Source organism: Peromyscus leucopus, chromosome 2, assembly GCF_004664715.2.
Source record: "Peromyscus leucopus breed LL Stock chromosome 2, UCI_PerLeu_2.1, whole genome shotgun sequence".
In the NCBI taxonomy this organism is placed as follows: Eukaryota; Metazoa; Chordata; class Mammalia; order Rodentia; family Cricetidae; genus Peromyscus; species Peromyscus leucopus.
Window position 1 is genome coordinate 24,831,353 of NC_051064.1, and position 288,358 is coordinate 25,119,710.

Below are 288,358 nucleotides of genomic sequence, written 5' to 3' on the forward strand. Positions count from 1 at the left end.
CTTCAAATGCTTCCCTCTCACATTTCTTCTTTTCTGGTACTGTTCCCCTTCCGTCTTCCTGAAAACAGTCCACATACATTAGTGTTCCTTGGTGCACCTGCATTGCTGAGACAGTTATATTGCAATATAACCTGACAAACTCAGGTTTCAACAAACTCTTTGCCTTTTTCTCAGGCTCTCCAGGCTTCTAATGACTTCTCCCTGCTCTCTTTAATATGAAGCTAAATAATGATATTATATTATTTTCTTATTAGGAAAGGTCAAAACTATAATATGGTTAACTGGGTTTTTAAGATTTACTTTATTATTTTTAATTATGCACATGTGTGTGGGTCTGTGTGGAAATTTGTGCAAATAAGCGCTAATGTCCCCAAAGGCCAGAGCTGTCAGATCCCCCTAGGGCCAGAGAGACCCACTTAATGTGAAGGCTGGGAACTCAGACCCTCTGCAAGAGCAGCATGCACTGGTAAACTCTGAGCCATTTCTCCAGCCCTGTGCATAACAACCTTTAACACCACAACTGAAGACACAGGAAAGTAAACTGCTCTGCAACTGTATAAATGCATTTCTTTTGTTTAAGATGTCTTTACATAACTTAATTTTGTAATTTGTATTTCAATTATTTTCCACCCCCCCCTTTAGTACAGGAAAATTGGTATTTTGAAATCATTCTTTACCATTATTTCTCTGATGTAAAGAAGACTCTCACTTTCCTTTATACTATTATCATGGGATCCCTAATGCAGGGACCCAATTTTGTCTCTCTCCCCAAGAATATCATTGATCCCACATGTACAAATGTGATATGTAATTGGTTAAGAAGGATTTAAGTTTCCATGAAGTCATTTAGGGGTGTGTATGTCTCCTAAGATCTTAACTCCAATGTTGGTGCTGCTTCCGATGGTACTGAGATAGCAGAGGGTGGATTATGACTAACAGAATCTTACTGTGCTTTGTTGGCATTATGGTATCACCAGCATCATGATAACCAGATACTAGTATTATTGAATCAATGGGAAGATTGCAACCCAGACTTAAAGATGAAACTCCTTTTCCTCATTCAAAAGATCACAGTCTGTTCATAGGATGCCTGTTCTCAAGGTTAAGGAGGAGCCACTATTACTTCTACCTCACCTCTGATGAAATGTTTATCTTCAATCACCTTCCGACCTTTTTTAAAAATATTGATTACACATGACATTTATCTCAATGTCTTAGAGTCCCATGAGCCCTTCTCTGTGTCTCATATCATTTTACCAGTGAAAGAACCAACTCTCCTCCACAGCCACTTCAAAAAGGACAATGGGTTCTAAAATAAATGGGGTACAGGATATCATCAACCACTGTGGGTGAAAAGGAAAGAGGTCTCTAATCATTCTGGACAAAAGTGTTGGTGTCCTCTAAAGAACAGAACCACTAGGGTGTATAGAAATTTAAAAATAGATTTACTGGGGGAATTGGACCTTGTGGGTATGGTGGCTGAGAAGTGTCACCACTGGCCTTCTGCAAGGTGGAGAATCATGGAAAACTGATGCTTCAATTCAGACTGAATCTACAGGCCTGTCCACTGGGAGAACCAACAGTCTAATTCCCCATTTGAAGCTAAAGTCCTAATGGCATCAGGAGTTTCTGATCCTGGAATCTAAAATCAAAATACACAGCATGACCAGCTGACAAGAGCAGACTAAAACAGATGTTTCCTCTGTAGATAACAGGACACATCTGCCTTCTTCCTTTATCTGAGGCCTCAGCAGTTTAACTGAAGCCCTGCTGTGGGATGATCCTTCTGTATTACTCACATTGGTTAATAATAAAGCTGTTTGGCCTATGGCAAGACAGCATAAGTTTAAGTGGAACAATCAAACTAAGGACTGGGATGAAGAAGGCCATGTGCCAATACATAGATTAGTAGAACTGGGTTAATTTAAATGTAAGAGCTAGTTATTAATAAGCCTGAACTATCAGCCAAGTATTTATCATTAACATAAGCCTCTGGGTTGTAATTTGGGAAGTATCTGCCAGGTATTTAGGAATAGGCAGTCAGGATAGGAAACTCTACCTCTGTTTACAGAACCTATCTACACTAATGGAGGAACATCATCCTTACTCAGTACACTAATTCAAAAGCTAATCTCTTCTAGAAATACCACACAGAGGTACCTGCAAGTACTGTCTTACCAACTATGTCAATATCCCTTAGTCTAGCCAAGATAACACATAAGATTAGCTATCACATTGACTGAGAACACCATATATTTGGCTCAGAACATTTAAGGGAGAAGTACAAAAAGGTTTTCAATGTTAGTAGAATTCAAGTCCCCAGAAAGCAGCTGCACCTTCAAACTGAATTTTCTGCAAGTTGATTGACTAATCTAAACTCTAGTGATGTGGAGAAGTTAGAATGTTGTAGGTCTAGAGCCCAAGCGAAATTTATCTTGGGCTATCTCCAGCCCCATAAATAGGCATTCCTTGCTCACTTCTGTGACATACCTAACATCTTGTAAGTAACAGATTAAAACTTTTTGGAATGTATTAATACAACCTTATATTCTACCACCAAGAGGCTAAGAATGCTACCAATAGCATCTGAGGACTATAGCTGTGGGTTTTTTTAAGTTGGTAGTACTACTCCTCTCTGATGTTTTCACCAATACATTTGAAAAGTATCTGAATTTATGACTTTTCTTTGTTCTGTTACTATAAAACCTTCATAAAATTACTTCCATGTTGGAACATGGAAGTTTGAGTCACATGAATCTGTGTTTCTAGACCATGGTCACTCATATTTGTCTCCAGAATAAATCTCTGTGGTGGTTTGAATGAAAATGGGACTCAAAAGTAGTGAAACTAATGGGAAGTATGGCCTTGTTGGAGTAGGTATGGTCTTGTTGGAGAAAGTGTGTCACTATGAAGGTGGGTTTTGAAGTCTCATATATGCTCAACCCCGTGAGACAGTCCACTTCCTGTGGCCTTTCAATCAAGATGTAGCCAGCACCATATCTGTCTGCATGCCATCATGCCACACCATGATGATAATGGACTAAACCTCTGGAACTGTAAACCATCCCAAATAAATGTTTATTTATTTTTTTTCCTTCATAAGAGTTCCCATGATCGTAGTGTCTCTTCACAGGAATAGAAACCTTAATTAACTAAGAAGATCTCTTTTCCCATTTAAGTTGCTTTTGCATTGACAGTTATGGCACTCAATATGGGTCCTCAAGCATAATCCACTCTTTATAGGAGGAGACACCTGGATGGACACAAGATAACAGCATCAATCCATTGAATCCAACCTATCTGGCATCATTTCCTTAGATGGATTATAGTGAGTTCTTTCTGGGAATTTCTTGGGCTTCTGTTGGCTTAGTTGATAGGTCATTTGTTTATTCTGATCTGGTTATTTATGGATCTTATTTGGTTGATAACTTTTGGGTTTGGTTTGCTTTCAAAGTATTTGATTTAAGATTCTATTTTGCTCATATGCTTTGGACGCTGTCTTAGTAACTTTTCTACTGCCATGATAAAACAAAAAACATGACCAATCAAATTATAGAAGAATTTGTTTTTATCTTATGGCTACAAAGGGTTATAGTCCATAATGGTATAGCAGAGGCAGCAGGCAGCAGGCACACATTGTGACTGGAACAGTGGATGAGAGCTCATATCATAAACTATAAGGAGGAGGTAGAGAGAGATAACTTGAAATAGTGTGAATCTTTTGAAATTCCCAAGTCTGCTCCCAGTGATATACTTCCTCCAAGAAGACCACATCCCACTAATCCTCCCCAAACAGGCACCAACTAAGGACGAAGTATTCAAATGCCTGAGGTTTTTGTGGGATATCTCATTCCCACATCTTGGTCTAGACATCTGGTTTGTTTATTTGCTTGCTTTCCCATCTCTAGACACATTTTAGATTCCAACTGTTTGGCTTGTTTGCAGCTTTTCTTTTGGAAGTTTGAAGGCTTTGGGATTTCTTTACCTTTGGGACATTTTGCTTTATTACCACTTGATCTTTGTCTCTTGACATTCCTCCTCAAATGCCTAATTCTGCATTTTTCTATAGCTTCTCCTGCTTATTGCAACCTTCCAAGCCTTTAGCTTGGGAATCATATGATTACTCGAACATGAGGAGGACTCCAGACATAAGAAACACCAGTTCATTCCAGCTTAACAGGGTAGAAATATGAAGTAGAACTTCCACCCTGCAATGGCTTATACAACAACCCAACAAACTTACTCTGTTGCTCCATCAGAAAGAACTTTATTGGCTCATCCAAGAAGACACATACAAGGGTTTGATCGTCCTGTGTCTTGAGCACCCCATGTTTCCATAAATGTACAGGATAACCCCAAGAACCAGTAGAAGAAAATGGTCTCAGGATGAAAGCTAAGAAAGCAAATGTTCCAAACAATATAAACCTGATCTAAAATGCATATCCCTGCCTGTCTTCTAGGAGGAAGAAATAAAAACCACAAAACAATGTTTCTAAATAGGAAAAAGTATTGGAAGATAAATTACTATCAGGTGCTCCAGCTAGCTTTATGCATGATAATTATGGACATTCAATTTGCAAGTATATAGAAAAATGAGATCTAACCACCAATAACTTGCCTTTATGGTTCTTTCAATAGAGAATATTTGCTATTTCAAAATTGATATTTTTGTGTGCTAAACTAGAAGTCCTAGAAGATAAAACAAAAGATAGCAAGTGGGCAGCCTGTTTCGATTGAAATATAAAAATCATATAAAAAAGGGAAAGAAAAAATATAAAATCATTAAAATTACAAAACTAGTATGAGCTTTTAAAACTTCATGTGAGTTAAAAGTGGGTATTAAAAATAAATAAAACAGAAGAATGTTAAAAGTTCTAGAGACAAATTTCGAGAATAAGCCCCTCTTCTCATTTCTTTCTTTGACCTTACCTCTTCATTCCTTATCTCCTAACAGAGCAGAATTCTACATCAAAGGAAAATATTGTGGTCCAAGAATCAAAGTCCCTCAAGCTGAAGGGAATCCCACTGGCTACAAAGGATAACCACAAGTAGATCTCTCTCTATCCCTGTGTGCAACACAATAAAGTTTATCTGAGGATCCAAGTAAAAAGGCAGCCACTATATTAAACATAGAAGTCAGGCAATGGTAGCACACACCTTTAATCCTAGCATTCGGGAGGCAGGGATCTGTCTGTATCTCTGTGAGTTCAAGGCCACACTGGGAACAGAGCCAGGCATGGAGGCACACACCTTAAATTCCAACACTAGTTAACCATGGAAATCTGGAGGTCTGTACAGATAGACAGGAAGTGGCAGAGCTGGGCAGGAAGAGGAAGTAATGTAGCTTAACAGACAGTGCTAATGATATAGCAGAACAAAAAGGCATATAGGTGTGGGTGTACAGAAAGTAGGTCTCTTTTGGAAGCTGAGGGTCAATAAGGTGAGGTTGGCTTGTGGCTTTTCCTATTCCTCTGATCTCTCAGGTTTTACCCCAATACCTGGCTCCAGGTTTTTTATTTAATAAGACAGTTTAGCAATTCATCTACATCCCTGCAGTGCTATAGCACTTCTGGCAGCTGAAGCATTGTTCGTGGTTTTCCCTGCCTGTCCCTTAACTGATCTACCCTGAAAATCGTGACTTGAAAGTTGTCTTGTTTACTTCTGTTTTTCTGGTCAGAGACCCATTTAGTTTTTTTTCAATGCCATTAGCACCAAAACATAAATCCTCTAGGCTCATCCCTGCTCCTGGGTCTAATGAACCAGTGCTTGGCTTTTCTGGATGATTTCACAGGAGCTGACTCCCTCCTACCTCGAACAGAACAACCTGAGACGCAATGGAGAACTGCTCCCCAAAGCAGAAATTAGGAATAGGTGCTATTATTACTATCTTAACTTGGGTTTAAGGTGCTCTCCTCTTCTTTCTGTAAATTGAGTTGTTCGGAAAGGGGAACGCTGCCAGTTTTCCTTCTTATGACGTTCTTTTTTAAAAATTTTATTTTATTTTACAATAAAATTCAGTTCTATATATCAGCCCCGGATTCCCTTGTTCTCCCCCCTCCCGCTCCTTTCCTCTTACCCCCAGCCCACGCCCCATTCACACCTCCTCCAGGGCAAAGCCTCCCCCAAGAACTGAGATCAACCTGGTAGACTCAGTCCAGGCAGGTCCAGTCCCCTCCTCCCAGGCAGAGTCAAGCATCCCTGCATAAGCCCCAGGTTTCAAACAGCCAACTCATGCAATGAGCACAGGACCCAGTCCCACTGCCTGGATGCCTCCCAAACAGATCAAGCCAATCAACTGGCTCACCCATTCAGAGGGCCTGATCCAGTAGGGGAACCTCAGCCACTGGTTCATAGTTCATGTGTTTTCATTCGTTTGGCTATTTGTCCCTGTGTTTTATCCAACCTTGGTCTCAACAATTCTCAATCATATAAACCCTCCTCTTTCTCACCAATTAGACTCCTGGAGCTACACCCCAGGCCTAGCCCTGGATCTCTGCATCCAGATCCCTCAGTCCTTGGATGGGGTTTCTAGCACGACAATTAGGGTGTCTGGCCATCCCATTAACAGAGTAGGTCAGTTCGGGCTTTCTCTCAATCATTACCAGCAGTCTATTGTGGGGGTATATTTGTGGATTTCTGTGGGTCTCTCTAGCACTTTGTTTCTTCCTATTCTCATGGGGTCTTCATTTACCATGGTCTCCTATTCTTTCTTCTCCCTCTCCGTTCTTGATCCAGCTGGGATCTCCCGCTCTCTTTCCCTCAACCTTCGCCCTTCATTGCTCCCATTCATGTCCAGGTTGTTTATGTAGAGCTCAGCCCTTTCTCCATCACTGGGCGATCCTCGTGTCTTTCTTGGGGTCCTGTTTTCCAGGTAGCCTCACTGGTGATGTGAATAGCACTCCAGTCATCCTTGTTCCACATCTACTATCATCCTATGAGTGAGTACATATGATATTTGTCTTTCTGAGTCTGGGTTACCTCACTCAGGATGATTTTTTTCTAGATCCATCCATTTGCCTGCAAACCTCATGATGTCATTGTTTTTCTCTGCTGAGTAGTATTCCATTGTGTATATGTGCCACAATTTATTTATCCATTCTTCAGTTGAAGGGCACCTAGGTTGTTTCCAGGTTTTAGCTATTACAAACAACTCTGATATGAACATAGCTGAGCAAGTGCTCTTGTGGCATGGTTGAGCATTCCTTGGGTATATGCCCAAGAGTGGTATAGCTGGATCTTGGTGGAGATTGATTCCCAATTTTCTAAGAAAGTGCCATATTGATTTCCAAAGTGGTTGTACAAGCTTGCATTCCCACCAGCAGTGGAGGAGAGTTCCCCTAGTTCCACATCCTCTCCAGCATAAGGTGTCTTCAGTGTTTTTGATCTTAGCCACTCTGACAGGCATAAGGTGGTATCTCAGAGTTGTTTTGATTTGCATTTCCCTGATGATTAGGGATGTTGAGCAATTCCTTAAATGTCTTTCAGCCATTTGAGTTTCCTCTGTTGAGAATTCTCTGTTTAGTTCTAAAGCCCATTTCTTAATTGGACGGTTGGGCATTTTGATGTCTAATTTCTTGAGTTCCTTATATATTCTGGATATCAGTCCTCTGTCAGATGTGGGGTTGGTGAAGATCTTTTCCCATTGTGTAGGCTGTCACTTTGCCTTGTTGACCATGTCCTTTTCTCTACAAAAGCTTCTCAGTTTCAAGAGGTTCCATTGATTGATTGTTTCTCTCAGTGTCTGTGATACTGGTGTTATATTTAGGAAGTGATCTCCTATGCCAATGCGTTCAAGACTACTTCCTACTTTCTCTTCTAGCACGTTCAGAGTAGCTGGATTTATGTTGAGGTCCTTGATCCACTTGTACTTAAGTTTTGTGCACGGTGACAGATATGGATCAATTTGCAGCCATCTACATGTTGATATCCAGTTATGCCAGCACCATTTGTTGAAGATGCTTTCTTCTTTCCATTGTACACTTTTGGCTTCTTTGTCAAAAATTATATATTCATAGGTGTGTGGGTTAATGTCAGGGTCTTCAATTAGGTTCCATTGGTCCACATGTCAGTTTTTATGCCAATACCAAGCTGTTTTTATTACTGTAGCTCTATAGTAGAGCTTGAAGTTGGGGATTGTGATGCCTCCAGAGGTTGTTTTATTGTACAGGATTCTTTTGACTATCCTGGGTTTTTTGTTTTTCCATATGAAGTTGAGTATTATTCTTTCCAGGTCTGTGGAGAATTGTGTTGGTATTTTGATGGGGATTGCATTGAATCTGTAGATTGCTTTTGTTAATTGCCATTTTTACTATGTTGGTCCTGCCTATCCATGAGCATGGGAGATCTTTCCATTTTCTGACATCTTTTTCAATTTCTTTCTTTCAGGGACTTAAAGTTCTTTCATATAGGTTCTTCACTTGCTTGGTTATTGTTACCCCAAGGTATTTTATGTCATTTGTGGCTATTGTAAAGGGTGATGTATCTCTGATTTCCTTCTCAGATTTTTTGTCAATTGTATATAGGAGGGCTACTGACTTTTTTGAGTTGATCTTGTATCCTGCTATGTTGCTGAAGGTGTTTATAAGCTGTATCAGTTCCTTGGTGGAATCTTTGGGGTCACTCAAGTATACTATCATGTCATCTGCAAATAGGGAAAGCTTGACTTCTTCCTTTCCTATTTGTATCCCCTTAAGCTCCTTATGTTGTCTTATTGCTCTAGCTAGAACTTCAAGTACTATATTGAATAAGTATGGGGAGAGCAGACAGCCTTGCCTCATTCCTGATTTTCGTGGAATTGCTTTGAGTTTCTCTCCATTTAATTTGATGTTGGCTGTTGGCTTGCTGTAAATTGCCTTTATTACGTTTAGGTATCTTCCCTGTATTCCTGATCGCTCCAAGACCTTTATCATGAAGGGGTGTTGGATTTTGTCAAATGCCTTTTCTGCATTAGTGAGATGGTCATGTGGTTTTTTTTCTTTGAGTTTGTTTATATGGTATATTACATTGACGGACTTGCATATGTTGAACCACCTTTGCATCCCTGGGATGAAGCCTACTTGATCATGGCGGATAATTGTTCTGATGTGTTCTTGGAGTCTGTTTGCCAGTATTTTATTGAGTATTTTTGCATCAATGTTCATGAGGGAGATCGGTCTGTAGTTCTCTTTCTTTGTTGTATCCTTGTTTGGTTTAGGAATCCGGGTAATTGTAGCCTCATAGAAGGAGTTTGGTAATGTTCCTTCTGTTTCTATTATGTGGAACAATTTAGAGAATATTGGTATTAACTCTTCTTTGAAGATATGGTAGAATTCTGTGACAGTGTAAGAATGCAAATGGGGTGTGAAAGGGTGCCAGTGTCTTAGATGAAGCTCCAATTGCACCTTACTATAAGGAGGAGAGTGTGAATAAACAAATCATCAAGCCACAGGGCTCTAGATTTTGTTGACTATTATTTCCAATGCTTTTATTTTTTATTATTTCATATACGATTGGATGTTACCAATTAATTTAGATATTTCAGGAATAAATTTATATCTTTACTTCAATTTTTATTTATTCTTTGAGAATTTCATATGTAAAGGCACTGTACATTGATCATATCATCTCCAAGTCCCCAACTCTTTATAGATTTGAAAGTTGTATCATAGAAGGTCACTTATCTCATGTATCCCCTATGGCTATGGAACAAGATTCGATGATTGAAAGAGAAAAATATGATTTGAGGGCTGATTGAAATTTAATAGACTGTCGCCCATTTAGATATGGAGATCTATCTCTTGGACATCATCATACTGACATGTCTAATGAATAAAATGAAAGAAGAAAAACAAAATAAATAAAAAATTAAAAAAAGAAATTTTAAATATGACAATTAAAATTCAAAATTAGGTTCAAGAATGTTTGTTGAGGATGAAGAAAAGCAGATGATTTCATGAGCTGAAGGGGAGACTCAACATCAGACTGTTCTGATGGAAGGAAGCATATTCATCTGGGTTCCTCTAACCCAATGCTGCACTACAGAACTGAAGAAGATGAACTGTTAGACTCACATTTCATGTCAAGTGGATGTCCACTTCACCTGATGTCCACTTCACCTATGTAGACTATGAAATTGCTGACCATGCTCATTTTCTGTTCCATTGATGTTTGTGTTTCCAAGAAACTAACTCTCTCACTTTGTGTTTCTTAAACACTTTTCTAATCATATATCTTTAAATTACTTGCAATTTTTGATATTACACTTGGTACACTCCTAAGTGATAAAATAATGCTTATCTTGTTTTAATGAAGTTACAAGCAAGAACATTATGTCCTTTCATTAATCATACTTCCCTCTTCTGTTTAGTTACTCAATATCCTACTTTGCTAAAACCTAGTTTTCATGTTCAAAAAATTCAAGTGTTCTGTCTCTATGAAAAAAATTTCTCATTATGCAATATAATTTGGATTTTAGTTTTAAAATTGACATGCCAAATGCTGTGACTCTTTAACACAGTGGTTCTCACCAAGTGGTCACTAAAGATGATTTTAGTTTTAAAATAGACAAAAAATTTGTTTTAAATCAAAATTCTTTACAGATTAACCAAACATTTTTTCATTAAAAATATACCAACTGGGTCCAGCTATTTAGATTATTGTTTCTGTTGATATTAAAAATGTTAAGATACAGTAAGTTAAATACTGTAACAGGGGTTCTCAACCATGTGGGTCATAATTCATTTGAGGGTCAAACAATCCTTTCACAGAGGTGACATATCAGATATTTGGCAAATCAGATACTTACATTATGATTCATAACAGTAGCAAAACTACAATTACGAGGTAGCAACATAAATAATTTTATTGTTGGGGTCACCACAGCACGAGGAACTGTATTAAGGGATTGCAGTGTTAGGGAGGCTGAGAACCACTGTATTAAAGGGTCACAGCATTAGAAAGTTTGAAAACCACTGTGTCAAAGGGTCCCAGCTTAGGAAGGTTGAGAACCCCTGTGTTAAAGGGTCAGAGCATTAGGGAGGCTGAGGACCACTGTATTCAATTGTCACAGCATTAGGGAGGTTGAGAACCTCTGTATTGAAGGGTCTCAGTTAGGGAGGCTGAGAACCACTGTGCTAAAGGGTATCAGCATTAGGCAGGCTGAGAATCACTAATCTATGACATGCACAGATGTTTAACAAAGTTTAATTCCATTTACTCTAGCTAAGGATACTTAAAAAGAATGAGTTAATCTTCTTATACAAATTATACAAAGATAACAGTCTCTTATGACAAATTCATAGTGATAGTGTAAACATCTGCTGAACTGGTGTTTCTTTATTAAATTAGTATTTAAATTGTCCTAGAGTAAAATTAGCGAGGATTAAAATTTTTTAACTAAACAATATTCATATTTTGGTAATAAAAATGAACAGATACCACTACAGTGACTCATTTAGTTCTGTTTCCATTTCTAACCACTAAAATAAAAGATAATATTTAGTTGTGTCTATAAAGTCTATCAAATCTCACTTGAATCATGTCTAATCTTTTGATTCTATCACTGTTGTTAATAATTGGTGTATTAAAGGACATTCTTGTTAAAAGAACACTTAAAGGAATACTACATTGTTATCTAATTTCTTTTATAATATGGTTTTCTATTTACTTTTCAACCTAAGTCTGATATAATGCTAATGAAAAAAAACAGATCAAGTACATATCAAAAGATAAAAGCTCAGATTAACTTGAATATTGAAGATCAATCTTTCCTAGCATTATAGCTAACCACCTTACATGAGGTAATAGTTGCTACAATCAAACTAGACAAAAGAAAAAGTAAAATCACAAGATAGTACATTTGTGTAAATATTCCAAATATGAAGGAAATAGTTCATAGGGTTCATGTAACTATATGTATGGGGGGAGATGTGTAGTCAACCCAGTTTTTTTTTTATTTCATTTAAATTTTGGTTGTGTAACATGCATAATTCCTTCATCTGTTATTTCCTCTCCATTAGACCAAATTGTATTCTTAATTATTTTAATTTTAAGCATAATTATCATATTATATGCCACAAGTAAATGTTATGCCAGATACAGAGGACAGCTATAGATCATGGTGTTTTGATATGATCCAGGAGTTTCTCAATGGCTTTACCAGCCATTCCGCTCTCCTAAAGACTGCTGTCTTGCTTCCTGCTCAGCTTCATCTACATCAGATCCTAGGGATGAACCTTCCTAGCTATGAAAGACATTACACTATTTAACAATATTACTTAATAAGCATGTGACCCTGGCATGAACAAAATGTGATACTTGGTCAACAGGGGAACAGTGACCAGAAATTTCTAGAAAGCAGCTGTACCTTCTACTGAGCCTTCTGCAAGGCTGGTTGTCTGGAGATTCAGTTGTGTGGAGAGTTAGAGTGTCTGCAGATCCAGAGCCCAATTGCAGTTTACTTTGGGCTGTCTTTGGTCCTTAACAGCCATTCCTTGCCCATCTCTGTGACTAACAGTTAAAAAAAATCTTTGGGAATGCATTGACTTAATCAAACTGTATTTCTCACCGATCAAAAGGCTAAGAATACTACGAGAAAGCATTTGAGGGCTATAGCTGAGAGTTTTCTACTTGGCTGTAACCCATCCTTCTGACGTTTGCAGCAATGTATTTGAAAAGTATCTTGATTTATAGCTTGCTTTCTTCTGTTACCATAAAATGTAAAATTGCTACCTCACTGGAACATGGAATTTGAAGTGACCTAAACCTGGTGTCCCCAGACCACAATCACTCATATTTATCTCCAGAATAAACTCTCTCTTATCCCCTTCAAAATGAGGTCTACCTTCTTGCATCTACATCCATATTACAATATCCATATTACAGAAAATTTTCATCATTTCCAAAATCAACTCATTCCTGTTAATAGTCACTACACATCCCCTCTGTCCTCCAGCTCAAGAGACAAGGAATCTGTCTTTATGATTTGCTTATTCTGGACAGTTCATATCAACAGAATCAGAAATACGTTGTCTTTTTATGCTACCATCTTTCACTTGGCATACTTTCTAAGCCACTTATTCTGGAGCATTAGTTAGCTCTTCATTCTTTATTTTATTTATCTATGTGTATACATTGAGCTATCTCTGTGTGAGTATACAAGCACATGTGAGTTGTGGGAATGTGTGAACTGTAGAATGTGCTGCTGGGATCTGAACTCCAGTCCTCATCACTAAGCAGCAAGTTCTCTTAACAGCTGGGCCATCTCTCTGTCCTTCAGTTTTTTTATGATTGGATACTATCACACCATATGAAAATGTCACATTTTATTTTTTCATTCTTAGACATTTTTGTTTTGTTTACTCAAAAAATGCCCCTTATGAAAAATTCATGCACAAATGTTAGAGTAGATATGTTTTTGATTCCCTTGAGCATACACCAAGAAATGAAACTGTTGGTGATAGAATATTCCCCTATATTTAAACACAAATAACTGCAAAATTGTTTTCTAGAGTAGCTGTGTCATTTTATAGTGCTACATTCTCATTAACATTTGTTAGCCCCTGTCTCCACCCTCCCCATGATTTTTTAGATTCCAGTTTTTTCTTACATGAGCATATTTTAGTGTACTTTTTTTTTTCAAGACAGGGTTTCTCTGTGTACTTTTGGTGCTTGTCCTGGATCTCTCTCTGTAGTCCAGGCTGGCCTCGAACTCACAGAGCCTGGCTCTGCCTCCCGAGTGCTGGATTAAAGGCGTGTGCCATCACCGCCCGGTTTAATGTACTTCTTAGCTATTTATAAACTATTAAAAGAGATGTTAAGATCCTTTGTGCATTTAAAAATTCCATTGTCTTTTTATTATTAGTTGTCTATGTGTACTAGATATAAATCTCTAATTCGACATACAATTTGCCAGCACTCCCATTCTGTGAGCTTTCTTAATACTATCAACTGAAGCACCAATTTAAAAAATTTTGATAAAGTAATAATCATCTGAGTTTCTTTTTGATATGTTTGGATCATACCTGTGAAATCATTGCTAATACTTAAGTCTCAAAGATTCATACCTATTTTCTTCTAATAGCCTGTACTTTTACCTTGTATGTTTATATAATTTTAAATTAATTTTCTGTTGGTGCAGAGTAGAGATTCAGCTACATCCTATTGTATTTGAGTAACCAGCAAAATTTCCCACATTGAGTTTCTGAAGCTCTCCTGTTGAGGATAAATACTGCATGTACATGTGAACTTGATTCTGCACTGCATAACCTAATCCATTGATGTGTCTATCTGCTGTAGGGTTGGTACCATATCACTTTGATAGCTATAACTTTGTAGTTTTGAATGTGTAAAGTGTAAATCTTCCAATTTCTTCCTTTCCTTAATTAGTTGTGCTTTCCTTACACCATTTCCATTTTGATGTGGCTTTTGAGAGAAACTTGTCAATTTCCGAGATCTGGATAGAGATGTACTGGTTTCCTCAGCCTGCTATATGAACAATATTAATTTTTCTGATCTATAGATACAAAGCCATTTCTACTTAAGATTTTTACTAGGAGAACCAATAGTAGGGGGCAATAGGGAGAATATGACCAAAATACATTAACGTGTATAAAACTGTTATAATAAAACATTCTTTTGTAAAACTAATACATAGTAATTAAGAGATATTTTAAAGTGTTTAATTTCAATAACAGTTTTCTGTTTTCATTGTACAATTTTACTTTTTCTTAAATTAATTCCTATTTCATTTTTTTGATGCTATTATAAATACAAAAATGAAAATGTTCTTTATTTCCATATTTGTCATATATATATAAATACATATCATGTGTTACGTTATGTGTATAAATACACACACACACACACACACACACATGTGTGTGTGTGTGTGTGTGTGTGTGTGTGTGTGTGTGTGCTTTATATATAGACCTTATAACTTGAAGCCTTGTTCAGCTCTTGTTAGTGCTAAGAGATTTGGAACTCATGAGGATTTTCTAAGTACAAAGTCAATTCCTCAGGAAATAGGAATTGTTTTGCTTCTTCCTTTATAGCTGATACCCCTCCCCCTTTCTCTTGCCTGAATTCCCCAGCTAGGAAGTCCAGCATGCCCTGTCAAGAAGTCAGGTGGAGACTCTGGCCTGGTGTTAACTGTGCAGTTCACAGGGGTCCTTATCATGCTGAGGGACTTCCCTTTACAAAAAAGTTCTTTAGAAGTTTTATGCAATGGTTTGGGAGTTTTATGCAATGTTTTATGCAACGTGTTTGTGTTATGCCTCCCTAATAAAAACAGCTGTGGGGTGCTTTCCACAACCCTTATAAGTGTGTTTTATATTTCTTCTTGTATATTATTAAAGGACAAGCCTTAATAATATACTTTCTAGGGGCTCAGAAGAGAGACTATGAACAGCGAGATTTCTTTTTGGGAAATGAATCTAAGTACACCAAGCTCTTTGTCTGTCTATGTTATTCCTCTGGGATTAAATCCTATCTACACAGCTTCAGTTCTGTACTGAAGCCTAGTTCCTTTCTTGTCTCTACCTTCATCTGTTGTCCCCTCTAAGTTCTATCTTAATTCTTTCTTCTTAGTTCTATGTCATCTAGGTCCTTCTCATGTCATTCTTACCCATCTAGTACTTTCCCATCTGGCTCTTCATCATCTTCTGTCCTGACCTCCAGTTCTCTAGTCAAAAATCCTCTCCAGCCCAAATCCTCAATATACTTTCTTCATTCTCCTTATACCTCAGTTTCCCTCAGTCTCTGACGTGTTCAGTTATAAACCCAAGCCATAGTGATCCTCTGGAAGAGCAAGGTCACCAGGCTTGAATTTTATCGGGTCATAAAGGCAGGTAAGAATTTTCCTCAGGCAATAGTAGGTCAGGTTATCTTTTACAACCCAAATGAGTGTTAATGATCAGTTAGTCAAGAATGGAATTTATGTGCTCAATCTACATTCCTAGAAGTGGTTAGGTAAGAAATTAGGAGTCTATTAGTAAGGCTATAAGGAAGGAGGGTCTAACCCTAAATTGCACAAGAAATAAAGCTATCTGCCTGACCTAGGAGACAGGTGTTGTCTTGATATGTATTTTAGATAAATACACTGTTAGGAGTTCTTGGAAGCACGTATAGCATTACAAGAAAACCACTGTAGGAACCAGCTAATATATATACAAAAGCTAAATTATCACCAAGACTTAAGCTGTGGCTTGACCTTTGGAGAAGTCCTTGACTTTTCTAAGTAGTAGCTTTTGTGTTACTGGCTGAATTCCATTACATTTTCCTGCAGCTTTCAGCAATTTCTACCCTCACATCTCCCCCATATTTTCCCTAATTCACACTCCCTTCCCTACGAATCCAAGTCTGTGCCATTTTTTAAAAAATTCTTCAAGATCCAATAAAGATTCTTTGATGTTTGGTCTTCTACTGGAGGGTAGTCAGTTGACTCATCACGGGTGACCCTCATAGAGAAAACTGTCTCTCCTTTTTCCAGCAGCTAACAGTTGCCAATATCTCCACAGTTTGAGATGGAATTGAATGCTCCCCTTTCTTTGTTGGAATTTGCTCTGACTTGGCCTTGCACACGTTTTGTACATGAGTCCTGAACCACTGTGAGTTCTGCTGTGTCCAGAGGTCATTGTCATCCTTGACTGCCTCTGGCTCTTATACTCTTTCTACTCGCTTTTCTACAATAATCCATGTGTCTTAGAAATGGAGGATTCTGTGTGTGTGTGTGTGTGTGTGTGTGTGTGTGTGTGTGTGTGTGTGTAATTCCTTTAGGGCTAAAAATTCTGGAGTCTCTAATTCTCTGCACCTTGACCAGTTGTGAATTACTTTGTTAAACACAGTCTACTGCACTGTGGTTGGTATGTAAAATGAATAGAAAATTTCTTAATAAAATAATATAAGAGAAGCTTCTCAGATGAGGGATGAGAGATGCATTGATCTGTGGGGATATGGATAAATCATTAGGAATTAGTTTATACTGTGTCCATTTAGCAGCATAATAGGACTAGGTTCCCCCCTAGAGCCTATGACCTATTTAGCCATAGGTTCCTAGCTCAGTAATGGTGCCAGATAGGGGTTTCAACCTATGGAGTGGGGCTTGAATCCAATCAGACAGCAGTCAGTCACTTCCATGATGTTTATGCCACCACAGCACCAGTGGATACATTTTCCCAGGCCAGTCATTATTGTAGCTTGAAGGGGTCATAGCTGCCTACGATTGATGATCCCCTCAATTCAGAATTTCAAAATATTTCAGAATATTTTGCTCGTGAAAGGTTCTGAGTTTTGTTTTATGTATTTTTCACTATCTACTGAGATGATAGTGGGGTTTTACTTGTGTGGTTTTTCTTTTATTCTGATGAGATGGCATACTATAACAAATGACTCATTCTTACGTTCCAGGGGTATATCTTAAGTGTTCATTATGTGTTATCATTTTAAGATATAATATCGATTTGTTAATATTGTGTTATGATATTTGTAGTCATTGGGGATGAAATGGGCTATCATTTTTCTTTATTGTGCTGTCTTTGTTTTTGCTACCAGGATAATATTAGCTTCACGGAATGAGATGGGGAATCTTCCCTATTTCCTATTTTTGGAAAGAGTTTGTGAAGAACTCCTGTTAATTCTTCTTTAAACATTTGGTAGAACTTACTAGTAAAGTTATATGATCCATGAATTTTTATGTGTGAGAGTGAGATTTTAAAAATATATTAACCTAATTGTAGCTAGAGTTTTCCTGCCTTGCCCACAGTTAGGACAAATCTCTGTCACCCGCCAGTCCCACAGCCGCTCAGACCCAACCAAGTAAACACAGAGACTTATATTGCTTACAAACTGTATGGCCGTGGCAGGCTTCTTGCTAACTGTTCTTATATCTTAAATTAACCCATTTCTATAAATCTATACCTTGCCACGTGGCTGGTGGCTTACCGGCGTCTTTACATGCTGCTTCTCCTGGCAGTGGCTGCAGTGTCTCTCCTCCTTCTTCCTGTTTCCCCAATTCTCCTCTCTCTTTGTCCCGCCTATAACTTCCTGTCTGGTCACTGGCCATCAGTGTTTTATTTATATAGAATGATATCCACAGCACCTAATCTCTTGTTAAATGTCTATGGACATACACTGATTGAAAGGTTGAGTCAATATTTATATTTTATATTTCTAGAAATTTGTTAGGTTTATATGCATATCCTGACTGTAAGTAGGCAACTGTTCCCAGTATTTCTGTAAGAATCTTTTTGACTTCTCTAAAGGCAATGGTAATGTCCCCTTTCTCATTCCTTACCTTTGTAATTTGAGACTTCTCACTTTTGCCTGGCCAGCTCACCTAAAGTTCTATCAATCCTGTGTTGAATTTTTCAGAGCTTTGGACAGAGATTCCCAAGGCTTCTGGAGCCAGTGATTCTCAGGCTCACTGCCGGATGTTCGGGGGGGGGGGTCCTTCAGATTCTCAGGCTCACTGCCAGAGGTTGGGGAGATCCTTCAGATTCTCAGGCTCACTGTCGGACATTGGGGGGGGGGTCCTTCAGATTCTCAGGCTCACTGCCGGATGTTGAGGGGGGTCCTTCAGATTCTCAGGCTCACTGTCTGACATTGGGGGGCGTCCTTCAGATTCTCAGGCTCACTGTCGGATGTTGGGGGTCCTTCAGATTCTCAGGCTCACTGCCGGATGTTGACGGGGGGGGGTTCCTTCAGATTCTCAGGCTCACTGTCGGACATTGGGGGGGCGTCCTTCAGATTCTCAGGCTCACTGTCGGATGTTGGGGGTCCTTCAGATTCTCAGACTCACTTTCGGATGTTGGGGGGTCCTTCAGTCCCAGCAGCTTCAACTTCTTCCCTTCTACTTCTTGTACAGAGACTTCAGAGATGACTCAAGCCGAGCACGTAGGAGTAGTGCTGCTCTCCTTGGCTCACCCACAGCCTTCTAGAAGTCCAGTGTTACAGATTCAAATTCTGGTGTGGAAATCTCACACCAAAAGTTTTCTTATTAATCAATTTGGTCAGGCTTTTATTTGCTCTGACTTTTGTCATTTGCTTTGGGCAGTCATGATCCAACTGCCTTCATGTTTTCAGCAATTCTCTATTAGGAAAGGGTGGTTTGTGCTGGGGGAGCTCTGGGTCATGTCAAATACAGGCCCCTTCTGGTGAATAGTTCAAGGAGCTATGGCGAAGATGAGACAGTTCACTAGGATTAGGGCTCAGGAACTCTAGTAGCCCTTTGCTATTCCAGCTCCATCTCCTGGGTGTAGTGAGCCTGTTGACTTTCCTCAGGATTTCTGGCTGTTGTTACAGTTTTAAGATTGCTTCAGGGCTCAGTGGCAAGAGTGTTGGCAGGAAACTTTGGAGCCATAGAAAAACTGTTCTGGCTAAGCTTTACTTGAATAAACCCTTTCCAGGTTGCTATAAAGTTTGGTTAATTTCCAGAGTTCAGAAAAATAGTTTCTGGCCATTTTTTCAAGTTTTTATTGTGTCCTCAGAGGAAGGAATTGGGGGTGGGAGTCGTCTTTATCTGGCCGTCTCTACTCTTGTCCTCACCAATTTCAATTCTGATTGAAACAACAGTCAACATAACCTTTCCTGGTTAGTGTTTCAGGAAAAATCCCCCCTCAACCTTCTGTTTTTCCATGTTCCTTCAGTACAGGGGCCTTTTAAGTGTCTCCTGAAAGTGACTTTTTCTCCCACTTCTTATTCTCTCTGTTAGGGGACACAGGGACGCAGGGATGCAGGGACTCAGGGATGCAGCCCAGGCAAAGGCTCCGTCTGACCCCCATCCACCACCAACTGCAGTTTTGCATCTCCCCTGAGGCCTGAGCTCCTTGCTGGCCTTCTCCATGCTGAGGCAGGAAGTCCTCATAGACTGTGTCTCCACAGCCCCTCTTATCCTCAGCTGGGCCCTGCAGGTTGAAAGCTTGATTTCATGCCTCTGGTTTCTCATTTATCTTGGTTGCTCAAAGGCAAAGGCTTTGAAGCTGGAGTCCAGAGAGCTTGGAATACAGTGTGTGGGGACAGAGGATCCTGGGAAAGGCTGCAAGGGTGAAGCGCCAAAGCTCAGTCACTGATTAGACCTGCTGCGTTATTATCCCCTTACTAAATCTCCCAGTAAGACTTTTTAATAAAGTGCTTCTTGATAAAAGGATAAGTTTGAAAATTACCTTGACAAGGAAAGAATAAATAAAATTTAAAAACTTCCATTGTTGCCAAAGACTGGGCAGATAGAAAGTGCAGTAAAAGCAGAGGACCGCCCGTTAGACTACACTGTCCCGCGTGATCAGTTGAAAGCTGCAGGATTCTCTAGAACTCCAAGAGACAAACCTTTTACATGGTTAAGGGACCTAAAACCCAGAGCAGTACTTTCCCAAGGTCAGAAAAATGGTACATCTGGGGTATAAGGCTGTGTTAGTGAGCAGTGGAGGCCTTTCCTGTTTGACAAAAGCACAGTTCTTGGCCATGGTAGTGCTTAACACAGAAAATGGTCCACTTCTGTAGAGCATAACAACATAACAGAATAGGTTACAAGGGAAGTAGCTTTATTTTGGCTCTACAGTCTGGCCAAGATTAAGGGGTCTATGCTGGATGGTTTTATGTCAACTTGACACAAGCTAAAGTCATCTGAGAGGAAGGAGCCTTAATTAAGAAAATGCCTTCATGCAAATGGATGAAACTAGAAAAACTCATCCTTAGTAAGGTAGCCCAGGCTAAGAAAGACAACCATGGTATGTACTCATTCATACATATGACACAAAGGGTTCATGAGGGACACCCAGATCTTTTGGGAAGTGGAAATAGAAGAGATTTTGTGAGTAGACTGAGAGTGGGTGGTAAACTGAGCAATCAGATTAAGGCAGGGCAGGGGCAGGGAAGGGAGAATATGGAGAGAGACTACTGGAAAGTGGGGAGCAATTCAGGGTCAGGCAAAAACCTGGTGCAAGGGAATCCATGGAATCTACAAGGATGGCCCAAGCTAAGGCTCGTAGCAATAGCAAATATGTAGCCTGAAATGGCTATCTCCTGTGAGCAGATAGGTGCCTAACCTAATTGTAATCAGAGAGGCTTCATCCAGCAATTGATGGAAACAGATGCTAAGCATTAGGCAGAGCTTGGGGAATTCTGCAAAAGAAGGGGAGGAAGGACTGTAGGAGCCAGAGGGGTCAAGGACACCACAAGAAAACTCACAGAATCAACTAACCTGGGCTCATAGGGGCTCCCAAATACTGAACTGACAACTAGGGAGCCTGTGTGGGACTGACCTAGGCCCTCTTCATATGTTACAGTTTTGTAACTTGGTCCTTTTGTGGAACTCTTAACAGTGGAAACAGGAGTTGTCTCTGACTTTTTTACTGGCTTTTGGGACCCTACTCCTCATACTGGGTCACCTTGCCCAGCCTTAAGACATGGGGAGGTGCTTACTCTTTTTGCAACTTGATATGCCATGTTTTGTTGATACTCATGGGATATCAGCCCTTTTCTAAACAGAAATAGAGGTTAGGAGGTAGGAACAGAGAGAGGATGGGGAGAGGGACTGGGAGGAGATGAGGGAGGGAAACTATGGCCCCTATTATATGAAGAAAATGTCTTCACAGGAGATCAGCTGGAGGGATTGGGACCCCAACCCAGCCACATACACATAACCTCTGACCTACAATTTTCCCTTCCTACAAGATATGCTGGGGTAAAGGTGGTATACAAATTATGGGAGTGGTCAACCAATGACTGGTCTAGCTTGAGACCCATACCATGAGAGGAAGCCCACCCATGACACTGCCTAGGGGGCCAGAACCCAGACACTGGACAACTAAGAGACCTTCAATAGAACTACACATGACTGGCAATAAAAAAAAAAGTCAATGTAATGATGCCTAATGATATTCTGCTATACTCATAGTTTGGTGCCTAGACAATTGTCATCAGAGAGGCTTCATCCAGTAACTGATAGAAAGTGATGCTACCTACAGCCAAACATTAGGTGGAGCTCTGGGAGTCCTGTGGAAGAGGAGGATAAAGGACTGTAAGATTGAACTGCCAACCAGAGAGCTGGCATGGGACTGATCTATGCCCTTTGCATGTATGTTACAGTATGTAGTTTGGTCTTCTTGTGAACTCCTAACTGTTCAGATGGAATTTCCAGCTCACTCCTTCTTTATCCAGCTATTTATCCCTCTCCAAATCCTACCCTTTCAGAAAAACTGCCAAGAAGTCCAGATCCCACCTAAAAGCACACCACACTTGGGTACAAACCCAGCCTGTGGCAGACATATCATCATCCCTAGATTATAGTGTATTTAACCCCCCTCCTTTAGACTGGCCATGTGATTTTTCTCCTGTCCCCTTCCCCTGCCTTGATCTCTAGGGGCTAGAGGGTCACCCCAGAGATGTTTGCCCGAATAAACCCTGTCTTTTACTTTTTTAAAATTTGGCTTGATCTGGTTTACTGCATTGGTGGAGAAGTCTATTATCTTGATACTGAAAACATGTCACTAACAGAGGGACCAGGGGCTTTCTCTGACTTTGTTACCTGCTTTGGGAATCTTTCCCTCCTACTGGATTGCCTTGTTCAGCATTAATAGGAGAGGAGTTGCCTGGCTGCCTGATATACATGGCAAGGCTGTTCTTTTCTGAAGAGAAAGAAAGAGTGGATGTGGGGATAGTGGAGGTTTGGGGGAGGAACTGGAAGGAGAGGAGGGAGGGAAAGGAAACTATGATTGGGCTGGAAAAATTAATTAATTAATTTAAAAAAAGAAAATGCCTTCATATGATTGGACTGTAGGTAAGCCTATTGGTCATTTTCTTAATTATTGATTGATGGGGGAGGGTCCAGCCCAAGGTAGGTGGTGCTGGCAATGGAGGAGTCTGTAAAAAAAGTGGGCTGAGCAAGCCATGGAAAGCAAGCCAGTAAGCAGCACCCCTCCATGGCCTCTGCATCAGCTCCTGCCTCCAGGATCCTGCCCTGTTTGAGTTTCTATCCTGACTTCATTTAGTGATGAACAGTGATGTGGAAACATAAGTCAAATTAAGCCCTTCCCTCCCCAGCTTGCTTTGGGCATGGTGTTTCATCACAGCAATAGAAATTAAAACTAAGACAGGACCATAGCTGCTGATGGCCTTGAAGGTACAATATATGACCTGGCAAGAAACAGGGGGTATGCATATGTGTGCAGCCTCTCTCTGTTCTTATAAAGCCACCAACATTCATTCAGGTGTCTTAACTCATGGAGTTTATCCATCTCACTTCTTTTTTTAAAAATATTTTATTTAATTTTATTTTTGTGTGTATTGATCTGAAGGTGTCAGATCACCTGGAACTGGTGTTTGGAGTTATAGACAGTTGTGAGCTGCCATGTGGGTGCTGGGAATTGAACCCAGGTCCTCTGGAAGAGCAGCCAGTGCTCTAACCACTGGGCCATCTCTCAAACCCCCATCTCACTTTTTAAACATCCAGTTCTGAACCCCATGGTCACGGTGAGCTTCAAACTCTTGATATCTACAATAGAGATGAAACCCCAACATAGACAAACTGTATTTAAACCATCGTACTGAGAAACAAATAATATTTTCCAAGCTTGAAGTCTTTTGAAAGACATCTCACCACAGGTACACTCAAATATTCTTTACTACTCCCACCCAATGCCTGTTTATCTTGGCCTGTGAGTTTAGATGCTATTAAATATTCCCTTAAATACCTGAGTCAGTCTCTGCTTATATCTTAGCTATGGTCTGTATTTGGTTTGGCTTAGTCTACAGATGAGCTCCTCTTCAACCTTCCTAGTCTAAAATTTATCTCTGGTCCAATAAATTGTAGCCAAGGGTGTTTGGTTACCAAGTACTATCATGGCCATCCAGGTCTGCCATTTTTCTGAGTTGTGAAAAAAATGAGAGTGGTAATTAAGTCAAAAATATATGATAAAACACATCTACTCAAGCACTTATTCTTTGGACCCAACTTTGAGACCAGGCCATGTTTGAATCAATAATATCTGTCTCTGCCTCTCTGTCTCTCTGTCTCTCTCTAAGACAGGATCTTCCTACATAGCCCTGGCTGGCCTGGAATTCACTTGCCTACATTATTTGAGAATTTGAAATATTTTCAAATAGATTTGTTTACAAAAAAAAAAAAAAAACAGGTGTCGCTATCCCATTGCTGCTGTCAATAGTTATGTCTACATGTCTGGTAGTTCTTTTCACAGCAAATGTCATTATTATCATGTTTTTTACTATGGGTATTTTTTTCTTATGTAATTTTTGCTTCATGGTTATATTATCTCTTTTATTTTTATTAAAATTTATCCTTAAATCATTGTTCTAAAAGATGTCCTGGCATTAGTGCAAATATCATGAACACCATGAGTAAAAAATTTGTTCAAGCCCATGGGAGGCCTACCTCTTTCTGAATGAGATAGAAGAGGAGTAGATGGGGCAGAGGTAGATGGGAGGTAGAGGGGAAGGAATGGGAGGAAAGGGAGGGGAAACTGTGGTTAGTATGTAAAATACGTGAAAAATATTTATTAAATAAAAACCTGCTGCCCTAAAATAAATGTATATCTAGTGTGTAAACCGGGGGAAAACCCTGTCCCTGGATGTGTCACAGGCCCCAAGGCTGAACATATTAATAATATTAAGCTAAGTAGGTATGCAGCTAACTGACTTCTAAATATTTGTATTCATACCTATAGAAAAACAGTGCCATCCGCTTTGGCCAGGAGAGCTTCTTTAGGCAGTGGCCAATAGTTAATACAGACTCATAACTAGTCAAACTGCTGACAATGACTGACTATTGAGTGTTGGGATCTAAATAGGATTCTCTCTCTCTCTCTCTCTCTCTCTCTCTCTCTCTCTCTCTCTCTCTCTGTATGTATGTATGTATGTAGCCTCTAATGTCAGTGTAGGTATGGACTTGATAGTGAGAGTCAGAGTAAGCAAGCAAAGAGAGCACCATTCTTCATCTGTTTTCATGTCCTTTATATAGGCTGCCAGCAGAAGGTGTGGCCCAGATTAAAGGTGGATTTTCTCACCTCAAAGATCTGGATTATAAATGGATTTTTCCACTTCAATTGATCCAATTAACCAAATATCTTTCACAGGTGTGTCCAGCTATTTTGGGGGTTTTAGTAGTCAAATTGATAACCAAGAATTGCCATCACAAATGTTGTTGTATTTCACACTAATAACCTTTTATTTGGCACTTGGCCTCATAGTTTTGATACATGAACTGCTGGGGAATATCTTTCTGTATGCTGTGAATATATGTTGTTCCCATTGGTTAGTAAATAAGCTGCCATAGGCCAAAGCAGCTTAGAGGCAGGCAGGAGATCCAAGGAGAGAGACAGGAACAAGAAAGGTGGAGTCTGGGGAGACACCAGCCTGCCCTCAACAAATAACATTCCAGCAGACTGGTAAAGGCACAGAACACATGACAAAACATAGATTAAGAGAAATGGGTTAATATAAGAGCTAGCTAGCAAGAGGCCTACCATAGGACATACAGTTTTGTAATTAATATTAAGGTTCTGTGTGTTTACTTGGGTCCAAGTGGCTGTGGGACCACAGGTAAGAGAGATTTATAATATTTCTGTTTCTATACGATTTCAGAGATAGCTAGCATAAATCCAACAGGAAATGGATTATAGTCCTGTTGTTATCCAACAGGAAAGGAAATGTATTTATAATTTCCTGATCAGAAATCAAATTTCTCTTGCAGTTTAAGTTGACAGGATGATGGTATGTCTTTTCTCTCTGTATTGAGGTAATGTTGAAATAATGGAAATGGAGAGTTAAATAAACAGGAACATAGTTCCATGTCAATCAAAATAGAGACCAACCTTACTTCTATTGCTAGTTGCATGAATTTCACATTAATTACTCAAACCATTTAATTCATTGTCTTTATTGTAAAATCCAAGAGTAAAGATGCTAGGCTATAATTTTAATATGTAATTTCATTTGAAGAGTTATAGTTTCATAAATTTCTATTTCCTTATTGTCAACTTGAAAGTTATACATAAAAGAAGTGATATGATGCTTTTATTTATCTAAAAAATGTGAACTTAAATTTGTTTAGGCAAAATCTATTCCTTTATTATAGTTTCCAAACTCAGAAACCTCTCACTTTCATTTGCAGAGGTAGTTTCATATTATTGTGCTCAGAGACACATTTTGTTACTTTTCCAGTTGGAAAATATATTCTAGATAGCTAATAACCCAGATCCACATTTCCCTTTGGCAACATAAACTGAATTTAACAACAGAAAAGGCCTATCTAATAACAACATCCCCTTCAGTGGGAAATCTTGCTAAGTATCTCCATATGTGCGGAGTTTAAGATACTTATAGGAAGCTTTTATCAAAACAGCCACTCCATAGGAAAGTTATAGTATGAAGACAAAACAAGGAACTAGTACTAAATACTGACCCTGGATTGTACTAAGAAAATCATGAATTCTTTAGCTGAAAAAGCTCTTCTTCCTGGGGAGGTGCCAATATTGTCATTGGGTTCTTTCTCTATACTTCCATTGGCTTCCCACTTCTCATAGTCTTCATCAGCAGAGTTCAGAAGAGACACAGAGGGTGGGATCACACTCTCAAGGGATGAGGAAAAACAGTGGCCAAAGGAACCATTGTTTCAATCTACATTTGATGTAGGTTTATACTAATTCTCTGTGGAATAGTTTTTCTGAAGAATGTTTCCCTGTCCACGTGTTGATACATCTGTTTAGATTGATTCTCACAGGAAAGGACAATGGCATGTCCTTGGAGCTTTGTTTTTGTTTTTCATTGTTGTTGTTTGTTTTGTTTTTCTTTTTATCAGAAAGTCTCTTCTGGAATGTATTTTTTTAAGGGTTTAGAGAGCCTAGAACCAAGGTTATGTAGTTATAACTTAATGATCTCCAGAGGAAATCAGGATTTCACATCTCCTCCCAGGGCCAGAGATATGACTCAGGTTGTATTTATTTAACCAGTAGATAGAGTCTCACAGTTTCAGTCCTTGGTTTTACAAGTTTCTGATCATGAGGAAGTGGTCCAGCCCCAATGTCCTCTAATTCCATTAAAATCTGACTATCTACTTAACAACATGGTTCATTGCATGGAACTGGAATGTATATGTGTAGGAGACAAGAGACTCTGGTTGGTTAGTTGCTTGCATTACACCTTGGACTTTCATTCAGTGAGCACAAAAGAATTGGTTGATAAACCTCATGCTAGATCCTATAGGTGCAATCAAAGTGTAAAAGTTGAAAATTGGTGTCAGGTACATGTCTTTATATAGATCTACTAGTTTCTTTGGATTATCTATCTATGTATCTATCTATCTATCTATCATCTATCTGTCTGTCTATATCTATGTCTGTCTGTCTATATCTATCATCTATCTATCTATCATCTATCAATCATCTATCTATGTATCTATCTCTTTGTCTATATCTATCTAGCTATCATTTGTCTATCTATTGTATGATATTTTGTTTGCGTGCTGACAAATAAAGCTTTCTTGGAGTCAGAGGAGAGAGCTAGCCATTAATTAACCATAGAGGTCTCAAGGTCTATACAGAGAGGAAACCAGAAATGATAAGGTGGGGTGGAGAGAGGATCTCAGCCCTTCTGGATTAGGGAATAGGAAGAGGAAGGAAGCAACTGTGGCTGCTCTCCTGCTTCTCTGATCTTTCAGGTTTTACCCTAATATCTGACTCCTGGTTTTTATTAATAAGATTAATTAGATTTACACTTCATCTGGCATCCAACTTTTGGGGCACAAATTCACAAAAAGCCACTTGCCTGTGACTTTGCAGCCATGGGCACACACCAGAGCTGCACACAGAAAGTTCATCCAGAGGAGTCACCACATCACCAGCTGACTTTCTCTTTCTTCCCCAAGCCCTCTGAGCAAGTCTGGGATATTTCTTTTGCAGCCTCTCTACAGCAAACTCAACAGGTACTTGGGCTTCGAATGCTACCACAGTTAGCCCCTCACAACCTTCAGGCAGCTCTGTGCTTTTACTTCCCACTTGTCAAATGTGCTGCTTTCATGTGTTTCCTCATTCAGACAGGTGACTCATTGGCTGCTTTCTCACATGGGTTGTGCACTTTCCATAGACCACCTCTTCATGCTGCTGACATGCGATCAGCAGTAGCTGTATTCATTCAAGCTGTTCACCTCCTGTGTTCTCTGCTTGGACATGTTATGCATCAGCAGTAAGCCTCACACTTCACCATCAGCAGCAGCAGCAGATTTGGTGAGACAACTGGGAATACTTAAAGGAGTGAATTAATTAAAAACAGGAAAGAGAGTTTTTTCACATGTTAAAAAATGGGAAACACAATTATAATGGAGGGAGTTGGGTCTCTGTATGATTACTCAATGGATGGTTTGAAAATAAAACAATTAAATGAGAGGATAATTAACTTAGCTGGGATTTGCATAATGTCAATTGTAATCATCAGTTTGGTAATTCTTGTGTTTTTCCAAAAAAGTTGGTTGATATCAGTGCCAAATATGAAAAATTGACTGATAAGATAGAAACATTAGAAAACTTGCTATTCACAAGATACAGGCCATAGAAAAGGTTACTACTGATAATATGCAGTCCCTACAACTAGTTACTAAAGAAAATAATGAATTTTTACTGGTAAGTTACAAGCCTTAGAAAAATGTATCAAAACAGATAATAATGATATTCAGGCACAGACAGAGAAATTTAAAGAAGAACCAACCTCAACATTACATTATAAAATTAGGTTTATAATAATGTCAAACAAGCAACCATAATTTATCCAGTCACCTAATGGGAACAATTTCTAAATGACAGGTATCCCCAAAGCCATGTAAGAGCTGACTGGACTCCTGTGGAAATGTTCAATTTGGGGAGATTTAAGGAAGTGATAGTCTCATATGGTATGCATACACGTTTTGTGAAAAAAAGATGTTAAATTCATGGCAACTAGTAACAGAATTGTCCCACAGACTGGAAAGACTTGATTACACCTATACAAGAACCTGGTCCTCAATTATAGTGGAGGACTGGTGGAAAGGTGAGGCAGGGACCATTGAACAATGAAGTAGGACTGAAGGTATTGAAATCTCCCAAGAATAATTTCTTGGACAGGGCAATTATGCTGATGTACAAAGACAAACTCTATATGATGACCACACCCTAGCTCTATGCCATTCAGCTGTTTTGAATTCTTAGGACAGAATTGAAGAAGTCAAAAAGAGAACTGAGTCATTTACCAAAGTTATACAGGGCCCAAAAGAAACTTTCACTGATTTTTTTTTTACAAATGTTATTGGTGAAATTATTAAGGCCACTCCATGTAGTTAAAAGGGAGGTTTATTTTGTGGGGTAACTCACAAATGAAGAAATAGGCTACAGGGTCTGGGGAAGATGTAGTGCAGTCTGGCGGTGTTCTCTGGAGAACTCTGTTCAGTCTACCTCTAGTGTCCAGGGTCGGGGAACCAATAGAAGGCAGCACATCTGGATCTCAAGTCTTCAGGGCCCTGCCTTGGCCCCACCTTGTAGGCATGATAATTACTGAAGCCTCAATGGGGGTTGGAACTTCCAGACCAAAGCTGGAATGGCTACCCACTACAAAAGATTGACTTCAGCTATAAATAGAGTAATACCAAATCCAGAAGCTAGACAAATAATAATTTAATCTTTGGCTTTTGAAAATGTTAATTCACAATGTAAAAGGATAATTAGGCCTTTAAAGGCATGATGAACACCTATAGAGGAATGAATCCAAGATGCAATCAATATTGAATCTCATAACCATAATGTTGCTTGGAAAAGAGAGGTGATTTCCAGAGGCTTGAAGAAAAATAAAAATGTCAGGTGTTTTAATCATGGCAAACAAGTTCACCTAAAAAGGGATTGTAGACAGGGCATTCCTAGGAACAGTGTCTCTTCTAATCCAAACAGAAGGCCCTTGCCTTCTGGAGTATGCAGAAGTTTTGGCAAAGGCCAACATTGAACCAATGAATGCATATCAACACACGAGAGGTAAGGTAACCCTTTGCCATTGGGAAATGTCTTGGGGGTACCTCTTTCAAGATCCCATGTTGAATTAGGCTCAGTCATTTCCTGTCACTATCGGAGAAACTCCTCTCCAGACCAATTAAGGACCTAATGCCTATTGTTAAAAATCATGCTGCTCTAGATGATAGAACAGTATTAGAAGATAAAACAAAAATTTCAGAAGAAACCATAAAGCAAATATTTTGGCAAACTTCTATAAATGATCAAAGACCAAAACTAAAAATATGAATAAATTACATTGTAATTGAAGGTTTTGTAGACATAAGGGCAGATGTAACAATAATTGCACCAGAATCTTGGCATCCAAATTGGCCTCTTCAGGAAGTAATTGTTCAGCTTTTTGGGATTGGAACTTTTATCTCAGAATAAAAAAAAATCATGAAATGGCTCAAATGTATAGGGTCAGAAGGACAAAGAGGAAAATTAAAGCTATATGTGGATAATATAGCAATGAATTTATGGGGATATGATTTGTTACAGCAATGCAATACCCAGATTAACTGTCCTCTGATCTCAGAAACAAACCATAAACTAACATATGCTTCTGGGGAAAATATTAAAAGGTATTATAATGAACAGCCATACACCACTCGGGTTGTGTAAAAACAGGGCATGACAGCTGTTAATCTTCTAAGGTACCAACAGCCCTATCTTTATAATGGTTAACTGACAAACCTGTCTGGGTGGAATAATGGCCTTTGACATCAGAAAAATTACAGGCCTTAGAACAACTAATTGAGCAGCTAAATGCTCAACATATTAACAAATTGGCCAGCCCTTGAAATTCTCTTGTATTTGTTATTTTTTAAAAAATCTGGAAAATGGAGAATGCTGACAGAAATGTGAGCCATAAAAAAAGTAATTCAAGTGGTGGGTTCTTTACAGTGTGGTGGTATTGTGTTCCCCAAAATATTGTACATGCTTGTAAACTTATCTGGGGTCAGAGAACAGGACAGCCACAATATTAAACATAGAGCTTAGGCAGTGGTAGCACACGCCTTTAATCCTAGCATTCCAGAGGCAGAAATCCCTCTGGATCTCTGTGAGTTCAAGGCCACATTGGAAACAGCTAGGCATGGTGACACATGCCTTTTATCCCAGAAAGTGAGCCTCTAATCCCAGGGAGTGATGGCAGAAAGTAGAAAGATATATAAGGCATAAAGACCAGAAATTAGAAGCTTTTGGCTGGTTAAGCTTCAGGCTTTCGAGCAGCAGTTCAGCTGAGAGCCATTTGGAAGAAGAAGAAGCTTCCAGTCTGAGGAAACAGGACCAGCTGAATGACTGGTGAGGTGAGAAAGCTGTGGCTTGTTCTGCTTCTCTCATCTTCCAGCATTCACCCCAATAACTGGCTTCAGGTTTGGTTTTATTAATAAGAACTTTTAAGATTCATGCTACATCACAGCCTGGAACTCCCTTGCCTTTTCTATTACATAAAGGATGGTCTATTATAGTTATTGATTTAAAAGACTGTTTCTTTACTATACCTTCAAGAAAAGGATAGAGAAAATTTTGCCTTCGTGGTGCCTACTTATAATAATTCTCAGCCTCTTAAGAGATATCAATGGAAGGTTCTCCCACAAGGAAAGTTAGACAGCCCTAACCTGTGCCAACATTGTATATGACATTTGTTGGAAATGATTCATGTACAGTTTCCTCAATCTATAATTTACCATTATGTGGATGACATCTTATTAGCTGACTCAAGTGCAGATACCTTAAAAACAATATTTGAAGATGTACAGAAAAAAAAAAAACATCTTGTGGGGGATTACAAATTTCTCCTGAAAAAATACAAAGAGGAGATTCTATTAATTACATAGGATATAAAATATGTTTTAAAAAATTCAACCCCAAAAAGTACAAATCAGGAGAGATCAATTGCTGAGTCTTAATGACTTTCAAAAATTGCTAGGAGACATTAACTGGCTATGACCCACAATTGTATTAACAACTCAAGAATTGAGAAACTTATTTCAAACCTTGTAAGGTAATAAGGACTTAAATAGTCCAAGATAATTATCAGCTGAAGCTGAAAAAGTATTGGCTCTGATATAAAAGAAATTACAGTATGCACATGTGGATCATTTGGATCCAGAGCTTGGTTGCATTCTGTTTCATTTGTCTTCTACACATTTTCCTACAGAAATTTTAATGCATGGAAAAAATAATATCTCATAATGGATATTTTTACCTCATAGAATAAAAAATTAAATAACTATGTAGAAAAGGTTTCTGAGTTGATTATAACATGAAAATTGAGACTTCATCAATTAGCAAGAATAGACCCAGCAGAAATTGTAGTATCTTTTACTAATGCTGAAAATTCCTTTTTATGGACAGAAAATGAACATTGGTAAAGAGCTTGCAGTAATTTTTTGGCAGAGATTAGCAACAACTATCCCAAAAGCAAGAGTATTCAGTTTATAAAGAGAACTAACTGTATCCTTCCTCACATTGTACAGCAAACACCAATTTCTGGAGCTCCTACATTTTATACTGATGCAAACATATCAGGAAAGGCAGAGTATAAATCAGGAAATTTGAATAAAGTGGCTCAAAGCCCTTACAATTCTGTTCAAAAGTCAGAATTATACGCTATTCTTATGTATTATTAGATTTTCCAGAACCCTTTAATATAGTTACTGACTCTCAATATGCAGAAAAAGTTGTTTTACATATTGAAATTGCTTAATTTATTCAAGATGATACAGAATTTACTTTGTTATTTATTCAGTTCCAAGAAATAATCAGAAATAAAAATCATCCCTTATATATAACAACACATATTAGATCCCATATGGGTCTACCAGACCCTCTAGCACAAAGGTAATGATGAAATTGATCAACTATTGGTAGGAATTTGCTAGACACCTCAGGATTTTATAAAAACAAACAACCACAATACCATGTCAATAGCAAGGGATTGAAATTTTTTTCATCACTTGGCAACAAGTGAAGAAAATTATAAGAAAATGTCCTACTTGTTCCTTGTATAACCAAATCCCACTATCTGCAGGGAGTAATTCAAAGGGTACTCAAACAAATGAGATTTGGCAAATGGATGTTTCATTTTGCAGAGTTTTGAAAATTAAAATATGTACACTATACCATAGGTACATATTCAAGAGTTCAGTGGGCAACTGCTTTGAGTTCTGAAAAGGCTGATTATATACTTGTAGCAGGAATCTTAAAAGTTCTTATTAATAGAATTAAACCTGAGGCGAGTTATTGGGGCCCATGCTGGTAGATCAGAGAGACAGAACAAGCCACAGCTATCTCACCTCGACAGATCCTCAGCTGGTCTTGTCTCCTCAGACTGGAGGCCTCTGAGTACTCATCCGGAATGGGTCTCAGCTGAATTACTGCTCAAAAGCCTTAATGCTTAACCAGCCAAAATCTTCTAGTTTCTGGTCCTCACGCCTTATATATCTTTCTGCTTTCTACCACCACTCCCTGGGATTAAAGGCTGGCTTTCTGGGATTAAAGGCTGTGTCACCATGCTTGGCTATTTCCAATGAGGCCTTGAACTCACAGAGATCCAGAGGGATTTCTATCTCTGGAATGCTAGGATTAAAGGTGTGAGTGCCACCATTTTCTAGCCTTTGTATCTAGTGGCTGTCTGTTCTCTGACCCCAGATAAATTTATTAGAGTACACAATATTTTGGGGAACACAATACCACCACATATACTCACACATTTGCTAGAAGTTATGGCCATCATGGGTATACCTGTACAAATTGAGACTGACAATGCTCCAGCATATGTCTCTAGTAAAATGAAATAGGTTTTTTTTTTTTGCATTATTACAACATAAAGCATATTACAGGTATACCACACAAACTCACAGGGCAAACAGTTATAGAAAGATTTAACTGAACTCTAAAAGATATTCTTAATAAACAGAAAGGGATAATAAAGCAATAGATTGCATAATATCTTATTAACTTTAAATTTTATAAATGCTAATGAGAAAAGAATGACATCTTCGAAGAGACATTGGGTAATAGAAAAAATTAGTGAATTAAATCAGCCTGTATATTTAAAGATGTGTTGACCTCAGAATGGAAACCAGGATATGTATTACATTGGGAAAGAGGTTTTGCTTTTGTTTCCACAGGAGAAGAAAATCTATGGATGCCATCAAAATTGATAAAGAGTAGATTTGGACAAGAAAGACCACTTGACTAAAAGGGGTGATAGTTCATTAATCAGTGTGACCATTTAATATAAACTAACTTATAAGCCTAACAGATGCTTTTCATTTGATCAGATACAGCTTGCCAAATGGGAAACTCCCCAAATTAAGGGTAGGGCAGGGTTTTGTGTTTCCAGGAGAATTAAGGCAACCAGCTAAGGAATCTGAAGACCACTGGACAAATGAAACATCTGAAGAAAAAGGATGAATCATCCAGAGAAAATGTCCCAAGAAAAAGAGAAAAGGAATAAATTGGCCTATTGGTATATCATATTTCCAACAGGATAAAATTTCATGTATCTTTCCAAATGCTTGTTTCTGCTGTTCTCTACAGATACACAATGAAAACGGTCTTTGTATAGTATCAGTTCAATTAAAAATGAAAGCTGACTTTGAGATTGGTACATGGTTCTCTCCTTCTTTAAACCCAAGCATGCTTGTTAAAAGGAAAACCCAAAATCTCTATCTCATGTCAGAAGAGCCACCTGATATGGGACAGAATAAAAAGCAAAATTAAGGGACTATTCTATTGCCACTAAACTCATAATTCTTTGGTTTTATTTTGACTCTTTAAAACTTTCCTTAAGGTATGAATATTATCTCAAAATTTATAAAAATTAATATATATATTAAACTTTTTTGTTATGACATTAATGGTCATATAGAGTACAAATTATAAAGGAAGGCTTCATCTAGCTTCCTGTACATGATTTCATGTTTGAGTCTGTAGCAGGTAACTAGGAATTATGGTTTATTACTCTGAATTTACATAACAAATTATGATCCTTTAACCTCTTGAAGATCTGCTGTAAGTAACATTTAATAGTTTCTACAGTGAACCATGACCATGCCTAACAGTGACCTTTAAGTTTCCAAAAAGAGGATGGGGTCCCACAATGATGATTTCACAAGGACTATGTCGGCTTTGGACTACAAACTACTTAGGACAATTTCAAGGTGGCTAGCTGAAATGGCCCAGCCTCACACACTACTCTAGCCAGGAATTGACATAAGCCCTACACTTTCCCATCACACAGAGACTGGACAACAAATGATATTTTTCAGAGACCCCCTAAAGATGCTGTTGCCCCCAAACAGCAGGAATTAATTTTCAGAACATGACACTCATATTCTCAAGATATGGGGTGGGCAGTTTTTGATGGTTCAGTGGGTATGGATATTTGTCATTATTTAGGGAGGTGTTTACAAGTTGTTATTGGTAATGGTCAGGAAAAAAAGCTGAACAACAGAGATCTTGTTCTAAAAAGAAAAAGGGAGATATAGAAAGAGAATTAAAAGGTAGATTATTGAATCTACTTTTAAATAAAAAAGCAACTACTAGTCTTACATATTTTATATTGATATGGATTTTTGTATATTGATACAAATTTGAGGTTACTTTTGCTATACTGTATATATGTTTCTACTCTTGTTCAAGATATGTATATTGATACATATTTAATGTTTTTTTGTTAGAAAATACTGTACTATGTTTCTACTCTTGTTCAAGGTATTGTACCTATACAGCTCATTTAACAATGTAATGTAAATTTCTAGTCCTTGAAAGTTATTATTAAAAACTACTTAGGATAAATTAAAAATGCATGTTAGTAGTTAATCATCGATTACAATCAAACTTGTATTCATGTTAGGTATGTTTTCAATGTCAAGCAGATACATTTTTGATAGACAGGTGGTCTTCAAACACTTCAGAGATCTACAGAATATGGCATTAAAGATTTTTCAATAACACAAGGTTATTTATTTTTAATGACAATGTCTGCTCCTGGCCTTACCAATCTACTTCAGAGAAGATGGTGGGCATTGAAGAAACTTCATATGGAGTTTAGTTTCTTTGTGGCAAAAGTTAGCCACTAGGCAAAAAACCTGCCCTTCCTTCCACTGTTGACAGTATGCTGTCCAAATTGGACAAGCAGGACACAAACGAAAGTGACTGCTGAATTTTGCCAAGACAAGATGAGACAGTCCTTCAAAAATCCTGCTTCACATCAGTCTTTCAGATATTCTACTCCTGCAGGCTGAATGTGGATGCCCCAACATTGCAGAGGAACCTTGGGTGACTGTTCAAGCAGCCAGATATTTCTGTCATTTCCTCTGCATTTCCTGCTTACTTGGATAATATTATATCCTTCTCAGGTCTCTGATGGAGTTGAAAACTAGATAGTTATAGCTTTCCTTGTTAACAAATTCAGAAAAAAAACTCACAAAAGAAGTATAAAGTGTATAAGGTTGAGAGACCTAAAAAGATAGTTTTGGGTTGGTAATTCAAGTTAGGATAGAAAGTGAATTAGGTACACTTTGGACTCACCAAGATAGTAGATATAATGGAGTATATTCACTGAATTTTTCAAATGCTGTGGACTAGACATTGTTAATGTAATTATTGCGTTTATACATTTGTATATAGTTATTATACTTATTGTATATAGTTTTTCTTTTATTATATATATTGCTTTTTATTTAGACAAAACGGGGGGAAAGTTGTGTGATATTTTGTTTGTGCTCTGACAAATAAAGCTTTCTTGGAGTCAGAAGTCAGGGCTAGCTACTAGTTAACCACAAAGGTCTGGAGGTCTGTACAGAGATGAGACCAGAAGTGATAAGGGAGGGTGGAGACAGGATCTCAGCCCTTTTGGACTGGAGCAAAGGAGGAGGAAGGATGTGACTGTGGCTGCTCTCCTGATTCTCTGTTCTTTCAGGTTTTACCCTAAAATATGACTCCTGGTTTTTATTGATAAGATTGATAAGATTTATGCTCCATCCATCCATCCATCCATCCATCCATCCATCCATCCATCCATGCATCCATCCATTCATCCATGTATCTATGTATCTAGCTGTCTGTCTGCCTGTCTGTCTATCTGTTGTTTATCTATCTACCTATCTATCTATCATCGATTATCTGACTGTAATTTATCACCTACCTATCATCTTTCTATCTAGGCACAACTTATCTATTAAACATGTTTGATACTCATTAATTTTATTCATGGTCAAGATGATTTGGAGAATGTACTATGTAGAAAATATTTTCTCCACCAGAGTTTGCAGTTTTTCATTATACAGCTATGTATTGACAACGTTATGGTTTAAAGTACAGTCAGGCACTGTTTAGCTTTCACTCTAGCAGTATTTTTGAAAAAGAAAGTAAGGATTTTTGTCCAACTTGTTCTGCCTTCACAGTGTTCTTCCATTTTACTTTTGCTGTATCCTCCAACTTCACATCCTATGAGTGAGCCTAAAGGGGCTGAAAAGAGGTCCACAGTTTTCCCAGTCTGTGGCGCCATTGTGCTGTGAGTTATGGGGAGGACTCACACTAAAGGATACAGCAAGACCTTCTAGAACTCATATGTGGATCTCCTCACTTGGCTACCTTCTTAAAGGTGGCCACATGAGGGATGAAGTAAACTCAGTGGTAAAGTGCTTGCCCAGACTACATGCTCAAAACCCTGGGTTTGATCCTTAGTACTTTAGAAAAACAAACAGAAAACTTAACATTTGTGGTAAACCAGATGCATTGGGAGTCACCCCAACTATATCTTTATTAGGTTCAAAAAATCTAGGAAAGAAAGGTGTGGATCAACTACAAATAATTGTTATTCTTTGATTTTTACTTGCACTAATAATTGAATCCAGGGCTGCCAGCATGCTAGGCAAGTGCTCTACCACTGAGCTATGCTCCCAGCCCCTAATGGCTGCATTTAATACCATCTTAAATAATATCGTTTCCTTGGCCGGGCGGTGGTGGCGCACGCCTTTAATCCCAGCACTCGGGAGGCAGAGGCAGGCGGATCTCTGTGAGTTCGAGGCCAGCCTGGGCTACCAAGTGAGCTCCAGGAAAGGCGCAAAGCTACGCAGAGAAACCCTGTCTCAGAAAACCAAAAAAAAAAAAAAATATATCGTTTCCATAAACAGCACCAGATTATAAATGCCAAACAATGGGCAAATCATTTTTCCTTTTGCTCTTCTGAATAGTGATCCATGAGCCATTTTTGAAGTTCATTGGTTAAAATACACTGGTTACTGCATGGATGTTTCTTATGAACCTCTTATTGCTGGTAGAAAGAAGAAAGAGAATAGTGAGATAGTCTTTTCCAGCTTTTGCTAGATTATCAGGACAGATGAAGGCATCTCAGTGAACAAAGGAACCCAGTAAAGTTAGAGCTCAGATCAGCCTATTAGCAATTCCTTCAAGTTGAAGGAATGTGGTCAGTGCTGGCTTTGCTCTCCTGGAAGCAATGTTACCAGGGCCATTGCTATTCAAATGTGACCCACATCCATGCATTAGAGATCTCGATTTGGGGAATGTGGGGATATGGGGTGGCTTGGGAAAGAGGGTTGGGGGTTGGAAGGAGGGAGGAGGGGAGATCTGTGGATAGTATGTGGAGTGAGTAGAAAATTTCTAATAAGAAAAATGAAAGAAAAAAGAAAAAGAAAAAAGTGAATAAGAAATTCATTTAATTTTGGCAAATGTACATGTCATGGCAATACTCTGGTTGGAAACACAGATATGTATTTTAGAAACAAGCTTTCTCTGTGGGCATATTTTGGTTTGGTTTGGTTTTTATCAGAAAAAGACTCAGCAAAGTGAGAAAGAAGGAAGCATAGGTGTAAAATGAAATATGGGTTGTTAGAAGGGTCAACCAAGTCTGTGGTACATAATTTATTCTAGAAAACACGATTCCAGAAAATCGAAATGTTATTGCCTAGAATCCAGGAATAAAAATAAATGTCGCACCTACTAACACATAGTAGTGTCCACACTAAAATTTCTTTTCAAATCTGAATGTGTAATTGCTAAAGAGAATTTTTCTCAGAGAAAGATTGACTTTAAAATGCTCACAGTCCCAAAGGGGAAAGCTGGGGATTAAAAACAAATGTTTTCAGTTAAAGTGGGTGGCCAGGCAGTTCCTTACCTTTCACAGTGAAAACTAACATGGAGCCATCACTCTTAAGACCTCATTTTTAAAAAGGGTCCCACAGAAAAATTTAACAATCTGTCTACTACCACCATTATAAAATTTGAAAACAAAATGTATTATAGTTCAAATTGGAATATTCCCCTCAGGCTCATGGGTTCAAATGCTTAGTTCTGGGCTGATGGTGCTGTTTTGGTAGGTTTTATAATCTTTGTGACTGTGGCCTAACTAGCAAAGGTGAATCTCTGAGAGCGGGCCTCGCAAAGGACCATCAGCTTCTGATACTGGTTTCGTCTTTACTTCCTTCCATGACACAGCCATCTGCACGTTCTGTGGGCTACAGATATCCTCACTATGAACATCACTATTCTTCCCTGCAGTGATAGATTGTCAGCTGCGAACTGTGAGCCAAAATAACTTTTTCTTCCTGTAGATTCCTTCTGTCAGGTATTTGCTGAGACACAATGGGGAAAGTAGCAATAGTGATAGAACTAAATAAATAAGAATAGCCATCTTTCAGAGTTAGAGGGGTAAAGTTGTCCTGGTTGCAATGCTTCCCTACAACTTTGGTATAAACAGTCATCAATAACCCATTTCAAACTCAACAACCTGATGTGACAGATTGCAGATAATAGCCACATGGACACAAGTGAAAGCAAAGAACCTCTCCAGCATACATCATATACAGTACATAAACTACCATAGAGCTATTAGGAAGTATTGAGATTAAGTATTTATACCTTTTTATATATTATCATAATGCTATATGATGTTGTATAATTATATCTTAAATAATTTTGAATAATGTCTTTTTTTATATCTCAAAAATTCTGAAAATTAAAAATTAACAGTTGGTGTTTGTGAATTTACATAGTCCGGTTACAGCATGTTATGGTAAATACCTTCCAAACTAATTAGCATATTCCTGAAGAAAATATTTCATTTCTAAAGCATGCAAAGTCAAAAGGCCTTTAGTTAGCATGTACTGTTGTGTCTACATACTGCTTTCTAGACATAATTACAATCCAATCCATTGGTTCTTAACATATCTTCTAACATATATCTTTGACAAATGAGAGACACTGAGAAAAAAAATAGTTCCCTGGACACACACATTCTTTTTCCCCTTTGTGACTTTAAATTGGTATGTAAGGTAATAAGCTCCACTTGTATGTTTTCTTATATACCACTGTTCTTTATCACAGTGATCTTTAATGTCCTCTCTTGTCAGCTTTCCCTCCTTTAGTCCCCTTCTCCATCCAGCTGATCCCCTCTGCTTTCATGACTCAGATGTGTGTTTGTTTAGTATCTGTGTACATTTAATATCTAGATTCTGCATATCAGAGAAAACGTAATATCATTGGGCATTGTCTTATTTCAGTTAATGTGATGATCTCTAGTTCCATTATGTTCTCATGAACTGCACAATTCTGTTCTCTGTTATTACTACATAAAACTCCACTTCAAATACTTTACTATTGATTATTAATAGTTCATGAACATAGTTCCTCCCTTGGTGGTCATGTTTGCTCTTTTACACACACACACACACACACACACACACACACACACACACACACACACACTCACACACACACTGATACCCAAAGGTCCTCTGACTAAGGCTGCATCTACCTCTAACCTCATTGCTGATATAAAAAGAAAATTTTATAGCCACATGATACTTCTCTTTTTCTTTTTCTGCTCCATGTGTGTGTGTGTGTGTGTGTGTGTGAGAGAGAGAGAGAGAGAGAGAGAGAGAGAGAGAGAGAGAGAGAGAATTTTCTCTGAATTCCCAGAGCCTCTCATTTATCCCAGCACACACCATAACACAGTGTCTCTTTATCAACAATTTAATGAACTATTCATTGGGCAGCTATGGCCGTTCCTTCTCTGCTTCTTGCCCTCCTCACGATGCCTTACAAATCTACAGTATCACTGGACTGAGAGAAAGAACCACTCCACAGTCTTGTATTGCTAGCATTTAGGATGCATCTGCTATACTGCAGCAGCTCAGTGAATATTTCTCAGACGAAAGAACATACAATCCATTAGAGTGACCTTTTAAAGCCAGTTGCTGTTTATGTTAATGGCCCATTTAGAAATATTTTTAATGTTCTCTCTCTGTCACCTACAGAGCAAAGATCATCTTTGTTAAATTGAAATGAGTTTGGCCTAAGACATATCTGGACTTGAGTGAAAAAATTTGGCTCTAAATGGCCTCTGCACAAACAAACCTATTATAATCAAACCCAAGGCTGTACCTTTGTCACTAAGCAACTAAGCCTCAGTCCATGCCAGAGGTTACCAAATGGTGCTCAATACAGCAAATGCCAAACTGTAAAAGTAAACTTTGTATGCCATTCCCTATCACCCTAGCAATTGAATGAGATGGGTCACTACTGAATTCTAAAACTCCTTCAACCCTAGTAATGTTAGTCAGGTTTGACGAGGCTCAGTGTTTCCTTTAACATTTAGCATCTGCAAGTCTTGGCCCTGGTGTCATGTGTGCCACCTCTGTTCCTGGACCATTAGATCTCCGGGACATGTTTGGTGCACAGCCTCCCTGCAGTGTGCCTGTGATCACGTGCCTTAACACTCCTGTTCTGACTGCACCCCGAAACAGATCCTCTTCTTAGCCTCCTTACCTCACCTACCAAGAGTTCCATCAATAAACAAATGAGAAGAATGACTGTTATAGGATCATAAAAAAACTTTTACAACACTAAATACTGATGGGAATCATTGTTCACTCTTAAGGGTTGTTAAAAAGGCATGTTTTCGCTGGGTGGTGGTGGCACACGCCTTTGATCCCAGCACTCGGGAGGCAGAGCCAGGTGGATCTCTGTGAGTTCGAGGCCAGCCTGCTTTACAGAGTGAGATCCAGGACAGGCACCAAAACTACACAGAGTAACCCTAAAAAAAGCATGTTTTCTATTGTTTCCATATGACTCAATTGTCTCTGGACATAGGGCAATTTTTTGTTTTTGTTTTTTGTTTTTTGCAAATAATATATCTCCTCTTTCTAAAATAAAGCAAGACTAAAAATATGATCCCCAAATGTAGCTTATTAACTCAGAATAGCCCACTCTGCAGTAGCTTTTAATCTTAAGATAGATATGAAATACTCAGCATTATGCATTTTTATGTACCTTTTTATTGCACCATTGTAATACAAATCATAAAATGTCTTATTAATAAAAAAAAAACCTGGAGCCAGATATTGGGGTGATAGCTGAGAAATCAGAGAAACAGAACAAGTCACAGACAACCTCACCTCTCCAGCTCCTCAGCTGATCTTGTTTCCTCAGACTGAAAGCTTCTGGGTCCTCACCGGAATGGATCTTAGCTGAACTTCTGCTAAAAACCCTTATATACCTTTATGCTTCCTGCCATCACTTCCTGGGATTAAAGATGTGTGTCCTTGCTGAGCAAAGACATGAGATCTCAAGTTCTGGGATTAAAGGCATGTGCCTCCATACATGACTCTGTTCCCAGTGTGGCCTTGAACTCACAGAGATCTCTCTGTCTCCAAAATGCTAGGATTAAAGGAGTGTGACACCACTGTGTGTCCTCTATGTCTAATCTAGTGGAAATTCTGTTCACAGACCCCAGATAAGTTTTATTAGGGTACACAATATATTGGGGTACATAATATATCACCACACTTCATTACAACCCTTCTTTCTCCAGTAGCTTCACAGTGGATATTGTTTTATTAAACCATTTCCCAAACACAAACAATCAAAAATAAGAATCTTAATACTAGGAGACAGGACAAAACACAGGAAGTCCTTTGGGCCCGACTTTTGAATAAGAAGACTACAACAAAAGTAAGAAGCAAACCTAAATTATATTTGAAATAATGGAAAATAGCAAATGTGGAATTGCTTTGCTTGTTTCCTTTATTCTTATCTTTTCAGAGTTATTGTAGAACATAATTATTTAACAGATTTTGGAAAACAGATGACACTTGTTGCTGTTTCCCTGGTCTAGTGATAGTAACTCGAGTCTCTTGAGCTAGGCAAATGCCCCACTCCAGCCAGAGTCTCACTAAATTGCCTAAGTTGTACCTGAACTTACTCTGTTATCTCACAAAAGCCTTGTATCTGCTGTTATCTTGCCTCTGCCTCCTGGGTAGTTACAATTACAGGCCTGTGCCAACCAACTTTGTTAGGAGATAATTCTTATTCCCAATAACTTCCTTCTGTAATTTCCTTTCTGAAAATAGGAATTTTAATAATTCCTGTAGTAGGTATAAACCTGAACTTTGAAGGGGTCAGCTGAAGTTCAGGATTTGGAAGATCAAATGAGCTTGGACCAACATGTGGGCTTCTCTCATCCTTCTCTAGAATAATACCTCGCAGCAAATAGAAACAGCTGTGCAAATGAAACATCAAATTTGATGCTCATAACAGCCACTAGCCCCAAAGACTCTAATCACAAATCCATCCTTTCCTTATGTTGCTGAAAGCAAAAACTCCCTCTGAATCTCATGGGTGTCTTAAGCTAGAATATCTCCAATAACGAACAAATATTCACCTATCAGAAAAATTCTCTGCAAGAGCAAAAATATACTAGAAAAATATAACACTGTAGACACACACACACACACACACACATATTTATTTACACACACACATATATACATACATATATACATGTAGATGAACAATGAAGGATGAGTGTATCACCACATAAAATGTATCTTGAGAAGCACATAATTTCTTGAGAATAAGCACACAAATTCTGTCTATACCACTATACATGTACATAGTATATGTTAATAATTATTTTATGTTTTCATGGAGTGTGTGTGTGGTGGGGAGGTCATGGAAGGTCAGAAGAGGACATCGGGTGTTCTCCTTTATGGCTTTCCCCTTGTTTTCTGAAGTAGGATCTCTCATTGGTGTAATGAGCTCCTGGAACCCATCCATCTGTCTCCAAATGTTGGGACTACAGTCCCACATGGTCATGTCCAGTTTTCACATAAGAGCTGGGGCTTGAGCTTTTGTCCTCCTGCTTTCACAGCAAAAACTCTTACATATGGAACCATTCTTTTCCATCTTGGGAGGGCAAATTTTTAGAAAGATTATGTGATCAGGCAGAAACCAGTTTATTACATCTGTTCCAGGAGGTTGTTCATCTTCTCTGGATATATAAGGTGGAAAGTGGTCAAGAAAGACACCAAATGTCAACCTCAGTCTTCTACATGTTTAGGTGCACATGTGCACATATACTCGCACACATATGCACATACATGCAAACACACATAACACATGTATATATACCACACATATACATGATGTCAAAATAAATACATAATATTCCATCATATTGTTTTATAGTATTTCTTAAACTATTATCTAATTAGGCTTTTTTCTGCTTGCTGTTATAAAACTTTGACAATAGATGAATACCTAAAGAGATGTGACATGTGTACAAGGTGCAGTTTTTTTCAGTCATGAAGAATAAAATTATCTAATTTAAGGTAAGTGACTGGAACTGGAGGTCATCATGGCAAGCAAACAGCCAGTTTTAGTAAAGAAAAGGATGACATGTTCTTTTGTATATAAAATTTCTGAGGGATATATAATACCTAGAGATGAATGAAGGGAAATGGAGATCGCTATGGATATGGAAAGGGATATGGTGGGGGTGTCAAGGAAGTTCAGTAAAAACCCTGAATATGATCAATACATGCAGTAGTTCATATTTACGGAAATGTTATAACTAAGAAAAAATTAACATATTAATAAATAGTGATAGTAAACATTTTACACATAGCCCAGCTTTCATACTGTTTACTTAAATTTCTAGACACAAAATTTCTGACCTAATATATGAACATGTTTAAAGTTTGGATTTTGTCTTTGTTGGGGGTTCTGGTGCTGTGATAAAACACTATGACCAAAAGCAACTCTGGGAAGGAAAGGATTCGTTTCAGTTTACAACTCTCAGGTCTTACTCCTTCACTGAGGTAAGTCAGGGCCGGAACTCAAGGTGGCATCCAGGAGACAGGAACGAAGTCAGCCATGAAGAAGAGCTGCTTGTTGGCTTGCACCTTGTAGTTTGCTCAGACTGCTTTCTTATACCATCCAGGACCATGTGCTCAGGAAGGCACTACTCACATCAATCTACAATAAAATAAGATGCCCCACAGGTTTGTCCACTGGTCAATCTGCTGGGGGCATTTTCTCAATTGAGGTTTCTTCTTCCCAAATGACCCCAGCCTGTGTCACATTGACACAATAATAGCCAGTATTCTGCTATACTCATAGATAGGGGCCTTGTCCAGTCATCATCAGAGAGGCTTCTTTTGGCAGCAGATGGGAGGAAGTACAGAGACCCACGGCCAGACATGTGGAAAGAAAGAGTCTGAACTGGAGGTCTCCATCAGGTCCCTCCTTTTGGAGCTCAGGGAACCCCAAGGAAGAGGGGGAGAAAAGACTGTATGAGTCAGACGGGATGGAGGACGCCAGGAGAACATAGTCCACAGAATCAACTAAGCAGGGCCATATGTACTCATAGAGACTGAAGCGGCAAGCACGGGCCTGCATGGGTCTGTACGAGGTCCTCTGTTATGTGTTATGACTGTTAGCCTGGTGTTTTTGTGAGTCCCAAATTGGGAGCAGGTTTATCTCTGACTTTTGCCTGCTCTTGGGACTCTTTTCCTACTGAGTTGCCTTGTCCAGCCTCAGTATGAGGGCTCTGGCCTTGTCTTATTGTATCTTGTATTGTCCTGTTCGGCTGTTGTCTCTTGGAGGCCTATTCTTTTCTGAAGGGGAAATGGAGGGGGAGTGGATCTGGGAGAGAGGAGAGGGGAGGGGAGGCTGGGATTAGTAGAGAGGGGGAAACTGGTTAGGATGTATTGTATGAGAGAAGAATCTATTTTCAAATTGAAAAGAAAAGAATAGCCAGCACAGATCTTTATGACAGATTTCTACTTCCTTTCCAACCAACCATTCTAGGCAGCACTAATGCTGGAATATTTTTAACTTTTCCAAACTTGAATGTTGAAATTTTTCTTTATTCTAATATCAATTTATCTTATTCCTATGTAAAGTTGAACATTTTTCATGTGCGTATGGGATATACCTATTTTCTATTTTCTAAAGCCTCCATGAGATATAACTGGTATATTTCTTCTATATTATTCCACTTTTCCTAAGCTTAATTTTTTGTCTTACTGAACATGATTCTTCATAAAATACAAGACTGTAACCTGTTACCATTGCTTTTGGTAAAGATGAGAATGTCTGGTTTTGATTCAGCAAGCTCCTCAAGACTCTCATCTAGCAACTACCCTGAAAACTATTTCATTGCCCTAACTCATTGGACAAGTCCCTGTCCCATCAGCCTCCCTTTTTTCCATTCACCTGTCCTTGCAAGCCTGAGCTGTAATTTGGATATGAAATGTCTCCCAACAGCTAATGATCCCCAGCAATTCATAGTGAGTAAGGTGAGGTCACCTGGAGAAAGCTGGCCACTGGGGAAAGCCTTGAGGCTCCTTCTTATGGCTTCTTGACTGTGGACACAATGTGATCATATACACCTGATGCCATGTCCCCACACCCCCATAATGGGCTTGATCTCCTGCAGTCACAAAGTAAACCTTTCTTCCCTTGAGTTGCTTCTAATCAGGTATTAGACCACAGCAAAGAGAAAAGTAATTAACACACCCTGTGTATTTTTGAGGTTTGGAGTATCTGTTTTCCACACTCCAGGGACTTTAGAGCTGTTAACTGAAGATGCACCAGTATTCTTCATTTGGGGTCTAGAAATTAAAACTAATATGTAACTGACCACATTTTAACTACTCCTTAAAGCTCTCTCCAAAATTTCACTATTTGTCTGTCTTAGAAATGCATGTACTATATGTAACACATAGATGAGGTTCATGTGGTATTGAATAAAAATAAGCTAATCATCCAACTGTAAATACTACATGTATTCAAGGTTCCATGAACAGAAAGTTCAGAGTATGCAAAGCAGACACAAAGTGAGAGACGTGACTGGAGGTAAGGGGTATATTGGTTTGGGGCAGCATGATAAAGCTTGCTGGCAAATAGCTGTAATGTCTAATATAACAAGCCAAAGAAACAAGCTATGATGGTGTGTTTCATCAGTTTTCCTGGATTTAGAATAACCTAAGAATCACATTCTAGGTATGTTTGTGAGGGCATCTCCAGAGAGCTCAACTGATGAAAGAAGAACCACTCTGAATGCAAGTAGTACCAACCCAAGAGCTGAGGTTCTAGTAAAGGGGCAGACAAGAGGAAGTTTCGTGAGCATCCATCTCTCTCTCTGCTTTCTGTGGATAAATTGTGACCTACTATTTGAGTGACCATGTGCTCTGCACCATGATGGACTCTATCCCTTCAAACTGTGAGCCAAGTAAGTTATTCCTTCCTTGAGTTGCTTTTTGTTGGGTATTTGGCTCCATCAATCAGAAAAGTAGCTAGTACATCTACTGTAATTATTCCATATGTTAATCCAGTTAACAAATTCTGTAAATTCAGCCAATAAAGTAAGTTTCCTCAAGAAAATAAGAATGCAGGACTGAGAGGCTTCCATTTTTATAATTATAACTTAATTTTTGCTGTTCAAAGACTTTATAGCTGAAAAAGTGATTCTCATCCAATGCATATGTAGCTTCCTTCCACCCTCCAAAAACAAATGGTGATAATCTATAGTTCTACATTATTTCTCTTATTAAACAAAACAAAACAAAACAAAAAAGGTTGTTCTAGCCCATGGCAACACTGTTGACAGGGCAGAAAAGCAAACCTAGTGAACTTTATGGCATATTCTAAAGGAACCATTTTGAAAAGGAACCCTCCCCCCCAAAAAAATATAAAAACCGTTTATTTGACTATAGTTTCTAGTCATGGATGTACCAATGCTGAGAAGTACTGATAACATTTTATGTGACTGTGGACTACTGCTGTATATTCTTCTTGGGATTATTTCAATGAATATATGCCATAAGCCATTAAAATTATTTTTTAATCCATGACACATTAAATATGTAATTTTTATTGATTTTTTTTGGAATTTTACATCATATATCCCAATCCCACTCATTTCCTAGTCCCTCCATATCTGCCCTTCATCCTTGCAGCACCCCCAAAGAAAAATTTAAAAAACAAAAATATTAATAAAAAAGAACAAAACACTTCATCCTCTGTTTTTCCCACCTCTTCATCACCTCTTCGTTCATCTTAATGGCATTTGGAGCAGCGGTGTATCGTACCCTTTTGTCCAAACATCTTTATTATCAATTAATTGTTCATTATAATGAGCTGTTTGTCTGGCTCAAGGCCCCTGGCTTGGTACGTCAATACTGGACCCTCAGTGAAACTCCTCTGAGGTATCCTGCTCTTGCCCCCAAGTCATGGAGATCCTGCATGTTTCCTTCCACAGGACAGGCCCCTTCACATGCTCTAGCAGGACACAGAGGCGGTAGATATTGAGGTGGGTCGATTTAAAGCACTGGATGTGGGTCTGGGTGGTAGCTGAGTTGGTCCTCTGCTGGTAGTGTCCCCGCTCAGGTGAGGGGCAGAGCCAGCTCTCCTACACCCAAGCCAGGGGGGCCAACTCTCCCATGACCATGGTGAAGGGTGGAGACCGCTTTCCCACTGCAGCAGCCACCAAGGGGCAGGGCCAGACCTCCCAGGATCAGCAAAGGGCAACACAGCTCTTGGATTTCAACATACATGGTTTGCATGGCCCCCAGTGGTGATATGGGCCAGAGACATCATCACAGACTCCAGCTGCGTCAGGACCATGAACCCAGGCATGGCTCTCAGCAGCAGCTCAGGCCAGGACAACAATAGGGCCCCGGGTGGCAGCAAAGGCCACACAGATCTGCATAGCCCCAGAAGCAGCATGGCCCTTGGACACCAACATGGCCATGGTGGTGACCCAGACCCTGGGAATCCATGTAGTCTTTGGTAGCAACACGGGCCGTGGACATTAACACAGACCCGGCTGTGGTGGGACCACAGACAGCAAGTAGCCTGGGCCCAAAGTCACCCTGGCCTGAGGTGGCAGAGCAGGCCACCCACATCAGGCTGTTCCTTTGCTTATTCAGTTATGTATCCCTCCACAACACACAAACTGCTCTGCTTCTCTTTCCCTCCCAGTTATCCAGCACATAGTTGTTGCTCATCATAATGGTGCCTGCCCACCTGGCACCTCAAGGTGCCAGACAGGCCTGTGGGTGTCTTCACACAGCCTGGGTCTTGAAGCTCCAGGTGGGCCTGTGGGTGTCTTCCACCCACCCAGGCTGAGCAGGGCTGGGTGGACTTCAAAAGTTATCAATATCTGAATGCTTTCTGTGAGGCCCTATTCTGTTGCTGGGCATTGAGATCACCAGTAGAGAATTGCCCTAAGATTATCGTCGATGCTTTGAATGTCGAAGTGCAGACCTTTTCTTTCAAATCCTTATTAAATCACAAACTAATTTTTGAATATAATGGAATTTAAATCAAAAGTGCTTTAGGAAACTTGCAAACTTGCAAAGAATTCTCAGATGTATCCACAAGTACATATGTGCAATAGATGGAGAATATTTATATAAAGAAACAAAAGATAGGAGCCCACTTGATCAGATGCTAAAACAGGAAATTATAGTTACCAATCACTATTTATTGAATACTTACTATGTTCAATTGGATGTTCCCATAGCAACAGTGACTATTACGAGTTTCAAGAAAGTGGGCGCATGTGTGTGTGTGTGTGTGTGTGTGTGTGTGTGTGTGTTTGTATTTTCATGTTACTTACTGTTAACTATCATTTAGTCTATGGGGTTCAAAATAAAAGAATTCTTATAAGACTAAGAAACAATGTAAAGTTTGGGATATGGCAAGCGTTTGAGTGGTTTCCTTGAATTAACTGTGAATAAAGTGATTTGATCTAAAACTTTTAAGATTAAAAAAAATGGACATAATTTTGATGTGTTGGACAATGATGGCTGAAGTAACTAATGACACTCTAAGTTGATGTTTTTGAAGTGGTGAGCATAATTTCAGTTGCAAGAAGGTTATTTAAGAAATTCCTTATCTTATGCACACCAACTCAGCTTTAATTATAGAAGCTGTGAAGCCTGGATAGCTGCTTTCAGTGAAGTCTTATGTACACATCACAAGCCTTGTCAGGCACACATGGAACTGAAAAAAATGATGTGAAAAAAAATCCAGTTTGCTGATGAGTCATGTGACTGTTAAAGATGTCTCTGTAGGCTTCTTTTGGTTACTATGTTTGGCCCAGGTGCCCTAGTCCCAACCCCCAACTCCTTGTGTAAGTTTGTGCACTACTCAATGTCCTAGGAGTAAATTTTATTTCTGCTAATTCCAACAAGTTTTGCAAACTAGAACCAGAATTAATAGATATGTAAGGACAATTAAAAATAGTTATTAAAAGTAAGAAATTACTTTAAAAGTTCTATGCACTCTCATTTCTAGGAGTAGAGAAAGGACATTTGCACACAAAAAAGACAAAATACACAAAAATTCTATAGCATGTGGGATTAAGTAGTTTTCTTCCTCTTCTTTCTGTGCCTTTATCTCACCTTTATTTCTTCCTCATGTTGTTTCTTCTTTTAGAGAAGGCCTTCTCTGGTGTCCTTTTGTATAAATAGAATAAAAGACCTCAAATGCCAGGCAAACATGAGGCAGCAGGAGAGTCTCCACATTGGAACCCACTGGTGATTAGAGTTAGAAGGCAATCAATAAATGTTCAACAAGTAAGTGTGTGTCAGGCTCTGCTGTAGGCATTGGCAAGAGAGGAATGATGAAATCTTAAATTATTATGAACAGTTAGCAAAACCCCACAGAAATAGGCATGCATTTAGCATAGTCATGAAACAGAAGGCCTACAAGCTGGGAGCACTGGGGTACATGGATAATCCCCTACAAAATACTATCAGAGCCGTGCGGTGGTGGTGCATACCTTTAATCCCAGCACTTGGGAGGCAGAGGCAGGCAGATCTCTGTGAGTTTGAAGCTAGCCTGGTCTACAAAGTGAGTTCCAGGAAAGGCACAAAACTACACAGAGAAACCCTGTCTCGAAAAACCAAAAAAAAAAAAAAAAAAAAAAAAAAAAAAAATACTATCAGAAATAAAGAAGGTACTAGAATATTTGCAGTATTATATATTATGGTTTAAGAAAATAAAAAAAAAATAACACACTTGTAGCTTTTTGAAGATTTTAGTCTGTGGAACAGTGTGATATATGATAAAAAAAAAAAAAAATGAAGCAGAAGGACATTGGTATTCTGGCCTGCATAGGAATCCTCAGGTGACAGGAGCCATCCTTGGCGGTGGGTGGGTCCTGCAGAGGGTATAAGGAGTCAGTGGGAGAAAGAAGTGAGCCAGGCCATGGTGGTCAGGAGAATCTTGCAGCCTGACTGACTAGCAGCCAGAGTGTTTCTTTATTTATACAGAATTTAGTTAGCGAGGATACATTCATGATGTTCCAAAACATAGATCATATCGTTTTTGGTTTGGGACATGTGTTTCACTTCCTTTTGCTCATCTTTTAGTCATCATTAATCAACTGTGACAGAACAGAGTTATCATTTCCAATCATTTTCCCTCAAGTTTTGACATCATTAATAAACAGAGTTATCAGCAGAGCCTGGCACGCTCAGCCAAGGCAGGTCCAAGCCCCTCCCTGCTGCACCAAGGTTGTGCAAGGTGTCACACCATAGGCACTGGGCTTCCAAAAGCTTTCCCATCCACCAGAGATGGATCCCGATCCCCCTGCCTGGGTGTCCCCCAAACAGTTTGAGCCAAACAACTGTCCCCTGTATCCAGAGGGCCTAGTCCAGTCCCATGGTGGCTCCAAAGCTATTAGTCCACAGTTTATGGGTCTCCGCTAGTGTGGCTGGTCATCTCTGCACATTTTCCCATCATGATCTCGACATCCCCCACCCACAGAATCCCTCCTTTCTCTCACTGACAGGATTCCTGGAGCTCAGCCTAGTGCATGGCCATGGATCTCCACATCTGCTTCTATCAGTCACTGGATAAAGGCTCCATGATGACAGCTAGGGTATTCACTATGACTGGTCTAGACCAGTCACCAGAGTAGACCTCTCAATCATTGCCAGTAGTTCAAGATGGAGCTTCCCTGGCATCAGGGAAATGTAAATCAAAATGACTCTGAGATACCATCTTACACCTGTCAGAATGGCTAAGATCAAAAACACTGAAGACACCTTATGTTGGAGAGGATGTGGAGCAAGGGGAACACTCCTCCACTGTTGGTGGGAATGCAAACTTGTACAGCCACTCTGGAAATCAGTATGGCAGCTTCTCAGAAAGTTGGTAATAAGTCTTCCTCAAGACCCAACTATACCACTCTTGGGCATCTACCCAGGGAATGCTCAATCTTACCACAAGGACACCTGCTCAACTATGTTCATAGCAGCATTATTTGTAATAGCAAGAACCTGGAATCAACCTAGATGCCCCTCAACTGAAGAATGGATAAAGAAAATATGGCATATATACACAATGGAGTACTACTCAGCAGTAAAAAAAAAAATGATATTATGAAATTTGCAGGCAAGTGGATGGAACTAGAAAACACCATCCTGAGTGAGGTAACTCAGACTCAGAAGAACAAACATAGTATGTACTCACTTATAAGTGGATACTAGATGTAAGGCAAGGGATGGCCAGACTGCTTCCCATGGCTACAGGGAAGCTAGCTAGCAGGGAGGGACCCTAGGAGGAACACATGGATAGCCCAGCAAAGGAGAGATAAATGAGATCTGCATGAGTGGGCTGGGAGTGTGGGAGGTGACAGGGGGTGCGGAATGGGAGATGAGAGCATAGGGAAATGGGAGGGTAGAGCTGGAACAGGGACAGAGTGGGAGAGCAAGGAGGGAGATGCTGTGATGAATGAGGACATCATGGGAATGGGAAGAATAAATAAATTTTTAAAAAAATTTCACTTTGATTATAAAGGTAATGCTGATTACTGAGACAGGGAAGACTGAATGGGGATAGAGGGGGTAGGATATGTTGAGAAGTTGATTCAAGAGATGAGAGAAAAGCATGGAATAGGAAAATCTGCATGTCATCTGTGCATGATGAGACCAAATGAGAGCATAGTGTGGAAAGCAAGCTCCAGAAAAGCTCTGGAACACTCCCCCATTGCCAGAGTTCTGACAAGAGATGGCAAAGAAACATGAGAAGGAGTTACTAGCACAGCTATAAGCAGCAGGAGTACATGGCCAAGCCATGCAAGCAGTGAAAGAGGTAGTCCAGGGATGAGGAAGTATGTCCCAGAAAAGTCTAGTACATCTGCTGCCAGGAAGTCTCTGGCCAATATAAGGGTGATGTCAGTGATCTGAGCAAGTCAGAAGTGCAATTCTATTGGGTTGGGAAGTTCAAGATACAAGAGAAAAAAAGAAAACACATCCATTCATGAGATTCTGTGAATAAGAAGGATGGGGCAGGGTACCTGGATGCGGGGCATGGGTTCATCAAAGTAGGGGCTTACTCTTTGGTGGTGCTTTTAATATTAATGATTTGTATCACACATGAGCAGGTAGAAGACAATTCTGGGGACTGATCCCAGAAGAAAACAAGTTCTTGAGTATGCAACTTGTAAGGTGTACCAGACAGTCAGTTCCTACTTTATAACAGGAGCAAGGAGAAGTTGTCTCAGCCTCCCTGTTGCCCAAGAGACATGCTTACTTCATGCACCAAGAAGCCATGGCATATAATACAATAGTGGCCCATATCTGTGTCAATCAAAGTGGGGAGCTGTCGGAAGAAATTAATAATCCAAAAGATCGAAAACAAGAAGACATATAATGTTATTCATTAAATGGGGTAGACTAAATTAGTTTTCATACATTTCCAGTGAGTTTTGGAAACACTAGGTAAACTTGCTTTAATGTACAATAAGACAGGGAAATTTTTAGTGTCACCAAGGAAAATAAGAGTCCTTTATTGTCCTTTACATAAACATATATATGTATATACATATAATCATGGTAGAAGGGTTGGTATAATTTTTTTTAATTCTTTCATCATAAGGAAGAATTTTACTTGTTTGAAAAGGTGCTAGCATGTTTTATTTTCAAACTTTTTCATGATCTGTGATTTTATTAGTTAATCAGGGGACAGAATTTAAACATCTCATCAAGGTAGTGAAAGTGGTGTACTTTAATTTAAAACATTACTCAATTTGGTATTCAGGATAATCCAAATGGCCTGGGATTCAGACATTTTAATAAGTTCCATATTTTTATACCATTAGCCATCTGCTTGCAGCAGACAGACTGAAAATCCAGCAATATGTGTACATCAAATATTCATGGAAACCAAATAAAAGCTATTCTTTAGAAAAAAAATGCCAATGACTCCAGAGAAGTGACAGCATGTTTTGTTCTCAGGCTGTGTCTATTGGGGTCCATCCTATGCTCTTTACTTTGTTGTGTATGCAACTGGTGCATACTGACTGTTTTTGATTGATGGACTCAAAATATCACCTGCCCTCCTTCTATAGGAAGTCACTAAGAGCAAGAGGGCACATTTGTAGTTAAACATAATTTTTATTCATGAACTGAACTGTGTCTTTCTTGTTCCTTTGCTTTAGATCTTTCAGTGTGTGGCAGGTTCAGAGGTTCAAGTCTGATAGGCATGCATATTTAAACATCTTGGATCTGTAACAATCCATGCAGAAACATTTAGAGAATAGCTTCCTTGGACATTTGCTAGTTGCTCTTGTTCATTCTATATTGGAGATTCTGGGCAAATTCTCCATCTCAAACCATTTTGTCCTTTCTGCTTTGAACAGCAAAGGGGAGTGGAAAGTGAATGCAAACACCTGAATTTTGTAAGAGACAAGAACTACATTTGAATGTTGATTTTTAGTGGCTATCAGAAGACAAAGGACACCTGCTGCTATTCTCGGTTGGAGACGTTGAACTATTTGTGTTTTGTTAATTTTAGTATTAAAACCTTAATCCTCAAAAATTAAAAAGTGTTTTCTATTTCAGATACATTGCCTTGTATTGGTCTGTTTAGTTGTTGTTTGTTTGCTTGCTAAAGCATTCAGTTGGGTCGTATTAATTGCTTATTTTGTCTTCGGAATGGGATTAAGCATTGGGTGGGCACCTAGTCCTAGAAAACGAGCATGCTTAACTAACTTAAGAGCTGTCTCTGCAGACTCCGCCTGCCATCTTGTAAGTGAGGTACCATCTCTACATCTCCATAGTGCTACAGAAATTGTTCTTCACCTGTTTACATAACATCTTATGAGTCCAGTACTGCAACACAGCCAGAAATTACAATTATAACTCTTGGAATGGCACACTAGTTCATTTTCAACTCGCATGCCTTTGTTTGGTTGAGTGTTGATCCGGGTAAGCCTTGCTGAGCTTGATTAAGGTTCATTCATCTGTATCTCAAATTCTTTGGGTTCCCAGGATGCTTGTTACAGTGCTAGCAGATGCACTAATGGTCTGAGCTGGAAAATTGGCTCTGCTGCTTTCATCCTATTGGACAAAAAGGTAATCATATGGGCCATGTTGGCCATCAGCAGCATGGCCATTCACTCTTTCCTTGGAGTCCTATTGAGGGGAAAGTCATCTGTAAACCTGTCATCTGTTCTTTAATAAACACCTACTCTGTGGTAGCATTTCTTAGACTGCTAAGGAGTCAGTGCTTCCCAATAAAAGCAATGTTCGTAGCTTTCTTCCCCATTAAACCATGAAGTGTTCATTAAGGCAATGCAGGTGGTAGTTAGCAGTTAGCTCTTTGAAATCAGGTAATCAATGAATTCTATGCTTCCATTTATTAACTTTATGATATTTAAACAGAGTTTTACTTTCCTTTAGCCAGGGTCCAACCTGCTTTTGAGAGTGAGGGGGAGTGTACTCTCTCCTAGAAGTTATTGCAATGGTCTCCATGGGTTCAAGTCTCCTCAACTGAAGGCACACAGCCTTCACTCAGTATTTTCAGGATAAATACTTAAATGCAGGTCCCTCCCATTCCCCACAGTGCTGCTATTAAAATGGCTGTGGGGAACAAATGCTGTTTTTTTTTTTTAATTTGCTTTGTCTTGTTTTCATTCTTGCTTATTGTTCTCATTTAAAATCTATTGCACAGTAGTGTTTTTATACCTACCCTGTTCAATTAAGCAAACAAACTCGAATATCAGCTCAGAATAAAAGTGTTTGAACATTTATATAGTTGGGTTTTTTTATTTACTTTTTTGGTTCTTTTGCTCTTTTGCTCTTTGGGGTACCCACCACCCATCCCCCAAGCAAAAACTCACATGGAGGCTTATTCTTACTTATGAATACCAACCCTTAGTTTGGCTTGTTTCTCACCAGCTTTTCTTAACTTAATTATCCTATCTACCTTTTGCATCTGGGCCTTTTCTTTTTCTTACTTCTGTAATCTTACTTTCATTCTTACTCTATGGCTGGCAGCATGGCTGTGTGGCTGGCCCCTAGCATCCTCCTCTCCTTGTCCTCTTGTTCTTTCTTCTTTTCCTCCCAGATTTCCCCTTTTATTTATTCTCTCTGCCTGCCAGCCCCATCTATCTTTTCTCCTGCTTTGCTATTGGCTATTCAACTCTTCATTAGACCATCAGGTGTTTTAGATAGGCAAAGTAACACAGCTTCACAGAGTTAAACAAATGAAACATAAAAGAATGCAACACATCTTTGAATCATTAAAACAACTGTTCCACAGTATAAACAAATGTAGCACATCTTAAAATAATATTCTACAACATTTCCCTCTTTGTCTAAATAAAAAGATAGGTTTTAACTTTAACATAGTCAAACTGCATACAACAAAATCAGTTATCAAGTAAAAATTACATTTACAATATTCTTTTCATTTGTAGTTAGCATATTCAGAGAAAATACTGCATTATCTATTCTATTTTAGCGAGTCCAAAGTTTTACACCTAACTTACTTTCTATCATAACTAAGGAAAACTGCAACTATAACTATCTAGTCTTCAACTCCATCAAAGACCCAAAAGGATGCAATATTATTGAACAACAGAGACATTTGGCTTCCTGAACAGTCATTCAAATTTCCTCTGCAATGTTGGGGCATTTGTCTTTAGTCTACAGGTCCAAAATATCTGGCAGACTCTTCTGTGAGGGAGGAATTTTGAAGGATTGTCCTGCCTTGCTTTGACAAAGTTCAACAATCTTTTTCCTGCTTGTCCTGCATGTTCAATCTGCATAGCACATTGTCAGCAGTCAAAGGCAACAGCAGTTTTTTTTTTTTGCCCACTGGCTACCCTTGCCACAATGAAAACAAACTCCATAGGTGTTTCTTCAATGCCCATCATCTCTGAAGTAAAGTGGTGCTGCTATGAGCAAATATGTCTCACTGTCATGAAAAACCTTAGGTTAACAATATTTTAAATGCCATATTCTGTAGGTTTTTGAAGTGTTTGAAAACCATTTATCTATCTAAAATATATATCTATATGGTCTTGAAAGCATACATTACATATCTACAAATTTGGTTGTTATAGATGACTAACTACTGACCTGTGTTTTTTTTATTATCCTACATAGTTCATAAGAATCGTTTTCAAGCCGGGTGGTGGCGGCGGCGGCGGCGGCGGCAGCGGCGGCGGCGGTGCATGCCTTTAATCCCAGCACTCGGGAGGCAGAAGTAGGCGGATCTCTGTGACTTCGAGGCCAGTCTGGTCTCCAAAGCGAGTTCCAGGAAAGGTGCAAAGCTACACAGAGAAACCCTGTCTCGAAAAACCAAAAAAAAAAGGGGGGGGGGGGCTGGAGAGATGGCTCAGAGGTTAAGAGCACTGGCTGCTCTTCCAGAGGTCCTGAGTTCAATTCCCAGCAACCACATGGTGGCTCACAACCATCTATAATGAGATCTGGTGCCCTCTTCTGGCATGCAGACAGAACACTGTAAATAAAGTCTTAAAAAAAAAAAAGAATCGTTTTCAAAAATTAGAACTTTATCTTACATGTTTAAATGAACTGCATAGATACCTTAATCAAGAGCAAATATATATATATATATGTTGTAACAAAAATAACTTCAATTTGTGTCACTATCCAAAAATCCTTTAAACAAGAATAGAAACATATATAGTGTGTTGTAACAAAAATTATCCTAAATTTGTAACAATATGCTATATTCCCCTAAATGATAACAACCATCTATAGCCCACCAAATAACCAACAGCCTACAACTCAACTCTTGGAAATGTGGACATCATATTCTCCAAACTGCTGTCTGTGGATGAAGTATTGCTAGGGTCCCAGAGAGAAACTTTGAGATAATGGCCAAGTCCTAGGAAGACTAGCTATAACCTTTGTTGATAGATATTACCTATCAAGGTCAAGAGATCTGTGGCGGCCCACAGAGGCTCCCTAGTAAGGCCTTACCCAAGGTCAGAAAGTGAGGTAGAGCCATGGGGCTGCTCTAAGGGCTGCCATAAGGCAGCACACAGAGGATGCAAGGCCACTAACAGAGCAGGTAACAGATCCAGGGTACAGTGGCCATGATTGGTCATGACTAGGTTTCCTCTGGGACCCGGGGTGCTGAATGGAAGCTGCAGCTCATAGTGGCAGGGAGGCAACTTGAGCCCTTGTGATGTGAGGTAATTGAGAGCCTTGGGCCCCAGGACACAGGGGTCTCAGGGCTGGTGAGCCAGAGATGGAAGGCACAGATGGACTGGGACTATAAAAGCTGAAATGAAACTGAGTCAGCAGCCAAAGCCATGCAGCTTCTATTTGCTGGCTGTGAAAAAATGCATGGCTCCTTTAAGAGATGTCTTCCTGGTTCGTGCTGGTTGCATGGATATCTCTTTTAGAAAGTTTGCAATGACTCATCTACTATGATGCCACCTTTGCCCTGGAACAGACTTCCTAGTGGAAGGCTACTGGCCAGAAAGTGCCTCTGTAGCTGAGAGAGAAGTCTCAGAGACTCTTGTTTTAATTGGGCTGTTGCACTCAAGGGAACTGCAACAAGTTTTTGGATTTCTTCATATTTAGAGCTTTTGCTTCAGAGACATCATGACTTGGACAGTTATACAAAGACTTGAGGGCAGCTGGTGAGCCAGGCCCTGATCTTGAGCTTTCAGTGGAATGTTAAGACTGGTATCAGAACTGGCTTTTTGAACTTTTCAGACTTAAGAAATGGGATGGACAGGAGTGGTTCAATTGCAATGGGACAGTTTTGATTTTACCTATAATAAGTATTCTATTAAATGTGGTGACTGATGAATTGTTTTGTGCAGGAATGATCCTGTTTTGTGGAACTATTTTGTGTAAAAGGAACTGTTTTGTGTAGAAATAGAAAAGTTTATTTTTTTCTACTAAGGCTCAATATGAAGCTTCAAAAATATAAAGTAAGGGGGAGTTGTTATATTCCTTGGTCTATTTAATTAAAAATCATTTTCTTGTTATTTGTATGGATAATGTTAGCCTGTATTAATGTATTCTATGTTTTGTTCGCAAGAAATGCAAAATTTTTTATTAAGAAATTGCTTCTGGATGTTTGCTAAAGTTTATGGAGTATAAATAGTTCTATTAAGAGTTTGCTTTTGGATGTAAGGTTGTGAGAATTATAATTGTGTATAGTAATATTCATGCTAGAATTATGGCATTTACCTGTTCATGTTAATAAATCATGGTATGGTGATGTTAAAGAGTCCTTAGATTTGATGTGGTTGCATCAGGAGTTTACTGATTTATTTGATGTGGTTGCATCAGGTGTTTATTGATTTTTAGAGAAAGGTTTGATGTAGCTAAAAATGCTATAGACATCCTGGACCCATTTAAAAGGGCCATTCCATCTTGATCATCCTCTATTCCTTTACTAGGAAATAAAGCAGCCATAAGGAGCAGGTGTATTGCTATGATTATTCCAGCTACTTGCACGCTCTTAGTAGAAAGCTGATTAAGAGCTGCATAGAGTTAAGCTTTGTACCCTCTTTTGCCAGAACCTGGTAGCCAAACTTTATTTTATAAAGAAGGGAGATATCTGTGGGGGTCCACAGAGGCTCCCTAGTAAGGCCTTACTCAAAATCAGAAAGTCTGAGCTCGATTTCCCCAGCAGGGCTGCATAATAGGATGATTTGGTCAAGGATGTGGTTACCAGGCGTTTTGAAGGGTCTATACTTGTTGGTACGTTATACCTCAACCTTGAGAGGGGGAGGTCTTTTGCTCCTCCCCTTGCTAATGTATAAAATGTCCATCATGATTAAAGATGGGGTGACTAGGCATTGACCTAGGGCCCTTCTGAAACTATCCTGTATCTCTGTCTTTCTTGTCATCTCTGTCTATATTTCTAACAAATACTTCTTCATTACTCTCTCCTCCTCACAAGAACCCCTCAACAAGTCAGAGCTCCTACAGTCTTCCTTGATCAATTCTGATCAATATTTCTGAAGGAATCTACAGCCTCTCATCTTCGGTGGGAATAAAACTCCAAAATATTATTATATTTCCATTTGACACATATATTTTTTGACTTTTTTAAAGTTACAGCATTTCTAGAGTGTATAGGCTGGTTTATTTTAAGAGTCCTTCTTTCCTTTGGTCTCTTAGTAGCTGTCCTTTGCTTTTTAGCAATCAAAAAATTCAAAATCAGCACAATACTATATAGGATCCAGAGTCCTTATGTATTTCCCATCTTGTGTGGCTTTTTTTTTTACTGTCTTTAAAGACTTCATTATTTTTAAACTATTTATTTCTATGATTGTCTATACCATTTTCTTTCTTAAGCTTATGCACATTGTAAAACTTACTGGGAACTTTTTAGAGGGTTTTGTCATGTGAACCTGATTTACTGTATAGTTTTAGTCTTTTTTGACCACACGCATGAGTCTTAAACCTTTCCTAGAGCTCAGGAATGTTGATGCTTTCACTGTGCCAGACATATTTGACTTAGTTTTTTATTCCTACCTAACTACTGACTGCTCAAGGACTTGCCTTGAGACAGAAACTTTTACAGGAGCTGAGCTGTGGGAAGACCCTTCTGTATGCTGTGAATGTGTATTACTCACATTAGTTGATAATAATGCTATTTTAGCCTATGGCAAGGCAGACTTTCCTTTGGTCTCTTAGTAGCTGTCCTTTGCTTTTTAGCAATCAAAAAATTCAAAATCAGCACAATACTATATAGGATCCAGAGTCCTTATGTATTTCCCATCTTGTGTGGCTTTTTTTTTTTACTGTCTTTAAAAACTTTATTATTTTTAAACTATTTATTTAGTTTAAAAGGTTAAACTAAATAAGGTTAGGAAGAACAATCAAACTAAGAACTCAGAGGAAGAGAGGCAGAATTTGGAGATACATGATTAGCTGCCCCATAAAGCAAGATGCCAGAGGACTTATAAAGCCATAGAACATGTGCCAATACATAGATTAATAGAAATGAGTTGGCCTGGTGGTGGTGGTGGTGGTGGTGGCGGCGGCGGCGGCGGCGGCGGCGGCGGTGGCGGCGGCACACACCTTTAATCCCAGCACCTGAGAGACAAAGGCAGGTGGATCTCAGTGAGTTTGAGGCCAACCTGGTCTATAGTGTGAGTTCCAGGACAGCCAGAACTCTTACACAGAAAAATTTTACTTCAAAGAATCAAGAAAAGAAAAGAAAAGAAAGAAAGAAAGAAAGAAAGAAAGAAAGAAAGAAAGAAAGAAAGAAAGAAAGAAATTGGTTAATTTAAATGTAAGATCTTGCTAATAATAAGCTTGGACCATCAGACAAGCATTCTGTAATTAATATAAGCTTTTTTGTATTTATTTGGCACTGGGCAGTTGAGACAAAAGGCTTCACCTCCATTTATATATGGCACTCCATCATTCTTCATGTGTATCCACATAAAGCCCGAGAAAGCTTAAAAAAAGAATTCTAGACACACAAATATCAAGTTAAAAACAGCTTCCTAGTTGTGTCTCTCATGCAGGCAATGGTACAGAGTTGGTGCACTATGGCATGTGAGCTTGAGCTGCAGCATAGCAGGTTCCTGTAGTCTCACAAGAACCATAGTACAAGTGTGTGCTGAATGAGAGATTCAGGGTTTCTTCTCACACAGAAAAAAGGGTTAGAGAATGCACAATAAGGACAGATTCAGAGAAAAAGGTCCTTAAACAGGTCACAGTATGTTGAGAAGTATTTAGGCTTGAGAGAGAGAAGAGAAAAAATATATAGCCTTAGATTAAAAATATAGATTAAAAATAATAAAATAAAATCCTTAGAAAGAGGAGTAAAGTAACATAAAGGAAATGAGCCACATGAGGATGGAAACTATACAGAGAGTCTGGATTACAGATGTTGTGTTTTCTTTGGATTTTATGACTGTTAATGAGCTAACTGTTGAAAGACATTTGATTGTAAAATGCACTTAATTAAACAAACCTATATATTTTAAAAATATCTTGATTCCAGAATTTAAGTCAAAAGGTATGTCACTTTGGAGGAAAGGTTATGTTTTTGTTTCCACAGAAAATGAGAGACTATGGGTTCATTTTGGATTAAGAAAAATCATGTTTGGCACCTGATTGGTGGAAGAAGTGAGTGTCTGGGTGACCAGCTGGACAGGCTTGCTCTCTAGGTCCTTGCCCTCAGAGGCACATCACACATGCCTCCACCACCCACCTCAGTCCCAGCAACCCAGCAGTAGCAGCATTCATATGCCAACCATCCCCTTCCACATCAGTGACCACTGAAGCCACAAGCTTCACCTGCACCCAATTGGTGGGAGAGTCTCAGGTTCTACTTACACTGATTGGCAGAAGAGCCCCCAGCAACTTGACAGCAGCATCCAAATCATCCCCTGAAGCCTCATTGACCCAACAGGCACCATGTGTACTGATTGGAAGAAGAGAAATCCCTGAAGCTACAGACCCCACCAGCACCAATTGGAGGAAGAGGAACCCCCGGAGGCACAGACTCCACCTGCACCAATTGGAGGAAGAGATGGGTAAACAGTAGTGTAAGAATATGTTCAATAACATAAAGAGCAATATGGCACCACCAGATACAACAAGACCTGAACATCCCAACACAGATGAAGTAGATGAAAACAACCTTAAAAATAACTTTATGAAGATAGAGACCCTTAAAGAAGAAATGAAAAAAATCCCTTAAAGAAATGAAAGGAAGGAGAAATAAAAAATTGGAAGAAATCAATAAATCCCTTAAACAAAGACAAGAAAAAACAATGAAAACAATCAAACAGGTGAAGGAAACAGTTTGAGACCAAAAAATTGAAATAGAGACAATAAAAAAAAAAAAAACACCAACTGAGAGAATTCTGGAAATGGAAAATCTGGGTAAATGAACAGAAACCACAGATGGAAGCATAACCAATAGAATACAAGCGATGGAAGTGAGAATCTTGGGTATTAAAGATATGATATAGGAAATAGATTCATCGGTCAAAGAAAATGTTAAATACAAAAATTTATTAACACAAAACATTAAGGAAATCTAGGACACTGTGAAAAGACCAAACCTAAGAATAATAGGAATAGAAGAAGGAGAAGGATTCTAGCTTAAGCACAGAAAATACATTCAACAAAATCATAAAAGAAAACATCCCAACCTAAAGAAGGATGTACCTATGAAGGTACAAGAACCTTACATCAAATAGACTGGACCAAAAAAAGTCCTATCACCACATAATAATCAAAACATTAAACATACAGAACCAAAAAAAAAAAAAAAAAAAGAATATTAAGACCTTCAAAGGAAAAAGGTCAAGTAATATATAAAGGCCTATCAGAATTACACTTGACTTCTCAATGAAAACTCTGAAAGCCAGAAAGTCCTAGACAGACATTCTGCAGACACAGACCACAGATACCAGCCCAGACTACTATACTCAACACAACTTTCAATCACCATAGACAGAGAAAGCAAGATCTTCCATGAGAAAGCCAGATTTAAATAATATCTATCCCCCACTCAGTTCATACCCAGGGAGGCCTGCCCCTAGGTCCCATCCCTGGGCCTCAGCCATCCCCGGGGAAGACCTACCCAAATCAGTCCCAGTTGCTAGCCAGAGGGCAGGGCTCCTGCAGGTTAAGATAAAAAATACTGATGACAGCTTATGTTGGAGAGGATGTGGAGTAAGAGGAACACTGCTCCACTGTTGGTGGGAGTGCAAATTTGTACAACCACTCTGTTAATCAGTATGGTGGTTTATCAGAAAATTGGGAATCACCCTTCCTCAAGGCCCAGCAATACCACTTTGGGCATATACTCAAAAGATATCCAATCATACCACAAGGACACTTGCTCAACTATGTTCATAGCAACATTATGTGTAATAGCCAGAGCCAGAAACAACCTAGATGCCCCTCACCCAAAGAATAGATAAAGAAAATGTGGTACATTTACACAATGGAGTATTACTCAGTGATAACACAATGACATCATGAAATTTGTAGGCAAATGGGTGGAACAAGAAAGAATAATCCTGAGTGAGGTAACCCAGACCCAGAAAGACAAACACAGTATGTGCTCACTAATAAGTGGATACTAGATGCAAAGCAAAGGATAACCAGGATACAATCCATAACCCCAGAGAAGCTAGATAAAAAGGAAGATCCAAAGAGGGACATGTATGGAGTACCCAATTTAAGGGGGTTTGGTTATAAACTGTTAATGGTCATAGTCAATCTCTTTCTAAAGAAGTAAGAGTGACATGATATAAAAATGATGGGGAAAATGGTGGATTATTATGAAAAAAGGGTAGATTATTGAATCTGCTTTAATCCAAAGAACAAATGTTAATCAAAATATTTTACATTGGTATAGATTTTAGCTTATTGATACAAATTTAAAGTCAATTTCATTATATTATATGTAAATTTCTACTCTTGTTTAGGTATTATGTTTATATAGCTCACTTAAAATGTATAATTTAAAAAGTTATCTATAATAGTCAAACTTATAGCCATATTAGTTAGGTTTTCTAAGTACATAAAGATGTATTTCAATTAGGTAGGTAATCTTCAAACATTTCAAAGACCTACATAATATGGCCTTTAAAATGATTTAAGACTGTATACTGTTCTTGATAGTGAGACATGTGTGCTCCTGGCAGCAACAATTACTTCAAGATGATAGTAGGCATCCTTATGAAGAAATGCTTATGGAGTTTGCTTTCAATGTGGCAAGGCTAGACATTTTGGCAAAAAAAACTGTGAGAACCTGGACTGCTTGAGAGTATGCTATATAAAATGGACATGCAGGACACATAGAAAATTGGCTGTTAAACTTTCAAAAACAAGTCAGAATGGTCCTTCAGTTTACTGCTTCACAGAAGAAACTGACACATTCTACAGGACACTGAGGAAAGTGACTGATGAACTTTGACAATATAGGTGGGACAGTCCTTCAAATTTCCTGCTTCACTAACAAATCTGCCAGACTCTCAAAGCCTATAGGCTGAAGATGGATGCCCCATTGTTACAGAAGAACTTTGGGTGACTGTCCAGGTAGCCAGATGTCTTCGTCATTTCCATAGTTTTGGAAGTTGCTTACAATGCACTTCCTGTTTACTCAGGTAATATATCCTTCTAGAGTCTTTGATGGAGTTGAAGACTAGATAGTTATAACTATAGTTTTCCTTAGTTATGATAAAAGATAAATTAGATATGAAACTTTAGACTCACAAAGAAGGATAGATGATAAATTATTTTCTTTAATTTTGCCAAATACAAATAGACTAGATATTGTAACTGTAATTCTTGCTTGGTAACTGTTTTGTTACATGCAATTTTACTATCTTAAAGTTAAAACCTTGCGTTTTGATTAGACAGAAAAGGGGAAATGCTGTGGGAGGACACTTCTGTATGCTGTGAATATGTATTACTCTCATTGGTTAATAAAAAGCTGAAAGGCTGGTAGTTGGGTAGGAAGTTAGGCAGGAAAGCCAAACTGAGAATGCTGAGAAGGAGAAGGGGTGTCCAGAGTGACCAGCAGATACAGAGGAAGCAAGATGAGAATGTTGTACCACACCATATGGCTAAACATAGATTAGAATTATCTGTTAATTTAAGTGTAAGAGCCAGTTCATAATAAGACTGAGCCACCAAATCAATTATTTGGGAATTGGCTGCTGGGTAGTTGTCAGTTGCTGGTGGTACAGAAATTTCTATTTACATAGCCAAGTGTTTTATTTTCAGTTTAAGCCCTATGTGGAAATTTGAGCCCCATGTTGGGTGCCAAAATATAGTTCTTTTTTTTTTTTAACTTATTTGGCTCTTTTACTAGTTTGTTGTTTTGGGAACCCGCTATCCAGTCCTCAAACAAAAACAAACATGGACGCTTATTCTTACTTATGAATTCCTGGCCTTAGCTTGGCTTGTTTTTTGCCAGATTTTCTTAACTTAAATTATCTCATCTACATTTTACCTCTGGGTCTTTACCTTTTCTTACTTCTGTAATCTTACCTTCACTCTTACTCCATGGCTTGCTAGGTGGCTGCCCCCTTGCATCCTCCTCTCTTTGTTCTCTTGCTCCTCCCAGATTTCTCCTTTTATTTATCCTCTCTGCCTGCTAGCCTCTCCTATCATTTTCTTTCCTCACTATTGGCCATTCAGCTCTTTATTATACCATTAGGTGTTTTAGACAGACAAAGTAACACAGTTTCTCAGAGTTAAATAAATGCAACATGAAAGAATATCATACATCTTTGCATCATTAAAACAAATGTTCCACAGTATAAATAAATATAACACATCTCAAAATAATATTCTATAACAAATTTACTCATTGATTTGTGCTTTTTTGTTGTTATTGTTTTGTTTGTTTTTGGAGAGTATGTTTAATAATACTTTAGTTATAAAAACAAGCAGAGGCCAGGTTTGGAACCTCAGTCAATTTAAGTTCTCATTATTCTGTGCTTATGTTTTTATGAACTAGTAACAATAAGTTTGTAGATAAGCTGTTGTTTACATATACCAACTGCCTTGAGCATTACTTCTGTGTGCTTTGATGAGAAATTCGGACATCTAAGTAGGCACCACATCTGAGAGTTCCCAGATAGTTCCAGGAAAGGCAAATGTATCATTTATTTTGTGAATGGTATTCCTTTAGAACATCTGTTTCCAATTTTCTCTCCATAATTGGGGATTCCTGTGAGAACACAGTAGAAGCTGCTCAGGGATAGGGACATCAATCTTGAGTTGCACCAACTCCAAAGAAATGTTGGACTCTTTGTAAGAAAGTCTATTTCCCACCCTTGTAATTGCTTATAAGGACTCTAATCAAGCTCTTCAAGGAGTCTATCTATTCCTTATCATCCCTGATCCAGGTCCCACATAAAGCTTTATTGATATCTCAGAGCATCATGCCTTGAAGGTGGTTGGTATCTTAGATTTCATCAGAGTGAAACTAACTTTCCTTTTTAGGATCTCAACAGTAGCACTTTGCTGTTTAGTTTATCCAATAAAGACTTAAATTTCTAACATGCAGAGGCCTTTTATATAATGAAATCTTTAAATAGAAATGTGACCTAGAAATGTATGGTTAAAAGAAATGATTCAAAGACTAAATGGTAGGTTTTGAGTTGTGTGTGTTGAGTTGGGTTGGAGCCCTACAAGTTTTATCCCACTTTCAGTTATAGCAGAAGAGGTTATTGAATGGGCTATGATTTCAGATCACTTTGTTCTTGTATCAGATCTGAGATATTACATTTCAGCCCAAACCTCAGATTCTGATGGAAATTGCTCCTCTTAACACTTTCTTAGCAAGTTGTAGCTCATACTATGGATGAATAGCTGTCAGGTATTTGGCATGAACCTCCCCATAGAAAGGCTGCCTTCTAGGATCATAGAACTAGTGGGAGTTTAGAGAGATGGACCCAACTGCCATCACTTAATGCTTAGGCACCAGGACTGTGATCATCCCTCCTTTGTGTTCACATCTCTTGCTTTTAGTGGAAAGAGAAGCAAACCTTGGGTCTTCTAGGTACCCTGCACTAGGCCTTCCTTTCTTTGGTGGAGGTATTCTGTACTCACTGTGTGTATAAGGCCCTGGGAGAGGTGAGAGAAAGTGGAGTGAAGATGTATCCTGGAGCTAGAAGTCCTAGTTACAGGTCAGGCTCCCATTCTTTCTGGTTTTCCGTTTTGGCTAAGTCATCTCTAACTTATTGGGTCCTCGCTTACAACTTAGGAGAGTCCCTCCTGTATCACAATTTTCCTTTGTCACTGGGCTTGTGACAAGTAAAATCCCATTGTCTCTTGCACCTCACATTCCTGTTTCTCAGTCTCTGTGTAGGAAAGTTTCTTTTCTTTTGGAGGCTTTTCAAGATGCTCTTAATGTTAGTTTGCTCTAACCCTACTCATGTTAACTGGTTTCCCTAAGTTACTATGCTGTCTCTCAGGTTTCTCTACTATGAGCTTGTTATTTTTTTCTTGAAAAATCAGCTAGCAGTGTGTGTGTGTGTGTGTGTGTGGGTGGGTGGGTGTGTATGTGTGTGTGTGTATGAGAGGGAACTGTCTGAGGCTCTGTAACTCTCCCATTTCCTCATCAGTGAACATTAGAATCTTGTCTATATCTACTAACAGTGTGTTGGTAGCAAAATGGTGAATTTTTAACTTCCATGGTATCTGTAAATTCAATTGTCTAAATTGAATCCTGATGATATAACAATGAATAAGACAGAGACTTTATGTCTGGGTTTTTAATTTGATTCCACTAATCAACTTATTTGTCTTTATGCCAACACCTGTGAGATAGACTTTTCTTTCCCATACACTAGTTCCCAAATAACCAACACAGAGACTTTAATATTAATTATAAATTTTTGGTTGACAGCTCAGGTTACTAGCTAACTCTTACATTTTAAATTAACCCATATTTCTTATCTACCCTCTGTCACATGGCTGAACCTTCTTTCAACATGGCACAATCATCTTGCTTCTCTCATGACTCCTTAGACTCCACTCTTCTTCCTCCCAGAATTCTCCCTGCCCCCAAATTTCTGCCTAGTTATTGGTCAATCAGCTTTTTATTAACAATGAGAGCAACACATTTTCACAGTGTGCAGAAAAATTATTCCACAGCAAATACCATGCTGTTTTCATTAGTATAGTTCTGTTGTACAACCTGAAATCTAAATCTAGAATGGTGAGATCTCTAGTGGTTCTTTTATTGTTCAGGATTGTTTCAGCTATCCTGAGTTTTTTGTGTTTCTATATGAAGTGAAGATTGTTTTTTCAATTTCTATGAAGAAGTGGTGTTAGAAATTTAGTGGGGACTTCATTCAGTCATTAGATTGCTTTTTGTAGGATGGCCATTTTCACAATATTATTTCTATTAATCCATGAACATGGGAGATCTTTTCATCTTCTGGTATCTTTTTCAACTTCTTTCTTCAATGTCTTAAAAGTTTTTAATCATACAAGTCTTTCCCTTGGTTTGTTAGAAGTACCCCAAGGGTTTCTGTTGTTGTTGGGTTTTGATGCTATTGTGAAAGTTATTGTTTCCTTGATTTCTTTCTCAGTCTCTTTGCCTGTATATATAGGAAGGCTACTAATTTTTCTGTGTTAATTTTCTGTCTTGCTACATTGTTGAAAGTGTTTATCACTTGTAGAAGTTTCCTGGTAGAGTTTTTGGGGTTTTTAATACATACAATCATATTATCTGCAAATAAAGATACTTTGACTTGTTCACTTCCTAGTTATGTCCCTACAGTTGTCTTATTGCTTTAGCTAAGGGACTTCAAGGACTATCTTGAGTAGGTATGGAGAGAGTGCACATTCTTGTCTTGTTCTTAATTTTAGTGGAAATTCTTCGAGGTTCTCTCCTCTTAGGTTGATGATAGCTGCAAGCTTGCAGTAAATTGTCTTTATTACTTTGAGGTATGATCCTTGTATCTCAAGTCTCTCTAGCAAGCACTTCTATCATGAAGAGATAGTGAATTTGTCAAAGGCCTTTTTTTGTCTAATTAGATGATCATGTATTTTTTGTCTTTCAATCTGTGTATGTGGTGTATTACATTTATCAATTTACATATATTGAACTATCCCTGCATCTCTGGGATGAAGCCAACTAGATTATCGTAGATATTCTTTTTGATGTGTTCTTAGATTCAGTTCACAATTGTTTTATTGAAAATTTTTGTATCTACATTCATAAGGGGTATTGGTCTATAATTTCCTTTTGTATTGTTGGGTCTTTGTGTGGTTTTGGTATTATAGTAATAGTGACTTCATAAAAAGAATTAGAAAATGTTCCTTCAGTCTCTATTTTGTGGAATAATTTGAGGAGTACTGGCATTAATTCTTCTTTAAGGGTGTGGTAGAATTCTGTGCTGAATCCATCTGACTCTGGGCTTTGTTTCAGTTGGGAGACATTAAATTACTGCTTCTATTTTACTAGAGGGTCTGTTTAAACTGCTTATTTAATCTTGATTTGACTTTGGTAGGTCACATATATCAAGCAATTCATCATTTCACTTAGGTTTTCCTGTTAGGTAGAGCACAGGATTTTAAAATATGTCCTGATGATCCTCTGGATTTCCTTTGTGTCTGTTGTTGTGTCCTTCTTTTCATCTCTAGTTTTATCCACTTGGATCTTCTCTCTGTGTCTCTTAGCTAATTTTTCTAAGGATTTGACAATCTTATTGATTTTTGCAAATAACTAACTCTTAATTTCATTGATTCTTTATATTGTATTTTCTTTCTATTTCATTTATTTCAGCTCTGTATTTGTTTCTTGCAATATTGGGGTACTATTTTTTTTTGCTGTTCTACAACTTTAAGGTACACCTCTAAGTTACTTACCAACCTGAGATCTCTCCATTTTTTAATTTTTTAAGTAGCACTTCATGCTATGAACTTGCCTTGTAGAACTGCATTCATTGTGTCATTTATACCACCTAGTTTTATGTCAACTTGACTTAAGCTAGAGTTACATGAAACCCAATTGAGAAAATACCTCAATAAGATGTAGCTGGAAGGTACTTTCTTAATTAGTGACTGGTAGGTGAGAGGCCAGCCCACTGTGGGTAGTGACATCCATGGGTTGGTGGTCCTGGGTTCTATAAGGAAGCAAGCTGAGCAAGCCATGAGGAGCAATCCAGTAAGCAACACCCCTACATGGGCTTTGCATCATCTCCTGCCTCCAGGTTCCTGCTCTGTTCAGTTCATGTCCTGACTTCCCTCAGTGATAGACTGTTACCTGAGGGTAAGCAGAAATAAATCCATTCCTCCTCAAGTGGCTTTGGTCATGGTGTTTCATCATAGCAATAGTAACTCTAATTAGGACATGTTTTTGGGTATATTGTGTTTCGTTTTCATTCAATTCTAAAAGGTTTTTAATTTCCTTCTTGATTTCTGCCTTGACCCATTTTTAATTCAGTAGTGAATTGTTCACTTTCCATGAGTTTGTATGCTTTGTGTTGTTCAGATACAGCTGTAATTCATGGTGGTCATCTAGAATATAGGGAGTTACTTCAATTTTCCTTATTAGATAATGATCTTTTTAACAAGACTGACAAAGCCAGGCAGTGGTGGCACACATCTTTAAGCTTTAATGCCATAACTTGGAGGGTGGCAGAGGCAGGAGGAAAATTTATATCTACAGAAAGAGTTCCAGGATAGCCAGGGATATACAGAGAAACCCTGTCTTGAAACACCAAAAAGGTTTTAAAACATATAAAAACTGACATATATAAAGATGGAAGAATAAGCATCTTCTTTATTGCTAGTTTTTATTGTTTTCTTGTGTATTTTATGAAGTAAGACCTTTGAAATTTATAGTTTGTAGTTCCTCATCACCTGGTGATGCTCAGATAAGGGGATAGATATATCCCAGATATATTAGCTATGTTCTATCAATGCTCTTATAAAGGTAATGTAGCCGTAAGTTTCTCTGGTCCTGCCCAGCCCCGCGATTGGGATGAATCTCTCCCATCCGTGTCCCCCAGCCATTTAGTTCCAAGTAAACACACAGAGGCTTATATTACTTACAAACTGTGTGGCCCATGGCTTCTTCCTTCTTGTTAGCTAGCTCATATAACTTAACTCAACCCATTACTATTAATCTATGATTTGCCATGTGGCTTCAATGCTTACTGGTACTTTCACATCTTGCTTCTCCTTGTGGCAGCTTGTAGCATCTCCCCCACCTCTGCCTTTCCTCTTCCTGTCTGTGCAGTTCGAATGTACCTCCTAAACTTAGTCTGCCTCACCATTGGCCAAATAGCTTTATTAATCAACCATTCAGAGCGTTCACATTGTGCAGAAAGACATCCACAGCAAGGCAATAACAGAGAAATGACCAACAAAGATAGTACTTGCTTTACATATCCCTAAATTGAGGTGATTATGTTTTTTTAATTACTTAAGTTGTATGGTTTTTCCATAAGAACATACATTTTTCAGCAAACTTGCTGAAACTCATGCAGTCAATGAGGTTTATCCCAGAGTAGATTTTGTGGGGGAATAGCACAGTCATTCCCTCCAAATGAGGGAAATGTCTTTTCTTAAAACAGTCAGGAGCTCTGTTTTCAGAATGATGCTGAGATAACAGCCTGAGAACGTATCACTTGCTCTATAATTGTATCTCACTCTAAAATAAAACCATGATTCATTCATTCATATTATTCTCCTTCTGTTGGATCTAATTTATAATATGGATTTCAAAACAGGTCCAGTTTCTAAATATGAAGATGTTCTGTAGAGGCTGCAATGTAGCCTCCTTGAAGTGCAGACTACAGTAAGGGTCAAGTTAGCCAAGTTCAAGTCTCATGTAAAACACACTCTGACACAGAAACCAGGGCTCAGGAGGTCACCAGGCCACTGAGATTTGACCCCTTGGTAAAAGATGAGTGGAGAGAAGAATGAGTGCTGAGCATCTCAAAGAAACACAACCCAGTACACCAGGTAAGTTGCATGTAGTAGTTACTGAAGTTCAAAAGGCTAGTAAGTCTGGGAGCCCAGAGAAAATGCAACCCCCACTCCAGAGCCAACTGCTGCTTAGATTCCTACTTGAACTTCTTGGAAGCAATGTGAGGTGAGTTGAGCTCAAGGCAGGGCAGCCACAGAGTTCTGGCATCCTGAGTGACAAGCATCATCTCTAGCTGTCAGTAGCCTCCGTTGTCTCTTGGCAAATTTAGTTTTCCATGGAGACTTTTGGCATATTGTGCCATGTAATTATTCACTTATTCATTGTTTTGGTAGGTTGTTGTGTCTGAGGCATGCATAGTGGTAGAGCTCACAATTACAAAAGTGAAGAAGACATAACTCTGTGGGTTTAAAGAAAAATAGAAAAGGGTAACTGCTCCACCTTCATGCATGACGAGAATTATGGAGAAATTCTGTTTTCAATCTTATCTTCTTTTTTCAGCTTTCTATAAATATTATGCATTACTTTCATACTAAAACAAATAAATCTGTGGCCTAAAGTTCCCATAACTTATACTGGGCAGTTTATCCTCTGTGGAGGGAGACTCTTGAGTGGGCTGAGTGGTGGTCTTTGGCAAAACAGTTCTTAACAGTTCCAGTGGTATTTCCCTTGAGCCTTGCTGAGCATGTGAATGAGATTTTTATTTGAACCTGATTTCCAAAGGGAGCACGGGGCTGAGAAATCAGCCCCCGGTGTACATAGCTATTCAATCGGCACTACATATAGCACTACAGGCAGCACTCTGCTAAGAGCAGCAGGAGAACAAACAAAACTGACTGACAAAAATGGGGAGAGGCATGTTTTTATCTCTTGCCAAACTGAAAATTGGACAGGTGACTGCGACTGGACCCTGGTCCCGTGTCCCCAGTCAGCTTCATTCTGCAGGGAGGTCTCAGCAGCCCCCCAGTCACCTCCTCTACCAGAGTGCAGCCTCCCCTGCTACTCAGGAAGAGGACTAGCAACTTTTGTGGGGTCCAGATGTGGGATATTCTCTAACTAGCTTGCTCTGAGTCACAGGCACCCTGTCCTCTCGTGATCTGCTGGCTGAGAACTGGATGGAATGAGAGGAAGTGGGCAGGTCACCTTTGGAACTCCAGGAAATTAACAGTAGTGTCTCCCTGCAGAAAAGGAGAGGTGGACAGCTTCACAGGGCAAACCAACAGTGTCCACAGGCAAGACTTCCGAGGACACAGAGGCTTATCTGATTAATGTGCTTGAAAATAGGCAGCTTGTGATTTCTTCATAGAAAACAGAATAGAAACATGGGATAAGAAAAGGGCAGTGACACCAGGAGGTGGTGGCACATGCTTTTAATCCTAGCACTCAGGAGGCAGAGGAAGGTGGACGGATCTCTGTGAGTTTGAGACCAACCTGATCTACAGAGTAAGATCCAGGACAGGCTCCAAAGCTACACAGAGAAAGTCTGCTTCGAAGAACCAAAAAATAAAAAAAAAAAAGAAAGGAAGGAAGGAAGGAAAGAAGGAAGGAAAGAGGGAAGAAAGGAAGAGTGAAAAGGACAGTGACTCAGGGGCCTCATTTTGGATCTCCCTTATGCAACATCCCATGGACACAGATCCTGGTGTCTTCTGCAACTACCCATATCTGATACTTTATGTACACTTTGAAGTTAGCACATTCAGAGTGAAAAGTTCTAAGTAGCAACATCCCTGCCTGACAAAATATGTAGGCACTGATTTTGAGAGCAAGGAATAGTCATCAGGGAGGAATATGCTCTGAGCACTTGTGAATCAAAACAGAAAAACTAAACCCAAACCACAAGCGAGGATGCTTCCTGTAACTTCCTGTGCTTCAGTTCTGAGTGCGTCCTTCTCAGCTTTTCTGGTCCCCCACACCTATCTCTAGGTTTCTGGCTCTGTTCATACTCCTAAAACAAAGTCTTTCCCCTTTGTTTGGGCAGTAATAGTGGTGTGTGTGTGTGTGTGTGTGTGTGTGTGTGTGTGTGTGTGTGTCCCAACCTCCATTACCCTGTCACTGAGAACATATATTCCTCTAGCAAACAGACAAGCTGTGGCCATTTCAAACTGCATTTAACTTACTATATTTAAGTTAATAACTGCATTAATTTAATTAATTTAAAAATACATTTACACTGCATTTCGGTGGCATTGTTTCCTCTAGGCGACATGACCAGGAATGACAAAATACCTTGGCCCATAGTTCTGTCGGGGAGCAAAGCAAAGATCACAGTGAGAAACAAATATAGTAATGCAGTGGGATGGGTACCATTCCCTTGGGGAAGGAGGAAGATCACCAAACTGGCGACCATCATTCCCTCTTTCCCTCAGAATTCTTGCACTCTTCTGGGGTCTGGACTATACAGGTAGAAGGCTGACCTCACCAAAGAGTAAGACCTTTTAGTGGTACATATTGTGTGAATGTGTGTGTGTGAATGTGTGTGCACCTCTGTGAGGAAGCCAGGGGTTGGCATTAGGTGTCTTCCTTTATTGTCTTCCTTCTTATTTTGCAACGAGTCTCTCCCTGATCCTGGAGCTCACAGTTTGTCTACATTGTCTGTCTAGAAAGCTATCATTCAATGCTGATTCCATTCCACCCATCCTTCTCTCTCCCCAGAGTTGTGATTCCAGGCATGTGCCACCATGTCCTCTTTTTGAGGTAAGTGCTGGAGGCCCCAATTCCTGTTCTCATGTTCGCACAGCAAGCGCTTCACTGACTAAGCCATGTTCCTGGTCTCTGGTCCAGATTTTGTCAGTTGTCACCCATGCTGACGTGAGCCTTTGGTTGACACAGCTGCTTTGGGTCACCCATGGCCTTGTGTGTAACACCAGTACACTCCCTGGTTTGCCAAGCTCGACTTGGATGGAAACATTTGTTTGCTCTGTTCTCGATCTGGGATGAATATATGCTTATGTCTCACATGGTGGCTATCTCACACAGAGATGGGGAACTTTGAATAGCTTATGTAGGTCATTTTGAGGGAGGCAAGAGTAGGAACATCCCAGTGAGCTGGGGTGCCTCCTCTTAAAAAAGGGCAAAATGGCAAAAACTTTCCCTCCTGTGGGTAATTGTGTTCAAACACATCCTAATAGGAGAGATTAAAATAAAGTAATAATAAGATTCCAACCAACCCAGCTTACCATCTTATACGTATCTATGATGGAGTGTAGATACACTTAAAATTGTGAGACGCATGGCCTGATCTACACATGTTCAAATTGTCCAAAGTTACGCAGCAGCCAATCTGTCAATCAAGATAAAGATACAGCCCAATCTCTGATCTGCGGATTGGCTCCTCTGTCTAGGCAGACTCATAAAGAACTGAGGTTCTTTGTCCACACATTTGCTTCATCTTGCTCCCATCTGTCTTCTATGCTTTTGTTCTCACTTTTAATGAATCTATACTTTGACTATTGCTGTTCTAGACTTTGCTCAATTCTTTGTCCTAGACGCAAAGAACTCAGATACTGTCTCCCAGAAGACCTCCGAGCCCCTCTGGTAGCTCTGCTGTATGGAGGGACCAGACCAATGCTTTTTTTTTTTTTTTTTTTAGTAGAATCAGCTGGTGTGTAGGGAACAGACCCTTGAAGGCCTTTGCAGGAGCTATAAACTGCTGTTTGGTTTGGACCCTGCTTTGTGTATTATCTATAGGAATATATATTTTTGTCTGTAAGGTCTCTGATGAAAATTTCATCAGTGTTCTTAAAATGCCAGCCCAGAAGGATGAAAAGTGGAAACTAACATGACAGGTTACTGTCTCTTCTATTTATCTTCAACCTCCTGAATGCTACAGCAAAATTTCTCTTATAGTTACAAAAATAGGAAAACACACACATATATGCACACATTTTTATAGAAACATTCCATACTCATACCCCTCAACACTTTGGGTCTCAACACTTGGATATTTCCCATAGTGTTCACTTTCCAATGGGCTCTAGAACACCAGATAATCTGCTTGGATGGCCATGAATTACTTAGTTTTTCTGGGCCAGGTTGTGAGTCTGCTTATGGGTACAGGTTCCATTCCGTGTCCACTCCTGGTCTGTTTAACAGAAAACTGCTTGCCATGGCTGAATGTTTGTGTTCCCTCAGAATCCATATGTTGAAGCCTTAATCCCAGGATGATGGAATTGAAGGATTGGGGTGGGGTCTTTGGGAAGTATTAAAGGTTTGATGAAGTCACCAAAGTGAGGCTCTTGTGATGGGATTTTGTAGGGAAGTGGTAAATGATTTAATTATATTATAACTTCAAAAAATAAGTCTTTTTTTTAAAGAGGAAGCAACACAAGATAAATATCAGGATTAGGCAGAAGATAATCACCTCTAGGCAAGAAAGTGAATCTCAGATCCCACTTTGCCAGCACCCTGACCTTGGACTTCCTGCCTCCAGAACTATAGGAAAGGATGTCTGTAGCTTAAGCCATCATGTCTGATATGTTGTAAAGCAGTCCACACTGACCAAGACACTGCCTTTCTTTTGTTTCAGGTTGAGTACCATAAAGCAACTCTCTACCACTGTGTCCTAAATGATTATCAATAGGCATGAAATTGTTAGTATCAGTTATCTAGTGGGCATAAACCAAAACAATGCTTATGAAAAGTTGTAATAAATAATATGATACCATATTTTATTTCAGCAATACAAACTCAAAATAGTATAAAATAGTTCCTAGTACACATGAGAAATTGGTCATAGGATCACATGAATACACTAAAAATCATGGATGCTTCTGTCAAACAGGGTAATGTTTGTAATTGTGCAAGTACACACACACACACACACACACACACACACACACACACACACACACACACACTTACTTGCTTATATATCCTCCCATAGAATTTAAGTTACTTCTACAACACAGAATAAATGCTATGGGAAGGTTATTTTATTACTGTTTAGGGAGTAATGGCATGATAAAGTCTGTCCATGTTCAGTGTAAACACATTAAAATACTTTCAATCCAAGCTTCATTGTATCTGTAGATGAGGCTATACAAGACCGTGCAGTACTCAGGGACATTTTCCTCATCTTCCTGCCCTCACTTCTTTAACTTTCTAACATTCTCATTCCTGTAACAAGGAAGTTCACATAGTACCTTTATTGCTTTGACTGCTTCTTGACTACAGGCATCTGCAAGATGTGGAACCTAGGTACAGGCAGGTCACTAAGACCTTAACTACCTACACATGTGCACACACTTCTACACTCCATTGTAATCAAAACAATTTTAGAGTTATAGTTAATTTTTGTAAATTAATAATAGAAAAAGTGAAGGTGCTACAGAGTAGCAGAGGAGGGGAGGCTCCCCAGAGGAATCATGGTCCTGATGTTTGGATGGACGATTTTCCACTGACTTGCCAGTAGAAAATTTAAATAATGAATACTAGATTTAAACAATTTTTTGACAACAGACATACTACAAGGCCATATACAATTTATTTTGGAATGTTCTCTACCAGGAATAATTGCCATGGCTTACGGAGGAGTGGGACCAGTATACCTGGGAAAGAAGGCAGTTTGATCTGGGTCTCAGCAGACTTTAACTGGAATTAGAAAAGAGGAAGGAACACGGAGCTCCAGGTGGTCAGATGCCTCTGGGTTTCTGTTATCTTCCACTGCTACCCTGCCCTCTGATGATCCCAGAGCCCAGGACACTGGCATGAAGCAGGAATTCTTTATTTCAGTGAGCAAGGGTTCCAGAGGCCATCTTTTCCTACAGCCGGTGCCCCCACCAGAGAGGCCATACATCCTTCTGAGCAATTGCAAACCCGTCAGGAAATTCTAGCAGAAGGAGGGGAGAATCGAAGTCCCTCTGTAGATGTAAGTTTAACCCTCAAGAAGGGACTAAAGGCTTCATTAACCCTCACAAAAGGACACCCCACAGCCAGGAACAAACGATAGCTCTGTCTCATAGACAACAAGATGGATTCCCAAGGGGAAAGGTTGATGGCTACTAGGTGCATGAGACAATTGGTAGTTGAATCCCCAGTCCCCATGTCAGCTTTTATATTCTAAACTGGGAGGTGTAGGAAGGGGTCTCACACTTTCCAGGAACAGAGAGGAGTGAGCAGTGGCCACTGGCTGTGGGCTGCTGTCCCTGGCTAGGTTGCCGAGACTTGATCATTTCTCAGAAATTCTACAACTGTGATTGGCTCTCATCAAGGTTCTGGATTTTTCTGGCTCCGAGAGACTCCATTTTGGGCTTATTAACTGATCTCCAGTGCCTGGTGTATTCTTCCGGGGAGTGGGGGATGGAGGTCTGTCTCCGTCTTGCCACTGAAACTCTCAGCTCTGAGCTTACGCAGATTTTTTCACGGACAACACAGAACACAACTATAACTATGTTCACTTGAGCAGCTACATATGTGTGTATGTAGTTGTGTTATATGTTATATGTGTACTCTATTACTTTTTTTTTTTTTTCGAGACAGGGTTTCTCTTGTGTAGCTTTGCGCCTTTCCTGGAACTCACTTGGTAGCCCAGGCTGGCCTCGAACTCACAGAGATCCGCCTGCCTCTGCCTCCCGAGTTCTGGGATTAAAGGCGTGCGCCACCACCACCCGGCTACTCTATTATTTTTAAAGATATGAAAATTGTGTCCAGTTCAAATCATTACTTATTATTCATTACCTTTGTTTGAAACCATCCCATATTATTTATTTTCTATTAACTATATGGTATTAATTAAACAAAAATAAAAGATAATGAACACTGGCAACTACAGCCAGTAATAGCAGGATGAACTGGATGGTGAGGACACACGACCCTTCTCTTTAACTCTTATTTTTTTCCAATATTTAATGTGGTGACCTTGATTAGGATGGTCTTGGGACCTCCCTTGTGACAGGGGTATGACATTATGTTGGCCTCCATTTCCACTTGCTCCCCAGTCCCTCAATATCTGTGGTTCAAAGAGAGCCGGATTACCTAAAGAGGTTCAGGCAGGAGGAGACAGAGACTCTCCATACTAAATTCCCCAATGAAAACCCAGAGAATAGGCTTGGATGCATTTCACTCATGTTTCTGCCTCAGTGACCTTTGATTACAGAACACTCACTTGCCTTTCAGAGACATTTATTCTTAAACAGCAGGTGGAGCTGTTTAGTCCAGCCCTCCTTGTCCTGTTGCCTCCCTGAAAGTGGCCAGAGCTGAACAGCTCTTCTGGATGTTTCTACAGGCCACTTCCCTCACTTCACTTTTCTCAGGGAAGCCCTAAGTCTAGTTCCCATCATTCCTGATTTCCTAAAATCCTGCTGCCATCAGATACCCTGTACATTTGACTGTCACAATTTACTTCATCTGCTCTAGGTCTCTATTGGAAACTAAAGTTCCTACAAACAAACAAACAAAAAAAAAAAAAAAAAAAAAAGCCACATCCATGTTAACAATTCTATAAGACTTCATGGTACTTCATGATCATCATGAATGGAATGTTTTAGATTCAGAACCAAATTATCTTCAGCTATGTTTACCCCGCCTGATAGCAATTTATTGGCCTTGTCTGTGTCTGACCTAAAATCCTTGGGACTGTGATGTAAAAGCTTTCTGAATATAGTAATAGACCACTAGTTTCCACCAACCCAAAAGCTAATAATGTTATCAGACAGCATCTGAAGCAGATAGAAGAAATTTCCTTGACTTGCTGTGACTGCCTCTTGAGGTTTTTGCCAACGCATTTGAAAAATTCTGTAACTGTAAAACATTCAGGCAGTTGTTTCCACCTTGGAGCAACCTGGATTCATGTTCCTGGTCTATTGATATTCATGTTTGAATCAATAATAAACTATCTCCTAATCCCTTTAAAGTGAGAGCTGTTTTATGTTAACACCATCAAGGAGAGGGTGCAGGGACTACTCTGCCTAGTGGGCTCATTGCTATATCCATAAGCCTCAAAACCAGGTCTGGAACTCAGTAATAACAAAGGAAAGGGAAATGGGATGGAGAAGGATGATTGTATGGGCAGTGGGTAGTGGTGGTAGTGGGGAACCATCCTGTGTGCGTGTGTTAATGGGAAGCCATTCCACAAACATTTTCCTGTCTCTCTCCCAGATTAGGAACCCTAAAATGATTCTGAGTCCTCTTTACCTAACACCTATTCACCTCACATCTACCTCCAACACATGACAGGTGATCGATCCTCCAGGATCCTCCAGTAGTAGGAAAAGTGACTATCTTCATGGACAGTCTTTGGGCGGGCACATGTGTATGCACAAAAAGGAAGTGAGGCAGAGTCATGCACAGCAGTAGCTGCCTTGTCTTCTCACTAGGCAAAATGCTTGATTGGTTTTCTTTTCTTTTTTCCAAACATGTGTGGAAAAAAGCAACTCACTCATCAGCAAGAAGGGTTAAGAGCAAAGGCAAAGGGGATAAGAGACCAGATACTGTACATTCATTCCCTTTTCAGTTTAAAGTCAGCCTTTCTCCTGCTGGTTAAATATCTACCAGTGGAGATTATGCATATGTTTTTTTCCCAGGATTTTAATTTTTAAAGTAAGTATAGTGTAATGTGACCTGAAGCACATTTGTCTGGAGCAAATTCCTGAAGAATCCAACATGTGTATGCAGATGAATACATACCCGTTTAAGTGCAGAAACTACAATAACCCATGCCAGTTATTAAACTGGCTTTAACAGGCATCAGGTGGCGTGATAAATGTAGAGACCAATTGAGAATGTGAAACACTATCCAGATCTCAATTCACAGATTCTTCACACCCAAGAATTCTCAACAGATGGAAGCAGCCCATAAAACTAGAGGAAGGGTCTTCAGGGGAGCCAGCCAGTGCCACAGCAGATGCCTGAGCACTGAGCTGCCCCGAGAAATCTGAAACATTGGGCAAGACACATTGGGCCTTTGTCCAGAGCAAGCGGAGCAGCAACCCCCAACCTTCCCCAGCCACAGACAGGAGCCATCCACTCCCAGGCCACGTGCAGCTGTCAGCTCACTAGGAGAAAACAAAAGCTTTCAGTGAAATAGCTACAGACCTTGGATGTTACCAAGGAGTGTGTTTCAGCATTTTCCTCAAATTAAAATGTACAGTAGCTCAAGCGATGGCCTTGAACTTGCCAGAGAGGAGTGCAGGGAACAGGACATCTTCCGGCTTGGGCTTGAGATGCACTCAACAAAGAGCTCGTGTGGCTGATGTGATCATCTATCATGTAAAAGAAGAAAACACTAGAAACAATTATGTGAGTCTACCAATACTTGAAAATTTGCCTTGAGAAGGCAAAGCATGCTAGCCCGTGCACTCTAGGAGGCTGGAGTGAAGTTTCTAGCTTCTTCCATCAGAAATTCCAGATACTATCAATTGCAAGCCACTAGGTTGCAGTTGTAGCCCACTAAGGGAATGACTGCATTCAAACGTGACCTGTTCCTCCCTCCTCAGCCTTGTTAGCACAATTCCAGAGAAGAGGATGGTGAACCTATGGCTGACAGGTCAGTATGCAACCAGCGAAAGGTAAATGGGAGGCTTCCGAGTCAGAGCTGTCGGGACAATCGTCAGTGGTTAGCATGTAGTAGCTCACTGGGGAAGCTTTTTCACAAACCTACTGTCTTTCCCCCAGATTAGGAATCCCAGATTCTCTTTATCTCACATCTTTTTACCTCACAACTTTCAACACATACCAGGTGGTCTGCTACGAATGGGCCATACCATCACGAGAAGCAGTGCCTATCTTCAGGGAGGGGGCCTTTGGGAAAATGAGGCATGGCAACGCCTTGGCAGCCGCTGTGGGTGGAGAGTGAAGACAATGGGGATACAGTAGGCAGGAGATGCTTGGAGTCTGGCAGACAGAGAAACCAGGCCTGAAAAATGACTCTTGAGGACCTTTGGGCATCTAGGGATAAAGTATTTTATGGAAACAACAGTTAAAATATAGGTAGTAATTTCAAAATTTCCCCAGATTTCTTAGAATGTTTTATCTATGAAGTTTTATGACAGCTAGGTTTAAACACTAGTTAACTTATCCTATTTAAACAATTCAGAATCAAAATAGATGATACAGTTTTTGAGACAAGAAACACTGGACAGGAATACAGATACTCCAGACGTATGAATTACATTTCACTGGAAGCTGAAAATATGCTAAAAGTATATATCATACACCAACCAAACATCCTATCTTAGAATCCAGTGAACTTCAGAGCCCAGCTGCCAATGCCCAGAATCTTGAAAGGGCATAGAAGCAGTCTGTTGCTAGCCTTGGGAAAAATCAAAATTCAAACAATTTCTACCAGATGTTTAGGTTATTGCTGTCTCACTATAGTAAGGTTGAAAAATTGTACATCAAGGACCACCTGGAGCAGATTGCTCACAAACTGCTGCCGTTTCTACACAGCAGAATAGGCAGGCTTGGTGGCCCCCATTCTGCCTCCTTGGTGAGGTCGGAGCACCAGCATCCCCCATAATAGCTCCACTCACCTGCACTCTGCAGCCACTGCGAGTTCCTTAACCTTATTTCTTGGATCTGTTTTCTTTTCTGTGCAATAAACTGGACAATTGATCACCCATGTCATTCCCAGAAATACCTTGAAGCTGTAGTCTTGATGTGATTAAACACAATTAACTTTTTGTAAACCACTCATTATAATGAAGAATCACAAATCAGTACACAATAATTTTAGTGTCTGAGAAAATTCTGCAATGCAACTTAACTGTCGAGGATCAAAACTGGCTTCTGCCAGACTAGACCCCCAAGATTCATTTTCATACATACAAATGAGTCTTAGGATGTTTTTATTAAACTTTGTTTGTTTTCCTTTTGCGAGTTATTGAATGTGTGCCTTTGAGAAAAAGCTTAATTCTCAGATACTCTGTCAGCAAGGTGGATTTTTATTTAATCCTAAAGTTCTTGAGAATGAGATAATGTGACTGAGGGTTTATTCTAGCACAGCATTCAAGACACTGATAGTTATTTCACAACTGTGAGATGAATGGAGTGTTCAGCTAGTGAAAGACTCATTTTCATCCCCAAAGCACTGTGACTTAGTGTGTGCCTGGCTGCATCCGTCTGTCAGCTTCTGTCACTCAGAAGAGCTAATAAGTCATTTTGGAGGCCCCTTCCATTCAAGAATACTCCTCTGATAGACCTCCTTTCCTTTTCCAACCAACACTCGATGGCAGTTAGTGCATATAACGCCGCTCATTGCAGAGTCTGACTCCCACTGGGCCTCATCTGTTCCCTGGTCACCAACATAGTATAAAACCAGAACTTTCACATTCTTTTTATGTGTTTTAATGCTTCAAACCTCGTCCCGTCAAGAAACACAGGCATTAGATGATCCTGCCCTTTTCACCGGTGAGGGAATGGAGGTCACCTGTGAAGCAGATGGTTCTCAGATAGTGGAGCAAGCTGATAAAAAGACTAACTGATTCCATCTCCCCATGGCATTCTTTGGGTTTGGATAAAGCAATGGAGCAAATCCTTATGAAGGCAACTTAGGCAGAGGCACATATGCACCACAAGATGGGGGTCCTTACAGTGAGTGTGTGTCCAGGCAACCCTGCAGCAGTGACAGACCTCACAGTCATTTCCTGAGGTGACAAGTGGATGAGTTAGGTTTGACGCTTTCAAAATGGTGATGAGATTAGTTCTCTTTACACTCCATTCAGCTTGAACTGGGACATCCTTGACCTCTTTAATCATTTCTCAATGTAACACCCTCAAGGTTACTTCTCAAATAGTCCAAATGTGTTTCCTGACTGTAGATTTGTGACTATTTGTCTCTGCTGCTTAGCCTTCCAAATAGCCTTGATCCAAAAAAGACAGGATGCCACTTAAAAATATGGCAAAGAAGAATGATTTTCCAAGGGCTTTGTCTCTCTGAACCCAGTGGCTTGTATGCTACTCACATTGGAGCAGCTGAAGTCTTTTTCTGAATTTATGGGCTCCCGTTTAGGTGAGGATGGAATTGCTGAAATCTGAGACATGTTTAATGTGTTTACATACTCTGGCAGCAGATTCAGTGGTCAAATGGGCTGAAGGTCCCTGCTGTTTGCTGCAAAACTCTTGCTCTGTCTGTCTTCCTTCATTTTGAACAGTGCTCAAAGACACGTGGAGCTGGGATTGCAGTGTTGAGTTCAAGTTCATTCCAGCTCTTGCTTCCCATGGGATTTTGCTAAAGACCTTAATCTCCATGGGGCTGAAGTTCTTCACCTCTAAAGTAGGGGTAAAAAAACTACCACTTGGGGCTCCCTGGGATTTATCACTCAGGCCAGAGGTTAAACATGTTGCAATGGGAATATAACTAATTGAAAATCAGAAATGCTCTGAAATTTGAGGCCAACTTGATGTTCAAAGTTTCCTATTTGGGGGCATTTAAGGTTTCAGGTTTTAACATTATGATCTTCAACTAGTAAACTTATGCAAATATCCCCAAATCTAAAAAGCTCAAAGATTCTAAACACCCCAATACCAAGCATTTTTGATAAAGGATCCTCAAATTAAGAAAAACACCCCAGCCCTGCCCACTGCTGCTGCCCAAAAAACCCCACCCCTACCAGTAAACACATATTAAGTATCTATTATATTCTCTAGGCTGCTGTGTTATACACTATAAAACCTAGGGCTGTCATCCAAGATCTCTGTGTTTATCAGGACATTTTTTTTCCTCTCTCATAAGGAATATAGATATCAGGAAGGTATACATCACTTACACTTGCACAGGCTGGGTTTGTGGTCATGACAAAAATCACAAGCTGGTAGGGCGATTGCCTACAGACTAACAAAATGTTACTAAATGTAGTGTTGTCTTGAAAGAGCAAGTATCTTGGAAACTAAGGGGAAAGGGACCATCTCTCACAAAATGACCAAGTACTGAGCCTCAGCAGCACACAGTTTAAAGTTATGGCCATGAGTTATTTGGCATTCTTATTAGCATGGGACTCTGCAAGTGACACAGCTCAGTGGTAGAGCTTTAGTTTAGCATGTTCAAAGTTATGCGTTCAAGTCCCAGCACCACCCAATTGAAACAAAACAAAATTAAATAAAAAACCCAAACCTCCATCCATAAAACACACACCTCACTCTCCTCCCCATGTGGGCTGTGATCTTCATCCTCTCTGCCCTGGCTGTGGCAGAGGTGTGAGACTCAGGACGGGCCCATCTACTTGACTCACTCTTTAGTCATCCTCATTGCAGAAGCCAGATACCCCATTGAAGATTCACAGGCAACCCTAGGGAGATGTGATGGCTGTTCTTGTCAACTTGGCTGCATCTGGAATTAACTAAAAACCAAATGGCTGGGGATACATGTAAGGGATTTTTTTTCTTAATTAAGTCATTGGAAATGGGGAGATCCCACTTCTAATCCGGATCTTTGAATTAGGAAACACCTTTAATCCAGATTTTTTTAAAGGGGGAATGACCCACCTTTAATCTGGGACACGCCTTTTGCTGGTAGTCTATGTAAAAGACATGGAAGAAAGAAACTTGTTCTCTCTCTTTGCCTGCTCAATTTCACTAGCAAGTCCATTCTTTCACTGGTATTAGGGCCTACTTCTTTGGGATTCCAACGTATAATGAAGAGCAGCTGAGAAAACCAGCCTTGTGAACTGAACAACTACTGGGTTTTTGGACTTTCTATTGGTAGACAGCCATTGTTATACAACCTGGACCACAGCCTGTGCGCCATTCTAATATTTCCCATATAGATGGGAATTATTGTATTATATATGTGTGTATACACATACATATATGACATGTATAAATCTGTATATATCCATATGTATAGTCATTCATTCCATATGTTCTGTTCCTCTGGAGAACTTTAACTAATGCAGGGGAGAATTTTCTTATGACGAGTCCAGGCCACTTGCCACAGAAGCTGTACTAGACGATGGCCCTCTAGCCTGTGAATCCTGGTTCTGTTTTAGCCATCTTGTCAGTGGCTTCATGAAGTATCCTGTCAGGAACCATTTGGCTAAACCAGTCCAGGGTTCTTGATGCACAGACACTGAGGTAACTGTTTTAAATTGCTGAGTTCTGGGGCAATCTATTATACCATGTATCCTAAGGGCGGCAGAAAACGTTCCTAATGACAACTAGCTTGTCCTTTGTAGGAGCCTGCAGGCCTGTGTCTGAAGTCTGAGGCGATGTCCAGCATTCTCTCTGTGTTACGAGTTGGGGTTCATCCTCTCAACAATCCAATCCATGTAACTATATATTATGAGGGTTTGCTTTACAGAGGTGTGACAGTGTGATGAGTGGGGCTGGCTGAGGGGAGACCCCCACTTAGAAAGTTTTAGAAACAGGACTTCAGGTGAGATGGGGAAAGCCCGAACTAAGGCAACAGCACAGTGATGGATATTTCAGAACTGTTTGTAAGATTTGGTGGTTTTCAGAAAAATCAGTTAGTTTTCAGGACCACTCAAGGCAATCACCTTATATTCATGAATGCACACCTATATAAAACTTCCAGGAGCTAGAAGGAAGTATACTTTGTAGAGTACTTCACAATTAAGAAAAGTCTCTGTGGAATTTCATATTAAGCATTTGAAACAGTCTTTTTTTTTTTTTTTTTTTTTTTTTGGTTGTTTGAGACAGGGTTTCTCTGTGTAGATGAAACAGCTCTCCTGTTTCATAGAAGCAGAAAGCCTCACAATGTCCATTATAAAATGAGGCCAGGAGACTGGTCCGATTTTTAGGGACAGGTAGGTACTGAAGGTGGCAAGCACAATCTACAGCTAAGATAGCATAAGCAGTATTATGCACTTGGCCAGGAAATGCCCATTTCCTCAAGGATGGCTTCTTTAGGAAAGTGACATTTATTTCCAGTATTTTAATAGCTCCCAAAATGGATATGTGAATGCAAAAGCATCTATGTCTTAAAAAGCTGCATTTCTATATAAGTAGTGAGGAAACAAACCTTTTTTGTTTGCTTAGAAATTTTCTTATTCTATTAATTTGAATATGTATCATCACCATTCTCAGCTGCATTCCCAAATGCTTCTTCTGGCAAAGCAGTTCTAGTTTCAGGGAACATCAATGAGAGAAGCAGGAAGAATTCAAGACCAGTCAGAAGAGTCAAAGAACCAAATTTGCCTTTCAGGAGAAAAGTATTTATCAATAAAATAGTTTGACAGTCATTATTGTTTTTAAAAATTACATTTTTATAATGCTTCCTTAAATTTGCATATTAAGTATAACCTTAACCTTAGAAGAAATTTTCTTCAAATAACTTCATTCAATAAATAGTCACTGAATACTTTGTGTTCAAGTAACAGGAGAAAGCAAAAACACAGTCCCTAAGGAGGAGGGCTTCTTTTATACAGCAGTGGCAGTCTAAGACTTTGAGGTAGAGGCTGATGACCATGACGGGCCACTGTCTGCCACCTTGAAAGATGAGTAAGTGGGCAAATACAAGGCCAGAGAGAGTGCTATCACCATAGAGAACAGGGGTAGTCATTTCAAAGATACGCCTCTGCAGTTAAGAACACAAATATTTCAACTGAAGAGTCTTCTGGAAAATGTGAAACATCCTGATGTTTAAGGAAAGGCAAAAATAAAAGAAGTGTGAACTAAGTGAAGAGACAGTATATTTCAGGGACCTTGCAGTAGCTATTTTAGCCAACGCTCACTGAAGCAACTACAATTAAGAATAGAGCTGCTCAGAATCATTGAGATAGGGTGAGAACAATTTAACGAAATAATGTTTCTTGAAGGCTATAAAAATGTGCTTCTGGCTCAAATCGCAAAGTTAGCTTTTCATGAAGAAAAAAGTAAAGGACAAAGAGAAATCACCACAGGTAGAACCTACATCAGAGCTATTTATTAGCATATCTTTTCTTCTTAGGTTCCAGAACAACTGAAGTATGTACAAAGTCTTACAGCATTCACACCATTTAAAGGCTCCTAGTAGCCGATGAAGACTAAGGTGGTTCTGCCGAGAACCTGTGGGCATTGCCCGGTGCCCTCTGCTTCCACTGCCAGGGCTCCTGAAATCACCAGGAGGGCAGGTTACTGGGGAAGAGGCAACAAGAGACAACAAGGTGGACAGCTACAGTGTTTCTACAGTTCTCTAGAGCTGTAACAAATCCCCACAGCCTGAGAGAATCTAAGCAAGGTAACAGAACCACACTGCTGAGATGTGACTCCGCTTCCCAATGGACGCACTGTGGAATGGAGGACTGCACTGACCGATGGAAATCTCACTTCCCTTCAGGTCCTCAGTACAAACCTGCAGAGGCCCAACTGACCCGCCCCAAACAGAACAGCTACAAAGAGAGCAAGAGAAACAACATGTGTTAGTAGTTCTTGACCAAAACCAGAACAACAACAAAAAAATCCCACAAAATAACTTTTTGAAAAAGCACTCAGTATCAGTTTTAATCAGCTTTGGGGTGGGTCTTCCTGTCAGATTAATACTAGGTAGTTCTGAATTATCCCAGTTTAACAGCATCAACAGTCTCCCCACCTTCCTCCCAATATTGAACCTCTGGCATTTGCTCATCCTGGGTTTTATCAGATTGTCTTTCCTGGGACAGTACTACAAAAATACCACCCACATATACACTGAATTGGACACAAGCCAGCACTGTTGCCCCATAATGCTCCACTACGCGGCAAGAGAATGGCAACCTGTGAACCACAAGAGCAAGACCCACCACCTGATTCCGCATAAACAAACTCTAGCCTGGTTCTGTGTTCTGTCAGTCATTCTCCGGTAACCAGTTCCACACATTTCCCCAGTGTTATGATCTCCCATGTAGGCAAAGTGGCTTTTTATTTCAAAAAGATTCTGTGTTCAACTTAAAAGCCAGTTGATAAAATTTTTAATTAAGACACAATAATGCGGGGTATAAAAACACAAGAACCACATAAATATTGAAGAAATTGAAAACTTTCTTTTTTCCTGTAAACAGTTTTGCTTAAGAGCAAAGCCCTAGTCAGTCAGATTCTGGCTGGAAACGTTTCGCAGATGAGTGTTCAGCAAGACTCTGCAGAGATGTGAGAAGGAAGCCAGGCCAGTTGCCATGTTGACAGGCATGCAACTTGAGGACATTGCACAACAAGCAACACAAAGAGTGGAGAAGCTCACAACACTTCAAGGAGACCTCACAACCTTCACAACTGTGTATGCACAGACAGACCCACCCCTCCCTCCTCTCCACCACGGTGCCTCTTACACATGGGACACCTTCTGTGACTCTCTAGCTTGTTTGATGCTATAGAGCCACTTGATGATCCTAGCATTTCTTTCGATGGCAGAAATGCCATATGGCACCCGGTCATTGGCACTGTCATCATTTCTAAGGTCACTGTTACTGTCTTGAGACTGTTCACAGTCTGAGCTGATCATGCTTGCACTGCGGAAGTTGAGGGATATGATGTCAGAATTAGCCCTTGCAAAGTTCTCCATGCCAAGGTTTTCCAGCTCTTCCGGGTCGAGTCCGCAGTAGTTGAAGAACCTCTCCACATCTGCATCTACTCGGAAATACCTGTCACTCAAGTCTGACTTGGACCGCTGAAGGGAAGGTCTCCGGCTGACCCCACAGGCTGGTTCCACTTGGTCAGCCTCGGGAGACTTCATGGCAGCTACCTTGGGCTTGGGAGGCAGGGGAGGGGCGGAACTGCTGCAGGGGATGGCTTTAAGGGGCTTCACGCTGGTCACTTTGCGGATGTCGGAGGAGCTGTGTGAGACGTGCAGGAAAGACTCTGGGGACTGCTCCAGCAGTCTCCTGCTCACATGGGAGCTGCTCTCCTGCGGGCTGCCTCGCCCAGGCGTAGGGTACACCTTCAGCGACTCAGCAAAGGAGTGTCGGTGCAGGTCAGTGGCATCCCTGTGAGGAGGCCAGTTTCGGGAGCTGTGCTTGTGGCCAGAGCCAGAGCTGGAGCCCTCGGAGCTATTGATGATGTTTTTGAGGATCTCGAGTTTGAGGGTCTCGCGTTGCACACCGCTCTCGGTCTTGGCATGGTTGCCAAACACCTTGAGAGTGGGGCTGCCCAGTGCGCGCTTGGCTCCTGGGCACACCGGGGGCTTGGCCAGCACAGCCGGCTTCACGGGCTCCTGCTTGGCGTTGATCACCTCCTGGCTCTTGACATACTTGGCCTTGTCAGCCTCCAGCCGCTCCACCGCACTAAGTCTCTTGGGGTTGGGCTCGGCCTGCCTGCGGAAGTAGTCGGGTCCTTTGTTCAGGATGCGTAGGGGCACCGCGGACGTGAAGGTGCCCGCGGGGCTGACCGGCTTCACCATGCTACCTGTCTGTAGCGTCTCCGTGGGCATGGTGGGCGGTCTTTCCCCGGCAGCCGTGGTGGATGCTCTTCTGGGCGCCTCTGGCCGGCCTGAACAGACACATGTACATGAAGCACAAAGGGCAGACGAAGGATCCTGGAAGCAGTGTCAGCCGCAGCTGCTCCTCATCTCACAGCTCATTAATCGCCGCCGTGGCTTCAGCGCACTTTTCTCCCCTTCCAGGCAGCCCCTGCACAAAAAGGCCACAAGCCACAAGTTCCTTTTAATCGGCTTGGCTGCCTCCTTTCTTCTCCCTGAAGGCTGTGGGAGTCTCCTTCAGGTCTTTGTGCTCAACTGCAGCAGAGCTGAAACACAAAACAACCAACCGCGGGTTAGGAGGGGCGGGTGACATCACGGCTCTAGCAACAGAGGAACCCCGCAGTGATCCCACCTCCGTGGCACCCCCACCCGTCGAGAGCCCCACAAGGTCAGTGAAGCTAGCCCTGGCAATTCCCGGTTAACCGCGCAAGGAGGGCAACCGGGACCTCTCCTGGAGCCTGCGCCGCCTCCGGCAGCAGCCAAATGTGGGCAATTGCCAGAAAGAAAGGGGCTGAGGCTTCCCACGGAACTCTTCCAGCTGCCTCCCCATTGGTGAGAACCGCCTCCTGAACACGTCTGGCTGGCATCACTTAGAGTGAGACCCAGGAAATACTCGTGAATGGGGAACGGAGGGTTCAGCCAAGCCCTGTTCCGTTCTGTAGCTCATTAAATGCTAGGGGCTTCCTAAGACCTCCATCTGCTTTAGCGGCAACGTGGGCGATTTGCGTTGCAGAGTCCCTTTTGCAGTGAAGTAAAACTTGTGACTGCTTATGACCAATCTGTCAGTAAAACTCGAAACTATAATTTCTTTAGCGATTCAACAACTGGAAAGGTGGTGAGAAATGGTAATGGCAAGAAACAAACAAACAAACAAAACGCTGTTAAGAAATACAACCTGTTTCAGTCTGTTTACTTTCGGCAAGCAGTATGTTTAAAGCACTGTCCTGGAAACTAATAGTGCATGTGAAGTTTATTTCATTAAAATTTACTTATTTTTTGAGTTAAAAATAACTATTATGGAAATACTTGGAGGGGACCCATTGGAGTGGATAGGTTAATTATGAAATGCTCCATAATTTCTCATACTTGACAAGTGTGAAACATCTTGTTTCCTCTTGCTAGTAGGAGAGCCCACTTACAAACCATCAGCATTCCAAAACAGCCAGAGAATGACTTCATCAGCATTCCCATTATAATAGGAATATTAAGAATGCAGTCCATCTAACATGTTGAGTTACAGATGTGCACAATCTACACAGTGATGTCACTGAGGTTTTTTCACTCATGTTAGAAACTGACGATAGGAAGGAAATAACTGGTATTTCTCTTGATAATCTTCTCAAACACTTCATCTCTAAATAAAATCCATCCTATTTTATTGGAGCCAATTTTGGTAATCTGCAAAGGGATTTGTTCTAATAAAAATGTGTTCCTATGCAATATTTGAGAAACCCCAAGGTGATGACTACATAATGATTTTCTTTAATTGTGCATTTCTATTTTGATGCCTCAATTTGGTTAAAAAATAAAACAAAAACAGTAGCTAACCTCCTCCCATGAAAATTAAATGAGATTCTTTGAATGCAGTTTGAATGCAATTGCCTGCAGGAGCCCAGATTCCTTGAGTCTCTGTTGACTAACCTACTACTTAGGGTCTATCTCACTGGGCAGGGCATGGGCTGTTTTGGAAAAAAGGCAGCATTTGACTCCTCCACTGAGTGGATTGCATAGCAATCAGCAAGACTGAGTGGGAAGGCAACCTCGATCAATGTAGGACATGGGAGAGAAGGGTGGCCCCAGACAGCCTGAGTAGGCTGTCACTGTGGGTCTTCTCTGTGACTGTCTTCTCTCTTAACTTTTACTGCTTAGTCAAAGAAGCCAGACCTCTCCCCCAATAGCCGGCGATAGAACTCACAACCCTGAAGGAGTCACTAAATCTCAAAAATCGAACTCCTCTAAGAGATCTTTCTGAGCAAGAGTGGGCCATATCAAATTCCCTGTCTACCTTGCTTGACTATAGGTTTAAGACCTCATTTCAGAAAGGGGTGCTCATAGCCAGGAGGAAGGAGTCTAACTTAAGAGAGGCATGCTGGACTTCCATCTGTTACCATGAGGACCCACTTCTTCAGTTCAATCCTAAGCATAAAAACACACAGTTCACCTTGGCTCGGACTTTTTAATCCAAAGGCTCTAGTATAATGTAAACCTATGATCAAATATTTTCCTCAGGCCTTCCTCCTGTCACCTATGACCGGGTGTGATGAACAAGAAAGGAGTCTTCTCTTTAGTGCCATCACCACTGATTCCCTTTAAAACTTTCAAGATGCCTCTATGTAGGGGAAAATGCCAGAACATTAGGCAAGAGTGAAGAGTGGGCCTGAGATCTATGCCTAAGCATCAAAGTAACCCTTCTAAGGCACCCAAAGATGGATCAGAGGGCAGCAGCTGAGTACCCTTTAATGGGATGAGTTAGTTGTATACATTCCTATAATCTATTCCTGCTCTAAAACCATGTGGCTTAAGGAACAAAGGCAGGGACTCATTTTCAATTTCAAAATGATATAGTAGAACATTGGTGACTGACTGCCTTAACTTTTCTATGCCTCCTGCCTTTGCTCTTCCTAGGGAAAATTTTCTCTGAGTAAGCGATGAGGTGATCAGGTAACACTCACTGGCCTTAACATTCCTGCTAGCCTATGCTTTTTTTTGCTCCCATCTCTTCCAGTTTCACTTCATTATAATCAAAGGTACAAAATGTTATCATGATGGCCCGGCTTTCCTGTGTGCCAGACTACCAGGGAAAGCAGGCATTAGTCTCCTCTGAAACTCCAAATAAACATCATTGCTCTGAATTCACAAAAACTGAGAAATACCAATGGATCTTCTAGGAGCCTTCCTAGAAAAAACAACAACAATAACAACAACAACAACAACAACAAAACCCCTCTCTTCTTTTCCTGTTACTTTCTTCTCTCCTGAGACTGGCACCCCTGGGAAGGCTCCTAGAAATTGATAGGCATTTACAAAGCCAGCATGAAAGGATTATGTTAAAAAGTTCTAACTGGAAATCACTTCATATTTCATTTTCTTTCCACTTCCATCTCTTTCCTTTCTTCTTGGCCATTTCCATCTTTCTGTAAGAATTTTTAAATAGTAATGGGAGAAAACAAAAACAATCAAAAGGTCTTGTGAGAAGACTCCAGGAAAGAGAAAAGCTACAGAAATGTTGGTACTCTACGATAATATTAGGCATACTTGATATCTGCTAACCAACAGCTGGAAGTAATGTGCTGGTGTACATTGCTCTCACTAAATCCTTAGCATCTGCTCCACCACCTTACATGGGAGCTGCTGTCACAGACACAGCTGTACAGGCCTGGAGAGATACTCTGAACTTTAAAGTGTAGACCAGCCAATTGGAGATGACACAGCAGGTACCCTGGATCTGCATCTCAGTGTCATGGGCAGAGTAACCATAGAGTCCTTCAGGGAACACAGTGATGCACAAGACTCTGACATCTGGCACATGGTCTCTAGTGTGACTAGGGATTAATCACAGCAGTGAGGCCAACTGCTGCACTGAGAACCAGGGACTTTGTTTTTTCAGGGAAAGGAAAATTTGATCTCAATCTCATAATGTTCCATAAATAAAAGTAACTATATAGTCTTGCTTTGATTCCCTCCTGTGGTGGTGGGAACCGAATTCCAGGCGTGTGCATGCAGAAGCACACCCTTTATCTTAACTGGCTGCACCCCCCCAAGGTTGTATACTCTCAGCCTCCTGCATACTGCTGAGGGTGCAGAACACAAACCTGACAAAGGGAAACACTTCCACTTATCATCATGTTGTCTGCATTCTACCTCAGGGAAGAAACTTTGGGCCACCTGGAGGGGAAAAAGTCCAGGATAAAGAAACATGGTTGAGCTACACAGCAAAAAAGTGAGCTCCAAAGCTATTGTGGGTGGAGTGGGTCATGATGTATCATGGAGTTCTGGTTAGGGTGGGAGGCCTCTGTTGCCTCTGTGCTGGAGGACACTGATGATGAGAAGGAATGAGATTTCTGGTTGCTGGCTCCGTACTAGTCTCAACGATAATGAATGAGAATGCCAAGTCTGATTCAAGAGATGCTATTGCCTTGGAGTAGCAAGGAGAAAGTAGAAGAGGCCCACATTGGGTTTCATGTGTATATTACAGAACGCAAATTCCTCCATCACAGGAAATGGGCAAGCTACCTCAGGTTTTAAAGCAAGTGTTTTGAATCCTTCTAAGTTCCACCTTGCCAGCAGCTCACAGGGTTAGGTACAGCCCTGGACCCTCAGCCCATGAGAAGTATCTGGGAACATTTACAACCTGGAGGGGTTAAGGCCAGAAAATAGCCTCTAGGCACATGGTTCATCTAAAGACATACTAAAGTCAACATTCCTATAAATCAGGCAAGGCATGCCTCTGTTCCCAGGATGCTGACGTGAGAGTGCCTGGTTTGAACAAGGAGCCCCAGTTCAGGGCTGCCCAGGAACATGGCTCTCTGTTGCTTAGGAACAAATCCAGAATTCTGGATAGGATTCTGTCTCGTGAAGCACTGTAAGCCAAGTCTGCTCAGCTCAGTGGTTTCTTCTCCTTTATTTGGTACATCTAGTAAATAAAAGAGAAATACCCTCTAAATTGTAAGTAGGAAGAAAGCCACCAGAGTTAGAGCACAGGCTGTGGGAACTGAACACACTCACAGAGGTTTCCAAGTGTGAAAGTGGGTCATTCCTCCTGGGTGCTACGGCAGGGGGTGGGAGCAGTGCTTTGAAGAGCAGGCCTGGCTGCTGCACTCAAAATCTGCCTAACAGCTCAGTCTTGATTTGTCTATGTATAGAAGCAACCGTGTTGCGCTAGTGAGCTGGAAATGTGCTGTTCATTCAAGGAAGTATGTGGCAAAAGCAGCTGCTGGGCCTCTGAATTGAAGATTGTAGATCTGATACTGTCAGGCTCTTCCGGGTCTGGTCCCCACACTGCCCAGTGCATGTGTGACTGCATCTGGCATCTCTGCCTTTATTTTGCATGGTGATTCTGGCAAAGTTTCTTTTCTCCCAACTTTTTTCTTTAAATTTTGACTTTAAGCTTAAAATTCCAACATGACTAGGGGGGTACTCCCTATCTATATCTATATCCTGGAATGTCCTCATTTAAAAACACAGTCATATCAATTTTGTGTGACAGTGTGACCTTCTGAATTCTTTTCCAATGTAAGGAATGCACTCAATGTGTGAGTACTCACTGAATTATGCACTGGGTTCAACCAAATGATTCCTGTTGATGGAGCAGTTATGTGTAAGATGTCATGCAGAAAAGCACAATGTAGGAAGACTCAGACTCATCTAATGAAGATTAATTAAATAATGTGGTGGAAATGTCATCAGGGCAATAACAAACTGAGCTCACAGCACATTCAAGAAGCCTGAAAGACACTGATGGCCACTGAGAGTGACGGGGGACAGAGATAAAGGACTGTTGGTAGGAGGGACGGAGGGACATTAGGCTTTTATAGACAGAATGAGAGGGCACTGAAGAGACGTGAAGCCATCATAACACGGTCACATTTGTTTGTTTGTTTGTTTAATGCCTTGGCCAGTATGGGAGCAGGTTGAGAACTTATCAAATACAACTGCAGAAGACACAGAGCTGTCGGGGAGGGAGCATGGCTGAGGGGCTCTGAGAGTTTCCAGTGTGGCACTGGCTTGAATGTTTAGTAATAGCTGAGTGGCTTTCATCTTTCTGTGTTTCAGCCTTCCCATCTGGAAAATGGGGATAATAAACCAGCTAGCTCTCCATATCTGTTGATTCTATATCCAGAGATTCAGCCATTTGCAGATGGAAAACATCCACCTTAACTTCCACTAAGTTCCCCAAACTACACCTGGAATGTTTTCCATGCTGAGCACTCTGCGGAAGCAGTGATGGTGAGGTAAAGCAGTCTTGTGTCTCCTGTCCCATGCAGTTGATTCTACCAAGGCTGTGAACAAAATGTTCAGACCTGCTTTCCTGTTACCATCCCCCCAAAGGATACAATGTAACTATTTACACATAATTTCTCTGTATTACTTTTCAGTTACTGTGATAAAACACTTGACAGAAAGAAATGAAGGGAGAAAAGGGTTTTAGGCTTTGCCTCACAGACCCTGAGGGTTTCAGCCCATCACTGAGGGGTAAGCAACGTAGAACAGCCCAATTTGTGATGACACAAGCACGTGACAGAGGTTGTTCACATGGCAACAGACCAAGAAGCAGAAAAGATGCTAGGCCAGGGGATGGGAACAACCTTAAAGGCCTGTCCCTAGTGATCTACTTCTGTTGGTCAGGCCTCACCTCTTAAAGGTCCTAGAGCTTCCCCAAATAGCATCACTAGTTGAGGAACACACATTTACAACCCAATCCTGTGAGGGACATGTGAGATTCCAAACGTAACAGAGGTAGTATATATAATCTAGGAATGATTTAAGTATGTCAACCCATGGCTAGCAGACTGCATGTACCCCAGAGTAGCTATTTATACAGCCCAATACAATTTACTTAAAACATATTTGTTTGCGATATTTGTATAACTTGTACACAATAATGTTGTGCCACAAAGTCAAGCTAGGCACGCCTGCCAGGAGGATCAATGTAAAATCTATGCAAGTAATCCTTCCATTTTACAGAAGGGTCTTGAGCATCCATGGATTTTGATATGTGAGGGGCATCCCAAAGCAGTTCCCTTATGGAAACCTAGAGAGGGCAGGAAATGGAGGGAGGGAGGGGGAATGGATAGACGGACGGATGGATAGATAAATGGATGGCTAGATATCTGGGTTTTTGATAGGCTCATGAGTACACAGACACTTTCTGTTACATTGAGATCTAAGATGAGAAGACGGTAGTGTTCAAAGGTGTTTATGATGCACACTAGAAGGAACCTCAAGGCAGATGGAACAGGCTGTGAGATTCCAGGCTGATTTCTTAGAAACACACGCTGCATTTTAACCCTCTCTACCCTTTCTCTGTGCACCAGGCTTGTCAGACACCATCCTGGACGCCTCTGAACCAACTATGTTTGTTCACACATTTGATCTCCTCCCCCAACAGGCTTATGACCAATTTGTCCCTGTACACATATCACAGTTAACAGTATTGTGGTTATCACAATTACAATGAAAGCGTACTAAGAAATCAAGCCGCCTATGTGGGGGTTTAAGGAGACAGTGCCATCCCTTGTGAAAAGCATTTATTCATTTCGATGAATAAAATTAGCCACGTTTTCACATCTTCCTTTTTCTTTCCCTTCCTAGTACAAATGTACTTTTATCCTGTGGTGGTAACTTTTATGGAATGCAAATTTAAGATGGGTGTGGTGACACATGCTTGTAATTCCAGCACTTGGGAGGTGGAGGAAGGAGGACCAAGGAAGATCAAGCTTCTTTAGGCCAAGCTCCAGAGCAAGTTCAAGGCTGCCCTGGGATGCCTGAATACCTGGGGCCCTTGGACCGGGGGGGGGGGGGGGGGGGAGTGGAGGGGAGGTTGGGGAGTGTAGAAAAAAGGATGCAAATATGAAGGCGAAGAACAAAAAAAGGAAAAGCTAATGGGAATGAAAGGTATGTATGTATTAAAAAGGACTGAATTTGCTTACTATAAACTAGGCAGAAGGGAAACTTTCCCAACCAGGTGGAAACATTAAGTCAAAACTTGAACCTCTTCAGGACCTGCGTTTGTTCCATTAGTGAATGATGTGTTCCTCCTTTCTTACTGCAGTGAAATCCCTCATCAGCTGTGTTCCCACAGCGCTCTTGGTGCTATGATCAGCAGTCTGCTTCAAGCTACATACAATAAATCACCTTCTTCAATACCACTGTCACTTCATCACTCTCCGAAATCCCAAATGCTTCCTAGTAACACTGCCACCTTAGACGACAGCCATTTTTAGCTTATTATTACTATCATTGTTATTATTAATATTGATTGTAGTCAGTTTTCCAAACCAAGTGTCTCTGGGGAGATCACTCGGTCAGTAAACTGGATGCCACATAAGCATAAGGACACGAGGTTGTTGATCTGTAGAACTTTGGTAAAAACAAAACCAACAGCCAGGTGCTGATGCTATCTACAACCTCAGCATTGGAGGGGAACAAGAGTCATTAGAGCTTTTGGGTCAGCTAGCCCAGTCAAACAGATGATTAGTCTCCACATGGTGCACATACATAACTCACACACACATGTGCACACATGGACATCTACGTACACACCATACCCCCACAAAAATGCCTGGGCCTTAGATTTCTATTTGTTTGCTTTAGTTATATATTTTATTTTTTCAAAACATGGGCAAACCACCTTCTCACATTTCATTTTTATGCCACCCCTCACATCCGGCTGTTTTTGAAACATGCATTTTATACAACCAGAAGATGGAAAGCAAATGCTAAGGCTAGTGTGTAGATGTCAGAGAAGCCAATGCTCAGCTGTCAATATTTTTATGAATATGAATCAATGAATGGAGTATCTAATGGTCCATATATAGTAAGCTGAGAAACACAAAGATGTAACATAAAACCTACCCAACGGTTCTGCCTGGTGTGGGGAAATTATTTGGATGTGTAATATACATATAGGGAGAGTATCCTTAGTCTAAAAATCTGAAATGTCCCAATACCTTAAGGCAAATATTCCTTCACCCCTCAAAACAGTAGAAATCTTACAGGCTTCTGGTACCAAGCAGCCAAAACAAGGGATTTCAATTGTACTTACTCAGTGCCATTGCCTGTGTGGTGCTCTGAACTGAGACTGCCTGGAGGGAATTTGCTACCCACAAAGTTCTCCCATGACATCAGGCAGGCAAAGAAAGCAAGATTCCTGGGTTGGGGGCGGGGCTGGGGAGTGCCTCAGGAGACCAGTAGAGAAGTCTGAAGTTCTCTGCCCAGAGCTAGGGTGTGCAGCAGTGGGGCCACACAGGGAGCCTGGCACGTCCTTTGGGGGCTCAGAAGCCTGGGAATTAGCTTCCAACAAGAATGTGGGAGGTCAAAGTGTGGACTCTAAAACCAACACACAGCAAGAGGAAGCTGCCTTTCCATAAGCACCGGGGGAAGGTTGCTGTGTACTAGAGGAGAGGTGCAAACCGGTCCTCAGAAGCTTGCAGGGAGACTGCCAGAAGCCCCAGTGAGGAAATGCTGAGCATCTATTAGCTACTGCAGAGACCCAGCTGTCACCATCCAGGAAACCAGAAGTTTCCAGAGAGAACCCCCTCTGAAATGTGCCATTGCCAGGGATACCAGATCCCAGCAGCAAGAGTCCAGAGAAACCATGATACCTTCCCTCATACACTCTTTTCCTTTTTGTGCCTATCACACACTTGCATAGGGCTTGCTCTGGAGGTTAGAAGTGACCCTAATGATGAAGGGAGAGGAACTCATGGGGTCAGGGGAGGGCAGAATTCTGATCAAATCTCTTTTCCCTCAAAGGTTCTGGAACCATTCAGGGTAGAGCTGAAAAAAGCAGAAGCGAATTACCTGAACATGAGGTGGAGTTTTCTCTGTGACAGTAAAGGTAAGACCAATCGCCTGAAACTAAGCTGAGGACTCTAAATTATTCAAGGAATGCAAAGGCCATGTGTCCTGTCTAAGATACTATTCAGTAGGAGAAAGGAGAATTCAGAGGAGCATGGGAAAAAAAAACAAACACATCTTTCATTTTACCTCTGTAGGGATCAAGCCAGAAGACACTAGGCTTTCCTACCTGTTTGACTTGATGTTTGCACCGGGCTTCTGAGAGCTGCCTATGGTGCAGCCCCTACTCCGTTCCTCACAGATAGCAGCTTGACGTCTGGAATGCAGCTGCACTCACTAGTTGGCCTGGCCTGGCTGCTTGTTACTCTGGGAGTGTGGGCAAGTCTTTCAAGCACCAGTCTCTGAGTTTCTCAAGGCAACAATGATAAGCATGACTGGCCCAGCTCACAGGCTGCTGCTTGAATTCAGTAGTAACAGTTCAAGTGCTCAGGGTGACTGGGCATCCCATCCATTCAGCCAGTGCAAGCTTGTATTAACTGCTGTGCACATGTCTACAACTTGGCATTGATAATCACCTTCATTTCTGTTTCAAGCTTTACAACCACCTAACAATATTTTTTTGTCTTCTTTCTTAAAATGATTCTATTGCTCTCACACGGTGGAGTTAATACTACTTCTGTCAAACTATTTGAGGTCCAAAGAAAATATGTGTTTTCAAATTTCAAAGCAAACCGTCATGTGAGCAAAATGGGCCAAAGCAAAGAATAGAGCCACCATTATAAATGAAATCCATCCCCCTGCAGGTGGGGGGAACAGAGCAGGGTAGATCTCAGCGCTTGGTGGATTTTTATGCTTCTGTCCTTCTCCAAGGTCCTTTAGAGAACCTGTGCACATGCTTCATTTTCATGTGGAAGTGAATCATCATAAAACAGTAATGGGTTTCTCTTTAAACGAACAAATAAATGAAACAGACCCAGAAACAAACAAAAGTCCCATTTTAGGTTCAACATTCTTCCTTAGTTTCAGTAAGGAAGAGGTGGTACTGAGGATACCAACCTCTGCTTAGGAGCTCTGCTTTTTATCTGGGATTACAGAAATGATGCTGTGTGTAGCTGGCGCCAAACGTCCAGAGGGAATATAACAGCAAAAATACTTAACTAAAAAGTAAGGTTATCAGAATTCTTAATGATCATCCAATAGCACAGCCATCCTAAACCAAATAAACACAAAATGACACCACTGCAGATCAGCTTTGTTCTCTGCCTTCATCTCTAACACTGTGGAGTACATGCTCACGTGACTGAAGTCCAGGGCCTCTGCCCTCTGTGACAGACCAGTCCCTTAGCTATTGTGGGCCTGAGAGTGTGCTGGCTGCCCTCATTACCTGGGTCAGGAATCGCTGCCAGCAGCAGCAACCTGGTGAAAGCTCCAGAAACTGGAGAAGAATGCTGGTGCTAAGGCTTTGTTCCGGCCTTCTGAAGAGGCAGGTGGGGAAAGTGTTGCTTTGTGGTACAGAGAGCTCAGACCAGGGCTGAGAGCTGCTTGGATCTGGATTTTGTCCAGTTCTCCTTCCAACACTGACCTTACACATCTACATTTGCATATCATTGCTTTTTCCTTTCACTGTAGAAATTTATATCCCAAGGCTCATAACATAAAAAAGCTTTCTGCAGCAACATAGATAAACAGAATACATCTACAAAAAAGTTATAATTTCTAATGCCTTTTGCCTTCGGGCATTTGTTCTGAAATAAATATTAGAATCAGTGTTATATGACTACATGAAACATTTAAACTTGAAGGGCACAAAATAAGGCAGCATTTTCTTTAGTGGGAGAGACCCAGTCCTTCATGAATACACCAGGCACTTTCTGTATAAATGATCTTTAAAAATTACCTATTAATAATGACCGCTTCTTCCCAAACACATGGGCATCCTATAAATGTACTGATGTCTTTCAGGTGCTTTAGAGTTCATCCCTTAATATGGATGCTCCTCATCTCACAATAGATTACATCCCAATAAATCCATCAAACACTGCAAATATCATATGTGGAAACTGCGTTCGTCCACGTACTGCACCGAGCCTTCTTTCTGAGCAACACAGCTCTGCGGCATGCCAGCTGCTTCCCACTATGACCTCGAGACTGACTGTGAGTTGTGGTTTGCTTCTAGTTACCCAGAACCATAGGAAAGGACTGCATGGTACTTTGCTAGTCCTTGGGAGATCAAAACTACGTTCCACGTTTGAAGACTACTGTACGCAAACCTCTTTTGCATCATCATACAGTCAAAAATCAGTAAGTTAAAACCACTGGCTAAGAGGGCCTGTATCTCTGAAGCAAGTATTCCTAACTTTAAATTTCTGAAGATAACACTATAGAAGTCATATATGCCCCAGTGGCAGGAACCTGACTCAGATGTCAGAACCCAGATATACATCTATTAAAATCCTCATCTTACTATATAGTAGGTGCTCACTAAAATGCTCACCGAGATGAAATAAATGATAAATATTGGGTAAAATAAATATCAAGTGGACCATTTTATATTTTAAGAGCCCAATGAAGACATGGGATAGAAAACTTGGAAGATAGGAATATTTATCAATCTGGAATGATGTATTAAGTATGTCCTTCTGGTAAAGGATCATAGTATGTTGGCCTACAAGTACATAGAAACCATTCGCAACTTAGCAAACATTAGCATTGCACTGTGCTTAAGACAGAGACCAAGTACAGATGGGAGGAAGGCTGTATGGCAGAACCACTGGGTTCATCTAAAACAATACTGACTACTTTGCATTTGTTTGTCAATGAACACTAGAATTATTCTCCATTTCCTAGAGGGTTTTATCAGAGCAGCTATTGGACCACCAAATCCCCTGCCTTGAGTGTCTTCTGGAAACAAACAGTTACAATTTTCTCTTTTCATTCCTAAGGATTCTGCCTCAGTTGTGAGATAAAAATATCTTTAAAACAAGACACATAAGATGACAGACACTTAGTTTTCAGAGCATATTATTTTCATCTTTTAGCATCTAACATATCTTACATAGACTAATCTTTGGCTTAGAATGGTTCGGAGAGAACATCCACCATGATTTCCACTCAAATACTATTTTTCAGTTCAAGTAGCAAGGTGCACAGAATGACTATCACGTCCATTTCAGCTTGCCCAGGCTCTTGCAGCTCTACCTCTGAGAGCCTTGGAATGCAGGCAGCAGGTACCAGATAGGTGGCTGCTATGTCAGCCAGGTTAATGTGTGGACATAAGCATGACCTTGGAGGGACTGGGAGAGGCTATGTGTAGGGTATTGGAATGAGGTCTAAAGCCATAGGCTCTCTCCCTTTATGGCCTCAGCTGCTATCTTTCTCCCTATTCTGCCCCCTCTCATTCTGCTCCTCCCTCCCCCATTCTGCTCCTCCCTCCCCCATTCTGCTCCCCTCTCCAATACCTCACCCTCCTTGAACTTGGGCTGACAAGCCACCAAACCTATGGGAATCCTTTCTGTTGCTCTAGCTGCTGTCCCTTGGCCCAAGCAATCTCTTTTGTCCCTACTATGGAGCAATGGTCTCAACTCTTCTCCCGAGCAGCCGCCTGGCTCAAAGCACCCCAGCACAGCACCCAGTGCTGGTGAGAAAAGCCTGGAACCCTTCGCCCAGACTATTTTCTGATGTGTTCAATTTCCTCAAGACAAATGAGTGGAAACCTACACAGTATTTTCTGTGCAGATTGCTTTGATCCCTTATCCCCCCTACTCCGCTACAGAGAGAAAAAGAAACAATGTGGGTGGAGGGCAGTACAAGCTCACTTGAGGTTCCAGAGGATCCTCATCACCTAGACTTCTAGAGCCTGAATTAAAAGTAATCTGATAAATATTTAAACAACTACAGATCTCTCTCAGAAGAGCTTGCACTAGACCTGAAAACAGAGGCCAATTAACACAGTTTGACCTCTGTCTCCTAACTTTAATGCTTCAGATTCCTATGTATTCAAGAAAACAAACAAACAAACAAAAAAAAACCCCAAAAAACAAAAAAAACCCCGACTCCCTGGAATGGGGGAGGGGCTGTTGTTTGTTTTGGGATAGTTACCCTCCACCTGCGGTTGTAGATTGGCTTTTGTGTATTGAGAGGGGGATTTCCGTTGTGTTTTAACAGAAAAGTGTATCTTTCTTTGTTCAGGACAAGAGGTCAGAGCTGATGTTCAGTGCCTCTCAATCTCTCCCTACAGCCTCACGCCAGAGAAACCCACTAGCGGCCAAGCAGAGCTGCCTCTCAGCTGCTGATGCCATGCCAGGTAGGACACAGGCTGTCCAATCCTGCTCAGCACGCTTCCTTGGTCCCACCTGGATGAGGAAACAGAGGCACAGAAGTTTGGGCAGCATGCCTGACAGAGCTGTATTGCTGTGCTCTCTGCACACCTCAGGTCTGTCGAGATCAAGCCTGCACCCTGGGCTACCTGGGCTACCATGGGAACACTGCTGGAGACAGACATCAAACAAGGACATGGGACAGAATATGGCCAGCAGCCTTTTCACCAGGCCTAGCCTGATAGGCCAGACAGCGAGGAGGAAGCCCTAGCTAACACTACTGCTTATGCCACAGGTAAGTAGTGAGGGAAACAGGAGACAAGGAGTCATTCAGAAAATGTAAAAACAAGCCCAAAGAATTCAATATGATGTAAAGACAATACAATCTCTTTGTTTGATGAGATTCTCCAAGGGGCTCTCAATATGTCACAGCATCCTGCTTCATGAAAAATAAACATTCTAGTGTCTTTCGAAGGAAATTAAAATGTCTTCTGAGCAACGGAAACAATAACAGAGCTATGACCCGACAGATAAAATCAGAGTGTTCTAAAAAGCCTCATCTTCCCAGGACTGCTCCATGAGAAGCCAGGGGTTGCACAGACCTCACAAGTTCAGTCCTCGGAGATGTGCTCCCAGGAGGGGCACATTAGTCAAGATATACAAACAGAGGAAGCACAGGGAGTGGGTGTTGATTCAGAAAACACTGGCTGACCCTCTGCTACATGGCAGGCAGGGGGGACATGGCGCTTACTTGTATGGCACAAATCAGTATTGTATGTGGCAGGATAGGAATGGGCGGTGAATAGAGAAAGAGAGCAGAGATTTAGCATGGTAGAAAGTGCTGTCAATGCCCACAGGAGGAGTTGTGATACAGAAACGAGTAACTACGGAGCCTTCAGAAGTCAGTGGAAGAGAGAAGGCTTGTTTCTGGGGTTTGGAGATAAAGGGACAGCTGGAGGTGGGTAAGTTGACCAACAGCAGCTACTGAGTTGTGCTGAACCAAATCACCTTCTTGCCTCCCACAGATCATTACTCTGCTGGCTGTGGTGGCTGCAAAGACCCCCACAGGTTGTTAATGAATGGTGGAAAATGCTATCAGGTAAAGGCTGCTTCCAGATTAAAAGAATACAAACATTTGAACAATTAAAACAATCAACATCCAGAGTGAATTATTCTGCAATATAGAGGAGGTGGTCCTACTGTCCATCCTGGAAAGTTTAGATGGGATTCCTGTAATGGTTAGGAGGAAAAGAACGTTAAGTTCCCATCAAGTATGTTCTACAACTCTGAAATTTCTCACTGCCTGAGCTGAATTTACTATTTTCAGAGTAAAAAAAGAAAAACATAAGACAGAAGTTTAAAGATAAACCAAACCAAGTAATAAGTATGAAGTCATGCTTATAGTGCAATGTATTAAGAATATGGCAAGAAAATGTGTGAGTGATTATGTCTATGAAGAAACAGACACTAAAGCAAGGGGTACATGGGGAGGGGGCTGGGTGAAAGAGTAATGAAGGTCAATAAAGTCGGAGGCTGGCTGGTCCTCCCCGGCTGCCTCAGCAGTCACTTTTGTGCTGGGTTGCCATCTTACACCTTATGCGGACCCAGACCTCAGGCACAGGAGCAGGATGTTTTCAGGTATGTACCTGTGTGATGTTCCTGGTGGTGCAGATTCTGAAACTACTTCTTGGGGGTTTATGGCTCACCAAGGAGACCCTCAGGGGAAAACTCCTTGGGCATGCTCTGCTGGGGCTTTGAAGCAGGTGGCTGTAGCCTAGAGGTCTGTGAGAGTCTAATAACTTTAAGAGCTGATGTTCTCATACTTAACAGTGTTAAAATGATGTGTTATATTTACCTCTAATAAGTCAGCTTACAATGGATTATCCAAAATGCATTAGAAAACATTTAGCCAACAACTTCAGGCCAGTAACCAAGCCATTAAAACCTCCAGTCAGGACCTAGCGCACTAAGGCAGGAGGCCCCAGGCTCAGAACTGAGATGTACCACATAGAGTACCACATCCTAATCTCTAAGGGAATGCTCTGGGTAGCATATTTTCCCTCCATTAGCTTTGGAGTTTGATCTCTTCTGTGAAATTCTTCTTTCTTTATTGACTACTAGTGGGAAGGTATTGGATTTTTCTTTTTGTGTAAAATCTTTAAAGATAGGTGGTGGATTTTATACATTTATCCATTTGGCTCACTAAGGCACTTTGCATTACTCTGAGTGTTATGTCTAAAAAGCAAGGTGGCTGAGTCTTCTTGTATTTACAAGTATATCTGGAGAAACATTTTAGTAAACGAAGCTGGTGCACCTATAGCGTCAATTACTCCACAACCAGCCACTAAATGAAATTTATCCCAGGGAGACAAAGAAAAAGAACAGTATCAAAAGACATTACTGTGTGTTTCAGAAAGTTTCTCAGTAAGCACGTTTTTAGTCTGTGGACGAAGAACTACCAATACCTAGTTTCTCATTTTTCCATGACAGCCTTTTCAAACAGTAGGATAGACAGCACAAAGTGACCTATTTCACAGCTAAAAAAGTCATGTGTCATTCCGAAGTCTGTTTTTCCATGAACAGGGAAAAAGACAGACACTTCCCTAGTCATTCTTCTTTGATGGATAGGAAAGGATCATTTGAGCAAAACTCTAAAAATAAAATAAAATAAAATGTGTGTGTGTGTGTGTGTGTGTGTGAGAGAGAGAGAGAGAGAGAGAGAGAGAGAGAGAGAGAGAGAGAGAGAGAGAGAGAGAGAGAGAGAGAGGAGATTTTCTTCCATGAAAAGCATTTATCAAATTCCCTTATGGTAGGACCATTTGATATCCTTGACTTAGCTCACCAGCCAGACTGTGAATGTGCCAAACAGTGCCTGGTAGCGTAGTAGGGCATGAAGGGATATAAAGATTGCAATGATTTTCAGAGACTAGTTTCTTCTGGGCAAATAACTCATATGAAAGTAAGAACTGCCCAAACATTCTCTAGTGATGTGTGCAAAGTCATGGTACAATGAACCACAGCAGATGTTGGCCTTTATGGACCATGTCTGGGTCCCATTATTCTCCAGTGACTGCAGAAGGTCATAGAGCAATGAATCATAGCAGATGTCAGCCTTCGCTGACCATGTCTGGCCCCAGTATCCTCTAGCAATGTGTGGAAGGTCATGGTACAATGAACCACAGCAGATGTTGGTCTTCACTGACCATGTCTAGGCCCCAGTATCCTCTAGTGGCCATGGAAGGTCATGGAACAATTAATCACAGCAGATGTTGGCCTTCGCTGACCATATCTGGGCTGCAGTATCCTCTAGTGACTGCACAAGGTCATGGAACAATGAACCACAGAAGGTAGTGGCCTTCATAGACCATGACTGAATCCTGTTTCTTATCTTCCCTCTATGACCTTGAACTAAGAAATTCTCAGGGTGTTTGCATTTGCCAGCTGTCACAGGAGAACAGGAGCACTGCCCTCCAAGGTAGCTGGGGAGGTGACAGACAGTCTGGAAGCACTCAGCATGTAACCTGACACACAGAAGTTTTGCTAGGAATTTTTACAGCAGAGAAATTATTTTTAATGGAAAGAAATTCAAAGTACCTTGTGGGAAAATTACTTCTCTGGTCAACCCAACAGTTGCAAAAAGCAAAACAAAACAAAACAGAAAAACCAAACATGTAAACTGAGAGATTTTTTGTAAGATGAAACACACCAAAATGAAATCCATCATTTATAAATGAATCTTTCTAGAAGTGTGTGTGTGTGGTGGGGGCACTGCATTAAGTTTGTTACCTGTTTAAAGAGAGTGCTCATGTTTGTTATGCTGCCTTTCAGTCCCTAATGTGATTTTTTTTTTCTCCGTGTTTTCTCCTTTTCAGCATGTCTTTCATATTTCATTATACTGCCATTTAGGGAGTTTATTTTTTTTTAAAGCATTATAAATGCAATTATACTTTTAATGTCCATCTTCCTACAACTGCTGAAACCACTTGTAAGCTATAGGGACTTAAATGAAGTTTTGTAGATTCCTCCAAGTTTTCTATGTATACAATCTTGTCAGACAAGCTAAACAGAGAAGAATAACCTATTATAAGAAAAGTAGGTTAATGATATGGAATCAGTCTAGATTCCCACCAGCAGATGAATGGATAGAGAAAATGTGGGGTACATACACACTGGAGTTTTAGTTAGCCATTCAGAGAAGCTTAGCTTCCATGCTTGCATGGCCAGCACTTTACTGACTGAGACATCAACCCAGCAACACAGATATAACCATATCTACTTACCTACCTACCCACCTATTTCCCTCTACTTAGAAGTAGGAAGGGAGCCAGTGGAGGAGGAGAGTGGTAAGGGCAGGAAATGGAGGGAAACACAAAGCCCATGATGTCTGAGATAGCACAATGAAGCTCATTTCTGTGCTTTTTAAAATAACTAAAAGTATAATAAGAAGTAGGCTAAATGAATGAGAAGAAAGATGAGTAGCAAGCAAACCTTCCCTTTCTTTACTTGCAAACATGCAAAATATTATCTAAAATTTATACAAAAAAGAGAAGAAGCCGAAAGAGCTAAAACAGTTCTGAAAAGAAGACTGGGGTTGCTCTCCTGGTTTCAAAACTTCCTGCATAGACAGAGACATCCGAACGGCACAGGGCAGTGGAGGGACAGACACACAGACCACTGGAATAAACAGCCCCACACCAGTACAGCCAACTCGTCAGAAGCTCAAAGAGAATTCACTGGAGGAACAGACTGTTTATCCAACAAACAGTGCGGAGACTACTGGATTCCAGGGGCCAAAACATGAATGACCTCAACCCCTCACCCTGAAATGTACTCAGAGAAGTTAATTTTGTACAGAATCAATCAGAAAAAAAAGAAGCAGGAGTTTTTTTGAGACTCAATAGGAAAGGATCCACAATTTAGGTTGAACGAGGCATTCTCAAATATGACACAGAAAGTGTGATCCACATAAGAATGAAGAAAATAGATAAATTTGCCCAAATCAGGAAGATGGGGCTGTGTTTATTAAATTACTCCAAAGCTCTAAAATGAAACTTTTTTGTTGTTGCTGAGGGAAGTCATTTCCTGTTCCTGTGAGTCAGGATTCGGCACAGGGAGAAATGCCTTCTTCATCTAGTACTGAAGATAAAGGAACTACTACAGAACTGCTTATGCCTCGCCGCAAGGTGACATGTATGACAAGACGGGCTTTGGAACAAGGGATCTGAACATTCACTGTTCGAAAACACCTTACAGTGTAGCACAGAATTCACCGTGCTCTTTCAGTGTTTCTAACAAGTATTTTCATGGAGAAGACCCACCCCAGCAGTCTCAAGTTGCAGCCAGTTCTCATTGCAGACTACCTTGCTTGCTCCTTGAGATGTGTTGATAAGAGGTTAAACAAATCAGGACGATGAGAATTTGCCCAGAACTGATCTCTGTCTATCAAACTTAGAACAAATCACTCTTCTAATTATTTATTTATACAGTACTTTGGCTTTTGGAGACAGGGCCTCACTGTCTAACCTGGACTTGCCTAGAACTAGTTCTGTAGCGAAGACTGGTTTCAAACCCATAATCTTCTTGCCTCTTTCCTAAGTGCTGGGACAACACTCACTAGGTTCTGTATTTTTATTGTTATCATTTTAATAGAAACAGATGTAAAAATAATGAATATCCTGAAAGTTCACACTCCATTTACATGTGAAAGTCTGTTCTAGTAACAACAACAGACATTTTTTTCTTTTGTTAATAATAATAATAAAAAATTCTATTATTTCTTATACCCCTCACCCCCAATTCTCTCTGTAGGTTTTGGGTACATCTTACTATATTTCACCTCTCTTCACACACATACCTAGAGTGTGGGATTTAAGGGCTATAAACAAAGATAATGAAAATGTCCACTGAAAAAATACATATACAGTATAGCAGGAATCATAGTCTGTATCTTACTGGCCTATTTTATGTTTGCCTTTGAGACTAACATATTTCTGGTAAAGAATGCAGGCTGAGAGTGGAACCTAGAACTCATGGTAACCATAACCTATGAGAGTCTCGTGAACTCAGAGAAATCAGGGCCTCGAGAGAGACATGCTAACCAGCACACCTCACTGCAGGGTGACTAAATTCCCCAAAGAATAAGGGGGTTCTGCCAACACACACAGCATCTACTTGGGAGAACCAGGGCCCATCCCAACAGCTGAATGAACAATAGATAAACCTGGTCTTCCCCTTTGTTCCCTCCACTAGTTTGACAAAAATAACCAGACTCTCCCCAAAATAAAAGTGGAAATAGATGAAGAGGAAGTGATATAAAGCAGACAGACAGGTGCAGAAGCAGACAGAGAAGCTTCCTTCACACATCCCAGCCTCCTCTTTTCTAGAATAAGAAACACGTTTCTCTCATAAACAGTACAAAACTGAACTCCATGTCACAAACACTCTTAATTAACTTTCTGCTTTCATTCTGTCTTCTGAAGCAACTCTGAGGGGCGAGAACTGTATTTCAGAACCTACAATCACAACAGCTATGAGACTAAGTCTGGCACAACTGACAAATGTGTTCTCAATTCCTATTTATAAAGCAGAAGTTGTGATAAGTCCAATGATTCCTGATTACCTCCCATATAAAGCAGTCAGCAGATCATGCTTGCTTGAGACAGAATTCAGCTCTTTCCGCACAACGGGCTCTGAAGGTTGTTGTACACAGAACACAGTTAAGGAACTTGCCTGCCATTGCTTGAATAACATACATAAAAACTATTTTCTATAATGATCCAGATGTTACTTTTGATTCAAAATGATAATATGGCTTTTTTGGCTGATCATTTCATTCTCCAATCCCTTAAAAAATGAGAATTTAATAATAAAAAGTGCAGAAAGAGCAAGGGTACAGATAAAAAGTGGTGTTTTACTCATCTGTCCTGTTGCTGCCCAAACGCTTGACAAAAGTGAGCAAAAGGAAGAAGATGAGAAGGTTCACAGTCCGAGGAAGGCACCGCAGAAGGCATGATCACCACACAGGAAACAGATGGACACTTTGGGCCCCCACACTCTCTCAGTCCCCAGATCCCAAGGACACAAGCCATGGAATGGTGCTGCCAACGTTAAGGGGGCTCTTCCCACCTCGGTTATTCCAGCTTAGAAACTACCCCACTGACAGGCTTAGATGTTTGTTTTCTAGATGACTCATGATCCTGTCAATGTTACAGTCAATATTATCACAGTGGGTCAGTGTGCCATAACTAACCTAACAAATTACACGCTAGGTGTTTGGACGAGGTCCTGCTGAAAATTGACAGCATTGGCTTAGCACCATGTCCCCAAAAATGCAGGTCGTGGAAGCAAGAAAGGAACAGAGAGGCTGGAAACAAAGCAGAGAACATGGAGTCTGTGAAGCTCCAAAGCAGCCATGGTGGGCCTGGGAACCCATCCTACCACAGCTGTGAGTGAAGCCTCCTCAGCAGCACCAGGGATTCTGGGTGACGGTGCATCGGCACAGCACATTTGTTCACTGCTGAGTATGCCTGAGGCCAAGAGCAAGACATCAGACACAACAGGAAGACATTTTTGTCCCCTCAGGAAACTGCCCCATTCTGGGAAGATAGTTCTAGAGGGATTTCTGCTAAAGTTGGGGATCCCAAATGAGAGAAAGTTGGCGCGGCATACGATTTCATTTGGTACATGCATATGGCCATCAGTAGCTCCCTCTTTCATACACTGAGATTCCTGATTGATTCAATTCTCAAGAACCTTTTTAAAGTGTTAAGGGACTGCTGATCTGAGCCTCTGACATGAAAGCCAGAGCCCAGATAATCACACAGAAGAAAAGAGGCCTGTGGAAGATAAGATATTCAAAGGACATTTGAAGACAACTTCAAAAGACCTAGAAAATTTCCCAGAGAAATCAGTGGAGCTACTGAAGCCCCCAAATAAAACCAAATGGTCTTAAAAGCATAAAATGTCAAAAACTTACTTTAGAAATAAAATATATCCTTCAAATAAAAAGATTCAAAATAAAGTTTGAAGAAAAACAAGAGTGTTTTCTGGAATAACATAACTGGTCAGAATACAGGGAGGAGATGATGATAAGGCCATCTAGCTTGTCCAGTCCCCAAGGAAGAAAACTGCATGAGAAGAAACAATACTGACTTGGAGCAACCATTTCAGAACTACTACTAGGAGCTTAAAAGGGCCTGGGAATATAGAACCAGATTATCAAAAATCCCACAATGAGGCATACCACTGTACAAGTTCAGAATATCAGGGGCAAAACTTTAGTTTCAGGAGAAAAACATCCCCACCCAGGACACACAGGAATTGAGACAGCACTGTTATTTTAAAATCAGCACTCCATGTGTCTTCAAAATTGTAGGAAATGATTTTTTAATGGAAAATGATGATCAATTTCCATTTTTGTGCTCAGACAATCCTTCAAATGTGAGGACAGAATAAAGTCTTGCCATCAGAAAGACTCATGAACAGACCATGCAGGTACTATAACTCAGAAAGCTTATGAGGGTACGCCTCAGCACAATGACAGAATAAGCCTAGAAGGAAAGAGACGTGGCATCCAAGCAAGAGGGAATCTCACCCAGAAGAGCATACACAGGAAGGTCCAGCAATCAGTCGTGAAGCTGTAGCACAGCAGCTGCTGAGAAAGGAGCCATGGAGTAGAGGAGCAGGCAGGATGAGGTATGATGCACGAAGCATTACCCAGAGGCAGATGCAGAAAGGTCAGCACATGTGTTAGAGAGTTGTGTATCTGTGACTCTAAGTCAGAAAACAAGATGAAGGACAGGTGAGGAAGCATTTCCTATGAACAGGAAGCCCTAGACAGAAAAGGAGCATGACAACACACTCTGGAATGTATAGCTGTCCTAATGATACAAGCGTTAACTTCAAAGCAAGCTCGTGACAAAGATTCTACATTTTGTAAGCATTCCTGCTTTCTAGAATATTCACCAGCAATTCAAGTGAGTCAAAGTATGACTATAGGTTTTGCATATAAGGCAGATTAATTCACAAATGATTTACAATACAGACTAATATTTACAAACATTTGTGAGTAAAGTATTTTCAGATGAGTACTTCAGAGTCTGGGAAGTGAATGTTCACTAACACTCAAGTACATTCCCCTGCTTTGATGAACTCTGCCAGGCTTCTGGACCCACATCAAAGGCGTCTTATGCTACTATATCAATGAGCGATTTCAGATGCAGTCCTGGGTTTACTCATGGACAAAGGAGATCATTGAACCTCTCTGGCGCCCTTCATCCTGGTTTCATTTAGTCTCCTGTCACTTTCCTATTGCAGGACTGGCTTTTCTGCATGAGCATGACACCAACTGAATCATCTAAATTTCTTGTCTGTGACCCGCCCTAGAAGTCAAGAAACCTCCACTGACGTATCCAGACACCCAGTTTTCACTCCATAGTTCTGCTCAGTCAAAAGACCCAACAGGCAGCACATCTAGAGGAAAGAAGCATGTGTCTGCTCCGTCCCCAACCTTCTACACCTTGACTGTCCCTGAAACTGATGCCTCCTGGGCACTCCACAGCACTTACCTGCAAAGCCTCACCTCAGGTATTGTCTGCCAGCAAGGGCCAGGCCTCAGTGGATTTGGACTCTAGCTACCCTTCTGGGCTTTGCAATAACTGTTCTCTAGGTTTTAGATGAAACCAGTTACAGCCATTCTCTTCTCACCTTGGGAATTTCCAGGACCCCAGAGGCATGTACTTAAAATGAAAGTAGCTTTAAGATACAGCACTTGGGCAATAAGTCACTGTTTCAATGATGTGAGATGGGTGCCACCCTGGAACTCTCCACTACCTATCCTGTCTGCATTGGAGGGGCAGTGACTTCTGTGATGGAATACAGAAATCTATATATGTGTGCTCCAATTAAAAATAAATTACAAAGAAAGCTTTCATTTCTTTTTTTTTTTTTTTACCTTTCTAGAGCTTTATTGGGAGAAAAAGAAAGGGAGAGGGAGGGAGGGAGGGAGGAGGAGGGAGGAGAGAGAGAGAGAGAGAGAGAGAGAGAGAGAGAGAGAGAGAGAGAGAGAGAGAGAGAGAACATGCAGAGGGGAGAGAATACTGAAGGAGAGAGGAGTGCGGAAAGAGATGAAAGCTTTCATTTCTTGAAATATCAGAGCCTTTTCCTAAGTTGCCCTGCTTAGAACTTCTCTTGACATAAGGGTCTTTTCAGCCAGTGTGCTATTCTCGTATTCTCCCCACTGCACGTCACCACTGTGCAGTCCACAGTCAGCTCATCAAGAAAAGAGGGACACAGACAGAAAAGGCGACACATCAAGTGATCTCCCAAAGCACTCCACAGAAGACATTACTCAGGACAGCATACTTATGTGCAAGAAGGCAGAGTTACACAGGACAACACACTTATGTGCAAGAAAGCAGAGTTACACAGGACAATGTGCTTATGTGCAAGAAAGCAGAGTTACACAGGACAATGTGCTTATGTGCAAGAAAGCAGAGTTACACAGGACAATGTGCTTATGTTCAAGAAGGCAGAGTTACACAGGACAACACACTTATGTGCAAGAAGGCAGAGTTACAAAGGACAACACACTTATGTGCAAGAAGGCAGAGTTACATGGGACAACATACTTATGTGCAAGAAGGCAGAGTCACACAGGACAATACACTTATGTGCAAGAAGGCAGAGTTACACAGGACAACGTGCTTATGTGCATTTGCAGCCTGGCTACTTTCTTTAAGCGTACTCTGACCAGTGCCCTTCTTCATCCACCCCATTCCCCTAGAGTCCATGTATCCTTCAGAATCTCTTTGTGTCCATGGAGTCAGGGACTTGCATCTGTGACATGGGTCTTGCTCACTTGTTTGTAGTCAAGTTCACCTCTTGATTAAAGTATGAGCTTGAAGTTGGTTAAGACCTTGCCTTAACCCTGGCTCTGCTGTATACTGGCTACATGAGCCTGAAAAAGGAGCCTATATAAATCTGGGTCCTGCCTTTAGTGATGGTAGAGGAATGAATGGACTGTGACTTGCCTTACCAGATTGCTGGGGACATAAACAGAGATAAGTACAAAAAATAACTGGCCGAGTGTCAGGCTGAGGACAGGAACAACTAAAGCTGTACATCCTAGACTCGTTCCACAGTCTAACCTGGGAATGTTTGAATGAAGCAGTGGGAAGAACTCCTGCCATCAATGTGTCATGCATTATAGTGATTCCAACAAGACTATAGGGATTCAAGAGAAGATAAACTATACTTAAAGCAATTTCTTAAAAAACAAAACAAAACAAAACAAAACAAAAAAACTCTTGGTAATGAGAAAGAAGTAACTTTCGAGTTAGGTCTTGTCTCCACTGGGAATTTATTCATCATGATGACAGAGTCATGTCTGCTATCTGCTAAAGTCTAAATGTCTGTATCTCCCCTACCCATCTATTGACTGCCCAGCACGGTGGTGTGTGGTCTAAAGAGGTGGATGCTGTAGGTGAGTAGATGAAGAGTCTCCACCATGGACAGGCCTAATGCACTTACAAGCGAGGCTGACAAGTCTGTGTTTGCCCCTTTGCTATGTGAGGACAAAGCTATGAAGCAGAGACATCAACAGATACCACATCTACTTATCCCTTCATCTTGGACTTTTCAGCCTCCAGAGTTATAATAAATAAAATTTAAATCAATTTCTCAGTTTATAAATTAACTACAAGCCAGGTATGATGGCACATGCCTATAATCACAGTGCTTGAGAGGTCAGAAAGATCCCAGTGCAGGAGGATCAGAAGCTCAAGGAAAGCCTTGGCTACATAGTGAGATAGAGGCCAGCCTGAGCTAAAGGAGACACTACTGTCTCAATAAAATAAAACAAAGCAAAGCAAAACAAAATTAATCATTCAATCTAAACATTTTGTTATAGCAACAGAAATTGACATTCCAATCTCAAACTAAGAGCAATCAGATTGAGAATGACGGCCCCAGTCACCTTGAGCCAGTGGGTAGATGGAACAGAAGTTTCAGTGAATTTGTTTCTTGGCTTCTAGAGGATATAACTGTTCTGACAGCACAGAAATATCATGAATAATGTTAATTTCTAATGTTTAAAGGAATAGATAAGAATAATGTCTGTAGGCAATGTTGAAATGAGAATCTAAAAGTGGAACTGCCACAACATGGTTGAGCAGACTTGTACATTTATCATCATGATTATTATTATTTGTTTTAGGGTAACAAAGGGGAATAATTTTTCACAGGCTGTACCAAACCAACATCTGAAGTTATATCCATAAAAGAGAGATGGTTCAAATACTTCTTCTATGGTTCAAAAGAGGACTTTTGGAGTTTGTAATCCACAGATGACTTGGGACATGTTGACTGATGTTGCTACAATTCCTGGATGATTTTTGATGGAAAATTAGCGGAAAAATATTCTCCTCAGTGCAGTCTTTCTAGAGGCCTCCTTTCCACAACTCATCTGTCTGTGTGCTGGAAACCGGAATGAGGTTACAAGGGAATGGAGGAAAGGACAGACACACAAACACAGGTACAGAAAAGAAAGGGTCAGGTGGGCCACACTCTGATGGAGATGCAGAAGCAGCAGCCTGGACGCTCAATGCATTTATTTTATATACCTGAATCAAGGAGTTGGGACTACTGAAACAGGTAAACAAGAATGCAGGTCTACTGTATACAGCTGAATGAGGAGGTAGGTTTATTGTATACAGCTGAACAAGGAGGAAGGTTTATTGTATGCAGCTGAATGAGGAGGCAGTGTTAGCTAGTCTCTGTAGGGGCTCTTTATAGTATGGCAATCTTAGGCTTCAAACATCTGGAAGGTAGAAGCTGTGGTAGATACTTCCTGAACACAGTCAGCATCTGCTCATGGACAGGGAAAGGCTTTGCTATTTCCCTGAGGCACTGGGATTCTTGACATGGCCATGCTCATATTAACTATATCATCTGTTTCCCCACACTCCTGATCCCCGAAGTTCAGCACAAAGCCACAGCCATGGCTTCCATGAGGAACATCAGTGTAGAAGTAAGCATGGACAAGAAGCATTCTGGAAGAAGCACCTCTTGAAATCTGAGTGCCCTGGAATTCAGCTGTTTTCTTTCTCAGGGTCAGTACATCTGCAAATTAGTGCCTGTTCATTCTCATTCTGTCTGTCTCTCCCTTTCCTCCCCACCCTCTCTTTCTCAGGAAAAACTGGTTTTATTCAGGAGCTACTGCAATAAGGAAAAAGATTTCAGGACAGACCTGGATTCCATTCCAAATATGTCATGGTTCAGTAGGGGAGACCACAAGGGAGCAGAGCTGGGGCCAGTGAGTCAAAATCACTGAGTGGAAACACCAGGGATGCAGGGCTTTTGGTTCAGTGGACCTTCTATAATTTTTACTGAAGACAGGCCAATTAGGGTAAGGAGGGACACCAAATAATGAGAAATTCAATGACGGTCATACACAGGGGGTGGGTCATCTCTAAACTGAAGTAGAAGAGAATTTTGCTACCACAGTGATCCAGGTGCAAGATAAGGAAGATGAGGTCAAGGCTTCCTGACTTTTGAGGCTTGCATGAAGCTGGCCATCGTGATCACTAGTGGTAACTGGTGTTTCCAGAACAGAATGTGCTTGTGCACCACATGTATGAAAACCACATCATAGAGCCATCCTCGTGGTGGAGAGTAGAAAGGCAACAAAATAAACTAAGTCCTTTAGGATTATGGAAAGTGTGTTTTTTATCAATAAAAAGATTAATGGTGAAAGGAAAATATTTTCAAAACTTAAAGCTAATGGCATGCGTAGACCCAGAATCTACCCACAGGCAAAGCTCTTACTCTACAATCTCTCAGATGTTTTCGGAAGTTGAGATATATAGCACTATGCAATTACTTATAAAGACAAAATCCTTTTGGTATCAATGTTTAAAAACGTTGTTTTACATGTTTCTAAGTTTTAAATACATAAAATACATTTAATCTTTCAGTTTTTAGAATGACATTAACAAACTAAATTTATTAAGTTTAATGGAGAATAATTAAGGAAACTGCAAAAACTCCCTTCTGGTTATAAATACAGATTATATTTACTAGTGTGCATATTCATGAGGCACATATTATGAAACCATCACAGAAATAACAGTTGGTACAGGGTGCTTCTTGTGAATCAGAACTAGCCCACGGACATTAACATAGTAACTCCTACTATGAGGTATGAGGGGGGATGATAATTTTATACATAAAGAAACTGAGGTCCAAGATGTTAGGATGCTCAATAATTCATCCAAAATAATGCCTTTTCTGACTCTGCTATAGTTCAGATGCCTCTCATGGTCAGCAAAGAAACTGAAGTGCTGAGAGTGAGGGCCTTCCTCCGATTGGTCACTCTTCCCATGAGAGTGCGGGCCTCCCTCCTGATTGGCTACCCTTCCCTGTGAGAGTGACGTCCCCCCCTCCTGATTGGCTACCCTTCCCTGTGAGAGTGATGTCTCCCCATCCTGATTGGCTACCCTTCCCAGTAAGAGTGATGTCTCCCCCTCCTGATTGGTCACCCTTCCCAGGTTCGGGCCTCCCTCCTGATTGGCCACCCTTCCCCATGAGAGTGAGTGTCTCCTTCCTGATTGGCCACCCTTCCCCGTGAGAGTGAGGGTCTCCTTCCTGATTGGTCACCCTTCCCCGTGAGAGTGGTGTCCCCCCTCCTGATTGGTCACCCTTCCCAGTGAGGCTGTTGTTCCCTGGCTCTAAGCTTACACACAGCAACTGATCTGAGCACTGCTCAGTTTCCTTTCTCAGTTTCCTCTGATCTGTTCTTAAATATTGACTTTCACATCAGCTCATTGGGGACTGCATTTAAATCAAGTCCTCTTTGTTCTGTATTTGCAGCTCACCAGAAAGTACCACATAGAGTCGTACCAGCTCTCTTTGGATAACACAGTTTGCCTTCCTGCCTTTTCAGACTTAGAGAAACAATTTCATTAGATTTTCTAATTGGCTTGCCCGCTATTGATCCCCCAATCCCACAAACACACTGCTTAAAGGATTCTGAACACAACTGCACTAAAATGCTGTAAAATAAAACTGGCAAGGAGACTCTTAGCTTCCAGCCATCCCAGGAGGTCTTGACTCAGCTGTGCTTCCTTAAGACTGACAGAGACATGCAGGCTGGCAATCCTGGCAGCAGATTCCCAGTGCTGTGAGCCTTCCAGTACTGAGAAGTTTGAGATTGTTCTAGGGTAACAATTGTTCCTAATACTCTGTCTCATATCTTTCAGCCTCTGGGCTTGAGAATGACAAACCTAAAGAGAAACAGACTCTGGATAAGAAGATGTAAAGTAGTTTAATTGCTGATAACTTCTGGTTAACTACCATGACAACTAAATTTCAGTGTCTGAGAGGAAGGAAGAGGAAGCAGAAGAATGCTGCTTACTGGCTTGCTCCCCATAGCTTGCACAGCCTGTTCTTACATCACACAGCGTCACCTGCCCAGGATTGGTTCTGTCCATAACAACCATTAGAAGAGGACTCAGTGGTTAAGCGCACTGGCTGCTCTTCTAGAAGACCTGGGCTCAGTTCCCAGCACCCATACGGCAGCTCACAATGATCTGTAGCTCAAGTTCCAGTAGATCTGTCTCCCTCACAGACACACATGCAGGCCAAACACCAATGCGCATAAAAATGGAAGGAAGAGAGGGAGGGAGGGAGGGAGGGAGGGAGGGAGGGAGGGAAGGAAGGGAAGGAAGGAGGGAGGGAGGGAAAGAAAATGCCTCCAGGCAATCTGATGGAAGCCATCCCTCACTTGAAGTTCCCTCTTCCCAGGTGAACTAGCTTGTCCTGAATTGACAAACACGAGAACAAACAACTAACCAGCACAGGTGGGGACAACTGGTCACTTTTCTGGAGACAAGAAGGGATAAGAGAGTAATTTTCATGCAGTTACAGTCTGCCCTTCATTGCACAGCTTCGCTGGTCTGCTGTGTTTCCTGCACTCCCGGAGTATAACACAGCACATGGTGCAGAGTTTACAAGTATCTGTCAAATAAGTAAATGAACTGACCCAAATTCAAAATGCTGTAATTGGCTATGCTAGAATTCCATCCTGAACCTTTATGACTGTGAGGACACAGTTCATGAACAGGGTAGTATTTTGACTCCTTTTACACTTTTTTTTTTTGGGGGGGGGGTTCAGAAATGAAGTTTTCTCTGCTCTAAGGCATACCGGTGAAATATATTTCTCAAGGTACTCTGCAACAACTAGTGATGTATAAGCATGGAAAATGAGAGTAAGTTACAAGAAGACCTTAGGACTCTGCTCCTGGCTACTGTCTGTGTGTACTCATCTGTGTGCTTAAGCACAGAAAAATTGGAAAATGAGCCAGGAAGGCCATCTCCAAGGAACCAGACAGGGCTGGGCACCCCCAGTGGGCTATGGAATATTTAGAACACAGTATTTATCAAATGAGTCACGGATTTTTGAGCTAAGTAGAATGGTCTACAATTCATAGGGATTCCCTTTCAAATTAAAACAAAACTGTCTTAGTTAGGATTTCTATTGCTGTAATAAAACACATGACCAAACAGCAACTCTCGGAGGAAAGGGTTTATTTCTTATTTCATCTAACAGCTCTCAGGTCACACTCCACCACTTCAGCAGTTACTCGGGTTCTTTGTAACTCAGTTTCTCATTTCTAACAAGACAGAAAATATTACTCATCTCCGAGGATTGGGAAGTGAATGAACACATGGGAACTGTGTGAACAGCCCCTCACTTCCATGGCTGCTTCACCCGACTGAACATGCTCCATGAAACCACCGCTGTGCTTTTCTCTCTATCCTCAGTCACAAAATACAGGGCACCTCTGATCCACTGAAGCCCAAGAAGATGAAGTAAAAAATTATAGGAATAAGCAACTTGTAATCTTTAGTTTTTGGTATACTGTACTGTCATAATTATCCTACTTTAATATATTGTTATCGAACTCTTACCATGCCTTATAGCATTATAAGGATTGGCGTTATTACAGCATTATAATATTGGAGTTATCTGTGACTTAAGACATCTGTTGAGTCAAACTGGTGAGAGTTAGAGGAGACTATTCTATACCTAAATTATACAACTTGTTCGGGTAAATATGAAGAAAAGTATGTTTTGGTTTTGAGACAGCAGAAGTCCTGGGTCATATGCTTGAGTTAAGGATGGATGAACTTGGAGAGCACAAAATCTCTGAAGCTACTGTGAGGCTGGCTGTGGTGCTGGAAGCCACGGGAGCAAGGGTGAACATGTTTGAGAATGCTAGTTACATTATATATAAACAACAGTATTTAAAGGAAGTTCTCATCTTTATGAAAATATGCAATTTGTTCTTGTATCTTTGCCATTATAAATAGTTATTCAGTAAAATCTATCTGGCACTTAAGTAACAGCAAGAATAGATTATAAGAACAAGGCTTTTGGATTAATAACATCCCTTCCTACAGATGGACTCTAGCAGGATGTCTGTGTCTGCCCCACGTCATAGTTCTACGCTAGGAAAACAGTCTCTCTGTACGAATTCTAGCGTTTGAGTTCTTAGTGAGCTTTTCTCTAAGTGACATCTGGCCCAGAGGTCAGGCCAGAGCGAACTTATTATGAAGTGCGCAGGGCACCGAGAGACACTCTCATGCACAGAATCCCAAAGTAAAGCGGCATGGACTATAAATGGGCACAGGCTTCTCAAACAGGAGGTGACGCCGGAAGTCCCTGTGCTCCCTTCACCGCTTCCTAACATTTCAGCTAAGATGTGGACCTGAAACAACTACAGCCAGGAAATCCCATGAAATGACAGTCAAGGTAAGTAGCCAGGATGCATTCTTTACTAACCAATCATTCCTAGGTGCAGATTTGTTCCTCTATTGCTGTGGTCTGAATGTGACCTGCTAACATTTCCAGGTTGAAATCTAACACTTCCTGCAGCAGCGCTGGCCAGCAGCCCAGGAAGGAGGAGCTACAGCACAAATCCTAACTGGTCTTAACAAAAACTTGGAGTCAGATACTGGGGTAATGCTGAAAAATAAGAGAAGTAAAGGAGCAAGCCACCAGAGAGACTTCTAATCTCTACCAAATCCTCAGCCCGAAAGGGCCTAGACCCTGTCTCCACCCCGCCTTATCACCTCCTGTCTCCACCCAGCCATATCACTTCCTGTCTCCGCCCAGCCATATCACTTCCTGTCTCTACCCAGCCATATCACTTCCTGTCTCTACCCAGTCATATCACTTCCTGTCTCTGCCCAGCCATATCTCTTCCTGTCTCTGCCCAGCCATATCACTTCCTGTTTCCTTCTCCCAAGTACTAGGATCAAAGGCATGAGATCCCAAATGCTGGGATTAAAAGTGTGTGTCTCCAAAGTACTGTGTGGGCACCAGGTGTGGGCACCACATGTAGCACAAATCCTAACTGGTCTTAATAATAAAAACACAGAGTCAGATATTGGGGTAAATGCTAAAAGATCAGAGAGACAAAGGAGCAAGTCACAACCACTTCTTACCTCTACCAAATCCTCAGACTGAAAGGGCCAAACTCTTGTCTCCACGCTGCCTTATCACTTCCTCTCTCCACCTAGCCATATCACTTCCTGTTTCATCCTCCTAAGTACTGGGATCAAGGGCATTAGATTCCTAGTGCTGGGATTAAAGGTGTGTGCCACCACTGCCTGGCCTCTAGTGGCTAGCTCCACACTCTGATCTCCAAGCAAGCTTTATTTGTTACAGCACAAACAAAGTATCACCACAAGGAGTCCTATGAATCTCCTTGGAACGGGATGAGGAGAACTGTATTTTTTCTCTATGCATTGCGATGACCCAGCAACACTGTCCATCGAACCAGGAAGTGGGCCCTCAACAGATACCAGTCTACTGCCATCGAGACCTTAGTCCCACAGAATTCTGACAAGTGAACTTCTGCTGGTGGAGCCCCTCTGATTACTGTCTGTACATATGGTAGTCCAGATGGACTGCCGCTGAATTCATCAGAAACCTTTGAAAACACTTGGGACTCACAAAGATGAATATTTCACCTGAAGGTGTATTTGGGAACACATTGCTAGAAATTACTCCCAGATTTATGGGGATAAATACTCAGAGGGACTAGGTCAGGATGAAGCCGGGGATGTGTGCCAACAAGGTGCAGCTCACGAGGAGAGTCCAGGGTCCCAGTGTAGCTGATCTTCAGCACAATCCTGCACCGTGAGCAGGCTACACCACCTCCCGGGTACGAATGCAGGCTACTGCTAGTGCTGTCAACATCCTCACGAGCCACAGCTTGCTAACACGTACTTTGGAGGTCTCTCTCTTTATAAGGTGATAGTTTTCAAACAAAAATGAATTACAAGTTCACAGAAATAAGGAAGCTGTTGACATGAAGATACTAACTTTAAACCTGCATATTGTAATTCGAAACTGTACTAAGAACTATACAAAGCAAGATTAAATTTTGTTACCAATGACTTGTGCTTGAAACGTAACCAAGCCAAACTGTAAATATCCATGGACAAACTTATTTAACTTAAATCAGTTAAGTAAGACATGGCAAGTGCCTAATACATTGTTAAACACAAAGTAGGTGCTAAATGAATGAGTGAGAGAACATAACACACCTCCCTCCATTCCTACCTGTTGTTGGAGAGTGGAACGATACATGAGAGCTGGGGCTGGCCTTGCACTAATATGTACACGTAGAATACTGCTTTCTGTTTGCAAGAAGGGACACTCAGATTGGTAAATAATATAAAACATAAAATTAGCTTATTATGATTAACACATATCATCATTCAAAGGCAATATTTTCCTAACATGAAGTTTAAGAATTATTATAATCAGGTAGTAGTGCCCAATCAATCAGTTTATGGAATTATAAATGATGCTATAAAGAGAATAATAAAATTCTAAACAGAGCCTGAGCTAGCTCCGTGCTTGGCTACTGTGCTTTAGACTCTTCTCCCTGAACATCCCTCACAGGCATGTTTGTTTCTCTTTCTATATCTCTGTTAAAATACTGGGCACAGTCTAACACTGCTGCTTTAATAGTTAAATGTTTTGTATATAATCGCCTGTATTATTTACTTTTCTGTTGCTGTGGTAAAAACCCACGGGCAAATTTCAGGAAGAGGCAGTTTATTTTGGCTCATGGTTCTAGCATGAGTTCTCCATGGTAGGGAGGCTTAGCCGCAGCAAGCAGCAGGTATGGCACTAGGAAGCTGAGTGCTCAGATGCCAGCTGCAGGGTGAACCGGATGTGGAGTGAGGCTACATACACTCAGAGCCCACTCCAGTGACACACTTCCTCCAATATGGGCACACCTCCTAATCTCTCCAGTGAGTCTATGGGGATATTCTTATTTAAACCACTACATCATCAATCTCTGGAAATTTTTCTCAAAGAAATGAAAAAAAAAATAGTTCTTCCAATCTAATTTTCTACTCTGTTAACCTACATTTAAAGGAAAAGGAATCATAATATTTGACCAACAATGAAGTTGAAATCAAGTTTTGAATATTCCAGAATAAGAGTCAAAGTTTCCCCCATGTTTCTAAATCTCAAGAAGAAATTTGTTTTTAATATTGTATTCCACAGTGTGAATATAGATAATAATGTGCCATAGATTTCAAAATTTCTAATAACAAACTTCAAATGTTCTACCACACACAAAAAAGTTACATATTTGAAGCAATGGGTACATTTACTGACTTGATTTAGTTATTGCGGTGTATTTTGTAAATAATGCCATTTTGTACCTCATTTAGGAGATCATAAATTGTCTATATGTAATAACAAAGAAATTATTAAAAAATGCTATTGGGTAAGAAATCATTGAAATGCACATGCCTTTGCTTACATCCCAATTAAATGTTAACAGTTCAAGAAGCAGTGCGATGCTATATATATATATTTAACTATGGTACCAACACTACACTTATATCTTCTGTGTGACTTAAATTAATCATTGATTCTCTTAAGATTTAAAGTTTTAAGAATTTTAATGCCAGGCAGTGGTGGCACACACCTTTAATCTCAGCACTTGGAAGGCAGAGCCAGGTGGATCTCTGTGAGTTCGAGGCCAGCCTGGTCTACAGAGCAAGATCCAGGACAGGGACCAAAACTACACCGAGAAACCCTGTCTCAAAAAACAAAACAAACAAACAAAAAGAATCTTAATCTTTCTTTTTCTCTACCATTTAAAATGTATAATAATGTCACAAAGTGTCTCTATAAACAGATTTCTTCCCTTTTTATAATCACAGAACTAATTAGTCTTCCATTTTAGCTCATGTTAAACCATAAATACACATCACTTCCTTCTCCCACCAAAACACCAGGGGTGATAGAGAAACATCTACCTTGGAGGGTTTCCTAAATAAATAATTCTGATCAATTCTTTATTTTTAAAAAAGATAACTGAAAGCAGAACAAATTTCCATTAGTTTCAAATCATCAATTATTTCTGTGAATAGGAGCTTCAGGTCTTGTGGTGCTCATGCAGCCATTCTTGAGGGAATTCCATTTCCCTGCGTTGCTCCACAGACAGCGCTGGAAAAGAATCATGGGCACAGAAGGAGGGCGTGGTGTCTACAGTTTCCCTGGGTCTCCTTCCTGGGCTTCCGCATAAGTGGCCTGAATAAATCACAGTAAGTGTTTGCTGCAGGCTCCACTCACTCCCATAATGAGTTGGCTGCATAAAGGGCAGGTTAAAGGCATGGAGACCGTAAGGATGTTCTTTAGTCTGAGCGTTAGAAACCAGGGCAGGCTGCCCTGCTGGCTTTGGCAATGCTACAACTTTGTGTCTCTGGTGGCACTGAGAATGCCTGCTGGCCTGTCAGTGTCCTGGGCATCTTGCCACTGTCCAGGATTCCTAACCCCCTTTCTGGACAGCCCTCCTCAACTGTGGCCGTGGAGCTTGAGTGTGAGCCACCCCAGGCTCCAAACTGACCTCCTACCCAACCACCTCATCTACCCAGTCAGAGCTGGTGCAGCGTCTGGGCAGGATTAACACGGTAGAAAAGGAAAACTGTCATTTTCAGGGCCATTGTTAGGAACAGCTACTGTGTCTTTCTTTAAAACTAATAAGTGAATTAAGCCCTGGGGGCTTTAATAGTTCTATTTCCACAGACTCTTGCCATGGCCAAATTTGTTCAGCAAAAAATTATTCTTGTACACATTATGTTAAATTTGTCAAATTGGAGTTCAGTCTTTCTTGGTGCCTGCACTGTTAAGTACTTGGTAACTGACCTAAGCTTGGACTCATTCACTTGGTACTTCGGCAGTTATTTGTAGAGCGGGAACTGTGGGCCGCGCTTCAGACTTCGTGTTAGGAGTGGTGTGAAATGATGTACAGATATGACACAGAGGTCAAGGTCGAGTAGAAAAAGATGAAAGTGAAGCAGGCCACCTAGAGACGATATCTGCGCATGTGAACAAGAAGAGTGCTCTGCTAAAAACTTGCTGTTTACTGTTAGCTAGATCCTCAACAACCCAACCTCCCCCATGAGTCTCTAATTGGAACTGAAAGGGTTAAGTGAGCAGACATCATGCTGTCACATACCCATGCCTTGTGGCCACCCCACAGACAGAAGGTATTCTGTTATTACGTATAGCCCACTTGAAGAAGAAGTAATGAGGTTCCTAGAGTGAGTGGAGAATAATTTCTCATTTTAGCTGCAGCTCACTAAATGATGAAGTGGGAGGTAGGACAGGGACTCTGGGTGTGTGGAAACTTTTGAGCAACTTTGGCATCCATGAAAAGCCAGATCAGGGAGGGCGGGGAAGTCACTCATGATGGATGGAAAGAGAACAGTGGGACTGAAACACCCGCACACCCTGAGGTGGGTATTCTGGGGGTAAGGGCAGCAGCAGTTCCAGGATAGTCATCTTTCAAAATCAACCAACTTCAACATTTTAGATTATAGTTTTGTATTGTAAGGTTGAATGAAACAAGTTCTAATTATTTTAGATGTTTAAAAATAAAATGATTTGCATGCCTATTAAATAAGAGACCATGAATCCTCTACCTTGATGATTTACACTAGCAAATAATACTAGACTCACAGCCCTCATGAGACCGGAACTGTCATTAGAACCTGATCTGTATAGCACCTCATTTGGCCATCTGCCTGTAGAATGTACTAGTTAAGCCCTCTTTTTGAAACACACAGAGCAAAATAAAGTTTAGACTGTACAACATTTCATTGAAAACTACTCATGAGTTTTTAAATTCCCAATTTTTAGATTGCTGAACATTTTCCATGACAAATACAAGAAGGTCCACCATTCTGTAATCAGAAGGCAGCAGTGACTTCGCCCGCCTCCCTGCACCCTCAAGGTATGCATTCATGGCTCCAAACAACTGGGGATCATGAATTTGAGGGAAAACACTGTACTAAACATGTACAGATGTTCTTCAGGTCATTATCCCCCCAACTAGAAGAGCTCAACAAGTATTCACACTGCATTAAGTATTGAAAGTCATTCAGAGGTGACGTAAAGCAAATGGGAAAGACTGTGCAGGGCATATGCAAACATTTCTATTTTATGTAAGTGACTCCACCATCTGAGGATTTGTTATCTGAGGGGAGCCCTGAAGTAGCCATGTACGTTATCAACAGGCAGTGTATTGCCTTTAAAAGAGTAACAATGTACTTACAAGTAGCAATGGTAATATGGGAGTTAGTGTGTTAGCCATCTAAAACCCCAATGGCAAGGGTAGCATCTATCTTTCACTACAGTCTTTGCTTTGCCAAATTCTAAGTATAAAAATAATATAAATGAAAGTTGTGCAATTTGTATTTAGTGGCAAAAATTTTGACCCTTCTGTGACTCTTAAATACATTTTACCATTATAGTGTGTACATAATGAGTATAACTTAAAACACTATAATTGACAAGCACATTGAGACTGTGTGTGTGTGTGTGTGTGTGTGTGTGTATGTGTGTGTGTGTGTGTGTGTGCGTGCATGTATTTCTTATCAGGACGGATTGGAATAAGTTCATCCTATCACAGTGCATACAATGTGGTGAGCATCCATTCTACACTTGGTTTACTGTCCTGTCAGCTTCCATTTAACCCTTCATAGTTTCAATAAGTTCCAAGTCCATCTCTGGTGATTCCTTTGGTGGTAAGCTCAGTGATAGCATTGTTTTTTGTTTATTTGTTTTGGTACATCTGATCCTTTGTTTCATGTGCTGGCTAGTTTTATGTTAATTTGATGTAAGCCACAGTTATCTGGAAGGAGGGAATCTCAGTTGAGAAAATGCCTCCATAAGATCTGGCTGTAAGGATTTCTCTTAATTAGTGATCAATGGGGGAGGCCCTAGCCCAATTGTGAGTGGTGTTATTGCTGGGTGCTATAAGAAAGCAGGCTGAGCAAACCATGGGGAGCAAGCCAGTAAGCAGCACCTATCCAGGGCCTCTGCATCAGCTCCTGTCTCCAGGTTTCTGCCCTGTTTGAATTCCTGTCCTGACCTCCTTCAATAATGAACAGCAATGTGGAAGTGTAAGCCAAATAAACCCTCTCCTCCCCAGCTTGCTTTTTAGTCATAGTGTTTCATTGCAGCAACAGAAACCCTAAGAAAAGTCACACCATTCCACATTCCTAAGCAACCAGTCTGGCTCTCACTGAGTCACTCTTGCTGGACAAAAGTCTCTAGAGACAAGATCTAGATCACTGGCAGTCACCTATATCCTTGTGGTTCAAGTTTCACCCCCAGAAGCACCGCTTGTTCTTACTCTGCTGACCCGACTGTCAGCCAGTTTCTCTTTAAGTGCCTGTTTCTATACAAGTTCACATGAGTCAACCTGGAGAGACAAGCAGGCAACACAGTCAGAGCACTCACTCTCATCTGTGGGCACTGAACCCAAGGTGACCACAGCCCTACCACCGATGGGGCTGAAAGCCTCGAAAGAACCGCCATCACCACCCACTGCTGAGGACAGGCACCTGCTGTTTACATACTAATTTGTGGAAGGAAGAGCTAGCTCCGAGGTTTGTATTTTGTATAAGTGCAGTTATCATTACTTGAACTATGGTGATGGGAAACTGGTTTGTTGAACTAGAATATAATAACTGGAAATCATGCAGATTGGAACCATGTAAGCAAAAAGTAATGATTAGAAGCAATTTAAATCCACTAGATGAATTGTTCTAATCCAACAAGCTGCAATAGAGAACTGTTAATTTATTTATGCTGAGAAAGAAACCACCAACTTCCCAAGCTTTGCATAAACATTTGAAATTGAAAAGAATATCTGGATATAGGAAAAAATGAAAAAAAGGATCATCTGAAACTAATCAATTCTTTCATATTCAATAAAAATTGTTTAAAAAATGACAGTAGTTATTGGGTATTCCCTTGAGTCACTCAACCTGGAGGAAACCGGGGAACACTGAGTGAAGTAGCTTGCCTGGCAGGCCAGTCCATCATGAGGTGGCAGAGCTGCAACAAAATGCAGCGGCAGGGTTGTCCTCAACCTTAGGAAACAGAGAGCTCAAAGCACTTCCAGGAAAACAGCGAAGTCTCACAAACCGTCACATTCCCCATATTAAATACACACTGTCCCAAGGCAACTAGCCGCCTTGTGGAGAACAAGTTTTGAGCTGTATGCCTGATGGGCACCTTTCTGAGGAAGCTCACTTACTGTAAAATGGGCAATGGGGAAGACACCTGCCGGTATGAAGCCTCTTCAATACCTCCAATAACATGATGTGGTGGGCATAAAGGTACCTATTAAAATGCAGCCTATACTTTCAGAAAATGGGTGTCTCAGTTAGGGTTTCTATTGCTGCAAAGAGACACCATGACCACTTCAACTTTATGAAGAAAAACATTTAATTGAGGCTGGCAGTTTATAGTTTCAGAGCTCCATTATTGTCATGGTGAGAAACATGGCAGTGTGCAGGCAGACATGGTGCTGGAGAAGGAATGGAGAGTTCTACATGTTGACCCACAGGCAGCAGAAGGAAGCTATGTACCATATTGGGTATAGCTTGAGCATATAAGACCTCAAAGCCCACCCCACAGTGACACACTTCCTCCAACAAGGCCATACCTCCTAATAGTGCCACTCCCTATGGGCCAAGCATTCAAACACATGAGCCTATGGGGGGCCATTCCTATTCAAACTACCACAAAGGGTTTTGTGCTTTCTCCTTTAATTAAATGCTTTTCCATTTTTAAGAAATCATTGAGACATGTTACCTGAGAATCTCTATGGAATATTATTTTCTGGAATATTATGATTGGTTATATGTGCATATAATCAAATAAAATTTCAAATATTTAAGTAATACTGTAAAAGGCAATTGAATATAATGACTTCTTGACAGTATCTATCATATGGAAGTAAAGACTTGACAAATTATGGGAATAATTGTTTAAAGTGGTTAAAATAATATATTTCAACACAGAAAGCTACAAAAAAGCTGACTTTTAATAAATTTATATTATTTGAAAGTACTTATAACTGCCATCTATTTGTCTTTCAATGGATGGTTTTCTCTCGGGTCCCTACACCAACTCCTAACAACCTATCATTACACCCACAGGTAAAGTATCATTCAACCCTCACCAGGGAAGCTTTTGTTTACAGTAGATGATGACTGACACAGAGACCCTCACCTTGCTAAGGAACAGAGAGTAAGCAACTCCAGAATGCTCAGCCCTAAATAGAATGTATGTACTGCACCCCCACAAGGGTTGGGTGTCATTGCAGAGAAGGGAGGTGGGAAGACAGTAAGAACCAGAGGCAGTGGGCAACTACAAGGAAACAGTGTCTTCAGGACACAGCAGGGCAGGTGCACATGAACTTACAGAGCTGGTGACAGTATGTGTGTGTAAGACCTGTGCAAGCTGAAGCCAGACCAACTCCCAGCATGGTGACTGTAAGCTACTGGAGAAAAAGAGAGTCAGTTTTCTGTAGGTGTGGAGGGCCACACACCCAAGAATGTTTGGGTAGATCAAATTGGCTTTGATGGGGGTGAGGAGGAAATAAAGTTGGGTGGGAAGAGAAGTGGGGGTAGAAATCAAAATGTAATCAAAATCTGTTGCAGGAATTTCTGAAAGAACAGCAATAACAACAACAAATCCCAAACCTGAGCATCTGGTTGTAAAGGTTTTGTTGCTATTTTTGGAAAAAACAGGTAGTGTCCCTTTCTGTCGTAATTCTGCATTCCATGCCAAGAAACACTCAATCATGTTTTTGACAGGTAAACCTTGAAAGATGAGTGCCATAGAAAAGGTGGAGCATGCAATATAAGCACTCTAAGAAAAGATGTCTCCTATTAGTCTTTCAATCATTTACTTAGCACACACACAGTTCATGGCAGGAAAAGTGATTCAAAAGATAGTTTCAGCTTGTGATAAGACTGAATTCTTACTTAGCCATTGCCCAGATAATTAGACAATGAGAGAGAATGGAGGGGAGAGGAAGGGAGAGAAGCTTAGCCAGAGGAAGAAAGAGGGCAGACTTCAAAGACAAGCACTGAAGGAACAGTTGGGGGGGGGGAGGTGGGGGAGGGGCTGTCTAAAGCAGTGATGCTGGAGATGGGCTTTCAAGAATGCGAGCTTCACCCAACCCCTACTCACCTTCACACACAGTGTATGGAGGGCCAGGATTACAAACAAGATGTGACGAAAATGTGAACCACTGTGACTAGTTTTTGAACCGTTATAGCTCCAAGAAGTTAAAGTTTATTACTTAGGGACTTGTTGTCAAAGTTGATTTGGGAGAGACCCAGAGTGTCTGCTATAGAAATAAGACCCCCCCCCACCCAGCATTACATTTATTGAACAAACTGCACAAACTTCCTGTTTATTCCAAGACCCACACTGATCATGAGAACTGCATATTCCCTTAATTGAAACAAGAATTTCTCTGTGCCATGTACAACTGTTTGAATTCAGCAGTTTTAAATAGTGTGTGCTGCACTGTGTCCTGTGGAGCAGATGAGGACACAAAAGCTTCTTCATATACATTTCCTATCATGTTACAGTTTGTGAACCTCTCCACGGTACTGATGGTGCTGGCCTGAGTGACTGCTCAGTGTCCACCCTGGTTTCTGAAACACCTAGCTCAGCTGGGGCTTTACGTTCAATACGCAGGTAGAGACGTGCAGCCTTGGGAAGGGGAGACAGAAGTAGAGAACACTGGCACTGGCACCGGAAATAAAAGGAAAGGGAATGACAGCCTACGGTCAGCAGGAAAAGAAGGGAAGAGGAGTGGTGGAGGAGACATACTCGGCTACCTGTTGCATGCTATGAGCTACACCATCAAATCTCACATGAAAATCAATTCATGTAATGGAATTAACAGTAATAATTGCCCAGTGCATTACTTCCCACAGTTAGGAATCTTATCATCGAGTCTATAGTTGTTTGTCTAATTTAAAAGCATATTCTTAATCAGTTAATTAGGATATATTCTGAAGTAATAGCCATACATAGGGAACATGTAATATTTTTGAAAATCAAATTATATACAAAGGAGGATTAAGTCCTCTAGCAATCAGAGTCCATATTAATCTTGTTTGTAGATTATTTTTAATCTGAAATTTGTAGGCAACCTTGTTATCTCCCAATGCTTTTGTTCTCAAGCACAATTTTAGGTTGAATTTTTTCAAGTTCTGACAACTGTACCTGCTATTTCCTCAAATGCTGCAGGGTGACCAGTTGAATCACAGTGACACAGTGGTGGCTTTGTTTGTGGTCTGGGTCTCTTAGCATCTTCACTCTGCTTTCATGTGAACACACACTTAAAAAGTGTTGGTGAAGAAGCTGGAGTCACTGGTAATGATAAAAAAAAAAAAAAAAAGATGCAGTGGTCTTGAAAATGACTAAAAGTAGCATTCCCATTGGAGATTTTAAGTTTTAAATGTCATCTGTGGACTCTGAAAACAGCAAAAATACCAGTCGGCCACTGCTGCAGCTCCAATTATGGCTCAGCTGTCTCCCGGGGACTCAGAGGAGCTTGTGTTCTGGGATTCCCCCTGGGAAGGTTGCTCCTGCCTCCTGGCTCCAGGTGCAGCCTGCAGCTGAAAGGAAATAGGCGCCAAGAGGTACAGACAGTGCTCAGAGATGTGCTGTGCCACTTAGAACCATGGCAGTTTGTTGGCTGGAAGCATCGGTCCACAACAATCGAATTACAGTGTAGTAAAGGACTATGAAGAAATAAATTTTAACAATGTGTATATTAAATAATAACTGTCTGCCTATTAATGTGGCACTAAACATGCCCAGGAAGAACAGAGCTCAGAGCTGAATTATGTATTAAGGAAGAATGGTGAAGAGTGAGTAAATATAAACTTGCTTTCCGAAGTTTCAAAGATATGCTTAAATGCTGTTATTCATCCTATATTTAAGTAATTATTATTCTGCATTAGTGTCATTTTTAAAACTACATTTAAATGTTTAAGTGTGTCACAATTCACTATGCCACTAATGATTTCTGTTCACCTCCTGAGATATTTCTCCCACCTTTCAGTTAAGAAGTGAACTAGAGCCATGCAGTGGTGGCACACACCTTTAATCCCAGCACTGGGAGACACTAACAGGTGGGTCTCTGTGAGTTTGAGGCCAGCCTGGTCTACAGAGTAAGTTTCAGGACAGTTAGGGCAACACAGAAAAACCCTATTGAGAAACCAAAACCAAAACTAAAAAAAAAAAAAAAAAAAAAAAAAAAGGAACTAGATTCGAAACACTGCAACCAAAACCTACTGTAAATGGAGAAAGTGAAATTATATATGCTTTCTTTGATCTGACACAGGCATGGTAAATACAGCATGTCTCCATAAGGCTGTTAGAATTTAAAGCACAAAATAATGCACAAACAGTAAAGCTGACTAAATAAAATTACATTCTTCCAGATGTTTTCCCACCAAACCTAAAACAGTGCTGAGATGCTAGCCTTGGTCGGGTGCAATAACAGGGGAGCCCGCCTGGTAAGAGCAGGTCTGACTTAGCGCTGTTAGTTACATCACATTCAATAACATCCTGATATTTGCAATTTTATATAGATGCTTTTGAAAAAATAAAACCAGAGTCTTATTCTAGATACATTTTTATTTTTTTCTAAAACCAGTGTAGAGTTCATATTCCAGGAACTAGCCAGGAGGGTTTATAAAGTACTAAGCTGTTTCCATGGCAACTGGCTGCTTTGCAGTGGAGAGATAAGTTCACATATTTCTTGTATCCCAGAGACCACACAGGGGGAAGAGATGCCTGAATTTGGGATTTTCAGGGTCAGTATCAATAATTATTTGGGGTAAGGTTTTTATTCTTATAAGAATGTCAGGAGGGAAGTTGGCATTAATATTTGAAAGTTACCTGTTCTTAAATGTTTCCCTATTCTTTGGTCTGCCTAAGACCATCAGGAAATCAGTAATGCTTTTTGGGGGGTATGCTAGTGCTAAAGTGATGCCCAAAATTCTCTTCAAGTCATGCTATGACTTACAGATGGTTTGACTGCAAACTTCTGTTGCTGAATCTTGGGAGAGAGGAGCTGCTGGGGCAAAGACAGGACCTTTGCAACCCCATGTGTGCTGCAGTGAGTGGCCATGGTTCATTTCACAGTGTGATGCAATTTTCTAGTCCTTGAAAGTTATTACCAACTATTTAGAATAATCAAGAAATGCAGGTTAGTAGTTAGTCATTGCAATCAAACTTGTAGTCATATTAGGTATGTTTTCAAGGTCAAGCAGAGGTCAAGCAGAGATATATTTTAGATATTTAGATATTCAGAGATCAGCAGAATATGGCATTTAAGATGTTTTAATAACATAAATTTGTTTATTAGTTTTCAGTTGGTAATACAAGTTAGGATAGAAAGTGAATTAGATACATTTTGGACTCACCAAAATAGGATAGATAATGGAATATTTTTGCTGAATTTGTCAAATGCAAATGGAATAGACATTGTTGATATATTTATTGCCTGTATATATTATAGTTATTGTACTTATTGTATATAGTTTTTCTTATATTATAATTTTATTTTAGACAATAAAGGGGAAATGTGGTAATATTTGATTTGTGAACCCCAATAAAGCTTATCTGAGCATCAGAGGAGAAAGCTAGTCACTATACTAAACACAGAGGTCAAGCAGCAGTGGCATAGGCCTTTAATCCTAGCATTCAAGGCCACACTGGGAGCAGAGCCATGCGTGGTGGCACATGCCTTAAATTCCAACACTAGTTAACCATAAAAGTCTGGAGGTTTGTACAGACTGACAGGGACTGACAGAGCTGGGCAGAAAGAAGAAGTGATGTAGCTGGGTGGAGAGAGGAAGTGAGATGGCAGGGACAGAAAGGATATAGGTGTGAGTGTATAGGAAATGTCTCTGTCTGGAGGCTGGGGAGTTGGCAAGGTGAGGTTGGCTGTGGCTTGTCTTATTCCCATTGATCTCTCAGTTTTTATCCCAATATCTAGCTCTGGGCTTTTTAATTAATAAAACTGTTTAGCAATTTGTCTTACATCTCTGGGCCTCCACACAGGGTCACCTCAGCTACATACCTGGTCTTAGTGGTTTTCCTTAGTTGTGGAGGGAGATTTCATAACTCCTTTCTTCTGTCCTTGACTCTAAAGCCAGAACCACATGGACAAACCTGCCAACTTCTGCTGCTTAATGGGGCTGGAACATGGCCTCCTTGTTCAATTGCATCTTCACCAGCTTCCTATTTTCAGTAGTTACCTTCACTGCCTAAGCTTGGCTGTCCTGAAACTGGATATGTAGACCATGATGGTTTCAAACTCAGGGATCCATCTGCCTCTGCTTTCTGAGTTCCAGGATTAAAAGTATGCACTACCACACCCAACTCAAAGCTTTTCTTTAATCCTTTTCACAAGTTGGATACTTAGCTGTGTAAGATCTTGCCTTGAGGTTACAACTCCTTTTAATCCATTTTTTAATCTGTTTATCTCCTTGAACATAGGATTTAACTCCATTCCATTTGCTGGTGCCCCTTTTCTCCTCAAATTATACATTTTGTATTTTTCCTTGCTCAGCTTGTACCTTTTCATTATAAATTTTCATTAGAGTTACCACACAACAGAATCTATACTAGCCTATTTTGAGATTTCTTCTGACAATGGAATTAATCCAAATCTCTTCATTTTAGCATCAGGCAGACTCTTTGGACAAGGGCAAAAAGCAGCTATATTCTTCACCAAAATATCACAAGAATGATCTCTAGTTAACATAGTAAAATTCTTCTCCTTTGAAACCTCTTGAGTCAGGCCCCCACTGTTCAAATCACCCTCAGCACCACTGTTTTCCATGTTCCTACTGGATGGCTCATGAAGCAGTGCTTAAAGCATTCCACTGTTTTCCTAACCCAAAGCACCAAAGTCCACATTCCTCCAAACAACAACATGGCCAGGCCTATCATAACAATACCCCAGTCTCTGGTACCAACATCTGTTTTAGTTAGGGTTACTATTGCTGTGAAGAGATACCATGACCACCACATACCTTATAAAGAAAAACATTTAATTGGATGGATTACCTTTATGGCAGGGGAAAAGTAGCATGGAGGCAGACAGGTAGCCAAGAGTTCTACATCTTGATCCATAGGCAACAGGAAGTTAACTGTTACACTGGGTGTGGCTTGAGCATATATAAGACCTCAAACCTTGCCTCCACAGTGACATACTTCCTCCAACAAGGTGACATCTACTCCAACAAGGCCACATCTCTTATAGTGTCACTCCCTATGAGCCAAGCATTCACATACATGAGTCTATGGGGTCACACCAAAAATTGTCTTTTCAAATTGTCATTAATTAGAGCCTTATTTTTGTTTGTGGTCTATTTATCACAGGAAATCATAGCCTCTAATAGAAAAAAGTAAAAAAAAAAGAAAGAAATCCCCTTCAGATACTTAGTAAAAGGTAACTCAAGCCCTCACAAGTAAATTTATCCATAAGACTGAGTTAGTATGAGATGAAGATACTATTTCAGAAGCACAATGGAGGAAAGCAGCCATCAGATAAAAATGTCAGCCATCTACCTTTAGATCCTCAATGCAAATGACAAAGTTGAAAAAAGAGCCCCAATTTCCTCAGTACTGTAGAAATAATAGGCTAGACACAGATGACCTTCAATTGACTCAACACTTTATGATCCCTTTATACTAATATCCACCAACTCCAGTGGGTGCTGCGAGGAGGTGCCTGTGATGGACAGACTCCATAGCAGATGTGAAATAAAACCACTCAGCTGTGAAGGTTTTTATTTCAGCTTCTCCTGCCCTTTGTTGGACTATTTGATTGTCATCCTAAAACTTCAGAGCCATACTGAGAGGTTTTACTACTGCTAACGGAATATTCATGGCACTGGTTTCTCAGGCTGTCAGAAAAAGTATTTATGCACACAAGAGTATAAAACTGTTGTAACAGCAAAACACCACAGATTTACAAGCGTTCTTGGTTATAAGGCAGCTGATGAGCACAGTGTTCACCCTGCAAGCTGTCTAATCCAAAGTCCAGGGTTAGAAGGAAAAAACTGTCCTTGACTGTTTTTGGACAAAATACTGCTTCATCTTCATCCTGATGCTCTTTCTCTTGCATACTGCCACCACCATGAAGGCAGTATGCTAAGATGATGCTCAGTTTGCTTGCTAATCCCACACACTCCAGGGCCCACTATCAACCAATGATCATAGACCTTCCTAAAGCTTGGGAAATAAGAGAACTACCATATGCTTTATTACATTAATCATCCATATTGATAGCATCATGTAACAAGAAATATATACAATCCCTGAACTTAAACCTCTTCCAGAAATGAAGGGAACACAGATAGCCTATTACAGTAAGAAAGTGGAATTCACCATTCAGAATTTCACTATGAAAGATGAACCATCTTATCTAGAAATATCATTTTATTGGAGGTGTTATAAATTAGATATATGACTTTAAACATCATTTTAAAATGGAATTTATCAAATTTGTTAAATAATGTTGACAGCTGAGGAGTATTGGGGAGAAAGAAGACTGTTTAATATAGACTGGATGTGCACATGCATGCAACACAGTGAGATTTAACTGAGAAACTAAATTATGATCATTCTTTAAACTTAATTATGAAATAGATATAATCTGAGCATATTAGAATGGGGGAAATTTTGATATATAACCTGTGCACTGAGTAAAATATAGAAAGCTTTCTTTAATTCCATTTTATCAGCTTTATTTGACATCTCTTTAAGTCACCCAAGGACTGTAGGTACTGGGACTAAGTACTAGATATTAGGAAATGTTACCTCTGGACAAGTCTTTTGAACTTAACCAATTTCACATTTTTTGAAAGCTACAAATTAATTTTATGAACCAAATCATATTCTGCTAATAACAACTAGCTCATGCCTGTATTAGTTTCGTTGATTTTACCTCTGTGTTGGCTTAGGATGTAATAACTTTGTGCTCAGTAAACTTCAAAATACTTTATTTTTTGTTGTTGTTATGGATGTTGTATTTTGTTTTGTTTCTGTTTTCTGTAGGTTTCTCAAGAACAGCAGTTATCAACCTGTGAATCCCAACCCCTTTAGGGGTCACATATCAGATGTCCTGCATATCAGATATTTTTATATTATGATTAGCAACAGTAAGAAAATTAGAGTTATGAAGTAGCAATGAAATAATTTTATGGTTGGGGGACACCACAACATGAGGAACTATATTAAAGGATTGCAGCATTAGGAAGTTTGAGAACCACTGCTCTAGAACACAGATGACATGGAAAATCAGTATGTGAGACAGACTGAGGCAGAGCAGTTTGGGCTGGAGGATTCCAAATTCAGAGCCCTGAATTTTACTTCAAATCCCCTAACACTCCACTCTGGGTATCTGGGTCTTAAAAACAATAGTGGCAAATAATCCACCAGTTCTGATCAACAGGTGCAGCTCTGGGTCCAGGAGTCTAGTTCTGGAACTGTGATGAACAGGGAGATAGATGGCCTTGCAACTTAGGTTTTTCTTCTACGATCCATGCAACTCTAGAGGATACCTTTCCCTGACTTCTAGTGCCTCATCTACAAAGCAGAGATGACAATTACCCACACCTTGTCACTCAAGTCTACTGAGTGAAAGTGCTTTGTAAATGTACAAGCCCATGAGCAAAGCATATTGCAGCAGCGGCTGCAATACTGACAGTCTTAAAAAAGTAAGCTGAGCTCCAGAAAGTTAAACAGCTCTGCCATGGACCTTGAGGACATGAACATGATTTCTCTGAGAACATGTAACAAACAAGCCTAAAGTAGGACACTGATTCGCATATTGGCTTTTGTTTCTGCCTTGTCTTGGTACACAGTGTCAAGAGGTTCAGTTCACAGACAATTCCCACATTATTTTATATGATATTATTGATAGCACAGTACACCATGGTGGAGAGGCTCTGTTTATCTCATGGTGACTGGGAAGAAAAGGAGAGGAAGTGACTGGGTCCCATGGCAAGGGCACAGCCCTAATGGCCTAGCCCCTTCACTGGGCTCCCCTCCCTCGTGGATCCACCAGTCAGTCTCCAGCCGATCACAGCCCAGGAAACACATCTTCAATATGTGGGCCCTTAAAATCCACACTAGAGCATTTAATATCCAGACTGTGGCAGTGGATATCTGCAACAACCTTCTTGGTTCAGAAAAATCTTTCCGAAATCTAATCTTAATTAAACAACATGGGTTCCAAATCAGAAGAAAATGTTCACCTCTAGGATCTGTGAAGCTGCTGATATCAGAAATTATCACTCTTTTGCTTCCTGACAAGGTGCTAAGAGGGGCAAGTCTGCAACCAAAGCAGGTATGCTAAAACCAAAATTTTGCCTCTTGATTACCCAGTATGGCTATTGTCAGAATTAAGTGACCAAGTACACATAACCAGCTCTTTACCATGACCAGCCCCCTGGGAACTGCCAATGTAGGTAAAGCAAAATAGAAACTCTATAACTGTCCCTTTAATACCTTATGAGCCACTGCCACCTGAAGTTGTTTGAATATTAACATTCCATTCTCCATATTGGGAAATACATAAGTACTAACAAGTTCTCTTAAGGAACCCAAGTCCACTATTACAAGTGAGGAGCTAAAGCCAAAGGTGGTAGTTGTAAAGTATTTCACTCACCCTGGTAGTGTCATACAAGTTTCATACAAGTATGGAATCCTCTATGGCATTTCTTAAGTGCACACAGTGGTCCTATTGATTTATGAGGCCAAATGCCAATTAAAATGTGATGTATTAGTTTGAACTATAACAACACTTGTGATTGCTATTCTTGGTTGTCAACTTGATTACATCTGGAATTAACTAAAACAGAAAAATGGCTGAGGACACCTGTAAGGGATTTTTTTTTTTTTTTCTCAGCTGGATCATTTGAAATGAGAACATCCTGATCCTAGAGGTGGGAGGATCCTCTTTTAACCTGGACCACACCTTCTGCTGTCAGCCTACATAAAGAATATGAAGGGAAGGAGGGAAGATATCTGTGTGTGTGTGTGTGTGTGTGTGTGTGTGTGTGTGTGTCTCCCTGTCTGTCTCTCTCTGTCTGTCTCTCTGTCTGCCTCTCTCTCTCTCTCTCTCTCTCTCTCTCTCTCTCTCTCTCTCTCTCTCTCTGTCTCTCTCTCTCTCTCTCTCTCTGCCTACTTCTTCCCACCATCACTAGCAAGTCCATTCTTTCACTGGCACTAGATCCTATTGATATGGGATGTTCTGTTCTTCTGTACACTGTGAGTAAGTGTTGCTCTCATTGGTTGGGTTAAGGTTTTTGTTTATATAGACAAAAGGTTAAGAAACACAATAAAAACAGATTCAGAAAAAAAAGGCCTCTACAGATGCAGAGATCCATGGCCAGGCTCCAGGCTGAGCTCTGGAATCCAATTGATGAGAGAGGAGGGATTCTGCAGGTGGGGGACATTGAGATCATGATGGGAAGATGTGCAGAGATGACCGGCCATACTAGTGGAAGCCCATGAACTGTGGACTGGTGGCTGTGGAGCCCCCATGGGACTGGACTAGGCCCTCTGGATATGGAAGACACTTGTTTGGCTCGAACTGTTTGGGGGGCACCCAGGCAGGGGGATCGGGATCTGTCCCTGGTCTATGGGCAGGCTTCTGGAATCCGGTGCCTGTGGTGTGGCACCTTGCACAGCCTTGGTGCAGTGGGAAGGGGCTTGGACCTGCCTAGGCTCAGTGTGCTGGGCTCTGCTGACTCCCCATGGGAGACCCTGATTTGGGGAATGTGGGGATGCAGAGTGACTTGGGAGAGAGGGCTGGGAGGTGGGAGGAGGGAGGAGTGGGATCTGTGGGTGGTATGTGGAGTGAGTAGAAAATTTCTTAATAAAGAAAAATGATTCTCACGGAGGGTTTATATGAGTGAGAATTGTTGAAACCAAGGTTGGATAAAGCACAGGGACAAATAGCCAAAGGAATGGAAACACATGAACTATGAACCAAAGGCTGAGGCGCCCCCAACTGATCAGGCCCTCTGAATAGGTGAGACAGTTGATTGGCTTGATCTGTTTGGGAGGCATCTAGGCAGTGGTACCGGGTCCTGTGCTCATTGTATGAGTTGGCTGTTTGAAAGTTGGGGCTTATGCAGGGATGCTTGGCTCAGTCTGGGAGGAGGGGACTGGACCTGTCTGGACTGAGTCTACCAGGTTGATCTCAGTCCTCGGGGGAGGCTTTGCCCTGGGGGAGGTGGGAATGGTGGGTGGGATGGGGGAAGGGGAGGGGGCAGGAGTGGGGAGAACAAGGGAATCCGTGGCTGGTATGTAGAACTGAATAGTATAGTAAAATAAAATAAAAGGAAAAAAATAAAGAAAAATGAAAAAAAAAAAGTAAAAAAAAAAAAGGCCTCTAAATGGGTCATGACATGTTTAAAAGATATACTTAAGCTTGAGAGAGCAAAGAGAAAGATATAAACAGGCTTAAAATACAGAATTAAAAGAATAAAATAAAGTCCTTAGAAAGGGGAATAAAGTAATATAAAGAAAATGAGCCACATGAGGATGGAAAATGCACAGAAAGTCTGGATTATGTATATTATTGTGTTGTCTTCAAAATTTTTGACTGCTATGAGACATTTGATTATAAACATTGCTGGATTAATCCAACTTAAATATTTGGAAAATGTCTTCACTTAAAAGTTTAAGTCAAAAGATATGTTACTTTGGAAAAGAGGTTCTGCCTTTATTTCCATAGGAAACAAGAGGCTATGAATTCATTCAAAGTTAAAGATGAACAGATTTGACTGAGGAAGACCCCTTGAAATCCTGACTATAGACATGGATAAATAAACCTAAAGTTTATTTATCCATGAATAAACCTAAAGCAAGACACATGACACATATTTTACCTGCTCAGACAGAAAACAAAAAATTATCTTTAACTGGCTTGTGTACAATGCGCAGTTTATATTTGTATTAATACAGATATGTATGTTACCTTTAAAATTTATAAATTTTCAGAAGAAGGGGACCAAGCACCAATAAAAATGGCACAGATGACCCAACATCAAAAACAGCTTCAAGGCTACTTGCTGAGATGATTCAGCCTCACAGACTACTCCAGTCAGGATTTGACCATTATCCTAAATTTCCTCACTGTCTTCCAAAGATTACCAGTGCCCCCAATCAGCAGGAAGTAGTCTAAAAAACTATGCCCACATTCCCCAAAATAGATTATGGATATTTGTCCTTGTTCAGGGGTTTGGTTACAAATTGTTATTGGTCATAATCAATCTCTTTCTAAAAAAAGAAAGGGGGATATGATATAGAAATGATAGGATAAAAGGGGAGATTACTGAATCTACTTTAATTACGGAAAAAAACTGTTAATCTTACAAATTTTGCATTAATATGGATTTTGGTTTATTGATACAAATTTAAAGTGAATTTTGTTATACTGTATATATATTTCTACTCTTGTTTAAGATATTGTATTTATGCAACTCATTTAAAAATGTAATATGTAATTAAGAAATACAGATTAATAGTCATCTACAATAATCAAACTTCTGGTCATGCTAGTTAGGTTTTCTAGATATACAGTGATATATATAGGTTGGTAGATAGGTAATTTTTAAATAATTCAAAGACCTACAGAATATGGCATTTAAAATATTTTAATAACTTGGACTTTTCATGACAATAAGACAATCTGCTCCTGGCAGCACCAATTTACTTCATAAAAGGATGATGGGCATCATAGAAACTCCATAGGAGTTTGCTTTCATTATGGTAAAATTAGCCATTTGGGCAAGAAACTGCTTTTGCCTTGACTGCTTGACTGTATGCTATGTAACTGGATATGCAGGACCCACAGCAAAAATGACTGCTGAACTTAGCCAAAACAAGGTGGGATGGCCCTTCAAATTTGCTGCTTCACAGAAAAGTCTACCAGATACAATAGACCCATAGGTTGAAGATGGATGCCCCAACATTGCAGAGGAACTTTGGATGACTGCCCAGGCAGCCAAATGTTCCTGTCATTTCTAAAATTTTGGAAGTTGCTTACAATGCTCTTCCTATTTACTCAGATAATATTATAATCTTCTATGGCCTTTAATGGAGTGGAAGACTAGAAAATTATAATTATAGTTTTCCTTAATTATGTTAAAAAATAAATTAGATATGAAACTTTAGATTCTCAAAGATAAGATAGATGATAGAATATTTTCTTTAATTTTGCCAAATACAAATAGACTAAATATCATAACTATAATCCTTGCTTGATAACTGTTTTGTTATATATAATCTTACTATGTTAAAGTTAAAACCTTCCCTTTTGATTAGATAGAAAAGGAGAATGATGTGGGATGTCCTTCTGTACCCTGTGAATATGTGCCACACTCACTGGTTGATGAATAAAGCTGCTCTGGCCTGTATCAAGACAGGATACAGTCAGGCAGGAAATCCAAAAAGAGATATAGGGGAAGGGTGGAGTTTGGCAGACGACATCCAGCTCTCCAAGGAGCAAGATGTCAGCAGACCGGCAACACCATGGCCTCATGGCAATACAAAGATTAATAAAAATGGGATAATTTAAGTAGTAAGAGCTAATTAGTAATAAGCCTGAACAACTGGCCAAACATTTATAATTAATATTAAGTCCCTGAATGATTATTTGGGAACTTGCAGGCAGGAGAGAAACTTCCGATTACATCCTACTTCTCCAAGATTCTGGTATATATTGGAGACCAGCTGAGACATCCAGCCTCATGAACTGAATAACTACTGGATTTTTGGATCTTCTGTATCTAGGCAGCCATTATTGGATTAGCTGGACGACAGCCTGTAAGTCATTCTAATAAAGCCCCTTTATGTATGTGTGTGTAGAGAGAGAGTCATTCTATAAGCTGTTACTCTAGAGAACCCTGACTAATACAACACTTCAGATAGTACTTCAAAGCCAGGTTTCAATGTTCTTAAAAATAACAGTACTAACCAGATGCAAGTGTCAATCATCATAGAATGCTCAGAAACACAACTGTGCATTTAAATTAATAAGGCATACAGCAAACATGCATGTCAAGTATCATGCCAAGGGTGCAATGGGAAACCCCAATAAACTACAAATTTGGTATAAAATGTATTCAGGTGATCTCATAATTTCCCATTTGTTAAAGCAGATTTAAAGTGGCATACTCAAATCATTTTTCTGTATCGCACTTATCATCTCTTAATCAAATGCTTAGTAACCAAAGGCTGCTAAAAATAAGAATGCTCACTCTCAAAGGCTATAACCGAGGCAGGACATTTTGGCCTGAAACTCTTGTTGACTGCCCTTAAGAGGGCTAGTGATCCCAATATGAAAATGATGCTGTAGACAGATAAGGTACACTGGAGTGGGTGCTACTGAATTTGAGTTGCCAGTGCCCAAGGACAGCAGCTGGAATAAACCACTGCTGGAAAACCCAAAAGCAGGCTACATCATGGACGTGGCTACTGGAGGGGTAGAAAAGCATACAGCCTTCAAATGGTTAATAGGGAAATGGGCCAGGGATGTTACTAGACAGTTCCTCATACCTTCTAAAATCAAATGTGTAGCCCCTTGGTCCTGAGCAAAACATATATACTTTTCTGAATTGCAAGATGATTATAAAAGCCATATGTCGCCGGGCTGTGGTGGCGCACGCCTTTAATCCCAGCACTTGGGAGGCAGAGGCAGGCGGGTCTCTGTGAGTTCGAGGCCAGCCTGGGCTACCAAGTGAGTTCCAGGAAAGGCACAAAGCTACACAAGAGAAACCCTGTCTCGAAAAACAAAACAAAAAAAAAAAAAAAAAAAAAAAAGCCATATATCAGTTTTTTTTTTAAGTTTCTCATTCATTAAGTAAAGGGCCGTCACTCTCTTTTCCCAAATAAAAACACATTTTTGAATCAAAAAAATACACCATCAATTGTTGAACTAGAAGTGGGGAAAGAAGCCCTACCTATCTTTTCATCCTCGTTTTAATGGATTCAGAGCTTCCATTTAACCCAGAGGTATAGCCAGCACTGGACACATGAAGCGTCAATTAAATGTAACTGGAAGCCGATGAGAGGAGGTGTGAACAGTGGGGAAGGCTGTACTTTGTTTTGATGTGTGTACTTCTGAGACGGACCTCTCCCAGTATACAGTTCAAGGTAACTCTGGAACTTGAGCCAATCACAAATACTATAGTTTGAATGGTGAGACCTTTGCATCCAAAGAAAACAGCCAATTGGAGTTAAAATCTCAACTCTAGGGGAGCTGGACTCGGAACAAAAATAATATGTGAATTCAGGTGAGGCTGGATTTCAAGAGTATCCCTACCTTCTCCCACTTTTCAGTCCTGGGGATCAATCCCAGAGCTCTGCAAATACTAGGCAAGTGATACCCCAGCCTTGAAAGACCATTATTATTGACATTTGTGCTCTGAGTGCTACTTCATTTGACTTATTTAAAGTTTAAGCTCAAGTCCTAAAAGTTGATTTTATTTTAAAATAAATTTGGTTGTATGCATTTGGGGTATACAACATGATGTTAGAAGATGGTGACTGCCCTGGACCAAATAAACTGATCCACCATCCTACAGTTACTAGTTATTATTTTTCTTTCTTTCTGTGGGAATACCTGCTGGATTTTAGTCCAGCTGCTGCTGTCAGAGATTGAGGGACGCAGCTGAGAAACACCGGCCTCTCTTTTCCTATGTCAGTCCAACTAACGTTCCAAATATCTGAAATCCTCTTTACTGAGCCAGATCTGCAGATTCAGAGTTAAAACCAATTTGTAACTTGGAATGTGTTTATCATCTCCCAGAATACTGCAGAAGAAATGAACTACACTGTCAGATGGGTCGTGATCAGTACCTGTTATGTACTCACAGACAAAAGGACTAGCATGCACCCTCTCAAGGTCTCAGAGCACAAAGAATGCTCCCTTGGGCAGATATAAATGCAGGGCTAAGAAGCCTTCCCCAGGGAGCGAAATCCAAAGTGGAACTTTCCTCACAAAGAGGGCCTGACTCAAGCTCAAGTTCTACCTGCAGCTCTCTGTGCTGTCAGAGGTCTCCATGATTTCCAGAGGAAATAATGTTATCGCCCCCAGTTGTGCTTTCTATATTAGGTCCACTAAGATGCCACTCTAGTATGGCCATTTAAGAACTGACGTCAACTCTTATTCTGTACTGCTGAACCAAGTTTCCATTTCAAGAAGGGCTTCTGAGCTGCAAATGCAAACTGCTTCAATCCACTTCAGCAGCTGATAAGCTCATAGGACTCTGTGATACTGAAGGATTCAAAAGTTGCTATGATTTTAACCAAACTTACAGAATGAGAAGAAAGTCATGCTTGCTTCTCTACATTCATTGATATTTTTGAGTCAATGTTTGTAGTCTTAATGTAAAGTTTTGAAATGATTTTATCATATAATTTGAGACAAAGTACACAGACGCTTAAAGAAAGTCCTAATTTCAACACCATTTGTTGACGGTGCTACAGGCTGGATTTGACACAGGCGCCGGTGCCTCTGGTCTAAAACCATGAGCTAAACAGACTCCCCCCACTTCATAAGGAGCCCGTCTCAGATACTCGCTTTAGACAGACAGCTGACTAAGAACCACGTTTTCTGTTAAGTTGTAAAGACTTTTGTTATATGAGTTACAGATTTGCTGAATGGTTAAACATTCGTGAATTCTGATAATAAAGCAACAAGTACATGTACTGGTGTGAATGTATACCCCCACCAACACACATGCAAGAACCCAACCCTAAACTGCAGTGAGCCAGGCATGCAGAGAAGAGACGAGTTACAGACACTGAAGAGACTGGAGATGTTAGGTAAGTGGTGACTCTGTAATTTAAACTTATCAACACATAGGTAACTCTGTTGAACAAGGCAGGAGAAGGGAAATGAGACAATAAAAGTTTCCAATGGATTACTGGGCTGGCTTGAGAATTCAGGCTAACGCCAGAAACAGGCACAGTGCTAAGTCAGTAACAGAGTTTTCTGGGAAGGAAGGATGGTCACAGCACAGACTGCCTCAGAGTAGGGTCAGCAGGACCTGATGCCTGAAGGGGAATCATTAAAAGATCAGTCACCTAACGAGGCTTCTTCTCTAAAGAAGGTTGCTTTGCTGATCGTCATAAGAAAACTTGTTTGTCTATGAAATGAAAATGTGGCTTTGAATGTATCCTACAGAGTTAGACCTATTGTCTTAGTTCTTTTTTTTTAACTGTGGTTTTGATAAAATATTCTAACAAAAGCAACTTAAGGAAGAAGGACTTATTCTGTCTATCATAGTGGAGGAGTCCAGGAGGCAGGGCTTGAAATAGTTTGTCACATAGCATCTGCAATCAAGAACAGACAGCTATGAATACATGTTATTGCTCAGCTCACCTTCTCTATTTTATATCCTCCAGTATCCCCTGCCCAGGGAATGGTCTGACAATTAGGATGGGTCTTCTCACATCAATTATCCTCATGAAGAAAACCCCTTACAGGCATGCCCAGATGCCCACCTGCCAGGTGATTGTAGATTCTAGCAAATTGACAATTAATACATAAGCATTTCAAGACAGTGATGCTTGGAGAGTATAAAGACCAAGCATAGAAACAGTGGTGTCTCCTCCACTGACAAAGAGGAAGACTTTCCCAAGGACAACGAAATACAATTAAAAGTAGTTTCAGGCTTTCTGTCACACCTTCAAGAATGGATTTAATTTTAAAGCAACTTTTTTGTTTTTAAAGAACTAAGAAAAAAGAACTTAGTTCTTTAAAAGAAAGACCAGAGAGGGGAGTATACTTGCCAACCATGTGGTCCTTTGCATATGTGTTTCCCTGTACAACTCAGTACACAGAACATTCTTTTACTCCGTAACTACAAATGGCAGTAGACACCTCAGAGGTTTGGGAAAAATAAGAAGCTTTGCATTCTTTTGGACCACTGCAACCACCATACCTGCTCCCTTCTTCCAATGTGCATATTCTTAAAGTTCTTAACTTTGGAGTCTCTTTCTTTCCTTTCTTAAATATATGAAGTCATTCTCATATCAAACTAGATGTCCCTACTTCTCTTAACCCTCCCATTCCAGTTTCTTCATTGCACAAATTTCCACAACCAATTTTCTGTTGCATGTATCACTCCTTTACTGTAGAGAAATCAAGTGGTGCCAAGGTAAGAGAGGCTTGAAGTTAGAGCCCCAGTTTAATCACAAGGTTGCCCTTTGGTCTGAGGTTTAACCTCTTTGATCCTTGCTACAGTGTGAACTGGATGTTTGATGCTTTCCATAGGCCTGATTCTCAGGGGATGACACTGGGCAGTGAGTGATATGCCATGTAGTAGGAAGTTAAGTCATTAGGGGAGTATACTTTCAGGGGACTGTAGGAAGCCACCCTCTTCTTCCTCTTTTGCTTCTTAGTGATAAAAGGGCCATATTGCTGTGTCACATGCTCCCCTTTACTACCAAATGTCACATTCATTTAAAAATAATGGTTCTGCCATCACAGACTGGAACCTCCAAACTGTAAGCCTACATCAACCTTTTCTCTATATATTACTTACTCCAGGTATCCTGCTATAATATTGAGAAGCTGGTGAACATAGCCCCATCTACACATGAAGATTCTAAGGCTTTCTTTTTAGGACATGTGTGAAGGGCAGATGTGGTATGAGTCACCTCCAGCACAGTGTTCATTTCCAGATTATGGGTTCAAATGTAGCTTGGCCTTCTTTTCTGTAGATTCTTGTAAAGAATATAGTCACTACACTGACCAAGATACTAATCATAATCCATTTCTATGGAAATAACCCTCAATGACTGACAACCGTGTACACAAGGCAATCAAATTAGTTTTTTACTTGATTAAAAATGCATTTTAAATGTGCCAAATATCTTAATTGGTAACTTAGTAATTATAATCAATAGATCTTAAGCCTTACAATAAATGTATGTTAAATCCTCAAAATTAGAGTTAGATTTTCTGTTCTTGGCAGGAGAATTTTCTTTTAGAGCACAGACTATCGGCCATCTACCTCTTATAGAAACATCTCTACAATAAACGTCTAGAACCCTAACTGCTTTTCTAAGAGAATGCCCTATCTGTTCCCTCCAGTTAAAAAAGCTCTGGCTGGCCCAAAGGCACATGAGTCTCATTACAGTAGCTGACTTGCCCTGGTTCCTGAGGAGATCTTGCTCAAGGTCAGCTGTGAGGGCCCAAGGGGAGCCCCACCTGACTGTGCTGAGGAACCTGAGCTCTGAGTCACTCTCTTGGCAAAGAGCTGTTCTGGGAAGAGAAAAGCCAGAGGTGCCGGTGTGAAAGGAAGCTGAGTCACCAGCAGGGAACACAGGGACTCTTTATGGAGGAAACTTTGAATCCAAAGAAAAAAGGCTAACTGAGGAAAAACTAGCATGACTTTCGAGTCAGGACCACTTAACACCAAAAGGTATGCAAGGGCTATGTTCACTCCCAATGATTTCTCCAGCATCTAGTAGGCACAATATGAAAGAATTACAATCTACCCTTCAGAAGCTTTTTAAACGTTACCTTTTCAAGGAGAAATTGACTTTATCAGTTACTTAAATTTGACTAAGATAGCAAGAAACTCAAAACAAAGGGGCCTTTAAGCCTGTTTCTTGAAATTGCAGCCTCAGGCTGGCCTCTCAGTAACTGGTGCCCTCATCTCTTTTAAAATGTCTTAAGTCACATACTCAGGGGTTCTCATGTTCTAGAATAATTAAAATAATGAAAATGAAGAAAAGAACCTAAAAAGATCATTTTATATCCTATTACCTCATGATTTCACCTCTTTTTTTAGTTTCTATGAACAAGGAGTCATTTCAAACACCCAGTGTCTACTCTAAACAATGTCGTCCTAAATGCACTGTTGAGAACAATGAAAAATGCTAGTGATGTGACTACATATGTACTCATCATGCTGCTAACCCATAATACATGTACTTATGCAAGAACAAAGATCAATGATGCAGAGATGCAACAAGAAATTGGTAGTTAAAAGCCAAGGGTAAGAGAAAACTTTTGCAGCACTTAAAAAAAGTTTGCATGCCATTTATGAGAAAACTGCAAATGGTTATAAAAACAACTTGAAATAATTCTTACAGACTGATCTAACCCTATCAGAATTAACCAGAGGCAGGGCTAAAATCTGTTGCCTATAGCCCAGCTGGATGTGCCACACAGATGACTCTTTCTAAACATACAAACACAAAATCTAGCTCAGTAGCTCTGATAAAGTGCCATATAATTACTTGGCCCAGGAAGGTAATTGACTGCTATCCTTACATAGCAAGAAGAAAGCAGGGCTGAAGATTTGGTTCACCTACACCATCTATCTGGTCTTCTCTGTCTCAGTCTCTGAGCTGGAATTCAGACTCTGTCCTCACCACTCTGATTCTCAGGATGGCCATCAGCAAAGCTCCCTACATCAGCTCCCAGGATCCACCTCATCATCCCATGCCCAATCTCAGACAATTCTACTTCTCATTCAGAGAGCAAAGGTGCTCACTTGTTATGTTTTCTCCAAATCCAGGCACACAAATGGAGTCTTCTGAATACCTGGAAGGTGAGTGGTAAGTACTACTGTGCATAACAATTGTAATTATTAGCACATATGCAGACAAGAAATGAGAAACCTTGGTGGGGCTTATTTGTTTATTTAATGGCTGAGAGCAAAATACTTGAAACCCTAGGTTCCTTGTCTTAATATAATAATGACACAGGTTTCAGAGACAATCAATAGCTTCTACTTAGAATGGATCAAAGCAAAGCCATACGCTTACCGAAAAGGCAATGAGTGTTTTACAGATTGCAGGCAGAAGCCAAGGAAAGTCTTCTTTGCTTAAAATGCCCTCTGCAGCAGGAAATATCTGAAAAACACAGGAAGAGAAGGCTACTGGTGTTTTTTATTTGGCAAAAATAGGGAGATAAATAAATGTATTTAGCATCATAAAATGGTAATTCCATTAATAATTAGCCAATATATATTTAAATATTAAATAGCAGACATGTAAGTAACACAGATGCACTCATTTTTGTATATTTTATTTATAAGGCACCTCTACATTTCAACTCTTGCTTTTATTTTGTTTTTAGAAGAGAATTTAACCACAATAACAATCCCACAAAAAGAACCATGTAAAGTGAGGATAAAGAAGTCACATAAACAACCTCAGTCTGACTGGTGCTCACCATCCACAGAGCAGGAGACCCTGCCCACTCAAGGGAGAGCCTGGGTAAGTACCACTCAGCAAGCTGGAGCAGAGATCCTGGTTGCCACAGGACTGCCCTGCTGTAAGTAATCTGTTTGTTCATTTTTGCAGTCACTTATTAACTCATTCAGCAAGCACTGATTGAACATTTTCTAGGAGTTCAAGGCTTTGGGGGTTTAAGACAAACATCTTATTTGCTAGAATTTACAACCCAAAGAGGAGTGATTGGGGAAGAAAAGCAAGACAAAAAATAGCCACTCTCTCAGAAAGTCCTGATGAGATGTGACCATTGATCAAAGCCCTATGGGAACATGCCAGAAGACCCTGGAGACCCTGTTCTAAGCAGAGGGAAAAGCCAAGCCAAGGAAGGCCCTGAGGTCACCTAGCCTAGCTGTGCAAGGAGAGGGGATGTGAGGCGGCAGATGAGTGGCCAGTGTAAGTATGTGGCACAGACAGGAAGCTGATAAAGGTAGAACCTTGGCAAATATTCACGTAGAAGGCAGGTTGGGAAGGAGCAATGAGACACACCAGGCCTAAGAAGAAAGTGGCTTTCCCAGGTCATCATGCCAGAGTGCTGCTGCTGCCCAGGTCAGTGGCAATGAGGGACAGTCTTGTAGACTCAGCTTGTTGGGTGCTACGGTAGTGGAAAGTGGAGGCTGCTGCCTTAAAGAGTCTAAAAGAAAGCATAAATGCTAGTTGGGGAAGGCACTACAAGGAGGGGTTAGATGTTCTCTGGCTGAAGGCCACAGGGAAGGTAAACACAATACCCATTTTCATGTAGAGATTTTAGACATAGTAAGATATAGCAAAAATACTTGGCCTTTAAAGTGTCCCTCCCTTACCAATTCATCATGACTTAAAGGACATCTAAATTTAAAGTACATGGCATTTTCAGAAATTATTTTTTACGAGTACTGAAAAAGCAGATGCCTTAGTCATGGCAAGGTGAAATGGAGTGCTACAGTTCAAGGCCAGGTTTTACAAGCTTGTCTTTAATTGAGTATCTAGAAAATAAATGTCAAATTAAGAGTCTACTGGCACCCAAAAGCAGAAAAGGTATTTTGTGGCAATGTGAACAAATTCAAAATTAATCACCAGATTACTCAGAGTACAACAGTCATAAAAGTGTTTTGTGATTCTTCCTAGATAAATTTCAAATTAGTGGCTACATTCTTAAGAATGTCAAGTCTACCATGATTGCAGACATATTAACAATAACACTTTTTCCAGCAACTGCATCTGTATTCTTCAACAATTTAACAGAGGAAGAGAGCAAATGATAGTTCACATTTTTCATGCATCTAAAATAAGACACAATGATACTTCAAAACACACAACAGATCCCAGGCCACACACATGCCTTCCTGGCCTGAGTGGCAAACATGCTGTTGAAAGGAGGAAGGCTGGTCCAGCTGCATCTCTCCTGTCTCCAAGCCCCTCTTCCCTTCTTCCTAAGGACCCGGTCCCTCACACTGGCATGACCAAACCAAGCACAGGTCTGCCCCCGCCCCCACCAGCGGTTATTTAGGCTCTGTTCCTCAGAAAACACTTCATGCAGGAAGTGACTAGGCTTTTCATGTTTTTCTATAAAACACTTAACAGAGTCTAGCTCATGGTAAATGCCATTTACTGCAGAGTAAAATATTGAAAGAAGAATAAACCTATTTAATTTTTTTTCAGATCCAGGCAACTTCAAAAGGGTGAACCCTGAAACAGTTATCAACTGCAAGTGGCATCTCCCCATACTTTTGGAATAACAGGCACCCAAGTGGCCAGGCACCAGCCACCGACTGTCCTACTCTAGAACTCCTGTGACCAGCAGCCTACACTTCCCATTGCTCTTCTTTTGGAAAACTATTTTTTCAGACGCTGTTCAGCCCTGCTGTTTTGTGGTATGTGGTATTCTGTGCTTTCTACATTTAAACTGGTTCCTACATCTGTCATTAAAAGCCTCCAGAAGAAAGAGACAAAGTATCAATACTGAAAATGTTTTATCTATTTTGGTTCTGAGATACTAGGAATTGGACCCAGGGCCTCTTGCATAATACCCAAGTATGCTACCAACTGAGCTGTGCCCCAGCACCCTGAAAATGCTTTAATTCTTAAAATACTATATTTCATGTTCACACTGATAAACTTATTTTTGATTGGTCAGAATTATTACTTTTCTTTTAATGAGCTACAGAATTAGAAGGAGAATGAACAAAATTTTAATGTGTCTAAAACCTAACGTATTAAGAACAAAAAAGTTAAGTAATAAAGTTGAAGATAAAAGTACATGTTGTTACTTTGCAAAAACATGAACTTCTTTTAGTTCTGCTATTAAAATATCCTTTTAGTATATGTTAACTGGCATCATTGGCCATCAGCAGCCAATAGGGATGCCCCTGTTATGCACAATATACACATTATACTTAAGGATTTAAGAAATTCCTTAAGATATGGTGATTCTTGAAGAGCCAGCCACAGACCCTGAGAACAGACACTGCTACTTCCCAGCTTTTACGGTAACATCTAAAACTTGGATGCAGCTCACAGAAGGCACTCTGTGCAGATTTACAGGAAAGAGTGTTTTGGTAGTAAATAAAGAAAACAACAATCCATCTTTAAGGCAACCTCCTTAAAAAGGTAGAGAGTATTCCAGGAGACAAAGAGGGAAGGACGGGGGATACAGCTCAGTGATAGACCACCTGCCTAGCATGTGCTAGGCCCTGGGTTCGATCCCAACCCTGCAAATAAATAATACTTTCATATATACAAACATATCTAAATGAGGCTATTGTAGAGCTGTGTCAGTGTATCCCCCCTCAGATGACCAAGCCTAAGTTTTAAAAGACAAAAAGGTTCTGTATGTCTGTAATAAGGAGAATGTCAGGTCAAGAATGATGGGGAGACAGAAGTGGTACCTGGACTTTGGAAGAAAAACCAAACCATCCTGGCTGAAGCTGCCCTCTCTGAAACAGCCAGGAGTGCACCAGGGTGGGCACTGTCCACATGAGATTGATGGGGTTTGCACCAGGGGTGTCACCACCCATGGTGTCTCAAAGCTGAAAACATTGCCCCCATTGTCTCAAGGCACAGAGCTGCAGTATGTCTCTGTTTAAAGGCTATCTAACTGCATCATTCCATTACCATCCACTGAACTTCCACAATGCTCCTACTTTCCTCTTGGAACTATTAACTAAACAAATGCCGACACTGGATAATTTATTATCTCTCAGACAGATCTAGGAGTAAGGGCATGTGGTGAGGTTTAGTTACTAACCAGAAGGGTTCCCCTGCCAAAGACTACATACTGACCTGCGAAGCAGGATACAGATCTGGATGAAGGCAATTATTGGTTACAGACTATATAAATTGCAACCTTGCCTTTTCAGGAGCAGGAAACAATCCCTGACAGTTTTCAGAATCTGCCTGACTTTCTGCTGAGAGCAGACGCATGGTGGCAGCTGGCCAGCCCTGTGACTGGTGACTCAGGACACAAGTTTCTGTAGAGTCTGCAGTCTGATATGGAAGGACATCAGTTTTCAAGTTTCAGAACTCAAAAGGAAGCAGGGGCTCTGGACCCACAACAGGGCCACATGGTTTTGAGGAATTTTAGAGCCTTGGTCTTGCTAATTCTTTTTTCCATCACTACAGAATTTCAGATTCTTTATTGCTGTGTCTGGAAAACAAACCAGGCAATCCTTAACTGAAACAAAAATGTTGAGCAGCAATCAGAGTGGTAAGAACTCATCTCTCTACTATGGCATTTCAACTGCAAGAGTGTTATCCTTTAAACAAAGCCTGGAGTCAAATACTTCCTTAGGCATGGTTGATAAACACCTATATGTGTCTATTTCACAGAATGTAATCTGCTAACACTCCCTGTACTAAAGAAGCTTCATTAAAACTACAAAAGGTAAGACAAAGAAAGCCATGCAAAATGAAGGCTCCACACAGCTGTGAAGAAACAATAGCACATTACTACTTAAGCTTAAAGCCAGATGACAAATCAGGAGCCTTCTGCTAATTAAAGTATGATCGCTAAATTCTCCTTAATTTCGAATTATTCAGGAGTCAGGACTCAAAGCGAAGGCAACAGTCCTGACATGCACAAACAAAGACACCTCGATGGAAGCAACATCGGCTTTTCCAAACAGAGGAGAACCAATAAGAATCACTCCCAAGCACATGCACCCTTGCATTCAGGTGAAAACAATGCTCCTTCCTGAACAGGGGAGCTGTTTACCAGGCAAGCGGTCTATGAGAATGTGTGTTAGTACGGAACACAGGGGTACACACAGCGTCAACAAAGCAAGAGCAAAGGAGACAGATGACACTATGAGCACGCTTCATTTCATGCATGGCTGTGTTTCTCATAAGAGAGAAAGACTCAAGTAATTACCGTAACTGAGACTCCTTCACTGACCTCCCCCTGCAGCTATCTGCAAGGTCCTTATCCACCGAGTCTTTGCAACAAAGAACACCCGCTCTGCGGGTCGTATTCCTTCTTTAGTATAAACGACCAAGCACCTTGCCTATGTTCTGCAAGAACACAGCACAGTGCCTCTGTATCTACGTCTCTAATGCAGCATAAAGATTACTGTGGAAACCTATCAAACGGGTGAGCAGCAATGCCAGCCAATGAGGATGAGGCACATGCAGAGTCCAGCACATGCTCTCTGAGGCACAGGCTGTCACCAGCACCGAGCAGGCTGCTAATCTAATTATAGCTAGTTTGCTAGCACAGGAGCTACTGGAGCAAGGCACAGGAGCAAATTAAATTTTAATAAATTAAACCCCACAGACACAATCATCTTGATTTTCTGTCATTTTAAGGATTAATGTATCATCTCCTAAACCATAAGTGATTTTTAAAGTGCATTCTTATTTTCCCCCTAATCTAGAGAAAAAAAGAGTCAATGCATAGTGTTACCTGCTGACTTATACTTAGACCCCAGCACTGAAGAACAACAATCAATTTGGAGGCATAGACATATTAGCAAGAGAGGTAGAAATTCCACACCTCCCTTTATTTACCATGATAGTAATTTGCCGTTAAATTGTCAAAAGTGTTAATAATTCTCTTCAATATATTTAAAATGCCACGCAAATTTCCATCCATGGTGGAAAAATGCTAATCAAGGTGTCAAAGATCATCATCTTGACTGTAATGATTAATAATTCACAGTTCAAAGAAAAAAGTGATATCAAGTCATTGTAAGGGAAAGAAACTCGGTGAATTTTCCCATCACACAGTTTACTGGAGCCAAGTCCTGTGAGAGGCAGCTTGGTGGTACACTATAACATAACAGCAGGCTCCCTGGGATTAAGTTTTAGATCTTTCATTTCCAAGCTATCTTTGGCAAGTATTTAGATGTCTCTGTGTCTCAGACATAATATTAGGAGTCAATTCAAAAGATTATTACCAGTGAGCTCTAAGCACTTAGCACATGAGGTCAAAATTAAGCAACCTTTTTATGGATCTATTTGGTCTGGCTGCCTGCTCACCTACCTGCCTTCCTTCCTTCCCTCCCTCCTTTCTTCCTTCTTCCTCTCCTTCTGGCCTTCCCTCCTCCCTCCCTGTATCAAGCCACTAAACTCTTCACCATTGTCCAGGGATAAATGGTGATGAAGCTAAGGCACGCCTGACTGACCGCACAGAGCTTTCGCAGGCATTCTCTGGAAATGGAAGTCATTCCCCTACTCTTGTGTGGATATGGAGCAATCTTGGTTGTATATGGATGGAACTAAAAGGCATCTTTAGGAAATTGTAAACATAATTGGATTTCAGTAATGATTTACAGTACAGACTATAAGATATATGCTGCAGAAGTATTTGGGTTTGTAATGAGAAGTTAAATTTCAGATGACAAATTTACATGAAGAAGGGAAAGAGAGAACTCAGTAAATGTAATGTTAGCCCTGAGCCCCACCCACCTGCACTTTCCCTCAGCATCAGTTTCCTTCTTCCTGACAGGTTCTACGGGATTAACAATTAAGCAGGTCTGTTCATCTTTATTTCCTGGACAAAAGTATGTTCTATGGCACAGCCATATCTGAATGGAATGGTAGAAGTCATAAAGCCAGCACAGCTGCTTGACAAAGATCCAGCAAAGCTGAGCCTCATGATGGCTCCCATGCTACCTTTGGTTTTCATCCCCACCTGTTGCATACTTAGGTTACTTTTAATATTTGTACAATTTGGGGATACTGAATTTATGGAAAATTCCTTATGAATCATTTATGCCTTCTCCCAGGAATGCTACTTCTAAGCTTCCCCAGTCCTGAACATACCATTCCCCGACCCACTCCTCCCACCCCAGCCCCCGCTTTTAGGGAGCTATCCTTATCTATTTGAAGGTCTTCCTTATGCTTTGGAGGTTGTGACACATAAATAAGTCAGAGGTCTCTACATGAGGCTATGAGACATTCTTGAAATATCTGTCCCTGTACTTACTCAGAAACAAGATAATAAAAACAAACTAAACTTTAAAAGGTCAACAAGATTTGGTGGGTTAGAAGAGTTGTTCACAGTTCAGATTACAAGCCTCTTCCCACTTTACACTCAACTATGTGGCATATACCTCTGCCCTACACAGAGACATATTGATGAGCAAAGTATGGAGTGGAAAGATGATAAAAGTATGAGACATCGGGACCTCCCTTTTTCAGAAAAGTTAGCCCATGCAGAGCCCCTATGATGATGTATGACCAAGGAACAACAGAATGCCAGGATTAGACATATAGACAAATTCTATAAAGATGTAAACATTGTATTATGCCAGAATTTGAACACCTTTGACCTGAGGATTTTTCCTGGGCCCTCAGACCAATAAGAGTTAATTATACACTGCTTGGGACACAGCAAAATGCCCATGGTGGCTTGAAGATTTTGTTTTGGTCTAGTGTCCTTGAAGCAACCCAAAGCTACCAGCCTGAGAATAGGATGTCTTATGCCTCTAGATTCTTAAAAATTGGGTTATGGGGTTAATGAGTAAGAATGATAACTCTGTTTATTAATGATATCAAAACTTGAAAGAAAATGATTAGAAATGATAACTCTGTTCTGTCATAGTTTATTAATGATGACTAAAAGATGAGCAAAAGGGAGTGAATTACATGTCCCAAAATAAAAATGATATGATCTTTATTTTGGAACACTATGGATATATCCCTGCTAACTAAATTCTGTATAAATAAAGAAGCACTCTGGCTGCTAGTCAGTCAGGCTGAAGGATTCTCCTGACCACCATGGCCTTGCTCATCTCCTCCCCCATATTTCCTCCCCATATCCCACCACCACCACCACTGACTCCTTAGATCCTCTGTGGGACTGTCTACTGCTGGGGATGGCTCCTGGCAGTTCCACAAAGTCATGTTCCACTGAAAAGATGCAGTAAAAATCTCTTACTGCCATGCATTTCATTCTTTTGATTTTTAGCTAAAAATTGTTATAAAAAGCTGTCATGGTCTACAGGCATTACAATTTGCTCCGTTATTCCTAATAAATTGTCAAGAGCAATAGGAAACAAATACTGACCGAGAACACATGACTCTTTTGGAAAAATAAACCCATGCGTGGAATGGCCTGACCAATGCAGAGCCAGAGAAAGCACAGACTACACTCATCAGTGAGACTCAGACAGGAATGCTGACATCCACAACAAGCTGGAACTACAGGATAGAGAGAAGTGTGCCAAAGAAAGTGGCTGCTGTGTGCGCTATGGTGAATCACCATGAGCGATGATTAGAGCCCATCACAGGCATCACTGGGAAAACTCTAGAAGCAGGCATGTTGGTGCCCTAGACTCAAGCACAGCTCCTTGCAGGCTGTGGGATACAGAGTAGTAGCACTTGTAAGCTTCTATCTAGGAAACATCTAACAGCTTCCGCCTTCCTCTTCAGTTAACAGACTGCCCACTCAAAACAGGCACTAAAAAGCTGTTTGATTAACTTGTTCCATGCTTATTTTGTTGGAAACATTAAACAGATATGTTCCAAGAAAAGGAAGGAACCGTCCTTTCTTAGATCTTAACCTCTAACACATTCAGACTGGATATTTGTTTGAACCAGAGTAACAATTCATCAGTATTCTTTCATATGGCCACTATGTGAGGGGAGCTTGGGTGATCTGTTATCTGTACATCTATGGATGCATACACACACACACACACACACACACACACACACACACACACACACACACACACTGGGGGGTGGTAGGGGGGATAAGCACTTGTCTTTGATTTGAGTCAATTCACCCTCGATTTTGAAACAGGTTCATTCACTGTGACTATTTCCAAGCAGCAATACTATAGAAGGAAGTGTTCTGACCAACAGAATTTTCACCTGATGAGGGAGCAGTCATTGAGTGACTAATGAACAAATGAGCACTGTGGCCCAGTAAACGGCAGTGTAGTGCAGTAGCCTGAAGGAACCTGAGTAGGTGATGAGGACAGCCAGAATATTGGGGACCATTTCTCTGCTGACGGGCTGACAACTTGAGTTGTGATGATGTGGGAGGCTACAGAGGCTGCAGGCTGCAGCAGGAAGAGAACCAAGAACAAACTGAAGTGGGGGAAAGGGAGTGGCTAAAGCTCTCAGGAAGGATGGATGACAGCTGGATTCATTCTCAGAGATCTTCCCTGCTTTGGATGTTCACAGCATCTTCACTAGCCTCTGTGTGCCATAAAGGATCTAGGGCTGGACTCCTATGATGACCATGAAAAATTTCCTAGATGAGCAAATAAATGGCTGAGCATTGTGTGCACACTGTAATCCTAGCACTTGGAAGGCAGAGGCAAGATATTGAAAGTTTGAGGCCATCCTGGACAACAAGGAGAGTTCAAGGTCAGTCTCAAATACTGAGCAAAACTCGGTCTCAAAAAGGAACCAATTAAACAAACAAATAAAACCTCACACATTTTAGTTGGGTATGAAGTGTAAGACCCATGTGTCTCAGTTCCGTGAAGGCTCCTCTGATGTTAGCCCTGTGCAGCATCAGCACCACCCAGTTTTTAATGCATCTCTGGATGTCTTATTCACAGTTGAGGCATGAGTAATGACTGCTACTCCAAGATGATACTCCATGGGAACTTTAGGGCCTGCATACTCACATATTCACATTGGGAGCTAGATTAGACTTCAATCAAAACAAGTCTATAACAGCAGAGCATCATTTGTTATATAAGTAATTCTCAAGCTATGAATTTTCCATTCAAGGGAATGGAAAAGCCAAAAGATCACTATCTGAAAAGGGCCATATCATGAATTTGGAAGTTATATGCTAAGTGCTTTAGGAGACATTGTACTGCCAGACTACAGTAGTATCATTGTATATCTCCCCAAATTCTTTTTTAGTTAATAACTTCAGTAGATTACTTAACTTCTGGCTGATGACAAAATTAAAATATCCATGGCAAATTATACAATATTGTTAGAAAAATGATCTGTCTAGAAGTATATAATATAAATATATTTTCCCCAGGCCCTAGGTAGAACTGTTATATTGTAAGGAATTTGACGTGTCTTGAAGTTCCAAAGCTCAAAAAAGCACACACACACACACACACACACACACACACACTATACACGTCAATCGGGGTAAATCCCCGAAAGGTTTACAGATGTGTATTTTTTTTTTTTCAAAACAGGGTTTCTCTGTGTTGTTTTGGTGCTTGTCCTGGATCTCGCTCTGTAGATCAGGCTGGCCTTGAACTCACAGAGATCCACCTGGCTCTGCCTCCCAGGTGCTGAGATTAAAGGTGTGTGCCACTGCTGCCCAGTCATGTGCATATTTTTAATCACAACTCATGTTGGAAAATTCTTCCTAAAGAAATGACTGATATGTGTTCATCCCACAAAGGGAGAATGTATTTATCATAGTATCCTTTGAAATGCCATACAAACCCTGAAAATCTTAGTCAACAACAGCCAACTGATTAATTAAATAATGGCATATTAACAAAACTAAAAAAGAAGCCCGCTATTCACAGGTGCTAATCAGTCACAGGGTAGGTGAGGGGACAATAGCTCACTCCAGCATGTAGCTTTGGCAGGCTCTGACCTCCTCCCACATTCCCTCTACCTTTCTAAAATCATTAGATTACATTCCTAAAGCTGTTCCCTTATTTGGCCACTTCTTCCTCCTGAGGCTGACTATCAAAGTCCAGCAATCAGAAGGCCCCTTTGTTTCACCTAATTAACATGCCCAATTAAAATGAAACACCTCATCCTAATGCAAGGTTTCTCCTTTCACCTTCATAAACTGTCATTTGCCCATGTGACACATCTGTCTCTTAACTCTGATCTTCAGGCAACTTTATTAACATACAAATAAAATCATATTTCAGCACAAATAAAATATCGCCATAGGGCCCCGCTGTGCAGGAGTCCCCTTCAGTAGGAGAAGCTGAGAAGTCACCAGTGTGAACTAGGACTCCAGTGTAAACACTGACTCTGACAATTTCATATGTGTATATAATACATTCTGATGATTCGCCTTGCCTACCCTTCCAGCTTTGGCTTCCAGCTTGTCCCAAACAAGCCCACCTCCCTCTTTCATGTTATTCTGACTGGTGTTTTTGTTTGTTTTGTGACCCACTGAGTTAAACCACAGCTCTGTCATGGGCATAGATGTATACCTATCCACTGAAGCCTGTGCCTCACCAGTGGCCATACCACTGAAGATGACTTCCTCTCCCATAGTAACGCTCAGGCTGCTAACATCTTCCTGGGCAGGGATGCTCAAGCGCCTCCTCCATCCATGACTGAACATTAGAGGCCCCAGTTGTGTGTAGGCTCTATGCTGGTAACCACCACATGTGCCGAGTTCATGAGTGCAGTAGCTACACATTTCATGGCCTTCCCATCCAACTTACATTCTTTTTACTCCCTCTTCCCACAGAACATTTTTTCCAGTATTGTATATGTACACCTACCTCTGTGAATGTCTTAGTGAGGCTTTTTTAATGCTGTGAAGAGACACGATGACCACAGTAACTCTTATAAAGAAACATTTAATGGGGAGGGCTTGCTTACAGTTTTAGAGGTTCAGTCCATTATCATCACGGTGGGGAGCACGGTGGTGTGCAGGCAGATGGGATGCTGGAGCTGGGAGCCCTACATCTGAACTCAGAGGCAATAGGAAGTAGACTGACTGTCACACTGAGTGAAGCTTGAAAAAAGAGACCTCAAAGCCCATCCCCACAATGACACACTTCCTCCACCAAAGCCACACTTCCTAATAGTGCCACTCCCTTTGGGGGCCATTTTCTTTCAAACTACCACAATGAATGTATACATAAAAGTCTAGCAAAAATGCAGCATGTGAGTGGTTTTTATGTCCAAATAATAGAAATGATGGATGTGTCTGAATTGTTTAATAATGTTATTAATAAAATTAAGTATGAATGATTTATAAAATGGTATCCTCTCCTTTAGAATCAAGAAAGCAATACAACTGTAGAAGGCATCTTTACGAATGATTGAACATGGGCCCTTCTGCACACTAAGCATGAGCTCCAGCATTGCACTATACCACCAGCACCTAGCTGGCCAGTTCTGATTGTGGCTCCAGTGGCACCTCAGGCTGGTGATGGTTGCTGCTTCGGGCATGCCTTGTTGGTCTGATCTGGCCCATCGCCACTCTACAAAGTGGAACCTGCTTCTTCTGAATAATTTGTAAAGCTGGCCTTAGGAACAGGATGTTGATGGGCTAACCATTCCCAACTATCAGTCAAACAACTAAGCTGCTCAGTTCAGAGCTGTCAGCCAATCTGTTGGTATCATAGGCACCAGGACAATGGCCTGCTGGCACTGGTGCGATCCTCACTGCTCCATACGCCTCAGGTATTTCAACCCTCTCCTTTTCCCTAAAGAGAGCTGCACGCACTTGGATCAGATAGCCTACGTTAAATGTCTCAGAAGAACCTGACAAGTCTAAGTGACAGGGAAAAGGGAAAAGAATTATCTGTATATAAAGTTAGAAACATTAGCATGAGCCAAGGTAGACTGGAACCTGGCTGTGTCTCTGAGGCTTTATGATTTGTTACTACTAGCTTAGGAATTGAATGTGGAATGATGGAAAGAAAACCAATTGCATCAATGTGTCAGCTTATACAGACTACATTTTTACTCCCATAGTTTTGAAAACTGTGGCTCAGTAACATTAGCAGGTAATGGTTCTCTATGTCTCAAATATCATAAAGCTATTTCATTTATGCATGTTTCATGGTTAATTTCACTGTTCCTAGGGACCATTTTTTTTTAAGTTCTACAAGAGAAATAATGAGAAAATGGGACTTCCTTAACAGAAATTTGCCTTTAATCAAATTGAGCTGTATTCCATCTATATGGTCATTTTAGTTAGGATTATTATTGCTGTGATGAAACACAATGACCAAGAATACTATTTATTTCTCTCATAGTTCCATATAACAACTCATCATCAAAGCAGTCAGGACGGGAACTCATGCAGGAAAGAAACCTGGAGGCAGGAGCTGATGCAGAGGCCATGGAGGGGTGCTGTTTACCGGCTTGCTCTTCATGGTTTGCTCAGCTTGTTTTCTTATAGAACCCACAATGGGTTGGGCCCTCCCACATCAATCACCAATTAAGAAAATGCTGTAAAGTTTACCTACAACCTGATCTTATGGAGTCATTTTCTTAACCTGGGTTCTCTCCTCTCAGATGACTCTAGCTTGTGTCAGGTTGCCACAAACTTAGCCAGTACAATGGCTAAGTATGTAATTACCTATAAAGTCAAAATTTCTTTTTCCTACTGAAAATTACCTCCCACAGTTTCATTTCAGAATGCTAAATTTTTCATGAACTGTATCTGGGCCCCTACGTCTCCACTGTTTATACAAAATAATACAGGTCCATGTCCTGTTCCAAGTTCCTTTATAGCAAGGAAATAATTTTACTGGTTACATAATCCTGTTAAAAAGCAGCGGCAATAATTATAGTACGTTTTTCATTTCAGGAGTGCTAGTCTTCTACAGCATTCATCACTCAGTAATGTGAACAAGAGAAGTATTGTGTCCTTCAAGAATGACGAAGTTATATAAAAAGAAATAGTCTTTTGAAAGTATGAACCATAGAATAGTTTCTAAATAAAGAAGAAAATCTGTGTCATGTATTTAAGGATCTTTCTTAGGTTAACAATATACACATTATGGACATGATAAAAGAGCAATTCCTTCAAACATTGTTGGGACAATCTGTGTGTCTCTGGTGACATCTGAAAGTTGTTAGAGCTGTGGGTTGTCACTGTGTAGGTAGGCACCTTTTCTAAGCACAGAGTACCCGGCAGAATAAGTACATGGGAAAGATGAATTTTATTGCTGCATTACTTTTCTCATGTGTGACACTAGCCTTGAAATGAAGTAACTTGAAGGACACAATATCAACTTTTAAACTTTCTTGGGCTTCTCTTTTACTTATATTCAAAGTCAGATTGCAAGTGAATTCAAAGTATTTGATTAGATCCCTTTCAAATGACTGTTCCAGGTCTCTGCAAGCCAACACCCAGTTCAGAGAGCTGCATTAATTCCACTGCAGACAGGCCCCTCAGAGGGGAGGCTTTCCATTTTTCTTACATGTAAACAAATATGATGAATGGTTTTTATCAAAAAAAAAGTCTGACAACAGCCCGCAGAAGAGACACTGTACTAATCACACAGAGGCTTCAAATTAATGCCCAGAAACATTCGAGTGGCCGAGTATCTAACAGAACAACAGAAGTGACTCAGGGGTGCAGAGGGCAGTGACAAGAACTGTCCACGCCATACCCTAATGATATCCCAAATGATATAGACCAGACACATCTTTGTGGCTTTGGACATCTTCCTTAAATGGGTAAGCAGGAACTCCAAGTTTACTTCTGTTATTACAAATAGAAGCCATGTGATATAAGTTCATGAGTGACTATACAGAGAAGGTACCTGGTGTCCCCTATACTGAGGACATTAAGCTAGGGACACTGGTTGTGTTAACTTTTAGACATAAATCAACTTAGTGGGCGAGAATTAACTTAGCACACAGGTTTGGGGTTTCAGTCTATGGCTATCCCTATGGCTTGAGTCTTATGGCAACACATGACACCTTGACAGGGTACAAGGCACTGGAGGGCTGTTCACCTCACGGAGAAGAGGGAGAGCTAGGATCCCAGTCTTCCCTTTGCAGCATGCTGCCTAAGATCTCCCACTATGTCTCTTTTAGGCTTCAGGTACTGTCTAGTAGCATTAAGGTAAGACCTAAATCTTAATGCAAGTGCCTTTAGGGAGCACTGCAGATCTAAACAGGAACATCAGTTCATTTCATTGTATCTGCAGTGGTCAGATCCAACAGAGTGGATTCGGACTGCTCCAGAGAAGGTAAGAGATCTTAAGGGTCTTGCTCCTCTGGCAGAGGAATGTGGTCTGGCTCTTGAGAATGAGTGCTTCAGTTCTTATACTTGGATGCCTGACATCACAGAGCCTGGGTTCCCACAGGCCTCCTTTCTTGGAAAGGAAGGACAGAGAAGCAAGTCTTATTTTGCTTTGCAATTGTCATTTTCTTAAAAATGTCCTCATTTTCGCAGTGATTACACACAATTTCTCCTTGTTCTTTTTGTAAAAATCATTTATGATGCCCAAAAATATGTTTTACACTCTGTACCTTTTGGAAGGATATATTTTACAAGAAAAAAAAAATCTCCATTTGTAATCGAGGAAAAGCAACACTAAAACAATGTTAACAATACTGGTTGGTTTCAGAATTCCTAAATTAGCTAGAAAGTCCATAAATTTATCTACTATATCTTCCTCTTTGATTTACTAGTGTGGGCTGCTCTGTAATCTGTGTTCACTCATGCCTTCACACACGATTCATTTCAGTATAACTCTCTGACCTACATCCAAGTGAAACAGAATGCACTGCACCAAATTGTTCATAACTGAACAAACTGAAGTCATCCAACTGCAAAACACACATTGCACCCACAAAATTCAATGTCAGAATCGTGCATTAGTGATGAGTGCCATGTGGCAGTGTGAGCCATTATGAGGAGCCCAGATGGGTGGTATAGGTGCTCACATTGCTAAGAAAGGATATCCCTACCTGAGGAGAATAACTAAGCTGCCACGTAAAGGCACAATCATTCCAACACTGTAGTGCTAAGAAGAAAAGACAATAGTCTGGAAATGCAGCAGCACATGTACAATTGATTCTGAAAGACACATTCAGATAGTTCAAAGGCATTTTTAATACATGGCAAGAGAACAACAGGATAGCCATTTGGAGAAAGAGTAAACTCTGATTCCCAATTCACAGAAGAAATGGCCCCTTGAGATAGGCCCAACCTGAAATTGCCCTCATGGCTATTACTCAGCACACATGAAAACATATATCACATAAAGACTCATTCAGCAGTATTTAGAGTAGCTTTCTTCAATGCTCAAGAGAAAACAATCAGAATAGCATTAGTGGGAGCAGAGATACACAAATGTGGCATGTACACACAGTGGGGGAACGACTGTCACTGGGGAATGACTAGGAATCAGATAGGAAAGATGGCGCTCAAAGACACTTTCCTGAATGGAAGGAACCATCCCAGTGATTGCTTGCTGCGTGTTTTTCTGTCTATGCATTTAAAGGTAGATCCAACCAACTTATGCTGTCAGAAAAGGGAAATCATAGCTTCCTGTTCAACTGAAAAGAGGCAAGAGAGGAAAATTTGCTGAGAAGCTGCAAATGTCTGCTCTGCAGCAATTTCCTTCAAGATTAAGCCATTCATCTTGGAGGGAAGCTCCTTAAGACACAGAGTGTTTATAGAAAGGTGAGACACGCAGGTGTTCTGAGAGGAGGTGAAATAATCCAAACTGTAAGGAGCTCCTTAAGCTCAGGAAGTAAACACTATAAAACAGCTTCAGGAAGTCCCTGAAACTGACCAGATTAACTAGGCTTCTCTCTCCCCAGGAATATATAACAGTAAGGACTACTGAAGGAGATACTCTGAGATCTGCTGAACTGCCTAAAAGCAGCAGAGGCCAGTCAAGGTATGTGGAAGAGGCTCAGACCAACTGAGCTACCTGGAAAGGACAACTCTCCAACCTGTTAAGTTGACTTCAGGGTGGACAGTATGCTCCAGATTTCCAGTTTCTGTGAGCTGTCACCCATGGGCTTTGGTGGAATCTTTGAGTCATTTCTGTTCCTTGTAAAAGTAACTCCTCACCAATATTCCTATAAGTAATCCTAATAAAATTTACTGGTTTGTCAAGTCGGAATTTAGTGGCATTAGTACTTGGGTGTCATCAGTTCCCTATTTGGGGTAAGCCAACATTTTTCCCCCAAGAATAGTGTCACACAACAATATCCTATGTCTCTACTGAGGTGCATGTATTTGTCAGAACTTACAAACTGTATAGCCAGAAGTGAGTTGAGAGCAAACTGGTACACAGCAAGTTCCAGCCCCCCCCCCATCCTCCAAAACAAACAAACAAACAAAGCTGACCCAATTTCTTTTAAAATAAAATTAACGTCATAGTAATTATTTTGTAGTTTCAAGAGAGAACAACTTGGAGTTGGGCTCTGTAGGTATGGAAATTGCTTGTTTGTGCATTCAAAAACAAAAGTTCTAAAGCAGTGACAAAATATCATCCCTGTGGGTACAACATTTCCACAGACACTATTCAGGACATCCAGAGCACTATAGGGTGCACTTCCCTGAGTGAAGGAGAAGGCAGCTGTCCCAGTTCCAGGTGAGTCTTTGCCTCAAGCTGGCCCTGGGATGCTGGACAGCATCATTTGTTCTAGCAACCATCTCACGAGACAGATGCTTCTGTTTCCAAGTGATGGAGAAAACTGATGGATGACTAACCTCGTCCAGGCCACCAGTAGGTAAGTGGTGAAATGGGGGCATGCTGACGGTGGAGCCCAGATAAGTGCCACTTTTCTGGGTTGCTGGTTTCCCGGGGGTCTTTTAAGAAAGCGACTAGGTGCAGAGTAGGGAAGCCGTGAATGGAGAATCATGATTTTAAATACTTGGGTAGAGATTTGAATTCCAAAGGTTGGCACACAATAATAAAAGGGGCAAAGTTAAAATTGAAAAGTAGAAAAAGAGTTGTTCCAGTTGGGTTTTCTGTTGTTTGTGGTTAGTGTGTGAGAAAACTGACCACAAGCAACTTAGGGAAGGAAAGGGCTTCTCTGGCCTTACTCTGAGGAACAGATGAGGCTTCTCAGGGCAGGAGCTCAGGCAGGAAGTAAGGCAGAAACCAGCGAGGAATGCTGCTGCTCAGAGGCTAGCTCTCTGGTTCATGGTAAATAGCTTTCTTAATAAAGCTCAGGCCCACCTGTCTAAGGGATGATGCTGCCCACAGTGGGCTAAAATCAAAACAGTTGTTCACAGACATAACCACAGGCAATATGATCAAGGCAATTTTTCAATTGAGATTCCCGCTCCCCACATGACTAGGTTGTATGAAGCTGACAGCAAGAACTCACCAGAACAAAAGTTTTAACCTAAGAAAGTAAACTTCAGTCTAAATGTCTCAATATCCAAGAAAAAATGTAGCCTTGCAAGTAACTCTGCACTCTGCTGTCAAATGTGCTCACGTACCTACATACGTGTCTGTGCGTGTGTGCACGCATGCATTCAAATGTCCTGCAGCTCTGTAGGTCCTCTTATCAATGCCCTCCCCATTTCTTTATTCATGCTAACAGCTTGTATTTCAGGTTGTAGTGGAAAAGAGATACCCAAAGGACCTATGTGTTCACTACCCCAAGGCCTAAAGCTTGGAGTAGAGCCCTGTAGGCCACCCACAGTCGGAAGGCATGAGGAACTCCAGCTAAGTGTTGTCATGGTAGTGATTTGCTTTTAGCATTGGTGTACATAAATCAAGTAGTAATTAGTTTTACAGCACCAACCAAGATCTGTCTGTCACCCTCTTCCACCAGCCACAGGCAGGAAAGGCAAGCAGCCTATTTCCACAAAAAGCCCAAGCTTCTTTGTACTGAGCCTTGTGTTCAACCTTAGTCCTAAAGTGCAGGGCTAGAGAGAGGAGCAACAGGTCGCAGAGTCTGGGACCCAGCCTGTGTGGCAGGGACAGTGGGGATGGGATAAAAAGGCTGGGTGAGAGGTGATCTTACATGATCACACTGGAACAGGGCTTGACAACAAAGGATCACGTCAGTTCAGTATTACAGTGGTCAAGAAACTAATAGTTTATAGAAAGAAATGTGGTGATCTCCACAGATGTAAACATAAAACGTGTACACACAACAAAGACACACACAGAGAGAGACACATACACAGACACACACAGAGGAAGCAGAGAAAAATAAGCAATCATACGATTTCAGTCAAAGCAAACCCAACCTTCACTTTCGGACATACACATGGCACACTGGACAATTCATACAGGAGGCTTCAGCACATAAATGAAATACACCCTCATGAGGATTTTAGTTTTAAATGTTATCAAGTTCTATGAACTGAAATCTAACATTTTAAGCTTTTCTGAGGTACTGGTTAGTCAGCCTAGGGCCATGTACAAGGCCAGGCAAGCACTCCACCCCTAACTATATCCCCAACCCACTTTTACATCTTATTTGAGGCAAGGTTCCATTAAGTTGCCGAGGCTGCCTTTGGCATGCAATTCTCCTGTGTCCACCTTCCCAGTTGGTGAGATCACAGACCTGCTCCAGCAGACTCAACAAAATACTAATGTATCCTTAATCTGACCTGACATCTTTGTTTTAGGGTTTCTCTACCTTATTTAAATTTTTAAAAACTGCATAAATAGTATTAGAAATCAAAGTAACAATGAAGTATTGTTTTAAATCACCTACCGTCTTCTACTAAGAATACATACAGGGAAGTTTAAAATTATTTTATAACTATCACAGTTTAGTTTTAAAAAGTTGTATATTATGGGTCAAGGGTTGGAACACTTTTCATCAACAACAACACAGTAAATACTTTTTTTAGGTCATTAGAGTATGAACCATTCAAGGCCTAAATAGATGGTCATATATGCATGTCAATAAAATTTTACCTGTATAACATAAAACCGAATTTGTCCCAAAGGCCCTAGCTTGCCAAGCACTAATCTAGAAGAGACTAAAACATTATGTTGAATTCAGCCTTGGGACCATATTGAAACTGAAACTTCAGAGGGAAAAAAAAGCAAAACATAACTGAGCAAACATTTGTCTTCAAATGTACATTAGATGCAGGAAGTTTCTGGCAATTGCTAATTTTCGCCATGCATAAGGAGATTCATAGTGTGCATCTTTTCCCACACAAAGCATGTGAACAGGTGCTAACGTGGATCACAGCTAGAGACAGTGCATATCCTGCATATGATTCAAGAAAGCTACAAAAATGTTCCACTTGCAAGAAGATGGCTCATCTGCCTGGCACCAATGTTCAATAGGCCCAGTGCACAGTGAAAAGGAAAACAATTCAGATCTATCACTCACAAGCCCTGTTCACTAAACCTCAGGATAGCACTGCAAATACCATGCTTTGAAGAACACACAAAATAATAAGGGGAGCAGAGGAAAAACAAGGCATGTCTTTCCCAAATGGCACAAAGGGAGGCATGCCCACAAGCATAGGAAAAAATAATTAAAACATAATCTTCATATGAGGAACGGCACCTGACATACACATATACACCACACTGAACTGGCCCAATTACCCAAAGCAACGGCCCGTTAGAACTCTGCCCACCACTCTCTTTAGAATGCTACCAACCACACAACACAATACACACATCTATCCCAAACTTGCTTTGTCATCATGATTAGAAATTCCAAACCTTTTACATATTTTCCCTTCATATTCTTAGCTTTGTCTCACTTACACAGATGTCTCAAGAGGCTGGAACTCTGTCTCTTTCTTCCTGTTGCAGACCTGGCCTTCAGAGCAGTATTTGGCAGAGCAAGTTATCAATAAATACGGATGGCATCGGTGTGTGTCGTCCACTAGGCAATCTTTCCCACACGGCTTTGGGACCTAACCTTTCTCATTCTTCTGGATGGTGGGATTTCTGTGCCCACTTTCTATTGTCACTGAACTTTACTTAGTACAAAAGATGACATTAAATGTTGGCCTTCCCACGGCACCAGAGCAATATTTTTATTTTCACTCCAAGTTCCACTGTGAACATGGAACATTTTAGTCAACTTTGTGGTGAGAATTTTATACTGAGTGTTTGAAAGCCAGCATTTTACTCTTACATAAAAACAGATGTCTCTACTCTTGGGTTCTCGGGCTTAAGATAATTTCTGCTGTAGTTTTTTTAATTAAAAAAATGATTTAAATAGTGCAAAGAAGAGGAAGTAAAATCCAAACTTCCTTTGAATACAAATTTGAAGGAAATCCCAGGGAGGTGATTAAGTGTGTGACTTCAATGGAGAGGCGTGGGTGACAGAAGCTGCGCACAGCCTATCACTAAGGTAAGGGCACTAGGGAGCCATCCGTCACCTCATTTAAAGCAAAGCCACTTTTCTGCCAGAGGTAAGGAAGGAAGTGAGGCCAAATGCCAGAAACGTGAAATACAGCTCCTTGTAAAATATACATTTGGCACCTATGAACCCTCACCTCTCTGGCTGACTTCTTTGAGATGATTTCAAAATGTATATATGAGTAAAGCAATACCCATGAGCCCTCAAGAAGTTCCACAATGAATTCACCCACAGTTGCCTGACAACGCACTCTAAAATCCCCTCTGGTGTTCTCTCACATGTGACTCAAAGTCTACCCATGTGAGCAGTGTTTCTAGATAGCAGCCAGGTCTTTTCTTACTATGTACATAATTATTGTCTTTTTATTAGCACTACTAACAACACTGTCATTACAAAACATTCTAAATTGCCCTTGGCAGTGATTCGAGCACACTTATTTCTAAATTCTGGGCTGTTTTCTACTTTGGGCTTTTTCTCACTTACCATCATTAGTTCCCACACCAATCAGTGTTTGGCAAGTCTATCTTAGATCACCAACTCACACAAGTTCCCTGTAGCCCATCTTATCAAGTGCACTGTTCTCCCTGGGTGGGTTCTGCCTATTGACAACAAACCCAGGCTAAACCTTTTACATGGGCCTGTTTGGGTTCAATGTTAACTGCATGGCTGCATGACAGACTCCAGGCCTCATTTGGCCATGAGTAACCCAGGGGCAACAGACTAAATATACAGATCAATGAATGAAAATCGTTCCTCAGTCCTATTAACAATAATGACATGTCCAGGAAGGGCTACTTTTCTCTCCCCTAGAAACACAGTGAGCTTAGGAAGAAAGAATGCTTATGAAAAGTAGCCTCCAATGTGTTTAAGGTGTTATAGTTATGATGGTTCAGTCTACGATGATCACACAACTCAACAGGGAACCCAACACCTAGAACCCCTACAGTCACAGTAATGTGGTAGCGCAGTGTAATCATGTGATTGTGGTATACTGCTGGTCAGAAGAAAGCACAATCAGACAGTGATGGCCTGGGCACTATTCTTGATGAGCAATGGCTGTTGCTGGCATATGCACTTTCCTTGCCAGTTCTGAGGATTAAAGCTAGGGGCTCACACATGCTAGGCAATTTCTCTAACACCAAACTGTATTTCAGACCTTTAAAATAATCTTTTACCATTTCAATTTAGAGACAAGATCTTGTTAACTTTCCCTGGCTGATCTCTAAGTTGCAATCACCTCTGCTTTACTACTCTGGACTCAGGGTATATTATGCTTTATGTCATTAGGGTCCACTCCTACAGATATCTTTATCCAACACTTAATATATAGTTTCAAAAGGTAAACTGCTAAACAGTCTGATGTGTTATACTAGCAGTAGCCTCACACATCTGATGACTGTGTCACTGTGCTGCATCACAAGGCCACGTGACTGCCTACTTCACCATTGCCATCTCATAAGCAGACGGCATGATGCAGACAGAATTACCCAAGGACAACCTTCTTAAAACAAGTGAAGTATGGACATTTGAGCATTGAAGTCAATTTGGCAATTCCCAAGTAGCTTACCCGAACTTTCTGGGAAGGGAGAATTCTCAAGAGACACTACAATTTCCCAGTCTCATGTGCACACCCTGTAAAAAGTCCTGAGACAGTAAGTACCAGGAGTTATGTTGCAAGCCAACTGGCAGACGAGACAGGCAGCCCCAGGCTAATATCACAAGCCCTTTAAAACAGTTTTCTCTGGTTGGTCACATACAAGAAACCACAGAAATATGAGCTCTGAGGAGGAATGGACAAGGGATCTGCTGCTGGCTGTAGTGCTCCTGAGAAGGCCCACTTGACAGACCTGCAAGTAGTTACCCATAGAAACTGCAAACAGTCCCCAGACAACAGGCAGGAACTGGAGTCACAGCCCTGTCAACAACCTGAGCTTAGACAGATCCTTCACCAAGGCCTCACCTGAGAACATGTGCAACACTGGCAGCACAGGACCCAGCTGGCCTGTGGTGTGTTCTGGTTTCTCAGAGACTGTGGAGTTTTGAACTAAAGAGCAGTAGAGAACCAATGTGCTTCCCTGTATTCACAAAGAAATAACACCATCCCCAATGCACTGGAAACACTGTCCCCACAGACCTGAGCACTCAACCAATGGCAGAAGAGAAAAGTGTAAGTGGCCATGAAGAAGGCATCTATCTTCCCCACAAAACTGTGGGATCTCAGAAGACACAGCACACAGCTCTGTATTGGGGTGATGGCTTTTGTCTGCTGACCTATGGTTTTATAGGGGTAGTGTGAAAGACAATAATGGACAAGCCATTTTTCTCAAGTGCTCAAACAGGAATCAACCCTTTTGATATTTTGTTAATGCTATTATCAATGACAGAAACAAAAATAATAGAACTTATTATAAGAAAGTCAGTGGTAGAGAATGTTTTGTCCATTACTTTTCTTCAAATAAATATTAACTAATAAAATATAAATATTTTGATAGGTGAAATTACTGTTGTTTCAGTTTAGACATAGTTTTTCTGTGTCTACTTGGTGCAGATATTACATAACACAGAAAAGCCAGCCCTTGTTCTCTAACAGGCACAGCCTTTAAAAGAGAGACAGAGGCCTATTGGGACTGAAACAAGCAATCCCTATCAGCGCAGTAGAGGGAGTTTGTGTGATATTTAAGACCCAATGTAGTCATACAAGTCACGATTCTTCATGCTACAGTTCTGAGAGCTTAATTACAAAGTGTTTATCTTCCTTTACCCATCCACTTGTCCATCTATCCATGTTCTTCCATCCATACAAATTCCATCCATAATTTTGAGTTTAACAAAAACATCCAATATTTCTGACATTCATGTGCTCAAGCATCCAACTACATGTTTCTTGATAACTAGCTTTCCAAAAGTTCATCTCTACCTACTGCAGGTGGATGACACGAAAGACAACCGACAATTTTAAATTGGTTATGATTATGCCTCATATCCCCAATGCAACATTCTGAATACCAAGAAATTTTGTATAGTTATGCAAAGATAATGCTATCTTTTCACTAATCTCCAAAGTTCCCCAAACAGAAAGTCATATGAAAACCAAACCAACTCCTTAGAAACACAGTATGATACACGAGCATTCTGGACCTAAATAACAAACAAACAAACAAAAAACAAATAAATAAATAAATGTGAACTTTTTGTTCCTGGCCTAGAAATGAGAAATGATTATACTGTGTTCATTAGAAGAGTAATTAAATGGAAACTGCTAAGTGTTAGAGTTCTAGAAAACACAAAAACACAGGCAGAGATTCACACTTACACAGAGACACACATACACATAGCATTTGTCATACTGCTCTTGTTGGGACTGAAAAAAACTTAAAACCTAATTTTTTAAATTTGTTTATTATATGTTCATGAGTGTTTCTCTCTCTCTCTCTCTCTCTCTCTCTCTTCTCTCTCTCTCTCTCTCTCTCTCTCTCTCTCTCTCTGTGTGTGTGTGTGTGTGTGTGTGTGTGTGTGTGTAGCCCAGGGAAGTTGGAAGAGGGTGTTGAATCTTCTGGAAGAACAGGAGCTATGTATGGGTTGTGAGCTGTGATGTAGGTGCTGGCTATATTAACCACTGAGTGATGTCTCCAGCCCCCAATACCTATTATTTTAGAAATGATCTTATTTCTAGCGAGAAATTTCCTCATTATGACCCATCTTTTTTTGTTTGTTTGTTTCTTCTTTTAAAGTCTAAGTTTCTATGTAGTGCTGGATGTCCTGGGTCTCTCCAGGGAGACCAGGCTAGCTTTGATGTCATAGAGCTTAGCCTGTGTTTGCTTCGAAAGTGCCAAGATAAAAGGTGTGCATGATACCTGGCCTACCCAAGTGTTATTCAACATCCATTTTTGGAGGCCAAGAGGGAGCTCTTTACACAAACTCCTTTCTAATTCACTACTGAAAATTATTCTCAAAAGAAACATCAGTCATCAGTCGCTCAGCATCTACTGGGTGCTAGACAACATCAAGGATGCAAAGCAGAGCTTCTGGACATGTCAGCCACAGCCACAGCCACAGTGGATGCCAATGCAAAAAAAAATGATGACACACAATCATCAACCCCAATTAGTTATGGTTAAACAGACATGTGTCTAATGAACACATACAAAACTAAGAAGCAGTGGCATGAGCTAGGTGTAGTGGCCTGTGCCAGACACACATAGGCTAAGGCAGGACTCATGCTAAACAACAATAAAGCATACCAGGAACTATGGATTTGGAAATAAGTAAAATGATAAATTTTACATTACTTTTAAGGAGGGTTGAAGTTTGAGGGCAGCTCCTCCCCCATGATGGAAAACACTGTTTAGGGGTGAAGCAGATCAGATAAGTGGGACCTGCAGTTCCAAGCACCACAATGGAGAGGACAATAGCAATTCTTTTTCAATAACAGATAACTAGCACCCCCCAACAGCCTCACAAAACCTTCCCTTGAGGAACACTTGAGCCTCCTGTTTTTATCCTCATGATGTGAGCAGGTGATTTTCCTAAAACAATGTTTTCAGATGTTTTTGAAGGGGTCTAATTAGATAAAACCACTGCAAAGCACCATAGGCTGGACATCAGTGCTGACTGAGTTTTCATAATGCTGAACTGCATATAAGCAGTGTAGTGTCAGAAGCAGTTTAAGGCTTCCTAGTCCTGATTTTCCACAGCTCACAAGAACCGGGGACTGAGAATCCATGAAGCTTTCATGCCAGCAACTGTTCTAAGGAGTAGGAAGATTAAAAACAGAAGTCAATGTTTAAATTAAGTCTTACTTTGACATCACATTTTTCTTTTCATTCTCAAAGTGGTCACCGAGCATACCAACTCCTACAAAAGGAAGCTAGTTTTTCAAATTTCAAAATCTTATTATTCATTATATGCACTCACAAGGCCACAAAGCCCTTCATGTTCTATAATTAGTTATTCACCAAAACAAAAATGTACAAAAATTGGATTCCTCTATTACCATGAGAGAGAGACAGAGGCAGAGACAAAGACAGACACAGAGAGAGACAGACACAGAGAGACACAGAGAGAGACACAGTAAGACATACACGCACCAAGAAAACATGGTTACAGTTTGATGAATAGAGAGCCTCTGGTCAACAGCTGTATATTAGAGAACCACAGCTTGTTCCTGTGGCCCCAGGAAGCTGCATAAAGAATGATGGTTGAACAGGAGATTACTATAAACAGTTATCAAGCAAGAATTACAGTTACAATATCTAGTCTATTTGTATTTGGAAAAATTAAAGAAAATATTCTATCATCTATCCAATATTTGTGAGTCTAAAGTTTCATATCTAATTTATCTTTTATCATAACCAAGGAAAATTATAATTACAACTATAAATATCTAGTCTTCAGCTACATCAAAGACCCCAAAGGGATGTAATATTACCTAAGTAAACAGGAAATGCTTTGTAAGCAACTTCCAAAATTCTGGAAATCACAGAGATAGCTGGCTGCCTGGACAGTCACCCAAACTTCCTCTGCAATGTTGGGGCATCCATCTTCAGCCTCTAGGCCTACAGTCTCTCAGTCAATTTTCCCTGTGTCCTGTAGAATGTCTAGGTGTCTCCTCTGCGAAGCAGGAACCTGAAGGACCATCTTGCCTTGTTTTGGCAAAATTTAGTGGTCATATTTCCATGGGTCCTGCATGTCCAGTCTATATAATATTTTGTAAAGCAGTCGAGACAAGGGCACTTTTTTGCCCAGTTGCTAACTTTTGCCACAAAAGCACACTCCATAATGAGTTTCTTTGATGCCCATCATCCTCTCTGAAGTAATTGGTGCTGCCAGAAGCAGATGTGTCTTACTGTATAGAAAATCTAAGTTCTTAAAACATTTTAAATGCCATATTCTGTAGGTCTTGGAAGTGTTTGAAGATTACTACCTAATTGAAATATACCTTTGTATACATAAAAAACTTAACTAACATGACTATAAGTTTATGATAAATGACTAAGCATTAATCTGTATTTAATTATCCATTATAATTTTAAATGAGTTACATAAACATAATACCTTAAACAAGAGTAGAAATATGTATACAGTATAACAAAATTACCTTCAAGTTTGTATCAAGAAACCAAAATCCACAGCAATGTAAAACATTTCAAAGAAGTTGCTCTTTAAAAGTCGATTCAATCATCTACTCTTTCATCATGTCTATATCCTCTTTTCTTCTTTAGAAAGAGATTGCATTTATAATCGACCCCTTTAAATAAAAATAAGCATTTATAAACAATATTTTGGGAATTTGGATGTAGCTGTTCATACTACTTCCTACTGACTGGGGGAGCTGGTAATCTTATGGGGATCTTGAGAAAATTAAAAATTATAGCTAAATCTAGGCTATAGTAGTCTGTGAGGATGGATCATCTAAGTCAGTTTCTTTGAAGCTGATATTGGATGTTGGATCATCTGGGCCATGGAATCATCAGAGACCTTTCAGGGGATCTTGTCTGATCAAACCATATTAGCCTGAAAGCAATCCACAGGTTCTCATCTTCTGTGGAACAAAAGCAGAACCCCTTTTCCAAAGCAATGTATCCTTAGCCACAAATTTTGAAGTCAAGGTAACTATATATATATATATATATATATATATATATATATATATGTGTGTGTGTGTGTGTGTGTATTTAACTCAGCAGCCTTTACAATAAAATGTCTTTCTGTATTAAAAATATCCCAAAGACAATATAGTCCAGACTCTGTGTGTGATTTCCATCTTTATGTGGCTTATTTTTATATTACTCTTACTGTCTCTTTAAGAACTTTATTTTTTAAAATTATCTATTTCTTTATATAACTATCTATCCTTTTCCTCTCTCTCTTTCAAGCCTATGTATTTTTACATATAATATAAACCATTTTGAAGTTTATTCCATCCGAATCTGTCTTTTGTGTATCTACAATCCTTTTATGATCACTGCAAACTGCAGCATGGCTACATTGAAGCAGCCCTGGCTGCTGACTCTGCCCACTTCAGCTTTCCAATATGGTGGAGGTACCCAGGAGAGTCATGCTTACCCAGCTAACTCTGGGGTCTATGCTGCCATCAGGTAGCATGCAGCTGGCCCATAAACCATTTTTGTCTCTATGAGTAAGAACTAAATCCACCATGCAGTGTCCTGCATGACCTGGAGTCACCTCTGTGTACCATAGCAGGAATCCGCCATTCTGCACTCAAGCCTGAATGCTGCAGCATCTCTGTACCATGGCGTCTTTTGTACTGTGGCCCTCATAAGACATGAAGTAGGTATCTGGTTTGGGCTTCTTTTTAGAATCTCTCATTAAGTTCTCTCAGGTTTTAGGTGGAAACTCAAGCCCCATGTTGGGTGTCAAATATAGCCAGAAGGTTTTTCTGGTCCTGGCCATGGTCTCTCAGAGGCTTATAAAATAATCATTCAGAGGCTTAATATTAATTACCAATTGTATGGCCTATGGCAGGCTTCTTGCTAGCTATCTCCTATAACTTAACCCATTTCTATTAATCTATAAGTTGCCACATGGCCGTGGCATTACCAGGCTGCTGGCATCTTGCTGCTCCTTTGGTGGCAGCTGGTGTCTCCCACTCCTCTCCATTCTTCTCTCCATATATCTGCTTGGATTTCCCACCTGCCTCTAAGCTGCCCTGCCATAGTCCAATGCAGCTTTATTTATCAATCAATCATAGCAACACATATTCACAGTATATAGAAAGACATACCACAGCACCCATTATCACATCCTCCCTAAACACAGAGCATGTAGCTTCAGGTGTGTAACATTTACCTTTCCCTCAGCCTGACTTGACTCCTTGAGTGAGTCTGCAGGCAGATGGAATAAGCTGAAATTCTGCAACACACTGTCACTGCTCTGAAAAACTGAAAAGGCTTTCATTCTTCTTCCCATCTCCAGAGTTTGCATAGGAAAGAAACCCACTGGTTTTCCATAATTCTGCTTAATCAGGTTCAGCCCTAAAATACCAATTTCAGTATTGCTGGGAAACATTCCTACCATCACCAGTATTTTCTCTACAAAACTCTTCTATTCGATTATCTTCTGTTTGAAAGTTCATAAATATTATAGATGGAGACACCAGCTCTAGAAACCTGTTACATAGCTAAGTCTCCTAACTTCTAAATTCAAGTCCTTAAAAGTCTATATATAGTATATAGTAAAACTATCCAATGTCTGTAAAACCAAACCCTTATAGCTGACCATGACAACCCTAATAGATCATGACCCTACAACCACTATTCAACTGAAAAGCATATGAACAGTAGAATTAGACATGAATATTTAAATCTAGACACTAAGAAAATAGTGTGAGAAGGTGGTGCATGCTGACACTAATACTCCTGGGGTGGTTGTGGGGTCCAGCTCAACAACAGAACAGCTGCCTAGCACAGGACCTTGTTCCATACTCTGCAGCACCACAAAAAAGAAGAAAAAGACTAGACTGCTTTCTTTCATGGGTAAGACCTGGACAAGGGTTTTCCTTCTTTGGATACCTGCTCTAAGTGAGCAAGCAAGCATCAATATAAATAGAGACTACATAGATGTGGTCAAAGGCTCTCTAGTCATTTCAGGGATATTCATGGGAGACTGTACTGTAATGAAAACTCCTGACATACATTGTACTGAGAAAAAAAAAAAACACAGTAAGTGGAACCAGGACTTAGATATTCATTTTTGATGATTAACGCCTGGATATCACTTAAAAACTCTAAATCTCATCATCCTCAACTGTGAAATGGGCACTTTTTAGAATGACCCAAGTTATACAAAGTATTTCTAAATGAATTATGATGATTTTATATTTCTGTAGTTGCATATTAATATCTAGAGAAGAATGTGTTTTGACAACTTTTATTAAGTTATTAATTCATTTAAAAGCAATGTTTCACTATATAACCCCAGGTGGCCTTGAATTTGCTATCCTCATGCCTCAGCTTCCTACAAACTTAGATTATACATGAGAGCCATTAGGCCAGGCTTATTCTTCTAATTTAATTACATAAAATATAGAAATGCAATTGTAGCTGATCTGCTCAGTGAATATCACATTTAATTTCCTTAGGTTAAAATAGTCTTAGCTGAAAGAAGACAAATTTCTCTGCTAGTATCTGATTATTTATGTTTCCCCTAAAATACATACATTGAAATCCAATGACCAAGGCAGTGGTACTGGAAAGGCCTCTGAGAGGTTCTTAGGTGACCAATCCTATGGAATGCCCCTGGAAAAGGACTCCAGCTTCCTTTCCTGTGGTGACATATTGTGTCTCCCAATATATTGTGTACCCTAATAAAACTTATCTGGGGTCAGAGAACAGAACAGCCACTAGATTAGACGTAGAGGCTGGACAGTGATGGCACATGCCTCTAATCCTATCACTCCAAGTAGTGCAGGGCACTGCATGGTGGATTTAGCTTTTACTCAAAGAAACAAAAGGGTTTATGGGCCAGCTGCACACTACCTGATGGCAGCATGGACCCCAGAGTTGGCGGGGTAGACATGACTCTCCTGGGTACCATCATGTCAGTTAATATTTTGGGAAAAGATTCAGTAATAAGGAAGGCTGGTGGTGCTGTGGGGCATCCTGATTTCCACTGGCTTATGACATGGCTTGAACATGGGCTCAGATGTCACATCACAGGCTACAGACTCACTCAAACTGAGTGTGGCATCCACCATTCTAATTGCACACACCTGCACCACCATCTTGTCACACTCATCCTGAGTGAGGCATTCTCCATTCTAACTGCACACACCTGCACCCACCATCTTGTCACACACATACTGAGTGTGGCATTCACCATTCTAACTGCACACATGCTGTGGGATTTCTTTCTGTATGCTGTGAGTACATTTTGCTCTCATTGGTTGTTAAATAAAGCTGGTTGGTCAATGGTGAGGCAGAATAAGGTTAGGCAGTACATTCAAACTAAAGATGGAGATGAAGAAGGGTGGAGCCATGAGGAGATGCTGCCAGGAAAACAAGATGTGAGAGAACAGGTAATAATAGGAAGCCACGTGGCAGAACATAGATTAATAGAAATGGGCTGAGTTACGATATAAGAGCTAGCTAGCAAGAAGTCTGAGCCATAGGCCATACAGTTGGTAATTAATATACGCCTCTGTGTGTTTACTTGGGACTGAGCAGCTGTGGACCGGGTGGGAAATAGGAAACTTCCAGTTGCACACACACCAGCACCCACCATCTTCTCACAGAAACTGAGTGTGGCGTTCACTAATCTAACTGCACACATCTGCACCACCATCTTGTCAGATTAGCTAGTTTTGCTCCAGTAATAAAATACTCCATTAACAAACTATTAAGCTTTGACTTTTCATAAATTAACGCTCCTTAGAGAGTTTTAACTTTAGCCAGCTAACTCACTATTTTCTAAAACAAAGTAGAATAAATTCTACATCACCTATTAATACAGAACAGGTTTAACTGGTGAAAAGTTTCAGGGCTCCATTTTCATCAGTGTATAATATCCTCTGCCAGTTCCACAACCACAACCAGCGTTTTGTTAAAAAGTTTTCATGAGTCCCCAAAGTACGACGTCACTGAGCACTGAATGCATATCACAGCTCTAAGAGTTCAAACTGACCTTTATTCTGTGATTCTATCTACTAAAACTATTCTTAGAAAATTACAAAGCTGATCATTTTGTTAAGTTTAATATCGAAGCTGATTAATATCCATCTAAATTATGAATCACAACAGATACTTACTTTGATTTTCTTGTTGCAACCTTAGTATCCTTTTATTTATGTAATTGCTGTTTTGATAAAGACATTTTAATACAGATAAATCTGCTTTGTAAAATTATATATTTATCTTCCTCATATTTTTAACTAAAAGGTATTTTTGGTGCACTGAAGCAAGCTTATAAAACATGAGTCATCATCACAGGTATAATAAATTCACTTTCATACTTGTTCATAAGCATTTTTGTAAATGAGGCAGTCAACTATGAGGGGCTACACGAAGAGCTGTTTTGAGATACAGCACCCTCTCAGGGTATCAGGCTGTGGTAGTCTCTATGAATGCCACTGTTCATGTGCACATATGTTTCTGTGGCTCTGAGCAGTACACATGACTCATGACTACAAGTGACCTCGCAATGCTGTAGGTATTAATTTTCAAATATCACAGGCAAGCAGTTTCATGCAAGCTCCAGAGATTATATTTAAGCACCCACATACATACCACAAAAGGGCAAATACAGTCACTGAATCAAACCAAATGGGAAGGAATTGGGGCTCTCTACTGGCTCTCCATTAAATAAAAATCTTCAGTGATAGTGTAGTACAGCAGGTAAGAAAACAGAGTTCTAGAACAATCCCATGGGGCTTAAGTCCCCTGTCATTTCTTATCATCTGCAGCCAGGACAAAGGACTTTACTTCTTTTTACCCTGGTTTCTCTATCTATAAAATGAAGATAGAAAATCAGGACTTAGCACTCAGAGGAATAAAGAGGTAATACAGAAGTGTGGTGATATTGTGTTCCCCAAAATATTGTGTACCCTAATAAATTTATCTGGGGTCAGAGAACAGGACAGTCACTAGATATAGAGACCAGAAAATGGTGGCGCTCACGCCTTTAATCCTATCACTTGAGATCTCTGTGAGTTTAAGGCCATACTGAAAACAGCCAGGCCTGGTGACTCACGCCTTTAATCCCAGGAAGTGAACCTTTAATCCCCAGAAGTGATGGCAGAAAGATATATAAGGCGTGAGGACCAGGAACTAGAGCTGGTTAAGCTTTTAGGCTTTTGAGCAGCAGTTCAGCTGAGACTCATTCATGCTGGATGAGGACTCAGAGGCTTCCAGTCTGAGGAAAAAGGATCAGCTGAGGAATTGGCGAGGTGAGGAAGGTGTGGCTTGTTCTGTCTCTGATCTTCCAGCATTCACCCCAATACCTGGCTCTGGATTTGTTTTTGTTAATAAGACTCTTTAAGATTCATGCTACACAGAAGAAGAAATACAGTACATTAGAAAGCTCCCTGAAAATAGTAAACACTATGCCAAAGTGTGAGGATGTGGGGTTAGTATCACTAGGTAAAGATAACTAAGGGATATGAAGGGGAACATGAGAAATCAGGGAGGACATTAATTAAGAAAGAGAAGGAGGAAGATCAATACAAGTGAGGAGCAAGGAGGGAAAAATAACACTAAGGATGTCTAAAACAATCATAAAGAATCATATTTTTATTTACCTAAAATTACATATGTTACATATAAGTATATATGTATATGTATACATGCATGGTTTAAATGAAGTTAGCCCACTTAGTCTGGTAATGCTCCCACAAGAACCATTTACTCTCTAACAACGATATCAGTGCCAGGCATAAGAAACCACCTTTTAAGATGTTAGTCATGGCGATCCAAGAGGCCCTCGCAACAATACAGTCTGCTGCTGTTGCCCTTAGTTGCCTCTAAGAGCTAAAGGTAAGTCCCTATTGCAGAAGACACCACACACTTTGGACACAGGGCTCAGAAGATCCATGCTGGATCTTAATTCAAAGCCTCCTTCCTGAGGACAAGCTTCCCTACTTCCAGTAGCTATGAAAGCTGCCAAAGAGGGAAGCAATTAACTGTCCTATCCAGCTGTAGCATCTGTGAACCACAAGGGCAGCCAATACAGCACAAGAATCCTAAGGGGGCACTGGTGACGCATATCTTGGTGGTAACAAACTGATCTCTAATCGTACTTAAGACCCACTCAACGGGAGGGAATTCATGCCTGGTTCTGGAAACCTAGCCAACTACCCAGGGCTTTAAAGAGGTCATGGGTCTTAGAGGAGAAGCCACAACTGCCACTTTAATAAACCAGAATGATTCCTAACTTCATTCTAAATGTTCACCCTTGTATCCATCCACAGGGAAGTGCAGCTCTCACCACTCATCAAAGAACTTCTCTTTGCAACAGATACAACCAGCACAGAAAACAAAAACTGGTCAAAATACAGAGAACAAGCAATCCTGGGGTGCCAGCCCTCAGTGGATATGTCTACAACACAACTCTTGCGCCTAACGTTCAGAAAGCATCGCAGAATTGGGGGGCGGGGATTGTAAGAGTTGTGTCTCCTGGAAATGACAGGGACGTGTCACCCATGACACCTCAACAATAACAGAGCTGCCTAAACAAAACCCGAACAAGGACAGAACCAATAAATATGCTAATTGCAAGAGGGAAATCTTACTGGGCCTCACCCTTAGACAAAGAGCTACTGCAGTTAAAAAATGCTGAGAGCATTACTAGTCTTCTCCAGAGATGAACCCTCAACTAGTCATCCAGACCAGTGGTCAGTCCTGAAATACTGTGTGTGTGTGTGTGTGTGTGTGTGTGTGTGTGTGTGTGTGTGTGTATTTATTTGTATATACAACACTAAACAGAGTAAGCAGGCACTATTTATACATTTGTGTATGTGTGTGTGTGTGTGTGTATTTGTATATACAACACTAAACAGATTCAGCAGGTACTATCTATACATTTGTGTGTATGTGTGGGTGTGTGTGTGTGTGTGTGTGTAGGTGATTAAAGAAAAAGAAGCCATGAATTTGAGAGGAAGCAAGCAGGAGACTTAGAAGGGTTGGAGGGAGGAAGGTAACAGGGAAACTGATGTGATTATATTTTAATATAAAAATTTAAAAGTCTAAAGGTCTAGGGGGAAAAATTAATCAGTGATTTATTTCCAAACAAGAATGAGAGTTCCTGATGCACAAGAAAGTTTTGAGGCAGTAACAACTTTCCAGACAATGGCCAAATCCCTAATAGGTAAGACATCCACGGGCTGCAACACCTACTGGCCAGTTGAGTATACAGCTGCTGCCAGCATCTGGGCTGCCTCTTCCTGCTGCTTCCCCTCACAGGGAAAGAAACACTAGTGGACAGACATCTCCAGGTTATGTAATCAGCCATGGACAAGACTCCAGTCTAGCAGGGTGCAACTGTCCGGAGGCTCTTATGTCCTGCCTGCTGAGCACCTGCTTCCTTTAATGTTCTTTGAATGGCAGCCAGTCCCCAGGGTACTGCATTTCTACCCTGGGCACCATCTCCTTCACTATCTGGATCCAGGGCCCCCAGTGGGCAAGAATGGTAGTATAAGATGCAAACCTTCCCAAGCTGCAGGGATCCAGGCTAGTCTGAGGTATAAGAAGGACATCTAGGAATCAGAGATTAATCTGGCATATTAACCAGCTGCTCTTTATTTATTTCAGCTGATTTTGATGTAAATAGGGGTTTTAGATACTGAAAACCACACAAACACCACACACACACACACACACATACACACACACACACACACACACACACAATTTGTAAAAAGGAATTAAATATAGATGTGTAGTACTTTCAGCATCAGGAACACCGATATCTACTATGCTATATAAGTGCAGTCCTAGGCATAAAATGATGACATGTGGGTGGTGCATGAGGCACCAGAATGGCTGATCAGATTACTTAGCTAGCTCCCCACTGTTTTAAAAAGACATTCTTCATTACACATTTATCTACCTACTTACCTTTCTTCATTCCTTCTTTCCTCCCTCTCTCCCTCCCTCCCTTCCTTCCTCTCTCTCTCTGTCTCTTTCCCTCCCTCCCTCCCGTGTGTGTGTGTGTGTGTGTGTGTGTGTGTGTGTGTGTGTAGATCTATATGTGGATGTCAGATGAGGGAAGTTGGTTCTCTCTTTCTACCATGTGGGGATCCTGGGGATTGAATTCAGGTTGCCAGGCTTGGAGGTAAGTGTCTCTAGACACTGAGTTAACTGCCAGCCCCAGTTCCCCAATTTTAAGTAGTCTGATAAGAGGATAGCACTGGGCACAATGAAAACAAGCACAGTAAAGGAGTCCAGGGAACTAGGGGCTGATTATGAAAAACTATGTGTACAGGAATTGCCTGGGGAACAAACTGGCCCCTGTGGATAGTACTGCTGTGTGTGCAGTCCTCTTCACTACTGCAGCTTCTTGAAAATGCACATGCTCTGCTTCAAATTAATTACCATCTACAGTTTTAGAACTTATTCATCATAAACGCAATCAGTGCAATTCACTGAACAGAGTATGTGGAAGCAGGAAAGAGTGAATAGGAGAGCTCAGTAACCAGTAGTCCTGCCCTAGCTGTTCTTTCCTCTTAGCAGGTAAACAGGAAGAAAGTAAGGCCAGGGGAGATGGGGAGCCAGGCCACTGCACACTGCATATAAGACAGACCAGCCAATATTCAGTTCTGAGCACTCTTCCTAGCAGATGGCAGTACCAAATCCTACAGCTGAAAGTGAGAGGAGAGGATACAGGCACACTGGTTTGGGCAAAGTCCTTATTTACTAGATGACTAATGCCACAAAATGCTGTTGACCCTAAACCTCCCTCTGCCAATCAGTGTAGCAAAAGCAATGTCACAAGTTGGTAATGTTGTGGCCGATACCATGAGTGGACTTCATCCAGAAGAATGTCCTCACTGTCTTACCTAACTGGCAACAAGATTCATTACCTGCTCTGGTTTTCTCTGGTTGTGGCTGACCCCAAATAGGCAGAATACAAACAATGACAAATCTGCCTGTGGGAGAGGGATATGAGATCATCAGTTAACATGCTGGTGGAAAGATCACCATCGCCCACTGGGCATGCTTCATCATAAAAATGGAGAAAGTGGATGAAAATGAAAAGCAGTGCATTTTAGATGAAGAGGGTGTGTCCATTTCTTACATTTATGCTCACTTGCTTATGTGGTTAAATTACTATGATGCACCTGGGCCACTAAGATGGTCCACAGGAATTGGCATGGGGAAAGACAGGCCATCGTCAGCCAATGAGGTGGCACACAAGGGCTCTCATAGGGTAGGACAGGTCAGCCTGGGCCAATAAGATGGTCCAGAGAGACTGGCACGACAGGTCAGACAGGGTGAGCTCATTACCCAGATGAAATAAACTTCCCATCCCCAAATAAACTTCAAGGGGAAAACACCTCATTTATCAGTAAAGTTTGTTTCAATAATCCAGAATCACATGTCAACAAGGTTTCTGAAAAAAGGATAGCAGAGAGAGAAGAAATATCCTAAAGTAGACCCTTTCAGCCTCATTTAAAATGGTCAAATATAGAGGGTCCTGGCTGGTTATAATTCATTTTTCATGCACCCTCTATGTTCTAAATTTTCAAATTTAAAAACAATTTTAAAATTTGTAATATGAATATTAGTTTAAAAAAAAAAAGAGCTCAATTCCCAGGGCTAAGATTTAACTCAGGTTTTATACTTAAAATGATGTGGAAATTGAGGTTGAAGGTTTAACTCAGTGATAGAATGCTTGCCTCACAAACACAGGTCCCAGGTTCAATCGCTGGTACTGTGAGGAAAATGTTAAGTGAAAACTGGTATTACTCCTTGAAGTCCTACCGAGATGTGGTGCACACAGTCTTGCTGGGCAGATGGAACTAGAGAAGCTAGTTTCTTCCTCTTCTGGGACCAGTGAGGGGAGGGTAGCAGGTGAACCCTGGTCTCTACAGTGAAGCAGTACAGGAGTCCCAAAGCAACCTTGGGAAGAGCTGCCCTGCAGACAGGTCACTGACAGAGGCTTCTCTCATCCTAATTCAAGTACCAGTAAACGAACTGCTTAGAGAAGAGCAGAGTGCCTTTGTCTTCTGCTTGCTGTATGACAGGAGTCACAGGCTGTGGGTGAATTTGCTCTTGGGACAGAGTTATTCATGCCCACAATAATAAATTTTGAAAAAAGGAGAAAGAAGAGGAAGCTCACCAAGCATATCTGCCTGGGTATCGTATACTGTGGAAGGTACGGCCTTTGAAGAGGTGATTTCAATAGAGGAGGCCAACTCCCTCTAGGGACTTAAATCATTAAAGATCACACCAGAAACAGCAAGAGAATTTCTGTGATCCTTCCCACTGTCTAGAGGGGCCTGGAGCTTAAACACAGCCTCATTACAAGAAGTAATTTCTTAAATGGCTGTTTGGTAGAATTATCAAAAAGCATTAGATGGAATTTCAAGACCACGTAAATCTAGTAGGATTTATAACAGTAAGATATTTTATAAGTGTGTGTTGTATGAAATTGAACAGGAAGGAACAGGAAACAGAACTGGAGACAAATGCTTTTGTGACCCTGAGCACAGACCCAAAAAACTTCAGGCCTGCCTCAGTACTGCCTCTGACATTCAACAGGCACACTAAGACTGGGCATGTCGTGTTCACATGGGGAACCTGACTCCATGGATACCACATTCTGGCTGTCACACAGCTCTGCATTGTCAGCAGAACCCAACACAGGCAGCTCTGGAAGAGATGATCAGGATAAGGGACGGTCAGAGAGATGCGTGCGTGCGTGCGTGAGTGCGTGCGTGCGTGCGTGCGTGAGTGAGTGAGTGCATGCATGCGTGCCTGTGTACCAGCCGTCAGCCAGGTCAGATGAACTCCAGGTTCAATCTAAGCATATGACACCATGGATGAGAATTACTCAGAAGGTGAAACAAGGAGCCACCTCTTTCTCTAGCTCTAGCTCACTAGTGTAACTTTTCTCAGACATAACATGCACACATGTTGTGGCCCTATTCAATGCAAAGAGTTATGGCACAGGAGAACAACTCTGGCAAATTGGCTATGGGCTTCTTAACGGTAAAGGTCAAGTCTTTTCATCAAGGTGCTATGGCTGCTGGGCACAGACCTGTAGATACAGCCTCAGGTTCTCAGGAACTCCTAAAAGCTAAGCATGAAGTTCCTCACCCTCTGATAGGCATGGGGCAGGGGGCTGGTTCTTGTAATATGTGTGACTTGATGCACCTATTACTTCCATAACTGTTTAAAGTAGATAAAGAGTACTTATGCCAAGAATAAACTTAGAAAAAGATATCCTCACTACACTACATTCTTAAAAATATGCTGAAGGCAGGCAACAGCAAAACAACCTCAATTTTCTCCATTGGTGTTAAATATGGTACCTCTCTGCTTTAAACATTTCAAGACTTCAGGGGCATAAAATGGCACAGTTCTGAGCAGAAAGCAGTCAGCAACAATGCCCCAGGGCTGACAGCCAGAGATGACGGCAACTGTCACTGGATCCACAATGAGTATCACCAAGAGATTTCCTGTTTAAGCAAAAGGAGGTTAAGGTACATTTATTTATCATCAACCATCTCCGAGTGAGAGAAGGCCAACATATCTCTCAATGGGTAAAATTATCTTTCCATAGTACACATAAATTGGATGAGCTACTGAGCAAAAGAATCTAGAATTCATTTGATCTAATGTACCCTGAATAATTGCAACCCAGTCAGGCCCTGCCTAGGCTGTGCTGCAGTGATGCCTATCTGTCTAGTGACGGACTCTAAAGAAACTGGAGCAGTCTGAGATCAGAGGTACTCTGCACTGGGCAGAGAACAGAGGACAGTGAAGACACTCAGGCTTGCTCACGTTGGCAACAATGAGAAAAAATGGCAGCTTTCCAATTCTAATGAACTGGGGAATCAAATCAGGACACTGCTAGGAACAGTGCTCACTGGAAAAAGACTCCACTAAAAACATAAACAGCTTGCAAATAACATTCCACATGAAAACCCAACTACATCATTTATGACTGGCTTGTGCCTATAAATCAAAGAAGTTTTAAGTCTACACTATAAACAAGAAGGCAGACAGAAGTACACACCTGAGTACAAACACCTGGGAAAAACTAAAGGCACTTTTCTGTTTAGTGTTGAAAGGGAATCCTACATAACAGGAAGAATCTGAGCAACTTCTGCAGATGGCTAATCAACCTACATTACAGACTATGTTCAAAAAATTGTAACATACCATGGCTTTATTACACTGATATTTAAAAGACCTATCAATATATCAAGGTCTCAAGAAAAGAGGCAGGAAAATAAAAGCCTACCTTCAGGTTATTGTCTTCTACCAAACATAATAAAGGCAGACTGCAGTACTCCACCCAGGGCTTCACATCCCACAATTTCAGTGGCAGGTGGTCAGCCATTACAAAAAAATACTAACTAGAAAAGTTCAGACATACATCCGCCCCAATGGTTTGAATCACATATGACTCTGAGGAAGGTCATGAATTCTCATGCCGTCATTTTACCAGGAATCAATCAGGCCTTTGAACTATCTACAGTGTATTTTCAAGTCACCTATTAGTCACTTACCAGCATCATCTCAGTCATCAGGTAGCTGCCCAGGTAGTTCAGTACCTATGTTCTAGCAAACCTTTATTTTACTTAATAATGGCCTCAAAGTGAAAACGTGTACTGCAATATTGTTACATAAGTTAAAACCTTGCCAGAGAGATATGTGCATAGGACAAAACAGTAAATGCAGGGTTCCTTACCATCTACCATCTTGGGCATCCACTAGAAGTTATTAAAACACTACCTCCTATGGCTAAAGGGAATCATGATAATAAGACAACATCCCAAAATTCAGTTTAGGAAAATCTAAGGTTGTATTCCAGAAATTAAAAAACAATTAGTAAACTCAGAATATTCAAATCTTTCTCAGTTGCAAAGTTTAAAGAGCCTCCTATTATTACATATTAAAATGTAGTCAAGCTTAGTTTGCTCTGATGATGCACAGGTCAGAGCGATAAAAGCAAGTCAGATAAACAATGAGAGGTGGAATCAAAGGTTCCAGAACTTTTCCTCATTGTGACAAAATGCCTCAGAAACAACTCAGAAGGATAAATGTCAGTCTTTGCTCAGGGTTCCATCCTGCTCAGCAGGCCAAGTGCTCTAAGGCCTTGGCAGGGCCAAAATACCACAGTGTTACAGCAGGAGAGAGGAAAGTCGACTGCCCTGCGACCACCAGGAAGCCTCCTGAAAAGGAATGTCCATGGAAAGCTTTCACCCCAGAGGCTCACCTCCTCCGACCAGGCTCTACCTTCTTCTTTTAGGATTTTTTTTTCAAGATTTATGTCTATGTGTGTCTGTCTTTTTGAGTGCATGCTATATGTATGTGGGTATCTGCAGGGACCAGGAGAGTATGTCAGATCCCATGGAACTGGAATTAAAGGCAGTTGTGAGAGACGTGATATGGGTGCTGGGAACCAAACTTGGGTCCCCTGGAAAAGCTGTAAGTGTTCTTAACTACCAACACATCTGTCCACCCCATTAGACTCTACCTTCTAATAATCCATTGGGTGTGAACTCATGGATGAATTGATCCATTGATGAAGTTAGCACCTCATGATCTAGTCTTCCTCCACAGCACCATCAGCCAGGGATTAAGCCCTTGGGGAATATTTCATATGAAAATCATACAGTCTGGGTAATGCACATTTAGGTGTCAGCGGACAGCCACCTTCACTATCCAAAGAACGGCACCCTAACTTCTTGATTTTCAGAAACTTTTACTTTGCTCTTCTCCAAATGTTGAGAAGAACTTGTGTTTTCCTTACTTGTTTACTTTCAGGACAAACCATAACCTATCAATACGACATAAAATGTTTCCTCACTCTAGAGGGGGTGGGACCTGGGAGCATGGAGCCAATAGATGAATGAGGTGGACTAAAGTCTCATGCAATAGCCAGCTTTATTCAGAGCCCCAGACAATTTATACTCTAAGGGTTAAGAAAGGTCAGATGAGTAAAGGTCTCATGAGTTTAAGCTGTATATACAATCATAAGGCCAAGCCGCATGTGCCAAAAATGTTTTCTATAGAGGTATATAAGGATATTTTAAACATTTGATTGAATAACACAATAAGCAATAATGAGTAATCTGAACTAAATTCTCTCCTATCTGCTACAATCTGGGAGGAACACAAAAACACATTCCAAGAACAATTTCATGTTTTAAAGAAACTGAGGTCACAATACTCTTGTCTTGTTGTCTTGGAGTGTTCTCAGAAGCAGTCAGAATTCTCACATAACTCCCTCCATTCCGGTACCACGATCTAATAATAATAAAGTAAAAATTTTCAAACTTACTTTAAAAATCATAATGAAAAGAGGCTGGTGTTTACTGCTGAGAAGAACACTTTGCAAGTCCAGGTTTAGATTTCTATCATAGGACCTAGTGATATCCTTTAAGGTGGGCAAGTCTTCATTTCAAACAGAACATACAACTCTTGCCCAAGACTGGTCCTTCCTTGCAAAATTCAGAGAGAGATTTATAAAAATGCAACCATAATACTGCTCACTGCCAGAAAATACTGATGTGGATAGAGGCAGAATGCTTTTTTCCAAAATCACCTGAGAAAAGAAGGATCTAAGGGCACAAATGAAACCACCTCAGAGAGCAGAGACTGGATGCACCATCACGGATCCCCATAGGGTCAGGAACCCCTTCCCCATGAACAGGCTAGGCAGGTCTGCTGGAGCAGAGGCCACGGCAGCAGTGACGGCAGCAATGGGATCATTGCTCAGGCTAGCTACTACTCTTGGGTAGGATGCTCATCAACCTCCCCTCTCAAGAGGCAAGGAGCCCTGGGACAGCAGGGTCCTCAGAATAAAGTCTAGAAGGATGGAGAGCAGGCAAGCAGGGAAGGAGGAAAGGAAAGGGCAGCAGAGAGACTGCAGGAGGAAAGCAAGCAGACACCAGCCATCAGCAACCCAAAATTCAGACAGAACTGGCCTTGCTGCATTCAAATACACACATCCTCCCAGGGAAATGACTCTCTTTACAGTTCTGTTTCACGGGGCTACTAGAAGCAACTCTGAAAGTCTTCATGCCCTCAGGATTTTAGCAAATGGGTTCTCATTTACTTAGTCCCCTCGAAGCATTTTCAGCTCAGTTCTCATTTACACTGTACATGTCCAATGCTGGCATACAGACAAAGAAAGGTTTCAGATGGAGCTGCTTGCTAATGTGTGAGACTCACAGTGAACTATATAATTATACACCCTTTTCTTTAAAATGGTCATGTACGTCTTTGTGGTGTCACGCGCGAGCGTGTGCGTGCGTGCGTGCGTGCGTGCGTGCGTGCGTGAGTGTGTGTGTGTGTGTGTGTGTGTGTGTGTGTGTGTGCGCGCGTTGCTAGCGATGGAGCCCAGTGCCTTGTGCATTCTGAGTACAAATTCTACTCCTGAGCTTCACCCCAGCTCTCTACAACATTTGTCTGCCTGGAAATGTCATTCATTTCAACTGCACACAAAGCAAATGCTATGAAATGAATGCTAAGGAAATTCTCCAATGCAATAGATTTAACTATGTTTTCAGTTCAAAGGACAAGGAAAAGAAAGCCAAAATTTAAGTAAGATGCATTTAATTTATGTACAGTGTATGTGTATTGTTTATTTCAGGTTGGTTTGCTCCTTAAAGTTTGGGAAAAGAACATAAAGGTGATATATTTCAGAACATTTCATATTTAATAAGAAGTAACTATCTGGTAAGAGAACAAATAATTATGCATATTTAATTGCTTTTAAACTTATAAAAACCCAAGACTATACTGTCATTTATATTTAGATAGTATGGTAAGAATAGAAGGATGTAGGAATATATAACATAACTATTCACTCCATTTACCAATCACACTAAAGCTTTTATGAATGAAGCTTTGTGATCAAAGCAGAGGCAATTATTTAATGAACTAGCAGAGATTACTGAACTTGTAGCCCTTCTTCCCTCCTTCTGCTGGGCTCTCATCAGCATTCAGGGTTATGGCATGTGTCCTATTACAAAGACATCATGACAGCACTATTGCCATGTTACCACTGTCACTGAGGGCTCCCTCTCATGAGGTATGCACTGTGTGCCTGGAACACTGTATTTTGTATAAACCAACTAATCCAGTTCTTGCAGAATCCTGAGAAAGAAGTGCTACCATCTGCATCCTGCAGAAGAGCAAAGCATCAAGAACTGTGCACACGTCCAGGTTGTGTCTACATGTGAAATGTGTTCATGTTTCACACATACCTTGTCTATATGGACAGAAGGTCATCTTATAGGGCACTTTGGTGCTCCTGTATTTTTACTAAGACATAGCACAGTAATAGGAAAAATCTTCATCTTGGGACTGTCATGTCAGGTCTCAGGGCCGGTGGAAATGTTCACATATGAATTGGCTGGGGAGTGGTACTGCTGCTGCTGTATTTACCATGTGTAATTCTGATTCTCACAGGCCTAATTGTGAAGATTAAATACAAACAGAAAGTAGGTTCAGGTAACTCAGAAAAGGCTACTGTAGGCAAACGCCCAAGTCAGTACACAGCGCGCAAGAGGGCATTCATTTCGGGGCCAACGGCGATGATGAAAGGATTATGGGTACTGGAACAGCTGTGGTCCAGTGGTTAGACCACCACCAGATGCCCTGGGAAAAAGACGGGGGGCACCACTTTCAGATGTGTTTTCCCCAGTCCCTCTCATGCCACCCGACTGCTAGAGGAAGGGTCAAGGTGTGCCCGATCACTGGCTGGTCCGCAAGGCTTCCACACATGTGCTGAATGAATACAGAGACAGGAGGAAGCAAACAGGAGGCAGGAGTGAGGAGAAAAAAGGAAGGGAAAGGAAAGGAAACTGGGAAAACAAAGGGATGCAAAGATTCTGTGTAACACATGAAAGAAATGCATTTACTATGGGTAGATTTATATGTGAGCTTAATAATACACTTTAAAATATGATTACCCTTTATTTCCCTTCTAGGCCATGGAGTCCTGGCAGCTTTCAACTGAAGACTCAGAAAAAATAGGAATGATGATCTCAGTGTCCAGCTTGGGGATTTCTGCAAGAAAACAGACATGGACTAAACATTCTGATGGACAAGAACAGGGGGCTTCAAAGAGCATTAAGACAGAATCAGTTTCAATGAATAACATAAGGCACTGCATTTCCTAAGACTGAGGGGGAAGATGGGTGGCAGACCTACTCCGAGCTAATGTACCAGACTTTTCTCCCACTGGTTGGAGAAAACAACAAAATCAACACCTGAGTGGGTTGCTCTGTGCACTCAACCAGCCACAAATGACCTGAGACTCACTCATCCTGTGTTTCACATGCCCCCAAATGCAGCATCCCTTGCAGTACCCACCAGGGCTCCAGCTCATAGGGCTGGGTGCAGCAGGAAGGGGCTGCTCAGACACCACAGCAGAACTGGGCAAAGGAAACAGAACTTGTACTTTTAGAAATCAGTTTTTGTTATAAAGGAAGTGAACAGTGTATGTTTTAGCTTTCCCTGTGCCCCAAGTGTAACACGGACCTGGGACTCAAAACAAGAGTGTTCCTATATGTCATAGAAGGCAGCCAGGCCTTGGGTTAGGCCATGTCAGATTATGAGCACACAATACCTCATTTTCAGGAAGGAAAAATTAACTTTGACTGGACATGTGGCTGGCCCTAACCAACATGCCGCATTTTTAAAAGCTGATGGGACACTGAGGCTCCCTGAGGGAAGTCACTCAGCAAATCTCTTGTTTGTATGACTGCTGTCACTGTATTTGGGGATAGCTGCATGAATCATCAAAGCAATGTTTATCCAGACATCTGGCAACTCAGAAGAAGATTCAGTGCTGGAAATTTTAACTCTCTGTTCTTGCCACATCTGTTTCTGTCAGATAGCAAAGGACTGCATCTTTGCTTGAAAGTGGAGACACCCGGCAGGAAAGGAAAGTTCTGGATGCATAGGTGTCTTCTTCATTGAGAGCCACTATCCATGCATGGATAGAAGAATAACTGGTAACTAAGGAATTATTTGCAATTGGAACTGATGACAGTTAAGGGCCACATCACTTGGGGTCTTTGCCAGATTCCCAACCATCACATGTCCCTTTCTGGAATGATGTAAGATGAATGATAAAACAGTTTATTAGTAAGCCTGCACATGTTGACCCAGATTTTATTCAGCTTCAAGAACTGCACAAAAAGCCTGAAAATGTCTACTTTAGTAACAACTAAGAGTGATCCACCCCCCACGAGGTCACCTACAAATAGTCTGTTTCTGTTGGATCACTCAGTGATGCTCAGCAATAGCATGAAGTAGAACTTAGCACTAGACTGAATAAATGAAGACTCAACTTCCACATTTCTCTTTGGTTCATTTGGTGCATGAATTTTAATGACATTATTTTATATGGGATTCCAGGGATTCCAATCAATAAAATCATTTACTTTTAAAATTAATTTAAAGTACTTTTAATCTACAGGATGTTTGAGCCCAATTTAATTGGTTGTGACTCAGAATAAAATAAATGGTTTTGCACTATGCTGTTTTGTAACCAGTGGTTTTTTTTTTTCTTAAAATTTCTTTTTCAGCTTTTGATTACTCTTGCCTACTTTCATACTTTTGAAGAGAGAAAAATGAAGAGCTAAACTCTGTTATGATTCAGAGACTTCAGAGCCACACAATTATGGCTAAGATGGAAGAACACAAGAAAGCCAGTAGCAGTTTATCTTCAGAGTTGCCATGTGAAGTCAAAGCCATCCTACTAAAACAATTAACATCATATATGCCTGAACCTTAGAGGCCTTATGACTGTGTGCAGAGTTGATCCTTTTTTACTAAGGAGATGAAACCCCAGAGTGGTTATATGCCTGCTCCAAAGTCACACAGCACACATCTGATCTCAGGTCTCCTACATGCCAATATGATTCTCTATTATTTCACGGTTGATCCTTAATTTCCACAAATCTCTGAAGAGCTTATAATTATATTGATTATATTATAAAATAAAAATATTCTATGATATTAATATAAAATAATTAATATAAAATATTAATACCCCTTTCATAGAGCAACTTGACCACTACAGCATAATCTACATTTTGTTCTACTGTTCACACTAGCTGGCATGCTAAAGACCCATGCATGGGAAACTGAAGTAAAATGTGGGATATTCTAGACTTGAGTAATCCAAAACTACAATTTCTCTCTTGTTTCTAGTCAGATAATAATGATAGGGTTTGCTAAAATACAGTTTCAAGTGATTTTATAGCCATCTCTCAAGCAAACTCAAAGTGTACACAAGCAACGTGTAAAGTAAGAATTTGAGGGCTATTCAAATTAAGATTTTGTATTCTCTAAAACTCCAGAACTGCTCAGTTTGCTCAGACCAGCAGTTGCCTGTTGACTCCCACTATTTAGTCAGTCAGTACTGGGTGCATGTGATCCAAAAAGCCTGAGGCAGTGACCAGCTTACTTCAGACCAATGAACACATTGCTGCAGGGTGGCTGTCTCCCTGGCCTGGAGGTTCCAATGGGATGCGTGGGGGGAGGGGGTGGAAATCCACTGGTGATCATTTGTCTAAAGGGTATGAATTGGCACACACAAATAAGTAAAGAGTGTGTGCAAGGATGAAAGGGAAGATCCACTAACCAGGGTGGCAGGGGACAGAACCCTCCACACATGTGACAGAGAGCAAACAGTCCAGGAAAAAAAGCATCCATTAAGAAGGATTTACTTCCTGAAACTGGGAAGCAATTGAGTACAGCCAGCCCTATGTAGTCATTGATTCTTATCTTTGAATTTAACCAACAGTTCTTAGAAAACATTTGGAGGAACAATTTCAACTTCACTGAAAATGTACAGAATTTTTTATTATCACTCCTGAACAAGGTAATGTAACAACTATTTATACAGCATCTACGCTGTATCCATTATCTAAGTCAGCCAGAGGTGATTTAAAAGTATATGGAAGATGCCTGTAGGTTCTTTGAAAACACCATTTTATAAGAGGGACTTGAATATCCACAGACTTTTGCATGAGGGTTGTCTGGGAACCAATCTTTTGCAGTTATCAACATACAATGGTAGCTTCCTTATAATTTTTCATATAAACTCAAAATTGTTATAAAAACTCAATGTTCAAGTAACCATACTAAGGAAGAAGCAATAGAATCTTAATTTCAACAGTTTGTCCACAAAGGAGAGTACCATGTAAGCACACAAAGAAATTGTCAGCATAATTAAAGAGAAGTTTAAGAATCCTTAGTGAGGTCCCTGACACAGCTACTAGAACAGTTACAACATCTGAAAAGGAACTGTGGTAGAGAATTCACAATGTTACAAGCACTCTAAAACACGATTTGGCAGTTTTTCTACAGCAGAGAACACATTTGTTTGACTTAATAATTCTCTTTCTAGGTATGAGGAATGAAAACCCCAGTTTCCACACAAAGATTGACACAGGAATGTTCACAGTAGCCTTACTCATCAGAACCCCAAACCTGAAATAATCCAGATATCCATCAGCTGGTAAATGGATAAACAAAGTATTACGTGGAAAATACTACCCAGGAAAAAGAAAAACAGTTGATGCATATGACAATATAAAGGAATTGAGAAATACTATACCATATCTGTCAGATACAAACTACTAAAGGTCTAGTCCCACTTACTTAAAGTTCTGGAGAAGGCAAAATTCCATCAATATTCACCAGATCAAGGATCACCAGGACTGGAGGAGATGGGCGGGACCAACTACAAAGAGGTAGGAGACATGTCAGATGATAGAAACACAGACCATGGCTGCAACAGTGGCTACTGTACGTATCTATGGAACTCCTGAACTGTATACTGGAAGTCAGTAAGTCTGACTCTATATACATTAATTGTATATACATTGTACCTTACATACAACCATCAATTAACCTAAAAAATCTTAACTTCATCTGTAAGACATAAAAACTCTTCATGGGATGATTCTCCACTCCCCAAAAACCTAAGAAGAATCACAGCAACCCGCAGTGGCTACATGCCACAAAGAAAGTATTCCATTGTTCTACAACTTCCACTGGGCTGTAGTCTTGCTAATAGATTTCTAAGGTATTAGCCTAGTAATATTTAATCTATAACCAATCTTTTCATTGTAAAAGGATAGACTTCTACAATTTGATAGTTTGTGGATGATAAAATGTATAGACTTCTACAATTTGATAGTTTGTGGATGGTAAAATGGAGACATGTTGGAGGATATTTGATCATACTATGAACCCCAAGTTAATGTTTGTGTTAATTAAGTAAGATTAACCTTGGGTCAGGAGGCTGAGTTAGCACAGTAGTCATAGAGCATCAGAGGGCATCTGCAAGAGATAGAGAGACACATTGGAAGTGGAGGGATTTTGAGTGGCAAGGCTTTTTTGTTTTGGGGGAGTGGAAGGTCAGGCTTTCAGCAACACTAACAAGGAGAAGAAGTCAGCTAGTTGTTATTCAACCTCTCTGAGCTAGCAAGTTTTTCCCCCAGCCTTTGAATCCCAAGTCTTACTTATAAATAGAACAATGGAAATTTAGTTAAAGCAACAGAGCTGCTGCCTGCAGGAACAGAATTCCCACCAGGCTTTGGCCTAACTCTGAAAACTGCGGGGTTGCAACTGCTGGCTGAAAAAGCTGTATACTGAGGTGCAGCCACTGTGCTGACGATAAAACAACAGAGACAGAAGACGGTAAAACCAACTGTGGAAACTTGAAGCTCTTCTTGAAATACTTGAACAAATATTTCTCAAGGGGCTTCTATTTATTGGTCCCTATGTAGATAGAAACAGACATTAAGATTAGGCAAGAAAAGCCATCACTCACACAAAGTCCACCATACCAAAAATGCAATGTCTTCTATGGTAGAAGTTATATATTTATGTAGGTGCAAAAGACTCTTTTTTTTTTTTTTTTTTTTTTTTGGTTTTTCGAGACAGGGTTTTGCTGTGTAGTTTTGCGCCTTTCCTGGAGCTCACTTGGTAGCCCAGGCTGGCCTCGAACTCACAGAGATCCGCCTGCCTCTGCCTCCCGAGTGCTGGGATTAAAGGCGTGCGCCACCACCGCCCGGCCAAAAGACTCTTAAGATAATCACTGCACTGTAATTACAGCATAAATACCAGAGTAACTACAGGCTGTACTGTCAAAAGTAAAACGCTCAGTATAAAGTGAGTTCTACTGTGCTGTGTGAACAGTACCCACAGCAAATAGGGTACCGGTATGCCTAGGGTGGACTCACAAGCTTCCTTCTAAAATGCATCTTAAGATCTCTTGATCATTTACGGTAATAACAATGACCCACCACTACTAAAGTCTAAAAATGGTGCATGAAACAAAAGTGACCCAGTCCCTACCAAATTAGTAAGAGTGACAGGTAGTACCAGATCTTGGCAAAGGGAGACATGGGCAGACAGAAAGGTATGGTATTTTGAATGAGCCCCCATAGGGTCATCTATTTGAATACTTGGTGTCATTGTTTGGGGGAAAGATTAGGAGGTGTGGCCGTGTTGGAGGAGGTACATCACTGGAGGTGGGCTTTGAGGCCAGGTCTCTTCACTTTTTATGTCTAACTTGAAGATAAGATGTAATCTCAGCTCCAGTACCATGCCTGCCTGCCACCATGCTCCCTGACATGATGGTCTCTGAAACTATAAGTGCCCCGCCAAATTAAACCCTTTCCTTTATAAGTTGCCTTGACTGTGTCTCTTCATAGGAAAAGAAATGTAACTAAGACAAAAGGAGGCCTAAAAATATTTAAATCAACTGCCAAAGTTCATTAGCATGAAAATGGAGCTATGTTCTGAGCATGGAGAGACAGACAGCATTCTGAGTGGTAGAAGTTATAAAGAAGCACTGTGGCTCATGGCAAGCACATTCTAGTAACCGATCAGCTTAAGGTTTGAACAGGCTGCCTTGTAAAGCCGGGAGATCTGGAGGCAGCAATGGACTCTGTCCTAATATTTAACAGATATGCCTCCTGGAGCAGTATCACTACCTCACAATCTGTTTCCCAAAACTCAGGCTTTCAACCTGATCAACAAAACTGATCGTTCCCATATCCTGCTGTGCTCACACCCTCCATGTTCTGTCACATCCTCTGTCCCTGACTCACCTGCTACAGACACCAGAGTCCTCTCCATCAACTCTTTCACAGCTACTCAAATGTAGGATGGTGGCAGACAAAGCCTTTTAGGGATGAGCCTCATCAGCCGCTGTCCCTCATGTGGTTGGGTCCCAGATACTCAAGAACCATGAGCAGAAGTCCCCAGCTGGTCATGCTGTCTCCTTTATCATGTGTGCATCCTGTCCGCTATCCAAATACCTCTCCTACATCCTGTCATGTCTGGAGACTTCAGCCCATTTAACCTTCTCTCAGACCACCCTGCTGTTGAGTGCATTTCCCTGGCCTCTCGAAGCTTTATTTCTAAGCTTCTTGCCATTTTCTGGCACCTTGCTAAGTTCCATGAAGACACCGAATCCAGGTAAAACCGGCTACTGTTGTGACTCCACACTAGGCCATAAACCCATCCTGGTTATCTCAACCCCTAGGATTGAAGTCAGGAAGTGAGACCTCACATGCTTGTGGACGAGTCAGGGCTCCCAAGACAACAGTTATAGGTGCATGGGTGGAAGGTCTCATCTTATCCACTCAGTGCTGACCCAGCTTGGGTTATGTGACGGCTTGAGTAAGTCTAAGCAAATTTCATTTTGAAACTATTAAAAGTGGAAGGTTGTCAACTCTCAAAATAAAAGGCCTCCTTTAATTGGGAAACAGGGAAATAGCGAAAATGATGACCCAAAGAATATTTCTAAACATTCTGGACACGTGAATTTAAATCTTGTCTCTATAGCACAGTGTGACTTAAGCAACTCATTTTCCCTCTAAAGACCCATCTCCATATTGGTAACATGAGAACAATAAAATCCTTACCTAAAAGGGTCCTATCAGGATTAAATGTCTATGACTTAGCAAATGATCCACAAGGCTCTGTCTACTCAGTGCTGGTTGGCTGTGCACCAGCATCCCTGACACAGGCAGAACCAGGTCACATCCTGGCTACTACTGTGACTGATGGACTGAGAGTCTCCCTGGGCAGTTGGCTTCTGCATCAACAAATGGAAATCGTTCTTATTCTAGATGAAAGTATTGTGACAAAATATGTAAAAATGCTGGACATAAAGGAAGCATGCAACAGAATGTATTTTTGTTGTTGTTTGTTGTTTTGTTTTCTTCTAATTCTACTCCTCTCCTAGACCATCAATTTCTGGGCAATCTGAAAATCTGTCATCCAAAAAAGACTACACAATTAATGATAGTTTGAAAGTCAAACTAAAATGATGTGGTGGTGGTACATGCCTTTAATCCCAGCACTTGGGAGGCAGAAGCAGGCAGAGTTCAAGGCCAACCAGGTCTACAGAGCAATTTCTAGGACAGCCATGGTTACACAGAGAAACCCTGTCATGAAGAAAAAAAAAGACTGTGAGCACCTCACACCAGTGTTCTTCTCATGGGACAGGTGCCTTGAAGAAGCTATTTGTTTCCTGGAGATTAATTTATATGGACTATGCTGAAAGAGAGTTTCATAAATATAGAATTTTACAGAAAAGAAATGGCACACTAAAAGTTTCATTAAATAAACTCAAATTAAATTCATCTAGCCAATCATTTATATTCATGAATTCTCTATAAACAGCACTTAGCAACCACAGTCAAAGAAATGTTATATTCATGGTAACAATATCTAAAGAACAACTTGATGGAAAAATCTATGTAACTTGCTTCAATGCCAGTATCACACATCTTTTGAGGATAAACATGTACCCATCTGCAAATTAAGAATAGAAGCATCCAGTTGTAAAGAACACCCCTTTACCAAAAGAGCACTATATATCTCAAATGTTCACTTCTCACACTCCTATAAATGGTATGTCATCACACAGCTCATCACACTAACACACAGTCTTACACCTAGCACAAACCTAGCTGCGCATTATTCAATCACTAATCATGTCATTCTCCAAGGTTCCAATGACTAAGAGTCAGAACCTCGAAGAAACTCAGAAAAGATTACAGAAATTATGAACCAAATCTAGACTTTAATAGTTCCCAACCAAATGGCCAGAAGTGTCAGGAGGTCTATTATTTATTCTAGACACATAAATATAAACAAGGGCCTCAAGAACCGTCTTAGGACAGGGGAGACAGGCTGGAAAGGACAGTGAAGCCTCCTTACTGTAATGTTTTCATTTCTGATCTTTCCCAAGTACTTCAAGAGGTATTTGCTATGGTCATGCTAGTCCTTCCACTTCCTTGTCTGGTAAAAATAGGCTTTGTAGTTGTTAAGTTCTCATGTGTAAAATCCCTTTTTAACTTACGGAAAATATTTCTTTGAAGAAAAACACATGGGTGATGAACCCCCAACCACCTAAGGCAGGAAGAATTGATCTTACCTTGATGGTGACTTTTAAAGTATTATTTTTAAATGACTAGCTATTAAATTAGTCACTGTGTTGCTTGAAAAATAAAAATTAGAGAATATTATTTAAGTCACTCTTGGATATAATGCCAAGAAACTGTGTCAACATATTTCTGCTTCCTATTATTATACTCTGGCAATTTTCCACCCTTTGCAAGCATCTCCAAACAACTAAGAGGTAACTTCAATAAAATGCAAGTCCTTCTTTTTTCCTCAAACAGTCCAGGCGAAGATACTCTAGTCAAATCAGTGAGCTTCAGGTAAGAGATCCTGTCTCAAAAGATCAGACAGACAGACAGCAAGCATGTATAGGCATGTGGACAAGCACTGGAACACGAACACACACACACACACACACACACACACACACACACACACACACACACACACGATTTTGAACTTGAACTACAGCTCAGTAGCAGACTGCTGGTCTATTGTGTACAAGGCCCTTTGTTCTATCCCAATACTACAAAAAAAAAAAAAAAAAAAAAGAAAAAGAAAGAAAGAAAGAAAAGAAAACCTCTCCAATATATTTAGCATGGGGCTCAGGACACAATGTCTTAGCTTACTGAAAGACAACAGGCTCCAATAAGCATCACTTCAAGAACACGGCTTTCCCACATACCTCTGTTCCTTGAGAGATAATCACTAACAACCCTCCAACTTGGCTCTCTCCTCTATGCTAGATATATAATTGGAGCCTCTTCAAGTGCTTTTCTGAGCAGGTGGCACTAATTTCAAGCCAAAAAAAACCCTACTCTTGGTTTTCCCAAAGATCCTAAGATCCATTCATCTCCTTCAGAAGCAAGGGTAAAAAGACACTAATATCAACACCAGTATGTTCTGCTATCCTACAAAATTAAGTATAGTGTTAGCAAAATATAATGTAATCTATTGGGCACAACTTTTCTTTTAAGGCTTTGGCAGGTTTTATTTAAACATGTTTTTATATTATATATTTTTAAATTGAATAAAATATGCATAACATTAAATTTATTATCTTAATCATCTTAATCATACCACTGGGTGATGAAATCCACTCACTGTGCTATGCACCATTACCAGCATCCATTTCTGGAACTATTTTCCTCTTAAAAACCTATGCTCTGCTCATTAAGCAATTCTGTATTTTTCCCTTCCCAGTCTGGTCCATGTCTGTTTACCTTCTCAACTGACCACACTTGATACTTGGTTCAAATTTGATCATGTAACACTGTCATCTCATAGTCAGTTTCTTTTAAGTTGTATAATGTCCCCATGGGTCAGCCATGCTGCAGTGTGTTTCACAGGACATTTCTCACTTCTTATACCAGAACATTCAGCCTTCATAACCAAAACAGAAGGCCAGATGCTTCTCAACAGTAAACACTTGTGAATGGACAGGCGAAGTACCAAGTATTTTGTGAACCAAAGCAAGGGCCTCCCTGCATGGCCAGGATCTAGAGACAGCACTCCAGCCTCAGAACGCTATTCACTGGCACATGCCAGCGCCTTGCAATTAGGATCTGCAAGGAGAGTGTGTTAGCTCAGCCACAGGGCATGTCTATAAAATCAGATAGGAGGTTTGACTCTGGTTCAACTTTTGATAATTAATATTTGCTCCATTCTCTCCTCAGGACTCCAAAGAAATCAATGTCAGGAAAAATGAATAGGCAGGAAAATTGAGACTATCCAAACTAATGCCTCCACAATATATACTTCAAACCCATGCCCCTGTCATATTAATGGCAACTTTGCTACCTTAATAGTAAAACAGGTTAAGAATCTCATACCCAAAGGACTGAATCCACAAGGAGTCTTCTTAGGGACAGAATCCATGTTCAATTACAAAATTCACTCTGTGTCTTACGTTCCCTAACAAATGTTTCATAAAGTTAACCTTTGAATTCTGTCACGCCCACCATGCTGCACTCTCAAATCAACATAGGTCTTAGGAAAAATACTACTGGTTAGCCAATAAATAACTGGTTGAAAAAGGTTTGGGCTTCCAGCTTAGTGGTCAACAATACTTATTTGCCATCAAACAATCCCAGAATGGAATTTCACTTCTTTTCAGAGTTTTCCTCCATATCAAATAACAATATATTTACTATTACCGACAGAATATTTAGAATAATAACAATTATATTTTATTTCCTAGTTGTAACAATGTTATAAATTAGTTTTATTTAAGGATCTTCAACTTTCTAATTCCCTGCATACCACAGGAAAACCACTTTTTATATTCCTTGCTTCTTCCCGACACTACAAAACTGAACTGCTCACAATCCCAGGTGCCACACTATTTAAGATCTTAGTTCTTGGATTTGATCTGTCCTCTCTGCTCACCTAGCTGTCAATCAACTTGCTTTAACAAGCAACTGATGTGGGCTCTCATATGATTTCCAGGGCAGCTCTCCTAAACACATTATCTTCCTTGCCCTGAGCTGTGTCTCCTCTCTAGAGACCACAGAGGCTCTCTGGAGCACTTCCGGGCACAAGGCATCCCCTTAGGACAGGCTTGATGAAGAGCCAGAGTTAGGCAGTTTAACCATTCTGGGACACAATGAAAGACACACGCACAGGCTCATCCCTGGTCAAAAATTTGGCCTATAATCCAGACAGATCAAACAGTGCCAGGAATGGGAGAAGGGCCTAAGCTTGACCCTCACCACCACTGACTCTAGCTCTCTAGCCACCTTTCTCAGCCACTCCACCTGTACAGCATGCCAGCAACCTCAGGAACACCTTGATTGAAGCCTGGTAAGAAACAGTCTGAATCCCAGAGCAGAGTTCCAGAGTCCCCATTGACATGTGAAGGGGAATAGAGGTCATTTCTACTGCTAAGCTTTGAGGACACCGTTATGCAATAAGACATAATAAAGCTTTTACTTCAACTTCTACCTTTCTTTCTTCCCAGTAAAATCTTTTATCTGAAAGTATCTATTTCCCAGATTACAAAAATAACTAAACCTCATCAAAATAGCACTGGGACTGTTCTACCTCCTTCCAGCCATACTCAAAGAGAAGTCAGCCTTCTCAAATGCTAGCTCTGATTAAAAAATATCCTACTTGTTTTGTTGAGCATGGCAGTCAGATTAAATGGGTCAACTACATAATTAAACCATAAAAATAGAATGGGTTTAATAACGTAACAATAAATAGTTCAATATTGTGGGGGTTACATTGGTTTCCAAATAAAACTAATTTTCATTGTAGAATACACATTCCATTAGATTTCTACTTGAAATCCTCATCATTTTGCAAAAGTTTTGATTTGGTCCACAGGGGACTTTTTTATATAAGGAATTGAGATGGAGTTCAGAAATGGTTACATATTTCCACGTATTTAATTAATTTAATATTTTCTATATCAACTTTTGCTGGAGTAAGAAAAAAATATTTCAATATGTAAATTTAACATCTATCTCAGAGTAAAACAGCATCTAAGCCTTTTGAAAATAAAACTATCAACTTGCAAACTAAAAATATAATAAAATCTTAAGAAAAGGAAAGACTAGAGTTTCAGTGTAATGCCTTGATTTTTTATGTTACATTTAAAAATACTTTATTAAAGTAGCGTACACTACAAGATATATTGTCTTTTAGAGTGAAAGGTGAAGATAACTGGTTTACTTCTGGGTACCTAACACACTCAGCAAAAGACACCTCCAAAAGCAAGTCATAGCTGACCCAGTGTTTCAACTGTGAGAACCTACACAGATTAAGGCAAGTACAAAGTATCTCAGCAAAATCGCATGACTTACTAAGAAGAATGATTCTATCAAGGGGAGGAACTTTGTTACCCAGCGTGGTGGGACAGATTATCATCCCAGCACTGGGGAGTCAAGCAAGAGGACACAACCTAAGAGCTCAGCTTGGGCTAACAGAAGATTTCCTTCAAGCCTGGGCTACTGAGCAAGGCTCTGTCTCAAAAAAGCATACGCATGCATACAAACATACACATGTGCACTCATGCCTAAGGAATATGGGCTGTTGGAGGCTCTTGAAGAGAAGGTTGAAGCATTCATCACAGGGCTCCGGTCCTGGCAGGGGCTCTTCTCTAATGTCTTCATCCAGGCAACCACCTTTAGACCCCTCCTTCCGGCCTGGGATCTCCAACTGGATGTACTGTTGCTGTTCCAGTTTTAGCACTGACACCTCACAAGTTAAGTTTTCATCACTAGTTTAGAATCTCCAGCAAAGTTCTGGGAAATCCCAAGAGTCAGAAGCCAGGACAGACTGACAAGTTTGTGCTTCAGTAGCCTTCCAGGTGACACTAACTACAGTGCACAGCACTTGCCGGCTCAAGGCTTCCTACAGTGACCTGTGTACAGGTGTATGAGGGAAGGTCCTCTCAAATCCCACCAACCGTACTCGGGAAAAGGTCACTACACAAAACCATGTGTTCTTGATGGGTTGACAATTCGAAGCTCGAGGCAGGCGACCTTGAACAGCCTTTGCACGGAGCACTGGTATCTGTCCTGTCACTTTAGTTCTGATAGCACTAGTTTTGCTTGGGTCTCTTCCAAGTGGGAGAACAGAAGGCAAACTGTAACACCTCCCTGCAGGCACCAGGACCTTAATGCACAGTCAATCCCCCTTCACAGGAGGCCCATGGTCCAGTCACCGTCACAGAACAGGAAGGGGGGTCCTGGGACTGAAGGTAACAGCTTCACCCTCCTGCACTTTGCTTACAAGTGTTTATCAGTTTACAGTGGTGCTAAAGGGAGAAGTGACCTTATTTCACAACAAGCCCCTGAGAGTGCTCTGAATAGACTCCTCCACTAATTCCACCATGGAACAGGCCCAGAGCCTCCAGGGCCTGATAAAATCATCCCACCATGGGAAGCAGAAAAGATGTGTTAGAAACAAAGCAGCCACTATAAGGACCGGGCAAAGCCAACAGGTCCCAGGATGCTGCAGTGTCAGCCCAGGACTGCGGGACGGGTAGATGACTACACCGGATGCTCAAGCTTTCATGCACCCATCCAGCCCCCTTTGCACATCAGTTCAGTCTGGACTGAGGTGCCTCTGATCTCAATAGTAGGCTGAAACCTGCCTTCCTACCATTCTCCTTCATGGATTCTGCTTCAGTAATTTAGAGAATACACATTTCTCTAATCCCTAAGAGGGCCTTTCTGCTATAGCAAAGTGCTATTGACTCAGCCTAGGAAGTGCCAGGCTGGGGCAGTTCCCAAGGAGAGATGGCACAGCAACCATACTGCACCATAAGCCCCCACAGAGGCCTAAAGACAACTATGAACACATACACACACACACACACACACACACACACACACACACACACACACACACACACACACACCATTTGTGCTATTACAATGGTTTTGGCACTTCCTGATGGGATATTTTTTACCTACACAGGGTGAAGACACTATAACAGCAGGAACTTAAGGGAAAGAAATCTAGGCTTTAAGTACAGCCCAAGCAGCCCCATACCTAGAGCAGCATACTAATTCCACAGTAAACACAGCCTCTAAGAAGGCAGGTCCTGTGAAGACAACATTGTGAGGACCTTCACCAGAGGTTGGGGTAAGTAGGCTTAAGGGAGGAGACAGTCGAGTAGACTCAAAGTCAGGGCTGTGAGAGCTACTCCATCACACCAAGCTCAAGAGCATGAGCCCTCAGATACCAGAAAAGACAAGACACTGCCCAGGACACAACCTCTCCCAAACAACCTGAAGACTGTCTTATCTCTGCACCAATGCCTGTGTTATCAGAGTAGGACCAGCTGAATACTCATGACTGGAAATTCTTGGGACCTAGCTTTCCCAATACCTAGAAGTACTTCAGATATTGGAAAGTGATATTTTCCTTTTCGATTTTGTAATATTCACACAACTTGACTGACAGCATCTCAGGGGGTTAGGATGTTTCAAAATCTCAAACTGTTTGGAAGGACAGATTTCTAAAATGTTCATATTTCAGTATATTCAGATTTTGGAGGGGATCAGGGGATGTTGAATGTGTGATAACAACTCGAAGGAAGTCCAGTAAAGTATAGAAACCCAAATGCAAATCTACGGAGCCCTTCTGGTCTTCTAGCTTAGTAACCTTATGAAAGAAAAGAGGCAGGAAGCCAGCTTAACACGATTTGTGCCTAGGGAGCCCATTCTTGCTTTCGGTTACTACTACTTTCCCTTCTACTAGTACACGGCCATCTGCTTAACAGAGCGCTGCCAAGAACATGGAGTCAAGGAATTGCAGAGTCTTGCATGACAGCACTCAGGGGAAATAGCAAGCCACAGCCGAGAAGCACATACTGTCTTGGGTTTTCCTACAATAAGAAAAAGTAAAATGGAAACAAGTAATGGGCAGTATTATGACTTTAGCCTAAGAAATCTAGAACAATTATCATTCCAGCTAGCAATTAGTATAAAAAGTGATAGAGTTACTACTTTGCATTGTCTTTTCAAATTAAATCTTCAAACCTGAGTATAGTTTCACATGTGCAGGATGCCTCAGTTCAGGACAGCTACATTTTCAGTGCCTGGTGAGCAGGTGGCCAGTGGTTCCCCCATAGCAGCCAGCACAAGTGTGGTCTGCCAGTGCTTCCCCAAAAGATCAAGGCATTCACCTCCATGTAACACATCTTCCATGCTCCAAAATCTCTCGGGATGCATTTCCTCATTCCTACTGCAAACTCCTTCAGCACGTGAGTGATTACAACACATCTTCCATGCTCCAAAAATCTCTCGGGATGCGTTTCCTCATTCCTACTGCAGACTCCTTCAGCATGTGAGTGACTGATTGCTCACCTTGACCTATAGATAAGGCCCACACACACAACAGCAGAGAGTTAAGTCTGAACCAGATGGCCAGCAGACTCAGCTGGCTCTATTAGGACTGGCATTCCCTATTGCCAGGCAAAAATGTACTTTATGCCTCTGCATTCCGGCTACTCAAGCATCATGAAGATATGATTGCTTCTTTTGTTCTTTTTCAGAACACAGAAGGTCAAAGAAAATTAGAGAGAAGACATCATAACAGAAGACTTTTAGAATGACCAAGGAGCATAAAACACAAAAGAAGCAAAAAGAACTTCAGGCCAAGGAAAGAACAGGTGTGGAGGTTGAGATGGTCAGGAAGAGGACTGTAGACCTGGGCCCAAACCAGGGAAGACCCAGAAAAGTACACAATACTTTGTTCTAAGCACAGAAGCCAGAGCTTTGAGTAGCCTAGAAGTGTGACCATGTAGTATCTCAGCTGACTCAGAAGTCAGTACAGCAGAGGCAGGAAGATGAGAAAAGAAAAGATTCCCGAGGTAGAAACTATGGTAGAGGCACCCCAAAAATGCAGAAAAGACCTGGGCAGGGCAGAAATGTCAGGGTTGGGGCATGAGGGGGCATGTGGCTGAGGGATCCAAAGGGTTCTCAGTTTCCAGGAAGCTGCCAAGCATGATGAAAAACATCTGAGGAGTCTGTCCTGCCCTTAGCATGCAGAGTGGAGGCCCTGGCTCACGGGTGCACGCCTGCCAGGAAGCTGGCTCAGTTAAGGGAAAGACTTTACCCCTTTCTAGGATAGTGTCCTGTTTTTATTGTTGTTGTTGTTGCTGTTGTTGTGATAAACACTATTATCAAAATGACGGGAAACAAAAGGGTTTGTTTGGCTTACAGGTTACAATTCATCCTCAAGAGAAACAAAAAAAAGGTCCTGAAACATGTCGAGGAACGGTGTTCCAGACTTCCTCAGCCAGGTTTCCATGACAGCCCAGGACCACCTGCCCAGTGGAGGCACTGCCTGCAGCAGGTGTGCCCTCACTTAGTAGTCAAGATGACATCCACAGACATCCCCACAGGCCAACCTAGTGGAGGCAATTCCTCAAATGAGATCCCTTCTTCCGGGGCGCATGGAGGGCCACTTCAAGTCGACCAGTGCCAGTCAGCACTGTGGTTTCACAAATCTCTACAGAGATGCAGCTAATCCACTGAAAACTCCCTGAGCATAAAGTGCTGCTGCCATGTCACTGCTGAGGCTTCAGGAACATCTCCTGTCTGCAGAACGAAGTCTCTCATCAGCTTGCTGTTACTTTACACATCTAAATGCAGGGGAAACTTGCATTCTGACTAAGTAGTCCATAACCTTAAAGCACCTAGGCTGCAACTACAGTAGATGGCATTTTATAAAATAGCATAGACAAATAAATAGAAATTTATTTCTCAGTCTGTAGATAAGAAGTCCAAGTCCAAGCGTCTACAGATGTGCTGTCTGGTAAGGGTCTACTTCCCGGTCATGTATTGTAGCTTACCACTATATCCTCAAAAAAAGAAAGACACAGGAAGGCTCTCTGGCTCTTTTATGAAGGCACTAATAGCATCTGTAGAGTCCTCCCTCCTGACTCAGTAACACCCTAGATCTTCCCAATATCCGCACTTTGGGGATTAAAAGTAAAAATATATCAAGTGCATCAACTATAACATGATCCACTGTGCTAAAAACAGTGCCAGTAACATATACACAATTGTAAAGGTCGGCCTCATTTTTGTAAGTATGAGGATTTTTTTTAAGATGGACTTAAGGAGGAACACATCAGTCATAAGCAATCAAATGCTTTCAATTTAGTAATATTGAAAAATACTAAAGCACCTGCTTCCTTAGTAGAATTTCTCACATTGGATTAAAAATGTTCCTGCTATCAGACCAAATCTATTTGATGTTGAAATCAGATAGTGTATATTTACAAGTTTCGAAACACACACACCCCCGTTTTAAATCTCAAAAACAAATAACAATAAAAACGACAAATCAAGTATAATTATGAAACACTGCTTTTATACCTTAAACATGAATGGAAGCAATACCAGGTACTAACCATGAAGTAGACAGACACCTGGTCCATGATCATCGACACACTATTCCCTGCTTCATAGAGTAGGGAGAAGGGTACCAGTGACACACTCTTTTCCTTTGCCAGGCAGTCTATACCAGACGAAAACGTGTACCCTGATAAACTTCCGTCTCATAGAAGACACACACAAAACCAGAGCAGCTCTGCAAGATGCAGCCATCAGCCGAGGAGAGCAGCTCTGTAAGATGCAGCCATCAGCTGAGAGCAGCTCTGTCAGATGCAGCCATCAGCCGAGAACAGCAGTTCTGTAAGATGCAGCCATCAGCCGAGTTCCTGGCAGATTTGCTGGAGGAAGGGAAGTGCTGCAGCAAGACAGCCCAGAAGACCTACAGAGGATCAAGACTTAGGGGACCTAGTCAGCTCCTGTCAAATGACTGGGGAAACTGCATCTTCCCAGAATGATTTTAAAAATTCACCTAATTAGTGAGACACACTGATAATACCACAGGTACTCGAGAACACAGATACAAGCCAATCTGAATGATCTACAGGGTACCCAGATATTTCAGCTCTGCATTACTACAGTTGTGCCAGTGTTTTCAAAGGAGGTTATCACTGAATTGGGGGACTAGGTACAGCAGCTGGCCCACCACAAAGTGTGTGGGCATTCGATAACTACACAAAACAAAAAGGTGTAAGAAGATTGAATTCATTCATATTCTTCCCCAGTTCCCTCTCTGCCTGGCTGCTTGAGCTGAGCATCTGTTGGCCTGACCTTGGTCTGTAACCTACACTACTGGTTGCCCTTGTTTCCCCAGCTTGTAGACAGCAGACCATGGGACATGTCAGCCTCCCTAATCACATGAGCCACTTCCGTATATTGTATTTGCCACTGATTCTGCTTTCCTGTAGAGCCCTGCATAGAGCAAGGCATATGCATTAACGCTGTCAGATAAAATGCAAAACTGGAAGATGAAGATACTTAAGTATTTCAAACACAAAATGCATGAATATTTGTTGCTGTCCGTGCACTTAATTAAAAGTTTCTGTGATATGGTTTCTTTATCTCTAACTCTCAGTACCTAAGAACCAGAATGCTTCTTGTGGAGAAATGGTTCCAGAAAACCCTGAGGGAAACAGCAACTGGGGATTAACAAGGCAAACAGCCCAGTCCTGTGCTAGCAAATGCTGAAAGGAGAAAAACCTGCAGGAGAAATCAGATAAGCGAGGAAGGAAAAGTCACATGAGCTGAAACACAACACAGGCCACACTGATGGGAGGGTGGAGCCACTTCTACTAGAAAAAAAATGCGGCATAGATGCTCTACTAAACACAGTGTGATCTCTCCTCCTCGCCCCTCCCTCTCTCTCCCTCTCCCCTTCTTTTCCTCTCTCTCTCCTCCCCCTCTCTCCCTCTCTCTCTTTCCCCCTCCCTCCTCCCTCTCGCTCACTCTCTCCTCCTCTCCTTACTTCCCTCCCTCCCTCTCCTGCCCTCAATCTGGCACATGAGGGACTCTCATCACCTCTAAGGAAAAGTTTTTTTTGTTTTGTTTTGTTCCTTTCTTTTTTTTTTTTTTTTTTAATTCAAACAGTTCCAGTAGACCACAAATCATTCCTGGTACTACTTAAGAATACTTCCAGTACCAACAAAAAAATGTGTGTGTTGTGATAATATTCTCCTCCAGTATGAGCTAAAAATATAAATTTATGTCCAAGAACTACTATAAAATCTTTAATAAATCAAAGAACTAAGTTTCTACATAGTCAGCCTGTCCCCTCAAAGCTGCAAGTCACCTTGGCCAAACACAATGGGTTTGGCTGCATCCCGCAGAGCTCTGAGCCAGGCAAGCAACAGTGCTGGAAGCACAGACACTGCAGAGCATCACAGCCAGGAGCTAGGAACCAGTGCTCACTTCTCCCATGCATCCATGGTCACCACACAAGAGCAAAGTTTGACTAGGACGAAAAACACAGCATTCCAATCAATGATCATTTCAAAGCACACAGGGCAATGAGAAGTTAAAGAATTTTTAAATGCACAAAGCACCACCAAATCTATAAAGAGCCTCCCAGTTCAACAGTGTTCCGTTTAAGCAGTGGAAATACACACACACACACACACACACACACACACACACACGCACAAATCATCATTTGCCAGTAGTCCTCACTTACTGAGTGCCCACTTTCCAAAAGTTTATTATTCATTGTTTGGAAGTGCTGTGTGTGGGAGCATCCCGGACCTCTGCATGCTAAGCAAGTGTTACCAACTCAAGCTGTTTCCAACAAGAATGGGAATGGTGGCCCTTGGTAAGCCAAGTAAAGAAAGGTGACTGTTGTGGCTGCATGTGTGTGGTGACTAAATGTGTACACTTAAGCACATCCTTGATTGTGGGGTGTTTGCACAGTGTCTGAACTTTGTGTTTTATTTACCAGACTTCAAAAAAAAGTATGCAACAAGCAATAAGTAAACCCTCGAAAGACTAAAAGGTTAGTGACTACAAAAATTCTGTTATTTCTAAAACCAGCATGATTTCCTTCTGAAAGCCACGATAGCATTTAAAACAAAGCACCAACAGGTCACAGCAATGGAGACAGTACCTAAAGTGACAGAAAACAACTAAGCAGGAACTGGGGAAATAATAATAATAATAATCATCCACAGTCCAGAGTAGCGGCTGACAGGGTCTGTCACCCAATGTCACGGTGGGGAGAAGGCAATGGCCCCAATGTCTTAGGCAATGGGAATAGCTTAATAAGCACTGGCCACTTTCACACAGGTGACACTTCCCTACTACATCCACTCCCATCGCTTTTTAAATTTTTTATTGTTTTTATTTATGGGTATACGTGTCTGTGTAAATGTGTGTCACATGTGTGCATGGCCATGGAGGTCAGCAGAGTATGTCAGATCACCTGGAGCTGGAATTACAGGCCACCTGACATGTGTGCTAGGAACCCAGTTCAGGTCCTCTGGAAGAGCCACGAGTGATCTTAATCACACCATCACACCCAATCACTCCTTCAGCCCACTCCTATGATTCCATTATGTAACAATCAGGTATCTGTAAGCAGTACCATGCCTTCAGTGACCCGGGGTGACATTCAACTGAAAGAACAAACAAGCCACTGCAAATCCACTGCCCTCAAGAAACCCTTGCTTCTAAGGACAACCTCCTCTTCCCTCCACCCTCTCCGTCCCCAGACTCTGAAGAACAGGTATGCACAGTCGGCTGAAAAGTCAGTCACTTCACAGCAAATGCTGTGATAAAGGACACGATCACCACTTGACCCCAGGCCTTCTGGCTGGGTCACCAAGATCCCAGAGGACAAGGGCCTCCTCGCCAGCAGCAGAGCAATGCAGCTGGCACCATGTAGCCAACTACAGTACCAGACACTGCACAGCCTGAAGCTCAAGTGTGAGCATGAATTTCAACTTAAGGAAAGGAGGATTCAACACACAAACAACAAAATACATGTGAAGTTTTGGTTAGGGATGAGGGCTATAAATGAAACCCATCAGGGCAGCTGGGAACGGGGCTACTACTCTAGCTTCAGCAACCATGGCAAACCTGATACAGTAACTTTTGTCCTGTGACCCATTTGATGAAATCCTGACTGGGAAGGAATAAGGCACAGAACCCGTAAGAGAGAAAGACTAGAGTTCTGTACTTTGTAAGCTTCTCACCTAACTCCCACAGTGGTCTTGGAAGTAGGTATGGTAGCCATTCCCATTTTAAAGAAAAGAAACTGAGGTCTTGAGGCCTCAGGGACCAGCTGAACTCACACTGCCAGTCTGCACCCCACACTGACTGCACTGGGAGACCCTCCCTCTTCTCAAGGAACCTACTTTCTGTTTGCTGGCTACAAAGACACTTTTGACCTGGGATCCCCAAGGCCTCAGTCCACCCAGTGACCTAACAGAGGAACAGTGTGGATCTCCCAGGTTTGTCCTCATTTAGGGCCAGGCACAGGCAACCAGTGACCTGACAGAGGAATAGTGTGGATCTCCCAGGCCTGTCCTCATTTAGGGCCAGGCACAGGCACCCAGTGACCTAACAGAGGAACAGTGTGGATCTCCCAGGTTTGTCCTCATTTAGGGCCAGGCACACACACACACAGAGGGTCAGAAACTCCCTGAATCATGGCGAATCTGGCATCCCCAGTTTCCTAGTCTCTGTGATACCAATCATCTAGACATAAATGTAGTGCACATGTCTGTAGTGGTATTTGCTCTGCCCATGATCTTAGGCTTATATAAAGCCCTGAAGGAGGCAGTGCTTCTTGCCGTTATGGACCTTTGGGCCATATAGCCCAAGGTCATGGGCACAGCAAATACCACTACACATCTCCCTCATGTGCATGTGAAGCACACAGAAGAGTCTTCACACCTCGTGTAGTTTTCTGCAGGAGTTTCTGAGTAGCAGGCAGGTGCTTTGTCAAGGCCTGATCTTTCTCCCAAGGTCCTCCCAAACACAGGGCTTCACTTACTTCAGTCAGAGACAAACAGTAAGATACAAAGCAAAAAGCCCTCAAAGGTTAATCTGTAGAGCAGGCTGCATGTCACTGATTACAATGCATACATAGTTTCCTGTTTCATGACCTGAAATCAGAACCCACATCACAACAGGTGCTGTATCACGGTCCAAGTGACTTTGTAGTTCTATCCCAGTGGCCATGGACAATGATGATATGTCTCAAAATTGGAGGTGTGTCAGGTGAGGAGGAGAACCCAGAATCCCGCAGACACCAGGCCCCTTCACCTTCTCAGCTTTCCTCCAGTCTAACAAACACTGATCCTCCCCACGCCAATACCTTGGTAATAGCTTTGTTGCTTCCACTTTTCTCCAAAGATCCACTGTCTGTCCTCCCCACAACTGAGTTTTAAAGCCAGGTCCTCTTGGAATCAATCCACCAGCTCCCAACACACACACACACACACACACACACACACACACACACACACACACACACTGTGGTCTACAAGGCCACCGGCTGACCTGGTTCCTTTGTCTCTTGTCACAAAGGTAGAAGTTCTGTTTGTCACAGGGTCTTTGCATAAGCCATCCCTATGATCAAACATCCTTCAAATGTTGCCTTAAAAAAAAAAAAACTCTCAGCACTCACTAAAGTTCTCAATGAGACTCTCCAAAACCACATACCCCAGTTGGGAAGTCTTCCCCATTCTCAACTGCACTTGTTATACCTTTAAGGTAGGTTTTGTATATTCATTTAAATCAGTGGTTCTCTACCTGTGGATCGTGACCTCTTTGGGGATCACATATCAGATATCTGGCCCATCAAATATGTACATTACAATTCATAAAAGTAGCAAAATTACAATTATGAAGTAGCAATGAAAGTAATTTCATGACTGGGGGTCACCACAACATGAGGAACTATACTAAAGAGTCACAGTATTAGAAAGTTAAGAACCACTGACTTAATTTATTGTGTTTTCTCACTTTGGCCTCTAAAGCCTCATGAGGCTAATTTTGATTGACAGGATCCAGAATCACCTTGGCAACCAGCTTCAATCACACCAAGAAGAGCTTGTTGAGGATAGCTTAGCTTCTGAACATGACTGTGAAGGATGCTCTTGATTTTCAGTTAGATGAAGTGGGAAGACCTACCCTAACTGTAGGCAGGACCATTCCCTGGGCTTCTCCTGGACTGCATAGATGGAGAAAGCCAGCTGAGCAGAAGCCCCACCTCCTCCTGCTTCCTGACTGTGGTTGCAATGTGACCACCTGCCTCATGTGCCTGCCTTTGTGATGTCCCAGGAATTGTAAGCCAAATAAGTCTTTCTCCTTTAAATTGCTTTTGCAGATACTGAATCATAGCTACAGGACTCATAGTTAAAGGACAAGTAATTAATGATACAAGCCAGGAACTGACAGGGACCACATCTTTCCTGGCTAGGGTTTAAATAAAAAAAAAATCTGGCACACAATAAATCCACTGCAAATAATTTTTAATATATTAACTATAATAGGACAAATTATTAACTGTGTTCTTTTGCATAATTACTTCTTTTTTATTACTAAGTTTATGGGACCAAAGCACCGCTAGAGAGAATGGTCGTTTTGAAGTATTACCCATGATTTTTCTTTAAGAAGACACCCAAAAAGATGAAAAATCTTCTACTGTCAGTAGGAGGGGGGAAAAACCCTGCTTTTTGTTATAATACAAACACCCCCAAATCCCATGTGCTTAGGATTGTGTTTCAAAAGGCCTTATCTGGAATTGGATAATTTCAAACCACACTGATCTTGGCCTGATGCACAAACTACACCATGAAATTCTTTCAGTTCTTCCAGAAACCAGTCTGCTAAATGAAAGTTTCCTCGAGCTGAGGTGTTCTTTGAATTTGCTTCCAAAATGTTTACAATTTTCACATCCCCTCTCTAGAGCCAGTTGAAAATTGTGTTGTTGTGCATACTACTACCACCACCACCACCACCTCCACCACCACCACCACCACCACCACCACCTCCACCACCACCACCTTTTTTTTTCCATTGACAATGCTAGGGAATAAAAAGTAAGCAATTTGTTTGGCTGCTAAGCTTTAAATGAATAAGAGAGTGGGAGAAGTCAAGGCTCATAAGCACAGGTCCTTATGTAGTCTACTCGTGAGATAAACTATATCACATGAAAAAGATTAAGGTCCTACTCAGTACCTTCTCATGCACAGGAAGAAACCAAAGGTGTCAAAATAGGCATATGTATTGTATAAGTTTATTAATTTTACATCACAAAAGCATCATTAAGAAGCCTGCCCAAGTTATCTACAAACAAGATGAAAAAGGATTGTGGCGGAGTAGAAAAGGTTGACCGGTATCTTAATTATTGTCATCACTGGTATGAACAATAAGAAAGTACATTCCCACAGCTATCATTCAGTTCTTCTATGTCCATCAACCCAAATCAGATCTTTCATTGCCAGAACACAGTTCCATCAAGCTTTGGGGACAGCATGACAGCATTGTGCCTGAGTCACCTGCTTTTTTCAGGGGTTCCCAAGTACTACTTATTTATATTACTATTTGTATTCCTGTAGGGTGCTGGACTCAGAAACATCACTCATCTCTTTTAAAGAAAAACAATTAAGTTAGGCTCTGCCTCAACTGTCGGAAAAAAACAAGCAGTGACTGGAAACCAGAGAAGGGATTTGCTTCAGCCCTCACAGTCTTATCTAGCAGATGAAAGTGATCATCATAAACAAGCTCCCTGAGGAAGAAAACATCATAATGCTAAATGGAGAGCTGGGGCTGTCATGACCAAAAGCCCCAAACAGACCCAATGTCTAAGCCGTCTTTATTAGCCTTTTATCTAATTCAAAGACACTCAACTGCCATCCTCCTCAACTAAAACAAGTCATCTTTGCCAGGCATTATGAGATTCCTCTGGGGTTAAAGAAAAAAAAAAAAAAAAAAAGACAGCTGAATTTCTCCTAGATTTGGACTGTTTGATGATCAAGCACTACCCAGAAAATCCAAATCCGATCACTGAGTGATGAGATTTATTGATACCAAACTCCAGGAGAAAGGGGCAGTCAGCTCCAGCAACTGAGGGAGGCAAAAGCTTTTCCTCACTGGGCTCTGGTACTTAGACCTATCTCACCACTTAGTAGCTATGAGTCAGACAAGTCACTCTATTCACTCACAGAAAGCAGATAACAGCAAAACTCCTGGCTGTTAGAGGAGTAAGAGAAAGTCTAGAGATATGCTGTGTGCAGAACTGGCCTTCAGAGATAATCAGTGAGGAGCCAGAAAACCCTTTCCTGAGTGCACTTATTCACTTCCTAGCCTGGGTGCTCACACAGCCCGGGTCCCATGCAGCACAGAATAAATTCAAAGTCTTCACCTTGAATATCAACTCTCTTTGCAACATACCAGGATCCAGGAAAATGATAAGAAGCAACAACAACAACAACAAAAAGACCCTAAGACAGGCTTCCCTAAATGAATTCAAAATGCTACCAGGCTCCTTACTATTTATTTTTGTGTTGGAAGAAGGAAAGGTCGAGAGTAGCTGCAGAGGCTCTTAGCTTAGGTTATTCCACCTAACTCTAACATGGAGAAATAAAAGGGAAGAAAGAGCACAGCTAATAATTTTCATGAGCAATGTACATTTAACACCTAGAACATTATAGGGCTCTCAAAGAGAAAACATTCTCTAGGTAAATGCCCAAAAGATTTAAAAACACAAGAGGAAACTTAAGAAGCCACATCAATCCTAACACTTACGCATACCTGTGTCTTTACATTTTTTCACAGCGAGGCAAGCAGTGGTGCTGTTTTATCAATCCCTGAATTTCCTTAAGCATACCTGTGCTGGGCTGGGCTCCCAGAGTTCCCCACAGCACCACCTACTGTTGAGGGGCTGTACCTACAGCAGCTCCAATTGTGGAGGACCCCAAGACTTCAAAACATTGAAAAATGAAAAAGATTGTCACTTCAAAGTCAACGGTGGAGACAGAAGGTGAACTGATACCTAACTGACGATCACATAAACTATCTAAGTTGTAAGCACCATTTTTTGGTTACTGAAAATGGCAAATGCGTAGCTTCATTTTTTTTTTTCAGTTATTGGGCCTATAGATCTTGATCCCTAGAGTCACGACATGCTCTAAGGGGGTGGTCATACAGGGAGTACATTCATCTTTCATTAATGACAAGCATGGTGAGTGTCAACTAACTGCTAACAATGTGAATTTTTCAACTAGAATTGAAATTAGTATTCTAAACCTTGAGAAGGGGTGATTTGACGATGAGGCTCACAGCAGAGGTTTTCCGTTACATTTAAGCCCTGCATAGACAACAGGCCCCTTAGAGATAACCAGTACCTGTTATGAAACCCACTAGGCCACATCTGAATTGGGACTCAGACCCGACAAGTAATCCTCCCTTCCCAGCCACTGAGCACACAGAGCCAGCAGCTTGCCAGGCTCCCGCAAACAGCCCGATCTCCGTTCTGATTTAAAATTATATCACACTGAAAATAGACAGACCACACTTTAAAAGATCTGGGATGCAAACAAAGAAAACATTTTTTTCTGAACAATAAAAACATGAATTAAAAATAAAACCAGCTGACATTTCTCTAGTTCTGCTTCCAGGCCTTATGTTAAGGCCTTTCAGATTTTCAGGTTCAAGAAGTAATGTCATCCCTGTGTTCAATTCACGATTTAAGGCGAATAATTCAAGAAATGTCACAGATTAAATGTAATGGGGTAAATCAATGGCATGCTACCATTAACTCTTATTTTTAAATAACTATGTTTAATAAATACCTCATTTGAACTACCAGGTCTCAATACCACAAAAATGGATACAAATAATAATAATAACAACACAGTACAGTCACATAACTTAGAATGGTGGGTGCTAAATAACTCTTTAACACCAACAGAGGAAATGAAAATGGAAGTCATATTATTCATACAGAAAAAATGCTGATTCTGCTATCATATTCCTCTCTGCAAAAATAGACTCGGCAGTCCTCACAAGCCAGCCATGCACTGTTGTCACAGATGTGCGCCAGATTTGCACAGGACATAACTTGGCTGTGGGAGAAACCCGGAGTTTGCCTGAATCTTAGGCAGGAAAGAATGCCTGTTCTTTCTTGGAGAGGATCACTGTCAATAAATCCGAACAGCAACTTGAAAGGGTTAAAAAAAAAAACTAGGCGTCAGGTGGTTTTATTCCCACTTTGGGAAGTAATAAGGCAAAGTTATCTCCTCTTCCTTCTCCATTAGCCAGGATGGAGAGACTTGTCACTGCCGCTTACACCATCAGGCTCCTGCTCTAACAAAAGGAGGGCAGCGCAGACACCCAGCTTTCCACAGCCCGGCATTGTCGCCAAGTTATGAGCGCCGCTAGATGACAGGGGCACGAGTGAGCCGGGACCAACATTATGTATTTCCAACCAGCATGCATTCAAAGAAGGTAGAGACAACCGAGCTGTGGGAGGGAGGACTGGAGGGAGGGCGCGGGGGGCAAACAAACTTTCAAAGCCCGGGGATCTGCATTCCCGCAGGAACCGGCAGCACACTGGCGTGCCCACGGGATAACCTGGGTGGGGACGCAGCACGGAGAGGGGCCGGGGGCCGCCGCGTCCTCGCCCACCCTCTCCCCAGCAGCTAGCGCTCCTTCTGAGCCTGGGCCTTGATGCCCGGCTGGGCGCAGGGCGGACAGCGGGGCCAGGCTCCCGGAGCCCAGGCCCGGTAGGAGCAGGACCCCGAGCCGCACTCCCACCCGCCAGCGCCCCAGCTTACCTTAGCCGAGCTCCGGCCCCTGAAGGCAGCCAGGCCAGGGATCAGGCTCCAAAGATCGCGAGGAGGAGCTTGGGCCGCGCTGGGCACTGCAGGCCGAGATGAAGCGGCCGCCGGGTCCTCGCCACTGGCTCCGAGCGGCCCGCGGTGGGCGAACGGGCCCAGATCGCGCGGCAACGGAGGGCTGGGCTGGCCGCCGCCGCGTTTGCACCTCCGCACCGAGGGGCGGGATCAGGCAGGCTCCGCGGGAGAGCGAGGGAGGGAACTTGGAGCCAGTTGCAGCGGCCCGGAGCTCGTGGCCCGCGCAGCCGGCACGCCCCCAGAGTGCCCGCCCCCAGGCACCTTCCCGCCCCACCCCCTCCGCGCCCTGCACCCCTCCCCGCTCTCCTCCGCCCCGCCCACCTGTGCCCCCGCCCTGCTCCCATCAGCCCCACGCCCACCCGGTGCCCCAACTGCCCCACTGCTCCCACCCTCGAGAAGCCGCCCTGGATGTGCAGACCAGGCTATGTATGTACCTAGAACCTGTGTGCAGATGTGATGAGCCTACCTGATAGCCCCTTCTGGAAGATCTTGGCGCCCATCTCCTAACTCCACGTGGTTAGGACCAGGCTTTTCTCCGTGGGCAGGAAGCATCCAGGAAAACTAAGCACATTCTAATTGAGTTTCGCTAGTAGGAAATCTAAAAGTTAAAATCCATGCTTATCAAAGTGACCGTAAATTCGGAGATTGGGGGTCAAAATATATTCCTCGCAAAATATTAAGCAAAATTTCTCTATTTTTAACCCTTAGTATTTTGAAATTCAATAGAACATTTGTATGGTTTTCTCTGAAAGGCCATTTATACATAATTAAATTATGCAACTCTTAATTCCTTCTAGTTCTGGAATTATAAAATAAAAGTCAGATTTCTATAATAAATTTCTGGCTATTTGCAAAAGTATTGTGTTAATAAGTGATGTAATGTTAGGCTTTGAGTGAAACTTTGGCATGCAAATGAGTTCCTTGTCAGCAAATTACACAGTAGCCTCGATTCCTACTCCAAACCCAGTGACAGTGGAATGAAGCTATTTTTCATCATTACCATAGCAAATGAAGGCAATTTCCATCCAGAGCAGACCCTCCTGCTCCAACCCCGGCCCCCACCACAAACACACACACACACACACACACACACACACACACACACACACACACACACACTTTTGCTTATTTGCTCCTAGTCCTTATTTGCTCCTAGCCTCTTCCCGTTATGTATGTGAGACACAAACCTCGATTTCTGGGGCCCAGGAGAGCCAACTAAAGTATATCTTGTCCTCTGGACATAGAGATGGAAGGCAGGAGTTCTTTCTCCTAAATGAGTCATGTAAGCCTGCAGCAGCTGAGAGTACCCCAGCAAAGAACACCACTATGCCAGAAGAAAACCACGGTAAGCAAGAGAGCCAGGGAAACCCACCTATCAACTGGCTTTGCTCTCTGAAGCATCCAGACAGAGCATCTGAGGATGAGCACAGTGAATTGCCTTTCTTGCTTATGAAGTTTTGCCATACGCTCCCTTTCAATCATAGATTATCCTGTGCATTGGAAATCAGAAACATAACTAGTGAGTTCTAGCTTTTGTGTTGCCCAAATCAAATTATTTCTTGATAATGCAGTATAGGCCAAGAGGTCACTTAAACGAAGTCCTGGGTTTTAGTGAGAATAAGATTTTTCATTGAGGGTAACCTTACTTTTCATTGTAGAATTAATGCACCCATGCTGTTCTTATCATAATCCAAACCCAAAAAGAGATGTGGTCAGAGAACAAGAGGCAAACAATAAGGTCTAAACCAGAACCTCCTGGTAAATTTTCTTTTATCAGTTAGAACAATAAAATGTACTTTTACATCCTCCCACTGTCTGCTGGTCCAGAATTTGTCTTTTCAAGACAAAATCTGAAGGGCTACTAAAGTCTTCTGGGGATTTGCCACACTAATTTTTGAACTAGGAATGTTCCCATACTTGAGTGTGGTTCCAGAGAAGTGGGCCATTGGCCTATGTGTGGAATTCATTTGTTTCACAAAGGTTTTTGTCTCTGAAAGTACTCAAACAGGCATCCACAGATGCAGTTTCTCAGTATTAACCGCAGCCTGATTGCTGGATTTACTTCGTGTGGGAGAATAATATGACATCTAAAGGACGGGGATCAGGGCCTCATTGTTTCTCTGCATGGGTAAGAACCTAGTCTTTCAATCACTAGTAAAATTTCAAAGATAAACGCCTGTGAGCTGAACAGCAATGTACTGTAAACAGATAAGCCTCCCACAGGAGAGACAAGGAAGAAATCATGACTCAGCAGCTTAGAAGCAACCAGGAGGAAAAGAACAGGGGTGTCCAAGCCCAGCCCCCAGGGGCATCTGGGCAAATGTTTATGACTCTCCAAAGAGAACCTCAACCAAACAAGTAGAGTTCCCCAGCACCCATAGACAGGGCCCCAGTAAGGTCTATGCAGTTTCTTTCTTCTCGTTTAGTTAGGTCAGACTCAGCTCCATTTGTCCAGAAGAAGCACAGCATAACAGAATTGTTTCTGGCAGGGTACAAAATTAACTGAAGAGCGCTCCTGACTGCACCAGGAGAAGGGAGAAGACAAGCATGAAGCCAAAGCTTGTTTTTCTCACAAGAGTGTGTAATGGTTGTTCGAGGTTAACTTGTGCTGTACGGAAAAGCCTTGAGAGGTCCTCAACCCTCAGACCAGACTCCTTTAACTTTGACTCGTATGTAAAATTAAAGTTATTGGCTGAACAAACTCCATTTGTCTTTTCCCTTCAACTGTTATTTTGAAGTTATAGAAAAGGCAGGGAGGAGAGGGATGTATTTCAGGAGTGGGAGGATGGGTTAGAAGCCATCACCCTGAAAGAGAAAGGACAGCTGCCAGCATGCAGAGATAGGAGGACCTTGCCGGAGCTTGCTGCCCCATGGGTCAGTTCACCATTGGCAACAGCCCTGGGGTTATCTAGTGCTTCTGGTTCCACAGTTTACCTGCACTCCTGCACATGCTCAGGGTGGTGATGGATATTCGTAGACAATATCCAGGACCTAGCTTAACTCCAACAGCTACCGTCACTCCTGCACATGCTCAGGGTGGTGATGGGTGTTCATAGACAGCATCCAGGACCCAGCTTAACTCCAACAGCTACCGTCTCTTAAATACTTAGTCTGTTTGGCAATTTATGTGCTTCATTTTTAGTTGACACCGGCCACTAAACATAAATATTATGATGTCCATTTTGTGAAGACATTCAGGCCAAGGAAAATGACTGACATATCTAAGGTTAGAGTTAGTAGTTAGAAGATTTATGAGCTGACCCATGTGACCGGCAGCCCATGTATCTTTTACTCTAAACCAAACTTGCTTGCACAAATCATCTCTCCAGTGGTGCTCTAACCACAAGAGGCCATTTGAATATAAATGAATTAAAGTTTCAACTCATCTAAATCCCTTGAGTTTAATTTTGATTCACTGAATTAATTTTTTTTATTTTAAATGTCAATGACTTAAATTTTTCTTAGCCACAGTAGATACTTTTTTCAAGTGTTCAGTAACCACATGTGGCTGATGGCTGCTGTGCTGGCTGGCCCAAATTAAGAAAGAGATTTCCATTGTCAAAGCAAGTTTTGCTGGATAGGACGACCCTTCAGACGTTTGTCTGTGTCATCAGGTAAGGCAGAGTTCTCTGTGATTCAACTTCATAAGTGTGTTTTTCCAGGCCACATATGTTAGCTGTTTTTATGGAATTGTATCCTAAAGTTGTAATCTCTTTCTGTGACCACCTTCATCAGCAGGGCATGCTGTACTGAGGACCACAGGAAGGCACAGAGGGTGAGAAGTCACTCTCCAGGGACACATGCAGCAACCTTCAGGCCCTCTGCTGTCAGATCTCCCCTCTGGCATCTCCACATTGCATCTTCTTGCCAATACCTGCCTGACACTGAAAAATCATGGTCCATGTTAGTCTTTTGCCCCCAAGTCTGATTCCATGTATTCGTGTTCTCTCTCTATGGATTTTCCTTTTCTAATTCCATGTCTCAAAACACAGTTGTGACTTAGTGTCCCTTTTAATCCATGACCTCCACAAATAGAAAGTCCATTAGGTGATCAAATTTATTAAATAGTATATAGTGTGCTATATAGTGCTATAGTATAGTATGCATATACTCTATGCATAGTCTTCTGTAAATGGAAACTCATCTCTGAGCCATTTGTAATAACTAGTGCTATATGAGTAATTGTTGTAAGGTACTGTTTTTCTGTCATTTGTATCCTTTTGTTAATGGCTGTTATGATACATTATTTAAGGAATGATGGAAAGGCGTGCATGTGCATATACTGTTTTCAGGATATTTGTGATTCATGGATGGTTTAATCCTAGAACACAGAACCCATGGGTATGCAGGGTAAATGTACCACTGACTTGGGACTTTGCAATTTTAATATCTAGTTCCCACCTTTTGTACTTCCCTTCAGAGCAATGTATTTCTCTAGCTTTTTCATAGAAAAGTCTACTTGAAGGGCAACAGTGAGCTGTTTGTAACTAACATAGACTTAAATAATAGAAGCTTACAATCTGACACTTTTATAGCAACTTTGTATCACCTGACATTGGCATAATGTACATAAAATGGTTGATGAACTTCAAGGGATTGGAAATTGAAAACAGCTGTGCCTGGTGGTGTAGGCTTGCAGTCTCAGCTACCTGGGAAGCTAAAGCAATTAATTGAAATAAGTATATGAGCAAGTTCAAGACCAGCCTAGGTAATTTAGTGATACCCTGTCTCAAAATAAAAACTAAAAAGAGGGGTTGAGTGCTGTGGAATAATCCTTCTGTACATTGTGAGTATGTATTACTCTCATTGGTTAATAAAGAACTGATTGGTTGGTAGCCAGGCAGAAAGTATAGGTTGGACAGCCAAACTAACAATATTGGGATGAAGAAGGGAGTCAGAGAAGTTGCCAGAGACACAGAGAGAAGCAAGATAGGCATGGCATGCCATACTGAGAAAAGATACCAAGCCAGGTGGCAAAGCATAGATAAGAAATATGGGTTAATTTAAATGTAAGAGTTAGCTCGTAATGAGCCTGAGCTATTGGCTGAGCATTTATAATTAATATTAAGACTCCATGTCAGTTATTGGGAACTTGTGGGCGGGAAAGAAATGAGACTAAAAAGAGGGGTTGAGATGTAACTCAGCAGTAAAACACTTGCTTAGCATGAAGGGAGTTTAGATCTTAGCTCTAGAATCCCCTGTGGTGGTTTGAATAAGAATGGCTCCTCTAGGCTCATATCTGAATGCCTGATCCCTAGTTTGTGGAATGTTGAGGAAGAATTAGGAGGTGTGGCTTCATAGGAGAAGATGAGTCTCTGGGGTGGGCTTTGAGGTTTCAATAGCCCACCCCAGACCCCACCTCTCAGCTTCTTTGTCGTTCTGTCTCTGTCTCTCTTTCTCTCTCTCCCTCCCTCCCTCCTATTTGACCAATCAGGTGATCAGATGTAAGTTCTCAGTAACTGCTCCAGTGCCACATCTGCCTGCCTTAGACATGCTATCTGCCATGATGGCTATGGACTCACCCTCTGAAACTCAGTCTCCAGTTAGAAGTTTTCTTTTAAAAGATGCCTTGGTCATGGTGTCTCTTCACAGCAATAGAAAAGTAACTAAGAGATTCCCATTGATGCAAAACAAAAAAGTAAAGAAAGGAAGGAATAAATCATTTAGAAACCAGATTGAACAACAAAGATTTGAATGACCAAGGGAGTCATTGGAGACTAGACATGTGATAGATAGATAGATAGATAGATAGATAGATAGATAGATAGATAGATAGATAGACAGATAGATATCTCCATACATAAAATTTAATAAGATTTGATCTGATGCAGCTATGAGTAACCAAGGCTACCATGTTGGTAGTTAGTGCTGGAGATAGAAAACCTCAATGCAGCTAATCACACAGACAAGATAAGCAGAAGTGGAGAAGAGGAAGAGCAAAGTTTAACCCTAACCCGGGGGAACAAACTGGAATCTATTTGTGTCAGATTCCTGAACCCCGTGAGGACCTACCAGATGTCTGCCATTTCTCATGATCTTCACTTATGAAATCCACACCCAGCATCCACCTAGCTCAAAGTGAAAGCTGCAAGAGGATTTAAAGGAAAGAGGAACAGTTACAGAGTTAGGTGCTGCACAAGCCATTGAGGTAAGCCAGTTAATGAGCAACAGGGGGGGGCTACAGACGGTGTCTGTCTAGCCTCTCAACCATGCATACTAATAAGCTGAACCTCTACTTCTGCATGAAAACATCTCTTGTGGACCGTGTTGTACACATGGATATGGAACTATCCATGGAAATAAATAGCTCGTTCTGAACAAACTTTCATGTTATGAAACCCATCAGCCCCTTCCATGTCAGCTTATGACCAGTGCACATCACTCTAAACCAGGTCCTGTTTCCAAGTGAAGATAATAAAATCATCTTTCCACATAATGTGAAGCAAACAACAAAATGATACACTTTTACCGAAAGTAAATAGAAAGACATGTGTTTTGTCTTAAATTAGTGTCCTCTCTTCATCCTTTTGATTCTCACTCCTCATGTGGTAGCATTTAACAAATACATAGGCACAAACTTAGTAGTACATATTACATTGATAGGGGAGATTGAGAAATAGAACAAAATAATATTTTTGTTAACATATAAACACCAACATTTCTATAAAAATAAGGAATAAGGGCTGGAGAGATGGCTCAGCCATTAAAGGCTAGGCTCACAACCAAAAATAAGAAATAAATTCTGAAAACAGTAATATGCAGGTCTCCAACCGATCACATGATCATAGCAGTCATATTTTTAGTTATAAATCAGTTCATCTCACCATCTATTTTATATTTCCTTTGCCATCAGAAGATACATTAGCTGGTGAGGCTATCTTGCTTCTTGGGTGACTTAAACTTTCAATTTTGAAGAGTGTGGACATTATAACTCCTGCCTGAATTGGATTTTTGTAATTTCTATTGAGTTGTATTTCAGGACTTTCAGAGTTCTCTGAGAAACTGCCTGCATTCCAGGCATATTGCTCCTTATCCCTAAGGTGCAGTAGCCACTTAATTGTCCCCTAAGGGTTCCGATCCTCCATGCAGTCCAGGCAGTAAGTACCATCCTTTGCTCTCTGATTTACTGGCTAAGACCCCAGAGTGACCATGTGACAGTCTGTGTGTCCAGTTCAGGAATCTGCTGCCACAGACCCAGTAGAAATTCTACTCCTTCGGAAATCAAGACTTCTGGAAAAACAGGTTCCTGCACTGCAGGAATCCGAGGCACGGCTTTGTGTTCATGCCTCCAGTAAAATGGTTCCAATTCCTGATTTCCCTGGGTTTGAATCCAGGGTGAGAGAAATACATGTGATAGCAAATTTAGAACTAAAAGGAAGCAGAACTAAATCATCAATCACTATTAGTAGAACTGGGTGTGGGAAGGAATAAACTTAGAGCAGTTAAACTGATTTTTCTCCTTCCAGGAAAGTCTAGTCTGTTCTAACCTGCTCCATTGTGTCTCTGGAGCCTTACACACAACGATGTCTGTGTGTACTTGCACCTTCCTTGAACACTCCACCTTACACAGCTCCATCGTCTCATCTATCTACATATTTTCTTATCAATATGTCATTGCTCTCCTTGCATTTATCAAAGTCCAGATTTTTATTTCACAGGCTTAAGTTTGCCCCTACCTATTTCCTGGATATGCTCCTTTGACAGCATTCACCAACACCTGCCTGTTCACATCCGGACTGCCTTCACATAGAGTGCACTATGTGCTCTACATTCAACCCTTCCTTCTTTTCAGGGAATTAAAGCCTCTAAGCTTTTTCTCCAAGCCAGAAAGAGAACAAATAAGCAAGCCATTGTATGTTCTCTGGATGTGCAGGCTGTCCTTTCTGTTTTGGTTGGCAGCATGGGAAGGAGAAATTGTTGCATTCTAACTTTTATTTTTTGCTTTTTGCTTTGTTCCATTCAGTTGATCTGATAGCCCCAGGCTAGCAACTAGACTTCTAATTCAAGTCAACTAATTGTCAAATACTTCCTGGAAAATTATCTCAAGGCTTGTCTTACTTTTGAAGTAAGTTGATTGTCACTCTTGGTTTTCCATTCTATTTTCAGCATATTTATAGCTGTTTTAGAGAAAGATTAATGGAGTCACTGAGAGCTCCTGTATTAACCACGTTAACTTCCCCATTCACATTTCTTATTTGCTTTGTAGACACTTTGTCTTCTTATGGCTACTTTATTCATTTCTCCAGAATGACTTTATGTTTTTACCTGTTAAATTTCACCATGCAGATTTGGTTTATTTTCAAACTCCATTGAAATTTCCTTAGTATTTATTTATTTTGTTTCTAGGTTAATTACATACAGTTTTGTATCTCTTGACATGTAATAGAGTACAGTGTTCATAATTAGAAATTTTGAATTGACTTAACTCCTCCCTTTGTATAATTTAAATAAAATCCTAACTGAAAGATAACTTATATACATATACCTTATATTTGCATCTGCCTAATTGACATGTAACTTATAGATTTATATTACTGCATTATGTATTAGTTTAGGTCCCACTTAATGTACAAGTCTCAAATGTAAGCTTGCTGAGTGATCACAAAGTGAGCTCCCTGCAGTCACTACTCATCAAATAAATATCAAATTGCTAGCAGCTCTTAGGCCCACCTTGCACTGTCTCCAATTACTAATACCACTGTATTCTCCAAACGCAACTCATAGCCTGACTTCTTGAGTCATAGACAAGTTTTCCTTGTAATTACACATTATATAAGTGAGATCTTATAATTCATATTCTTTCGAATCTGGCTTCCTTTGATGATACGTTTATGGGTTTCATTTTTGAGGTTGCATATACCACTTACTGATTCACTCTCTTTAGTATTGCATGATTGAATATACCACAATTGATTTACCATTCTACTACTGTTAGGAGACATCAGATTGTTGCCAGCATTTGTCTCCTGTAAACAGTCTGTGTATGTCTTGGTTCACATGTGGGGCTATTTCTTTAGAGTATATACCAAAGACATGGAATTTCTAGCTCATGGAAAATGGGGTTTCTCAACTTTTGCACACATTGATGAAGTATGTATACATATTTGTGTTCTTCCTCTGGGTATTAGGGTTGGAGATATTTTGCAACCAGTCCCTTTTCCTTCGTGTGTGTGCGCGCGCGCACATATATATAAATATGTATATATAAAACAGGCATGCACCACCACACCCAGTTAATGCAGTGCCAGGGTGTGAACCAGGAGCTTTATATGTGGCAGTCAACTCAGCTACATCCCCAGCCTCTTTGTCACACTTTCTCTTTCTGTTAACTTAATTAAAATCCTTGTTAGACCCTAAATGGAGTGAAGAGCATTCTGGTGTACTTTGGCCTATGCTCAATCACATCTGGCAACTCGGAGAGCTTTACATTCACTCAGTGGACATACAAGCCTGCTTTAGCACTGGGGAATCCTGTGGTCCTTTGCATTTGATAGATGGCCTTAATTACCCAGAACTAATTGTTTTTCTGACAGTCTTAGAGGGCTACGAGACCCACAGGAATAGTGAAGTATTTTACTTCTCAAATCTACCATGTTCTTCCTCTTGGGCAAAATAGAATGCTTTTGATTTCTAATTGATGTCACTTCATGGAAGTGAAATATTCTCCTTTACGGAAATAGAGAATAATGTGTCAGTGTTCTGCTTGCTCCAGCTCCAAACCTTCAAGAACTCGGGGCATTTTCTCTCTTCTCAGTGCTCCTGGGACCCATTTCCACTTACTTTAAATTTGCTCCCTTTACCTAGTCATAAACACCAAGAAAACCAAAACAGAAAAGCTCTTTGGCAGAGAGAAATAAATATTTATTCTGAAATTGCATTTCATTATCATATTGATTCAGCTCATGGCCATCTGGATGAGGCTGACCATCACTGAGGAAGTACTTTTCGAAGGTGTTCTCCTCATAGGAGAGTGATTGCAGAGACTGCCAGATCGTTTACTTAATGGTACAGGCACTTTGCATACGAGATTCCACTGGACATCCTCTGCTGTAAGCCCAATACTACAGAGAGGAGTTCCTTGCCAGCACTCGGTCAGCCTGCATTTATTTTGAAATTTCTATTGCTGCTATATTTATCATGAGAGGCTATTGTTTTCCCTTGCTGTACATTCTTCCATATCTAATAAACAATTTGATTTTTCAGTGGGATTAGCTCTACTCTAAAAGTGCAAGCTGGGGCTAGAGAGGTGCTCAGTGGGTACAATGCTTGATGTGTTAGCATGAGGTCCGGAGTTCCGACCCCAGCACCCACATAAAAAGCTAAGCAGGGAGGCATGCTCCTGTGATCCCAGCTCTGGGAGGTGGAGGCTCAAGGATACCTGTGTCAGCACTCAAGCATCTGTGCTGGCCTGTCCTTAGGGTCCTGATAGGCTATGTCCTCAGCTGCAGCCACTAAGTGCAGTACACCCCCTGTGCACATTTGCTGCCTTCCCTTGTAACAAGCGGGCGTTGCCCACCTCCAGTCTCTTTCTCTTCTACTGCTTTTGTCTCCAGGTCTCTGACTCCTTCTCTGTCCCTTCTCTCTCCTCTTCTAAGAAACCTCCCATGTGAGTCCTGTTGTATGGCATGCCTCCTTCCCACCATTTTAAAATTATAACATTTGGTGCCAAGACTCGGATAGGCTCTCCTGGTGCCTGTGCGCCCCATTGTAGTCTGAGCTGCACTGGGACCCTGTCCCTCATCTCCAGTCCACTGGCAACAGACTTACCTTCCGAATTACCGATTGCTCAGCACCGCATTCACCAGCAGCAATTGCCTAAGTTTCCCCTTCAGTCGGTTAAACATTTCCCTGAGTCCAAGGAAGTGACCGTGGATAGTCCGGCATCCCTCTGGTGATCTTAGAGGTGGAGGTACTCCCAGCCACAGTCCTTAAGGCTGTGGCTGGCTCTCTTTACCTGACCCCATCCCACCACCCTGATCCCTTTTTAGAAAATTTCCTAATAAATAAAAATGAAAGAAAAAAATTAAGGTTATGAAGGTCTGTTCAAATTAACAAAAGCTGACTTAGAGATTTACATCTAAGTACTTATGTCTTTGTCAAATATTCAACATCAAACTTCTAGAGAATTTAAATAAGTGGTGACATATGATTGATAAATAAGGTATTAGATAAACAAGATATGTATTCTATAATTGAGTTTCTGGTTCCCCGAGAGGGTCCTTTTCCCAGAGTTGGGTATTTGGGCAGAGTCCCCCATGGCCTGTCCAGGGCAGTGCTGGCCTCTCTGCTTCCTTAGTCCCTGCTCACAGCCCTTTCCTCCTGTCCCCATTTGGCCCTGGGGATCTTTCCCGTCACTTTTCCTTGCCTTCTCAGGAGGCAGTCTTACCAGGTTGGTATAAACTTGTTCTGTTTTTACCCATGGAATGGCTATTTTAGTTTCTTTATCAGATCAGAAGAGAGGGATAAACTCACAGAACAGATTTTAATGTAACTTTTTACTATTGACTGCTCTCAGTAATCAACCACCTGTGTCTCATAGTACATGAGATAGAAAGAGGGTGTCAGGGTGATGCTGTGGTGATGGGAAAGGACCAGCTGCTTTAAGGTTTGTTTATGTAAAAATAGGAAAGCTAAAGTGCTGATAAGGAGAAATGATTTCAGATGTATAAAAGAATGAAACATGTTCAATTTCTCTCACAAGCTATGTTACTGTTCACAATCTTGACATTAATTGATGGAATTCTGATAAGCTATTAATCTCGCTCTGGCAGAGTACTGAACACTATACTCTGCCACTATAGCATCATAGCCACAAGCTCAAGACTTTAAATTCCCTTTGGTTACTTTCTAATGTGTCTGAAACTTTTTTTAAACTCAAAGTTCTTGTGAGCTCCAGGGAGTCGACTTGGATCCACCTCAAACAACATTTGGCCGGGTTCAAATGGTGCCGGATGGTTCCACAGAGCCTGGACAGCGAAGTGAAAAAGCCAGCTACCCCAGCTTTCTCAGGCACCCCAAAGATGACTGACCCCAGGTCAGCAGGAAGCAGTCTTGAGAACACGGTGTCCTCATCCCGCCTCACCTGCTACCCCTCTCTAACTCCTTGTCTTTTCATAACAAAAGGGAGGAGTGCTGGCCCTCAGGCATCTGCACTGGCCTCTCCTTAGAGTTCTTCGGCTGCAGCACTAAGAGCAGCCCCTGTGTGCATTTGTTACGTTCCCTCATAAGAGGCGGGCCTTGCCCACTTCCTGCCTCTTTCACTTCCATCACTCTTCTATCCAGGACTGGTCTCAGCCCACTTCTCTGCCCCTTCTCTCTCCTCTTCGAATAAACCTCCCATGTGAACCCTGTTGTACGGTGTGACTCCTTCCCATTGTTTTTAAATTATAACACCTGGGGCATGTTGGCAAACCAGTCTAGGCACTTGGTAAGCTTTTCAGTGAAAGACCCTGTCTCAAAAGACAAGGTGAAGAAGCATAGAAGACCCTTGATGTCAACTACTGCTTTCACATGTATATACATAGGTACACATATCTCCATTACCACATATATAGATACACACACACACACACACACACACACACACACACACACACACACAGAGACAGACAGACAGACAAGACAGATTAAAAACTAGAAGTACAATAAAAATTCATTAAATGTTCATTTTTGTTACTACCAATTCATTATAAGCTGCCTTTATTTGTTTCCCTGTACCACTGTGTATGAATCTTCTAAAATGCTCTTCTAAACTGGTTGGTTTCCCAGCTTCCATTACCATGAAATCCTAACCCAACTCTTTGTGGCACCAGGAAGGCTGCTTCACAGGACCATAAAGCAGGTTATAAAATGTGGGAGATTTCTCTCTGCATATAGAATAAAACACAAACACTCTACTGTGGCCTTTTTCCCTCTGACTTCACTTGGTGCTACTCTTCAACTCTAAGTTCCAAATGTATTGACTTTTTCTCTGCACATCCAGTCAGCCCTACCAAAGGGCTTCTGTGGTAGCTCTTCTATCTACCTAGTATATACTTGGTTCTCATCATTACTTGGCTAGTTCCTTCTACTTCCTGAGGCGTCAGCTCAAATTGTACCTCACTAGTGAACACTTTCCAACCAACTTAACTAAATCTCATACCTCAGAATCACTTGCTTTCTATAGCACCACATTATTTAAAACAAACTTGCAATAGTTTAAGTTATATTATATATTATATGAGGAAGGTTTTTTTTTCTTTTTTTTCCGAGCCAGGGTCTCACTAGGTAGTCTCGGATGTCCTAGAACTCACTATGTAGACCAGGCTGGATTCAAACTCACAGAAATCTGCCTGCCTCTGCCTCCTGGGTGCTGAGATGTTATTTTTCTGCCACGAGAGTAGGAAGTTTTATGAGCATAAGAACCTTACTACTATATGCTTAGAGCAATGGTGCTCAACCCTCCTAATGCTGTGACCCCCTTAATACAGTTCCTCATGCTGTGGTGACACCCAACCATAATATTATTTTTGTTGTTACTTCATAACTGTAATTTTTCTACTGTTGTGAATTATAATGTAAATATCTGATACATATATAGACTTAGGCAACCCTGTGAAAGGGTCATCAAAGCCCAAAGGGGTCATGACCCACAGGTTGAGAACTGCCAGCCTAGAGCTTTTAGCAGAGCTTAGATTAAGAAGCTCTGCAATAAATGCCATGAGGGTAAGTAAGTGAATCAATGAATGGCACATAAACTCTCGTGTGATAAGCCTATTCATTTGATATTCTATCTTCCTCCTAATTCTGACTTGCTATTGCAAAAATATTACCTACAATTTATTTTTAAAGATTATCAAGGTCTCATCTTCCTTTGTGAATTCAATTTCTATACAATAGTGCAAACTTTCTCTCTAGGAAATAAATGTTTTACATTCTTTAATCAGTCACACACATGCACATAATGGCAATTTTTGCTCATCATTTAATAAAACACTATTATCATATTAATAAAACAATAGCAGGTATTTCCTGCTATTGTGACAATCCAAGTGGTCATAATAAATTTACTGTGATTTCTCTAATCCAAAATACTTTCAAGTTCTCTGTTAAGACTCGTAAACTCTCCTTATCTCTGCAGAGGACAGAAATCCACATAAGTCTAAAGGAGCAGGCTGGAATTGTGTTGCAGGCATTGTTGTGGCTGGAATTACTCCACTATTGTCTGTTACATGGTTGAAGTCAGCATGTGGAAAAACATAGTAAGTCCATCATTGCATAGTGTATAGCCACAGAATCATAGAACTTAATGACTATTTTTTTAATATTTTACAATGAACACACAAAATGTTGAGGTCTTTTCTAATAATTAACATGTTTACTACAAAAGTAAACACATCTCACCACAACCAAAATAGTTCTAATCCCAGAAATAAGGAAAATCTTTTACTTTTATTAAAGTTTTCTCTTTTTGATATTTTTGTATGAGAGATTCAAAATTTATATAATGAATTTTAGTCATTTTTATTCATCCCATTCCCCTTTCATCCTGCTCCCTCTCTTGCTCAAGCTCTCCTTCCCAACAATACACTCTGACCTTCATACCTTCTTTTGTGTATGTGGCCCACTGAGTTTTCTTAGAGCTTCTTGCCTAGACATAGCTAAGGGTTATTTACTAGAGTCAGAGCAATGTATCAGTGGCACATCAGTCTAGCACCATGGCCACTCTGTATACTGTCTCAGGGGATGCTATCTGTGGTGTGGTTCATGAACTTGAACAATGCAAGTTAGTTAGGGTATATGTCAGCTTTGCAGAGAATGGTATTGTAATCTTGTGAGTAGTCGTTAAATTCTTATGGATGCCCAGTCAATCTGATACGTTTCATGATGTCAAAATTATAATACTTCTCATCAATTATTTAATTTTTAGAAGGCAAAAACCAAAATATAACATTTAAACTTTAAATATAACATGAAAATTGTAAATATGTGAATAAAATTGGGGAAGGGATGACAAAGCACAAGTCTGTAGCCAGCACCTAAACATTAAGTGCTTTTCATAGGCTAAATTTTCTACAAATGCACCATGTTCACTTAGATTTTTACATTGTTTTATATGAGACTACATCTAAAAAAAATAGTAAGTTCATTTGTTTCCAACTAAGACCATCATTTAGGAAAGTTAAATTAATTATTTTATACTAAATTAGTGACAGATTATGAACTGTATTTTGTCTGAAGTATTTTGGGTTATTTATCACATATAATATCTTTTAGACAATCAACCACATAAAGCATATTAAATACTAAAGTTATTTTAATATTATCAGAAAAATACTTTCTTTTTTTAATTAAAAATAGATTCTTCTCTCATACAGTACATCCCAACCATAGTTCCCCTCCCTTCACTCTGCCCAGCTCTCCCCCAGATCCACTCCCCCTCTGTGTCCTCTTCAGAAAAGAGCGGGCCTCCAAGAGAGGACCATCAAACAGGACAAAACCAGATATAGTGAAACAAGGTCAGAGCCCTCATGCCAATGCTAAACAAGGCAACCCAATAGGAGGAAAAGAGTCACAAGAGCAGGCAGAAGAGTCAGAGATACACCCGCTCCCACTGTTAGTCCCCCATGAACACTTAAAGCCACTTTACATTGAAGCACTGGGATGGGTTGTTTGCAGATATGTGTACACCTGAACCGCCACTACTTACACCTTCACATATACTTGGACTTACTGCTATTGTTTTGCAAAACTGTCACATTGTCAAACTGTCTTCTAAATACTCATACACTGTAGATTGCTGCTGTGCCCAGCAGCTTCTCAGGCAGTGCTCACTGCAGAAGCCTGGGACTGGACAACATGTCAAGAGTAAGTGATAATAGAAATACACATATGCCAAATATGGAGATATATACATGGAAAATGTAGTACTTTAGGCAGTTTACAGATGGATGGAAATGGTGTTATGTGCAGAGTATAGCCTGCTTTATTTAGTCAACAGCATAAACTGTATACTGTAAACATAACTGTCTAGAGCTGTTTTAGGTGACTCGGGCTATATAGGAGAACATCTTTCAGGATGCTGTTTCTGCCTCTACTCATTGAGACTTTGGGGTTGCATCTCCTTTTGTATTACTACCATGACAGTTTAAGGAAACACTAGAAATGTCCCTTGCTCTAGAGGATGAGGAGGTAGGAAGTAGAACTATTGCAAGGGCATCCAGTGGACATCTGTGCCTCTGAGTAGCTCTTTTCCTGCAGTTCCTCACCATGACCTGTCTAGTGATTCATATTTTGTTGTTTTATGAACCTTTATCATAGTCTTAGCTTCTTAAATATGGTATTGCATTTAGATAAACATAATACTTCATTTATTGCAGATCCACAAGAACATTCAGATCCTCAAATGTGTAGTTTCACAAATCTTTCCCCAGCCAAGGGATAGTCAGATCTACTAGTAGAGCAAATTCCCATTCTCTTGTGAATTGTGATATATGTCCTTGTAGGGACAGGTGACTTGGAGGCCATCAGTAACTGCATTTGGATTATGGACCCCAGGATGGTGGCATACCCTTACTCAGGACTTGACTATATAGTAAATACTGCCAAGACTCCATGGCAGTTCCTGTGCATACACAGTGACATGAAGTTTATGACATTGTCAGATATGTTTTATGACAAGGAATGTCTGAGGGACCTTTGTCTTTGATTAATACTATGAACATATCAAAAGAGGGCTTGCTGGCATCTCCTATCTCCATGCAGCTTACAGTCTGGTAAGGTTAATAAGGAACCACCAGAGCCATATTTATTTTAAAACACTTGGTTGTATTGGGTCACTTATTAGTATATAATGCAGTCTGAGCTATGGTAGACAAGCTATGAAATCCAACATGACCTAGTAAGATACTTTAAGAAGAGCATAATTATGATGAATTCTTGGAGTTTGGGAATTCAGCCAATTCACAATTTGTGAGATTATGATTTATACTTATAAGAAAACTGTACTAATATTTAAACTACTTACTTATACTTAGCATAAAACTCATGACTTCCAACTATGTAGAAGTGGAGGCTACTTGAGGAAGATGTGCATATCAGTAACATCACAGCTATTTCTCTAATGTATGATAGTTCTGTGTATCCATATTTTTGTCCAAAACACTAAATTGCCAACATATGCTATTTTTTTCTCAAAATATCTCAACATACTGTGATCAATCTTCTGTTTCTTCCACCCCCACAGGTGACTGGACCCAGGGTTCTACATATGCTAGCAAGTGCTCTCTCACTCGTCTTCAACCTTTGCTGAACGAAGGACTGAGGTTGGCTGGAAGGCTGAGCGAAGCCATGCAGTGCCCCCTTCCTGCTCTCTGCTGTCCTTTCTGACCTTGCTCTGTTTATTCTTCAGTCCCACCCCTCCTCTGTAACAACTTGCATGGGAAATTTCAAATTTGGGAGATCTAATATCTTATCTGCTTCAAAGCTTTAGTGCCCCAGCTAGTGGAAAATTAAGACTGTGTGTGAGTAAAGAAAATGAGTCAGTGTCAGTGAACTAATGTTCAAGAAATGTTTTAGACAGTTTTGAGAATAAAGGAATAATCAAAGAAGAGGTAAGACGGAATATACTAGCCTGTTTTATGATTAAATATTCCACTTACAGCAGATAAGATGTGAACTATAAGATGCAGGAGTAAAAAATGAGAGATTAGGTGATAATGAGGAATGAGCAGATGAATATGGTCAAGTTCATGTCTGTACCTAAAGCAGTCTAATATTTTAAGATTCTCTGATAATTTGCAGATGATTTATACAAATATCAGAAATGTCATTGCTCTTCTTTTACATTAATACTAGATGGATGAAAAATAAAATATCTACATAAAACTTTGAGTATCCCCACCAAACATTTGGAAGTCATTGCACGCACATTAAAAACTGTTTAGAATAAGCTGCTCCCCAAGCCCAGAGTCTCCTAAGTGTGTGTGCTGGGTTAAAGGTATTTTAACAAGAAGAAATGGTTAGTGAGTGTTTGTGCCATCTGTGCCTCATGCTCTTCCTTGTCCCTCTTCGCCGCTCATTATCCGTTTCACTCATGAGCCTCTCTCTTAGACAACGGGGAAGGAGGAGACTGGCTTAAGTGAGTTCATTTTTTCCCTGTCCACTAAAGTACCACTCACTTAGAATTTGAATAGGAAGAGGTTTGAATGACATTAGGAGCTTCAGCTATTCATTCCACCCTAATTTCCTACTTTAGGAAAAATTCAGTAACCTGGATTCTATTTCTAGGAATTCTACTGAAATCTAGATGATCATTAGAGGATCTGAAAATTTATATTGCAATAAATAGAAAAATCTAACAGTATTGGACCAATTTCTAAACACATGTTATCTATCAAAATTGAACTAACAAGATACAAGCTCCTGAACAGATAAAATGAGCAAAAAGATTGAAGAAGTAATAAAGGATCTTGTAACAATGAAAACACCAGGACTAAACAGACTCACTGCCAAGTTCTGCCAAGCCTTTAAATAAAAGCTAAAGCTCTATTTTCAGATAATAGGATACTGTACTTAATGACTTACTGGAATCAAGGCAAAAAGCAAACAACAAACAGCACATAAGATACTCCGTGTCACTCATTTTGAGTTAAGAGCAGTTTGAGCAGCTGTCTTGGGATGTTTGTGCACTGTGTGAAGGTGTATTGCTGATGGGTATAATAAAAAGCTGAGCACCCAATACCTAGGTAGGACGTATTAGCAGGATTTCCGGGGAAAGAAAGGAATAGGAGGAGAAAATCGAGGTGCAGAGGAAATGCCAAGGAGACGTGGAGGGAGTCAGACATACAAAACAAAAGAAAGGTAAAAAGCCACATGGTAGAATGTAGATTAATAAAAGACGGTTGTTATAAGACCTAGTGGGACAAACGTAAGCTAAGGCCAAACTTTCCTAATTAGTAGTAAGTCTCCATGTCGTTATTTGAGAGCTGGTGGCCCAAAGGAAAGGCTGACTATGAGCAACAATGAAACATCACTACCCACGCAACAAGATGACTGATGCTTAAAGGCTGTGCATGCCAGGTGTCGGCTAAGACTAACCCTAATTTCGCACACTGCTGGTAGGATCCAAAATGAATTTGTCAGGAAAGCAGATACATTTGCAAACTATTTAGAAGTGTTTTAAATAGTCAAACATATACTTACCAAGCAGTAAAGCTGTTCTGCTTTTAGGTAAGTATCCAGGAAAAGCAAAAGCATATGTCTGTACAAACCCTTGTGAATAAATACTCACAGTGACTTCAATTCTAAGAGTGCCAACCTGGAAACAAGCCTAATCTTTCAGCAGTTGAGAAGATAAACAAGTTACGATACATCTGTACAGAATACAACCTAGGGATAAAAAGAAATAAGCTATTGATGTAGGCTGTTACATCGATGATTCCTAAAGTCGTTATGAGGAAACTGTGTGAAAAAGTTTCTGTTTATAGAGTTTTCTAGAACATGTGGCAAAGTTTGCATTGATGGTAAACAGGCCCATGTAAGGGATACAGAGAGAATAAACACAAAAAGGCATCAGGGAATCTTCATGGATCAGTAACCTATTTATTGTGTTGACTCTGGTGAAGATTTCAAGGCTGCATACATATACCAAAACTCATCAAAAATATATTTTAAACACAGGAAATGTACTGAATCTTTATTACACTATTGGAAAGTATAACAAAGTTATAAAACAACAGCAAAAATACTTTTGTCATAGTTTCAACTGAGAATGTCACTGAAGGGCCTATGTTTTATAAGCGTGTACCCAACTTTACACTACTCAGGGTCTACTGGAAGGTCTTTGGGTGGCTGACATGTACCCTCAGGGGCATGGAGAACTGGATGTTTGCCCCTTCTCCTTTGCTTCCTTCTTTCCTCTCTCTCTCCATTTTCTCTCCCTCTCTCTTTCTTTCCCTGTCCCTGAAGTAAGTTTTGCTCTGTTACAGACTTCTGATACAATACTGCCTTCCTACAAGCCCCAAAGCTATGCAGTCGTGTGATCATGGACTGGAATCTGTAAAGTGAAACAAAACCTTTTCTTGCTGTAAGTTGATTATCTTTGGTCTTGTTATAATGCTAGACAGCTGATATAAACTATAAAAATTTCACAGTGTCTGGCCTAGCATTTATGCTGTTTTGCAGTGAACACATACTATTTTACACACTTTTTTTCCTTTTGGGTATGTGGGTGGGGGGTGTGCATTGGAGGAGGATGCGGTGCTTTCTCCTTTATCACAATTTGTTTTATTCCCTTGAGACAGAGTCTCTCACTGAACCTGGAAGTAACCTTTTGGGCTAAACTGACAGGAATTCCCAGCAATCCTCTGTCTCTGGCCCAGCACTGTTAAGGCTGTATTCTCAGACTGGGCTTTCTACAGAGTTTCAGGAGCTCAAAGTCATCATGATGAAGCAGCAAGTGCTTTTCCCCAATGAGCCGCCTCTCCAGTCCTTCATTCTTTTTTCTAACAGAACATCTTCCTTTCTGTAGTTAGTGCCACACTATCGAGTTATGATTCTCTCTGGATCATAGATAGGCCTGTAACTAAGATTCTTGCTCTGCTTTATCACTCTAATGGAGCTGAGGGAGAGACTGCCTGTCTGTAATTACAGCCTTAGTGTGCAAGTTCAGGTTGGCCTGAAGGTTCCTATCAACTCTGTGAAGGCTCTGTCTCTGCAAAGAATAGAACTGACATGTAGAAAGAATGGGCTGAGGGAAAGAACACGGGAGGAGGCCGGGAAAGAGACACAGGCAGAAAAAGAGCTGGGAAAAGGGAAGGAAATGGAAAGAAGAGAAGCAGGCAAGATCCCTGGTTATAATTGCCCCAAAGTCAGCTTTTGGTCTGGATTTTTGCATATGAAGTGACCCAACAAATATCACTGTTTGGCATCATATGATAATATAGATTTCTGTCACTTCCAGCAGGAAGTCTGTCTGGTGGATTATTTATTCAGTGTCCTTCTTTGAGATGGACGTGAGAGTTGTGAGATTTACATTTTCCTCTTATATGCTCAGAAAGTGACCCTTTGTGGTCTAGATTCAGTATATAAAAGATAAGTCTCCTTAGTATGCATTTCTCTCAGAAAATTTCTTTTCTAGTTCCTTCATGGTGAGTTGTTCTTTTTGCCCTTAAAATTTCTTTGCTTTATACTATAAGGCTTGTAGGATGTGGGCTGTATTTTTCTAGACAGTCAGTTTCTGGTGAATAATATAAATGGAAGTTTAAAAATGAATAAGACATCTACAGAATGGCTCTAATTCTTATCCCTTACCATTCTGTATGGTTCTGTTCCACAGTTGAACTCTGTAAATGTAGGAAGTAAAACAATTGCCCTAGACCCAGGCATATTACCTGTTGAACTCTTTCAATGAGGACACAAAACAAACACTGTTTCAATGTGAATACAAACTTTTGTATTGGTTTGTATATAGCCTTGGGATATTAGTGAAAATTTGGGAAGAAGCAAGTCAAGTGGTGCTCAGACCTTTCCACATTATAAGGGAAGCTGGCAATTCAGTCTTTTAAAGTAAGAGCTGGGCTCTGTTTCCATGGGATCTGTAATTCTGGAAACATTTGTAGCAGTCTATTAGTGTTCTGAAGCTCTAGAAATTTCAGAAAATGAGTTGAGTTTCTGGATAGAGCAAGTTCCAAAAACACAGACAGACAGACACACACAGAGAGAAACAGACAGATACACACACACACACACACACACACACACACACACAAAGAGAGAGAGAGAGAGAGAGAGAGAGAGAGAGAGAGAGAGCGCATTTACCTAGTGTGCCACATCTATGAAACTGATCCTACTTAGCAGAGATGAAGGGTTGAGAGGTGAGGACTATTCACTCCTTTCTCAGCTAGCCTACAGCCAAAAACTCCCATGGACCATCTAAATTAAGTTGGGGTTTTTCTCATGTGGTTTCTCCTCCCTTGTTGGCTCAATGACAGATGCTAAGTGAGGAGACATGTGATGTTCCAAGGCCAATTGAGTGGAAACATAGTAATAGTGGGAGGATCTGGAGGAGTTGAGGGGAAACCATGATCAGAATATACTGTACAAAAACGTTTATTTTCAAAAAATTAATAATAATAAGAAACTCCAACTGAAGAAAAAGAAGGGCAAGTTCCTTTTGGATTATTTGGGGTGTTAGCACGTTTTTTGTTCCAGATTCCATAATTTGAGTCTGTCTACAGCAGCATATTCTTACCTGAATTTGGAATTCAGAACATTATCTAAAATTTCCATTTCATTTCTGTGCCTCTTGTTTTGTCTTCTCTAAATGGAGAAATGAACTCAGAGGCAAAAGAACCCACGGAATATGTTTCCAGAGCTTGGGTGGACACAGCACTCCATGGAGTAGCTCGGATGTCACCTAACTTTTCACATCTCAGTTCTGGGGCTGTAGACTTTGCTCTAACATCTCACCCATGAAAAAGGAAGTCATGTAAAATTTGTAGTCAGAATAGTTGTTATACATATTGAAACAGTTCTTTTCTTATTTTTTTTACAATCTGCTTTTTTAATAGACATTTATCTAATTACCCTGTCACCAGATGCTAGCTTGGTGTTTATAACATTATGAATCTCCTATAGTTATGTTCAGAGATCCTATCCTTGAAGAATAGATTTCTAAACAAAAATTATTCATTCCCTGTTGAATTCATACCATGGAAGGATATTCAGCAAACATTTACTCTTTGATAATGTCATTTCCATATGCCTTGAATCAAATGAGAGTATGACATATAATTAATGATTTATGTAAATCATTTTTATTTTAAATAAATGTGCATTAAATATATTAGGTAGTAATTAGATGCAGGTCAACAAGATAGAAAGTTTCCTCACAGACCCTAAAATAATTATAGGTAAATTTACTAGGAAAATTTGAATATAAATCTTAATTGGTTTACAGTATTTCTTCTAGTCTCCATTTATTATGCGGCTTAAAGTTTCACTGTACCTTGCTGATGTTTACAAAACTATTGTTAATATGATTTATTTATAAAGAAAAGCGAGAAAGCCGTATTACTAATCCTTGTGACTCAGTCATAAATCTTAAGTGTTTTATGATGACACACATTTCCAATAACGCTGACTACATTTTCTACTCCATTTCATTCTCTTGAGTTTTAGCCACTTCACATTCTTGAGATTATGTACATGCTTTCAAACTAACCAGATACTCTTTAGACTATGAAATAGAAGGTCCTATTAAAAAATTGTGTGTGTGTGTGTGTGTGTGTGTGTGTGTGTGTGTGTGTGCATGTTGTGCTGTCTTTTGAGGGGTTTTATTTTTTCAAAGATTACAAAACAAAGAATTCTCAAGTATTTATTTGCTTATTATTTAATGAAAGCAAAGCTCTATGGGAGGTAGTACTAGATAAAGTGAGGACAAAATTCTACTGATAGTGTCAAGGAACTACGTCAGCAGTGACTTCTGAATGGCACTTCCTTTCAGTCTTGCCTTTGTTGTTTTTGTATGTTTTCAAACACTTGACCAAATCTATTATGGACCCCTTGAATGTATTTACTTCACCTTAGAAAATGCTCTCTGCAATAACAGTAAACAATTGAGTCATACAAGAAGGTAAACACATGGGAAAAAACTGAAGAATCCGTTCAAAGAAAGTATGTATGCATGTACTCCTTACAGGGTTTTATAAGGTTTATCTACATTTATTTTTTTAAGGTTTATTTAATTTTTAAAATTTTATGTGTATATGTGAGTGCCTGCATGCATGTATGTGTACCACATGTATATCTGGTGTCCAGGAAGGCCCTGTAGAACCAAGTCACAGAACATTATGGGTTCTGGAAATTGAACCCTAATCTTCTGCAAGAGAGCAGCAAATGCTCTTAACCACTGAGCCATCTCTTCAGCTGCCTGCACTTATTTTTGAAGAATACTTCTTAGCATTCAAGCATTATTTACTTTGTTAGCTTCTTAAAGGCATTTGATAGTACTCAGATATTTATAGAAACCAACCATAGGCTAGAGTAAAAACATCTTTGCACGTCCACTATAGAAAAAGTACTAGAGGTGTAAGACAGGCAGATAGGAAGTGTGACCCAGGCAAGCACCACCCAGGAGGGCTATGGAGGCCACTGGCTCTTGTTCTAGGTGAGGTAGGGCAGCTGGGGAATGGGGTCTAGGAACTTGGTTCTTAGCACACCTTCACCTATATCTCAACAGAATCTCCCAGTTAACAGTTTTGCTTTGCTTCACTTAGTCATGGCTACCAACACAAAAACACCATAGACTGAGTGTTACAAATACCAGATATGTATTTCTTACAGTGGATGAGGCTAAAGGACTGAGACCGAAGAGTGAGCCAGATCAGTTTCTGCTGAGAAACCTCTTCTAGGCGACAGCTGCCTGCTTGGGGTGTTTTTGTATGGAGTAAGGAGAGAAGAAGAAAGAGGAAGAAAAAGATAACATACATAACATGCATACATACATATATACATATATGTATATATGCACACACTGTGTGTATATGTATGTATGTATATATGAGTTTCAGCTTCAATTTGTTACTTTTAGGAGAGCAGAAACATGCTGCTCACAGTGCTTCCTCCTATGAACATTAGAGGCTAACACGATTTCTAATTAATGCTCTGCTATTGGTATGAAAACATTTAGGATTATGAATTCAACGTGAAGACTTTTAGTGTCAGTAATTATCTTAATATTTCTATATGATTCAGGTATATCAAATTAAAAGACTCACTTTTGGAATATCCTGTTAGGGTTGTTAACTTTAAAAGTTAAGCACAGCAAACATTAAACTTTGGTTTAGTGCATTCAGCTTCTCTGACAATCTGTGTGTTCAGAGAATAAAGAATTGCAGTTTCTGTCTGCTCACAAGCTCCCTTTATGAGAAGTCGGAGCACATGTGAGTTCTCACCGAATCTGTCACTGTAAGTTGGGCTCCAATAGAAGTGAGTTATGTGTCTTTCTTGTGGGAATTAGAAAACAGGAAACTGGATATTAGAAACAGAACAGAGGTTAGGGAAGAGCAAAAGTTTTCAAAATGGAAAGGGTGGGAAGGGAGGGAACAAGGACCCCCTGAGGATGGTCGCCTCTCCTTCAAGGCTCTCCACTCTCTCGTGTGTGTGTTTCCTTGATTCTTGAAATCACTTTGGCTTATGATTTTTAATACTGGAGTTGTCACAAGGTTTTACTTGCTCATGAGTGATAGTGTGACACATGTTTATGATATTCGTGGTCCAATTGGCATTTTAATATGCCTGACACCTTAAATACTGATTGAGGCCATTAAAAATTCTTTCTTCTAGCTATTTTGAAAGGTACAATTGCTAGCTGCAATCACCATTCTGGTCTACAGAACATCAGAGTTTAATCCTTTGAATTGACTCTATTTTCCTTTATGTGCTACTCAATCCCCTGTGCTTCTCCTTTTTCTTTCCCACCCTACTACCCTCTACCTACATAAAATTAATTTATTTTAGTTTCAACATTTGAGGCAACAGTTGGTCTTGGATTTTGTGCCTGGTTTATTTCATTTAGCACAACACTATCCCATTCAATTTATTTTGCCTCACCTGACAGGATTTGATCCTTTTATTACTGACTGATTCTGCTATGTCCATATGCCATATCTTCTTCTGCTAAGGTTGGAATGGGAAGTGTCCCCTGGGAGCTCCTAATGTTGACTGTTTGGTCTTTAAGTTGTGATGCTGCCAGTGGCTGAGGGGATATAGACACGGCTGGGCTGCACTTGCCAACAATTGCAGTCTGGGCAGTCCTGATGTCCTCTGGGGACTTCCGCTTCAGTGAAGCTGGATCCTTGACTTGACCACAGGAAAGAATTAGGGACAGCTGGTACGAAGTTGCTTTTTATTAAAAGCCATTTTAAACAGACGTAAGCATGGTCTAAAGAGGGAGAGTCTCAGTGAAAGAGTAAAACTTACCTGAGGGCATGGTGTGGGCTTCTCAGAGGAGATTCACACTCCATTTTCGTTAGGCTAGTCATGTATAGGATTTGGGTAGGTTTAAATGTTATTATCTCAAAAGGGTTGCTAAGAAATTGAATGAGATGACTGCGTGGTTTCTGGGGTGTTCTGGGGTGTTCCCAAGTTACAACTGATACAGTAAAACCAGGTCACAGGACTGTAGGATTTAGGGTATCTTCCCTGAGGAAGCACACAGTAGCATCCGTGTTTGTTTATTTATGTATTTATTTATTTATTTGATTTTTTTTGAGAAAGGGTTTCTCTGTGTAACAGTCCTGGCTGACCTGGATCTCACTCTGTGGCCCAGGCTGGCCTCGAACTCACAGAGATCCATCTGCCTCTGCCTCCCGAGGGCTGGGATTAGAGGCGTGTGCCACCACCGCCCTGGCAGTCATGTTTGTATGATTCCCAGAACGTATGTAGTAGAAGATTAAGGTCCTGGACAAATGCAGGACTTCAGCCAGAGTCATGCTATTTTAACACTCTTCTTTGAAAGTGTTTCTTTATGAAATATTCGGGCTGGTAACATAGCTTAGAGGATAAAGGTACTTATTGTCAAGTCTGATGACCCGAGTTCAATCCCTGGAACCCACATGGTAGAAAAACAAACCAACTTCTGAAAGCTGTCCTCTGACTTCCATATACATGTCATCACACACACACACACACACACACACACACACACACACACACACACTCCTGCGTGCATACACAGTGTGAAAAATAGTGTCTCTAGGTTTGGCAACTCTCACAACAGGTGTTAACTGTGCTTAAATTATTGATTGTCAACTGCCAGAGACTTCTGCAAAACTCCAGGGTGAGACCCTTTTTTTCCCCCATCCTCGGGTTACCCTCTCGTTCTATCCAGCTTTGGTGTTCTTTTGAGGAAGTTGTGGAAACCTTAGGAGGTGGGTCTTAGCTAAAGAAAATTAGGTCGCTGGAAGCAGGTTCTTGAGAGCTGTATCCTGTCCCTTGCCCGTTCCAATCTGTTTTCCTTTTCTTGTCTTCCATGAGGTGAGCAGCTCTTTTCTGCCACATGGCAGTGCTGCCATGATGCTCTGCTTCATTACAGGCCTGCAGTCAGCAGAGCCAAGGGAGTTTCAGAGAAATATTAGAACCAAAATAAATCTTTTCTCCCTTAAGTTAGTTATATCAGGTCTTTGGTCATAGTAAGGAGAAGGGTAATTCATGCTATTACATTATGTTTTCTGTCTCATCCATGGTCATATGACATGGTCATCTGACAGTCCTTCCAACAAACAGAATGATGTAGAGATGTAAGGGAGGTACAGTCAGGCCCTAAGTCAGGTTTGTTGGTATCTTAACACCCTCACTTGAAAATATGCCTATGTAAAATAATCCTGCCTGCAAGATGGCTCAGAGAATAAAGGCTGAAAGGTGTTAATAGCTCCAGTAGGAGTTGGAGTGTTGCAGGATCCTCACATAAGATTCCCACCTTTACACTCTCCGGCTCATCCCTCCCCCAGATGCAAATGATCTTGGAAGAAGCTAGAATACAGGAAGTGGAAGATTAACTTAAGGGGTATTTCATGACTGAGCATGCCTATGAGGTGGGACATTGTGGTGGCGCAGCTGTTTTAGGGTCACCCACATTCCTGTAAGTAGCCCTTCATGCACGATCCTATGTGGCAGCTCAGTAAAGTCATTGGTTCATTAAGTTAGACTTGCATAGAATCTTTACTTTGTTCTATCATCAATGCCTTATCTGGGTGAATAAACATTTGTTCGTATCTTCCCAGGGAAGTGAACCCCAAAATACAGATACTCATTGGTGATACTCTGCTTCTGTTTTCAGCCTGAAGCACTTTCCATGCTATTTTCCTGAATTGCTGTACTAATTCACATTCTTGTACTAATACACAAGTGTTTCCCTCTCTGTGCCCCTTCAGCATCTGTTGCTTTCTGTCTTTTGGATGATAAGTATACCTTCTCCTGTTTGCTTGTTGTCTGCATATATTTTGATGCAGTCCTACTTGAGGAACTGTATTTTTCTTGCTGCTTTTGAGGTCTTATTAAAGATATGTTTCCATATCAATGTCCCAAAGTGTTCCCCATATGCTTTTTCTATCAGTGTTAGATTTAAGTCTCCCATTTTAGTCTTCAATCTGCTTGGAGGTAATTTCACCTTTGCTAAGAGATGGAGATAAAAAAATTATCACAATATACTACACAACTTGTCCATTGAAAACGTATATTTGAGTTGCTTTTACTACAATTTCAGTTTTGGAGATTCCTATGGTTGTGATGGCATCTGCTTGGCCCCAGGAAAGCCTTGGGGCAGATGGTATCACAGTGTGACAGAGATCACACAGTATGAGAGGGAGCCTGGCACAACTGTGAGCTGTCAGTCTCCTGTTCTCCAAAGACCTTGAGAGCAAAAATGAGCTACAAGAAAGACTTACTCCTTCTTAAAGACCAAATCATTCTAGAGCCTCTTAAAGTTTCCAGGAGCTCTTAGTACACCACACTAGAGTCACCCCCAGCTAGTGGCTTCCAAAGTCATCGTCTAGGGCCCAAGGATAATAGGTAAATGCAGACAAGGAGTATGTAGAAAGAATATACAGTCATTATGGAAATTAGAGAAAATAACTCCTGGGGATGGGAGAAGATCTGAAGGAGAAATACTGCCATGTCATCCTGTTCAATGGGATTTTTTAGTTCTTGTAGTAGGTATAAGAGGAGACTGAGATAATACTTGAATTGGCCATTTTGTAGTGGCTCATTGGCTGATCCAGTAAGGAGTCCACACTTCCAAAGTTTGCTTCCTTGCCCAACCAGAGAATTATTCATCCATTCAGGGAGGGGTCACCTGAGTTGCTTAATTACATAATGGTCCATCAAGGCCTCTCTCTGTATGCCTAAGTGGAGCTTAGCTACTGTTTCACCTGCCATTGAGGTTGTAACCACACCTGTTATAGTCTATAGTCTCCATTTCCCAGGCAATCAAGCATGTGAGCTTTCTTCCACATGTTCCAGCTGACATGTGCTGGGTTACTGTCCCATGCCTTCTCCACTACTGGGGATTGACTGAACCATCTGAGCCATGATCTAAAATAAATCCTTCTTCCTTAAGGTGGCTTCTGTCAGTTATTTCAGACAACAATGAGAAAGCGAGCTAATGCTCAGATATTGTGGGTCCTCCTTTATTCTGACAAGTCCCCTGCACCCAGTAGTATCCCAATAGCTGACAGCTCCCATTCTATTACTCTCTTGTCCTCAGTGAGCCTAAATACTCTCGCCTCTCTGTTTTGAAACCTTGGCATCGTCCATTGACTCCACAGTAATCCCGGATTCTTTTGCCCTTCATCACTAGGCTTCATTTGTACTTTTTATCTCATTCCTTCCCCCTTTCCTCACCATGGATCCTAAAACTTCCTGCTATTATGTTCCAAACCACTACACATATAATTTTCCTTGTACCAAGACTTCTGCTTTTCTCTCTTTGCTGCCTAGGGAACGTTTCCACATCCAAACATTTCACAGCCAAGCATGACATCAGCTAGTGAAGTACAAACTGCCTCTGGGCTGTGGACAAGAGCTCATTTCTGTATGGGCACCACTGTGCAGTGATTTGCTCCATACCGGTTTTAAATGCTGAGGGGAAGTTCTTCAAGGCCAAAGACCATCCTGTCCAACTCACTGTCTTGTATCCCTCTCGGTTTATAGTTGGACTCAGATAGTGAATGATGACCCATGTCCTTTCCCAGAACATCTTTATTTGGATAGCTGATGGCAGCACATTCATTAGCTACTAGTGAGGCCACCAAGTTAGGACTGATATGGCTTGCAATTTTCAAATTTATGGTTACTTCTATTTATCATTTCTCCAGTGTTTAAAATTAGTCCTCCCAGCAATCCAGAAGTCAGACTTCCAGTCTCATTTTTGGACTATGACAATTTAGACATACTGAGAAAAATGAATGAGCCTTTCTTCAGGATTCAGGTTCCATAGAGCCAGGTATCCTTTTAGCTAGTGATGTGGAGAGGAAGGTGGAGGGGCCTGAACATAACACCGAAAGCCTATTTCTCAAAGATTTATAAAGAATAGCGATGATGGGAGAGAACCCTCATATACTGTGAATGTAACATTATATTTTGAGCATAATTATACTTAAAAATCTGTTCTTCAGCAAATGCCTATAATATACCAACCAGATGGTATTTTTGCTTTTTATGATATTTAACCTTTATATGTATGCTGGATTTATGAGATTTATGAGGAGTTATTTGAATTTTAATCATGCAGATATTAAACAGAAGCTAGTCATTGGCAGACCCACCCAGCGCCTATGACCTGTGCACTTAAGTGTAGGTTTATCCCCTCCACTCACCCAGTCTCTTCTGCCTCATGGCAGTTTTTATGCTTGCTGTTTGGCTACCATGATTTAATATCATCCTTTTCCTCTGCATGGATAGAAAGTGACAAGCTCTCCAAGGTCAACTGCTCCCTGATATTCAACTGTGCTTCTAGCTTATGAAAAAAGTGGGGGCAATCAGAGTTTGTGTCATTTTAAGTGAGGCACATCAAAGGAAATTGCCACGAACTCTGCAGAGACAATCACGTTGGGCAGCCAGCGTGGCTGAAGTTTGCGCAAACTACAAAGAGTCGAGTGTAGATAGATATTTTAGTTTCCTTTCTACTGCTGTGATAAAATTTGATGACCAGAAGCCCCTTGGAGAGTAAAGGGCTTGTTTGATTTTACAGGAGGCAGGAACTGAAGCAGTGACTATGGGGGAATGCTGCTTACTGGCTTGCTTCTACAGCTTGCTCAGCTTGCTTTTTTTCTTTAACCAAGACCATTTGCCCAATGGTGACACTACCCACTATGGTCTGGTCCTGCCACGTCAGTCATCAATCAAGAAAATGACCCACAGACTTGCTGCCAAGCCAATTTGATGGAAGCATTTTCTGAATTGTGGTTCTCTCTTCTCAGATGATGCTGGTTTGTGCCAAACTGACAAAAAACCAACTATCATGGGGGTGGGTGGAGCAGGGGCCAATATACTGACATTGGTCTGACTGTTGAGAGGCTGTGGCAAAGCAGTTCCGACAATGACCTACACTGTTACTCTATTTTTCTTAGTAGAACTGTTCATTGTAGCCTATAAAACCTGATAGAACATCAAGCCTTTCGTGAGCATTCTCTGGTTTTTACTGTAGCAAAGTCAGCAAGGTGAAACGTCTCCAGATCAATCTCTTTTGAAACTCTCTTTGCAGTGCAAATACTGTGAGCCACACACTGGATGAGTCCTCCTGCTGTGATGCACCAAGGCATGTGATAGGCCTTCAGCTTGTATCACAATTTTGAGCATGCTGATATGCTTTTATATTGGAATGAGCATCTTTTGTATCTTCCAGCAGCAGCTGCAGGCATGTGAGAGTGTGTAATTGTAATGGAAGCCACAGGCACCATCACTTCCTAATGTATAGAGGCAGATGTGTGTGGTATTGCTATCCATTTAAGGGAAGATATTTGCATTGGTTTGGGAATGATTTCAGTGTGTCTCCGGAGCTTCATATGCTGAAAGCTTGTTTCCTAGTATGGTGTATGAAAAGCTGCTGGAAACTTTAAGAGACCCCAGGGTGATTTGGTCTCCAAGAAAGAGTAAGTCTTTCTTGCAGTTCATTCTTCTCAAGCTCTTGGGAGAATAGGATCCTGGCAGGTCACTGGTGTGTCATGCTCCATCTCACAATGTGATCTTTTCTTCATGTACTTTCTTACACTGTGACACCATCTACCCAAAGGTTTTTCCCAGGGCCAAGCAGATTTCAGCAGAACATTAGGAAAACTCCCAGATTGTGAGCTAAATAAAGCTCTTTTCTTTAAGTTTTACCTGGCATCAAGTATGTGGTTAGAGCAACAGAAGTAGACTAAGGCACTTCTAAGGTAAAACCTAGTGAAACTATGACAGCAGACTGTTCCTGGTCACCATGTGTAATATGCTAAATAATGGTGTTGTATGAGTGTTTCTGGGGATGCACTGACAAGAATCTATTCACCCCACATGAGGCACTGACAACAGGCCAAAGAAAGTATCCTACCAAAGCCTAACCTGGACAGAGAACCAACAAGTTTACTGGAGTTACTAGAATTTTTGTGAGAAGTTACCTGTAGAAGAATGGATGTCCAAAAGGCACCTGCCTCACCATAAAAGCCCACTCCGCCCTTGTGACAACTCATGAACGATATATCCCTGGAACCCCCTGCACAGCCTTCAGGCAGTTCAGTAGGCTGGGATGTCTCCTCTCCCCAGTAGTCGACCTTAAGATGGACTTTGGAAATTTGGAAAGTTCCAGGAACTTCCTGAGACTTGTGTTTCCTTCTCAAATCTTACAAGACCTCCTCTTAATATGGAATGCTCAATTTGGAGGAGATTGCTACACAACAAATGACCAAAATACTATGCTAGTTAAATTTTGTCAACTTGACCCAAACCAGAGTAAGCTGGGAAGAGGGAACATCAGCTGAGGAAATCTCTCCACCAGCTTGGCTTATGAACAAGTTTATGGGGCATTTTCTTGCTCAATGATTGATGTGAGAGATGCAACCCACTATGGGCAGTGTTACTCCAAGTAGGTAGCCTTTAATTATGTAACAAAGCAGGCTGAGCAAGCCATGGGGAGCAAACAAGTAAACAGCAGTCCTCCGTGGCCTGGGCTTCATCTCCTACATCCAGGTTCTTGCCCTGGCTTCCCTTAATGGCAGACTATGACCTGTTAGTTAAAATAAGCTATTTCCTCCAAAGTCGCTTTGGTCACTGTGTTTATCATAGCAACAGACAACAATGAAGACAGATATTCAGTCCCATTATCTAGAATATGTAAATGAAATTTTATAAGTAAAGAAATCACTTCACAAAAGGGACCAAGTTACAGATCTTGACTGAGGAAGTTATCCTGGTTTATTCTGCTGGACTCTCTGAGTCCCATCACAAGTATCTTCCTTAAAAAAAAAAAAAAAAAAAAAAACCAGAGTGAGGTGAACCACAGAGAGGAGGAGTTGGCAATGTGGCCACAGTGGCAGAGATTGATGTGGTTAGAAACCAAGGAATGCTGGCAGTCACCAAAGCTGGAAAAGACTCTATGGAGGAAGCATACACCCTGACACCTGAATATTGGCCCAGTGAGCATATGTCAGCCTTTCGTGCTCCAGAACTGTAAGAGAACACGTTCCTGTGGTAACATATTGTATAGCTTAATAAAGTTTCCCTGAAGATCAGAGAATAGAACAAGCCACTAGATTAAACATAGATGCCAGGCAGTGGTGGTACACACCTTTAATCCTAGCACTTGGGAAGCAGAAGTTGGTCTGGATCTCTGTAAGTTCAAAGCCACCCTGGACTACATGAGGTTGACTCAGTTTAGGAGAGAAACAGAGCCAGGCAGTGGTGGCACACAGCTTTAATCCCAGCACTTGAGACCTCATGCCTTTGCTTGGGAAGCACACATGACTTTAATCCCAGGAAGTGATGGCTGGGTGGAGAAAGATATATAAAGTGTGAGGAGACAGGAACTAGAGGGTTTTTCAGGCTGAAGAGTTGGTGAGATAAGAGGTGGTGACTGTGGCTTATTCCTTTGTCTCTCTGATCTTTCAGCATTTACCCCAATATCTGGTTCTAGGTTTCTTATTAAAAGACCTTTTTGCTGGATGGTAGTGGTGCACGTCTTTAATCCCAGCACTTGGGAGGCAGAGGCAGGCAGATCTCTGTGAGTTGAAGGCCAGCCTGGGTTACAGAGTGAATTCCAGGAAATGCTCCAAAGCTACACAGAGAAACCCTGTCTCAAAAAAGAAAAGAAAAAAGAAAGAAAGAAAGAAAGAAAGAAAGAAAGAAAGAAAGAAAGAAAGAAAGAAAGAAAGGACATTTTAAAATTTGAGCAATATGTTCCTGTTGTTTTCAGCCACTCATTTGCAGTACTTTGTTTTAGTTTATCATGGAGTAACAGCCTGCAATCATTTGGAGAGGCTACAAAGGCTGCTGATGTCTCTTGGTATGCACAGCAGATAAAGGGTTTCCTTCAATGTGTCTCAAGTATCCTGAACCTGGTCAGCTGTGCTGAGCACCAAGCACCTCAGCAACTCTCACCAGAGCATCCTGGGGTATTGTAGTGCCCTTGGTTCTGTAAGTCATTGGGTCAGTATGAGTCTACAGATGTTCTCTTCCTGGAACTCTGTGTTAAATGCCCATGACCTGAGCTATAGTCCAGGACGCTGTGGTTCACATCCCTTTAGAGACAGGTGCTTGAGGGCAACTGACTGGCACAGTATCTGTGGAGGTCTGTTGAACAATGGCACATGCAGGGCTGTGACATTGGATATTATTGCCTTGTTCTGATAATTAAAATTTTATCACAGACTGTGGTGTTTACTGTAGGTTCAAGAGAGAGTCTCTTTTATTCCTAGCTTGTTAGAATTAGCATTTCTTTTTTTGCTATAAATAGGGTTTGAGTTTATTATAATAGTTCCTCTGAATCTCTTGAGAATATCATTCATGTTTACCTTCTTAATCTATTAACAGATTGAACAGTCTGAATGCTTTTCTAATGTTAGATCACCCTTGAATTCCTACAGGAATCTTCATTTTTAAGATAAGTTTCAAGATTTGTAAATTACTACAAGAAAAGCAGTCTACTTGAATATAGCTGTATGACCCTGTTGCCACTTATTTACTTGCAGAGCCTCTTGGTAAATCATATTTACTTCAAAGATACATCTTCAGCTATAGTGAAGATTGTTGAAAGACAATTGTAACTGAACAAATCACTGTAGTGGAGTTTCTTTCACACTTTGATATTCTTGCCAATACTGTGTGCAATCTGCTTGGATTCACTTGGCAACATATTTTTGAGTCTATGCACATGAGTCAGCTGGCTTATAGTTTACCTTTCATTTGCTGTTGTTGAATTTTTTTTGCCACAAAGGTAATTTTAGTATTAAAACACAAATGTTCTTTGATGCTCTCTGTTTCCCACTTCTCTGCAGGATTAAAAAGTATGTAACATAATCTCAAGCTCTACTATAGAGCTACAGTAATAAAAACAGCTTGGTATTGTCAGAAAAACCAACATGTGGACCAATGGGATCAAATTAAAGACCTTGACATTAATCTGCACACCTATGAACACCTGATTTTTGACAAAGAAGCCAGAACTGTACAATGGAAAAAAGAAAGCATCTTCAACAAATGGTGCTGGCATAACTGGATGTCAACATGTAGAAGACAGCAAATAGATCCATATCTATTGCCATGCATAAAATTCAAGTCCAAGCAGATCAAAGACCTCAACATAAATCCAGTTACACTAAACTTAATAGTAGGAAGTAGCCTTGAACACATTGGCACAAGAGATCAAGATTATGATGGGGATATCTACAGAGACAACCAAACCAAGCTATTTGAACTCATGAAATTTAGACCAACACCTGTGGAGCCTCCATGAGACTGGATTAGGCCCTCCGCATAGGTGAGACAGTTGTGTAGCTTGGTCTTCTTAAGGGGCCCCCTGGCAGTGGGATCAGGATCCATCTCTGGTGGGTTGTCCCATTGCCTTTGGTGGGACACTTTGCACAGCCTTGATGCAGGGAGAGGGTCTTAGACCTGCCTCTACTGAATGTACCAGGTTCTGCTGACTCCTCATGGGAGGCCTTATCTTCTCAGAGGAAGAAATGGAGGGTAGGTTGGGGGAAGGTTGTGGGGGAGAGGGAGGAGGGAAGAAAGGGGGACTTGTGGTTGTTACATAAAATGAATTAAAATTTTTTTTGTTGTTGTTTTTTGAGACAGTGTTTTTCTGTGTAGCTTCGGAGCCTGTTCTGGATCTTGCCCTGTAGCCCAGGCTGGCCTTGAACTCACAGAGATCCGCCTGGCTCTGCCTCCTGAGTGCTGGGATTAAAGATGTGAACCACCACCACCCACAAAAAAATTATTAATAAAGAAAAAATATTGAAAAAAATGAATGTAACCCATAAATGAACTAGGTTTGGCATTTCCTTTGTGTGAAGATTGATAAATTCCAATTCTGTTTTAAAATACTATACACTGGTTAGTTTTTGCATTCCCCCTCAAACTTCCTGATCTTTTCAGGACTTACTTTATTTGTTTTAAATATGATAGCTATACTGTCATCCACATTGTTTTCTTGTTTTTTAATCTATGATTGGTGTAACATCCCTCTTATATTGTTGAAATGTGTGTGTTTGTGTTTGTGTGTGTGTGTGTGTGTTTGTGTAGGCAGGTGTCTTACTACTTCTTTACATTCTGCTCTTTTTATTGAATTTTGCCACTTTAATTTTCTTTGAACCATTTTTTAGTTTCCAACATCTTAACCTTGACAATTAGCTTATTGAATTTCAATCTTTTTTACTTTTCTGAAATATGAATAGTCTTAGACTTATTTTCTATTAAATGCTAACCAACCTATATCTGACAAGTGTTGTTATATAGTATTTTCTTTAAATTCTAAGTATTTGCTATGATTTCTTCAATGAATTTGTTAAAGTATAATTTGAATATCTACGTTTTTGGAATCCTCTTTTGTAATAGATATATACTGTTATGTTTATAATACTGATTATGCTCAACACTTGTAAATGCATCATGTACATGAAGTCTCATCAACATGACTGCCTAGACAAGAGCTAAACAAAATTAGCAACAATAGACACTCTAAAATGCATGCAGGAAAGCCCATAAGACCTCAGCCCTACACAAAGAACTCCAGGAAACTAAGGAAAGCTGAGGGCAGGAGAAATAGTCTTCTCCAGGGATGAGCACACCAATTGTTTATTCACACCAAGTGGTAAGCCCTGAAAAATACAAATAATTAACCTTACACAGATTTAGTATATATATGCAACAGCAATTCATGAAGAAGGAGGCTATGAATTTGAAAGAGAACAAGGAGAGGTCTGTACGAAGGTGTAGAGGGAGGAAAGGGAAGGGAGAACGATGCAGTTAAAATTTCAAAAATTAAAAATCAATAAATAAAAATAAAAATAAAAGACAAAATTTAATAGGTAAAACAGACACACAGACATATGCACACACATATTCTTTAATTAAGCTAATCATATCTGGTGAACGAAGCCTCTGCCTCACTTCTGGGCTATTTGGGAGTGTGGAGTCCTCTCAGAAGCAGAAGGCCTGCCTCTGTCAATATCTTCATTTTTGGAGAAGTGCTTCTACTAGTTCTCCTGAAAGTAATGGCATCAGAATCTCTGAGATGCTTGCTAAATATTCAGTAGATTCAAGCTGTTCTCAGAGCTTTGGACTCAGGAAGGCAAGTGTTCAAGGGGCAGAATTTGCATTTTTAGAGGTGATTTTTAAGGTTTGAAAAAGAACGTCGTAAAACCAGTTCACTGGCACATGATTCTGTCAACCATGTTAAATCCTGATATTTTTTCTTGCTTAATAAGAAAACCTCTTACTTATTGAATCAACGTTATTTCCTTCCTCAAAGCATATTTTATTAGATATAGTAAAGATTTTAAGATAAAAAACTACAGTAGATTAAATAAAATACAAGGCTAACTTCCTATGTGAAGCAAGCAACAGGGTCAGAATCTTAGTGCCTTTAGCCTGGTCCCTCTCCACCACCCCTGAGTGTGTGTGTGTGGGGGGGGGTGCAGATGATAGAGATTGATGCTACGTGTCTTCCTCTGTGACTCTCCATCTTTTTTTTTTTTTTTTTTTTTTTTTTTGAGACAGAGTCCTTCACTGTGTTTCCACACCCAGATTTTTTTATGTGATTTCTGGGATCTGAACTTCGGTCCCCCTGCTTGCAGCACTTTGGAAGCACTTTGTCGACGGAGCATTTCCCTAGCCCTGTTTCTCACAGCCTAACAGACCTCCTTTTTCTTCTGAGAAGCTGTTGGTTTACAATGGAACCAAGGGGCCAAGAAATGCTTGGGCAATTTGATTTTTCTTGGTGTGTGTGTGTGTGTGTGTGTGTGTGTGTGTATGTGTGTGTTGTGTGCCTAAGTACACATGTGGAGATTGTAGTACCACTTTTGGAAGTCAGTCAGTTCTTGCCTCTGTTTCTGCCACTTCACCATTTACCCCAGGAGAGCTGGCCTGAAAACTTGCAGGTGATTCTTCTCTCTCTATCATTTCCCATCTTGAATAGGAATGCTGGGATTACAGATATACACTACTGTGTCCCACTTCTTAGGTGGTTTTGGGGATCCAAACTCAGGTTATCAGGCTTGCATCTCATGTACGGCTGCGTATTGAGCCACCTGTGTGAGAAGGAGTGCTAGTCTGTATTGACGTTAGTTTATTTGCACTTGTGTGATTTGACCTTGGATCTTGACATCAGGTGTTACTGCATTTTCTAACTATTTTGGTCTTTTTCTCCTTATATGAAATGTGCATTTTCTGGGGTTAGAGGTTAGAACAACTAATATTTACAAGTATTCTTTAATTTACCAAGTATTTCTTAAGATTTTATCATTTAGTCCTAACAAAACCCCCCTGATTAGCTTTATGTATAATTTCATAGAGGCTTGAAAAGATTTATGAGCATGTCTTAGAGTTGAAAAGATGACTCAGTGCTTAAAAGTATTTGCTGTTCCTGCAAAGGACCTGAGTTCAGTTCCCAGCATCTACCTAGGCCCTCACAACCATCTGCTCTAGTTCCAGGGGATACAGTGCCCTTTGCTGGATTCCATGAATAACAGGCATACATACAATGCATATACAGATGCAGATTAAACACTCATAAACTTAATATTAAAATAATAATTTTAAAAAGAATTTTTAGGACAATAATGCGTTGTTAAGATGGTTTTCCACCCTGTTTCTCATCTATGTGATGAGTACAAGAGCCTCAAACTCTGACCTGACAAACATATTCCATAGAATAAGCACTAAGAAGGGCTTACACAAAAATAGAAGACAAAACCAGGATTGTCATACTTACTGAGCAAGAAAGCTTTATAATAAAAGCACAGCATTGTAGTTTGTATATAGAAATACCTGAAGGGAGGACTACAGGAAGAGAGGAGCTTTATTCTGCATCCTATTTCCAGAGAGTCAAAGTGGAGTATCTTTGTTTGCGATGACCTTCATATTATAATAGAAGTGTGAGATGTACAGAGTATCACATTGCAAGAGGAAAGAGGAGTCTGTATGTTTGTGCACCTCTGACCATAAAGTCAGCAAGCTTTATTCATGGATACTCAGTCCCAATGACTTTAATTCTTATCAGTTGCCAAAGGCCACCTTCAAACCCTTTAGAAGGACTTAATACTGTTGTGAGACTAAACTGTACATGAGTTAGGAAAATATAGCAGATTGAAACCATAGCACAGTTTCTCCACACATATGCACTGAATGGACAGTACTTTGATTGGCTCTGATGTGAGTGGAGGGGTTATGAGAAGCTCCATCAAAAGAGGATCCCACGACTCCCAGGCTGGTTGGGCTGCGTTTTCCTGAGTATCCTGTCCCATTCAAATACACATCTCATGTCTTCACTGATAAAGTCTGCAGCACAAAATGCTCAAGGCCAGCGGCTTTAAGGACAAAGCCTTTTGATAGCATGTCACTGATGCTGATAGGATTGACTAGAACAAAGCTTCCTAATGTGCTAACATTGATAGCCAGAACAGTTTGTACAGATTTGCTCAGCATATACGTGTGTCCACAGCATCTTGTCATTAACTGCAGTAACTTAATCAGCACATTAGGCAACCCCTGTGTACATTACTGCAGAATGGATCGCAAACAACAGCACACAGAACCTCAGTATCTGGTCACATGTGAATGCTTTTGCCTGCCCTGGTCCTTGGCTTTAACCAAGCAGTATTGCACCTTGGTGATGGCAGAGCTAAACATTGCTTAGAGAATTTCTTGTAGCTGTGTCTGAATTCAGAATATGATGGAAGTCATTTCCAATTAGCCACTTGGCCATCATTTACCATATCCCTGTTTCACTGAGATAGTTCTGAAATGCAGTGTTTCTAAGGGACCCTTTTCAAACTAAACTGATGCAATAGCATCAGGGAACCAAAGAAACTTCAGAGCTACGGTTGCCTAGTGTTTCTGTCCATAGTCTATTCTTAATAACCCATTTCCACAGGGTGAATCACAAGAAAAGTGGTAAGGTTTTTTTGGGAGGGCTTCACAATTCTGATTTAAGGTTGGGGGCCACATTTTGTGATTGACTTCTTTTGAAAATATCATTTAAAAATTCTTCTAAATTTTAATTAAAAAATTTTATGTGTGCAGGTATTTTACATGCATGTATGTCTGTGACCATATGTGTATTCAGAACCCAAGGAAGCCAGAAGAAGGCACCAGATGCCCCTGAACTGCACTGTGAGCTACCATGTAGATACTGGGACTCAAACCCAGGTCCTCTGGAAGAGCAATCAGTGCTTTTAACAGCTGATCCATTTCTCCAGCCTGTGATTGCTTCCCTGGTGGCAGATAGGTGGTACAGAATGTCACAGACCAATATAAAGAGAGAAGGACTAAAGAGAAACACCAGGCACTAAGAGCCCTGGCTGCTCTTCTAGAGGACCTAAATTCAGTTCCCAGCACTCATGTCTGGCAGCTCACAACTGCCACAACTCCAGTGCTAGGGAATCTAAGACTCTGTTTCTCAGGGGCACTTGTACTCCCATAGCGCACGCGCGCACACACACACACACACACACACACACACACACACACGGAAAACTGGGAGCAGAAAAGGTGGCCTTCCACAGGGATGAGCACACCAATTGGTTGTCCAGTGCCAAATGGTCATTCCTGGAAACATAAATATAAATAACACTATACAGACTGAGAAAATTATATTTAAGAATATGTATGTATATACATATACATATATGCATGTAATAACAATCGGTGAAAAGATGCTGTGAATTTGAAGGGTGAGGGGGTATGGGAAGACTTGGAGGGAAGAAAGGGAAGGGAAAACATAGTAAGTGCATTATAATCTTGCAAAACAAATTAGACAGAAGAAATGAAATGCAAAGTGCATTTGTGCTTTTGTTTGTATATGTGTGCGGTCCTTTGGGCTTTGCTTCTTTTAAAACCACTGTGATTCAATCTAACCATCATATTCATCTCCCTAAAGCCTTGAGTTGGAAAAAGTTTGTCGTCATCATTATCTTCCTTCTCCTGTTTCTTCTTCCTCTTCTTCTTTTTCTTCCTCTCCCTCCATCACCCCATCCCCCTCCACTTCTCTTTATTCCCCCCTTCCCCAGCTTCTCCTCTTACTCCTTCTAAGTTAAATTTCGATTCCAGAAGCCTTGGGGGACATTCACACCATTGTACCTGAAGAGGCCTCTTGCCAGTTCATGTTTAGATGTGCAAATCATGTGAGCAATTATCCTGACTATAACACAGAACTCAGGATACATCCCTGCATTCCATGCCAAAATTCTCATTAAATAAATGCATATCCTTTTATAGATGAAATCAAAATCTGGGGGCAGGTATGGTGATGTACTACCTTGATCCTAACATTCTGGCGGTTGAGGCAGAGGGAATCTCTGAACTAAAGCTCTATAAAATGACTATCACTTATTTTTAAAACTAAGTTATCTTCAATTTTTTAACATTTAGAGTAAAAATTAAACATTTATTTATTTACTTATTTATTTGTGGTATGTATCTTTCCCTGTGCACGTTTACATGGTTCATGTCTGCCTTCATGAGTGTGTGTGTGTGTGTGTGTGTGTGTGTGTGTGTGTGTGTGTGTGAATGTGTCATGATACCCATGAGGAGGTCAGAGGACAGTTTGTGGGGATTGGTGTTCTCCTTCCAGCATATTCCAGGGCTGGAACTTCACCTGCTAAGCCATCTCGCCCATGCTTCAGAATCAAAGCCAGGGTTTGTTGGAAGGAACTTGATGAAGAGCCTAAAACTTTAACTGCAGCTTGTCATAGGGACACTCCTGAGCTCACAGTTGTTTTGGGGACACTCCTGAGGCTCACAGTCATCATGGGGACACTCCTGAGGCTCACAGTCATCATGGGGACACTCCTGAGCTCACAGTCATGGGGACACTCCTGAGCTCACAGTCATCATGGGGACACTCCTAAGGCTCACAGCCAGGGGGACACTCCTGAGCTCACAGTCATAGAGACACTCCTGAGGCTACAGTTGTCATGGGGACACTCCTGAGCTCACAGTCATGGGGACACTCCTGAGGTTACAGTTGTCATGGGGACACTCCTGAGCTCACAGTCATCATGGGGACACTCCTGAGATTACAGTTGTCATGGGGGACACTCCTGAGGTTACAATTGTCATGGGGACACTCCTGAGGTTACAGTTGTCATGGGGATACTCCTGAGGTTACAGTTGTCATGGGGACACTCCTGAGCTCACAGCCATGGGAACACTCCTGAGCTCAGTCATCTTGTTTACATGGATTTGGACTGGAATGCAGATATAGAAACATAAATTTAATCCCATGGCAGCTTTTTTCTGTGTATGGAAATATTGATTTTAAAACTCTGTGAAAACAATCATACAAGTGAAGTTATACACTGCAATATACATATATCAATTTTACCCTAGAGCATTCTTCTAACTTAATGATGCTTCATAGACCGCTAAAATATTTTCATAAGAGGATTCTTCTCAACTAAGAAGCAGTACATCAATATTTCTAGTAAAAAAAAAAAATCCTTGAAAATCCTTCTTCTGTTGTTTGAGTGTAACTTGAGTACTCTCAACTGGTTCTTCTTTCTCCAACTACTGCAATGAAGACAGAAGAGGGACATTTGTTCAGTCTGCTGCCGGTTGTTTTGTGAGTGGCACTTACTACCTCAGCTAAGGAACTCAGAAATTAATGATGGATTTTATCCAATTAAGACACTTAAATATTTTATAAGGTGTAATTTCAGACAAGAGAACTTACCATCTTTATTAACTGAAAAGTCATGAATTTAATTCGAATGAAAATGTAGAGACTTGAGCTCAGAGCATGACAGATCTTATCTGAAACCTTCCCAAGTTCCACCATACTGGGCTTTTTGCTTGAGAAGGACATTGTGACTAGTAGAAATGCTGAGGGTATATGACAGCTCTAACTGCCTCCAACACTCCCAAGTCCTAAACTAAGTCAAGCTGAGGCTGAGGGTTTCACCAGGCATGTGTGCACATGTGTGTGACTGTGTGTGCATCTGTGGATGCTTCCACGCACATGTACTGAGTACAAAGGAAGTTTCACAGATGGCACTAGCTTTACTTGGCAAGACTGAGTTTGTATCTGTCACATTGGGCTGAGAGTAAGTTCCCATGCCTTTGACAGGAGATACTTCAGCAGCATCCTGTCTCCAGGGGTGGGGGTGGGGGTGAGGGCATGAGTGGGAAGGATTGTTTCCAGTTCCTGTGGCAGAAAAGCAAGCAGCCCATCTGAGGAAGCAAGGAGATCAGTGTTCTTCCTGGCCTAACTGGAAAAAGTACAATGAGGCCCTTCACCAAGAAAATTGTAAAGCATGATAACTAAACTACTTAGAAGCTAAACAACTTTGACTTTTGCTGAGTTTATAAAAAGAAAGCAAAGAAAAAGGTGATAGAGTTCCTAGCCACTCCTCCATGACTATGAATGCACCGGCAAGAAACTTAGTCATTCTAGGGCCCATGTCCTATGTAAATCCGTGTGCTTTGTGGTCACTTAATTTGCGCACAGCGTGATCATGTAATCTGTGCGCATGCACGGTGTAGCTATGTAAGCCCATGTGCGCATGTGCGGGGGAGGGAGAAGTCCGTAAAAGCAGGTTCCACATACCCCTCCCCTCTCCTCCTGCACAGCCTTTCCATAGGCCTAAGCACATCCCTTCTGTCTCCTGTCCCCTAATAAACTCTTATAGTGGGATTTGTTGTAGCTTGTGGCTTTTCTCACACGGTATACAGCGCTGCCTAATGAATAGCACAGCGCCACATAATAAGTAACAAAAGGAAAAGAGAAGGGAGGAAAATGGTAGAAATCGTGGGCAATGTTCTTGAAACCTAAAATTCAACTTTAAATGATCATTACACTTCAAAGAAGAAAATGTGAAAGAGGAAATAACCTGAGAATCATGGGGGACGGCCTGAAGTAAGTGTCATATTTATGCACCCTCTCACCCCCAATGTTTCCTGTCACTTCAAAGGGCAGTAAACACTAATTTGACTATGTCTCCCAGAATCTGGTACTTAGAAAAGATAGGCTGGAGGGCATTGGCTCCATCAGCTGAAAGGCTAAGAAAAACATGTTTTGTTTTGTTTGTCTTTATTTTTAGATTTCATGGGCCACTCTCTTCATTTTGAAGTTGGAATTGTCTACATGAAAAGCAAAACACCAGAGTAAGAGTTCTCCTAGTACTCTATAGCCAAGAGAAAAATAGGATATATTAGAACTTCTGAGGGGAAAGGTCTCTCATAACTGGATAACTGCTTTCCTGGCGCAAGTGCTGAGGTGGTGTGGGGAAAAAGTGGACTCACCCAGGAATTTTACACTGTTGCAAAATAGGTGGAGAATATGGATACAAAGTGGTTTACTATACTCCCTAAGATTAAAAACACATCGTAAACCGAATGACAAAAGAAGAATTAGCTTCTCAGAGAGAGGGTCAGAAACTATCTTCAAACTCCAGATTGCAGGATTGTTTGCAGAAGTCTGAATGGGGTCTGTGCTATCCATGGAGGCGTCTTAGGGATCACAGAAGCGAAGATTGTAAACCAGCAAAGCATAGGCTCACCTCCTTATTAGTTAAGCTTATGTTATCGGGACAAAACTACCCGAAGAGTACAGTTCAAGGAAGGTTTGATTTTGCACCATTGTTGGAGGTACAGCCAGGTGTGGCAGGGTAGCATGGAGGCTGACTCCATAGCAGCAGGAATGCATGCAGATGGCTACATTGTGTTGGTAATCAGGAGGCAGAGAATAGGGAGGAAGAGAGGTGAGGTTGTAACACAAAATGCCTGTTCCCCACCCAGTGACCTACTTTCTCCAACTAGGCCCATCTCTTGACGGTTTCCACAACCTCCCAAAGCAGTGCTACCAGTTGCCAACAAGCAGGTCTTCGAATATGTGCTCATGGAAGACATTTCAATATTTATTTATACCATAACAGCCTTCAAAATGTCATAACACAAAAATTGACTCTATGAGCCTCCCGTAACTAAGGGCATCTTACAAGATAAGAAAAAGTAGTCCAGATGAAACTATGCTATCAAGGATGTTTTGAGAAAGCACAGTTTGCCATACCTGACTTAATCCCATGTTTTTGAGATAAAAAGTGTGAAAAGTAGAGTTCTCTCCTTTATGAGGCTCAGGTCTTTCACAAAACTAATGAGAGCTGTGAAACACTTGCCGAAATCAATGTATGAGCCTATAGGCAAGGCACCATTAGTGCTGGAGGGCACGGCAGTTTTGTGAGAGGAGACAGAACTCAGGCTTAATGGCATGAGTGTGTGACAGGAATGCTGGTGTGGAAGTGTTACTTTGACCCTTCCTTAGCAGGAAATAGGTTGAGGAGCTACATGAAAAAATATTTGCTAGGAAGAATTGGAGTAGAGATTACGAGGTTTCCCATCAATCCTTGGATAGTTTCTGGCTTCACAGAGCTGTTCTAGGGCTCCAAAGGGAGCTCCAGCAATGCTCAGTTGTCAACTTCCCACACCAACTCTTGGTAGATATTTCCAATTCATCCAGATCCTCCTGACCACAGAGGGTGCATATGGCCTCAATAACCCTGCCCATCAATGCTCTGGGAAGGCACCAGGTAGCTGGACTCATCATGCAAAATGGGGATTCTGCCTTCCTTGGATTATATAATTAAAACAGAAGCTCAACAGCCCCCCAACCCAAGGAGGGATTAGTGTGTGAACTTATGTGGATGGCAGCTTATTTGTGTGTCATTCAACCATTCTTCCCCTAATTTTATTTTAAAAGGAAAATTAAAACTTTGTCAATTGACAGGAATGGACCCAGCAGAAATTGTAGTACCTTTAACTAATGAAGAAATTTCTTCTTTCTGGAAAGATAATGAATACTGTCAAACAGCTTGCAGTAATTTTGGGGGAAGAGATTATTAACAGTTGTTCCAAAAGTGATAGAATCAAATTCATAAAAAGAACCAGTTGGGTCCTTTTGCACATTGTATGGAGAACACCAATCTCTGGAGTCCCTATGTTCTATATCAATGCAAATAAATCAGGAAAGGCAGGATATAAATCAGGAGTCTTAAGTAAAGTGGTTCAAAGCCCTTATGATTCTATACCAAAGTCAGAAATGTATGCCATTCTTATGGTACTAATGGACTTTACAAAATCTCTTAACATAGTTATTGACTATCAATATACAGAAAGAGTTGTTTTACATATTGAAGCTGCTGAATTTATTCCTGATAAAACAGAATTAACTTTGCTATTTATACAATTACAGGAAATAACTAGGAATAGGAATCATACACACACACACACACACACACACACACACACACACACACACACACACACACACAAAACACATCAGATCCCATACAGGTCTGCCAGGTTCTCTAGCAGAAGGTAATAATGAAATTGATTGGTTATTAACAGGAAATGTGCTGGAGGTCTCAGAATTTCATAAAAAGCAACATGTCAATAGCAAAGGTTTAAAAAAGGATTTTTTCCATCACTTGACAACAAGCCAAGGAAATTGTTAAAAAGTATCCTTATTGTTCCTTCTATGACCAAATTTCATTACCTGCAGGCAGTAATCCTAAAGATATACAAAGAAATGAAATTTGGCAAATGGAGGTGTTTCGTTTCGCAGGATTTGGAAAATTAAAATACATACGCCATACAATAGATACATTTTCAGGATTTCAATGGGCAATTGCTTTGAGTTCTGAGAAGGTTGATTCTGTAATTACACACCTATTAGAAGTCATGGCCATAATTGGTATATCTGTACTAATTAAAACTGACAATGCTCCAGCATATGTCTCTAGGGAAACAAAACAGTTTTTTGCATGTTATAATATGAAGCATATTATAGATATACCACATAACCTTACAGGACAAGTGGTTGTAGAAAGATCTAATCCTACTTTAAAAGAAATGCTTAATAAACAGAAAGGAGGAACTAAAACCCCCAAAGATAGATTGCCTAATGCCTTATTAACCTTGAGTTGTCTTAATTCAAATGAAAAAGGAACAACAGCTTTGGAGAGACACTGGACAATAGAAAAAGAAAAAGAAAAACTACTGAGTTAAGTCAGCCTGTGTACTTTAAAGATGTGTTGACCTCAGAATGGAAACCAAGATGTGTGCTACACTGGGAAAGGGGTTTCCCTTTTGTTTCTACAGGAGAAGAAAAGCAATGGATAACATCAAAATTAATAAAGATTGGATTTGAACAGGAGAAACCTCTTAATAAAGAGCAGTAGTAGCTCATCCACCAATGTGACAGTTCTACAAGTTGTAAGGAAGACTCACCAAACAAGGGTCAAGACAGGGTTTTGTTTTTGTCTTTACAGGAAAATAGAAATACCCGTCTTCAAAAAATTAAAAGGCCTTAGACATCTAGACGTCTAAAGAAGAAGGGGAAACTTCCAAAAAAAATTTACCAAGCAACGAAAAATCTGAATCAATGGTACCTATATCTCTACAGGGTAAAATCTCACTATCTAAACATCAATATCTCTTTACTTCTAAGAAAAATGGTAGTCCCAACTCAATTATAAATTAAAACTGGCTTTGGAGTTGGAACATGGCTCTCTCCTTCTCTAAATCCAAGCATGTTGTTAAAAGAAAAAATTAAGAGTTTCTGTCTCATAGCAGAAGAGTCACTTGGTGTAAGACAGAAGAAAACCAAAAATCTAGGGACTATTGTGGTCAAAATTCTATTTCTCCCATACTTATTCTTGACTCTTTGGAAACTTTCTTTAGATATAATGATATACTAAAATTTAAGCTTTCCATTTTGATATTAATAATATTTAAGTTTTCTACAGTGAACAATAAAATTCCTTAACAGTGATCTCCGGAGTTTCCTGGAGGAAGGTGGGACCATACAACAATTCTTCCTGGTTCATAATGATGCCATTGAGTCAATAAACACCACTCATAGACAGGCTCTGGACTGCAAACTGCTCAGGACAGTGCCATGGTGGCCGGCTGAGATGGTGAACCATCTTACCCCACTCTGAGACTGGCTGCAAATGCTACAGCTAGTAATAATGAGAATTATCCACTGTTTTAGTTTTTTACAGGATCCCACAGAGATACTGTCACCTCTAGACAGCAGGAAGTAATTTTAAGAAAACAACACCCCCTCTCCCAAATGGTTTTTGTTTTTTCAGTGTTATTTTCATCTGTAAGGGGTTGGTTATAAGTTATAATAGGGTTGAGGGTGGAATAATAAGGTTTAGACTCAAGAATCTCTTCTGAAAAAAGAAAAAAGGGGAATAGATAGGATAGGATAATAAGGTAAATTATTGTATCTACTTGCAAACTAATTTAGCAACTATCACCTTTAGATAGTTTGCATTGGTATGGATTCTTGTATACTAATACAAACGTAAAATTATTTTTCTATTCCTGTTTAAGATAATTTGTATATTGATACAAATACAAAACTATATTTTTCGTATTGTACATATGTTCCTACTCCTGTTTAAAATATTTTTGTATATTGATACAAATATAAAATTGTATTTGTCATACTGTATGTATGTTCTACTTCTGTTTAGGATATTTTGTATATGGATACAAATTAAGATATTGTCATATTGCACTATACATTTCTAAATCTAATTAAGATTTTTTTGTATATTTGCACAAATTAGAGGTTATTGTCCTTATACTGTACATCTGTCTACAGCTTATTTTTATAATGTGAAGCCTTAGTCATTAAGCTATTTAGGTTGGTAAGAATCACATGTTCATAGTCACTCATGCTTATTATCATGTTAGTTAGGTTTTCTAGATAGAGATACATGCCAGACGGATAAGTAATCTTCAAATGTTTCTTAGATCTAGAGAATATGGCACTTAAATATTTTAATAACTTAGAATTCTGTTGACGTGAGACATGATTGCTCCTGGCAGCACTGATCTACTCCCAAGAGGATGCTGGGCATTGAAGACTCTCCATATGGAATTTGTCTTCTACTTGGCAAAAGTGGCCTGTTGAGGCTCTTGCCTCAACTGGGGACAGTAAGTATGCTGTCCAATCCAAACAAGCAGGACACAAGGAATAGTGACTGTTGAACCTTGCCAAGACAGGGCAGGACAATCTTTCAAATTTTCCTGCTTCTGAAAATGGTTTGTCAGCTATTCTAAGCCTGTTTCCAAAAGTGGATGCCCAACATCTCAGAGAAACATTGGGTGACTGTCCAGGCATCCAAGCTGTCTCTGTCATTTCTTGTGTTTATTTGGAAGTTGCTTGTTTGCACTTCTTGCTCACTTACAACCTTCTCAGGTCTTTGATGGCATTGAAGACTAGATAGTCACAGTTACAATCCTCTCGTATTTTAGCGAGGACCATATCAGGTACAAGATTTAGATTCTTCAGAGTAGGACAGCTATTGGAGTAATCTCTGTAACTTGCCAATTACCTTTGTCCTGGACATTTAGTATGTGTTCTTGCTTGATGTTGTTCTTGTTGGTTGTAGTTCCATTTTTGTTTATGTTATTACCCTTTCTTTCTCCTGGACAATACTTGATAATTGTTCTTATTGTATATAGTTTTCTATTAGGTTTAGAACCTTCTTATTTAGACAAAAAGGGGAAGTGTTGTGGGAATTTGCTCCACCAATGGCCTTGAGGTATCTGGGCCAATGGAGGCTTGTTTTTTTTTCTGGGTATGTGACTGCTTAAAACTGAGGAGAGAGTTGCTTTTGGGATACTATCTTACAAGGACTCCAATGTACAGTATGGCTCGATAAGGAAGGGAATGGCTCAGTTGCCTTTAGCCTACTGGCTATGGGTGAGATAGGACCTCTGTTGGTCTTTTCTATATCATACACACAGATTGCAAGCCCAGTGCCACTTTGAGATCTTTGGCAGTAATTAACCATGCAGCTCACACACGATTGAGCCAGTATGGTAATGAGTACTCAGAGATGGGTAATGCCTGGGGGGGGGGGCACTCACCAACCTAAGACAGAGCACCTGTGTGGCCTGGGCAGGCGTCTCCATGACGGGTAAGGTGACCTGCTGACATCCCATACAACCCAAGTCAGAAGCTCATTTTTTAATAAAAGGGGGACCTGCAGGGCCCTGGCCCCCGTTTTGGGTAACTGTTGCCTTGCTTGCGGACCTTGACCTTGATATCCTCCCAATGCTAATTCCCTGCCAGGTTCCACCTTCCTGAATGCTTAAGGGAAGTTCCTTGTCTGTGTATCCCGAATAATGGGCATAAACAGCTTAGATGCAAGATTGTAAAACATCAGTAGTGAACTTCTGCCCTCCAGGGCCCCAATAATATATATATTATTGAATGAATACTGCGAATGTAATCTATGAATGCCACAAATGTGATTAATATCATGAGTGTAATTTAAAAAATAAATTAAAAAAAAAAACTGAGGAGAGAGTGCACACATTCTCTCTCTTGGTGTGACCAGAGACCAGACAGCTGGTACCATTCACCCCAGGCAAAACAGAAGGGCTTTGCAACTAGATCTAACTTATCCTGTATCCGTGAGTCTGATTTCCTGTAGCACCCATTAATAAATTGATATTTATTTATATATATATACCCCTTTGGTTCTTGTTTCAGATCATTTCTGAAGACTGTTTTTCAGGGGTAGGATTTGTGAAGAGAGAAGGATAGGCAGGCATTACCCTGGTCTTGGTTCCAAGCTGCTCTGGATGGATTCTGAGGTTCAGTATCAAGTAGCTGTTATAGTTTCCATCTATAATGTGCCACATAGCCTAATGATCCAATTCCTTGGTCCTCAGCTTGTGGCACTGGTTTAAAGATTGTGGCATCTTTGGAAGGTAGGGCGTGGCTGGTAGGAGTGAGTCACCAGGAGTAGAACTCAGAGGATAATACCTGAACTTAATTCTAGCCACAGACTCTCTTTTCTGGTCTGCCAAGGTGTGAGGAGACTCAGTCATACACTGCCACCACCCTGGAGTTGCACCACACACTGCCACCACCATGGTTTTTCAGTGCCATCCTCACTATGGTGGGCCCTTTTCTCCATGCTGGTGTGTTTGTCTGGTATTTTATCCCATCAATGACAAAAGTATCTACTACAGAAGCACATATAAATAAATAAAGTTATGGGCCGCTTTCTCCAGCTATGCCTCATTCTATTTAAATTTTAAATTAAATTTATTTTTAACTGACATGAAGATAAAAAGTGTTCCTATAGATGGGCAAAGTGGAATTTTGAAACATCTACTAATAATATAATGCTTAAATGATGCCCAAATCATCTCTCCAAACCTTTATCATTTTACAGTGAATACTTTCAAGATCCCATCTTCTAGCTTTATTGTAAAATGTACAGCTTGTTACTGTCAGCTACACGTTCACACACAATAGCTTCCAGAATGTCCTTACTCCTGTTTAATGTGGCTTAACATCCATTGGGCAACTGTTGCTTTTGCCTCTTCCTTCTACTCTGCCCAGCCTCTGGCCATCACAGTTTTACTCCCAACTTCTATGTGATCTACATTTTTACACTGTAAATACACAAGTGTGACCATGTGGTATTTGTCCTTCTGTGCCGGCTGAGTTCACTTAGCATAATGATCTTGGTCTCTATCTACTTTGGTGCAGGCAATATGATTTCAACTTTTATGACTGAGTAGTATTCCACTGTGTTCTTTTTATCATTATTTTTACCCATTCATTCTGTTGACAGATACTTAGGATGATTCTTTTTTCACTGCTGTGACTACTGCTTCAATGACATGAGAGCCCCGCTATGGTTTCGGCATACTGATCCCATCTTCCCCCATACACAAGGGGGTGGGGGAAGTGTAGTGGGATTACTAGATATCTGATAGCTCCATTTTTAAGTTTTATAGAACCATCACATAGTTTTCCACAATGGCTGTATAATTGTTCCTTACTCTTTGTCTCACTTTTTCCATTGTCTTATTTCTCAATTATTCAGAACTGTGGTAGAGACTGTTGTGATACATTAAAATTCCCATAGGTAAGATAATATGAACTATAGAAGATACAGGCATTGAAGGCTATTTTTCTGTCCCACCAGGGAGTAGGGTTTAGTTGAGTTGTTCAAAACCTAGGCCTCCATGGGTTTTCTAGGTTATGTCTGAGCAGAATCCCATTATTTAGGGCATCTCCCACTGATGACTCCTTTTTTTCTGGGCAAAGGTAACATCAACACAGCCCCCAAGGTTCTCCAGCTGTACACCACATTTTCCTCTCTACAAAAGTGCCTGTCAGTCTCAGACTAGCTACTTATCATAGGCTCAAGGGGAAGACTCATAAATCAGATGAAAATGAAAATCACACATTAAAATTGCCAACATGCCCAACTTAGTTACCTCATTAGTTTAATGAACAGGTTTGATTATTCTTTAGAAATTCCAGAAATACATGAATCACATTTTGAAGTATGATTTTAGTTTTATTTCTTAGAGAAGGCTTCTGAAGAACACCATGAAAACAGGGAAAAGCTTTACTAGCTGCCTTCAATTTTGCCCACTTGCTAGTGCACATGAAGCTCACTTCCTCTGCTTAGGAATACCTGTTGTCCTTGATACAGTTGCTGCTAGGCTGGTCACTCTGTTCCTAATGTAGCATATGCTCTACTCGGTGGACCAGATATTGTAACTAGTCTTGAAAGAGGTGCACACCCACAGCCTGTGATACACATATGGCCTGCTTTGAAAATGGGGGGAAGGAGAAGGATGAAAGAGAAGGTAATGAAAGAGGAGGTAAGAAGGAACAGGATAGGGGTACTGGAGGAAGAAGGACAAAGAAAGAGAAAGGAAGAAGAAGGAAGGAAGTGGAGGAGGCAGATAAAAAGGGGGTGGAGGAGGAAGGAGAAAGGTAGAGGGAGGATAGACTAGGACTGAGGAGGAAAGAGGAGGAATGAGGAGCATCCTTTGTGTCATCAAACTTGCTAGGCAAGTGGAGGATTTCCTCCCAGTGTCACAAAGCAAAAACAGAAGCTGGGAAAGGAGAAAGAAAAAATTTCAAGAAGTGAAGAGCATAGAAAAAAAATTACACAAAGGGGCTGCCCCATGTTTGGGGTTCTTTCTAGAAAGCTTTAATGACCTTCTGAAGAAAGATGGGATCTCTTACCAGGCACTGAGAAAAGGATCTGCTGTCTATCATCAGGGCCAGAGACTCCCTGCAGGGGGGTGGTCTGCCTGGGTCTCACAAGGCCAGAAAGAAACAAAGGACAGGAACCTGGAGCCTGAATCATGATGAGAAAAATATCCATACAAGTCTGTCTTTAAATATGAGCATTATATGGGTTCTGTTAACTTCATTTTAGCAAGTTTTCTCTTAGAAAAAAGTTGCGCACTCACACACACACACATACACACACATTTTCAACTCATAAAATGGAAAATATTTTGGGGTTACTATGTACTCATACATGTATACATAATGGAATGTTCAAATCACTAACATTTACATAGTCATTTTGGGGAATTTAAACTACAATAAAAGAAAACTAATAAATCATCCATAAGCTTACTATCCAGATATAACAACCATGATATCTATACTTAAGTTTTGTTTTCCAATTTCTATACACACACTTTTAATAAATCAATTAAATTGAGGTACCATTTATATATATTAAAATACAACTACTCTGGGTTGTGTGCAGATGAGTTCTGTCAAATGTGCACCCCCATGTAATCACCAATATTAAGAGGGAGAAAATTTTTATTGCTTCCAGAAGATCTGTTCTGCCAGTGTTCGTCACTCTCACCTGTACTTGGGATCTGAGGCCAGTGCTGATTTGTCTTCTATCACTAGACAGTGTTTGGGGTCTTATCTAGAGTTCCATCTTAGATTCATCCACATGGTTGCATGTTTCAAATTTTCATTGAATGAATTATTGAATTCATTATATATATAAATCTATGAATTATATGAATCAACAAATATACTGCCTTTTGGTCATTTGTTCAGCTGGCTGTTAAGAATAGCCTACTGAGGAAATAATCAAACTGAGGGCTGAAATCAACACAAAGAGTCAATGAAACAAAGTTGGTTCTTTGAGAAAATCAACAAAATAGATGAACATTTATCCAGAATAAGTAAAAGGCAGAGAGAGAATATTCAAATCAACAAATTTAGAAATGGAAGGGGGACATAACAACAGACTCCTCCAAGGAAATACAGAGAATCATTAAGTCATTCTTCAAAAACTTGTAATCCAGTAAATTGGAAAATCTAAAAGAAATGGACAAATTTCTTGATGGGTACCACATGCCAAAGTTAAGTCAAAATCAGATAAATAACTTAAATAGTCCGATAACCCCTAGGAAATAGAAGCAGTCATTAAAAGTCTCCCAACCAAAATAAATAAATAAATAAATAAATAAATAAATAAATAAATAAATAAATAAATAAAAAAAAAACAGGGCCAGGTAGTTTTAACACAGAATTCTACCAGATTTTCAAAGAAGAGCTAATACCAATACTTCTCAAATTATTCCACAAAACAGAAACAGAAGGAACATCGCCAAGTTCTTTCCGTGAGGCCAGTCACCCTGATACCCAAACCACACAAGTACTCAACAAAGAGAGATAATTACAGAGCAATTTCCCTCATGAACACTGATGCAAAAATACTCAATAAAATACTGGCAAGCCAATTCCAAGAAAAAACACACACACACACACACACACACACACACGCGCACGCACGCACGCACGCACGCACGCACGCGCACACACACACACACACACACACACACACACACACACCACTTCCTATTAATTGCATTGGTTCTTTGACAATTCATATATGTGTATAGTAACTTTGGTTACTTTCTTCCCCATCCTTCCTTGTCTCCCTCCCACTGCTATCAATCCTCACTTCTCCCTATAAACCCTTCCCAGACTCATGTTTTCAGTTTGTCTTGTGACTCATGGAGTTAAGGTTTTCTGTGTAATCTTGGGTTTGGAAGTAGCCATTGGAGCTTAGTGGGCTCACCTATTGGTACATAACTACACTTGATCCTGGACTCCCCAGCTGTAAGTAGTTCAGGAGGATGCAGTAGGGTCCCAAGAGTCCCTCCTTCATTCGTGATTGCATAGGCCAGTGCAAGTAATTGAAGCTGTTTTGAGTTCATGATTGTAGTGACTGTATCGTTTCCAGAAAAGGCATTTCAAAGTCCTTCTTCTTATCTTCTGGCTCTTACTGCCTTCTGCAATATCCCCAGAGCCTTACCAGAGTGCTATAACTGTTTTGTTTGGGGCCAAGAACTCAGTGTTCAATTATTCTCAGCACCTTGAGCCTCTGAATTCACTACCATCCATAGGGGGAAAAAAAAACCCTGCTTCTTTTATTAAGGCTCAATGCAGCATTTGTCAATGGAAATAAAACTAGATATTTAACATATATAAACATAGAAAAATTTGAGGATCTTTCAATTAAGGTGAACAGTAGTTAGTTCTCCCCTATGGTCATTGACCTTTTTAGCCATGTATTTTTGATCAAGGTACACTACCAAGCATGGATTCCCTCCTGTGAAGTGGCCCTTAAATCTAATCAGAGAGTACTTGATAATTCCTATAAAAGTCATGCCACTATTGCACAAATTAAAACACCCTTCCTTGGAGGTTTGTACTGAAGTTCATAAGGTTCTCAGCTGGGAAAGAACTCTCTCAGCAATCTGCATGGCATGTTCCAGCACAGTGAAAGCTGGGCATCGGGGAGGAGATGTCCAGCTTAGATACAGTTTTATTTCTCTCTACCATGCAATCAAAATGTGTGCTGTCTTAAGCAGTAGAGTCCTATCTTCTAGATCTGCTTAGCAACAACCAGGAATGGAAAAGCTTCTGGGTACTTCTGACCAACAGCTCACACTGAGATCCCATACTTGGTACTGTGATTCTTGGCTAGCAACCCACAGTGTCTACTGGTGGCACTATCAAGCCATACAGGATATCGCCATTCTAATTCTTTTTTAAGAAGTAATTTTTTTCTATTTTCCTTTTATTAAAAATAGATTTTTTTTTCATATAATATATTCTGGTCATATATAAACAGAACTCCAACTCCTCTGAGATCGTCCCTACTTCCTATCCCATCTGAAGCCACACCTTCTCTGTCTCCCCTTAGAAACAAACAGGCATCTAAAGAATGATAATGAAATAAAATTAACAAAAAGAAACAGTCCAGAATAGGACAAAACAAACAGAACATAGAGAAGGAAAATAACCAAAGAAAAAGCACAAGAAACACATATAGATGCAGAGACACATGTTTTCACACAAAGGAATCCCATAAAAACACAAATCTAGAAATGATAACATATATGTAAAGGACCTGTAAATGCCCTTACAAAGCATTATGAGACAAATAACTATCAAAGATACAATTGTGTTTATTTTGTGTTTGCCATCTACTACTGGGCATGGGGTCTGCCTTTGAGAGTGGTTTGTATTCCCAGTGAGACTCCACTGGGAAAAACTGATTTTTCATTTGTGAGTGGTTTTCAATTGGAGATAGCATGTGGGTTAAGGATGGCAGCATGCGTCCACTTCTTTCAATGTTGTGGCCCCATCTGGCCCAGAACTGTGCAGGCCCTGTGCATGCCACCACGGTCTCTGTGAGTTCATATGTATAATGGTCCTGCTGTGCATAGAAGACCTTGTTTCACTGGTGTCCATCATCTCCTCAAACTCTTACAGTTGTCTTACCTACTCTTCCATGGGTTTCACTGAAGCCTGAGGTAAGGAATTTGATGGAGATACCCCATTTAGGTTTGAACATTCCAAGGTCTCTCATTCTCTGTACATTGTTGAGCTGTGGGTCTCTATATCTATTCCCATCGGATTCACAAGGAAGCTTCTCTGATGATGACTGAGCAAGGCATTAATCTATGAATATAGCAGAATGTTATGGATGAATTTGGTTGGGGTAACTGGAATAAGAGGCTTAAACTGGGGAAAGAGAAGAGGAGGGAATTCAGAGAGAGACAGCCAAAACTAAGAACTGAATGAAAACCTAATACCATAGACGCTTCCTAAAATACACACATGCATGAAGTCCATCTAAATAAAATCACCGAATAACAGGGGAGACAGTGACTCAACTGGATGTCTCTCATCATCAAATGAAGCTTCCAGTATCAGGAATGTGTTGCATCTAATTGAGTTAGTGACCATAGGGGTCCCATGGGAAGCCCCAGATACCTTAGACTATTTACAAGGCTATGAGTTACTCTCCACAAATTGATGGTAAGGCCCCATTGCTAAAAACACCTGTACAACTCATTGAACATGGAGAAGTCCAGCTGGTGCCTACCCATAGCCTTTATCCCTATGAACCGAAAGTGGATGATACTGGAAGGTATCCTTTACACCAAACCCAACCCAACTACAAACTCTTGTTTATAAATCCAGGTCTACAATCATAGCCTCCTGTAAGATGTGCTAGTGTAATAGTGGTACAAAGCTTGTTGGAGTAACCAACCAATATCTGATTGTATTTAAGGCCCACTCCATGAGATGGGACACATCCCCTACACTGCTGAGGTGGCCAAGGTAGGCCAGGAACCTAGGAGAAAACCAAGAAATAATATTTTTAAAGTTAGCTTTCAAAGTAGTAAGTTTCTCTATGGAATTTTCATATACCTTTCATTTTGGGTATCTCCTTTTTTCTCCCCTATCTACTCACTTCTCTCTTCTTTTTGCCCAGAATGTACCTCTCCACCTTCATTTAATTTCTGTTCTACTAATTCGTTTCCCAAATGTCCTTTTCAAGTTTTCTGGTTTCCACAGGTGCTCCAAGATAAATGTGTAGAACTAGACTGGAAGCTAGGATCCGCATACGAGAGACAGCATACGATGTTTGTTTATCTATGTCTGGGTTTCTGTACTGGATGGTTTTATGTGTCATCTTGACACAAACTAGAGTCGTAAGAGGAAGGAGCTTCAGTTGAGGAAATGTCTTGGTGAGATCCAGATGTAAAGTATTTTCTCATTTAGTAATCAATGTGGGAGGGCCCAGCCCATGGTGGGCAGTGCTACCCCTGGGCTTCTGGTCCTGGGTTCTATAAGAAGTTGGGCTGTGCAAGCCATGGGAAGCAAGTCAGTAAGCAGCATCTCTCCATGGTCTCTGCATCAGTTCCTGCCTCCGGGATCCTGCCCTGTTTGAGTTCCTGTCTTAACTTCCTTCAATAATGAACAGCAATGTTGAAGTGTAAGCCAAATAAATGCTTCCCTCCCCAACTTGTTTTTTGGTCATGGTGTTTCATCACAGCAATAGATGTTTTATCCATACACTTGCAATTTTCATAATTTCATTTTCTTTCCTGCTGAGTAATATTCTACTGTGTATACATACACCACATTTTCATTATCTATCTATCATTTGATATCTATGTGGATTCCATATCCAAACTATTGTGAATGAAGCAGCAATGAACATGGATATGCAAGTATCTCTGTAGTAGGATATAGAGTCTTTTGGGTATATGCCCATGGTTACACCGACAGATTTGTCCTATTATAGTTTTAGTTCTCATTTTTTTGAGAAATTTCCAAACTGCTTTTCAAAGTAGCTACATTAGTTTTCTCCACCAATGGTATATTCCCCCCATATCTGTATTTGTTATTGTATTCTTGTTAGCCATTCTGACTAGGATAGGATGAGATGGAATTTAAAACAGTTTTAATTTGCATATTCTCTTGATGGCTAAGGATGCTGAGCACTTTCTAAAGTATTTCTAGCTTTCCTGATTTCATTTCCTGTAACAACATATCCTGAGAGAAACAACTTAGGGGAAAAAGGGTTTATTTTAGCTCACAAGTATCATATTTATCATTGCAGTGACATAAAGACATCAGAAACTAAAAGCAGGAAGCCATATAAACAGTCAAGGGCAGAAAATGAATGCATATTTTTCCACACTTGGCTCACTTTCTCCACTCTTATGCAGTCCAGGGTCCAAACTTGGGGAATGGCATGGCCCACTCACAGGCTGTGTCTTTGCACATCAATTAATATAATCGGGATAATCCCTCACAGATGTGCCCACAGGCCATCCTGATCTAGATATTTCCTCATGAACAATCTCTTCCCAAGTGAGTCTAGATAGTGTCCAGTTGACAGAGCTCACCATCACATGAGCCACTTGTGTTTCTCATTTTGAGAACTCTCTATTCAGTTTCATGGCCCATAATTGAATTGGGTTGTTTTTTGAGTTCTTTATTTAAGTGCCAAGATAAAAGCTTTAGAAAAACCTGTTAAAATGAATCATAGAGAAATTCAGACCCAGACAGGAGAATTTAAAGGTGAACCTAACTCAGGATTGACTTTAGAAAAACCATAAACCAATACTTGTTTCTGAGGTTGGAGGAATGTTAATCTGAATATTCCATTGTTGTAATAGATCATGGTCCCATAAATTCATAGCTGTATTAGCCAACTATGGCTTTTATTTTCCTCTTTGTCCTTCTGGTCCTATACATTCGAGCCATCTTGCACTCTGTTTCACTTGAGATAATGTTCCAATACCTAACAGCTGAACATTTACCTCCTGAAGAGGCCAATTTGGATGCCAAAATTCTGGTGCAATTATTGTAACATCCGCACCTGTGTTTACCAAACCTTCCAAGAGAATGTCATTTATTTGTATTTTAAATTTTGGTCTTTGTTCATTCATAGAAGTTTGCCAAAAAAATTCACTTTATGGTTTCTTCTAAATTTCATGTTCTCTCTGTTACAGCTGTTCTATCACCCCAAGCAGCCTGGTTTATTCCAATAGGCATTTGGTTATTTAATTGCTCTGAGAAGGGGTTTCTTCTACAATAGCAGGAAAAGTCTAAACTGAATTTGCCATGAGGGCCTGTGTGAGGCTCCTCTGGGAGTTTACTGATGGTGGAGGCAAAGGATTACCTTGTCTGTCCCTTGTTGATCTACATTTGTTGGTCCAATGTTTATCCTTACCACACCTTCTGCATAATCCAGAAGGGAGGGGCATTCTGTAATCCTATCACTTAGCAGGCAAGATCTTTGTGTGTTCAAGGCCACACTAGGGAACAGAACCAAGTGTGGTGACACGTGCCTTTAATCTTAGTATCAACTATAGAGTTTTGGAGGCCTGTACAGATAGGAAGTGACAGAGATGGCCAGGAAGAGGAAGTCAAGTAGCTAGACAGCAAATCAGATGGCACAACAGCAAGGCATATAGACATGGGTAGACAGGAAGTAACTTGCATTTGGAAGCTGCAGAGTTAGTGAGTTGGTGAGGTAAGATTGGTTGGTAGCTTCCCTTATTTCCCTGATCTCTCTAAGGCTTTCACCCCTATAGTTGGCTCCATGTTTTTTATTTAATAAGACCATTTAGAAATTCATTTATACTTTATATACTATGCACACTGATCATCTGTTAGAAGTAAGCTGGAGAAGATTTTCTGCCAATCTGTGGACTGCTTCATTACTTTATTGACAGTTTCCCTTTCTGTACTGAAGCTTTTAGATTTTATAGAATCCCATTTGTCAGTTGTTGGTCTTATTTTCTGAGCTACCACAGTCCTATTCAGAAAGTTCTTGACTGTGCCTCTATGTTGAAGTGAACTCCATACTTTTTCCTCAAGTGGTTTCAGAGAATCATGTCTTATGCATGGTTCATGGTCCATTTGGGTTTGTTTTGTGAAGGGTAAGTGATGAGGATCTTGCATCATTCTTCTACATGTCCATATCCTGATTTTCCAGCTTCGTTTGCTGAAGATGCTGCATCATTCTTACAGATAATTTGGAACGATCTCTGAATTTCACTATCACAAATACAGAAAGGCTTGAAGTATTCCAAAAGGAAAGACTTCTTCAGAAGAAGGTAGTACTAAAACAGCATAGCCAAATCTCTGAAAATCAATCAACATGGAGAATGAAAATAGCCAGGACCTGGTGGTATTTACAAAACATCAACCCTGGCCACCTTGGTGTCACAGAATCAGACACTTTGAAACTAGCATTTTTTTTTTTAACCATTAGCACCTTTGTGGCAATAAGCAAGGCAGGAACATTAGTGAGTCTGCATTGTCATCTGGGAAATGAAGGTGATAAGAATGTTTCTAAGCACATTAGAGAAAGCTGGGGTGGGGCGTAGATGTAGATATAGAGCACACATTCCTGTGATAGGGAGGAGGCACACTAGAAGATAAGTGCGTTTCCTTGTCTTGCTTCTTTAAAGAGGCAGAAATGCTGGCTTCTGGGAACCATGAACTGCACATCTTGTGTTGCCACCTGGGATTCAGATAACCTAACAATTGACTGGTTACTTATAAACATTTAGCTAGAGTTATTGAAACTCTTAGGTTGACTGGTAAAAAAATGACAAAAAAATGTCTTCACGTTTGGATTTTATTGGGTAGATTCTGTAGGCTGACAGAATTGGAGAATGTGAAAAACAAAGAGGCATCATGGTCTGTGAGAGCCAAGCGTGGGATTTGTAGACAGAGGATCTAAATTTGAACTCTGCTTCTATTTAGAGAACATTAGTAAGTTAATTAATCATTTTGAACTCTGCTTTATGTGCTTTCAAAATAGCAATGATAGCACAGCTTGATTTTTGAATGAGATAAAGGATCAGGAAGCAAAACATTGTAATTCTGTAATTTGAGAATATCCTCATTCAGTAAGACCATTCTCAAGCTATGCTTTTTTGTGGAAAAAAAAAACCCAGCTCTCAGGGCTGGCTCTTCTGACTTAGTTAGCTGAAACACGACACATGCAATGCTCTATCCTTGCTATATACAGTAAGGCAGTAGGTAATAGTCAGAATTTATTTTTTATTAATGAAGAGACTCATCTGTACAAATAAGGATCAGAACACAGTTTTGACAGAGGGGACATCATGGCAGAGGGGGTGTCATATGTCAAAGACCCTCAACAAAGCTGTATACTGACATAGACACACCAAAAATCTCTTGTTCCAAAGGAAAGAGGACACAGTTTATTGTGAGCCAAATATGAGTGCCCATAGCCCAGGGTCATGATTTTATGATGAGAGAGAAAACATGGACTTTTATTTTTATCAAACAAAAGAAAGTCATGGGGTAGTAGCTTTGCCAAATTCATTGGTAGGGGATTCATTGGAAGGGGATGCAGTAGAGCAGGGACATCTCTGCTGTAGTTTTCTGAAGTTATCACTCTCAGATCTAGAGTTGTTGGAAACTCGTGGTATGTTAAGTGTAGTAATTCATCCCAAAGTTTCACTTAGTCCTCACAAAGATGGCTATATGCAGAAGTTGGAGGCAAGCACTGTCAAGGGGACTAAAGGCAGCTCAGTATGATTTGGACAAAGATCTGCAATATGGATCTCTTCACAGTTATGAAGGGCTAGTCAGTCAAGCAGTTTTCAGGGTCTTCATCATAGATGTGGCTTCTTCAGAGAACTTCAAATCTACTATAGTAAGAGCAGTTGTGAATACTGTCCACCTCTGGACAGACAAGCTCCATGGGTAACCAGTTTGTCCCATTGTTATACTCTGGCTGCAGCAGCTCTCATTTGTTCAGTGGAAGAGCTGTCCTAAGTTCTCTTTCATTCCTTTCCTTGTATTCAAAATTAAGGGGAGGGAGGCAATGGACAACAAACCCCATTTGTCTTTGTTTTCTGCTTCTGTCTTTGTTGACTGCTGGATTCTTTGGCTCTAACTCCCAGTAAAACTCTGAGACTGGGACTGTGGACTGAGAACTGTAAGGGTGTTGGAGTTTATGAAAGGCATTGAAAACATCAGATGTCATTTGGTTCATACCAATAATGTCAGCCAAACACATGACAATGTTTTCTAAGATAGGAATACAGATAAGATGGAATCGAAGAATTTCAGAACTAGAACTTTGAATGTGTGTTTTCTTTCATGAACACAGCTAATCTTTTCATGAACAAAGCTGTTTAGGGTTTTTGTTTGCAGAAATTTTCAGAATCTTTCATGTGATATATTTTAACCTGTTAGAAGGAAGGTTGCTTATAATGGTCTATGTTGCCAACTTGACAGAATTTAGAATCACCTGGGACATAGCCTCTAGACATGCCTGAGAGGGATTATCTAGACTGGGTTAGATTCTGGACATATCTGTAAAGGATTATACAGATTAGGTTGACTGAGGTGTGAAGACCCAATTTAACTGTGGGCAGCTCCATTCTGTGGACTGGGGTCCTGGACTGAGTGAAAAGGAGAAAGGGAGCTAGGTACTAACAGGCATCACTCTCTGCTTCTAGGCTATGGATACAGTATGGCAAAGTGTCCCATATTCCCACCTCTATGCCTTCTTCAGCATGATGGAACGGACACTCAAACTCTGAGGCAAAATGAACCCTTTCTTCCTTATATTGCCTTTGTCGGGGTATTTTAAAACAGCAACCATGTAAGTAAGTAGTTCAAAGTCCTGGACAATATTGCCCAAACTTGCTGTAGTAAGAATCTTTTTCCTTCCATGGAAAATTTTTCTTATGATACATTTGGGGATTTCTTAGACCCTTCTAGGATACATTTATAGAACTCAGGAATCCTGTACATGAATATCTTCTAGAGGATTCTTTTATGTTTGAATGTTATTGCTCTTTGAATGCTAAGCAATAGGAATTTATTATCTTGTAAAAGTCAGTACTAGTTTCTATGTTTTTAGTTTATGTGCTTAATATGTGCTACGTAAAGCTCATGGTCTTAAGT

The 288,358-nt window shown here is 40.8% G+C and overlaps 1 protein-coding gene across 8 annotated transcripts; it reads right to left on the reverse strand.

Annotated features, from left to right (window-relative positions):
- Positions 1–88,777: 88,777 nt before the first annotated feature.
- Fam110b (family with sequence similarity 110 member B) lies at positions 88,778–224,778 on the reverse strand. Of its 8 annotated transcripts, none has more exons than XM_037202436.1 (6): positions 224,461–224,757; positions 200,562–200,643; positions 196,856–196,952; positions 152,383–152,469; positions 113,728–113,906; positions 88,778–91,565 (listed from the first exon to the last, which is right to left on the reverse strand). In XM_037202436.1, exon 6 carries the CDS (start codon positions 91,249–91,251, stop codon positions 90,151–90,153), a length of 1,101 nt encoding a protein of 366 aa, XP_037058331.1. In that variant the 5' UTR covers positions 91,252–91,565; positions 113,728–113,906; positions 152,383–152,469; positions 196,856–196,952; positions 200,562–200,643; positions 224,461–224,757; the 3' UTR covers positions 88,778–90,150. The 8 variants fall into 8 exon arrangements, 7 of the variants coding, with proteins under 7 accessions (XP_037058331.1, XP_037058330.1, XP_028713941.1 ...); XM_037202435.1 differs by lacking the exon at positions 113,728–113,906 and adding an exon at positions 133,777–133,923; XM_028858108.2 differs by lacking the exon at positions 113,728–113,906.
- Between the last annotated feature and the right edge of the window lie 63,580 nt (positions 224,779–288,358).

Excerpts from the sequence above, each read along its gene's own strand:
- Fam110b (XM_028858114.1), bottom strand. The coding sequence starts at position 91,251 with ATGCCCACGGAGACGCTACAGACAGGTAGCATGGTGAAGCCGGTCAGC.